The sequence below is a fragment of the Panthera pardus genome, unplaced genomic scaffold (assembly GCF_024362965.1).
Source record: "Panthera pardus isolate Hobbes unplaced genomic scaffold, ASM2436296v1 HiC_scaffold_27, whole genome shotgun sequence".
NCBI lineage: Eukaryota > Metazoa > Chordata > Mammalia > Carnivora > Felidae > Panthera > Panthera pardus.
Genome location: NW_026526843.1, coordinates 78178631 through 78466988, shown reverse-complemented (window position 1 = coordinate 78466988; position 288358 = coordinate 78178631). Strand labels below are relative to the sequence as shown.

Genomic DNA, 288358 nt, shown 5'->3' with positions numbered 1-288358 from the left:
GATTCCTTGATTTCTTTTTCTGTTGCTTCATTGTTGGTGTATAGGAATGCAACCAAATTTGTGCATTGATTTTATATCCTGCCACTTTGCTGAATTTGTGAATCAGTTCTAGCAGTTTTTTGGTAGAATCTTTTGGGTGTTCCATATAGAGTATCATGTCATATGCGAAGAGTGAAAATTTGACATCCTCCTGTCTGATTTGGATGCCTTTTAGTTCTTTGTGTTGTCTGATTGCTGAGGCTAAGTCTTACAATACTATGTTGAATAACAGTGGCAAGAGTGGACCTCCCTGTCTTATTCCTGACCTTGGGGAGAAAGCTTTCAGTTTTCCCCCATTGAGGATGATATTAGCATTGGGTCTTTTGTGTATGGCTTTTATGATCTCGAGTTATGATCCTTCTATCCCTACTTTCTTAGGGTTTTTATCAAGAAACGATGTTCTATTTTGTCAAGTGCTTTCTCTGCTTCTATTGAGAGTATCATATGGTTCTTGTTCTTTCTTTTATTAATGTAATGAATCACATTGATTGCTTTGCGGATACTGAACCAGCCTTGCATTACAGGTATAAATCCCACTTGGTCGTGGTGAATAATTTTTTTAATGTATTGATGGAGCCGGTTGGCTAGTATCTTGTTGAGGATTTTTGCATCCATGTTCATCAGGGAAATTGGTCTATAGTTCTCCTTTTTAGTGGGGTCTCTGTCTGGTTTTGGAATCAAGGTAATGCTGGCCTCATAGAAAGAGTTTGGAAGGTTTTGTTCCATGTCTATTTTTCAGAACAGCTTCAAGATAATAGGTATTAACTTTTCCTTAAATGTTTGGTAGAATTCCCTTGGAAAGCCATCTGGCCCTGGACTTGTTTTTTGGGAGATTTTTGATTACTAATTCAATTTCTTTACAGGTTATGGGTCTGTTCAAATTTTCTATTTCTTCCTGTTTCATTTTTGGTAGTGGATATGTTTCTAGGAATTTGTCCATTTCTTCCAGATTGCCCACTTTATTGGTGTATAATTGCTCATAATATTCTTTTATTATTGTTTGTATTTCTGTTGTGTTGGTTGTGATCTCTCCTATTTCATTCTTGATTTTATTTGGTTACTTTCCTTTTTCTTTTTGATCAAACTGGTTAGAGGTTTATTAATTTTGTTAATTCTTTCAAACACCCGGTTTCTGGTTTCATTAATCTGTTTTACTGGTTTTGGTTTCAATAGTATTAATTTCTGGTATAATCTTTATTATTTCCTGTCTTCTGCTGGTTTTGGGTTTTATTTGCTGTTCTTTTTCCAGATCTTTAAGGTGTAAGGTTAAGTTGTGTGCCTGAGACCTTTCTTCCTTCTTTAGGAAGGCCTGGATTGCTGTATACTTCCCTCTTATGACCACCTTTGCTGCATCCCAGAGGTTTTGGGTTGTGGTGTTATCATTTTCATCGGCTTCCGTGTATTTTTAATTTAATTTACTCTTTAACTTCTTGGTTAGCCCATTCATTCTTATTATGTTAGTTAGTCTCCAAGTATTTGTTACCTTTCCAAATTTTTTCTTGTGGTTGGTTTCGAGTTTCATAGCATTGTGGTCTGAAAATATGCACAGTATGACCTCGATCTTTTTGTACTTGTTGAGAGTTGACTTGTGTACCAGTATGTGGTCTATTCTGGAGAATGTTCCATGTGAACTGGAGAAGAATGTATATTCTGCTGCTTTAGGATGAAATGTTCTGAATATATCTGTTAAGTCCATCTGGTCCAGTGTGTCATTCAAAGCCATTGTTTCCTTGTTGATTTTCTGATTAGATGATCTGTTCATTGTTGTAAGTGGGGTGTTGAAGTCCTCTACTATTATGGTATTATTATCAATGAGTTTCTTTATGTTTGTGATTAATTGATTTATATATTTGGGTTCTTACACATTTGGAACATAAATGTTTATAATTGTTAGGTCTTCGTGGATAGATCCCTTGATTATGATATAAGTCCCTTCATGTCTTCTTATAGTCTTTATTTTAAAGTCTAGATTGTCTGATATAAGTATGGCTACTCCAGCTTTCTTTTGTTGACCATTAGCATGATAGATGGTTCTCCATCCCCTTACTTTCAGTCTGAAGGTGTCTTTAGGTCTATAGTGTGTCTTGTGTAAACAGCATATAGATGGATCTTGTTTTTTATTCACTCTGTTACCCTATGTCTTTTGAGTTTAGCATTAGTCCATTGACGTTTAGAGTGAGTACTGAAAGATATGAATTTATTGGCATTATGTTGCTTGTGGAGTTGGAATTTCTGATGGTATTCTCTGGTCCTTTTTAGTCTTTGCTGCTTTTGGTATTTATTTATTCAACTTTTTTCCCCTCAGAGAGTCCCTCTTAAAATTTCTTGCAGGGCTAGTTTAGTGGTCACTAACTCCTTTAATTTTTGTCTGGGAAACTTTTAATCTCTCCTTCTATTTTAAATGACAGCCTTGCCGGGTAAAGAATTCTTGGCTGCATATTTCTCCGATTAAGCACGTTGAAGAGATCCTGCCACTCTTTTCTGGCCTGCCAAGTTTCTGTGGATAGGTCCGCTGCAAACCTTATCTACCTACCCTTGTAGGTTAAAGACTTTTTTCCCCTTGCTGCTTTCAGGATTCTTGCTTTGCCTCAGTATTTTGTGAATTTGACTATGATACGCCTTGTTGATGGTCGGTTTTTTTGAATCTAATGGGAGTCCTCTGTGCTTCCTGGATTTTAATGTCTGTCTTTACCCTGTTTAGGAAAGGGTTCTGCTATGATTTGCTCACATAACACTTCTACCCACTTTTCTCTCTCTTCATCTTGGGACCCCCGTGATTCTGATGTTCCTTTTTAATGAGTCACTGATTTCTCTAATTCTTAAATTGTGCTCTTTTGCCTTAGTCCCCCTCATTTTTTCTGCTTCATAATGCTCCATAATTTAGTCCTCTATATCGCGGATTCTCTGTTCTGCCTCATCCATCCTTGCCACTGTGGCATCCATTAGAGATTGCAGCTCAGTTATAGCATTTTTTACTTCATCCAGGCTAGCTCTTACTTCTTTTATCTCTGCAGAAAGGGATTCTTATCTATTTTTGACTCCAGCTAGTATTTTTATTATCATGATTCTAAATTCTGGTTCAGATATCTTGCTTGTATCTGTGTTATTGAAGTCCCTGGCTGTCATTTCTTCCTGCTTTTTCTTTTGGGTTGAGTACCTTTGTTTCATCATTTTGAAGGGAGAAAAGGGATTAATGAGGTTAAAATAAATTAAAAAAATTAAAGTAAAAAATAAGTTAAAAAGTTAAAAACAACAAACACACACAAAATAATCAAATAAATGATGGTAGATCCTAGGTGTGTTTTGTTCTTGGTGTTGAAATGGGCTTCATAGATTAAAGAAGGTGAAAGAACAAAAAAAGGAATCATTTGAAATTTGAAAAAATGCATACACTGAAATAGAATAAAATGAAATGATGGAAGTAAAATAGAATTTGAAAAAATTTACACACAAGTAAAAAATATAGTAGAAAAAAATTAAAAATATTTTTAATATAAATTGAAAATAAAAGTGAATTTTTTCTCTTTCTGTATTCAATAAAAATGAAAGAAACATAAACGTGAGAAAAAAAAGAAAATTGAATTGATGGACCAGCGAACAGACTGAAATATGATTGAAATTACTTCTATTTCACCTAGAAGTCAAACTATGAAGGGCTTTATAGTCTGTAAACTAAGCAGGCGGAGAGACTTATGTTCCTGAAGAGCAAGGTTGGTCCAGTTGGGTGGGACTTAGTGTAATGGCTCCGTTCTCCACTAGATGGAGCTGCTTAGGTTACTGGGGTGGATTGTTGTGGCATTTGTAGGTGTGTATGCGCATGCGCAGGAGCGGTGAAAATGGCATCACCCAGCTACCCAGTCTCTAGTATCGGAACTCTGTACTCCCCGATCAGCAATCATGCACCTGTCCTTTGTCTCTGGCTTCTGTCCAGTCCTTGCTTTTACACTGTCTGTGACCAAACCTCAGGCAGCACCTCCCTCCTGAGTGATATCTCAGAAGTGGCTGTGTTTTCTGATCCCTTACTTCTGAGGGACTGCTGCTTTGTCCCATTCTGCCCCTTTGCAGGAGGGTCTCACTGTACAATGGCCGGGTGCTGGCCACACCCAGGAACATTTGTTTTTTGTTTTTGTTTTTTTTTTTTTTTTACATTGACAAAATAGCAACATGTTTTTTTTTTTAATATATGAAATTTACTGTCAAATTGGTTTCCATACAACACCCAGTGCTCATCCCAAAAGGTTCCCTCCTCAATACCCATCACCCACCCTGCCCTCCCTCCCACCCTGCCCTCCCTCCCACCCACCATCAACCCTCAGTTTGTTCTCAGTTTTTAACAGTCTCTTATGCTTTGGCTCTCTACCACTCTAACCTCTTTTTTTTTTTTTTTCCCTTCCCCTCCCCCATGGGTTTCTGTTATGTTTCTCAGGATCCACATAAGAGTGAAACCATATGGTATCTGTCTTTCTCTGTATGGCTTATTTCACTTAGCATCACACTCTCCAGTTCCATCCATGTTGCTACAAAAGGCCATATTTCATTTTTTCTCACTGCCACGTAGTATTCCATTGTGTATATAAACCACAATTTCTTTATCCATTCATCAGTTGATGGACATTTAGGCTCTTTCCATAATTTGGCTATTGTTGAGAGTGCCGCTATAAACATTGGGGTACAGGTGCCCCTATGCATCAGTACTCCTGTATCCCTTGGATAAATTCCTAGCAGTGCTATTGCTGGGTCATAGGGTAGGTCTATTTTTAATTTTCTGAGGAACCTCCACACTGCTTTCCAGAGCGGCTGCACCAATTTGCATTCCCACCAACAGTGCAAGAGGGTTCCCGTTTCTCCACATCCTCTCCAGCATCTATAGTCTCCTGATTTCTTCATTTTGGCCACTCTGACTGGCGTGAGGTGGTATCTGAGTGTGGTTTTGATTTGTATTTCCCTGATAAGGAGCGACGTTGAACATCTTTTCATGTGCCTGTTGGCCATCCGGATGTCTTCTTTAGAGAAGTGTCTATTCATGTTTTCTGCCCATTTCTTCACTGGGTTATTTGTTTTTCGGGTGTGGAGTTTGATGAGCTCTTTATAGATTTTGGATACTAACCCTTTGTCCGATGTGTCATTTGCAAATATCTTTTCCCATTCCGTTGGTTGCCTTTTAGTTTTGTTGGTTGTTTCCTTTGCTGTGCAGAAGCTTTTTATCTTCATAAGGTCCCAGTAATTCACTTTTGCTTTTAATTCCCTTGCCTTTGGGGATGTGCCGAGTAAGAGATTGCTACGGCTGAGGTCAGAGAGGTCTTTTCCTGCTTTCTCCTCTAAGGTTTTGATGGTTTCCTGTCTCACATTCAGGTCCTTTATCCATTTTGAGTTTATTTTTGTGAATGGTGTGAGAAAGTGGTCTAGTTTCAACCTTCTGCATGTTGCTGTCCAGTTCTCCCAGCACCATTTGTTAAAGAGACTGTCTTTTTTCCACTGGATGTTCTTTCCTGCTTTGTCAAAGATGAGTTGGCCATACGTTGGTGGGTCTAGTTCTGTGGTTTCTATTCTATTCCATTGGTCTATGTGTCTGTTTTTGTGCCAATACCATGCTGTCTTGATGATGACAGCTTTGTAGTAGAGGCTAAAGTCTGGGATTGTGATGCCTCCTGCTTTGGTCTTCTTCTTCAAAATTACTTTGGCTATTCGGGGCCTTTTGTGGTTCCATATGAATTTTAGGATTGCTTGTTCTAGTTTCGAGAAGAATGCTGGTGCAATTTTGATTGGGATTGCATTGAATGTGTAGATAGCTTTGGGCAGTATTGACATTTTGACAATATTTATTCTTCCAATCCATGAGCAGGGAATGTCTTTCCATTTCTTTATATCTTCTTCAATTACCTGCATAAGCTTTCTATAGTTTTCAGCATACAGATCTTTTACATCTTTGGTTAGATTTATTCCTAGGTATTTTATGCTTCTTGGTGCAATTGTGAATGGGATCAGTTTCTTCATTTGTCTTTCTGTTGCTTCATTGTTAGTGTATAAGAATGCAACTGATTTCTGCACATTGATTTTGTATCCTGCAACTTTGCTGAATTCATGTATCAGTTCTAGCAGACTTTTGGTGGAGTCTATCGGATTTTCCATGTATAATATCATGTCATCTGCAAAAAGCGAAAGCTTGACTTCATCTTTGCCAATTTTGATGCCTTTGATTTCCTTTTGTTGTCTGATTGCTGATGCTAGAACTTCCAGCACTATATTAAACAAGAGCGGTGACAGTGGGCATCCCTGTCGTGTTCCTGATCTCAGGGAAAAAGCTCTCAGTTTTTCCCCGTTGAGGATGATGTTAGCTGTGGGCTTTTCATAAATGGCCTTTATGATCTTTAAGTATGTTCCTTCTATCCCGACTTTCTCAAGGGTTTTTATTAAGAAAGGGTGCTGGATTTTGTCAAAGGCCTTTTCTGCATCGATTGACAGGATCATATGGTTCTTCTCTTTTTTTTTGTTAATGTGATGTATCACGTTGATCGATTTGCGAATGTTGAACCAGCCCTGCATCCCAGGAATGAATCCCACTTGATCATGGTGAATAATTCTTTTTATATGCTGTTGAATTCGATTTGCTAGTATCTTATTGAGAATTTTTGCATCCATATTCATCAGGGATATTGGCCTGTAGTTCTCTTTTTTTACTGGGTCTCTGTCTGGTTTAGGAATCAAAGTAATACTGGCTTCATAGAATGAGTCTGGAAGTTTTCCTTCCCTTTCTATTTCTTGGAATAGCTTGAGAAGGATAGGTATTATCTCTGCTTTAAATGTCTGGTAGAATTCCCTAGTGAAGCCATCTGGTCCTGGACTCTTATTTGTTGGGAGATTTTTGATAACCGATTCAATTTCTTCGCTGGTTATGGGTCTGTTCAAGCTTTCTATTTCCTCCTGATTGAGTTTTGGAAGAGTGTGGGTGTTTAGAAATTTGTCCATTTCTTCCAGGTTGTCCAATTTGCTGACATATAATTTTTCATAGTATTCCCTGATAATTGTTTGTATCTCTGAGGGATTGGTTGTAATCATTCCATTTTCATTCATGATTTTATCTATTTGGGTCATCTCCCTTTTCTTTTTGAGAAGCCTGGCTAGAGGTTTGTCAATTTTGTTTATTTTTTCAAAAAACCAACTCTTGGTTTCGTTGATCTGCTCTACAGTTTTTTTAGATTCTCTATTGTTTATTTCTGCTCTGATCTTTATTATTTCTCTTCTTCTGCTGGGTTTAGGCTGCCTTTGCTGTTCTGCTTCTATTTCCTTTAGGTGTGCTGTTAGATTTTGTATTTGGGATTTTTCTTGTTTCTTGAGATAGGCCTGGATTGCAATGTATTTTCCTCTCATGACTGCCTTCACTGCATCCCAAAGCGTTTGGATTGTTGTATTTTCGTTTTCGTTTGTTTCCATATATATTTTAATTTCTTCTCTAATTGCCTGGTTGACCCACTTATTCGTTAGTAGGGTGTTCTTTAACCTCCATGCTTTTGGAGGTTTTCCAGACTTTTTCCTGTGGTTGATTTCAAGCTTCATAGCATTGTGGTCTGAAAGTATGCATGGTATAATTTCAATTCTTGTAAACTTATGAAGGGCTGTTTTGTGACCCAGTATATGATCTATCTTGGAGAATGTTCCATGTGCACTCGAGAAGAAAGTATATTCTGTTGCTTTGGGATGCAGAGTTCTAAATATATCTGTCAAGTCCATCTGATCCAATGTATCATTCAGGGCCCTTGTTTCTTTATTGACTGTGTGTCTAGATGATCTATCCATTTCTGTAAGTGGGGTGTTAAAGTCCCCTGCAATGACCACATTCTTATCAATAAGGTTGCTTATGTTTATGAGTAATTGTTTTATATATCTGGGGGCTCGGGTATTTGGCGCATAGACATTTATAATAGTTAGCTCTTCCTGGTGGATAGACCCTGTGATTATTATATAATGCCCTTCTTCATCTCTTGTTACAGCCTTTAATTTAAAGTCTAGTTTGTCTGATATAAGTATGGCTACTCCAGCTTTCTTTTGGCTTCCAGGAGCATGATAGATAGTTCTCCATCCCCTCACTCTCAATCTAAAGGTGTCCTCAGATCTAAAATGAGTCTCTTGTAGACAGCAAATAGATGGGTCTTGTTTTTTGATCCATTCTGATACCCTATGTCTTTTAGTTGGCGCATTTAATCCATTTACATTCAGTGTTATTATAGAAAGATATGGGTTTAGAGTCATTGTGATGTCTGTATGTTTTATGCTTGTAGTGATGTCTCTGGTACTTTGTCTCACAGGATCCCCCTTAGGATCTCTTGTAGGGCTGGTTTCGTGGTGACAAATTCCTTCAGTTTTTGTTTGTTTGGGAAGACCTTTATCTCTCCTTCTATTCTAAATGACAGACTTGCTGGATAAAGGATTCTCGGCTGCATATTTTTTCTGTTTAGCACACTGTAGATATCGTGCCAAGCCTTTCTGGCCTGCCAAGTTTCAAAGGAGAGATCAGTCACGAGTCTTATATAGGTCTCCCTTTATATGTGAGGGCACGTTTCTCCCTTGCTGCTTTCAGAATTTTCTCTTTATCCTTGTATTTTGCCAGTTTCACTATGATATGTCGTGCAGAAGATCGATTCAAGTTACGTCTGAAGGGAGTTCTCTGTGCCTCTTGGATTTCAATGCCTTTTTCCTTCCCCAGTTCAGGGAAGTTCTCAGCTATAATTTGTTCAAGTACCCCTTCAGCACCTTTCCCTCTCTCTTCCTCCTCTGGGATACCAATTATGCGTATATTATTTTTTTTTTAGTGTATCACTTAGTTCTCTAATTTTCCCCTCATACTCCTGGATTTTTTTATCTCTCTTTCTTTCAGCTTCCTCTTTCTCCATAACTTTATCTTCTAGTTCACCTATTCTCTCCTCTGCCTCTTCAAGCCGAGCCATCGTGGATTCCATTTTGTTTTGCAATTCGTTTAAAGCGTTTTTCAACTCCTCGTGACTGTTCCTTAGTCCCTCGATCTTTGTGGCAAGAGATTCTCTGCTGTCCTGTATACTGTTTTCAAGCCCAGCGATTAATTTTATGACTATTATTCTAAATTCACTTTCTGTTATATTATTTAAATCCTTTTTGATCAGTTCATTAGCTGTTGTTATTTCCTGGAGATTCTTCTGAGGGGAATTCTTCCGTTTGGTCATTTTGGAGAGTCCCTGGCGTGGTGAGGACCTGCAGGGCACTTCCCCTGTGCTGTGGTGTATAACTGGAGTTAGTGGGCGGGGCCGCAGTCCGACCCGATGTCTGCCCCCAGCCCACTGCTGGGGCCACAGTCAGACTGGTGTGTGCCTTCTCTTCCCCTCTCCTAGGGGCGGGATTCACTGTGGGGTGGCGTGTCCCGTCTGGGCTACTTGCACACTGCCAGGCTTGTGTTGCTGGGGATCTGGCGTATTAGCTGGGGTGGGTAGGCAAGGTGCACGGGGGCTGGAGGGGCAGGCTTAGCTCGCTTCTCCTTAGGTGATCCACTTCAGGAGGAGTCCTGTGGCAGCGGGAGGGAGTCAGATCCGCTGCCGGAGGTTTGGCTCCGCAGAAGCACAGAGTTGGGTGTTTGTGCGGAGCGAGCAAGTTCTCTGGCAGGAACTGGTTCCCTTTGGGATTTTGGCTGGGGGATGGGCGGGGGAGATGGCGCTGGCGCCTTTGTTCCCCGCCAAGCTGAGCTCTGCCGTCCGAGGGCTCAGCAGCTCTCCCTCCCTTTGTCCTCCAGCCTTCCCGCTTTCCGAGCAGAGCTGTTAACTTATGACCTCCCAGACGCTAAGTCGCGCTTGCTGTCGGAACACAGTCTGTCTGGCCCCTCCGCTTTTGCCAGCCAGACTCGGGGGCTCTGCTTGGCCGGCGAGCCGCCCCTCTGCCCCGGCTCCCTCCCGCCAGTCCGTGGAGCGCGCACCGCCTCGCCGCCCTTCCTACCCTCTTCCGTGGGCCTCTAGTCTGCACTTGACTCCGGAGACTCCCTTCTGCTAATCCTCTGGCGGTTTTCTGGGTTCTTTAGGCAGGTGTAGGTGGAATCTAAGTGATCGGCAGGACGCGCTGTGAGCCCCGCGTCCTCCTACGCCGCCATCTTCCGGAACCTCTCCACCCAGGAACATTTGTGACCGTGCTGCTGCCAATGCCCAGAGACTGTGGCTGGGTGCCAACCTGCCCCACAAAATGTTCATGCGATTGTGTAGAAGCAGTGTTTCAGGGATAATGGCAAATCTCAACATGCATCTGGCAGCCGGCTCCACCCCAAATGACCTTGTTCCAGCACCAGGGAATGTGGTTGTTTTCCATTGGGGCCTTTGCCTTTGGGGAAGCCATGCAGCCTCTACCAGATGTCCTCACAGCAGCAGAACCGCCTCTCCCCATGTGGCCCGAAGACCCCTGGAATTCACTCTGCTCCTGGGGCTTCTCCCTTCCTACCAGAGTGCCACCAGGTATTGAACTGTGGAGTTTCAGATTCTGTGCTCCCCTTGTTTATAGAGTCTTAATGGAATTTAAACCCTTTCCTTTTTCCTTTCTCCCTTTTTAGTTCAGTCCCTGTGGATGTTTCCACTTTTCCACTTTCTCTCAAGCTGCTTTTGGGGGAGTGCTTTTCCTGTATTCTCCCCCCATCTCCATCTCTCCAAATACAAAAACAGCTCCCTGCCCTCTGCAGCTTCTCTCCCTCAGTTCACCTCTCTGTGCCACATACTTGTTGAGTTCTGTGGTTCAGGTTGTGCAGATTGTTGTGTTAATCCTCAAATCAGTTTTCTAGGTGTGCAGGAAGGTTTAGTGTTGATCTGGCTGTATTTCGTGGATGCAAGACACAAAAATGCCTAGACTTTAATCACATTTTTTTTGTTGAATATATTTCATATTTTTGAAGCTTATTATAAATGGTATTTTAAAAATTTCAATTTTCAGTCATTTACTGCTAGTATATATAAATACAATTAATTTCTGTATATAGATATTATATCTTGAAACAGTGCTAATCTTAGTTCTAGTAACTTTTTGTAGATTTTATTGGACTTTCTTTTTCAATTTATTTTTTATTTTTTAGAGAGAGAAAGAGAGAGAGCAATTGAAGGAGTGGAAGGGGGGAGAGGGAGAGAGAACCTTAAGCATACTTCGTGCTGAGCATGGAATCTAGTGTGGGGCTCAATCCTATCACCCTGGAATCATGACCTGAGCTGAAATCGAGAGTTGGACACTCAACTTACTCAGCCACCTGGGCACCCCATAGTATTTTTTTGTAGAGATAGAAAGAGTGAACACATGAGCAGGGGAGATGGGCAGAGGGAGAGAGAGAGAAAGAGAAAGAAATAAAAGTTAGAGAGATGAAGAGAGGATCTCACACAAGGTCCATGCTCAAGACCGAGCTGTGCACAGGGCTTGATCCCACCACCCTGGGATCATGACCTGAGCTGAAATCAAGAGTCATGCACTCTACCGAATGAGCCACACAGTGCCCCTGGACTTTCTACATAAACAATCATGTCAACTGTGAATAAAGACAATTTGACTTCTTCATTTCTAATTTGTACAACTCTGTTTCCTTTTCTTGACTTATTGTGGTGGGTAGAACTTCCAGTTCTATGTTGAATAAGAAGGGTGAGTGTAGGTTTCCCAGGATTTTTCCTAATATTACAGGAGAAGCATTTTGCCCTTAACCATTATGTATGTTAGCTGTAGCTTTTTAAAATTACCCTTTAGCAGCATGAGGTGCCAAATTTTTTTTTCAGGAATGGAAGTTGGATTTTCTCAAACTGTGTTTCTACATCTACTGAGATAATCACGTTTTTTCTTTTTTCGTTTTCTTTTTATAATGAGTTACATTGGTTAATTTTCTAATGGGAAACCAACTCTGCATTCCTGTGAGTAAATTCCACTTTATCATGATGTATTATCCTTTTAATATATTTCTGGGTGATTTATTAGTTTCCTAATTCTCTTGTAACAAATGACTACAGACTTAGTGACTTGCAACTATGAATGTTGGAAGTCCCAAGTGGCTTTGATTGGGCCAAAATGAAAATGTGAGTAGGGCCACACTTCCTCCTAACTCTAGTGGAAAATCCATTTTCTTGCCTTTCCAGCTTCTAAAGGCTTCTTAGATTCTCAGGTCATTGCCCCTTCCCCCATCTTCAAAGCAGCAATATAGTACCTTCTCTCCTCTATGACCTCTGCCTCCATCCTTACATTTTCTCTCTCTGACTCTGATCCTCTTGTTTTCCACTTATAAATCACTCTTGTGATTATACTGAGTGCATTAGGATAACCTAGGATAATCTCCACATCTCAAAATTCTTAACTTTGTGACATATGTGAAGTCTTTCTCACCATGTAAAGTAACATGTACAAAGGTTCTGGGAATTAGTACTTGTATATCTTTGGGGGTTGGGAGCATCATTCAGCCTGCCACAGATGAAATTTGATAAATTTTTGGTTAGAATTTTTGTATCTATGTTCATAACAGATATTGGTCTGAAGGGTTCTTTTGCTTAATGTCTTTGTCTTTGGTGTCAGGACAATGCTGGCCTCATAGAATGAATTGGAAAGTGTTTCCTCATCTTAATTTTTTGAGAATATTTTTTGTACAATTGGTTTCGTTCCTTCTTTAAATGTTTGTTAGAAGTGATCAGTGATGCTGTCTGGTCTTGGAGTCTTCTTTGTAGAATGTTTAAGAATACAATTTAAAATTTTAAAAATAGATATAAGGCTATTCTGGTTATACTTATATGAGGATTGAATTTCTTGTTTTCAAGAAATTTCTTCATTTCATGTTATTTGTTAAATTTATTGTCATGACCTGGTTAATAACAGTCTCTTATTATCCTTTTTATATAAATTGTCAAGCTGATCCTAAAATTCATACAGAAATGGAACTTAGAATATTGCCAAAACAATTCTAAAAAATAGCAAAGGACTAACAATATGTCATCTTTCTCATTCCTGATATTGGTAATTTGTATCTTTTTTTGATGGATCAGGCTGGCTAAAAGTTTATCAATTTTTTTAGGGAGAGAGGGATAGAGAAAGCATGATAAGTAGAGAGAGAGAGAGAATCTTAAACAGGCTCCATGCCCAGTGCAGATCCTGATGCAGGGCTTGATCTCATGACCCTGAGATCATGACCTGAGCCTAAACCAAGAGTTAGATGCTTAACTGACTGAGCCACCCAGATGACTAAAGTTTATCAATTTTATTGATCATCTCAAAGAACCATATTTTGGCTTAATTGATTTTCTTTATTGTTTTTCTGTTTTCTAGTTCATTTGTTTCTGCTTTAATCTGTATTGTTTGTTTTGGTTACATTGGATTTAATTTGATCTTCGTTTTCTAATTTATTAAGAAAGAAGCTGAGGTTATCGATTTGAGACCTTTATTCTTTTCTAATGTAGACATTTAGTGTTATAAACTTTCTCCTAAATATTTCCTTAGCAGCATCCCACAAATTCTGATATGTTCTGTTTTCATTTTCATTAAGTTAAAAATACTCTCTAATTTCCCTTTTGATTTCTTTTATGATTTTTCAGTTATTTAGAAGCATGTTATTTAGTTTCCAAAGATTTGGACAGATTCCAGAGATCTTTCTGTTCTTGATTTCAATTTATTTCATTATGATAAGGAAACATAAAGTCTATGGATTGAATACTATAAAACATGTCAAAAGTTGTTTTATGTCCCAGAATATGGTCTATATGTCTAAAATGTTTCGTATGTATTTAAGAAGAATATGTATTTTTCTGCTGTTGGATGGAGTGTTCTATAAATGTAAAACATGTCAAGTTGGTTGATAGTGTTGCTTATGTCTACTGTACATGCTGATTTTATGCCTGCTTGTTTTGTCAGTTATTACCAGGGGAGTATTTAAGTCTCTAGCCATAAATATGATCTTGTCTGTTACTCCTTGCAGTTCAATCAGTTTTTGCTTCATGTATTTTGAACCTGTTATTTTATTACAATTTTTTAAATGTTTATTTATTTTTGAGAGAGAGAGACAGACAGTGTGAGCAAGCGAGTGGCAGAGAGAGAAGGAGACACAGAATCTAAAGCAGGCTGAAAGCACAGAGCCTGATGTGGGGCTCGAACCCATGAACCATGAGATCATGACCTGAGCCAAAGTCGGATGCTCAACTGACTGAGCCATATAGGCGCCCCAGTTGAACCTCTTATTTTAAATGCATAAATATTTAAAAGTGTCATGTCCTCTAGACTAATTAACCCCGTTATCATTATGAAATAAACTTCTTTATATTTTTTGTCTTGAAATGTATTTTGTCTGATATAAATATAACCACTGAGCTTCTTTTGACTAGTTTTGGAATAGTATATCTTTTTCATACTTTTACTTTTCTGCTTATTTGTGTGTTTATATTAAAAGTGCACTTCTCATAGGCAGCACATAATTGGTTCTTGTTTTTAAAATTCAATATGATGATTTCTACCTTTTAGGTATTGTTTTGACCATTTACATTTAATATTGTTGTTGGTATGTTTAGGTTTGAGTCCACCATCTAGCTATTTGTTTTTTATTTGTCCCTTGCATACTTTGTTCCACTTCCCCCCCGTCTTCCTTTTAGATTGCTATTTCTATGATTCCATTTGTTCTTCTTCCTTGGTTTATTAGTTGTAATGAATTATTTTGTTATTTTAGTGGTTGCCATAGAGTTTATAGTATATATCTTTAATTCATCCCAATGTATCTGCAAGTGATTTCTTGTCATTTTACATGTAATACAAAATGTAAAATCAGCATACTTCCATTTCACCACTCCTGCCTTTTATGCTATTCTCCTGTTTTACTCTTACAGATGTTATAAACCCTACATATTGTTATTTTATAAAACCCTACATAAGAAATGTTATGATTTCTTGTCATTTTACATGTAATACAAAATGTAAAATCAGCATACTTCCATTTCACCACTCCTGCCTTTTATGCTATTCTCCTGTTTTACTCTTACAGATGTTATAAACCCTACATATTGTTATTTTTATGTTTTAAATTCTCTTTTAAAGAAATTTAAATAATAAAATATGATTATATACTTACTCATGCAGTTACCATTTTCGGTGTTTTTCATTTCTGTAGCTACATATTTTTTTAAGATATCATTTTCTTTCTGTCTGAAGAACTTCCTTTAACATTTCTTATATTGTAAGTCTGTTGGGAAGTGAATTCATTCAGCTTTTCTTTGTCCAAATACTCTTTATTATGCCTTTGAAAGATAATTTTCCCCAGTATAGAATTCAAGTAAATAGGTTTTGCCTTTCAGTACTATAAAAATGTTTCACTGCCTTCTGATGTGTATTGTTTCCAATAAGAAATCTGATGTCATCCTTATTTTCCTCCTTCTAACCATAATGCTTTTATCTGGTTATTTTTAGATTTTCTCTTTATTATTTTTGAGCAATTTTGTTATAGCGTGTTTTGTGTTTTTTAATTTTTTCCTTTCAAATTTTTATTTAAATTCTAGTTAGTTAACATACAGTTCAATATTGGTTTTAGGAGTTCAATTCAGTGATTCATCACCACAAGTGCCCTCATTAATACCCATCACCCATATAGCTCATCCCCTACCCTCCTCCCTCCATCAACCCTCAGTTTGTTCTCTATCATTAAGAGTCTCTTATGGTTTGTTTCCCTCTCTATTTCATTCCCCTTCCCATATGTTCATCTGTTTTGTTTCTTAAGTTCCACATATGAGGGAAATCTTATTGTATTTGTCTTTCTCTGGCTGACTTATTTTGATTAGCAAAACACACTTTAGCTCCATCCATGTCATTGCAAATAGAAAGATTTCCTTCTTTCTGATGGCTGAGCAATAGTCTTGATATATATACACACCACATATTCTTTGTCCATTAATCAGTAGATGGACATTTATTAGTTGACCATATAGTTATGGGTCCACTTCTGGGTTTTCTATTCTGTTCCATTAATTTATGTGTCTGTTTTTGGGCCAGTACCATAGTGTCTTGTGGATCATAGCTTTGTAATAAAGCTTGAAGTCAGGAATCATGATGACTCCAGCTTTGTTTTTTTTTTTTTTAAGAATTGCTTTGGCTATTCAGGTTATTGACGGTTTTTATCAAGAATGGATGCTATACTTTGTCAGATGCTTTTTCTGCATCTATTGAGAGGATAATACAGTTCTTTTCTTTTATTAAAGTGGTGTTTCACATTGATTGATTTGTGAATACTGAACCACACTTGCAGCCCAGGAATAAATGCCACTTGATCATGGTGAATAATTATTTTAATGTACTGTTGAATTCAATTTGCTAGTATCTTGTTGAGAATTTTTGCATCCAGGTTCATCAGGGATATTGGGCTGTAAGTCTCCTTTTTAGTGGGGGTTTTTGTCTGGTTTGGGAATCTAGATAATGCTGATAGAATGAGTTTGGAAGCTTTCCTTGCATTTCTATTTTTTGGAACAATTTGAAGAGAATAGTTGTTAACTCTTTATTAAATGCCTGGTAGAATTCCCCTTGGAAGCCATCTGGCCCAGGACTCTTATTTGTTGGGAGATTTTTGATAGCTCATTCAATTTCTTTGCTGGTTATGGGTCTGTCCAAATTTTCTATTTCTTCCCATTTGAGTTTTGGTAGTGTGTGAGAATCTAGGAATTTGTCCATTTATTCCAGATGGTCCAGTTTGTTGCCATATAGTTTTTCACAGTATTCTCTTATAATTGTATTTCAGTGGTGTTAGTTGTGATCTCTCCTCTTTCATTCGTGATTTTATCTATTTGGGTCTTCTCTATTTTCTTTTTGGGAAGTCTGAATAGGGTTTTATCCATTTTGTTTATTCTTTCAAAAAACCAGCTCTTAGTTTCATTGATCTGTTCTACTATTTTTTTTATTCTATATCATTTATTTCTGCTCTAATCTTTATTATTTACCTTATGCTGCTGGCTTTGGGCTTTATTTGCTGCTCCTTTTCTAGCTCCTTTGGGTGTACAGTTAGGTTGTATACCTGGGACTTTTCTTGCTTCTTGAGGCTGGCCTGAATTGCAATGTACTTTCTGCTTAGGACTGCCTTTACTGCATCCCAAAGGGTTTGGACTGTCATGTTTTCATTTTCATTTGCTTCCATATATTTTTTTAAAATTTTTTTAATGTTTATTTATTTTTGACAGAGAGAGAGAGAGACAGTGGGGGAGGGGCAGAGAGAGAGGGAGACACAGAATCTGAAACAGGCTCCAGGCTCTGAGCTGTCAGCACAGAGCCCAACGCGGGGCTCGAACTCACAGACTGTGAGATCATGACCTGAGCTGAAGTTGGACACTCAACCGACTGAGCCACCCAGGTGCCCCTTCTTCCATATATTTTTAAATTTCTCCTTTAATTTCCTGGTTAACCCATTCATTCTTTAGTAGGATTTTCTTTATACTTCATGTATTTGAGGGCTTTCCAAAATTTTTGTTGTGGTTGATTTCAAGTTTCATAGCGTTGTGATCTGAAAATGTGCATGGGATGATCTCAATCTTTTTGTACCTGTTGAGGGCTGATTTGTGACCCACTATGGGATCTATTTTGGAGAATGTTCCATGTGCACTTGAGAAGAATATGTATTCTGCTGCTTTAGGGTGAAATGTTCTGAATACATCTGTTAAGTCCATTTGTTCCAGTGTGTCATTCAGAGCCATTATTTCCTCATGATTTTGTTTGGATAATCTGCCCATTGTTGTAAGTGGAGTACTAAAGTCTCCTACAATAATGGTATTATTTTTAATAAGTTTGCTTAAGTTTGTGATTAACTGATTTATATATTTTGGTGTTCCACGTTGGGAGCATGGATACTTACAATGGTCAACTTTTCTTGATGGATAGATCCTTTCATTATCATATAATGCCCTCTTCATCTCTTGTTACAGTTTTTGCTTTAAAATGTAGTTTGTCTGATATAAGTTTGGGTACTCTGGCTTTCTTTTGATGTCCATTAGCATGGTGGATATTTCTCCATCCCCTCAGTTTCATGTTTTTTTGGGAGATTTTTGATTACTAATTCAATTTCTTTTTAAAAAAAATTTTAATGTTTATTTATTTTTGACAGAGAGAGACAGAACATGAGTGGGGGAGGGGCAGGGAGAGAGGGAGACACAAAATCCAAAGCAGGCTCTGGGCCCTGAGCTGTCAGCACAGAGCCCAATGCAGGGCTCGAACTCACAGACTGTGAGATTATGACTTGAGCCAAAGTCAGACGCTCATCTGACTGAGCCACCCAGGTGTCCCACTAATTCAATTTCTTTACTGGTTATGGGTATGTTCAAATTTTCTATTTCTTCCTATTTCAGTTTTGGTAGTTTATATGTTTCTAGTAATTTGTCCATTTCTTCCAGATTTCCCACTTTATTGGCCTATAATTTCTCATAATATTCTCTTATTATTGTTTGTATTTCTGCAATATTGATTGTGATCTCTCTTTTTTCATTCATGATTTTATTTATTTAGGTCCTTTCCTTTTTTTTTTTTTTTTTGATCGATCTGGCTAGTGGCTTATCAATTTTGTTACTTCTTTCAACGAACTAACTCCTGGTTTCATTGATATGTCTTACTGGTTTTTTTTTTTTTATATCATTGATTTCTGCTCTAATCTTTATTTTTTCCCTTTTGCTGGTTGTAGGCTTTATTTGCTGTTCTTTTTCCAACTCTTTAAGTTGTAAGGTTAGGTTGTGTATTTGAGACATTTCTTCCTTCTTTAGGAAAGCCTAGATTGCTATATACTGCCCTCTTATGACTCCCTTTGCTGCATCCCAGAGATTTTGGGCTGTTGTGTTATCATTTTCATTCCATTCCATGTACTTTTAAATTTCCTCTTTAATTTCTTGGTTAACCATTCATTCTTTAGTAGGATGTTTTTACATATCCAAGTAGTCATGGTCTTTCCAAATATTTTCTTGTGGTTGATATTGGGTTTCATAGCATTGTCATCTGAAAATATGCAAGGTATGATCTTGATCATCTTGTACTTGTTGAGGGCTGATTTGTGTCTCAGTATGTGATCTATTCTGGAGAATGTTCCGTGTGCACTCGAGAAGAATGTGTATTCTGCAGCTTTAGGAAGAACTGTTCTGAAGATATCTGTTAAGCCCATCTGATCCAGTATGTCATTCAAATACATTGTTTCCTTGTTGATTTTTTGCTTAGATGATCTGTCCATTGTTGTAAGTGGTGTGTTGAAGTCCCCTACTCTTATGGAATCCTTATCAATGAGTGTCTTTATGTTTGTGATTAATTGATTTATATATTTGGTGTTCCACGTTGGGGGCATAAATGTGTACAATTGTTAGATCTGCTTGTGGATGGACACCTTAATTATGATATAATGGCCTTCTTCATCTCTTGTTGCAGTCTTCATTTTAAAACCTAGTTTGTCTGATATAAATAAGGCTACTCCAGCTTTCTTTTGATGACCATTAGCATGATCAATTGTTCTCCATTCCTTTACTTTCAATTTGAATGTGTCTTTAGGTCTAAAATTGGTCTCTTGTGAACAGCATATAGATGGATTTTGTTTTCTTATCCATTCTGTTATGCAATGTCTTTTGGTTGGAGCAGTTAGTCCATTGACATTTAGAGTGAGTACCAAAAGATATGAAGTTTTTGCCATTGTGTTTTCTGTAGAGTTGGTGTTTCTGGTGGTGTTCTCTAGTCCTTTCTAGTCTTTTGTTGTTTTTGGTCTTTTTTTGTTTTGTTTCATATTTTCTCCTCTCAGAGAGTCCCTCTTAAAATTTCTTGCAGGGTTGGTTTAGCAGTCACAAACTCTGTAACTTTTGTTTGTCTGGGAAACTCTTTATGTTTCCTACTATTTTGACTGACAGCCTTGCTGGATAAAGAATTCTTGGCTGCATATTTTTCCAATTCAGCATGTTGAATATATCCTGCCACTCGTTTCTGGCTTGCTATGTTTCTGTGGATAGGTCTGCTGTGAACCTGATCTGTCTTCCCTTATAGGCTAGGGACTTTTATTCCCCCTTGCTGCTTTCATTATTCTTTCCTTGTCTGTGTATTTTGTGACTTTGTCTATGATATGCCTTGGTGATGGTCGGTTATTGTTGAATCTAATGGGAGTTGTCTGTGCTTCATAGATTTTGATGTCTGTGTTCTTCCTCAGATTAGGAAAGTTTACCACTATAATTTGCTCACATAAATCTTCTGCCCCCTTTTGTCTCTCTTCATCTTCTGGGACTCCTATGATTCGGACTTTATTCCTTTTTAATAAGTTACTCAGTTCTCTAAGTCTTGTATTGTGCCCTTTTGCCTTTGCTTCCCTCTTTTTTTCTGCTTCATTATTTTCCATTATTTTGTTTTTATATCACTGATTCCCTGCTCTGCTTTGTCCATCATTGCCATCATGGAGATTGCATCTTCGTTAGAGCATTTTTAATTTTGTGCTGACTAGATTTTATTTCTTTTATCTCCACAGCAAGGTATTCTATGCCATTTTCAACCCCAACTAGTATGTTTATTATCGTGGTTCCAAATTGTAGTTCAGAGATCTTGCTTATACCTGTGTTGATTAAGCCCCTGGCTGTCATTTCTTCCTGTTCTTTCTTTTGGGGTCAATTTCTTTGTTTTGTCATTTTGGAGGAAGAAAGATAATTAACAAAATAAAATGAAAAATAAATATTGGGTGCCTGGGTGGCTCAGTAGGTTAAGCATCTGACTTTGGCTCAGATCATGATCTTGCGGTTTGTGAGTTCAGGCCCCACATGAGCTCTGTGCTGACAGCTCAGAGCCTGGAGCCTGTTTTGGATTCTGTGTGTGTCTGTCTCTCTGCCCCTCACCACTTGATCTTTCTCTCTTTCAAAAATAAATAAACATTATAAAAATTAAAAAAAATATTAAAAAATTAAAAACAACACAAAAATCAAGTAAAAGAAGCTATATCCTAGGAGTGTTTTTGTCTGGTTGTTGAAAGAAGCTTGATGGAATAGAGGAAAAAGGGAAAGAAAAATAAAAAGAAAAACAAGTAAGAACAAATTTGAAAATTAAAAAAGTATACAATAAAATAGAATAAAATGAAATGAAAGTGACATAGAATTTTAAAAATTAGAAAAAAATACAATAAAAAGAAAAAATTTAAAATAAGGGAAATAAAAATAAAATATTCTTTCTCTGTATCCATGAAAAAGAAAAGAAAGGAGAAAAAGAGAAAAAAACAAAAACGAAAACACAATTGAAACAAAGGAAAACAAATTGAATAGATGAACCAGCAAGAGAATGAAATCTGAATGAAGTATCCAGTTTCCCCTAGATCTCAAACTATGAAGCACTCTATAGACTGTACACTAAGCAAGTGGAGAGACTTGTGGTGATACTCTGGGGTATGTGCTTGTAGGTTGCAGTTGGGTGGTCTTTGGTGTAACAACTCTGTTCTCCACTAGGTAGCGCTGCTTAGCTTCCTGGGGTGGATGGGTGTGGCATGCATGCACGTTGTGTGTGCATTTATGTGCATGTGCAGGAGAGGTGAGAGTGGCATCACCGAGCTTCCTAGTTTCTGGCACAGGAACTCTGAGCTATCACCAACCTGCAATCAAGCACCCCTTCTTTGTCTCAGGCTTCTGTCCACTCCCCACTTCTACACTGTCCACGTGCAAGCCATCAGCCTGCCAGGAGACACCTCTCTCCCCAATTTTATCTCAGATGTGGTTCTGTTTCCAAAGTCCTTACTTCTGAGAACCCAGCAATTTGGACACTATCCAACCCTCTGGGGGAAAGTGTCACTGAGAAATGGCCAGTGCTGGCTTCCCCTAGAGAATGTTTGTGTGATTGCACTGTGACAGAGGTTCAGAGAGGTTCAGCAGAAATTGTGGCTGGGTGCCTGCTTGCCCCAGAAGACGTTTGTGCAATTGCATAGTGGCAAAGGTTCAGAGATTATGGCAAATTACAACACAGCCAGTGCCAGGTTTCACTGCACTCTGGCATCTTTGTTCCAATACCAGCAAATGTGGCTGTTCTCCAGGGTCCGCTGAGACCTTTGCCTGTGGGGAGGCCATATAGCCTCTACCAAATGCCCTCCAAGCAAGGGATCTGCTTCTGCCCATGTGGCCCAAAGACCCCTTGGACTTTGCTGCCTACTCCTGGGGATTCACCCTTCCTCCCCACCAGAATACCACCAGCTATTTAGCTCCAGAATTTCCAAGTCTCCACTCCCCTGTTTATAGAGTCCTAATGGTATTGAAACCCTCTCATTTCTCCCTGTCAATGGTTTTTGGGAACAGATTTCTTGTTTAGTCCACCGTGAATGTTTCCACTCTTTCTCTTTCTCTCCAGCTACTTTCATGGTGAGTGATTTTCCTGTACTCTCCAGATATTGCTGCACTCTCCCCCTTTTCTCTGTCTTCTCTCCACAAAAAAGCTCCCTACCCTCTTTGGCTTCTCTATCCTCCAGGTAACTTCTCCATAACATGTACCTGCCAAGTTCTGTGACTCACATTATGCAGATTGTTGTGTTAATCCTCAGATCAATTTCCTACTTGTCAAAAATGGTTTGTTGTTGATCTAGCTGCACTTCAGGGATGAGATGAGAGAAGCCAAGAACTTCCATGCTGTTCCACCATCTTGGTCCCCCATCCACTCACTTTCAGTCTGCAGATGTCATCAGGTCTAAAATGAGTCTCTTATAGGAATAATATAGATGGATCTTGTTTCTTTTTTTTTTTTTTTTGGATCTTGTTTCTTTTTTAAAATCCATTCTGATATTCTGTCTTTTGATTGTGGCATTTATTCCTTTTACCTTCAGAGTGATTACTGAAAGATATGAATTTAGTGCCATTCTGTTATCTCTAATTTTCATGTTTGTTGTAACGTCTCTTCTTTCTCTCTCTCTATATATGATAAGAACATAAAGAATTGATCAAAAAGAATCAGAAACTATGAGCCTGATTCCAAAAGAAAAAAAGAAGTAGAAAGAAAAGAAAAGGAAACAAACAAACAAATAAAGAAATAAAAAGACAGTTTCCTGTTGGTGCCTGGGACCAGTGGCTGTGCTGGTCTGAATATGCCGGCTCCCTCTGGTCATTCTGTTTTGCTCCAGTAGATAAACAGTTGTGGGGTGGGGTTTGGTGTAAACAGTTCCCGGTTCCACTGTGGGCTGCTGTCTTACTCTCTGAAGTCCCACTGTGGATTGTTGGGGAGGAAAAACTGCGACACCCCAAAATCTCCCCAGACCGGGCGTCTCAATCCAAGCTGTTCAGATAGCTCTCACAGAACAGTGAGGGTGCAGAGCTTGCCCTACTCTACAATTTTCCCGTGCCTTCTAGGTGCTCGGCTGGGATTCAAAACCCCATGTCTTAAAGGACCCTGCATTGTGCAGACCCTGTTCTGGAGTGGTGCCACCCCACCCTGCTGATGAAAGTCCTTTGGCTGGCACCTGCAAGGTCTTTTGTCCTTGGTTAGGCAATAAACCCTCCTCTCAAATTCCCCCAGCAAGGGAAATGTTCTCTCTCAGTGTGCCCCTGAGATCGCTACAGGGCCAGCTCCCTCCTCCCAGGAGGGCACTCAGCTCTTGGCTTCACTCTGGAGAAATTTGCACGCTTTTGAAACCTCTGAGTTCCAGCTTCTAAGGCTATTTGCAAGATAGAAACTGGCACTCTACATATTTCTCATTCCCCAGTGCATGGGCCAGAGAGATTTTCCTCTTGTGCTAATTTGATACCATCTTTTTGAAGCCCTCTCTCCTTCCCTCCCTTTTGTCTCTGTACAGAAAGGATTCCCTCTTCTCCATGCCTATGCTTTTTTTTTTTCCTCCCCAACTCACATACATGCACCCTGATCCTGCCAAACTGTCTCCTTCCAACTGTGGAGATCCTTCTGCCACTCCACAGATACGTTTTCCTGGGCGTTCCAAGTGATCTGACCTCAATACAGCTGTATTTGAGGGACAAGGAAAATCCTGGTCCCCCTACTTCTCCACCATCTTAACTCCACTGAGAGCTCCTGGCTTTCTTTTTACATCCATTTGCATTATATATATTTCTCCATCTCCTTACTTTCAATCTGCAGGTATCTTTAGGTCTGAAATGAGTTTCTTGTAGGCAGCATATAGATGGGTACTTTTTTAAAACCACTCTTTCACTTCATATCCTTTGATTGGAGTATATAGTCTATTATCATTCTCAATAATTATTTATAAATATGTATTTATTGTCATTTTATTATTTGTTTTGTGGTTGTTTCTGAAGACTTTCTCTGATCCTTTCTTGTCTTTCTCTTTTTCATGGTCTTCTGATTTTCTTTAGTAATATATTTGGATTTATTTCTCTTTATTCTTTGCATATTTATAAGCTGTTTTTAATATATGGTTATAATTAGGTTTTGTATATAACCTCTTCTGCATATAGCAGTCTATATTGTTTATGGTAATTTACGTTTGAACCCATTATTTACTGTTCTCACGTTTTAGGTATATGTTGTTTCGCATCTTTTATTTTGTGAGTTCCTTTACTAATTTTCTATAGAAATATTCATCTTTACTGCTTTTTTGTTTCCCACCTTTATACTATCACTTTTGGTTCCTCCTTTGTATTCAAAGTGTCCCCTTTATATTTCTTGCAGGGCAGGTTTAGACGTCATTATCTCCTTCAATTTTTATTGGTTTGGGATACCCTTTATCTCTCCTTCTATTATGAATGATGACTTTGCTGGATGGAGTATTCTTGGCTATAGATTTTTTCCCACTCAGCACTTTCATATATTATACCACTTCCTTCTGGCTTGCAAAGTTTCTGCTAAAGAATCCCCTGCTGGCCTGTGGGGAATGAGTTTAGGAATTCCCTGGGCTTGCACTGATGGGTTAACAAGGCATAAAAAATTACAAAGCCATAGGATGCTCACACCTAAATTTGGGTAAACAAGATTAGGCAAATAAGGATAGAGAGGGTGGGGCAAAGGCCCCAATACAAAGGTATATGAGGTAAACAAGATTAGGTATTCAGGGGGAAAACGCCCCCCCCCCCCAATTTAGTACTATAGCAGAAAGCTCCTTTCATAGGAAGGAAGGACCAAATTAGGTAAACAGGTAAATAGGGCTATATAGACCGCAGAGGGTGAAGGTGCCCAGAGCGGAGCTAATAAGCAAAAGAAAGGTGCCTTGTTGACCCTGAGGCAGCAGGCTTTATCTGTTTTATCCCCTAAGCTGGCTAAGATAAACAGATGCTGGCACATCATGTCTGCCATTAACATCCATCTGCCCAGTGCCAGGATTTTGGTTTATATTGACCCAAATCCCTAACACTGTATACCTTTAACCCCCCTTTCCTTCATGCCCATGAGTTACTGTTCACAGATTTATTGTCTCTTTGTGTATATCCATCACCATGTTTGTAAGCCTTCTGATCCTAATAAAAATGGAACAAGGAACCTTAATCTGGGATAAAGACCCTTTTCCCAGACATTAGCCATGTCTCTCATTTTAATCCTGTGTCCTGCTTTCTTGCTAGACAAGAAAAAACTTTAGAGTCAGAGTCTACAACACTAGCCTATGAGTTTTCTATTTTAAAAAATTGTTTTAAGTTTATTTATTTATTGAGAGAGAGAGAGAGAGCACGAGTAAGTAGGGGAGGGGCAGAGAGGGAGGGAGAGAGAGAATCCCAAGCAGGCTCTGTGCTGTCAGCACAGAGCACAGAATTCAACGTGGGGCTTTAACTCATGAACTGTGAGATCATGACCTGTGCCAAAACCAAGAGTCAGACGTTTAACCCACTGAGCCATCCAGGTGCCCCAAGTTTTCTCTTGTGTATTACTGTCTTCCTTTGTCTTAGTGCTTTTAAACTTTTTTTCTTCATCACTCTATTTTGCCAATTAAATACAATATGTCTTTGTGGGGATCTGATTTTGTTGATTTTCTTGGAGATTCTCTGTGTCTTGTGGATCTGGATGTTTTCTTTCCCATATTTGGCAAGTTTTCAGGTATAATTGTCTGAAATAAATTTTCTGCGCCCCTTTTCTTCTTTTCAGAGTCCTATGATTCAAATGTTATTACGTTTGATGGAGTCACCGTGCTTCCTCCCTAAGTCTGTTCTCATTTTGCATAATTATTTTTTCTCTTTTTTTTTTCAGTTTGATTACTTTCCTTTACTTTGTCTTCCAGATCATTAATTTGTCCTCTGCTTCTTCCAGGCTGCTGTTCATTCCATCAAGCATTTTCTCATTTTGTTTATTGAGCACTTTATCTTGGCTATATTATTCTTTATCTCTGTTCTCCCTGATGTCTTTTATTCTTTTCTCAATTGAAGAGAGTATCTTTGCCATTATTAAATTCTCTATCAGCCATGTTATTTATATCTGTTTGTTTACTACAGCTTTGCAGTATGTCTTGAAACTTGGATTGTGATACCTTCAGTTTTGTTCTTATTTTCCAATATTGCTTTGTCTATTTTGGGTCTTTTGTGATCACATACAAAATTTAAAATTATTTGTTCTAGTTATATGAAAAATGCTGTTGATATTTAATCAAGATAGCATTTTATCTGTAGCTTGTTTTGAGTAGAATGGAAATTTTAGCAATTTGTGTTTTCCCCACCCAGGAGCATGGAATATCCTTCCATTTGTTTGTGTCATCATCAATTTCTTTCCTCAATGTTTTATATAGTTTTCAGAGTACAAGTCTTTCACCTCCTTGGTTAATTTTATTTCTAGGTATTTATTATTTTGGTGCAATTGTAAATGGGATTGTTTCCTGAATTTCTCTTTCTGCTGATTTATTATTGGTGTATAGAAATGCAAGGGATTTCTGTATGTTGATTATGTATGACTATGTATCCTGTGACATTACATAATTCATTGATTAGTTCTAGTAGTTTTTTGGTGGAGTCTGTCAGGTTTTCTATATAGAGTAGCATGTCATATGCAAATAGTAACCATTTTTCTTGTTCCTTACAAATTTGTATGCCTTTATTTCTTTTTCTTCTCTAATTGCTGTGGACTTCCAGCACTATGAGTGTCAAGAGTGGAAATCTTTGTCTTGTTTCTGACCTTAGAGGAAATGCTCTCAGGTTTTCACCATTGAGTATGATGTTAGCTGTTGCTTTTTCATAGATGGCATTTACTATGTTGAGGTATGATCTCTTGAAGCCTACTTTGTTGAGTTTTTATCATGAATCGATGTTGTACTTTCCCCCCCATCTATTGAAGTGATCTCATTTTTAACTCCTTTATCTTGTTAATATGATGTATCATATTGATTGATTTGTGAATATTGAACCATCCTTGCATCCCTGGAATAAGTCTCTCTTGAACGTGGTGAATGATTTTTTAAATGCATTGTTGGATTTTGCTTAATACTATTTTGTTGATGAGTTTTGCATATATGTTCATCAGGGATATTGGCCTGTAGTTTTCTTCTTTTTTTTTTTTTTGTAGTGTTTTTATCTGGTCTTGGTAGCAGGATAATGTTGGCTTAATAGAATGAATTTGGAAGCTTTCCTCCTCCTCCTCTTCCCCCCCTCCTCCTTCTCCTTATTTTTTGGAATGTTATGAGAAGAACAGGTATTAACTCTTATTTATTTTTTTTTAATTTTTATTTATTTTTGAAAGAGAGAGAGAGAGAGAGAGAGAGAGAGTGAGTGGACAAGGGGCAAAGAGGGAGACACAGAATCTGAAGCAGGCTCCAGGCTCCAAGCTGTCAGCACAGAGCCTGAAGTGGGGCTTGAACTCGTGAACCATGAAATCATGACCTGAGCTGAAGTCAAACGCCAAACTGACTGAGCCACCCAGGCGCCCCAACTCTTCTTTAAATGTTTGGTAGAATTCACCTGTGAAACCATCTGGTCCTGAACTTTTGTTTGGTGGGAATTTTTTTTTATTACTAATTAAATTTCATTACTAGCAATCATTATGTTCAAATTTTCTATTTCTTCATAGCTCAATTTTGGGTAGTTATATGTTTCTAGAAAGTTTTCCATTTTCCCCTAGTTTGTCCAATTTGTTGGCATATAATTTTATATAATATTTTCTTATAATCATTTGTATTTCTTTGGTGTCAGTTGTTATTTCTCCTCTTTAATTTGTGCTTTTATTTGAGTTCTCTCTCTCTCTCTCTCTCTCTCTCTCTCTCTCTCTCATCTCCCTCTTGGATGAGTCTTTCTAAAGGCTTTATTTTTTTCAGAGAACCAGCTCCTGGTTTCTATGATCCCTTCTATTGTTTTTTTAGCTTCTGTTTCATTTAATTCTGTTGTCATATTTACTATTTCCTTTCTTCTTTTTTCTAAAGGAAATTGTCAACTTTTTTAAAAGTTTACTTTTATTTATTTTGAGAGAGAGATAAAGAGCAAGGGGGGGGGGCAGAGAGAGAAGGAGACAGGATCCTAAGCAGGTTCCATGCTGTCAGCACAGAGCCCAATGTGGGGCTCAAACTCACAAATTGTGAGATCATGACCCGAGCCAAAGTCAAGAGTTGAGTGCTTAACTGACTGAGCCACTCAGGCACTCCAATTATTTCCTTTCTTCTACTGGCTTTGGGTTTTGATTATTTTTTTCTGGCTTCAATTATATGGTCAATTAATTTTGAAAAAGCAGGAAAAAATATCCAATGGAAAAAAGATAGCCTCTTCAACAAATTGTGTTCGGAAAACTGGTCAGCTACATGCAAAAGAATGAAACTGGACCACTTTATTACACCATACACAACAATAAATTCAAAATGCATGAAAGACCTAAATATGAAACCTTAAGCTATAAAATTCTGGAAGTGAACACAGACCAAAACTCTTTGATGTTGTCCACAGTAACTTTTTCTGGATATGTCACCTGGGAAAAGGGAAACAAAGGAAAAACAAACTATTGGGCCTATGCCAAAATAAAAAAAAACTTTTGCACAGTGAAGAAAACAGTCAAGAAAACTAAAAGGTAACCTATGGAATGAAAGAAGATATTTGCAAATTATGTATCTGATAAAAGGTCAGTATCCAATATATATAAAGAACTTATAAAACTCAACACCCAAAAAGCAAATAATCCAATTGAAAATGAGCAGAGACATGAGAAATTTGTTTTTAAGTATTGTTGACACACAATATTACATTAGTTAAAGTGTTTATTTTAGTGATTTGACAAGTTTAATTATTATGTGTCTTGACATGGTCCTCATCGGGTTGATTTTGTTGAGTGTTGGCTCTGTCTCTTGGATCTGGATGTCTGTTTCCTGGGCCAGATTAGGGCAGTTTTCAGCTCTTATTTCTTCAAATAAATGTTTACCCATGTTTTCTCCCTTCTTCTTATCTTCTTGTTATCTTCTATCTTGTTATAATGAAAGTGTTATTATGCTTGATGATATCATTGAGTTCCCTTTGCCTATTCTCAATTTTTTTTTTATTATTCTTTTTTCATTTTGCTGTTGAGCTTTGTTGGTTTTCATTATTCTGTGTTCTAGATTGATGATTCATTCTTCTGTTTTCTCTAGTCTACTATTCATCTCTCTAGTGTATTTTAAATTTCAATTATTGAATTCTTCATCTTGAACTGTTTCTTTTTTATATTTTCTCTCTCTTTGTTAAAGGTCTCACTAAGATCCTGAACTCTTTTCTAAAGTCCGATAGATATCTTTATGATGATTATTTTGCATTCCCTATCAAGCATATTGCTTATTTCTGTTTCATTTATCACTTTTTCTGTGATTTTGTCCAGTTATTTCATTTGGAACACATTCCTCTACTCATTTTGTCTAACTCTATGTTTCTTTCTGTGTATTAGGACAGTCAGCTATGTTTTGTCATCTTGAAAGTATTGGCCTTATGAAGAAGACCTCCTGTAGCGCTCTGTAGTGCAATGTCTACTGTTCACCAGAACCAGGCACTTTAGGGGTGATTCCTATATGTGTTTTATGTGTCTTAATATTGTGGTTCAGCCATGCTTGCCTTCAGTTCAGTTGCCTGCAATGGCCCTTTTTGCCTGTTGTGGGAAGGATTTGGTCCCTGTACAGTTAAGGGCCCAGTCCGGGGCCACCTTGGACTTGTAGTTGGGTTAGACCAGATGCCTGCCCTCAACCCATTTGTTGGGACTGCAGTTTCAGTGAACTGTAGGGTCCTTTTCTGTGTTGTCCCTTGAGATGATTTCATTGGTGGGAAGACCTGTAGTCAGACCAGATATCTGCTTCCAGTCTGTCATGGTTGCAGTAACCCTGAACTATAGGGCTCTCTCCTTGTATTGCCCCCTGTGAGGTTTAATTTGGTGGGTGGTGTTGGCAGTCAGATCAGATGTCTGCCCCCAGCCCACTGCTGGGACTACAGGTGAACTTATGTGTGTGGTTATCTTTTTTTCTTCCAAGGGCAAGAGTCAAACTGCAGTGGTACTGGTCACTGTTGAGGCTGTTTGCGGAATGAGATTATCAGGCATCACTTTTGAGGGACTCCTGCTGAAAGGGATGGGTTGGATGGGGCATGTCAGCAGGAAAACATGGGAGCAGGGCATATTGTGTTAGCAAGCTATGTTGAAGATATTCATGCTTGTTCCCATAGATGTCCAGGTATCTAGGCTGGGGGGATGGGGAAAAATGGCACCCTCCAGCTCCTTTGTTCATGGAGAAGTTTCCTCAAGATCCCTGCCCCTCTGGTGCACATTATGAGATTAGTAAATAAATAGCATTCTCATATGCCCCAGGTGCTTTTCAAACTTTTGCTTCTATGCTCTATCTCAGTGGGGTTTTTGTTATTCCAGCTCTTTAAGTTTGGGGACTCAGTTCCATATTATTCTCTGGCTCTTCCAGAGCCAAACTTGCTGATATTTAATGTTCCTGGTGTTATACTCCACTGATTATAATAACCCATGATGTTAAGCCTCTCTGGTTTTCAAAGCCCAATGTTTTGGGTACTTATCTTCCCAGTTCAGGTGCACCATGTCTCCGGTGCCTGGTGTGGGGTTTGTTACTCTCCCTTCTTCATGCTTGTGGTGCTCCTCCCATTTATGACCAGTCTCACCTGTTAGTTTGGTTCCCAACTTTAACTCTGTTTTTTCTACCATTTTAAGTGTGGCCTCTTTTCTATGATTAACCATGAATAATCTATTCTACCAGGCTTTGGGTCATTTTCTGTGTTAGTTTCACTGATGTGGCTGTTATCTAGGTGTATCCATTGGATGAGGTGAGCTTAGGATTGTCTTACTCTGCCATCTTTCCAGACTCCCTCTTATTATATCTTCTTTTTTTTTTAATCTCTGAGTAAATCTTTATTTATTTATTTATTTATTTATTTAAATTTTATTTTGTATTTTTTAAAATTTACATCCAAATTAGTTAGCATATAGTGCAAAAATGATTTCAGGAGTAGATTCCTTAGTGCCCCTTACCCATTTATCCCATCCTCCCTCCCACAACCCCTCTCGTAGCCCTCAGGTTGTTCTCCATATTTACGAGTCTCTTCTGTTTTGTCCCCCTCCCTGTTTTAATATTATTTTTGTTTCCTTTCCCTTATGGTCATCTGTTTTGTCTCTTAAAGTTCTCATATGAGTGAAGTCATAGATTTTTGTCTTTCTCTGACTAATTTCACTTAGCATAATACCCTCCAGTTCCATCCATGTAGTTGCAAAAGACAAGATTTCATTCTTTTTGATTGCCGAGTAATACTCCATTGTATATATATACCACATCTTCTTTATCCATTCATCCATTGATGGACATTTGTGCTCTTTCCATATTTTGGCTATTGTTGATAATGCTGCTATAAACATGGGGGTGCATGTGTCCCTTCAAAACAGCACACCTGTATCCTTTGGATAAATGCCTTGTAGTGCAATTGCTAAGTCATAGGTTAGTTCTATTTTTAGTTTTTTGAGGAACCTCCATACCGTTCTCCAGAGTGGCTGCACCAGCTTTCATTCCCACCAACAATGCAAAAGAGATCCTCTTTCTCTGCATCCTCAGCAACATCTGTTGTTGCCTGAGTTAATGTTAGCTTTTCTGACAGGTGTAAGGTGGTATCTCATTGTGGTTTTGATTTGTATTTCCCTGATGATGAGTGATTTTGAGCATTTTTTCATGTGTTGGTTGACCATCTGGATGTCTTCTTTGGAGAAGTGTCTATTCATGTCGTATGCCCATTTCTTCACTGGATTCTTCGTTTTTTGGTTGTTGAGTTTGATAAGTTCTTTATAGATTTTGGATACTAACCCTTTATCTGATATGTCATTTGTAAATATCTTCTCCCATTCTGTCGGTTGCCTTTTAGTTTTGCTGATTGGATCCTATGCTGTGCAGAAGCTTTTTATTTTGATGAGGTCCCAGTAGTTCATTTTTGCTTTTGTTTCCCTTGCCTCTGGAGACGTGTTGATTAAAAGTTGCTGTGGTCAAGATCAAAGAGGGTTTTGCCTGCTTTCTCCTCGAGGATTTTGATGGCTTCCTGTCTTCCATTTAGGTCTTTCATCTGTTTTGAGTATATTTTTGTGTATGGTGTAAGAAAGTGGTCCAGGTTCATTCTTCTGCATGTCGCTGTCCAGTTTTCCCAGGACCACTTGCTGAAGAGACTGTCTTTATTCCATTGGATATTCTTCCTGCTTTGTCAAAGATTATTTGGCCATACGTTTGTGGGTCCATTTCTGGGTTCTCTATTCTGTTCCATTGATCTGAGTGTCTGTTCTTCTGCCAGTACCATACTCTCTTGATGATTACCGCTTTGTAGTATAGCTTGAAGTCTGAGATTGTGATGCCTCCTGCTTTGGTTTTCCTTTTCAAGATTTCTTTGACTATTCGGGGTCTTTCCTGGTTGCATAAAAATTTCAGGATTATTTTGTTCTAGCTCTGTGAAGAATGCTGGTGTTATTTTGATAGGGATTGCATGGAATATTTAGATTGCTTTGGGTAGTATTGACATTTTAACAATATTTGTTCTTCCTATCCAGGAGCATGGAATCTTTTCCCATTTTTTGCATCTTCTTCAATTTCTTTCATAAGCTTTCTATAGTTTTCAGTGTATAGATTTTTCACCTCTTTGGTTAGATTTATTCTTAAGTATTTTATGGTTTTTTGTGCAACTGTAAATGGGATTGATTCCTTGATTTCTCTTTCTTTCGCTTCGTTGTTGGTGTATAAGAATGCAACCAATTTCTGTGCGTTGATTTTGTATCCTGCAAATTGCTGAATTCATGAATCAATTCTACCAGTTTTTTGGTGGAATCCTTTGGGTTTTCCATATAGAGTATCGTGTCATCTGTGAAGAGTGAAAGTTTGACCTCCTCCTGGCGGATTTGGATGCCTTTTATTTCTTTGTGTTGTGTGATTGCAGAGGCTAAGACTTCCAATACTATGTTGAATAACAGTGGTGAGAGTGGACATCCCTGTCTCATTATTGACCTTAGGGGGAAAGCTCTCAGTTTTTCCCCATTGAGGATGATATTAGCATTGGGTCATTCATATATGGCTTTTATGATCTCGAGGTATGCTCCTTCTATCCCTACTTTCTTGAGGGCTTTTATCAGGAAAGGATTCTGTGTTTTGTCAAATGCTTTCTCTGCATCTCTTGAGAGGATCATATGGTTCTTGTCCCTTCTTTGATTGATGTGACGAATCATGTTAATTGTTTTGCGGATATTGAACCAGCCCTGCATCCCAAGTATAAATCCCACTTGGTCGTGGTGAATAATTTTTTTAATGTATTGTAGAATCTGGTTGGCTAATATCTTGTTGAGGATTTTTGCATCCATGTTCATCAGGGGAATTGGTCTATAGTTCTCCTTTTTAGTGGGGTCTCTTTCTGGTTTCAGAATCAAGGTAATGCTGACTTCATAGAAAGAGTTTGGAGGCTTTCCTTCCATTTTAATTTTTTTGGAATAACTTCAAGAGAATAGGTGTTAACTCTTCCTTAAATGTTTGGTAGAATTCCCCTGGAAAGCCATCTGGCCCTGGACTCTTGTTTTTTGGCAGATTTTTGACTACTAATTCAATTTCCTTACTAGTTATGGGTCTGTTCAAATTTTCTATTTCTTCCTGTTTCAGTTTTGGTAGTGTATATGTTTCTAGGAATTTTTCCATTTCTTCCAGATTGCCCATTTTATTGGCATATAATTGCTCATAATATTCTCTTATTATTGTTTGTATTTCTGCTGTGTTGGTTGTGATCTCTCTTCTTTCATTCTTGATTTTGTTTATTTGGGTCCTTTCCTTTTTCTTTTTGATCAAACTGGCTAGTGGTTTATCAATTTTGTTAATTCTTTCAAAGAACCAGCTTCTGGTTTCATTGATCTGTTCTACTTTTTTTTTTTTTTGGTTTTGATAGCATTAATTTCTGTTCTAATCTTTATTATTTCCTGTCTTCTGCTGGTTTTGGGTTTTATTTGCTGTTCTTTTTCAGCTCCCTAAGGCATAAGTTTAGGTTGTGTATCTGAGACCTTTCTTCCTTCTTTAGGAAGCCTGGATTCCTATATACTTTCCTCTTATGACCACCTTTGCTGCGTCCCAGAGGTTTTGGGCTGTGATGTTATCATTTTCATTGACTTCCATATACTTTTTAATTTCCTCTTTAACTTCCTGGTTAGCCCATTCATTCTTTCTTAGTATGTTATTTAGTCTCCAAGTATTTGTTATCTTTCCAAATTTTTTCTTGTGGTTGATTTCGAGTTTCATAGCATTGTGGCCTGAAAATATTCATGGTATGATCTCAATCTTTTTGTACTTAGTTAGGGCTGATTTGTGTGCCAGTATATGATCTATTCTGGAGAACGTTCCATGTGCACTGGAGAAGAATGTATATTCTGCTGCTTTAGGATAAAATGTTCTGAATATATCTGTTAAGTCCATCTGGTCCAGTGTGTCATTCAAGGCCATTGTTTCCTTGTTGATTTTCTGATTAGATGGTCTGTCCATTGTTGTTAGTGGGGTGTTGAAGTCTCCTACTATTATAATATTACTATCGATGAGTTTCTTTATGTGTGTGATTAATTGATTTATATATTTGGGTTCTTCCACATTTGATGCATAAATGTTTACATTTGTTAGGTCTTCTTGGTGGATAGACTCCTTGATTATGATATAATGCCCTTCTTCATCCCTTGATATGGTCTTTATTTTAAAGTCTAGATTGTCTGATATAAGTATGGGTACTCAGGGTTTCTTTTGTTGACCATTAGCATGATAGATGGTTCTCCATCCTCTTATTTTCAATCTGAAGGTGTCTTTAAGTCTAAAGTGGGTCTCTTGTAAGCAGCATATATATGGATCTTGTTTTCTTATCCATTCTGTTACCCTATGTCTTTTGATATGAGCATTGAGTCCATTGACGTTTAGAGTGAGTACTGAAAGATATGAATTTATTGCCATTATGATGCTTGTAGAGTTGGAGTTTCTGGTGGTGTTCTCTGGTCCTTTCTAATCTTTGTTGCTTTTGATATATATATATATATATATATATATATATATATATATATATAAGCCCCCTTAAAATTTCTTGCAGGGCTGGTTTAGTGATCTCAAACTCCTTTAATTTTTGTTTGTCTGTGAAACTTTTAATCTCTCCTATTTTGAATGACAGCCTTGATGGATAAAGAATTCTTGGCTGCATATTTTTCTGATTCAGCACACTGAATATATCCTGCCACTCCTTTCTGGCCTGCCAAGTTTCTGTCGATAGGTCTACTGCAGGGACTTTTTTTCCCTTGCTGCTTTCATGATTCTCTCCTTGCCTATTTTGTGAATTTGACTGTGATATGCCTTGTTGATGGTTGGTTTTTGTTGAATCTAATAGGGTTCCTCTGTGCCTCCTGGATTTTGATGTCTGTGTCTTTCCCCAGGTTAGGAAAGTTTTCTGCTATGATTTGCTCACATCACTCTCTACCCCTATTTTTTCTCTTCCTCTTATGGGACCCCTATGATTCTGATGTTATTCCTTTTTAATGAGTCACTGAATTCTCTAATTCTTAAATCATGCCCTTTTGCCTTAATCTCCCTCTTTTTTTCTGCTTCATTATTCTCTATAAGTTAGTCTTCTATATCACTGATTCTCTGTTCTGCCTCGTCCATCCTTGCTGCTGCTGCATCCATCTGTTACTGCAGCTCAGTTATAGCATTTTTAATTTCATTCTGGCTAATTTTTACTTCCTTTATCTCTTCAGAAAGGGATTCTAATCTATTTTCGACTCCAGCTAGTATTCTTATTATCGTGATTCTAAATTCTGGTGCTGACATCTTGCGTGTATCTGTGTTGGTTAAATCTCTGGCTGTCGTTTCTTCATGCTCTTTCTTTTGGTGTGAATTCCTTTGTTTTGCCATTTTGAAGGGAGAAAAGGAATTGAGGCAAAAAAATTAAAATTAAAAAAATATTAAAATTAAAAAATGAATAACACCCACACAAATCAAATAAATGATGCTAGACTCTAGGTGTGTTTTGTCTGGGTGTTGAAAGTGGTTTGACAGATTAGAGAAAAAAAAAGGGGGGGAGAAAAAAATAAGAAAAATTTAAAAACTTTAAAAAAAGGAAATCATTTGAGAATTTGAAAAATGAATCTACTGAAGTAGACTAAAATGAGATGATGGGAGTAAAATAGAATTTGAAAAAAATATACTCAAAAGTAAAGAATAAAGTAGAAAAAAATTAAAGAATATTAATAAAAATTAAAAGTAAATATCAATTTTTTATTTTTCTGTATTCAAGAAAAAGAAGAGAAACGAAAAAGAGAAAAAAGATTTTAAAAAGAAAGAAAAAAGGAAATTATTTGAAAATTTGAAAAAGTGAATACACCATAGTAGACTAAAATAAAATGATGTAAATAAATAGAATTTGAAAAAATTTACATAAAAGCAAAAAATATAGTAAAAAAATTAAGGAAAATATTTTTAATAAAAATTGAAAATAAAAATGAAGTTTTTCTCTTTCTGCATTTAAGAAAAAGAAAATAAATGAAAAAGAGAAAAAAAGAAAATGAAGAAAAAAAAGGAAATCGTTTGAAAATTTGAAAAGTTGAATACACTGAAGTAGACTAAACTAAAATGATGAAAGTAAAATAGAATTTGAAAAAAATTCCACAAAAGTAAAAATAGAGTAATAAAAATTAAGGAAAAAAATTTTAATAAAAATTGAAAATAAAAATGAGTTTTTTCTTTTTTTGTATTCAAGAAAAAGAAAAGAAGTATAAAAGAGGAGAAAAAGAAAGAAAGAAAATTGAATAGATGGACCTGTTAACAGATTGAAGGATTGTAATTATTTCGTTTTCCCCTAGAAGTCAGTCTATGTTGCACTTTATAGTCCATAAACTAAACCGGTGTGAGACTTGTGTTCTTGAGAGGGAAGTTGGTCCAGTTGGGCGGGGCTCAGTATAACGGCTCTGTTCTCCACTAGATGGCGCTACTAGCATACTGGGGTGGATTGTTGGGGCGCTCTGTGTATGCGCATGCACGGGAGCGGTGAAAATGGCGCCTCCCAGCTACCCAGTCTGTTGTTCTGGATCAGCAATTGCACACCCATCCTCTGTCTTCAGCTTTCGTCCACTCCCTGCTTTTTTACTCTCCGTGACCAGGCCCCATGCAGTACCTCTGTCTTGAGTTTTGTCTCAGATGTGGCTGTTTTCCCTGGCCCCTTACTTCTGAAGGACTGTGGCTTTGACTTGTTCCACCCCTCTGCGGGAGGCTCTCACTGAGCAATGGTCAAATGAGCAATGGCCAAATGTTGGCTGTACCCAGGAATGCTTGCTGGACCCTGCTGCTGCTGGTGCCTTGAGACTGCGGCCAGATGCCAGCCCACCCCAGAAAAATTTCACGAGATAGTGTAGCAGCAGCGTTTAAGGGATTATCGAAAATCACAACACACATCTGACACCAAGCTTCACCCTTAATGATCTTGTTACAGCACCAGTGAATGTGGCCTTTTTCTGGGGTCTGCTGGGACCAGGTGGCTTCAACAGTCTCTACCAAATGTCCTTCCAGCAGTGGAACCGCTTTTCCCTGTGTGGCCCGAGAACGTCCTGGACCCCACTCTGTTCCTGGGGATTTGCCCTTCTCATGAGAGCACTGCCAGGTATCAAGCTGTGGTGTTGCAGACTGCACTCCCCTTGTTTACAGTCTTAATGGAATTTAAACCCTCTCCTTTCTCCTTTCTCCGTTTTTAGTTTAGTCCCTGCAGCAGTTTCCAATTTTCCACTTTCTCTCCAGCTGCTTTTGGGGAGGGGTGCTTTTCCAGTATTCCACCCCCCCCGTCTCTGTCTTCTCTCAGCTCACAAAAGCACCTCCTTTCTTGCACCTTCTCGCTCTCCAAGTTCACTTCTCCATGCCACATACCTGCTGAATTCTGTGGTTCAGGTTGTGCAGATTGTTGTGTTAATCCTCCAGTCAGTTTTCTAGATGTGTAGGATGGCTTAGTGTTGGTCTGGCTGTATTTCATGAACGCAAGACATACAAAAAACTTCCATGATGTTCTGCCATCTTGGCTCCTCCTCTGAGTAAATCTTTTGAAAGAATCACTGGAAATAGCTCTTATTTTATCTTCTTGATAAATTTATTTTTTAGCCAATATAAGCTGTCTTTGTAACAGTTTTTGATTTAACATCAATTTTGTCTGATATTACCATAGCCACGTCCCTTTCTTTTGTTTGCTATTTGCACAGAATATATTTTTCTATACCTTAACATGCAAGTCATTTGTGTCTTTAGATCTAAAGGGAGTCGCTTCAAAGTACCAGAGACATTACTACAAGCATGAAACTTACAGACATCACAATGACTCTAAACTCATATCTTACTATAATAACACTGAATGTAAATGGACTAAATGCACCAACCAAAAGACATAGGGTATCAGAATGGATAAAAAAACAAGACCCATCTATTTGCTGTCTACAAGAGACTCATTTTAGACCTGAACACTTTCAGATTGAAAGTGAGGGGATAGAGAACTATTTATCATGCTACTGGAAGTCAAAAGAGAGCTGGAGTAGCCATACTTATATCTGACAAACTAGACTCTAAATTAAAGGCTGTAACAAGAGATGAAGAAGGGCATTATATAATAATCACAGGGTCTATCCATCAGGAAGAGCTAACAATTATAAATGTCTATGCACCGAATATGGAAGCCTCCAAATATATAAAACAATTACTCACAAACATAAGCAACCTTATTGATAAGAATGTGGTCATTGCAGGGGTCTTTAATGCCCCACTTACAACAGTGGATAGATCATCTAGACACACGGTCAATACAGAAACAAGGGCCCGGAATGATACGCTGGATCAGAAGGACTTGACAGATATATTTAGAACTCTGCATCCCAAAGCAAAAGAATATACTTCCTTCTCGAGTGCACATGGAACCTTCTCCAAGATAGATCACATACTGGGTCACAAAACAGCCCTTCATAAGTATACAAGAATTGAAATCATACCATGCATACTTTCACACCACAATGCTATGAAGCTTGAAATCAAACACAGGAAACAGTCTGGAAAACCTCCAAAAGCATGGAGGTTAAAGAACACCCTACTAAAGAATGAGTGGGTCAACCAGGCAATTAGAGAAGAAATTAAAAAATATATGGAAACAAACGAAAATGAAAATACAACAATCCAAACGCTTTGGGATGTAGCGAAGATAGTCCTGAGAGGAAAATGCATTGCAATCCAGGCCTATCTCAAGAAACAAAAATCCCAAATACAAAATCTAACAGTACACCTAAAGGAAATAGAAGCAGAACAGCAAAGACAGCCTAAACCCAGCAGAAGAAGAGAAATAATAAAGATCAGAGCAGAAATAAACAATATAGAATCTAAAAACACTGTAGAGAAGATCAATGAAGCCAAGTCGGTTTTTTGAAAAAATAAACAAAATTGATAAACCTCTAGCGAGGCTTCTCAAAAAGAAAAGGGAGATGACCCAAATAGATAAAATCATGAATGAAAATGGAATTATTACAACCAATCCCTCAGAGATACAAACAATTATCAGGGAATACTATGAAAAAGTATATGCCAACAAACTGGACAACCTGGAAGAAATGGGCAAATTCCTAACACCACACACTTCCAAAACTCAATCAGGAGGAAATATAAATCTTGAACAGACCCGTAAACAGAGAAGAAATTGAATCAGTCATCAAAAATCTCCCAACAAATAAGAGTCCAGGACAAGATGGCTTTCCAGGGGAGTTCTACCAGACGTTCATTTTATTATTATTATTTTTTTGTTGTTGTTTTTATTTTCATTTGTTTATTTTTTATTTTTTTACTTTTTATTTTTTATTTATTTTTTCAATATATGAAATTTATTGCCAAATTGGTTTCCATACAACACCCAGTGCTCATCCCAAAAGGTGCTCTCCTCAATACCCATCACCCTCCTCCCCTCCTTCCACCCTCCATCAACCCTTTGTTCTCAGTTTTTAAGAGTCTCTTATGTTTTGGCTCTATCCCACTCTAAACACTTTTTTTTTCCCTTCCCCTCCCCCATGGGTTTCTGGTTAAGTTTCTCAGGATCCACATAAAAGTGAAAACATATGGTATCTGTCTTTCTCTGTATGGCTTATTTCACTTAGCATAATACTCTCCAGTTCCATCCATGTTGCTACAAAGGGCCATATTTCATTCTTTCTCATTGCCACGTAGTATTCCATTGTGTATATAAACCACAATTTCTTTATCCATTCATCAGTTGATGGACATTTAGGCTCTTTCCATAATTTGGCTATTGTTGAGAGTGCTGCTATAAACATTGGGGTAGAAGTGCCCCTATGCATCGGTACTCCTGTATCCCTTGGGTAAATTCCTAGCAGTGCTATTGCTGGGTCATAGGGTAGGTCTATTGTTAATTTATTGAGGAGCCTCCACACTGTTTTCCAGAGAGGCTTCATCAGTGTGCATTCCCACCAACAGTGCAGGAGGGCTCCCGTTTCTCCACATCCTCTCCAGTATCTATAGTCTCCTGATGTGTTCATTTTGGCCACTCTGACTGGAGTGAGGTGGTATCTGAGTGTGGTTTTGATTTGTATTTCCCTGATGAGGAGCGACGTTGAGCATCTTTTCATGTGTCTGTTGGCCATCCGGATGTCTTCTTTAGAGAAGTGTCTATTCATGATTTCTGCCCATTTCTTCACTGGGTTATTTGTTTTTCGGGTGTGGAGTTTGGTGAGCTCTTTATACATTTTGGATACTAGCCCTTTGTCCAATATGACATTTGCAAATATCTTTTCCCATTCCATTGGTTGCCTTTTAGTTTTGTTTGTTGTTTCCTTTGCTGTGCAGAAGCTTTTTATCTTCATAAGGTCCCAGTAGTTCATTTTTGCTTTTAATTCCCTTGCCTTTGGGGATGTGTCAAGTAAGAGATTGCTACGGCTGAGGTCAGAGAGGTCTTTTCCTGCTTTCTCCTCTAGGGTTTTGATGGTTTCCTGTCTCACATTCAGGTCCTTTATCCATTTTGAGTTTATTTTTGTGAATGGTGTGAGAAAGTGGTCTAGTTTCAATCTTCTTCATGTTGTTGTCCAGTTCTCCCAGCACCATTTGATAAAGAGCCTGTCTTTTTTCCATTGGATGTTCTTGCCTTCTTTGTCAAAGATGAGTTGGCCGTACGTTTGTGGGTCTAGTTCTGGGGTTTCTATTCTATTTCATTGGTCAATGTGTCTGTTCTTGTGCCAATACCATGCTGTCTTGATGATGACAGCTTTGTAGTAGAGGCTAAAGTCTTGGATTGTGATGCCTCCTGCTTTGGTCTTCTTCAAAATTACTTTGGCTATTCTGGGACTTTTGTGGTTCCATATGAATTTTAGAATTGCTTGTTCTAGTTTCGAAAAGAATGCTGGTGCAATTTTGATTGGGATTGCATTGAATGTGTAGATAGCTTTGGGTAGTATTGACATTTTGACAATATTTATTCTTCCAATACACGAGCATGGAGCATGGAATGTTATTCCATTTCTTTATATCTTCTTCAATTTCCTTCATAAGCTTTCTGTAGTTTTCAGCATACAGATCTTGTAAATCTTTGATTAGATTTATCCCTAGGTATTTTATGCTTCTTAGTGCAATTGTGAATGGGATCAGTTTCTTTATTTGTCTTTCTGTTGCTTCATTGTTAATGTATAAGAATGCAACTGATTTCTGTACATTGATTTTGTATTCTGCAACTTTGCTGAATTCATGTATCAGTTCTAGCAGACTTTTGGTGGAGTCTATCAGATTTTCCATATAGAGTATCATGTCATTTGCAAAAAGTGAAAGCTTAACTTCATCTTTGCCAATTTTGATACCTTTGATTTCCTTTTGTTGTCTGATTGCTGATGCTAGCACTTCCAACTCTATGTTACATAACAGCAGCGAGAGTGGACATCCCTGTCATGTTCCTGATCTTAGGTACAAAACTCTCACTCAGTTTTTCCCCATTGAGGATGATATTAGCTGTGGGCTTTTCATAAATGGCTTTTATGATGTTTAAGTATGTTCCTTCTATCCCGACTTTCTCGAGGGATTTTATTAAGAAAGGTTTCTGAATTTTGTCAAAGGCCTTTTCTGCATCGATTGACAGGATCATATGGTTATCTTTTCTTTTATTAATGTGATGTATCACGGTGATTGATTTGCGAATGGTGAACCAGCCCTGCATCCCAGGAATGAATCCCACTTGATCATGGTGAATAATTCTTTTTATATGCTGTTGAATTCGATTTGCTAGTATCTTATTGAGAATTTTTGATTCCATATTCATCAGGGATATTGGCCTGTAGTTCTCTTTTTTTGCTGGGTCTCTGTCTGGTTTAGGAATCAAAGTAATGCTAGCTTCATAGAATGAGTCTGGAAGTTTTCCTTCCCTTTCTATTTTTTGGAATAGCTTGAGAAGGATAGGTATTATCTCTACTTTAAACGTCTGGTAGAACTCCCCTGGGAAGCCATCTGGTCCTGGACTCCTATTTGTTGGGAGATTTTTGATGACTGATTTAATTTCTTCACTGTTTAGGGGTCTGTTCAAGATTTCTATTGCCTCGTGATTGAGTTTTGAAAGCATGTGGGTGTTCAGGGATTTGTCCATTTCTTCCAGGTTATCCAGTTTGTTGGCATATAATTTTCATAGTATTCCCTGATAATTGCTTGTATCTCTGAGGGATTGGTTGTAATAATTCCATTTTCATTCATGATTTTATCTATTTGGGTCATCTCCCTTTTCTTTTGATAAACCTGGCTAGAGGTTTATCAATTTTGTTTATTTTTTCAAAAAACCAACTCCTGGTTTTGTTGATCTTCTCTACAGTTTTTTAGATTCTATATTGTTTGTTTCAGGTCTGATCTTTATTATTTGTCTTCTTCTGCTGGGTTTAGGCTGTCTTTGCTGTTCTGCTTCTATTTCCTTTATGTGTACTGTTAGATTTTGTATTTGGGATTTTTCTTGTTTCTTGAGATAGGCCTGGATTGCAATGCATTTTCCTCTCAGGACTGTCTTCGCTACATCCCAAAGCGTTTGGATTGTTGTATTTTCATTTTCGTTTGTTTCCATATATTTTTTAATTTCTTCTCTAATTGCCTGGTTGACCCACTCATTCTTTAGTAGGGTGTTCTTTAACCTCCATGCTTTTGGAGGTTTTCCAGACTGTTTCCTGTGTTTGATTTCAAGCTTCATAGCATTGTGGTGTGAAAGTATGCATGGTATGATTTCAATTCTTGTATACTTATGAAGGGCTGTTTTGTGACCCAGTATGTGATCTATCTTGGAGAAGGTTCCATGTGCACTCGAGAAGGAAGTATATTCTTTTGCTTTGGGATGCAGAGTTCTAAATGTATCTGTCAAGTCCATCTGATCCAACGTATCATTCCGGGCCCTTGTTTCTGTATTGACCGTGTGTCTAGATGATCTATCTATTTTTGTAAGTGGGGTGTTAAAGTCCCCTGCAATTACCACAGTCTTATCAATAAGTTTGCTTATTTTTGTGATTAATTGTTTTATATATTTGGGGGCTCTGGTATTCGGCTCATAGACATTTATAATTGTTAGCTCTTCCTGATGGATAGACTCTGTGATTATTATATAATTCCCTTCTTCATCTCTTGTTACAGCCTTTAATTTAGAGTCTAGTTTGTCAGATATAAGTATGGCTACTCCAGCTTTCTTTTGACTTCCAGTGGCATGATAAATAGTTCTCCATCCCCTCACTCTCAATCTGAAGTTGTCCTCTGGTCTAAAATGAGTCTCTTGTAGACAGCAAATGGAGGGGTCAAGTTTTTTTATCCATTCTGATACCCCATGTTTCATGATTGGTGCATTCAGTCCATTTACATTCAGTGTTATTATAGAAAGGTACGGGTTTAGAGTCATTGTGATGTCCGTAGGTTTCATGCTTGTAGTGATGTCTCTGGTACTTTGTGGTCCTTGCAACAGTTCACTCACAGGATCCCCCTTAGGATCTCTTTTAGGGCTGATTTAGTATGACGAATTCCTTCAGTTTGTGTTTGTTTGGGAAGACCTTTATCTCTCCTTCTATTCTAAATGGCAGACTTGCTGGATAAAGGATTCTCGGCTGCATATTTTTTTTTCTGTTCATCACATTGAAGATCTCCTGCCATTCCTTTCTGGCCTGCCAAGTTTCAGTAGAGAGATTGGTCACGAGTCTTATAGGTCTCCCTTTATATGTTAGAGGACGTTTATCTCTAGCTGCTTTCAGAATTTTCTCTTCATCCTTGTATTTTGCCAGTTTCACTATCATAGGTCGTGCAGAAAATTGATTTAAGTTATGTCTGAAGGGAGTTCTCTGTGCCTCTTGGATTTCAATGCCTTTTTCCTTCCCCAGATGAGGGAAGTTCTCAGCTATTATTTCTTCAAGTACATCTTCAGCACCTTTGCCTCTCTCTTCCTCCTCTGGAATACCAATTATGCGTAGATTATTTCTCTTTAGTGCATCACTTAGTTCTCTAATTTTCCCCTCATACTCCTGGATTTTTTTATCTCTCTTTTTCTCAGCTTCTTCTTTTTCCATAATTTTATCTTCTAGTTCACCTATTCTCTCCTCTGCCTCTTCAATCTGAGCCGTGGTTATTTCCATTTTATTTTGCAGCTCATTAATAGCATTTTGTAGCTCCTCCTGGCTGTTCCTTAGTCCCTTGATCTCTGTAGCAAGAGATTCTCTGCTGTCCTTTATCCTGTTTTCAAGCCCAGCGATTAATTTTATGACTATTATTCTAAATTCACTTTCTGTTATATTGTTTAAATCATTTTTGATCAGTTCGTTAGCTGTCATTATTTCCTGGATATTTTTTTAAGGGGAATTCTTCCATTTCATCATTTTGGATAGTCCCGGGAGTGGTGTGGAACTGCAGGGCACTTCCCCTGTGCTGTCTTGAATAATTTGCGTTGGTGGGCGGGGCTGCCATCAGTCCTGATGTCTGCCCCCAGCCCACCACTGAGGCTATAGTCAGACTGGTGTGTACCTTCTCTTTCCCTCTCCTAGGGGTGGGATTCACTGTGGGGTGGTGTGGCCCGTCTGGGCTACTTGCACACTGCCAGGCTTGTGGTGCTGGGGATGTGGCATATTAGCTGGGGTGGATCGGCAAGGTGCACAGGGGCGGGAGGGACAGGCTCAGCTTGCTTTTCCTTCTGTGATCCGCTTCAGGAGGGGCCCTGCGGCACTGGGAGGGAGTCAGACCCGCTGGAGGGATGGATCCGCAGAAGCATAGCATTGGGTGTTTTCGTGGTGCAAGCAAGTTTCCTGGCAGGAACTGATTCCCTTTGGGATTTTGGCTGGGGGATGGGAAGGGAGATGGCACTGGCAAGTGCCTTTGTTCCCCGCCAAGCTGAGCTCTGTTGTCAGGGACTCAACAACTCTCCCTCCCATTGTCCTGCAACCTTCCTGTTCTCTGAGTAGAGCTGTTAGCTTATAACCTTCCAGATGTTAAGTCCGGCTTGCTGTCAGAACACACTCCGTCCAGCCCCTCCACTTTTGCAAGCCAGACTCAGAGCCTCTGCTTTGCCGGAGGGCCGCCCATACACCCCAGCTTCCTCCCGCCAGTCCGTGTAGCATGCACCGCCTCGCTGCCCTTCCTACCCTCCTCTGTGGGCCTCTTGTCTGTGCTTGGCTCTGGAGACTCTGTTCTGCTAGTCTTCTGGTGGTTTTCTGGGTTATTTAGACAGGTGTAAGTGGAATCTAAGTGATCAGCAGGACGCAGTGAGCCCAGCGTCCTCCTACGCCGCCATCTTCCCCCCATCTCCCTATCAGACGTTTAAAGCAGAGATATTACCTATCATTTTCAAGCTTTTCCAAAAAATAGAAAGGGAAGGAAAACTTCCAGACTCATTCTATGAAGCCAGTATTACTTTGATTCCTAAACTAGACAGAGACCCAGCAAAAAAAGAGAACTACAGGCCAATATCCCTGATGAATATGGATGCAAAAATTCTCAATAAGATACTAGCAAATCGAATTCAACAGCATATAAAAAGAATTATTCACTATGATCAAGTGGGATTCATTCCTGCGATTCAGGGCTGGTTCAACATTCACAAATCAATCAACGTGATACAAGACATTAATAAAAGAAAAGATAAGAACCATATGATCCTGTCAATCAATGCAGAAAAAGCATTTGACAAAATTCAGCATCGTTTCTTAATTAAAACACTCGAGAAAGTCGGGATAGAAAGAACATACTTAAACATCATAAAAGCCATTTATGAAAAGCCCACAGCTAACATCATCCTCAATGGGGAAAAACTGAGAGCTTGTCCCTGAGATCAGGAACACGACAGGGATGCCCACTCTCACCACTGTTGTTTATCATAGTGTTGGAAGTTCTAGCATCAGCAATCACACAACAAAAAGAAATCAAAGGCATCAAAATTGGCAAAGACAAAGTTGTGCTTTCACTTTTTGCAGATGACATGATAATATACATGGAAAATCCGATAGACTCCACCAAAAGTCTGCTAGAACTGATACATGAATTCAGCAAAGTTGCAGAATACAAAATCAATGTACAGAAATCAGCTGCATTGTTATACACTAATATTGAAGCAACAGAAAGACAAATAAAGAAACTGATCCCATTCACAATTGCACCAAGAAGCACAAATACCTAGGAATAAACCTAACCAAAGATGTAAAAGATCTGTGTGCTATAAACTATTGAAAGCTTATGAAGGAATTTGAAGAAGATATAAAGAAATGGGAAAACATTCCATGCTCATGGATTAGAAGAATACATATTGTTAAAATATCAATACTAGCCAAAGCTATCTACACATTCAATGCAATCCCAATCAAAATTGCACCAGCATTCTTCTCGAATCTAGAATAAGCAATCCTGAAATTCATATGGAACCACAAAGGGCCCCAAATAGCCAAAGTAATTTTGAAGAAGAAGTCCAAAACAGGAGGCATCATAATCTCAGTCTTTAGCTTCTGCTCCAAAGCTTTAATCATCAAGACAGCATGGTATTGGCACAAAAATAGACACATAGACCAATGGAATAGGATAGAAACCCCAGAACTAGACCCAGAAAAGTATGCCCAACTAATCTTTGACAAAGCAGGAAAGAATATCCAATGGAAGAAAGACAGTCTCTGTAACAAATAATGCTAGGAAAACTGGACACCAACATGCAGAAGGTTGAAACCAGACGACTTTCTCACACCATTCACAAAAATGAACTCAAAATGGATAAAGGACCTGAATGTGAGACAGGAAACCATCAAAACCCCAGAGGAGAAAGCAGGAAAAGACCTCTGTCCTCAGCCGTAGCAATTTCTTACTTGACACATCCCCAAAGACAAGGGAATTAAATGCAAAAATGAACTACTAGGACCTTATGAAGATAAAAACCTTCTGTACTGCAAAGGAAACAACAAACAAAACTAAAAGGCAACCAACGGAATGGGAAAAGATATTTGCAAATGTCATTTTGGACAAAGGGCTAGTATCCAAAATCTATAAAGAGCCCACCAAACTCCACACCAGAAAAACAAATAATCCTGTGAAGAAGTGGGTAGAAAACATGAATAGACACTCCTCTAAAGTAGACATCCGGATGGCCAACAGGCCCATGAAAAGATGCTCAACGTCGCTCCTCATCAGGGAAATACAAATCAAAACCACACTCGGATACCACCTCACTCCAGTCAGAGTGGCCAAAATGAACACATCAGGAGACTGTAGTTGCTGGAGAGGATGTGGAGAAACAGGAACCCTCTTGCACTGTTGGTAAGAATGCAAACTGGTGCAGCCACTCTGGAAAACAGTGTGGAGGTTCCTTAAAATATTAACAGTAGACCTACCCTATGACCCAGCAGTAGCACTGCTAAGAATTTACCCAAGGGATACAGGAGTACTGATGCATAGGGGCACTTGTACCCCAATGTTTATAGCAGCACTCTCAACAATAGCCAAATTATGGAAAGAGCCTAAATGTCCATCAACTGATGAATGGATAAAGTAATTGTGGTTTATATACACAATGGAGTACTACATGGCAATGAGAAAGAATGAAATATGGCCCTTTGTAGCAACGTGGATGGAACTGGAGAGTGTTATGCTAAGTGAAATAAGCCATACAGAGAAAGACAGATACCATACATTTTGACTCTTATGTGGATCCTGAGAAACTTAACAGAAACCCATGGGGGAGGGGAAAGAAAAAAAAAGGAGGTTAGTGTGGGATAGAGCCAAAACATAAGAGACTCTTAAAAAACTGAGAACAAACTGAGGGCTGATGGGGGGTAGGAGGGAGAGTACGGTGGATGAGGGGTACTGAGGAGGGCACCTTTTGGGATGAGCACTGGGTGTTGTATGGAAACCAATTTGACAATGAATTTCATGTATTTAAAAAAATAAAATAAAATACAAAAACAAAACAAAACAAAATAGAAATGCAATCACAGAGATTGGGAACAGGCTTGTTGCAATGAACACAATGCTGGAAGATTCAGAGCTTTGAGTGAGTGATAAATAAGAGAAATAATGGAAAATAATGAAGATGAACAAAAGAAAGAGAAGAATTAAGGAACATGAGAATAAGCTTAATGAACTCAATGACTCCATCAAATGTAATATCTTTCCTGTTATAGGAATCTGAGGAGAAGAAGAGTGAAAATGAGGAAGAAAATTTGTTTGAGAAAATAATACCTGAAAAATTCTCTAATCTGGGGAAGGAAACAGACATCCAGATCTAGGAGGTACAAAGAACTCCCATAAAATCAACAGAAGAGTCTTATACAACACATATTGTCATTAAATTTGCACAGTATAGTGATAAAGAAAAATATTAAAAGCAGCAAGGAAAAAGAGTCCTTAACTTACATGGGAGACCGATAAGATTAGCTGCAGATTTCTCAACAGAAATTTGGCAAGTCAGAAGGGAGTGGCATGATATATTCAATGTCCTGAATGGAGAAAGTCTTCAGCCAAGAATATTCTGTGTAACAAGGCTGTCGTTCAGAATAGAAGGCAAGACATAGAGTTTTCAAGACAAACAAAACTACGTTGGTTTTTTGAAAAAATAAACAAAATTGATAAACCTCTAGCCAGGCTTCTCAAAATGAAAAGGGAGAGGACCCAAATAGATAAAATCATGAATGAAAATGGAATTATGACAACCAATCCCTCAGAAATACAAATAATTATCAAGGAATACTATGAAAAATTATATGCCAACAAACTGGACAACCTGGAAAAAATGGACACATTTCTAAGCACCCACACACTTCCAAAACTCAAAGAGGAAGAAATAGAAAACTTGAACAGACCCATAACCAGTGAAGAAATTGAAACAGTTGTCAAACATCTCCCAACAAATAAGAGTCCAGTACAAGATGGTTTCCCTGGAGAATTCTACCAGACATTTAAAGCAGAGATAATACCTATCCTTCTCAAGCTGTTCCAAGAAATAAAAATGGAAGGAAAACTTCCAAACTCATTCTCTGAAGCCAGCTTTACTTTGATTTTCAAACCAGACAGAGACCCAGCAAAAAAAGACAACTACAGGCCAATATCCCTGATGAATCTGGATGCAAAAATTCTCAATAAGATACTAGCAAATCGAATTCAACAGCATATAAAAAGAATTATTCACTATGACCAAGTGGGATTCATTCCTGGGCTGCAGGGCTGGTTCAATATTCGCAAATCAATCAATGTGATACATCACATTAATAAAAGAAAAGAAAAGAAACATATGATCCTGTCAATCGATGCAGAAAAAGCATTTGGCAAAATTCAGCATCCTTTCTTAATGAAATCCCTCGAGAAAGTCGGGATAGAAGGAACATACTTAAACATCATAAAAGCCATTTATGAAAAGCCCACAGCTAATATCATCCTCAATGGGGAAAAACTGAGAACTTTCCCCCTGATATCAGGAGCACAACAGGGATGTCCACTCTCACCTTTGTTGTTTCACATAGTGTTGGAAGTGCTAGCATCAGCAATCAGACAACAAAAGGAAATCAAAGGCATCAAAATTGGCAAAGATGAAGTTAAGCTTTCACTTTTTGCAGATGACATGATACTCTATATGGGAAATCCGATAGACTCCACCAAAAGTCTGCTGGAAATGATACATGAATTCAGCAAAGTCGCAGGATGCAAAATTAATGTACAGAAATCTGTTGCATTTTTATACACCAATAATGAAGCAAGAGAAAGAGAAATAAAGAAACTGATTCCATTCACAATTGCACCATAAATCATAAAATACCTAGGAATAAACCTAACCAAAGATGTAAAAGATATGTATTCTGAAAAGTATAGAAAGCTTATGAAGGAAATTGAAGAAGACACAAAGAAATGGAAAAACTTTCCATGTTCATGGATTGGAAGAACAAAAATTGTTAACAGTGCCCAAAGCAATCTATACATTCAATGCAATTCCTACCAAAATAACGTCAGCATTGTTTACAGAGCTAGAAAAAACAATTCTAAAATTTGTATGGAAGGAGAAAAGACCCTGAATAGTCAATGTAATGTTGAAAAAGATAATCAAAGCAGGAGGTATCAGAGTTCCTGACTTCAAGCTGCATTACAAAGCTGTAATCATCAAGACAGTATGGTACTGGCACAAACACAGACACATAGATCAATGGAATAGAATAGAAAAACCCAGATATGGACCCACAACTATATGGCCAGCTAATCTTTTAAGAAGCAGGAAAGAGTATCCAGTGGAAAAAAGACAGTCTTTTCAGCTAATGGTGTTTGGAAAACTGGACAGTGACTTGCAGAAGAATGAAGCTGGACCACTATCTTACACCATAGCCAAAAATAAATTAAAAATGGAAGAAAGACCTAAATGTAAGACAGGAAACCATCAAAATCCTAGAGGAGAAAACAGGCAATAACCTCTTTGACCTCAGCCATAGCAACTTTTTACTAGACATGTCTGTGGAGGCAATGGAAACAAAAGCAAGAATGAACTATTGGGATCTCATCAAGATAAAGAGCTTCTGCACAGCAAAGGAAACAACAAAACTAAAAGGCAACATATTGAATGGGAGAAGATATTTGCAAATGACATATCAGGCAGTCAGAGAAATACAAATACCATATGATTTCTCTCATATGTGGAATTTAAGAAAGAAAACAGACGAACATAGAGGAAGAAAAGGAAAAATAAAATAAGATAAAAAACAGAGAGGGATGGACATTATAAGAGACTCTTAAATATAGAGAAAAAACTGGGGGTTGCTGGAGGGGGGTGTTGGTGGAGGGATGGGCTAAATGGGTGATGGAAATTAAGGAGGGCACTTGTTGGGATGAGCACTGGGTGTTATATGTAAGCAATGAATCACTGGATTCTACTTCTGAAATCAATAAATACTACACTATATGTTAACTAACTTGAATTTAAAGTAAAAAAAAACAAAACCCGTTGCCTCCCGCAGTTCTGCTATTTGGAGTCCACTTTTGACTAGTGTACCAGCTGCTGTCATGAATCTTCTGTGTTTCAATACACACCCAAATCATGTACTATCTGTATATTAACCTTTCTTCCTTTTGCTCTTATGCAAGCCCCAGTAAAAGGAATTTACTTGGAAACCTGAGCTGATTTAACATTTGTCAGAGCTTAATATTCTAGTGATTTACATTGATCGGTGATGGTATTTCCAATCTGGAAAGTCCTATCTTCTTTCTGGAGGTAGAAGTCATCATCATGAAGAGTGAGATTAACTTGGGGGAGGGGTTTTATGCTAAATCTAGTCTAGGACAGGAGAATGATGTAGCATTAATGACACAAGCATCAGTGGGTAAAGGAAACAAGGTGGTAGGCTTAAGATTCTGACAACAATGTATGGTGGTGTGAGAGGGAGAAAGTAGTATTTCATGAGGTAAGTTGAGACATAGTAAAGTGCTGAATTTTCAGTAAGTAATCGGGTCTGCACAACATGAGGAGCATGTATGTTAAGCAGATTACCTAATACTAAATCAGCTGTAGCTTGGACAAATTTGGCAGTTATAGCCACAGCTTGAAGATAAGGGGGAATGGTCTTAGCTACTGGGTCTAAGGGCAAATGATAATATCTCAGAGGTCTTTGGTGTACATTATGCTTCTGAGGTAACACTCCCAGGGCATGATACTCTCATTCATGTGCAAACAAGGAACAAGGCAGGGAGTAATTTGGATATCCAAGGATGGGAGGTGAAGGTACAAAGCCCTTAAGGTTCACAAAAGCATCTTTGAATAGGGGGTTCCAGACTACCAGGTCTGAAGATGACTCCCTAGTCATGCATAGAGAAGTGAGGCAACCATAGAGAAATTATGGATCCATACCCCACAAGACCCCCCCCCCCAAAACCCCCTCAGTTGTTTTCTTTGAGGGAGAGGAAAATGTTGGTGGTAAAGTCTTGGTCTATGGAGACAGTTTTACTTGCACCTGAAATATCATGACCAAGATATCAGACACACTAGAGAGCAAAGTTGAATTTTGTCTCTAGCCGTCTTGTGGCCCTTTGCTGCTTATACTTTAAAAAGGTAGTCATTATCTAGAAGGGAGTAGTTATAACTGTCAGAACACAGAAGGAAGTCATCTACACATTGGATTAAAGTGGAGTCTCCTGGGAATTTTAAGTCCCTCAAACTGGCATTTAAAGTGCACAAGAAGTAGATAGGAGACTCAGTAAATCCATGAGACACAACAGTCCAGGTATATTGTTGGTTATTCCAAGTGAAGGTAAATAAGTATTGGGATTCTTTATGAAGAGAGATACTAAAAAAGATAGAACACAAATAGATGCTTGTGGAATATTAGGTGTTGGAAGGGATAGCAGACAGGATAGAGTTAGGACTAAGTACCAAGGGAAATCATGGTTTGACAATTTTATTGCTAGCTATTGGATCTTGGACTAACCAATATTCTCCCCAATGCTCACCTCCCTTTTGGGCCAAAAATCAAAGTATTACATGGAGTAGCAGTGGGGACTGGAAGTTTTTGTCTAATAAAACTTGGATTATTAAGCAAAACCTCTCGAGTCCTTCTGGCTTTAAATTACATTGGGGAATCCTGGGGAGTATGATTGAAGGATTTTTTTTTTACCTTAAGAAGTTCTGCATCCCATATGTGCCCAATATCAGTGAATTTTTTTGCCCATAAAGAAGAGGGAATTATAATAGTTGATTTAAATCCTCAGTGAAATAGGTGTTAGGTTGAAGGGCCATAGTAACTCAGGGAAGTTAGACAAAGCCATTAGGGGACACAGATGTGAAAGTGAGAAGCTGGGGGCCTGTAGAAGGAATCCTTTGGAGGCACAATGAATTTTTATACCCAAATTTATGAGAAGACCATTTCCTAACAGGCTTAGTAGAGTATTAGAACTGAGAAGAAAGTTGTGTTGAGTTTTAAGAAGTCCCATAGAAAAGTGAGAAGCTGGGACATGAAGTGACTCATCAAAACACACCACTGAAAAAGTTTTGTGGCTCCAAACAAGGGTAGCAAGAAAAAAGGAAGTATTAAGAGTAGAATGTATTGCACTGGTATCAGTGAGAAATGTGGTGGGGCACACTTACACTTGCAGGGTTATTTCCCCTTGCTAGTTTAATCACAGTTGAGAGTATTGGACATTTACTTTCCCAGAGGAGAGTCAATAATTTTCTGGTGAGGAGGGGACTTGGACTTTATCTTGTCTCTGAAGGTCTAGGCAATCACAGACCCAGTGTTTTTTTTTTTTTCTTACAGTTTTGGTAAGTGTCCTGATCAATGGGAGAAAATGATTTCGGAGCTTGCCATATATTAACATTTTCAGGTCTTTCTTGTTGTTTTAATTGCAATACCATAAGGTTGTGTTGTGTATTTTCCAATTTTTTTTTTTGAAATACTATCTTTGTAATGCTGGGCTAACATCTGGAACTCAGACATGTTTGCATTTTGCCAGTTAATATTTTTTTCTCTGTAATGTGTCATGGAACTCTAGTCTGAGACCATTTATAAAGTTTGTGACCAGATCAGAGGCTATTTGGGAAGTCATTTCCAGCCCAAATGCTCTTTACATGTTGTTTTTAATGGATGCCAACAGCTACAGTTTTATCTCTTTGTTGTTTACAATTTTGAATACATGAGCAAACAACTTTAGTGGAATAGACCTGAAGAATTGCTCCTAGTATTTTTTTTTCTTCTGGGAACCACGGGGTAGTCTGAACTCTTGAAGGTCTTCAGGAATGATGTTCTATTTAGCCTTTTCAAACCAAATGGAGGCAAATCCAGCACTGACCAATGGGTGGATAAGTTGATATGAATCATGGAATCATGGAGACTATGCTCCCAGAACCATTCTAAATATAATAAATCTTTTACTTTCTTTCTGAGGGCCAGGAAAGTCCTTGATGATGGCATGTATTTTGGGCCAAGACCAAGGTTTAAATGTTATGTCTTATGTTGACCTCACTTGAGAACCAATGCTGGCTGCACCCTGGGCTTCATCCGTAAGATATGGAGGCCCAGTGAATCTTACAGTTATAGGGAGTTGAGGGGCTGGGGATGCCATTGATGAAGGGCATTCTGGGAGAGGAAGATATAAAGGAGAGATGGGAGAGGAATACAAGAGTGCTGTGGAGGATGCTATGGAGTTTACAGGGTCAGAAAATTTTTTCTGAAGACATTGTGTAAGAACCTCAATAGTTTGAGTGAGTTTTGAATTATTTAGGCACCTTTTTGGCTTTTTCATAACAAAGCAGACCATTGTACATCTGAGATTCTTGTTTCTTTTTGCTCTAGTATTCCCTATAGATGGAGTAATTTGGGCATATCCTAGGAGCCCCAGAGGGACCATTGTAGCTCAAGAGAGGTTATAAGTAAAGTTTTGCCAGACAGTATTAGGGCCATAATGGTGAAGCATTTAGTCAATGAATGAGAAACTCCCATGTTGTTGAATAATGATAATTTTACACTTATGAACAGAGAAACTTCAGATTGTAACCCAGCCTCTGTTTTCCCGGGACTCTAACTCAGATACTTAGAAATAGTCATTTGCCTAGGATTCTAACCCAGTTGTTACAAACAGAAACCTAGGACTCCACCTGGCTTCTGCTTGTCTTGAACGCTAACCCAGTTTCTAGAATATACTCCAGAATCTTATGAATCAAAATATATCTTCACCATGGTACAGTGGACATTTACCTGAAGCACTGGATTTTGGTTGGACTAAGACTCACTACGGATACCCAAATGAACAAGACTGGAGAAAAAAGGCATTAGTTGGAGCTGGGAGGCCTGGTTATCCCACCCAAGGGTCTGATGGTGGTTCTGATCCAGATCCCAGTTGTGGCACCAAAAATTGTTAAAGAGAACCAGAGCCAGACAGAAGTTAAAGTGATAAAGATAGCTTTTATTCAATAAGTTATTGCAATAGGGGGAGAGAGATGCCAGTATAGAACTGGGCTCAATTCTGAATACAATCAGAACAAGTGGGAATTTATAGTTATGGAGCAATTGACACTGGGGGCATTTGTGGATGGGAAATTACTAAGAGACATTAAGTCTGGGAGGATTCTGGCTGAACTGACCTCATAGGATTCTTGCTGGAGGCAGGTCAGAGTGATCAGATATTACGTAGGGAATAGTGGGGATGAGGAGTTTGATCAGATAGCAAAGGTGGGGAATTCTCACTAACCTGACTGAGCAGGATTCTTGCTAAAACTGGGTTATACAAGGAAGTACATGCATGGGTCTCGTTGGGCACAGGGTTCAAGGGGAGCCTGACTAAAGCTTGGTCAAACAAAGAATCTTTGTCAGTGGACATGAGTTTTCAGTTCCTTTGGGTAAATGCCAAGGAATGGGATTGCTGGATCATATGGTAAAAGCATGTTTAGATTTGTAAGAAAACATCAAATTGTCTTCCAAAGTGGATATATCATTTTGCATTCCTACCAGCAATGACTGAAAGTTCTTATTGCTCCACATCCTTGCCAGCATTGCATGTAACCTCACAATGTTTCAAAATATTGTTTGGCCTTTGAAATCCTAAACTTGGAATGGGATATTTTGTCACTCACTCATTTTGTCAGAGATGGCCTTTTCTTTCTTTTTGCCAAACTCTCACCTACATTTTAGGTTCTAACTCCTCCTGGAACCCTGCCCAATCAGTTCCTCTGAGCTCTTACAACCTTCCTTTGTATTTTTGTCTTCTCTACCAGACTGGGAGTGGGTCTGATTATATGAGGACACAAACATATTCTGAAAATATTATTGGTTCCAGAACCTGCTCTGGACTGGGAATACAGAGTGAATTAGTTATGGCCCATACCAGTAGGCATTGCTGTAGAACTAAATGAGTCCTTAGCACAGCACCTGGGGTGTTAGCTATCATCATCATCACCACTACCACCACCACCACCACCACCATCATGATCTTTCCATGTCAGTTTATAAACACATAGCCCATTTTAACTGATCAAATCACCCTCTCTAGTGATGCTTTAAATTTTTCTTTATTGCAAACAAATTAGCAAGGCTTATATTTTTTCATACATTTCTTGAAAAGTTTCTTTTCCCTCCTCTAGATCAAAGTTTCTTTAACTGTGGTCCCCAAACCAGTTAGCATCAACATTACCCTGAACTTTTTAGAAAGGCAAATTTTCAGGCCCATTCCAAACCTACTGAATTGTAAATTCTCCTAGTGGGTGGCCTCAGCAACCTGCGTTTTAACAAGCCCTCTTTGGTGATTCTAATGCACTGCTCTTGCTGAGCCAATAAGATATACGCATTTTTAAAATTGTAGTAAGACACTGTCAAACAGGCCTCCAAAACAGGCACAAGGTTTCTCTTATATACTAAAGTCTCACTTAGAACATTGTTAATGAACAGACAGGCACATCCCGTCCCAGTCTTGCTCCCCATCTCATTTGACGTGCCCCACCCGCTTGGCTGGATTGCATCAGCCTTTTGCGAGCCCCACCCCGGTGTAAGTGTGCACGCTAGAGCAGCTGGGGTAAAGAGTGACCTTTGATATCTGAAGGAGTGAACCGCCCATGGGGCGGGGCTTTGATTCCCGAGCTTGGAGGAGAGAGGTGGAAAGAGTCAGAAAGAGGCGGTATCTACCTCGGCAGAGGGTGGGACAAAGGCGGAACAAGGAGTAGTGAGTTGTGGGGTTCGCATTTTTTCTTGGATTTCTCTCTCAGAACCGAAAGTTTCCCTGAATTTCTCATGAATAGGGTGTTGCCACTTTTTAAAGGATTGGAAAAGGGAAAAGCGAGAACTTCTGGGCTCAAAGCTCCGCCGCCCCCCACCCCCGCCCGAGGCAGAGGCAGCCAATTGGCCAGTGGGGCACAGGCGAACCAGTGAAAAATGACGAAATCGTGCAGATACTAGCCAGAGAGTGGCTTTGGGAGAGGGAGGAGCTCGGATGAGAGTAGAGGGGTGTGATAAACCTGGACCTAGCCCGGATGAAACCCTATTAGGAGATGGAGAGCCCCAGAAGAGGGGAAGGGGAGGTGTCTTGCACGCACTAAGAAATAGGCTGGGGCAGGGCAGAAGCCGCTGCCCAGAAGGAGTTACAGCCACCCAAGGATAGGTAGTAGGTGGCCGCCAGGGAGTGACAGTGCCTGCCCACGTCCACAAGTGAGCCATACAGACTAGCCCATACATTTTTAAACCGTTAATTTTTTTGTATTTCTTTCTTTTTCTGCTCTCACCTCTCAGAGAAAAAAGTTTGTGATGATTCACCTGTGGAATCTCCAGCACCAAACGGAGGGGCCCTTATAAAAAAAAAGGCACATAATTAAGATGGCTGATTGAAAGAGAAGACCAAAAAATGAAAAGGAAAAAAGGGGAGGGGCGCCTGGGTGGCGCAGTCGGTTAAGCGTCCGACTTCAGCCAGGTCACGATCTCGCGGTCAGTGAGTTCGAGCCCCGCGTCAGGCTCTGGGCTGATGGCTCAGAGCCTGGAGCCTGTTTCTGATTCTGTGTCTCCCTCTCTCTCTGACCCTCCCCCGTTCATGCTCTGTCTCTCTGTCCCAAAAATAAATAAAAAAAAAACGTTGAAAAAAAAAATTTTAAAAAAAAAAGGAAAAAAGGGGAGAAAAAGCTCAGAGACGTTTGTAGTTTACATAAAGAAAGTTCAGGTCTTTTTTTTTTTTTTTTTTTTTTCATAGAGAAGAGATTTTAATTGTCCACCAGCAGACCCTGAGCCCACACAGCTTTTACGTTGTCACGATCAGAATGCACACATAACCCTGCATCCTTAGTTATAACATAATAGAATTTCCCCGTTGTTACAGAATTTCCACAGCCACCATCCCTCCGTGATGGTTATAGAAAGTCCCATCAGATGGCTGTGCCACAATCCACTTAACCCTTCTCCTCTTGTTGGATATTAAGACTACTTCTCTGTGATTGACCATCAGAAAATAGCCCTGCAAGAAAGTTTTGTGCTTAGAGCTTTTCCTGTTTGGGAGTGGGTGTATATTCATTTAGTTGCAGAATTACTGGGAAAATAGCATAAACAAATTTCAGGCTCTTGTTGATCTGCTTTCCTGAAATTGATTGTACCCATTGACAACAGAGGCCAAATCCAAAATCAATCCTAGTGAGTTAACTCCAGGTCTTGTATGTCTCCAGGCTGGTTTTAATTTCTCCATCTTGCAGCAAGTGTTCAGGTTTATTATTATTTCTGACCTTTGGGGCAAGACAAACACACATTAAACGTTCAGGGACAACTTTAGCAACTGCAACAGCTGACATTGTGAGGGGGAACAGCTCAGGTTTCAAGCTTGGGCAACTGGAGTGGATGAACTTATATTACTGTGACAGGGAATCTGAGAAGAGGAACAGGTTTGGGAGAGGGCAGATGAGATCAGTTTTAAATATATTTAGTTCAAGGTGTCTTTGGGACATCTAAGGGGAGGTATCCAGGAGACAGGCATACAAATGGATAAACAATAGTCTTTGCCCTTCTCTGAACTCCCAGAGCTCTCTATCTGTGCTCTCTCATGTCTCAGGTTGCCTTTTTCCTTGAACTATTCTGGGAGTTCCTTGAGGAGAGAATAAGGGCCAGATTCAATTGTGTATCCCTCTTCCCAGTGTCCAGTACAGTCCTTTACACCTAGGATAACGTAAAAGTCTGTCTTGAATGAAAGGATTTCATTGATTTCTTAACTGGATGATTCCTGTAGTAGGACTTCTGCACTGGGGGAAAAAGTTTGGACTCTTAAAAGTTCTGGGAAGGCTTCCTGTAAGAAGTGGTATAATGTTACTCTTAATAATCATGACCATTTGTTGAACACTTACCATCTGCCAATCACTATGCTACACATATGCATCAGAAATGCCCCTTCTTAACTGTCTTCTTTATACCCCACTATGGGAGAATCTATTCTACTTACAGCTCCTGCTGAATGGCCAAATGAGGCCTGACCATGTTCTATATCCTTCCCTCCTTTAGAGTACAAATGATTGTACCTGATCCAAGGCCAGCCTCACAACCTGCGTTTTATGGACCAGCTTGAAAAGATGAGGTGGGCCAATCAGATTGCTTTTTTGAGAATATGAACTAAGATATCCAGAGGGGAGTTGCCAGTTGTGGGTAGTTGATCCAACAGGTCCAGCAGACAAGGATGCTGCTAGAAGGTGTGCATTATGGACCAGCTCAAGTGCCAGCAGAAATTCTTAATTGAGAGATGAGCATGGGAGAAATGTGCGGAGAGAAGCAAACATGTAGTATATTTTTAAAAAGCTTCCTAGTTTGAAATAATTATATATCCACAGGAAGTTGCAAACTATGATAGAGTACTTCTACTCTTTACCCAGCTTCCTCTGAAGATCATAGCTTGTGTAAATATAATACAACATCGAAATCAGGATATTGACATTGGTACAATCTACAAATCTTCAGATTTAGCCATTTTTACATGCACTTACTTATATGTATTTCTCTCTGTAGTTCTTTACAATTTTATCATTCTACATATATATTCATTTACCACTACAATAATCAGGATTCAGAATTTTTCTGTCACTGTGAAGGAACTCTCTTGTGGTACTACTCTTTTTAGTCATACTTTCTTCCCTGCCATCACCCATATCCCCTGGAAAACACAAATATATTCTCCATCTCTATAATTTTATCATTTTGAGAATGGTATATAAAGTGGATCATATAATATGTGACATTATGAGTTTGGCTTTTTTCACTAAAAACAAAGCCCTTGAGATCCATCCTAGTTGTTGGGTATCAGTAGTTCATACTTTTTATTGCAGAATAACATTCTGTTCTATGGATTTATTACATTTTGCTTATCCATATGTTAACTGAAGAACATTTGGGTTATTTTCAGTTTTTGGCTATAAAAAATAAAGCTGCTATGAACATTTATACACAGATTTTTGTATATATGTAAGTTTCCATTCTCTGAGATAACAGCCCAGGAGTGTTATTGATAGAACATATGGTAAACATATGTTTACATTTTTAGGAAACTAGTAAATTATATTCCATAGTGGTTGTACAATTTCATATTCCCACTAGCAATGTATGAGAGATCCAGTTTCTCTGCATAATCACCAACAATTGGTATTACTAATTTTTATTTTAATATGTGTGTAGTAGTATCTCATCATGGTTTTATTTTGCATTTACCTAATGGATAATGATGTTGAACACTTTTAATGTGCTTATTCACAATCATTATGTGTTTTTTAAGTTTTTATTTAAATTCCAGTTAGTTAATATACAGCATAATATTAATTTCAGGTATACAGTATTCACCTGAATATTCAAAAACTCAACACGTCTATACAACACCTGGTGCTCATTACAACAAGTGATTCCATAATCCCTATCACCTATTTAACCCATCCCTCCACCCGCCTCCTTTCTGGTAACCATCAGTTTGTTCTCTACAATTAAGAGTCTGTTTCTTGGTTTGCCTCTCTCTCTTTTTTCCCCCCTTTGCTTATTTGTTTCTTAAATTTCACACGAGTGAAATCATATGGTATTTGCCTATCTCTGACTTATTTCCTTAGCATAATACTTTAGCTCCATCCATGCTGTTGCAAATGGCAAGATTTCATTCCTTTTTAATGGCTGAGTAATATTCCATTGTCAATATCTTCTCTATGAATTAATCAGTCAATGGACGTTTGGGCTTTTCCCATAATATGGCTATTGTTGATAGTGCTTCTATAAACATCGGGGTGCATGTATCCCTTTGAATTAGTATTTTTGCATCCTTTGGGTAAATACCTGGTAGTGCAATTGCTGGATTGTAGGGTAGTTCTATTTTTAACTTTTTGAGGAAACTTCATACTGTTTTCTATAGTGGCTGCACCAGTTTGCATTCCCACAAACAGTGCAAGAGGGTTCCCCTTTCTCCACATCCTTGCCAACACCTGTAGTTTCCTGTGTTGTTAATTTTAGCCATTCTGACTGATGTGAGGTGATATCTCATTGTGGTTTGGATTTGTATTTCCCTGATGATCAGCGATGTTGAGCATCTTTTCATGTATCAGTTGGCTATCTGTACATCTTCTTTGGAATAATGTCTTTTCATGTTTTATGCCCATTTTTAAATTGCGTTATTCATTTTTGGGTGTTGAGTTTTATAAGTTCTTTATATATTTTGGATACTAACCTTTTATCAGATATGTCATTTGCAGGTATCTTCTCCCATTCCATAGGCTGCCTCTTAGTTTTGTTGACTGTTTCCTTTCACGTGTGAAGGAGCTTTTTATTTTGGTGTGAAGAAGCTTTTTATTTTGATGTAGTCCCAATAGCTTATTTTTTTTAAATATGAAATTTATTGTCAAATTGGTTTCCATACAGCACCCAGTGCTCATCCCAACAGGTGCCCTCCTCAATACCCATCACCCACCCTCCCCCCCTTCCCACTCCCCATCAACCCTCAGTTTGTTCTTAGTTTTTAAGAGTCTCTTATGTTTGGCTTCCTCCCTCTCTAACCTTTTTTTTTTCCTTCCCCTCCCCCATGGGTTTCTGTTAAGTTTCTCAGGATCCACATAAGAGTGAAACCATATAGTATCTTTCTCTGTATGACTTATTTCACTTAGCATAACACTCTCCAGTTCCATCCACGTTGCTATAAAAGGCCATATTTCATTCTTTCTCATTGTCATGTAGTATTCCATTGTGTATATAAACCACAATTTCTTTATCCATTCATCAGTTGATGGACATTTAGGCTCTTTGCATAATTTGCCAATAGCTCATTTTTGCTTTTGTTTCTTTTGTCTCAGGAGACACATCTAGAAAGAAGATGCTATGGCTGATGTCAAAGAAGTAACTGCCTGTGTTCTTTTCTAGGATGTTTCATGGGTTAAAGGCACACATATAGGTCTTTAATCCATTTTGAATTTATATTTGTGTGTGCTGTCAGAAAGTGGTTCAGTTTCATTCTTCTGCATGGTGCTGTTCAGTTTTCCCAACACCATGTGTTGAAGAGACTGTCTTTTCCTCATTGGATATTCTTTTCTTCTTTGCTGAAGATTAATTGAACATACAGTGGTGGGTTTATTTCTAGGTTTTCTATTCTGTTCTATTGATGTATCTGTCTATTTTTGTGCCAGTATAATACTGTCTTGATCAGTACAGCTTTGTAATACAACTTGAAGTCCAGAATTGTGATGCCTCCAGCTTTGCTTCTCTTTTCCCAGGTTGCTTTGTCTCTTCTGGGTCTTTTATGACTCCACACAAATTTTAAGATTCTTTGTTCTAGCTCTGTGAAAAATGCTGTTGGTATTTTAATAGGGGTTGCATTAAGTGTTTAGATTGCTTTAGATAGTATAGACATTTTAACAATATTTGTTGTTCCCATCCACGAGCATCGATTATCTTTCCATTTCTTTGTGTCCTCTTCAATTTCTTTCATCAGTGTTGTATAGTTTTCAGAGTACTGATCTCTCACCTCTTTGGTTAGGTTTATTCCTCAGTATCTGATGGATTTGGGTGCAATTGTAAATGGGAATGATTCCTTAATTTCCCTTTCTGCTGCTTCACCATTGGTGTATAGACATACAACAGATTTCTGTACTTTGATTTTGTATCCTGAGACTTTACCAAATTCACATACCAGTTCTAGCAGTTCTTTGTGGACTTTTTCAGGTTTTCTATATAGGGTATCATGTCACCTGCAAATAGTGAAAGTTTGACTTCTTCCTTACTGATTTGGATGCCTTTTCTTTCTTTCCTTTTTTTTTTTTTTTTTTTTTTTTGCCTTATAGCTGTGACTAAGACTTCCAATACCATGTTAAATAAGAATTGTGAAAGCAGACATCCTTGTATTCTTGAGTATAGAGGAAAAGCTCTCACTTGCTTCACATTTAGGATAATATTAGCTGTGGGATTCTCATTTATGGCCTTTAATATGTTGGGGTATGGTCCCCCTAAATCCACTTTGTTGAGGGTTTTAATCATGAATGGATGTTGTACTTTGTCAAATGCTTTTTCTGCCATTTATTGGAAGGATTATATGATTCTTATCCTTTTTTTCTTATTAATGTAGTGTAACACTTTGATTAATTTGTGAATATTGAACCAATGTGCAATCCAGGCATAAATCCTACTTGATGGTGGTAAATGATTCTTTTAATGTATTGTAGGGATAGGTTTGCTAGTATTTTTATTGAGAATTTTTGCATACATGTTTATCAGGGATATTGGGCTTTAGTTCTCTTTTTTAGTGGAGTGTTTTTCTGGTTTTGGTATCAGGGTAATGTGGACCTCATAGAATGAATTTGGAAGTTTTCCTTCATTTCCTTTTTTTTTTTTTTTTTTGAAATAGTGAGAAGGATAGGTATTAACGCTTTCTTACATATTTGGTAGAATTCCCAGGTGAATCCATCTGGCCCTGGACTTTTGTTTGTTGGGAGATTTTTGATTACTGATTTTTTCAATTTCTTTGCTGGTTATTGGTCTGTTCAAGTTTTCTATTTCTTCCTGTTTCAGTTTTGGTAGTTCATATGTTTCTAGGAATTTATCCATTTCTTTTTGTAATGTTTATTTATTTTTGAAAGAGGGAAAGAGAGAGCAGAAGGAGAGGGAGACACAGATCAAAGCAGGTCTCCAGGCCTTGAGCTGTCAGTACAGAGCCTGATGTGGGACTCAAACCCACAAGCCATGAGATCATGACCTGAGCTGAAGTCAGACGCTTAACTGACTGAGGCACCCAGGCGCTGCATGGATTTTATCCAGTTCTTTTTTTTTTTTTTCAATATATGAAGTTTATTGTCAAATTGGTTTCCATACAATACCCAGTGCTCATCCCAAAAGGTGCCCTCCTCAATACCCATCACCCACCCTCCCCTCCCTCCCACCCCCCATCAACCCTCAGATTGTTCTCAGTTTTTAAGAGTCTCTTATGCTTTGGCTCTCTTCCACTCTAACCTCTTTTTTTTTCCTTCCCCTCCTCCATGGGTTTCTGTTAAGTTTCTCAGGATCCACATAAGAGTGAAACCATATGGTATCTGTCTTTCTCTGTATGGCTTATTTCACTTAGCATCACACTCTCCAGTTCCATCCATGTTGCTACAAAGGGCCATATTTCATTCTTTCTCATTGCCACGTAGTACTCTATTGTGTATATAAACCACAATTTCTTTATCCATTCATCAGTTGATGGACATTTAGGCTCTTTCCATGATTTGGCTATTGTTGAGAGTGCTGCTATAAACATGGGGGTGCATGTGTCCCTTCGAAACAGCACACCTGTATCCCGTGGATAAATGCCTAGTAGTGCAATTACTGGGTTGTAGGGTAGTTCTATTTTTAGTTTTTTGAGGAACCTCCATACTGTTTTGCAGAGTGGCTGCACCAGCTTGCATTCCCACCAGCAATGCAAAAGAGATCCTCTTTCTCCGCATCCTCACCAACATCTGTTGTTGCCTGAGTTGTTAATGTGAGCCATTCTGACAGGTGTGAGGTGGTATCTCATTGTGGTTTTGATTTGTATTTCCTTGATGAGTATTACTCGGCAATAAAAAAGAATGAAATCTTGCCATTTGCAACTATGTGGATGGAACTGGAGGGTATTATGCTAAGTGAAATTAGTCAGTCAGAGAAAGACAAAAATCAAATGCCTTCACTCATATGAGGACTTTAAGAGACAAAAAAGATGAACATAAGGGAAGGGAAACAAAACTAATGTAAAAACAAGGAGGGAGAAAACAGAAGAGACTCATAAATATGGAGAACAAACTGAGGGTAGCTGGAGGGGTTGTAGGAGGGGGGATGGGCTAAATGGGTAAGGGGCATTAAGGAATCTACTCCTGAAATCATTGTTTCACTATATGCTAATTTGGGTGTAAATTAAAAAAAAATAAAATTAAAGAAAAATAAATGTTAAAAAATAAAAAAAATAAGATAAAATATTTTTCTAAACTCCTACTTGAAATATTTCATCCAGGCTCCAGAATTCTGGAAGCAAGCCAATGACAAGGGGTTGTGGTCCCAGTGTTTTAGATGAAAAATTTAATTTTATCACTTTGCAGCCTAGTGTTTCACTCCAGTCTTCACTGAGGTTGATGTCTCCACGTCCAAATCCTCTTGGCTTCATTTTCTTCTGAGAATAAACCTCAGGAATCTTGTAAAGTGGGAGAATAGTAGTCATTAATTTGAAAGGTTGGGAGAATTGGGGAGTTTAATTGCTATCTATAGACTTTCAAGGAATCTCCCTTTTTTCAGTTCCATACCTCACTTTCATTTTCCAAAGTACTTTGTACCTCTATGTCCTAAATCTTTCATGGTTCTATGGGGGTAAAATGGCTATTTTTTGGAAGCATTCAAATTTTACTTTACACTTCTCTGCTAAGTTAGTTAATTAATCTGATTTTCATCTTCACAAAATATGCCGAAATATCTCATCTACTCTTGTGTCCACTTCCACTCTCTTTACCCCCATTGGCTTACACATTTTTGTACCTCTACTATCATTTAGTAGTGTTTGGGACTGTGTCAAATGTGTGTGTGGATTGATATGTAACCATATAAAGTCATCTAAATATAATTTAAATTTGGAATTATGACTAGCATAGACTATGCTGTAGTTCCTACCTGGATTGTAGTTACCTCAATGAATAATCATTTTCAGAGGAGTTTAGTTGCCTCATCTGATATCATGGACTCAACTCTTATCGCAGATTTCACATATTTCCATTGACTGTAATTGTTTATTTTAATGTGTAATTTGATACTATCTAATTATTGGTCAATATATCTAGATTGAAATCTTTGACATCTTAAAAAGCAATGTTTTTGGATTATTTTTAAAAAGTAACACATGCACATGGTAACAAAAATATCAAACAGTACAAAATCATATTCAGTAAAAAGTATCTTTTTTACTCCGCCATCCCTCAGCTACCCAGTTCCTCTCCTTAGAAGCAACCACTGTTGCCAATTTCTTATGTATTCTCTCAATGATATTATAGGCATAGTCAGGCTTACCTTTTCACAGAAATGGCAGCAGCCAGTGCACACTAATAAATCTTGCTTTTTTCATTTTATAGTAGACTTCGGAGATCTCCCATTTCAATGCACATAGAATAGAATTGTTACTTTTCCCCCTGATGGTTTTATGGTATTAGGTTGTATAAATGCACTACAATTTGTTTACACAGTCCTCTATTGATGTACATTTAGATTTTTTCAACATTTTTCTACTGCAAATTTCACTATAGTGAATTTTTTTGCCTTCTGTAAATATTATATTTAAGTATATTTGTGGGATAAATTCTTATAAGTGGAATTGTTGGGTTAAAGAATATGCATTTTTAAAATGTGTTTGTCCTTTTTTTAATATTCCACAAACATTTGCGAAAGCATTCTTGTTTTATGACAATATATTTCTAGACCCATTTCTTTCTTTTGTCCTGAGATGTATCTACCACACAAGTAACACTAATTCAATTTGGCAGAGAATAGTATAAGATATGGGACACAAGTAACCCTAATTCAATTTGGCAGAGAATAGTATAAGATATAGGAGCTTGGGGTGTATTAGATTTTCCCACCTGACTACTAGTGTTAGACAGAAGCAGTTTAAATAATTTAAGTGACAAAGTGAAAGCTTTTTAAGGGCGAGTTCATGTTCATGTTTCGTTCTACTATGAGAACTTCAGAAAAAAAACATTCTTTTTTATTTTTACTATTTTTTATTAAAAATTTTATTTTAATTCTAGTTCGTTAACTTACAATGTTATGTTAGTTTCAGGTGTACAATATAGTGATTCAACATTCCTATACGTTACCCTCTGCTCATCAGGACAAGTGCACTCCTTAATCCCCATCAGCTACTTAACCCATCCCTCACCCTCCTCCCCTCTGGTAACAATCAGACTATTATACATAATTGTCTCTTGCTTGATTTTTCTCCTTCCATCTCTGTCTTTTTCCTTTGTTCATTTGCTTTGTTTCTTAAATTCCACATATGAGTGAAATCATATGGTATTTGTCTTTCTCTGACTGAGTTATTTCAATTGGCCTCATACTCTCTGTGTCCATGTCATTGCAAATAGCAAGATTTAATTCTTTTTGATGGCTGAATAATATTACAGTGTGTGTGTGTGTGTGTGTGTGTGTGTGTGTGTGTGTGTATAGCACATCTTAATCCATCAAATCAATCATTGGCACTTAGGCTGCTTCCGTATCTTGGCTATTGCAAATAATGCTGCTATAAACATGCGGGTGCATGTATCTCTTTGAATTAGTGGTTTTGTATTTGCAAATACAGTAATGCAATTGCTGGATCATATGGCAGTTCTATTTTTAACTTTTGAGGAACCTCCATACTGTTTTCCAAAATGACTGCACCAGTTTGCATTCCCACCAGCAGTGCACAGGTATTCCTTTTTTCTCCATCCTTGCCAACACTCGTTGTTTCTTGTGTTGTTGATTTTAGCCATTCTGACAGGAGCCAGGTGATATCTCATTGTAATGTTGATTTGCATGTCCCTGATAGTAAGTGATGATAAACATCTTTTTATGTGTCTGTTGGTCATCTGTTTGTCTTCTTCTGCCCATTGCTTAACTGGATTATTTATTTTTGTGTGTGTGTTGAGTTTGATAAGTTCTTTATATATTTTGAATACTAACCCCTTATCAAAAATGTCATTTGCAAATAGTTTTTCCCATTCCATAGGTTGCCTTTTAGTTTTGTTGACTATTTCCTTCACTGTGCATAAACTTTTTTATTTTGATGTAATCTCAATAGTTTATTTTTGCCCTTGTTTCCCTTCTCTCAGGAGACATATCTAGAAAGAAGTTGCTATGACCAATATCAAAGAGGTTACTGCCTGTGTTCTCCTCTAGGATTTTTATCTTTTCACGTCTCGCATTTAGATCCTTAATCAATTTTGAACTTATTTTTATGCATGTTGTAAGAAAGAGGTCCAGTTTCATTCTTTTGCATGTTGCTGTCCAGTTTTCCCAACACCGTTAGTTGAAGAGACTGTCCTTTTCCCATTGGATATTCTTTTCTGTTTTGCTGAAGATTAATTGACCATATACTTGTGGGTTCATTTCAGGGTTTTCTATTCTGTTTCATCGATCTGTATGTCTGTTTTTGTGCCAGTACCATACTATCTTGATGATTATAGCTTTGTAACACAGCTTCAAGTCTGGAATTATTATGTCTCCAGCTTTGGTTTTCTTTTTCAACATTATTTGGCAACCCAGTTTCTTTTCTGTTTCCATAAAAATTTTGGGATTGTTTTTTCCAGACCTGTGAAGAATGCTGGTGTTATTTTAATAGGGATTAAATTGAATGTGTAGATTATTTCAGGTAATATTGGCATTTTTATAATATTTGTTCTTCCAATCAATGAGCATGGACTTTTTTTCCATTCCTTTGTGTCATCTTAAATTTCTTTCATAAGTTTTCTATAGTTTTCAACGTACAGATCTTTTACTTCTTTGGTAGGTTTATTCCTAGGTGTCTTGAAGTTTTGCTGCAATTTTAAATGGAATTTGTTCCTTGATTTATTTTTCTTCTGCTTCATTATTGGTGAATAGAAATGTGAACAATTTCTTTTTTTTTAAATGTATACTTATTTTTGATACAGAAAGAGAGAGAGAGAGCATGAACGGGGGAGGGTCAGAGAGAGGGAGACACAGAATCTGAAACAGGCTCCAGGCTCTGAGCTGTCAGCACAGAGCCCGACGTGGGGCTCGAACTCACGGACCGTGAGATCATGACCTGAGTCGAAGTCGGCTGTTCAACCGACTGAGCCACCCAGGTGCCCTGAAATGCAACCAATTTCTGTATGTTGATTTTACATCCTGCAACTTTGCTGAATTTACATATCATTTTTACCCACTTTTTTTTCATGGAGTCTTTCAGCTTCTCCATCTAGAGGAATATGTCATCTGTGAAGAGTGAAAATTTGACTTCTTCTTTCCAAAATTATATTTATTTTATTTTTTATTTTTTTTGGTTGCCTGATTGCTGAGGCTAGGACTTCCAGTACTGTGTTGAACAATAGTGGTGAGAGTGGACATACTTTTCATGCCTGATCTTAGGGGGAAGCTCTCAATTTTTTCCCCTTGAGAATGATATTAACTGTGGGGCTTTCATATATGGCTTTTATGATATTAAATTATGTTTCTTCTATCCCTACTTTCTTGATGGTTTTTATCAAGAAAGGGTGCTGTGTTTCGTTAAATGCTTTTCTGCATCTGTGGATAGAATCATATGATTCTTACCTTAAAAAATGTTTTTAATGTTTATTTTTGAGAGAGACACACACACACACACACACAGTGCAAGCAGGGGAGGGGCAGAGAGACGGAGACAGACTCTGAAGCAGTTCCAGGCTCTGAGCTGCCAGCACAGAGCCTGATGTGGGGCTTGAACTCACAAACCGTAAGATCATGACCTGAGCTGAAGTTGGACGTTTAACCGACTGAGCCACCCAGGCACCCTTCTTGTCCTTTCTTTTAGTAATGTGGTGTATCACATTGATTGATTTGTGGGTATTGAACCAACCCTGAAGCCCAGGAATGAATCCCACTTGATAGTGGTGAAAAATTTTATAATGTACTCTTGAATTCAATTTGCTAGTATCTTGTTGAGAATTTTTGCATTCAGGTTCATCAAGGATTTTAGCCTGTAATTCTCCTTTTCAGTGGGGTCTTTTTCTGATCTTGTAATCAAGGTAATCCTGACTTAAAAGAATGAGTTCAGAGGCTTTCCTTTCATTTCTATTTTTTTGGAAGAGTTTGAGAAGAATAGGCATTAAGTCTTTTTAAAATACCTGGTAGAATTCTCCTGGGAAGCCTTCTGGCCAGGACTCTTATTTGTTAGAAGATTTTTGATTACTGATAAAATTTCTTTGCTGGCTATGGGCCTGTTCAAAATTTTGTGTTTCTTTCTGTTTCAGTTTTGATACTATGTGAATGTCTAGGAATTTTTCCATTTCTTCCAGATTGTCCAGTTTTTTTGGCATATAATTTTTCATAGTATTGCCTTATAATTGTATTTCTGTGGTGTTGATTGTGATCTTTCCTCTTTCATTAGTGATTTTATTTATTTGGGTCCACTCTCCCTCCCTGTCTCTCTCTCTCTCTCTCTTCTTTTTTTTTGAGAAATCTGGTTAGGGGGTTATCAATTTTTTAAAAAACTTTTTTAGTGTTTTATTCATTTTCTAAGAGAGAGAGAGAAAGAGCAGGGGAGGGGCAGAGAGAGAGAGGGAGACACAGAATCCGAAGCAGTCTCCATGGCCTGGAGCCTGATGTGGGGCTCAAACTCACAAACCATGAGATCATGCCCTGAACTGTAGTCAGACGTTTAACTAACTGAGCCACCCAGGCACCCCTCAATTTTTTTATCTGTAAAAAGTTTTTAGTTTCATAAATGTGTTCTACTGTAATTTTTTGGATTCTATATCATTTATTTCTGCTCCATTCCTTCCTTTTTAAAGTTTATTTATCTATTTTCAGAGAGAGAGAGAGAGAGAGAGAGAGAGAGAGAGAGAGAGAGAGAATCCCAAGCAGGCTCTGAGCTATCAGCAAAAAGCCTGATGCAGGGCTTGAGCTCACGAACCGTGAGATCATGATATGAGATGAAGTCAGGAGTTTCTGGCTGAACTGAGCCACTCAGGCACCCATTTTTTGCTCTAATCTTTATTATTTCCCTTCTCCTGCTGGCTTTAGGAATTATTTTCTGCTCCTTTTCTGGCTCCTTTAGATGTAAGGTTAGGGTGTGTATTTGGGACATTTCTTGCTTCTTGAGATAGGCCTGAATTGCAATGTACTTTCCTCTTAGGACTACGTTTGCTGCATCCCAAAGGTTTTCGAATGTCGTGCTTTCATTTTTTATTTGCTTCCATGTATTTTTAATTTCTTCTTCAATTTCCTGGTTAACACATTCATTCGTTCGTAGGATGTTCTTTAACCTCCATGTATTTGAGGGCTTTCCAATTTTTTTTTTTGTGGTTGATTTCTTTTTTTTTATATTTTAATGTATATTTTATTTTATCAAATAAAAGTACAAAATCACACATGGGAATGATATCCATTTTTATATGTAATTTATTGTCAAATTGGTTTCCATACAACACCCAGTGCTCATCCCAACAGGTGCCCTCCTCAATGCCCATCAACCACTTTCCCCTCTCTCCCACCCCCCATCAACCCTCAGTTTGTTCTCAGTATTTAAGAGTCTCTTATGATTTGCCTCCTTCCCTCTCTGTAACTTTTTGTTTTCCCCCTTCCTCTCCCCCCTGGTCTTCTGTTGAGTTTCTCAACAGGATCCACATATGAGTGAAAACATATGTTATCTGCCTTTCTCTGCCTGACTTATTTCACTTAGCATAATACCCTCCGGATCCAACCATGTTGCTACAAATGGCCAGATTTCAAAACCCTAAAGGAGATAGCAGGAAAAAAACCTTTGTGACCTAAGCCGCAGCAATTTCTTACTTGACACATCTCCAAAGGCAAGGGAATTGAAAGCAAAAATGAACTATTGGGACCTCACGAAGATAAAAAGCTTCTCCACTGCAAAGGAAACAATCAAAAAAACTAAAAGGCAGCTGATGGAATGGGAAAAAATATTTGCAAATGACATATGGGATAAACGGCTAGTATCTAAAATCTCTAAAGAACCCACCAAACTCCAGACCCAAAATAACAAATAATCCAGTGAAGTAATGGGCAGAAGACATGAATAGACATTTTTCTAAAAAAGACATCCAGATGGCCAACAGGCACATGAAAAGATGCTCAATGTCACTCCTCATCAGGGAAATACACATCTTTGTGGTTGATTTCAAGTTTCATAGTATTGTGATCTGAAAATTTTCATGCTATGACCTCGAACTTTTTGTACCTGTTGATGGCTGATTTGTGACCCAGTTTGTGATCTATTCTGGAGAATGTTCCATGTGCACTTGAGAAGAATGTGTATTCTGCTGCCTCAGGATGAAATGTTCTGAATATATTTGTTAAGTCCATCTGGTCCAGTGTGTCATCCAAAGCCATTGTTTCCTTGTTGATTTTCTGCTTAGATGATCTGTCCATTGTTGTAAGTGGAGTGTTGAAGCCCCCTACTATTATGGTATCATTATCAATGAGTTTCTTTATGTTTGTGGTTAATTGATTTATATATTTGGGTACTCTTACATTGGGGGTATAAATACTCACAATTGTTAGATCTTCTTGGTGGATAGACCACTTAATTATGATATCATGACATTCTTCATCTCTTGTTACAGTTTTTATTTAAAAATTTTGTTTGTCTGATATAAATATGGCTATTCCAGCTTTCTTTTGGTGACCATTTGCATGATAGATGGTACTCTATCCCCTTACATTCAAGCTGAAGGTGTCCTTAGGTCTAAAATGTGTGTCTTGTAAGAAGCATTGATGGGTCTTGTTTTCTCCATTCTGATACCCTAACCTTTGATTAGATCATTTAGTCCATTGACATTTAGAGTGAGTACTGAAAGATATGAATTTAGCGCCTGTTGATTTGAGGTTTCAGGTGATGTTCTCTGGACCTTTGTGGTCTTTGTTGCTTTGGTCTGTGTTTTTAATTTTTTTAATTTAATTTTTTAAGTTTACATCCATATTAGTTAGAATATAGTGCAACAATGATTTCAGGGGTAGATTCGTTAATGCCTGTTATATATTTAGCCCATCCCCCCTCCAACAACCCCTCCAGTAACCCTGTTTGTTCTCCATATTTAAGAGTCTCTTAGGTTTCATTCCCCTCTCTGTTTTTATATTATTTTTATTTACCTTCCCTTGTGTTCATCTGTTCTGTGTCTTAAAGTACTCATATGAGTAAAGTCATATGATATTTGTCTTTCTCTGACTGACCAATTTTGCTTAGCATAATACCCTCTAGTTCCATCCATGTAGTTGCAAATGGCAAGACTTCATTATTTTTGATTGCCAAGTAATACTTCATTGTATATATATACCACATATTTATCCATTCATCCATCGATGGACATTTGGGCTCTTTCCATACTTTGGCTATTATTGATAGTGCTGCTATGAACGTTGGGGTGCATGTGCCCCTTCGAAACACCCTACCTCTATCCCTTGGATAAATACCTAGTAGTGCAATTGCTGGGTCATAGGGTAGTTCTATTTTTAATTTTTTGAGGAAACTCCATAATTTTTTCCAGAGTGGCTGCACCAGTTTCCATTCCCACAAGCAGTACTAAAGTGTTCCCATGTCTCTGTATCCTCACCAACACCTATTGTTGCTAGAGTTTTTAATGTTAACCATTCTGACAGGAGTGAGGTGGTATCTCATTGTGGTAGTTTTGATTAGTAATTTCCTGATGGTGAGTGATGTTGAACATTTTTTTTCATGTGTTGGTTAGCCATCTGGATGTCTTCTTTGGAGAAGTGTCTATTCATATCTTTTGCCCATTTCCTCACTGGAATATTTGTGTTTTGGGTCTTGAGTTTGATAAGTTCTCTAGAGATTGTGGATACTAACCCTCAATCTAATATGTCGTTTGCAAATATCTTCTCCCATTCTGTCAGCTGCCTTTTAGTTTTGCTGACTGTTTTCCTCACTGTGCAGAAGATTTTTGTTTTGATGAGGTCCCAATAGGTCATTTTTGCTTTTGTTTCCCTTGCCTCTGGAGACGTGTTGAGTGAGAAGTTGCTGTGGCCAAGATCAAAGAGGTTTTTGCCTGCTTTCTCCTCGAGGATTCTGATGGCTTCCTGTCTTCCATTTAGGTCTTTCATCTGTTTTGAGTTTATTTTTGTGTATGGTGTAAGAAAGTGGTCCAGGTTCATTTTTCTGCATGTCACTGTCAAGTTTTCCCAGCACCACTTGCTGAAGAGACTATCTTTATTCCAATGGATATTCTTTCCTGCTTTGTCAAAGATCAGTGGCCCATATGTCTGTGGGTCCATTTCTGGGTTCTCTATTCTGTTCCATTGATCTGAGTGTCTATTCTTGTGCCAGTACCACACTTTCTTGATGATTACAGCTTTGTAATACAGTTTGAAGACTGAGATTGTGATGCCTCCTGCTTTGATTTTCTTTTTCAAGATTTCTTTGGCTATTCAGGGTCTTTTCTGGTTCCATACTAATTTCAGGATTATTTTGTTCTAGCTCTGTGAAGAATGCTGGTGTTACTTTGATAGGGATTGCATTGAATATGTAGATTGCTTTGGGTAGTGTTGACATTTTAACAATATTTGTTCTTCCTACCCAGGAGCATGGAATTTTTTTCCATTTTTTTTTGTGTCTTCTTGAATTTCCTTCATAAGCTTTCTATATTTTTCAGTGTATAGATTTTTCACCCCTTTGGTGAGATTTATTCCTAGGTATTTTATGGGTTTTGGTGCAATTGTAAATGGATTGATTCCTTGATTTCTCTTTTCGTTGCTTCATTGTTGGTGTATAGGAATGCAACCGATTTCTGTGCCTTGATTTTATATCTTGCCACTTTGCTGAATTCATGGATCAATTCTAGCAGTTTTTTGGTGGAATCTTTTGGGTTTTCCATGTACAGTATCATGTCATCTGCGACAAGTGAAAGTTTGACCTCCTCCAGGCCGATTTGGATGCCTTTTATTTCTTTGTGTTGTCTTATTGCTGAGGCTAAGACTTCCAATACTATGTTGAATAACAGTGACAAGAGTGGGCATCCCTGTCGGGTTCCTGACCTTAGGGCGAAAGCTCTCAGTTTTTCTCCATTGAGGATCATATTACCTAAGGGCCTTTCATGTATGGCATTCGTGATCATTAGGTATGTTCCTTCTATCCCTTCTTTCTTGAGGGTTTATATCAAGAAAGGATCCTGTATTTTGTCAACTACTTTCTCTGCATCTATTGAGAGGATCATGCGGTTCTTGCCCTTTATTTTATTGATGTGATGAATCACATTGATTGTTTTGTGGATATTGAACCCTCCCTGCATCTCAGGTATAAATCTCACTTGGTCATGGAGAATAATTTTTTTAATATATTGTTAGATCTGGTTGGCTAATATCTTGTTGAGTATATTTGCATCCATGTTCATCGGGGGAATTGGTCTATACTTCTAATTTTTAGTGTGGTCTTTTCTGGTTTTGGAACCAAGGTAATGCTGGCTTCACAGAAAGAGTTTCAAAGTTTTCCTTCCATTTCTATTTTCTGGAACAGCTTCAAGAGAATAGGTGTTAACTCTTCTATAAATGTTTGCTAGGATTCCCCTGGAAAGCCATCTGGCCCTGGACTCTTGTTTTTTGGCAGATTTTTGATTATTAATTCGATTTCTTTACTGGTTATGGGTTTGTTAAAATTTTCTATTTCTTCCCGTTTCAATTTTGATAGTGTATATGTTTCTAGGAATTTTCCATTTCTTCTAGATTGCTCATTTTATTGGTGTATAATTCCTCATAATATTCTCTTATTAATGTTTGTATTTCTGCTGTGTTGGTTGTGATCTCTCCTCTTTCATTCTTGATTTTATTTGGGTCTTTTCCTTTTTCTTTTTGATCAAACTGGCTAGTGGTTTATCAATTTTGTTAATTCTTTCAAAGAACCAGCTTCTGGTTTCATTGATCTGTTCTACTCTTTTTTTTTTTTTTTTTTTTTTTGGTTTCGATAGCATTAATTTCTGCTCTAACCTTTATTATTTCCTTTCTTCTGCTGGTTTTACATTTTATTTGCTGTTCTTTTTTCAGCTCTTTAAGGTGTAAGATTTGATTGTGTATCTGAGACCTTTCTTTCTTTTTAGGAAGCCTGGATTGCTATATACTTTCCTCTTCTGACTGCCTTTGCTGCATTCCAGAGGTTTTGTGTTGTGGTGTTATCATTTTCATTAGCTTACATGTACTTTTTAATTTCCTCTTTAGTTTCTTGGTTAGCCCATTTATTCTTTAGTGTAATGTTCTTTAGTCTCCAAGTATTTGTTACCTTTCCAAATTTTTTTCTTGTGGTTGATTTCGAGTTTCATATATCATTGTGGTCTAACAATATGCGCAGTATTATCTCAATCTTTTTGTACGTGTTGAGGGCTGATTTACATCCCAGTATGTGTTCTATTCTGGACAATGTTTCATGTGCACTGGAGAAGAATGTATATTCTGCTGCTTTAGGATGAAATGTTCTGAATATATCTGTTAAGTCCATTCAAAGCCATTGTTTCCTTGTTGATTTTCTGATTAGATGATCTGTTCATTGTTGTAAGTGGGGTGTTGAAGTCCTCTACTATTATGGTATTATTATCAATGAGTTTCTTTACGTTTGTGGTTAATTGATTTATATATTTGGGTTCTAACACATTTGGAGCATAAATGTTTACAATTGTTAGGTCTTCTTGGTGGATAGATCCCTTGATTATGATATAAGTCCCTTCACGTCTTCTTATAGTCTTTATTTTAAAGTCTAGATTGTCTGATATAAGTATGGCTACTCCTGCTTTCTTTTGTTGACCATTAGCATGATAGATGGTTCTCTATCCCCTTACTTTCAGTCTGAAGGTAACTTTAGGTCTAAAGTGGGTTCTTATAAACAGCATATAGATGGATCTGGTTTTCTTATCCATTCTGTTACCCTATGTCTTTTGATTGGAGAATTTAGTCCATTGACATTTAGAGTGAGTACTGAAAGATATGAATTTATTGCCGTTATGTTTCTTGTAGAGTTGGAGTTTCCTGTGGTATTCTCTGGTCCTTTCTAATCTTTGTTGCTTTTGGTCTTTTTTTTGTATTTCATCCTTTCTCCCCTCAGGGAGTCCCCCTTAAAATTTCTTGCAGGGCTAGTTTAGTGGTCACAAACTCCTTTAATTTTTGTTTGTCTGGGAAACTTTTAATCTCTCCTTCTATTTTGAATGACAGCCTTTCTGGATAAAGAATTCTTGGCTGCATATTTTTCTGATTCAGCACATTGAATATATCCTGCCACTCTTTTCTGGCTTGTCAAGTTTCTGTGAATAGTCCTGCTGCAAACTTAATCTGTCTTCCCCTGTAGGTTAAGGATTTTTTTTCCCTTTCTGCTTTCATGAGGTTTTCCTGGCCTGAGTATTTTATGAATTTGATTATGATATGCCTTCTTGATGGTCGGTTTTTGTTGAATCTGCTGGGAGTCCTCTGTGCTTCCTGGATTTTGATGTCTGTGTGTTTCCTTAGGTTAAGAAAGTTTTCTGCTATAATTTGCTCACATAACCCTTCTACTCATTTTTGTCTCTCTTCCACGTCTGGGACCCCTATGGTTCTGATATTCTTCCTTTTTAATGAGTCACTGATTTCTCTAATTCTTAAAATCATGCTCTTTTGCCTTAGTTTCCCTCTGTTTTTCTTCTTTATAATTCTCCATAAGTTTGTCCTCTACATCACTGATTCACTGCTCTGCCTCATCAAATCCTTGCAGCTGTGGCATCCATTCAAGATTGCAGCTCAGTTATAACATTTTTTATTTCATTCTGACTAGCTTTTATGTCTTTTATCTCCACAGAGATGGATTCTAATCTATTTTAGACTCCTGCTAGTCTTCCTATTATCATGATTCTAAATTCTGGTTCAGACATCTTGCTTGTATCCATGTTGGTTAAGCCCCTGGCTGTCGTTTCTTCTTGCTCTTTCTTTCGGGGTGAATCCCTTTGTTTTGTCATTTTGAAGGAAGAAAAGGAATTAATGATCTTAAAGAAAATTAAAATAAAAAAAAAAGTTAAAAACAACAGAATCACAAAAAAATCAAATAAATGATGCTAGATCCTAGGTATATTTTCATCTAGGACTTGATAGATTAGAGAAAAAAGGGGAAAAACAGGAAATCGTTTGAAAATTTGAACAAATGAATACACTGAAATTGAATAAAATGAAATGATGGAAAGAAAATAGAATTTGAAAAATTTACAAAAAGTAAAAAATATAGTAGAAAAATATTTAAAAAATATTTTAATAAAAATTGAAAATAAAAATAAAATTTTTCTCTTTCTGGATTCAAGGAAAAGTAAAAAATGAAAAAGGTGGAAAAAAGAAAATTGAATGGATGAACCAGTGAACAGACTGAAAGACGATTGAAGTTACTTCGTTTTAACCTAGAAGTCAAACTATGAAGCACTTTATAGTGCATAAACTAAGCAGGCTCAGAGACTTGTGTTCCTTAAGAGTGTGGTTGGCCCAGTGGGGTGGAGCTTAGTGCAAAGCCTCCATTCTCCTCTAGGTGGCACTGCTTAGCTTACTGGGGTGGATTGTTGTGGCGCTTGTAGGTTTGTATGCGCAAGCGCGGGAGTGGTGAAAATGGTGTCACGCAGCTCACCAGTCTCTAGTGTCGGAACTCGTCTCCCCAGTCAGCAATTGCACACCCGTACTTTGTCTTTGGCTTCCATCCACTCCCTGCTTTTACACTGTCCATGACCAAGCCCTAGTTAGCACCTCCCTGCTGAGTTTTATCTCAGATGTGGCTGTTTTCCCTGAACCCTTACTTCTGAGGGATTGCGGCTTTGACCTATTCTGCCCCTCTGCAGGAGGGTCTCACCGAGCAATGGCCAGGTGCCAGCCACACCCAGGAACATTAGTGGGACTGTGGGGCTGCTGATGCCCAGAGACTGCAGCTGGGTGTCTGCCAGCCCCAGAAAAAGTTCATGCGATTGTGTAGCAGCAGTGTTTCAGGAACAATGTCAAGTCACAACACACATCAGGCACCAGGCTTTACCCTTAACAACCTTTTTCTAGCACCAATGAATGTGGTTGTTCTCCAGGGTCCACTGGGGCTTTGCCTGTGGGGGGGCCACACAGCCTCTACCAGATGTCCTCCCAGCAGGAGAACCGCCTCTCCCTATGTGGCCCGAAGACCCCTGGACTTCACTTTGCTCCTGGGGATTCTCCCGTCTCACCAGAGCACTACCAGGTATCAAGCTGTGGAGTTTCAGACTCTGTGCTCACCCTGTTTAGAGTCTTAATGAAATTTAAACCTTCTCCTTTCTCCTTTCTCCCTTCTTATTTCAGTCCCTGCAGCTGTCTCCAGTTTTCCACTTTCTCTTTTCTGCTTTTGGGGTGTTCTTTCCCCGTATTCTCCACCCCCATCTCCTTCCTCTCTCTGCAAGCAAAAACAACTCCCTGCTGTCTGCGGCTTCTCTCTCCCACAGTTCACCTCTCCGTGCAGTGTAACTTCTGAGTTCTGTGGCTCAGGTTGTGCATATTGCTGTGTTACTCCTCCAATCAGTTTTCTAGGTGCGCAGGATGGTTTAGTGTTGATCTGGCTGTATTTCATGTATGCGAGATGCCAAAAAAACTTCCATTGTGTTCTGCCACCTTTGCTCCACCCCTGTTTTTAATTTTTTTAATGTTTATTAACTTTTAAGAAACAGGATAGAATGTGATCAGGAGAGGGGCAGAGAGAGAGGAAGACACAGAATTCAAAGCAGGTTTCAGGTTCTGAGCTGTCAGCACAGAGCCCTACGTGAGGCTCAAAATCACAGACCATGAGATCATGACCTGAGACAAAGTTTGATGCTTAATGGACTGAGCCACCCAGGTGCCCCTGCTTTTGGTCTTTCTGTTTTGTTTTGTATTTTCTCCACTCAAAGTGTCAGCCTTAAATTTTCATGCAGGGCTTCTTTCGTGGTCACAAACTCCTTTATTTGTTGTTGTTGTTTTTGTTGTTGTTGTTGTTGTTGTTGTTGTTTTGGGAACCTCTTTATCTCTCCTATTTTGAATGACAGCCTTGCTGGATAAAGAATTATTGGCTTCAGCGGCTCCTGGGTGACTCGGTCAGTTAACTTCAGCTCAGGTAAGGATCTCAAGATCATTGAGTTCACACCCTACATCATGACTTTGTCACCTGTGCTGACAGCTCAGACCCTTGAGCCTCCTTCAGATTCTGTCTCCCTCTCTCTCTGACCCTCCCTTGCTTGTGCTCTGTCTCTATCAAAAATAAATAAACATGTAAAATTTTTAAAAAGAAGAAAAAAAGAGGAATTCTTGGCTGCATATTTTTGCAATTCAGCAAGTTGAACATATCCTGCCACTTCTTTCTGGCCTGCCAAGTTTCTGTGGATAGTTCTGCTGTGAACCTGATTTTCTTGTCTTGTAGGTTAAGAAAAACTTTCCCTTACTTCTTTCATAATTCTTTCCTTGTATTTTGTTTTGTGAATTTGACTGTGATATGCCTTGTTGATGGTTAGTTTTTGTTGAATCAAATGGGAGTTCTCTGTGTTTCTTGGATTTTGATGTCTGTGTCCTTCCCCAGATTTGGAAAGTTTTCCACTATATTTTGTTCACATAAACCTTCTTCTCCCTTTTCTCTCTCTTCTTCTTCTGGGACTCCTATGATTTGGATTTTATTCCTTTTTAATAAGTCACTGATTTCACTGTCTTGTATCATGATCTTTTGCCCTTTTTGCCCTCTTTTCTGATTCATTATTCTCCATAAGTTTATCTTCTAAATCACTGATTCACTGCTGTTCTTGATCCATTCTTGCCATTATTGCATACATTCAAGATTGCATTTTGGTTATAGCATTTTTAAGTACATCCTTATTAGACTTTATTTCTTTTATCTCAGCAGAATGGGATTCTATGCTTTTTCCAACCCCAGCTCATATTCTTATTATCGTGGTTCTAAATTCTAGCTCTAAATTCTAAATTCTAGTTAATAAAACAATAAATTAAAATTAAAAAATTACAAACAAAACAAAAAATCAAGTAAAGGAAGCGAGATCCTAGGTGTGTTTTGGTCTTCTTGTTGAAGCAAGCTTTATAGAATAGAAAAAAGAGAAATAAAATAAAAAATTTTAAGAAAAAAATGAAAAATTAATAAATTATATAATGAAATACAATAAAATGAAATACAGAAAATGCAATAGAATAAAAAATTTTAAAAAGTAAAAAACAAAGTAAAAAATAATTTTTTGCCTTTCTTTGTCCAAGAATGAGGAATCAAACAAAGTTAAATAAAAGAAAATAATTTAAGGAAAGACAGAAGCAAAGGAAACAAACAAATAAATAAACCTGCATATGGAATGAAAACAAATGAAGTTACATCCAGTTTCCCCTGGACCTGAAACTATGAATCCTTCTATAAGCCTTCTTTAAGCCTTCTATACACTAAGCAGGTGAAGTTAAATCTGATCATCTTCTAGGGATGTGCTTGGAAGGTGCAGCTGGGTGGGGCTTGGTGTAACAGCTCCATTTCTCACTACATGGCTCTGCTTAGCTTACTGTGGTGGATCCCTGTGCCTGTATATGCACATGTGCGGGGAGGGGAAAATGACTTCACTCAGCTCCTTAGTCTCTGGAGCAGAAACTTCGAGCTCTCAATAACCCATGATCAAGCCCCTTCTTTTGTTTCAGTCCTGTATCCACTCCCCACAACTACCCTATCATGACGAAGCTGTCCGCCTGCCATGTGGCACTCCCTCCAGAGTTTTGTCTCAGATGGAGTTGTGTTTAAAAACCTCACACTTCAGAGACCCCTGTGGCTTGGCTCTGCACCAAGTCTCTGGGGGAGGGACTCGCTGGGCAATGGCCAGGTATGGCTTACCCCAGAAAATGTTCATTCAATCATTCCTCAGCAGAGGTTCAGAGATTATAGCAAATAAAAATAGAGCCAGAGCCAGGTTTTGTTGCCCTCTGGAGTTTTTGTCCCAATACCAGCAAACATGGCTGCTGCTCTCCAGTGTCTGCTGGGACCTTTTTCCATGGCGAAGCTGTAAGGCCTCTATCAAATGCATTCCAAGCAGGGGAACCATTTCTCCACATGTGGCACATGGAACCCTCACACCATGCTGCCTACTCCTAGGGATTTACCATATTCCTCACCAGAGCACTGCCAGGCACTGAAATCTAAAACTTCTGTGCTCCACTATCTATAGAATCATAATACTGAAGCCTTCTCCTTTATTCCTGTCAATGGTTTTGGGGAACAGATTGTTTGTTCAGTCCCATGCGAATGTTTTCACCTTTACTTTCTCTTTCTCTCCACCTACGTTCAGGGAAATGCTTTTCTTGCATGATACCAATGCCCTGCACTCTCCCCCTTTCTGTGTCTCTGTCCTATCTTCAAAAAATCAACTCCCTAACCTGCTCAGTTTTTCCCTCCCCCATTTCACCTCTCCCTAATGATTACATGCTAAGTTCTATGGCTCAAATTATGCAGATTGTTGTGTTACTCCTCAGATCAATTTCCTAGGTGTTCAAAAATGGTTTGGTGCTGATCTTGCTGTGTTTCAGGAAAGAGGCAAGCTCAGGGTCTCCATGCTGCTCTGCCATCTTAACTTCTTTCACACAATCTCATTTCTTACATAAGAAACCCAGTGCTCACATCGAAAAGTGCACTCCTTAATGCCCATCACCTATTCACCCATCCTCCCACCAACCTTACTTCTAACAACCCTTAATTTATTCTCTGTATTTATGACTCTCTCATAGTTTGCTTCCATCTCTGTCTTTATCTTATTTTACCTTCCTTATCCCTATGTTCATCTATTATGTTTCTCAATTTCCACAAATGAGTGTAATCATGTGATAGGTCATTATCTGACTTATTCTGCTTGTCATAATATAATACAGTTCCATCCACTTGGTTGAAAATGGCAAGACTGAATTTTTTACTGCCGAGTAGTATTCCATTGTATATATATACCACACCTTCTTTATCCATTTATTACCCAATGGATATTTAGGCTTTTTCCATAATTTGGCTGTTGTTGATAGCACTGCTAAAAACATTGGGGTGAATGTGCCCCTACATAACAGCACTCCTGTATGTTTTGAATAAATACCTAGCAGTGCAAGTGCTGGGTCATAGGGCAGTTTTATTTTTAATTTTTTGAGGAACCTCCATACTGTTTTTTGAGAGTGGCTCCAACACTTTGCATTACCACCATCAGGGCAAAAGGGTTCCTCTTTCTCCACATCCTCGCCCACATCTGTTGCTTCCTGAGTTGTTAATTTGGCCATTCTGACAGGTGTGATGTGGTATCTCATTGTGGTGTTGATTTGTATTTCTCTATAATGAGTGATGTTGAGCATCTTTTCATGTGTCTGCAGTCTGGATGTCTTCTCTGGAAAACTGTCTATTCATGTCTTCTGCGCAATACTTCATTGTATTATTTGTTTGCTGGGTGTTGAGCTTTATATGTACTTTATAGATTTTGGATACTAATCATTTAACAATAAGTCATTTGCAAATATCTACTCTCATTCTGTCAGTTGCCCTTAGATTTTTTTATTAAATATAATTTATTGTCAAATAAGTTTCCATACAACACCCAGTGCTCATCCCAACAGGTGCCCTCCTCATTGCACATCACCCACTTTCCCCTCTCCCCCACTCACCATCAACCCTCAGTTTGCTTTCAGTTTTTAAGAGTCTCTTATGGTTTGTCTCCCTCCCTCTCTGTAACATTTTTCCCCATTCCCCTCCCCCATGGTCTTCTGTTGATTTTCTCAGGATCCACAGATGAGTGAAATCATGTTATCTGTCTTTCTCTGTATGACTTATTTCACTTAGCATAACACTCTCCAGTTCCATCCGTGTTACTACAAATGGCCATATTTCATTCTTTCTCATTGCCATGTAGTATTCCATTGGGTATATAAACCACAATCTCTTTATCCATTCATCAGTTGATGGACATTTAGTCTCTTTCCTAATTTGGCTATTGTTGAAAATGCTGCTATAAACATTGGGGTACAAGTGCCCCTATGCATCAGAACTCCTGTATCCCTTGGGTAAATTCCTAGCAGTGCTATGGCTGGGTCATAGGGTAGATCTATTTTTAATTTTTTGAGGAACTTCCACACTGTTTTCCAGAGTGGCTGCACCAGTTTGCATTCCCATAAAGAGTGCAAGAGGGTTCCCATTTCTCCACATCCTCTCCATCATCTAGAGCCTCCTGATGTGTTAATTTTGGCCACTCTGACTGGCGTGAAGTGATATCTGAGTGTGGTTTTGATATAAGTATGGCTACTCCAGCTTTCTTTTGGCTTCCAGTAGCATGATAAATAGTTCTCCATCACCTCACTCTCAATCTAAAGGTGTCCTCAGATCTAAAATGAGTCTCTTGTAGACAGCAAATAGATGGGTCTTGTTTTTTTATCCATTCTGATAGCCTATGTCTTTTGGTTGGCGCATTTAATCCATTTACATTCAGTGTTATTATAGAAAGATACGGGTTTAGAGTCATTGTGATGTCTGTATGTTTTATGCTTGTAGCGATGTCTCTGGTACTTTGTCTCACAGGATCCCCCTTAGGATCTCTTGTAGGGCTGGTTTCGTGGTGACAAATTCCTTCCGTTTTTGTTTGTTTGGGAAGACCTTTATCTCTCCTTCTATTCTAAATGACAGACTTGCTGGATAAAGGATTCTCGGCTGCATATTTTTTCTGTTTAGCACACTGAAGATCTCGTGCCAATCCTTTCTGGCCTGCCAAGTTTCAAAAGAGAGATCAGTCACGAGTCTTAAAGCTCTCCCTTTATATGTGAGGACACGTTTATCCCTTGCTGCTTTCAGAATTTTCTCTTTATCCTTGTATTTTGCCAGTTTCACTATGATATGTCGTGCAGAAGATCGATTCAAGTTACGTCTGAAGGGAGTTCTCTGTGCCTCTTGGATTTCAATGCCTTTTTCCTTCCCCAGTTCAGGGAAGTTCTCAGCTATAATTTCTTCAAGTACCCCTTCAGCACCTTTCCCTCTCTCTTCCTCCTCTGGGATACCAATTATGCGTATATTATTTCTTTTTAGTGTATCACTTAGTTCTCTAATTTTCCCCTCATACTCCTGGATTTTTTTATCTCTCTTTCTCTCAGCTTCCTCTTTTTCCATAACTTTATCTTCTAGTTCACCTATTCTCTCCTCTGCCTCTTCAATCTGAGCTGTCGTCGTTTCCATTTTGTTTTGCATTTCGTTTAAAGCACTTTTCAGCTCCTCGTGACTGTTCCTTAGTCCCTTGATCTCTGTAGCAAGAGATTCTCTGCTGTCCTCTATACTGTTTTCAAGTCCAGCGATTAATTTTATGATTATAATTCTAAATTCACTTTCTGTTATATTGTTTAAATCATTTTTGATCAGTTCATTAGCTGTCGTTATTTCCTGGAGATTCTTTTGAGGGGAATTCTTCCGTTTGGTCATTTTGGATAGTCCCTGGAGTGGTGAGGACCTGCAGGGCACTTCCCCTGTGCTGTGGTGTATAACTGGAGTTGGTTGGCGGGGCCGCAGTCAGACCTGATGTCTGCCCCCAGCCCACTGCTGGGGCCACAGTCAGACTGGTGTGTGCCTTCTCTTCCCCTCTCCTAGGGGTGGGATTCACTGTGGCATGTTGTGGCCCGTCTGGGCTACTTGCACACTGCCAGGCTTGTGGTGCTGGGGATCTGGCGTATTAGCTGGGGTAGGTAGGCAAGGTGCACGGGGGCAGGAGGGGCAGGCTTAGCTCGCTTCTCCTTAGGTAATCCACTTCAGGAGAGGCCCTGTGGCCGCAGGAGGGAGTCAGATCCACTGCCAGAGGTTTGGCTCCGTAGAAGCACAGAGTTGGGTGTTTGGGCGGAGCGAGCAAGTTCCCTGGCAGGAACTGGTTCCCTTTGGGATTTTGGCTGGGGGATGGGCGGGGGAGATGGCACTGGTGAGCGCCTTTGTTCCCCACCAAACTGAGCTCTGTCATCCGGGGGCTCAGCAGCTCTCCCTCCCTTTGTCCTCCAGCCTTCCCGCTTTCTGAGCAGAGCTGTTAACTTATGACCTCCCAGACGCTAAGTCACGCTTGCTGTCGGAACACAGTCTGTCAGGCCCCTCCGCTTTTGCCAGCCAGACTCTAGGGCTCTGCTTGGCCAGCGAGCCGCCCCTCCGCCCCGGTTCCCTCCCGCCAGTCCGTGGAGCGCGCACCGCCTCGCCGCCCTTCCTACCCTCTTCCGTGGGCCTCTCGTCTGTGCTTGGCTCCAGAGACTCCATTCTGCTAATCCTCTGGCAGTTTTCTGGGTTATTTAAGCAGGTGTAGGTGGAATCTAAGTGATCAGCAGGACGCGCGGTGAGCCCAGCGTCCTCCTATGCCGCCATATTCCTCCATACAGTTTTTTGATTCTCTGTTTGGTCTTCTTTTCTCCCCTGTCATTTTTCTTTTTTTATGGAATCAGGCTTCACACACACACACACACACACACACACAACTTTTTCTTTTATTTCCAGGGCTACTTCAACAAACAAGGCAAAGCACACCTGGTTAAAATTCCAAACACTCCACCACTGCAAGAAAGGAGGAGCTCTTGGGATAAAGCAGCCAAAACACAACAGCAGAGTGCATGCAACATGCACTAAAAACACTTCCTGAGGTTCCAGGCCCTGGAGAGTGTATGACCCCATTTTAAAATAGTAGTACTCTCAGGTTCAGGATACATAACAAGCTTTTAAAACACAAAAAAAGACAGAAAATTAGCCAAAATGAAAAAATGGAGGAATTCTCCCCAAAAGAATGTTCAAGGAGAAATCAAAGCCAGAGAAGTGCTCAAAACAGACATAAAAAATATATCTGAACTTGAATTTAGAATCACAGTCATAAGACTAATTGTTGGGCTTGAAAAAAGTAGAGAAGACACCAGAGAAAATCTTGCTTTGGAGATCAAGGACCTCAGAAGTAGTCATAATGAATTTAAAAATGATATACTTAAGATACAAAATAAGCTAGATACACTGACAGTGAGGATGGAAGAATCTGAGGTGAGAATAGGTGAAATAGAAGACAAAATTGTGGAAAATAATGACACTGAAAAAAAGAGGGAAAGGAAATTACTAGATCACAAAGGGAGAGTTACAGAACAGTGATTCCATGAAACAAAACAATATTATATCATAGAAGTCCCGGAAGAAGAGTGAGAGGAAAAAGAAGGTTTAGTCAAACAAATTATAGCTGAGAACTTTCCTAATCTGGGGAAAGGAAACAGGCATCCAAATCCACGAGGGACAGAGAACTCCTTTCAAGATCAACAAAAACAGGTAACCACCACAACACATCAGAGTGAAACTGGAAAAATACAAAGATTAAAAAAAGAATTCTGAAGGCAGCTAGGGACAAATGGTCCTTAATCTACAAGGGTAGACACATAAGGTGAGTAGCAGTCCTGTCCACTGAAACGTGGCAGGCTAGAAGGGAGTGGCAGGAAATATTCAATGTGCTGAATAGAAAAAATATGCACCCAAGAATCCTTTATCCAGAAAGCCTGTCATTCAGAAAAGAAAGAGAGATAAAAACTTTCCCAGACAAACAAAACCAAAGGGGCTTGTGACCACTAAACCAGCCCTGCAAGAGATCCTAAGAGGAACTCTGTGTGAGTGGAAAGCACCAAAGACCACAAAGGACCAGAGACAAAACAGCAAACAGGAAATCTACAGAAAACACAATGGCACAGAATTCATATCATTCAATAATCACTCTAAATGAAAACTGGACTAAATGCCCCAATCAAAAGGCATAGGGAATCAGAATGGATAAAAAAAACCCAACAAGATCCATCTATATGCTGCCTACAAGAGACTCATTTGAGCCCTAAGCACACCTGCAGATTGAAAGTGGATGGAAAACCATCTATCATGCTAATGGAGGTCAAAAGAAAAGCATAGTGTGTGTGTGTGTGTGTGTGTGTGTGTGTGTATAAAACAAGATTGTAAAACAAAACTGTAAATGAGATGAAGAAGGGCACTATATCATAATTAAGGGATCTATCCATCAAGAAAAGCTAACAATTTTAAATATTTATGCCCCCAATTTATGACTCAAATATATAAATCAATTAAGCACAAACATAAGCACACTTACTGATAATAACATCATAATTGTAGGAGACTTTCATACTTCACTTACAGCAATGGAAAGATCATCTAGGCAGAAAATCAATAAGGAAACAATGGCTCTGAATGACACATTGGACCAGGTAAACTTAGCAGATATATTCAGAACATTTCATCCTAAAGCAGCAGAATACACATTCTTCTTGAGTTCACATAAAAAAGTCTCCAAAATAGATCACATACTGGGTCACAAAAGAGCCCTTAGCAGGTGGAAAAGATTGATCATGCCATGCATATATTCAGATCACACTCCTATGAAAATTGAAATCAAACACAAGAAAAAATTTGAAAAAACCCCAAATACATGGAGATTCAAGAACATATTACTAAAGAATGAATGGGTTAACCAGGAAGTTAAAGAATAAATAGAAAATAATGGAAGCAAATGGAAATGAAAACACAACAATTCAAACCCTTTGGGATGCAGCAAAGGCAGCCCTAAGAGGAAAATACATTGCAATCCAGGCCTATCTCAAGAAGCAAAACGGTACCAAATACACAACCTAACCTTAAACCTAAAAGGCATAGAAAATGAGCAACAAACAAAGCCCAAAACCAGTAGAAGAAAGGAAATAATAACGATTAGACAAGAAATAAATGATATTGAATCCAAAAAAAAAAAAAAAAAACAGTAGAACTGATCAACGAAACTAAGAGCTGGTTTTTGAAAGAATAAACAAAATTGATAAACCCTTACTCAGACTTCTCAAAAAGAAAAGAGAGTGGACCCAAAAAGATAAAATCACAAATGAAAAAGGAGAGATCACAGCCAACACCACAGAAATGCAAACAGTTACAAGAGAATACAGTGAAAAAGTAGATGCCAACAAACTTGACAATCTGGAAGAAATTGACAAATTCCTAGACACTCACACACTACCAAGTCTAACAGGAAGAAATAGAAAATTTGAACAGACCCATAACCGTCAAAGAAATTAAATTGGTTGACAAAACTCACCCAACAAATAAGAGTCCTGGGACAGATGGCTTCCCAGGGAAATTCTACCATATGTTCAAAGCAGAGGTAATGCCTGGTCTTCCCAAACTGTACCAAAAAAATAGAAATAGAAGGAAAACTTACAAACTCATTCTATGAAGCCAGCATTACCTTGATTGCAAAACCTGACAAAGACTCCACTGAAAAGGAGAATTACAGGCCAATACCCCTAATGAGCCTGGATGGAAAAATTCTCAACAAGATACTAGCAAATCGAATTCAATAGTACATTAAGAGAATTATTCACCATGATCTGGTGGGATTCATTGCAATGTTGGTTGAATATTTGCAAATCCATCAGTGTGGTACACCACATTAATAGAATAAAGGATGAGAACTCTATGATCCTATCAATAGGTGCAGAAAAAACATTTGACAAAATACAGTATCTTTTCTTGACAAAAACTCTCAAGAGGGTAAGGTAGAAGGAACACACCTTAACATCATAAAAGCCATATATGAAAGGCCCACAGGTAATATCATCCTCAATGGGGAAAAACTGAGAGCTTTCCCCATGAGATCAGGAACACGACAGGGATTTCCACCCTCACCACTGTTTTTCAACACAGTGTTGGAAGCCCCAGCCTCAGCAGTCAGACAACAAAACGAAACAAAAGGCATCCAAATTGGCTAGGAAGAAGTCAAAATTTCACTTTTCACAGATGACATGATATTCTACATGGAAAACCTGAAAGACTCCACCAAACAACTGCGAGAGATTATACATGAAATCAGCAAAGTTGCAGGATACAAAATCAATGTACAGAAATCAGTAGTATTTCTTTATATTTAACTTTTTAATGTTTATTTATTTATGAGAGAGACAGAGCATGAGCAGGAAGAGGGGAAGACACAGAAGGACACAGAATCCGAAGTGGGCTCCAGGCTCTGAGCTGTCAACACAAAACCCAACGTAGGGCTCGAACCCATGAACCGTGAGATTATGACCTGAGCTGATGTCAGACACGTAACAACCGACTGAGCCACACAGGTGCCCCAGTAGTATTTCTATACACCAGTATGAGGCAACACAAAGAGACATCAAGGAATCGATCCCATGTACAATTACACTAAAAACCATAAGATACTTAGGAATAAACCTAACCAAAGAGGTAAAAGATCTGTATGTTGAAAACTATAGAAACCTTATGAAAGGAATTGAAGATGACACAAAGAAATGGAAAAACACTCCATGCTCATGGATTGGAAGAACAAATATTGTTAAAATGTCTATACTACCCAAAGCAATCTATGCATTCAGTGCAATCCCTATCAAAAATAAAAACACCAGCATTCTTCCCAGAGCTAGAACAAACAACCCTAAAATTTGTATGGAACTACAAAAGACCCCAAATAGCCAAAGTAATGTTGAAAAAGAAAACCAAAACTTGAGGTATCACAACCCCAGATTGTAACTTGTATTACAAAACTGTAATTATCAAGACAGTATGGTACTGGCACAAAAAAAAAACAGACTCATATATCAATGGAATAGAATAGAGAACCCAGAAATGGACCCACAATCGTATGGCTGACTAATTTTCAACAAAGCAGGAAAGAGTATCCCATGGAAAAAAGACAGTTTCTGCAGCAAATGGTGCTGGGAGAACTGGACAGCAACATGCAGAAGAATGAAACTGGACCACTTTCTTAAACCATACACAAAAGCAAATTCAAAATGGATGGAAGACCTAAATATGAGACAGGAAAGCAATGAAACCCTACAGGTAAAAACAGGCAGTGACTTCTTAGACCTCAGCTGCAGCAACTTCTTTCTAGACATGTCTTTGGAGGCAAGGGAAAGAAAAGCATAAATGAACTATTGGGACCTCATCAAGATCAAAAGTTTCTGCACCACAAAGGAAACAATCAACAAAACTAACGGGCAACTGATGGAATGGGAGAAGATATTTGCAAATGACATATCAGAAAAAGGGTTAGTATCCAAAACTCTATAAAGAACTTTTCACACTCAACACCTAAAAAACAAGTAAGCCAGTGAAGAAATAAGCAGAGGACATGAATAGACACTTTTCCAAAGAAAACATCCAGATGACGAACAGACACATGAAAAGATGCTCAACATCACTCATCATCAGGGAAATACAAATGAAAATCACAATGAGATACCACCTCACACCAGTCAGAGTGACTAAAATTAACAACTCAGGAAACAGCAGATGTTGGCAAGCATGTGGTGAAAGGGGAACCCTTTTGCGCTGTTGGTGGGAATGCATACTGGTGCAACCATCTGGAAAAGAGTATGGGGGTTCCTCAAAAAACTAAAAATAAAACTACCCTATGACCCAACATTTGAACTACTAGGAATTTATTTACAGGACACAAAAATGCTGATTCGAAATGTCACATGCAACCCAATGTTTATAGCAGTGCAATCAACAATAGCTAGTGTATGGAAAGAGCCCAAATGTCCATCACCTGATGAATGGATTAAGAAATGTGATACACACACACACACACAGACACACACACAAAATGGAATACTACTTGGTGATGAAAAAGAATGAAACCTTGCCATTTGCAACAACGTGGATGGAACTGGAGTGTATTATGCTAAGCGAAATAAGTCTGTCAGTGAAAAATATCATATGATTTCACTCATGTGTGGAATTCAAGAAACTTAACAGATGAACATAGAGGAAGGGAAGGAAAAATAAGATAAAAACAGTGAGGTAGGAAAACCATAAGAGACTCTTAAATACAGAGAACAAACTGGGATTTGCTGGAACGTGGGGTGGGTTAAATGGGTGACAGGCATTAAAAAGGGCACTTTTGGGGATGAGCACTGGGTGTCATATGTGGAAAATGAGACTACCAAGAGAGGACTTAAGATAGCAGAGCAGCATGGAGATCCTGAGCTTGTCTCATCCATGAAACACAGCTAGATCAGCACCAAACCATTTTTGGAACACCTAGGAAATTCATCTGAGGATTAACACAACAATCTGCCTAACTGGAGCCACAAAACTTGGCAGGTACACATTGCGGAGGGGTGAACTGGGGGAGGGGAAAGCCACGGAGGGTAGGGAACTGTCTTTGCAGAGAGAGGACAGAGAAAGAGAAAGGGGAGAGTGTGGCACACCAGGATTGTGTAAGGAAAGCATTCCCTTGAAACATCCTGGAAATAGATCTGGTGAGTGGCTGAAGGATCTCCACAGTTGGAGGGAGACAGCTTCACACGATTGAGGTGAGTTGGGGAAGATAAAATGGCTGAGCTATGGAAGAGAGGGAGTACTTTCTGTGGAGAGACAAAAGAGAGAGAAAGAGAGAGGGGTCGTGAAAGTGCGGCATTGAGTTCACATAAGAGGAAAATCTCTCTGGACCACAGACTGGGGAGTGGGAAGTACTGAGAATACCAGTTATTTTTTTTCAAACAGCCTTTGGAGCTGAAACCCTGAGTGTTTGCAAGTGTGTGACTTTCTCTGGAGTGAAGCTGTGGCACTCACTAATGGGGAGGAGAGATCTGGCCCTGGAGTGCATAGCATGATGTATCTACCTCCAGGGTGCACTGGGAGAGAAGAGTCCCCTTCCTGGAGTACTTTGTGAACAGGGGTTTTTGCCTCCCCAAGGACAAAAGACCCTACAGGTGCCTGCCAAAGGCCTTTCATCAGCAGGGTGGAGAGGATCTATCTAGTCCAGAGGAGGGGAGCGGATCTCTGCTCGGCTGGGTTCTTTAAGACTTCAGGTTTTGAATCCTAGCAGAGCGCCAAGGAGAAGGTGGAGAATTATGGTGCAGGGCAAGCTGACTGCCCTCGCTATTCTGTGAAGGGAGCCTGAAGAGCTTGGGTGGAGATCCCCAGTCCAGGGAAGACATATTGGGGCAATGCCATGTCCCCCCAAAACACCAACACAGTGGGAATTGCAGAGCAGCACAGCAGGCCTCAATGGTGGTGGGACATGCTTACACTTAACCCCGCCCCTCTGGGCCTGGCAACTGCTTCTTTACTGGAGCAAGACTGACTGACCCAATGCAGCTGGCCTCTCCTCCAGATCAGCACAGGCACCACCCCCAGGAACCAAAAGACAACTCTCTTTTTCTTTTTTTCCTTTTTTCTTCCCTCTTCTTTTTTTTCTTTTGGAATCAGTCTCATAGTTTATGATTTATATTCTGTCCTTTTTATTACATATATATATGAATACATATTTGTTTTAATAAGTCTTTTTTACTCTATTCTTTTTCTTTCTTTTCTCTTTTCTTCTGCAATTTTTCTTCTTTTTTTCCTCTTTCTCTTTCATTGGAATCAGCCTTATAGTTTTTTTTTATTCTCTGTTTCATTTTCTTTTCTCCCCTTTTCCTTTTCATAATTTTTGGGATCAGGCTCCCCACATTTTTTCCCATGGATACCTCAGCAAATAAATCAAAGCACACCTAGTTAAAGGTCCAAACACTCCACCACTGCAAGCGAGGAGGAACTCTACAGAGGACTGACCAGTGGGACAGGCCGACCAAAATGTAGCAGCAGAGTGCCCACAACATACACCAGAAACACTTCCTGGAGTGCCAGGCCCTGGACAGTGTATGATCCCATTTTCACATAGTAGTACTCTCAGGTGCAGGACACATAACAAGCTTTCAAAACATTCAAAAGGCAGAAACCTAGCCAAAATTACATGACTTAGGAATTCTCCGCCCCCCAAAGAAAAGGGTTAAGAAGAAAACACAGCCAGAGACAAGCTCAACAGAGATATACATAATATATAGGAACAAAAATTTAGAACAAAAGTCAGAAGATAACTAGCTGGACTTGAAAAAAGCATAGAAGACATCAGAGAAACACTTGCAGCAGAGATCAAAGACCAAAGAACTAGTCAGGATGAATTTAAAAATGCTATACTTAAGATGTCACTAGATACAGTGACAGCAAGTATTGAAGAAGCAGAAGAGAGAATAGGTGAAATAGAAAAAAAATTATGGGGAAAATTAAGATAAAAAAGAGAAAGGAAATTACTAGATCATGAGGAGACATTAGAGAATTAATTGATTCCATGAAATGAAACAATATCCATATCATACGAGTCTCAGAAAAAGAAGAGCCAGAAGAAGGAGCAGAAGGTTTATTTGAACAAATTATTGCTGAGAATTTCCCTAATCTGGGGAAGGAAACAGGCATCCAAGTCCAAGAGGGACAGAGAACTCCCTTCAAAATCAACACAAAGAGGTAAACACCATGACATATCATAGGGAAACTTGCAAAATACAAGGATAATAAGGGAATTCTGAAAGCACCTAGGGACAAAATGTCCTTAAACTACAAGGGTAGACACTTAAGATTAGTAGCAGACCTGTCTAGTGAAGCTTGGCAGGCCAGAAGAGAGTGGCAGGAAATATTCATTGTGATGAATAGGAAAAATATACAGCCAAGAATCCTTTATCCAAGAAGACTGTCATTCAGAATAGAAGGAGAGATAAAGACTTTCCCAGACAAACAGAAACTAAAGGAGTTTGTGATTATTAAATCAGCCCTGCAAGAAATTCTAAGGGAGACTCTGTGAGTGGAAAGCACCAAAGACTACAAAGAAACAGAGAACATCACCAGAAACACCATCTAAAAAAAAAAAAAAAAAGAAAGAAGAAAGAAAGAAAGACCATCTCTGCAGGTAACACAATTGCCCTACATTCATATATTTCGACAATCGCTCTGAATGTAACTGGACTAAATACCCCAATCAAAAGACATAGGGTATCAGAATGAATAAAACAAACAAACAACCCCCCCCCCCCAATCCATCTACATGCTGCCTACAGGAGACTCATTTTAGGCCAGAAGATACCTGCAGATTGAAAATTAGGGGATGGAAAACCATCTATCAGGCTAATGGTTGTCAAAAGAAAGCTTGAGTAGCCATACTTATATCAGACAAACTAGGTTTTAAAACAAGAGATGAAGAAGGGCATTATATCATAATAAAGGGGTCTATCCATCAAGAAGATCTAACAATTGTATTTATGCCTCCAACATGAAGTACCCCAATATACAAATCACTTAAGTACAAACATAAGCAAACTCATTGATACAATACCGTTATTGTAGGAGACTCTAAAACTCCACCTACAGAAATTGACAGATCATCTCAGCAGAAAATCAACAAGGAAACCACTGCTATGAATACCACACTGGACTAGATGGACTTACCAGATATAATCAGAACATTTCATCCTAAAGCAGCAGAATACACATTCTTCCCGCGTGCACATGGAACATTCTCCAGAATAGATCACAAACTGGGTCACAAATCAGTTTTGAACATGTACAAAAAGACTGAGATCACACCATGCATATTTTCAGATTACAACGCTATGAAACTAGAAATCAACTACAAGAAAAAAATTGGAAAGCCCTCAAACACATGGAGGGTCAAGAACATCCTTTTAAAGAATGAATGGGTTAATCAGGAAACTAAAGAATAAATTCAAAAATATATAGAAGCAAATAAAAATGAATACACAACAGTCCAAACCCACTGAGATGCAGCAAAGGCAGTCCTAAGAGGAAAGTATATCACAATTCAGACCTATCTCAAGAAATGAGAAAAGTCCCAAATAGACAACCTAACCTTACACCTAAGGGAGCTAGAAAGTGAGCAGCAAATAAAGCCCAAAGTCAGCTGAAGAAGGGAAATAAGAAAGACTGGAGCAAAAATAAATGATATAGAAACAAACAAACAAAAAAACTCAGTGGAACAAATTAATGAAGTTAAGAGTTGGATCTTTGGGGCGCCTGAGTGGCTCAGTCAGTTAAGCGTCCGACTTTGGCTCGGGTTATGATCTTGCAGTTCGTGAGTTCAAGCCCCGCGTCAGGCTCTGTGCTGACAGCTCAGAGCCTGGAGCCTGTTTCCGATTCTGTGTCTCCCTCTCTCTCTCTCTGACCCTCCCCCATTCATGCTCTGTAACTCTCTGTCTTAAAAATAAATAAACATTTAAAAAAAAAGAGTTGGATCTTTGAAAGAATAAAGAAAATTGATGGAGCCCTAGCCAGACTTCTCAAAAAGAATAGAGAAAGGATGCAAGCAGATAAAATCCTGAACAAGAGAGATCACAACCAACACCGCAGAAATGCAAACAATTATAAGATAATATTATAAAAGAATTATATGCCAGCCAACTGGACAATTTGGATGAAATGGACAATTTCCTAGATACACACACACTACCAAAACTCAAGCAGTAAGAAATCAGAAATTTGAACAGGCCCACAGCCAGCAAAGAAATTGAATTGATTATCAAAAGTCTCCCAACAAATAAAAGTCCTTGGCCAGATGGCTTCCCTGAGGAATTCTACCAGACATTTAAAGAAGAGTTAAAACCTATTCTCTTTAAACTGTTCCAAAAAATAGTAATGGAAGAAAAGCTTCTAAATTCATTCTATGAAGGCAGCATAACCTTGATCCCAAAATCAGACAAAGATGCCACTAAAAAGGAGAATTATAGGCCAATATCCCTGATGAACTGGGATGGAAAAATTCTCAACAAGATACCAGCAAATCTAATTCAACAATACCTTAAAAGAATTATTCACCATGGTTAATGGGGACTCATTCCTGGGTTGCAGGGCTGGTCAATATTTGTAAAACAATCAGCAAAAGTAAAAGGCAATTGACGGAATGGGAGAAGATATTTGCAAATGACATATCAGATAAAGGGTTAGTATCCAAAATCTAGAGAGAAATTACCAAACTCAACACCCAAAAAACAAATAATCCAGTGAAGAAAGGGGCAAAAGACATGAATAGACACTTTTCCAAAGAAGACATCCAGATGTCCAATAGACACAGGAAAAAATGCTCAACATCACTCATCATCAGAGAAATACAAATCAAAACCACACTGAGATACTACCTCACACCTGTCAGAATGGCTAACATTAACAACTCAAGCAACAACTGATGTTGGTGAAGATGTGGAAAAGAGGAACCCTTTCACAATGCTGGTGGGAATGCAAACTGGTGCAGCCACTCTGGAAAACAGTATGGAGGCACCTCAAAAGACTAGTAATAGAACTACCCAATGACCCAACAATTGCACTACTAGGCATTTATTCAAAGCATACAGGAGTGCTTTTGAAGGGTCACTTGCACCCCACTGTTTATAGAAGCACTATCAACAATAGCCACAGTATGGAAAGAGCCATAATTTCCACTGACTGACGAATGGATAAAGAAGATGTGGTATATATATACAACGGATACGACTTGGCAATCAAAAAGAATGAAATCTTGCCATTTGCAACAATGTTAATGGAACTAGAGTGCATTATGCTAAGTGAAATAAGTCGGTAAGAGAAAGACAAATATCATATGACTTCATTCCACTCAGATGGAGTATGGATGTATTTAAGATACAAAACGGATGAACATGAGGGAAGAGAAGCAAAATAATTATAAAAACAGAGAGGAAGACAACCCATAAGAGACTCTTAAATACAGAGAACAAAGTGAGGGTTGCTGGCAGGGTGTTCAGTGGGAGGATGGGCTAAATGGGCAAGGGGCATTAAGAAGGACATTTTTTGGCTTGAGCACTGGGTGCTATATAAATTCTATTCCTGAAAACATCTCACTATATGTTAGCTAACTGGGATTCAAATTTTTTTAAAAAAGTATGGTACTGGCATAAAACCAGACATATAGATTAATGGAATAGAGAACCCAGAAATGGACCCACAAATGAATGTATGGTCAACTTATCTTCAATGAAGCAGACAAGACTAACCAATGGGGAAGAGTATTTTGATGGGGGAGAAGTAGGAAGATCCATACTTCCTGCATCTCTCAAACAAAGAAATGATGATGCCAAAGGACTTTGAACCCCAAGAGTCTGGGAGGAAAAGAGACTGAATCTACTAGGAAGAAAACGAGACAACTTGAGAAACCATAGGGGGGTGATAGCAAACTGGTGGTGACAAAACCAGCCACAGAGGCAAGGAGGGGAGGGATCCCCTTCTGTGGAAAGACAAAGGGAAGAGAAAGAGTGGCTGGGGAACTGTAGGACTGTATCTGGAGAAAAGAAAACCTTGGTCTGGGAGAGAGAGGTATGCTATCTTTAACTGTGGGGCTTTCATCAGACTGTGGCCTTCTCCCTGTTCGTGCACTTGGGGAGGAGAGCCAGCCCTGGGTTCGGTGGTAGAACAGGGACACAGTCTGCAGTAGGAGAAAGTGGTCCCCTCCCTGGAGGGCTGCGTGATAGAACAAAGCCTGCCTGCCTCCGCCACCCCCAGGCTCAGTGGTTGGGTAGAGGGTGCAGTCTGCAGTAGGAGAAAGCGGCCCCCTCCTTGGGGTGCTGTGGGAAAAGACAAACCCTGACTGCATCTGCCAACCCCAGGCTCATTGGCGAAGTCAGCCATGCAGTCTGCAGCAGGAAAAGGTGGTCCTCTCTGAAGTGCGGTGGCACAGACAAAGCCAGCCAGGGCCACATATTGAGCCACACAGAGAGGTGCTTCCCCAGTGCCAGAGCGCACGGAGTGGGACTTTGAATCCTAGACAAGTGCCAGGCCATGGGAGTTGGTGGAGCGAGAAGGACTGCCCTGTCTGCACCCGCAGCACAGGGAGTACAACTCAAATGGAGTCCGCTGGGTCTGTGGAGTAGAGACTGGGGGATCACCATTCCCCCCACACACAAGGTGGAGCCTCAGGGATCAGTCCCAAGGTCCATAGTGGGACCAGCCTACACCAAACCACTCCTCTCTGTGCTGGGTAACTGTGTATCTGCTGGAGCCTGATAGATGCTGTGCAATCAGACAACTCCATCATCCAGACCAGTGATGCTGTGTAGCCTGGATTCAATCCAGGACAATTCTTGTTATTTATATATATTCTCACTTCCTTTCTCTTCCCTCCTCTGGTTGTTGGTTTGTTTAAGCACATATATTTAATCCATTCGTGTGACAACTGTTCTACATCTCCTTCTGTACTTTCCTTTCTCTCTCTCTGGGATAATCAAGCCATATAGTTTCTCTCTCTGGGTAACTTTATCTTCATTTTTTTCCTCCTTCTTTATTTTCCTTTCTCTCTCTCTGTATTAAGCCGTTTAGTTTCTCTAACCAATCAATGTTTATTTTCTCTTTTTCCCCGCCCCTGTCATTTCTCTCTTTGTATGTGTTCTTCCATCAGCACTGCCTCCACCGTGTTCTTTATTTGTAGCTGGCGTTTCTAGGTTTTTTGGATTTATTTTTTGCTTTTGGACTGTTTTTGTTTGTTTGTTTATTTGTGTGTGTGTGTGTGTGTGTTGTCCATTTGTTTGTTGGTTTGTTTTATTTGTATGTATGTTGGCATTTCTTTGTTTCCTGTTTGTTTCTCTGTTTGTTTTCCTTTCTAAGGCTACTTCCAGGAACAAATCAAAACGCACTTCATGGAGCATCCAAAACATCACTATGATTAGAGAAATTAAATAACCAAAGTCACAAAAACAGGGAGCAAGTAACACTCTCCAAAAAACAACCTCCTGAAGGGCCAGGCCCTGGACAGTGTATGACCACCCTTTATTATAGCAGTGCTCACAGTTGCAGAGTGCATAACAAACTTTCCAAACTCATAAGGGACAAAACTAACCAAAATGATGATCGGAAGAATTCCCCCCAAAAGAAATTCCAGGAAGAAGTGACAGGTAAAGAATTGATCAAAACAGATATAAACAATATAACTGAACAAGAATTTACAATAATACCCATAAGATTAATTGCTGGGATTGAAAAAGGCACAGAAGACAGCAGAGAATCTATTACTGCAGACATCAAGGAACTAAAAAACAGTCATGATGAGTTTAAAAATGCTATAAATGAGGTGAAAATAAAATGGAGGTGGCCACAGCACAGATTGTAGAGGCAGCGGAGAGAATAGGTGAATTAGAAGATAAAATTATGAAAAAAGAGGGAGTTGAGCAAAAGAGAGATTAAAAAAATCCAGAATCAGGAGGGGAAAATTAGAGAACTAAGTGATGCAATCAAACAGAACAATATCCATATCATAGGAATTCCAGAAGAAAAGAAACAGAAAGGGGCTGAAGGTGTAGCTGAACAAATCATAGCTGAGAACTTCTTCAATCTGGGGAAAGAAACCGTCATCGAAATCCAAGAGAAACAGAGAACGCTCTTCAGACATAACTTGAATCAATCTTCTGCACAACATATCATAGTAAAACTGGCAAAATACAAGGATAAAGAGAGAATTCTGAAAGCAGCTAGGGATAAATGGGCCTTAAGATAGAAAAGTAGACCATTAAGGGTAGTAGAAGACCTATTTACTGAAACTTTGCAGACCAGAAAGGAATGGCAAGAAATTTTCATTGTGATGAACAGGAAAATATGCACCCAAGAATCCTTTATCTAGAAAGCCTCTAATTCAGAATAGAAGGACAGATAAAGGTCTTCCCAAACAAACAAAAACTGAAGGAATTCATCACCACTAAACCAGTCCTACAAGATAACCTAAGGGGGACTCTGTAAGTGAAATATTGCAAGGACCACAAAGTACCAGAGACACCACACAAGCGTGAAATCTACAAACATCACAATGACTCTACACCCATATCTTTCAATAACAACACTGAATGTAATAGGACTAAATGCTCCAACCAAAAGACATAGGGTATCACAATGGATAAAAAACAAGACCCATCTATTTTCTGTCTACAGGAGACTCACTGTAGACCTGAGGACACCTTCAGGTTGAAAGGGAGGGGATGGAGAACTATCTATCAAGTGACTGGAAGTCAAAAGAAAGCTGGAGTAGCATCAGACAAACTAGATTTTAAATTAAAGTCTGTAACAGGAGATGAAGAAGGGCATTATATCATAATTACAGGGTCTATCCTTCAACAAGACTAACAATTATAAATGTCTATATGCTGAATAGAGAAGCCCCCAAATATTTAAAACAATCACAAACATAAGCAACCTTATTAATAAGAATGTGGTAATTGCAAAGGACTTTAATATTCCACTTACAACAATGGATAGATCATCCAGGCACAGGATCAATAAAGAAACAAGGGCCCTGAATGATACATTGGATCAGATGGACTTGACAGATATATTTAGAACTCTGCATCCCAAAGCAACAGAATATACTTTCTTCTCGAGTGCACATGGAACATTCTCCAAGATAGATCACATACTGGGTCACAAAACAGCCCTTCATAAGTATAAAAGAATTGAGATCATACCATGCACACTTTCAGACCACAATGCTATGAAACTTGAAATCGACCACAGGAAAAAGTCTGGAAAAACTCCAAAAGCATGGAGGTTACAGAACACCCTACTAAAGAATGAGTGGGTCAACCAGGCAATTCGAGAAGTAATTAAAAAATATATGGAAACAAACGAAAATGAAAAGACAACAATCCAAAAGCTTTGGGATGCAGCGAAGGCAGTCCTGAGAAGAAAATATGTTGCAATCCAGACCTATCTAAGGAAACAAGAAAAATCCCACGTACAAAATCTAACAGCACACCTAAAGGAAATAGAAGCAGAACAGCAAAGACAGCCTAAACCCAGCAGAAGAAGACAAATAATAAAGATCAGAGCAGAAATAAACAATATAGAATGTAAAAAAAAAATGTAGAGCAGATCAATGAAACCAAGAGTTGGTTTTTTGAGAAAATGAACACAATTGATACACCTCTAGCCAGGCTTCTCAAAAAGAAAAGGGAGATGACCCAAATAGATAAAATCATGAATGAAAATGGAATTATTACAACCAATCCCTCAGAGATACAAACAATTATCAGGGAATACTATGAAAATTATATGCCAACAAATTGGACAACCTGGAAGAAATGGACAAATTCCTAAACACCCACACTCTTCCAAAACTCAATCAGGAGGAAATAGAAAGCTTGAACAGACCCATAACCAGCGAAGAAATTGAATCGGTTATCAAAAATCTCCCAACAAATAAGAGTCCAGGACCAGATGGCTTCCCAGGGGAGTTCTACCAGACATTTAAAGCAGAGATAATACCTATCCTTCTCGAGCTATTCCAAGAAATAGAAAGGGAAGGAAAACTTCCAGACTCATTCTATGAAGCCAGTATTCCTTTGATTCCTAAACCAGACAGAGACCCAGTAAAAAAAGAGAACTACAGGCCAATATCCCTGATGAATATGGATGCAAAAATTCTCAATAAGATACTAGCAAATCGAATTCAACAGCATATAAAAAGAATTATTCACCATGATCAAGTGGGATTCATTCCTGGGATGCAGGGCTGGTTCAACATTCGCAAATCGATCAACGTGATACATCACATTAACAAAAGAAAAGATAAGAACCATATGATCCTGTCAATCGATGCAGAAAAGGCCTTTGACAAAATCCAGCACCCTTTCTTAATAAAAACCCTTGAGAAAGTCGGGATAGAAGGAACATACTTAAATATCATAAAAGCCATTTATGAAAAGCCCACAGCTAACATCATCCTCAATGGGAAAAAACTGAGAGCTTTTTCCCTGAGATCAGAACACGACAGGGATGCCCACTCTCACCGCTGTTGCTTAACATAGTGCTGGAAGTTCTAGCATCAGCAGTCAGACAACAAGAGGAAATCAAAGGCATCAAAATTGGCAAAGATGAAGTCAACCTTTCGCTTTTTGCAGATGACATGATATTATACATGGAAAATCCGATAGACTCCACCAAAAGTCTGCTAGAACTGATACATGAATTCAGCAAAGTTGCAGGATACAATATCAATGTACAGAAATCAGTTGCATTCTTATACACTAACAATGAAGCAACAGAAAGACAAATAAAGAAACTGATCCCATTCACAATTGCACCAAGAAGCATAAAATACCTAGGAATAAATCTAACCAAAGATGTAAAAGATCTGTATGCTGAAAACTATAGAAAGCTTATGCAGGTAATTGAAGAAGATATAAAGAAATGGAAAGACATTCCCTGCTCATGGATTGGAAGAATAAATATTGTCAAAATGTCAATACTACCCAAAGCTATCTACACATTCAATGCAATCCCAATCAAAAGTGCACCAGCATTCTTCTCAAAACTAGAACAAGCAATCCTAAAATTCATATGGAACCACAAAAGGCCTCGAATAGCCAAAGCAATTTTGAAGAAGAAACACCAAAGTGGGAGGCATCACAATCCCAGACTTTAGCCTCTACTACAAAGCTGTCATCATCAAGACAGCATGGTATTGGCACAAAAACAGACACATAGACCAATGGAATAGAATAGAGACCCCAGAACTAGACCCACAAAAGTATGGCCAACTAATCTTTGACAAAGCAGGAAAGAATATCCAATGGAAAAAAGACAGTCTCTTTAACAAATGGTGCTGAGAGACCTGGACAGCAACATGCAGAAGGTTGAAACTAGACCACTTTCTCACACCATTCACAAAAATAAACTCAAAATGGATAAAGGACCTGAATGTGAGACAGGAAACCATCAAAACCTTAGAGGAGAAAGCAGGAAAAGACCTCTCTGACCTCAGCCGTAGCAATCTCTTACTCGACACATCCCCAAAGGCAAGGGAATTAAAAGCAAAAGTGAATTACTGGGACCTTATGAAGATAAAAAGCTTCTGCACAGCAAAGGAAACAACCAACAAAAGTAAAAGGCAACCAACGGAATGGGAAAAGATATTTGCAAATGACATATTGGACAAAGGGCTAGTATCCAAAATCTATAAAGAGCTCACCAAACTCCACACCCGAAAAGCAAATAACCCAGTGAAGAAATGGGCCGAAAACATGAATAGACACTTCTCTAAAGAAGACATCCGGATGGCCAACAGGCACATGAAAAGATGTTCAACGTCGCTCCTTATGAAGGAAATAAAAATCAAAACCACACTCAGATATCTCCTCACGCCAGTCAGAGTGGCCAAAATGAAGAAATCAGGAGACTATAGATGCTGGAGAGGATGTGGAGAAACGGGAACCCTCATGCACTGTTGGTGGGAATGCAAATTGCTGCAGCTGCTCTGGAAAGCAGTGTGGAGGTTCCTCAGAAAATTAAAAATAGACCTACCCTATGACCCAGCAATAGCACTGCTAGGAATTTATCCAAGGGATACAGGAGTACTGATGCATAGGGGCACTTGTACCCCAATGTTTATAGCAGCACTCTCAACAATAGCCAAATTATTGAAAGAGCCTAAATGTCCATCAACTGATGAATGGATAAAGAAATTGTGGTCTATATACACAATGGAATACTACGTGGCAATGAGAAAGAATGAAATATGGCCTTTTGTAGCAACGTGGATGTAACTGGAGAGTGTGATGCTAAGTGAAATAAACCATACAGAGAAAGACAGATACCATATGTTTTCACTCTTATGTGGATCCTGAGAAACTTAACAGAAACCCATGGGGGAGGGGAAGGAAAAAAAAAAGAGGTTAGAGTGGGAGAGAGCCAAAGCATAAGAGACTGTTAAAAACTGAGAACAAACTGAGGGTTGATGGGGGGTGGGAGGGAGGGTAGGGTGGGTGATGGGTATTGAGGAGGGCACCTTTTGGGATGAGCACTGGGTGTTGTATGGAAACCAATTTGACAATAAATTTCATATATTAAAAAAAAGAAAACATTTACACAAAAGTGAAAAAATGTAGTAGAAAAAAATTAAAGAAAAATATTTTTAATAAAAATTGAAAATAAAAATGAAAAAAAAAAAACTGTATGGATAAGTCCAGAGAAAGAGAAAGGAAAATAAAGAAAGAAGAAAGAGAAAAGGTGGAAAAAGAATAGAATAAAAATGCCTGATCAAATATACAAACAACAGATGATAGATAGATAGATAGATAGATAGATAGAATTGACCAATAACAAAACAGAAACTATGAGCCTGATTCCAAAATAAAAAAATAAGAAGATAGAAATAAAATAATAATGTAAAATTAAATTTAACACCATCACCACACCCAAATACAGTTGTCTGTTGGTGTGTGGGATGGTTGACTGTGCTGGTCTGGAGGAGAGAGTGGCTGCATTGGGTCAGTCTTGCTCCAGTAAATAAGCAGTTGCCAGGCATGGAGGGGCAGGGTTTGGTGTAAGTGTGTCTCACCTCCACTGGGGGGGTCTCTGTGCTGCTTTCTGAATTCCCACCATGTTGGTGTTGGGGAAAATGGCAACACCCCATTCTCTCCTCCCCAGACAGGGTATCTAAACCCATGCTGTTCAGGCAACCATCACAGAACAGCAAGGGCAGTCAGCTTGCCCTGCTCCTCAATTCTCTTGTGCCTTCTAGGAACTGGGCTGGGATTCACAGCCTGAAGTCTTAATGGATCCAGATCTGTGTGGCTCTTCTCCCCTGCTACAGAGTAGAGCCACTCCACCCTGCTGATAAAAGGCCTTTGGCTTGCACCTGCAGGGTCTTTTGTTCTTGGGGAGGCAATAAACCTTCTTCCCAAGACTATTCTCTCCCAAGTACCCCCCTGAGATCACTACACCACACTATGCACTCCAGGCCCGTCTCCTCCTCCCCAGAAGTGCTCCTAGGCTCCTGGCTTCACTCCAGAGAAAGTTGCCCACTTCCAAACCCCTGAGTTTCAGCTCCTAAGGCTCTTTGCAGAAAAGAAATTGGCACTATCCATATTTCTCATTTCCGAGCCTGTCATCCAGAGACGTTTACCTCTTGGGCTAACTCAATGCTGCACTTTCATAACCTCTCTCTCTTTCTCTCCTTTTGGTCTCACCACAGAAAGAGTTCCATCCCCTCCATGCCTATGCTGCTTTATCTCCCCTAATTCACTAATATGCATCTCGATCGTGCCAAGATGTCTCCCTCAAACTGTGGAGATCCTTTTGCCACTTGGCATATCGATTTCCTGGGTGTTCCAAGTGATCTGAACTCAATTCAACTGTGTTTGAGAGATGAGGAAAATCCAGGTCCCCCTACTTCTCCACCATTTTAGCTCCCTCATCTGCAGTGGCTCTCTTTGCTTTGTTGTGGGCAGGTGTTTGGTCCCTGGTTGGGTTGGGGTGTATTTTAACAAGGTACATGCTGATCATCTTGCTACATACCTGGAGCTACAGCTGCTGGGATTAAGCTGGCATAAGCAGATTTGCAAAGTACATGTGGGTGAAGTGCACACTTTTAACAATGTCTGCTCCAGGCTTCTGCAGTGACTGCCTACACCGCTGACACTGCTGTTAGGGCTGAGGCCCTGCAAAAGGTGTGGGTCAGGAGACATGGTACTTGCAAAGTTGGCCTGGGTCTTTTGACAGGGGTCCTATAGGGCAGGGACTCATGCAAGTATGACTGGGAAAGTCATACCCGCTGATGTGCAGGAAGGTAGAGATTGGTGCAAATTGGGTAAAGAGTGTCAGAACCACACTGGTTCCTGTAGATGGCTGTTTTTTATGCTGGGGGGGGGGAGGGAGACATAAATGGCACCTGCCAGCTTTTTTGTTGTTGTTCTTGGAGGAGCCTCTCTGAGATCCCTATCTCTCAGGAACAAACTCTCTGATGAATAAATCACCCTCCCACGTACCCCAGGTGTTTTTCAAACCTCCGGTTTTAAGCTCTGTCTGCTCAGGCTGTTTGTTCTGCTGCTTATTTAAGGGCAGGGACACAGCTTCCAAATGCCCTCAGGACTCTTCCAGAGCCAAGCCCACTGATTTTCAGAATTCCAGGCTTTAAGTCCCTCGGGTTGTAAGAACTCATGAAATTTGACCTTTCTCACTTTCAAGTATTATGAGGGTTTTTCTTCTCTGCGAAGGGCCCTGGTGTGATCCTATGTTTCTCCTCCTTCACTGTGCTCTTGGCTCCTTCCTGTTTGTGGACAGGCACAGTCTGTTTAAGTCTCAGATCATGTCTTTGCCTTTCATACTTTCGTTGATGTGGCATCTTCGCTACCTTTGGCTGTGGGGTTTGTTTTGCCAGTTGCTGGGTCACTTTCTGGATTATTTATGATGATGTGAGTGTTATGTAGTTGTATCCATGGAGCAAGGTGAGCTTGTGGTCCTCCTGCTCTGTCATCTTCCCCTTAAGAGCCGATTTATATTCTTTTAAATTTAATGTATGTTTATGGCCCAGAATGTGCTGTATCTTGGTGAGTATTCCTTGGGAGTTTGAGAAGGATTCCACTGTTTGAGTATTCCACTGTCATTGGATAAAGTAGGTGATAGATATCTGTCAGATACAGCTGACTTATTGTGCTATTTCTTTCAAATATATCCTTATTGATTTTTTCCCTGATGAATATTCTCATATCTGATAGGGGAGTGTTGAAGTTTCCAACTATGATATTGGGTTTGTCTATTTGTCTTTGAAGATCTATTAGTTTTAGCCTCATGTATTTTGCTGCTCTATTATTAGGTGCATACACATTAGGTATTGGTATGTCTTCTGGGAGAATCAACTCCTTTATCATTATGTAATCCTCCACTTTATACCTGATAATTTTCCTTGGTCTGAAATCTTCTGTCTGAAATTAATATAGTTATTCCAACTTTTCAGATTTAGTGCTGGCATGATATATCTTTACCCATCCTTTTACCATTTTTTTAAGATAAAAATTAAAAAAAAAATTTCCGTCTTTATTGAGATACAACTGACATATAACATTGTTTAAATTTAAGACGTACGATGTGTTGTTTGGTACACTTATATATTGCAAAATCATTACCACTGTAGCATTAGCCAATAAATCCATCATGTAACTTGATTACCATTTCTTTCTTGTAGTGAGAACATTTAGGATCTACTCTCTTAGCAACTTTCAAGTATATAACACAGTATTAATTATAATCATTGTGCCATGCATTAGATCCCTAGAATTTATCCATCTTCTAACTGGAGGCTTGTATCCTTTGACCAATATCTTCCCATTCCCCCATCATCCCCCAGCCCCTGGTAACCACCATTCTACTCACTGTTTCTATGAATTTGGCTTTTTTTAATATTTCACATATAAGTGATACCAACAGTATTTTCTTTCTGCCTAACTTATCTTCCTTAGCATAATGCCTTTAGGGTCCATCCATGTTGTTGCAAACCACAGAGTTTCCTTCTTTCTCATGGCTGAATAACATTCTATTGTGTGTGTGTGTGTGTGTGTGTGTGTGTGTGTGAGTATGTGTGTGTGAATACCACATTCCTTATTACCAGAAGTGTGATTGCTGATCATATAGTAGTTCTATTTTTAATTTATTGAGTAACTTCCATATTGTTTCCTGTAGTGCCTATACCAGTTTGCATTCTCACCAATAGTGTACAACAGTTTCCTTTTCTCCACATCCTCACCAACAATTGTTATCTTTGTCTTTTTGATTATAGCCATTCTAACAGGTGTGAAGTAATATCTCCTTGTGGTTTTGAGTTACATTTTTGTAATGTTGAGCACTTTTTAATGTACCTGTTGGCCATTTGTGTGTCTTCATAAAAATGTCTACTCATGACACAGAAAATGCATTGGACAAAGTACAACATCCATTCATGATAAAAACCCTCAATAAAGTAGCTGTAGATGGAACATACCTCAGCATAATAAAAGCCATATATGAAAATCCCATAGTTGGGTGCCTGGGTGGCTCAGTTGGTTAAGCGTCCTACCTCAGCTCTGGTCATGATCTTGCAGTTTGTGGGTTTGAGACCGTATCAGGCGCTGTGCTGACAGCTCAGAGCTCAGAGCCTAGAGCCTGCTTTGGATTCTGTGTTTCTCTTTCTCTCTGCCCCTCCCCTCCCCTTCTCTCTCTCTCTCTCAAAAATAAACATTAAAAAATGTCTATCTGCTATTAAAAAACATAACAAACATCATCCTCACTGGTGAAAAACTGAGAGACTTTCCCCTAAGGTCAGGAGTAAGAAGACAAGGATGTCCACCCTCACCACCTTTATTCAACATTGTACTGAAAATCCTAGCCACAGCAATCAGACAACAAAAAGAAATAAAAGTAATCCAAATAAGTAAGGAAGAAGTAAACTTTCATTATTTGCAGATGACATGATATTCTATGTAGAAAACCCGAAAGACTCCACCTAAAAACCCTGCTAACACTGATAAATTAATTTAGTAAAGTCACAGGATGCAAAATCAATGTACAGAAATCTTGTATTTATATACATCAATAATTATGCAGTGGAAAAGAGAAATTAAGGAATCAATCCAATTTATAATTGCACCCAAAACAATAAGATACCTAGGAATAAACTTAACCAAGGTGGTAAAAGACTTGTACTCTGAAAACTATAAAACACCGATGAAAGCAATTGAAAAGGCCACAAAAAAATGGAAAAGCATTCCAAACTCATGAATTGGAAGAACAACTTTTGTTAAAATGGCCATACTACCAAAAGCAATCTGCAGATTTAATGTAATCCCCTTCAAAATACCACCAGCAGTTTTCCATGGAAATTGAAGAAACAATGTTAAAATTTGTATGGAACCACAAAAGACCAAATAACCAAAGAAAACTTGAAAAAGAAAATCCATCTGGATGTCTTCTTTGGAAAAGCGTCTATTCATGTCTTCTTCCCATTTCTTCACTGTATTATTTGTTTTTCGGGTGTTGAATTTGGTAACTAAAGCCGGAAGCATCACCATCCTTCATTTCAAGTTATATTACAAAGCTGTAGTAATCAAAAAAGTATGGTACTGGCAGAAAAATAGACTCATAGATCAATAGAACAGAAAAGAAACTCCCAAAATGGACCCACAACTATATGGCCAACTAGTCTTTGACAAAGGAAAGAATATCCAATGGGAAGAAGTCTCTTCAACAAATGGTGTCAGGAAAACTGGACAGCAACGTGCAAAAGAAGTGAAACTGGACCACTTTCTTACACCATACACAAAAACAAATTCAAACTGGATTAAAGACTCAAATATGAGGCTCAAACCATAAAACCCGAGAGGTGAGCACAAGCAGGAATTTCTCTGACATTGACCATCACAACATTTTTTCCTAGATAGGTCTCTTAATGCAATGGAAACAAAAGGAAAATAAACCATTGGGACTACATCAAAAGAAAAAGTTTTTGAAACAATCAGCAAAACAAAAAGGCAGCCTATGGAATGGGAGAAGATATTTGTGACTGACATTATCTGGTAAAGGATTAGTATTAAAAATATATTTAAAAACTTGTAATTCTCAACACCCAAAAATGAATAATCCAATTAAATGGGCAGAAGAGTTGCCTGGGTGGCTCAGTCAGTTAAGTTTCTGACTCTTGATTTTGGCTCAGGTCATGATCTCATGGTCGTGGGATCAAACACTGCATTGGGCTCAGCGTTGAGTGTGGAGTCTGCTTGAGATTCTCTCTCCCCCTCTCTCTCTTCCCCTTCCCCACTCAAGCTCACTCTCTCTCTAAAAAATAAATAAATCTAAAAAAGGGGCAGAATACATGAATGGATATTTTTTTTCCAAAAAAAAAAAAAAACACATACAGATGGCCAATACACACATGAGAAGAGGCCTATCATCACTTACCATCAGGCAATGCAAGTCAAAATTAAAATGAGATATCACCTCACATCTGTCAGAATGGCTAAAATCAACAACACAAGAAACAAGCATTGGCGAGGATGTGGAGAAAGGAAACCTCTTGAATGTTTGTGGGAATGCAACCTGGTTTAGCCACTGTGGGAAACAGTATGGAGGTTTCTCAAAAAGTTAAAAATAGAACTTTCCCATGATCCAGCGATCACACTATTGGGTATTTACCCAAACAATACAAAAACGCTAATTCAAAGGAATACATGCACTCTTATGTTTATAGCAGCATTATTTATATAGCCACCATATGGAAGCAGCTCAAGTGTCCGTTGATTGATGAATGGATAAAGATTATATATATAGTGAAATATTACTCAGGCATAAAAAAGAATGCAATCTTCCCATTTTGAATGACATGGATTGAGCCAAAGAGTATTATGCTAAGTGAAATTAGTCAGAGAAAGGCAAATACCATAGTATTTCACTCATATGTGGTACTTAAGAAACAAAACAAACTAGAAAAGGGAAAAAAGAAAGAGATGGACAAAACAAGAAATATACTCGTAAGTATAGATAACAAACTGATGATTACCCTGAGGGGAAGGGAAAAGTGGTATGCATTAAATAGGTGATGGGCATTGAGGAATGCACTTGTTCTGATAAGTACTGGGTGATGTATGGAATTGTTTCATTGTTATACTGTACACGTGAAACTAATAAAATACTGTATGTTAAAAATTTTTTATTCATATCCTTTGCCCATTTTAAATAGTATTGTTCATTTTCTTGTTATTTAGTTGTATGAATTCCTTATATATTTTGGATATTACCCCCTTATCTGACATATGATTTAAAGATATTGTCTCCCATTCTATAGACTGTCTTTTCATTTTGTTAATTGCTTCTTTTCTTGCACAGAAGCTTTTTAGTTTAATATAGTTCTACTGATTGATTTCTGCTTTTGTTGTCTGTGCTTATTGGTGTTATATCCAAAAAATCTTAAGACCGATGTCAAGCAGATTTTTATAGATATTTTTTTCCTGGAGTTTTACAACTTCAGGTCTGTGTTTAAGTCATTAATCCAATGAATAAATTCAATAAACTTGAAATTAATTCAAGTTAATTTTTGTGTGTGGTGTAAAATAGTGTCCCAATTTCATTTGTTTGCATTTGTTTATCCTGTTTAACCAGTACCATTTATTCAAGAGACTATCCATTTCTCATCATGTATTCTTGACTCCCTTGTCAAATATTAGTTTCCTGTATATGTAGGTGTTTTATTTCTGGCCTTTCAGGTCTGTTGTATTGTTCTATATGCCTGTTTTTATGTCAGTAACATACTGTTTTGTTACTATTTCTTTGTAATATAGTTTGAAATCAGAAGTGAGATGTCTCAAATTTTGAACTTTTTTAGGATTCCTTTGGCTACTCATTCATAGCTTTATTTTTTAAATTTTTAATTATTTTTTTATTTGAGTGTAGTTGATACACAATGTTACATTAGATTCAGATGTGCAAAATAGTGATTTGACAAATTTAATTTTTTTAAACATTTATTCATTCTTGAGGGACAGAGACAAAGTGTAATGGGGGAGGAGGGACAGAGAGAGAAAGGGAGAAACAGAATCCAAAGCAAGCAACAGGCTCTGAGCTGTCAGCACAGGGTCTGACATGGGGCTTGAACTCAAAACCATGAGATCATGACCTGGGCTGAAGTTGGACTCTTAACTGACTGATTCACCCAGGTGCTCCTATTTATAATGTTATTTGAAAAGTTATAATTTTTTAATGTTTTATTTCATTTTTTGAGAGACACAGTGTGAGTAAGGGAGGGACAAAGAGAGACTGACAGAATCTGAAACAGGCTCTAGGCTCTCAGCTGTCAGTACAGAACCCGCCTCAGGGCTCAAACCCACGAATGTGAGATCATGACCTGAGGTGAAGTCAGACGCTTAACTGAGCCACCCAGATGCCCCTAATTTGACAAGTTTAAACATTATGCTATGCTCACAAGTGTAGCTACCATATGTGACCATACAACACTAGTACGATATCATTGACTATATTCCTTATGCTGTGCCTTATATTACTATGACTACTCATTTAATAACTGGTGGCCTATATCTCCCACTTCCTTTTACCAATGTCTACACCCATGCCTCTAAAAACCACCAATTTATTCTCTGTGTTTACAGGTCTGATTCTGATTTTGTTGATTTGTGTGTGTTTTTTTAAAATTTCACATATGTGTGAAATCATATATCACTTGTCTTTCTCAGCCTGACTTATTTCATTTAACATAATTCCCTCTAGGTCCATCCATGTTGTCTCAAATGGCACAATCTCATCATTTTTGTGACTAGGTAATGTCATATATATCACACACACACACACACACACACACACACACACCACATCATCCTTATCCATTGGTTATTAATGTACAGTAGATTGCTGCCATAACTTGGATATTGTAAATAATGCTACAGTAAACATAGGGGTGCACATATATTTTCGAATTAGAGTTTCTTTTCTTTGGGTAAATACCCACTAGTAGAATTATTGAATCATATTTTATTTCTTTTTTTTAATTTAATTTTAATTTTTTAAAATTTACATCCAAATTAGTTAGCATATAGTGCAACAATGATTTCAGGAGTAGATTCCTTAGTTCCCCTTACCCATTTAGCCCCCCCCCCACAACCTCTCCAGTAACCCTCAGTTTGTTCTCCATATTTATGAGTCTCTTCTGTTTTGTCCCCGTCCCTGTTTTTATATTTTTGTTTCCCTTCCCTTATGTTCGTCTGTTTTGTATTTCTATTTTTAACTTTTTTGATGTTTATTTTCTTTTGAGAGAGAAAGAGAGAGAGAGAGAGAAAGAGAGAGAGAGGCGGGGGGGGGGAAGGAGCAGAGAGAGAGGGAGACACAAAATCCAAAGCAGGCTCCAGGCTCTAAACTGTCAGTATAGAGCCCAATATGGGGATCAAACCCATGAACCATGAGATCATGACCTGAGCCAAAGTCAGACACTCAGCTGACTGAGCCATCCAGGCACCCCTCTATTTTTAACTTTTTGGGGAATCTTCATATGATTTTCTACAGTGGCTATACCAGTTTACATTCCCACCAACTGTGAATGAGGATATACTTTTCTCCACATCCTTGCCAACACTTGTTATTTCTTGTCCTTTTGATTTTAACCACTCTGATAGGCATAAGGTGATATCTCATTGTGGTTTTGATTTTCATTTCCCAGATGATTAGTATTGTTAAGCATCTTTACATGTATTTATTGGCCATTTGTATATCTTCTTTGGAAAAATGTCTGTTTAGTTCCTCTGACCATTTTTTTAATCAAGGGATTGTGTGTGTGTGTGCGTGTGTGTGTGTGTGTGTGTGTGTGTGTGTGTGTAGCTATAAACTTTCCTTACATACTTTGGACATCAATTCTTTATTGGATATATCATTTGAAAATAACTTCTCCCATTCAGTAAGTTGCCTTTTTGTTGTATCGGTGGCTTCATTCATTGTACATAAGCATTTTTTGCATAGTGAAGGAAACCATATTTTTGCTTTCAATCGGTGTGTCTCTGCATTTAAAGTAGGTTTCATATAAACAACATAAAGATGGTTGTTATTTTTTATCCACTTTAACTTTCTCTGTCTTTTAATTACTGTATTAGGCCTTTGATGTTTAAAGTCATTATTGGTATAGTTGGAATAACATCTTTCATAGTTGTTACTACTTCTTATTCATTGCTCTTATTCTTTGTTCCTATTCTTTCCTTTAACTATTTTTATTCCTTTTGTTGCTTTAATTCAGAATTGTATCTTATTTAATTTTCTTTTTCTTGTTGACATATCAATTACACTTTTTTAGTGATTACTGTAGAGTTTTCAGTATACGTTTACAACTAATCCAACTCCACTTTCAAATTACTTTATTCCACTTCACAAGTGGTAAAGTAAATGTTAATAACAAAATAATTGTAATTCTCCCCTCTTGTTCCTTGTATTACTGCTGTCACTCATTTCACTTATTCATAAGCACACGTAAATATTTGGATAGTCTATTGCTATTATTGTTTTGAATAAACTTACCTGTTAGATAAATTAGGAATAAAAAAGGTTTAATTTTACTTATTTATTCACCAATGCTCTTTCTTTATGTAGATCTGAGTTCAAGCCTATATCATTTTATTTTTGTGAAGAACTTCTTGAGGAGTGGTTAATATGGCAGAGAGGTAGCAGGGCCTCTATACTTGCCTCATCACTCAAACACAGATAGATAAATCATTTTGAACACCCAAGAAATAGACCTGAGGACTGAGAAAGCAAACTACACATCTAGGCAGAGAAAAATGGGCACATCGTGGAATGTAGGTGCTGCAGAGAACTGATTTCAGGGAGAAAAGAATTGCAGGTGCTGCAGACAGGAGGGAACACCAACCATGGATAGAGGAGTGAGAGAGACAAAGAGAAAGCAGTGTGCAGCACCAAAAAACCCACTTCCTCAAAAACATTGACTGGGAAAAGGAGAAGGACTGGTTATCTCAAGATTTCACAAACAGTTGAGCTCAAAGTCTGAGGTTTTCGAAGTCTGTGCCATCACAAGAGTCATGCCTGGTGGGTTTAGTGGTGCTCCAGTGGGGAAGAAGAGCAGAGGCTTAGGAGTGGACCAGGTGGTCTGAGGATCCTCTGGGTTGCACCAGGAGAAACAGTTCCCCTTCTTGGAGTGCATTTGAGAGGTGCCTCTGTAGGGAAAATAGAGATGGTGGGCACCATTGAGTGGTCACATTAATTAGCATAGCAGCAGAGGCACATGTTGAAGGCAGCTAACCCAGAAACAGCTTTTGGCAGCAGTTTACCATAAAATCCAAGCCGTTGTGTGGTCTGGAACTGCTTTTCTGGGACATACCGGCACCAGCCACAGTGCAGTGAGACATTCCCCTAGAGGATCAGCATGGGTGTGTGCAGGCCAAAACCCTAAAATTTGGAGTATCAAGTGCCAGCTGCAGGTCTGAGATAAAACACAGGAGCACTGTGCTGCCAGATGGACAGATCCAGCTTGGACACAGACAGGGTGAAAACAAAGTTCTGTCAGAATCCTGAAACACAAGATGGGAGATTATTCACTCTTATGTGAGGGCTTCCTGAACAGGGTGGGCTTAACTCCCTTATCTGGGGAGGAGAGAGTGGGATGAAGCCATTTCCACCCACCCACCAGCACACACAGACTTCAGTGAGTAACATAGTGTCCCCAGTGGAGGCTGGAGCAGCTTACACCAGACCCTGCCCCACTGTGCCCTGAAGAGGAATCTTTAGACTGAGAACCAGTGCAACAGACCACTGTCCCAGAAGATCAGCACAAACCCCATGCATGCACCAAGTCTACTAATCATAGAGTGATGCAGTGATGCTTCAGCTCTGGGGGAAATAGGATCTAGCCTTTTCTACCATGTAAACCAAAACACACTTAGCTAAAACTCACCACACACTGGACAAGGTCCAAGAATTCTCCACTGCAGGCAAGGAGAAACTGTGCAGAGGACTGGTCTGAAGTAAAGAGCAGGCAAAACACAACAGCATAGTGTACACAGCATACAGTAAAAAATTCCTGAAGCACCATGCCCTGAGCAGTATATGACCTCTACTTAATATAGTCATTACTCTCAGGAACAGGAAACATAACAGTATTTCCTAACACACAGAAGACAGAGACCTAGGCACAATGCCAAAATGAAGGAATTCATCACAAAAGAAAGAACAAGAAGAGGTCATAGCTAGGAATCTAATTCAAACAGATATAAGTAAGATGCATGAACCAGAATTTAAGACAACAATCAAAAGGATACTAGGTGGGCTTCATAAAAACACAGAAGACACTATGGAATCCCTTACTGCAGAGAAAAAAAGAAATAAAAACTAGTCAGACTGAAATAAAAAATGCTATAAGGGAGATGCCAAACTGGATGTAATGACCACAAGGATAGATGAAGCAGAGGAATGAATAAGTGATTTAGAAAATAAAATTATGGAAAACAATGAAGTTGAAAAGAAGAGGGAAAGAAAGGAATTGGATCACAAATGTAGACTTAGGGAACTCAGAGGCTCCATAAAGAATAATGACATTCATATCATAGGATTGCCAGAAGAAGAGAGTGGAAAAGGGGCAGAAGGTTTATTTGAACAAATTATAGCTAAAAACTTCCCTAATCTGGGGAAGGAAACAGATATACAAATGCAGAAGGCACAGGAGGCCCCCTTCAAAATTAATAAAAGCCAGCCAACACCAAGACATATCATAGTGAAATTTGCACAATAAACAGATAAGGAAAGAAACCTGAAAGCAGCAAGGAAAAATCTCCATTACCTACAAGTGGAGACAAATAAGGCTGACAGAAGATCTCTCCACAGAAACTTGGAAGCCCAGAAGGGAATGGCATTATATTTTTAAATTTTTTGAATGGGAAAAATATACAGCTAAGAATATTTTATTATGTAAGGCTGTCATTCAGAATAGAAGGAAAGATAAGAGTTTCAAGACAAATGAAAACTAAACAGTTTGTGACCACGAAACCAGCCTTTCAAGAAATATTAAAGAGGACACTTTGCATGGGAAGGAAAGACCAAAAAGCAACAAAGACTAGAAAGGAACACAGAAAATATCCAGAAACACAGACTTTACAAGTAATACAATGGTACTAAATTTATATCTATCAAGAATCACTCTGATGTAAATGGACTCAATGCTCCAATCAAAAGATGCAGGGTATCAGAATGGATAAAAACAAGAGATGAAGAAGGGCACTATATCATAATTAAGGGATCTATCAAGGAAAAAGGTTTAACAACTGTATATATTTATGTCCCCAAATTGACAACACACAAATATACAAATCAGATAATAACAAACATAAATTCATTGATAATAATACCATAATAGTAGGGGACTGTAACAACCCACTTATAACAATAGACACATAATTTATTGTTTTATTATGAAATTTATTGTCAAATTGGTTTCCATACAACACCCAGGCTCATCCCAACATGTGCCCTCCTCAATACCCATCACCCACCCTTTTCTCCCTCCCACCCCCCATAAACCCTCAGTTTGTTCTCAGTTTTTAGGAGTCTCTTATGTTTTGGCTCCCTCCCTCTCTAACAATTTTTTTTCTTCCCCTCCCCATGGTCTTCTGTTAAGTTTCTCAGGATCCATATAGGAGTGAAAATATATGGAATCTGTCCTTCTCTGTATGACTTATTTCACTTAGCATCACACTCTCCAGCTCCATCCATATTTCAGCCTTTTGTAGCAACGTGGATGGAACTGGAGAGTGTGATGCTAAGTGAAATAAGCCATACAGAGAAAGACAGATACCATATGTTTTCACTCTTATGTGGATCCTGAGAAACTTAACAGAAACCCATGGGGGAGGGGAAGGAAAAAAAAAAGAGGTTAGAGTGGGAAAGAGCCAAAGCATAGGAGACTGTTAAAAACTGAGGACAAACTGAGGGTTGATGGGGGGTGGGAGGGAGGGGAGGGTGGGTGATGGGTATTGAGGAGGGCACCTTTTGGGATGAGCACTGGGTGTTGTATGGAAACCAATGTGACAATAAATTTCATATATTGAAAAAAAAATTAAAAAACAAAAATAAAAACAAAAACAAAAACAAAACAAAAAACAAAAGGCCATATTTCATTCTTTCTCATTGCCATGTATTATTCCATTGTGTATATAAACCATAATTAATAGACACATAATTTAAATAGAAAATCAACAAGGGAACAATGGCTTTGAATGACACACTGGACCAGATGGACTTAATTGATATTTTCAGAATATTTTATCCTAAAGTAGTGGAATACACATCCTTTTTGAGTGCACATGGAAAATTCTCCACAATAGATCATATACTGGGTCACAAATCAGCCCCCAACGAGTACAAAAAGATTGAGATCATATCATGCATATTTTCAGACCATAATGCTATGAAACTTGAAGTCAACCACAAGAAAAAATTTGGAAAGACCACAAATACATGGAAGTTAAAGAACATTCTACTAAAGAATTAATGGGTTAACCAGGAAATTAGAGAATAAATTAAAAAAAATACATGGAAGCAAATGAAAATGACAACACAAAAGTCCAGGGGCACCTGGGTGGCTCAGTCGGTTAAGTATCTGATTTCAGCTCGGGTCATGATCTCATGGTTTGTGAATTAGAGCCCTGCATTGAGGTATGTACTGAGAGCTCAGAGCCTGGAGCCTGCTTTGGATTCTGTGTCTCGTTCTCTCTCTGCTCCTCCCCATCTCACACTCTCTCTCACTTCTCAAAAATAAATAAACATTTAAAAAATTAAAAAATATAATTAAAAAAACACACAAAAGTCCCAAACCTCTCAGGTTCAGCAAAGGTGGTCATAAGAGGGAAATGTATTGCAATACAGGCCTACCTGAAGAAGCAAGAAAATCTCAAATACACTACTTAGCCTAACACCTAAAGGAGATAGAAAAGGAATAGGAAATAAATAATAAAGCCAGCAGAAGAGAAATAATAAAGTTTAGAGCAGAAATAAATGATATAGAAACAAAGAAAAAACACTTGTAGGACAAATCAATGGAACTAAAGCTGGTTCTTTGAAAGAATTAACAAAATTGATAAGCCCCTAACAAGACATATCAAAAAGAAAAGAGAAAGGACCAAAATAAATAAAATCACGAATGAAAGAGGAGAGATCACAACCAACACCACAGAAATACAAATAATTATGAGAATATTACAAAAAATATATGCCAAAACTCTTGGCTACATGGAAGAAATGGACAAATTACTAGAAACACACAAAATACCAAAACTGAAATAGGTGAAATACAAAATTTGAACAGACTCATAACCAGTAAAAAATCAGTAATAAAAAATCTCCCAACAAACAAAAGTTCAGGACCAGATGTCTTCCCAGGGAAATTCTACTGGACAATTAAAGAAGAGTTTATACCTATTCTTCTTAAACTGTTCCAAAACATAAAAATGGAAGGAAAAATTCCAAACTCATTCTATGAGGTATACATTACCTTGATTCCAAAATAGACAAACACCCCACTATAAAGGAGAATTACAGGCCAATATCCCTGATGAACCTGGGTGCAAAAATTCTCAACAAGGTAGTAGCAAATCAAATCCAACAGTACATTAAAAGAATCATTCCTAATAAGCCATACAGAGAAAGACAGATACCATATGGTTTCACTCTTATGTGGATCCTGCGAAACTTAACAGAAACCCATGGGGGAGGGGAAGGAAAAAAAAAGAGGTTAGAGTGGAAGAGAGCCAAAGCATAAGAGACTCTTAAAAACTGAGAACAAACTGAGGGTTGATGGGGGGTGGGAGTGAGGGGAGGGTGGGTCATGGGTATTGAGGAGGGCACCTTTTGGGATGAGCACTGGGTATTGTATGGAAACCAATTTGACAATAAACTTCATATATTGAAAAAAAAAAGAATCATTCACCACAATCAAGTAGAATTTATTCTTGGGTTCCAGGGCTGGTTCAATATTTGCAAATCAATCAAAATGATACACCACATTAATAAAAGAAAGGATAAGGACCATATGATCCTCTCAATAGATGCAGAAAAAAACATTTGACAAAATATAGCATCCATTCTTGATGAAGATCCTCAAAAAATCTGGATAGAAAGAACATACCTCAACATAGTAAAGGCCATATATGCAAAACCCACAGCTAATATCATCCTCAATGGGGAAAAACTTGAGAACTTTTCCTCTACAGTTAGGAACAAGATAGGGATGTCCACTGTCGCTATTGTTATTTAACATGTACTGCATATCTTAGCTTCAGCAATCAGACAACAAAGAGATATAAAAAGCATCCAAATTGGCAAGGAAGTAACTAAACTTCCACTAACTGCAGATAACATGATACTCTATGTAGAAAACCCGAAAAAACTTCACCAAAAACTACTAGAGCTGATACAGGAATTCAGTAAAGTCGCAGGATATAAAAATCAACATACAGAAATCTGCTGCATTTCCATACACCAATAATGAAACGGTAGAAAAAGAAATCAAGGAATTGATCCCACTTACACTTGCACCACAAACCATAAGATATCTAAGAACAAACCTAACCAAAGAGGTAAAATATATACTTTGAAAACTATATAACACTTATGAAAGAAATTGAAGAGGACACAAAAAAATGGAAAAACATTCTATGCATGTGAACTGGAAGAGAAAATATTGTTAAAATATCTATACTACCCAAAGCAATCTAAACATTTCATGCAATCAAATACCGTCATCATTTTTTGCAGAGCTAAAACAAACGATCCTGAAATTTGTATAGAACGGCAAAAGAATCTAAATAGTCAAAGCAGTCTTGAAAAAGAAAAGCAAAGCTGGAGGCATCATGATTATGGACTTCAAGTGCTAATTCAAAGCTGTACTCATATAGACAGTATGGTACTGGCTCAAAAACAGACACACAGGTCAATGGAACACCATAGATCACCCAGAAATGGACCCACAAACGTATGCCCAATTAATCTTTGACAAAGCAGGAAAGAATATCCAATGGAAAAAAGACAGTCTCTTCAACAAGTGGTGTTGGGAAAATTGAGCAGCAATATGCAGAAGAATGAAACTGGATCACTTTCTTACACCATACAGAAAAATAAATTCAAAATGGATGAAAATCATAAATGTGAGATTGGAATCCATCAGAATTCTAGAGAACATAGACAGCAACCTCTTTGACCTCAGTTGTAGCAACTTCTTCCTAGATACATCACTGCCGTCAAGGGAAACAACAGCAAATTGTTGTTGTCAAGGGAAACAACAGCAAAAAAAAAAAAAAAAACTATTGGGACTTAATCAAGACAAAATTTTTCTGCACAGTGAAGGAAACAATCAACAAAACTAAAATACAACCCATGGAATAGAAGATATTTGGAAATAACGTATCTGATAAAGGGTTAGTATCCAAAGTCTATAAAGAGATTATCAAAGTCAACACCCCCAAAATAAATGATACAGGTAAGAAATGGGCAAAAGACATGAACAGACATTTTCCCAAAGAAGACATCCAGGTGGCTAACAGACGCATGAAAAGATGCTCAACGTCAGTCTTTATCAGGTAAATGCAAATAAAAATTATGATGAGATACCACCTCACACCTGTCAGAATGGCTATATTTATCAACACAGGAAACAACAAATGTTGGCAAGGATGCAGAGAAAAGGGAACTCTCCTACAATATTGGTGGGAATACAAAATGGTGCAGACACTGGAAGACAGTATTGAGGTTCCTCAAAAAGTTAAAAACAGAACTACCCTATAATCCAGCAATTGCACTACTAGGTATTTACTCAAATTACTGATTTGAAGGGGCACATACCCCCCCATGTTTATAGCAGCATTATCAATAATAACCAAACTGTGGAAAGAGCCCAAATGTCCATTGACTGATGAATGGATAAGGAAGATGTGTCGTGTGTGTGTGTGTGTGTGTGTGTGTGTGTGTGTGTAATGGAATACTATTCAGCCATCAAAAAGAGTGAAATCTTGCCATATTTATTGATGTGGTTGAAGTTAGAATGTATTATGGTAACTGAAATAAGTCTGAGACAAATACTCTGATTTCACTCATATGTGGGATTTAAGAAATGAAACAGATAAACATAGTGGAAGGAAAAAGAGAGAGCTAAGGAAACCATAAGAGACTCTTAACTGTAGAGAACAAACTGAGGGTTGGTGTTCGGAGATAGGTCTGGGATGGAGTAAATGCGTTATGGATATTAAGGAGAGCACTTGTTTTGATGAGCACTGGGTGTTACATGTAAGGGAGGAATCTCTAAATTCTTCACCTGAAACTAATCTTACCATTTATGTTAATTAACTAGAATTTAAATAAAACTCTCAAATTTAAAAAAATGAGGAACTTCTTTTAAAATTCCCTCAATATTTGTTCGTCTGGGAACATATTTATTGTTCCTTAATATTGAAGGATAATTTCAGAGGGCACAGAATTCTAGGTTGGTGTTTTTTTTTTTTTTTTCTTCAACATTTTATTTTACTCCACTATCTTCTTCATTGCATGGTTTCTGAAGTGAAATCACATACAATTTTTTTATCTTGATTCCTCTATAGGTTAGGTTGTTTTGCCCTCTGGTTTCTTTCATGATTCTTTCTTTATTTGATTTTTTGCAATTTGAATATTATATGCCTAGGTATATAATTTTTGACATTTTTTCTGCTTGGTATTCTCTGACCTTCCTGGATTTGTGGCTTGATATATGACAATTAGAGACATTTTTCTGTCATTATGACTTCAAATATTTCTTCTGTTCCTTTTTCTCTTTCTTCTCCTTCTGGTGTTTCTAGTATACATATGTTATAGCTTTTGTAGTTGTCCCACAGTTACTGGATATTGTTTCATTTTTAAAAATCTTTTTTTGCCTTTACTTCTCTGTTCTGGAAGTTTCTACTGAGATATCCTAATGCTCAGAGATTCTTTCCTTGGTGGTGTTTAGTCTTTTAATAAGCCCTTTGAAAGCATTTTTGCTTTCTTTCATAGTTGTTTTTTAATCTCTAACATTTTGTTTTGATCCTTTCTTAGAATTTCCATCTCTTTGCTTATATTGTCCATCTGTTTTTGCATGTTGTCTACTTTATCCACTAGCACTCTTAGCATATTAATCATAGTTGTTTTAAATTCTTGGTCTGATAATTTTAACATACCTACCATATTTGTGTATGGTTCTTATGTTTGCTGTATTTGTTCAAATTATGTATTTTCCCCACATTTTAGTAAGCCTTAGCATTTTTTGACAGCTTATAAATAGGGTTTTGGTAATGTGGTAGTAAGGTGTGGGAGTAGAGGAAGTATTCTATAGGCTTATGATTAGGCCTCAGTCTTTTAGTGAGCTTACAACTCTTATCTATGAATGTCATGAAATGTTTCTCAGGTTTTTCTCTCCCCTTAGGTAGGACAGGATGCCTAGAGTTGAGTGGAGTTGGGTATTTCATTTTTCCAGTATGGCGGGCTAGAAGAGCTGGAGCTGGGTGTTTCCTTTCCATTAGGTTGGTTAGACTCTGATAAAACCCCAAGAGTTTAGGCTCTGCTATAAGAGTTTCTCTTGAGGGCAGATTTTGATAAGAAGAACAAAATTCTCTGGCATATTTCAGTATGGTTTCATTTTTTCCTCCTTTTTGGTGGGAGGATGAAGGGACTTTTCTCTGATATTCACTGTAAAAACTTGTTTGAGATTTTGAAAGTAATACAAAATTTTAGGGTCCCCTATGCCTGGGTCCCCCTGGGTTTTTATCTGTCAGACTTGTCCACACTGAACCTTCAGTAGTTCACCAATTACATTCAGATTTTCCTATTCTGGTTCCTAGGAAGTTTTCTGCTTATGGGTTTCTGCTTCAGTAAGATGTGATTCTCTGTTTATGTCTGTTTCTCCAATTTTGGGGACAGTGGTTTACCCTATAACCTAATTTCTCTGATAGACCTAAATAAAGTTGCTGTTTTTTTCCCATTTTTTCCAACTTTTTACTTGCTTTTAGGATTGAGTAATGACTTCCAAGCTCCTTTCATGTTAGACTGACTCTTATTTTTTTATTATTCTGCATTAATTTTATATGTCCAAACATCTTATTGTTTTGATACATGTTCTTGTTGACCAATCATATTCATCTAATCCTCCTAATTCAATATGTTCTGATTCTACCAGCAAAATATAATGTACAAAATATTCTCAAAATGCTTGTCTACATAGAATCTCTTACACATATCTATCCCATACATATTTCTGAATTTAACAATTCTACCAATTTTAATATGAAGTTTTCCTTCTAGAGTATGAGTTTTCCTTTTCTAGCCATAAAATCCCTCTTTTACCACAGTTATTCACGTAGCTTGGTTCTTTCCAAATTAGTATCAAAAGAGGAAACCTGTGTGGCCTTCAGGTACTCATAGCTCTGTGCCCTAGAAAGGAATGCTCAAGCTTTACCATCACAGTGGGTAAGAGGGATAAATTGAAAGCTAGAAGAATTTGGGACAGAGCTAATAGGAGCCTGCTACAGGTGATAAATTAGGTTCCTTCGAGATCCTGTGTTTTATGTTAAAAATGTATTTGAATTTTGTATTCTCCATAATATATCAGTGTTATTTTCTTGTAAAATAATATTTCTAATGCCTCCCAATGCACAGTCCTGTGGCCTATTATGAGCATGTGTACCATAACAAGCACTTTAGTTTTTTAAGTTTTTATTTAAATTTCAGATAATTAACATACAGTGTAATATTAGTTTCAGATGTACAGTATAGTGATTCAACACTTGTATAGAATACCTGGTGCTCATCACAACAAGTGCATTCCTTAATTTCCATTACCTATATAACCCATCCCCCCACCCACATCCCTTCTGGTAACCATTATTTGGAACAAGCACTCTATATCAGTTAGGACATAGCTGCTTTTGACAGACCTAAAATAATGGCAGTTTAAATAACATGGAAATTGACTTCTTTGTTATATAAGGGTTCCAAGCTGGTAGGTCAGGTTGACTCTGTAAACTGTATACAGCCCAGGTTTTTTTTCTATCTTGTTACTAAACAATCCCTAGGCAGTTGACTATATCTATATAGCCCATAGAATTAGAGATTAATGTAAATGTTATTGATCCATGTGATGTTAAAGATGGAGAAATCTGGATAGATTCAAAAGATGTGTAAGAGAAGTCAAGCTAGATATAACTTAGTGATAAATTGGTTATAGGTGGTGGTGAGGTGCGAGATGGGAAGTTATCAAGAAAGTGTCCTGTCTGGAGAGGTAAATGATGATAACTATCATAGACATAGGGAAACCTGAAAGCAGAACAGAGTTAGGGGGAAAGATTATAAGTTTTATTTTGGATATGTTGAGACACTACTGAGTAGTCATTAAGAACATAGGTTAAACAGTCAGACTGATTCGGATTGAATCTTGGTTCCACAAATTACTTCCCTAACTGCATAATCGTAACCCTTTCTGTGCTTAAGTTTTCTATTTGTAAAATGCAGGTAATAATTCTACTTCATATAGTTGCTCTGAGGATTAAGCATCTTAGTATGTGTAAAGTGCTTAGAATAGTTTCAATACAGAGTATATTTTCAATAACTGGTGTCTATGATGTCAAAAGTGAGGTATCTTTGCAATCTTATTGGAATTATCAAGTAGGCATAGATATACGAGTTAGATACAGAGTTAGATATATCACAATTAGAAATATGGGTCTGAAGTCCTGAGGTTCCAACATGGCTGAAGATACAGTGTTTAAGTGTGCAGAAAAAATTTAAAAGAGCACGCTTGACAGCTCTCCTTTGAGGGCCTGATTGCAAGGTTAGCCCTTGGCTGACGTCTGAGAACTTGGATTTTAGGTGGATTTTCGCTATTCCCCCAAACTGAGAAGAGTGGCTTATTGTACCTAAACTGTTTAAAAAAACGTGGCTTATGCTGAACACTTGTTTTTGTTCTGTGAGTCTGGAATTTTGGTATAGGCTAGGTAGAAGGTACCAAGGCAGAAAATGTCTACAAGATTAGTTCCAATAAAAATCCTGGGTGTAGAGTCTCTAAAGAGCTTACCTGGCAGGCAAGATTTCACATGTATTATTACATCTCATTGTTGGAGGAATTAACCATGTCCTGTGTAACACCACTTGAGGAAGAATTTTGAAATCTTGTGCCTGGATTGCTCCAAACTTTAATCCATTTACCTATTCCCTTTGCTGGTTTTGTTTGTATCCTTTTGATGCAACAAATTCTATTTTTTAATTTTTTTCAAAATTATATTTAAATTCCAGTTAGTTAATGTATAGTGTAATATTGGTTTCAAGAGTAGAATTTTGTGATTCATCCCATATAACACCCAGTGCTCAACATGACAAGTACCCACCTTAATACCCATCACACATTTAGGCCATTCTCCATGCACCTCCCTCCACCAACCCTCAGTTTGATCTCTTTCATAAAAAATCTCCTATGGTTTGTTTCCTTCTCTTTTCTTTTCTATCCCTGCCCCCTATGTTAATCTGTTTTTTCTATTGAATCCTGCACATGAGTGAAATTATGTAGTATTTGTCTTTCTATGAAGACTTATTTTGCTTTGCATAATCCTCTCTAGCTCCATCCATGTCCTTGGAAATGGCAAGATTTCATTGCTTTTGATGGCTGAGAAATATTCCATTGTATACATATGCCACAACTTCTTTATCCATTCATCAGTGGATGGACATTTGTGCTCTTTCCACAGTTTGACAATTGTAAATAATGCTGCTATAAACATTGGGGGTAACTACCCCCTTTGAATCAATATTTCTTATCCTTTGGGCAAATACCTAGTAGTGCAATCGCTGGATAATAAGGTATTTCTATTTTTAACTTTTTGAGGACCCTCCATACTGTTCTTCAGAGTGGCTGTGCCAGTTTGCATTCCCACCAATAGGGCAAAAGTTTTCCCTTTCTTTGCATCCTCGCCAACACCTGTTTCTTGTGTTGTTAATTTTAGCCATTCTGACAGGCGTGAGGTGGTATCTCATTGTGGTTTTGATTTGTATTTCCTTGATGATGAGTGATGTTCAGCTTCTTTTCATGTGTCTTAGCCATCTGGATGTCATGTTTGGAAAAACATTTTACATGTCTTCTCCCCATTTCTTAAATGGATTATTTTTTGGGTGTTGATAAGTTCTTTATAGATTTTGGATACTAATCCTTTATCAGATATGTCATTTACAAATATCTTCCCTCGGGGCACCTAGGTGACTCAGTCAGTTGAGCGTCTGACTTCGGCTCAGGTCATGATTTCACTGTCCATGAATTCAGGCCCCGCGTCGGGCTCTGTGCTGACAGCTCAGAGCCTGGAGCCTGTTTTGGATTCTGTGTATTCCTCTCTCTCTGCCCCTTCCCCACTCATGCTCTGTCTCTCTGTCAAAAATAAATAAACACTAAAAAAAAACAAATATCTTACCTCATTCTATAGGGTGTCTTTTAGTTGTGTGGATTATTTCCTTCACTTTGCAGAAGATTTTGATCTTGATTAAGTCCCAATAATTCATTTTTCCTTTTGTTTACCTTGCCTGCATCGACGTGTCTAGGAAGGGGTTGCTATGGCTGATGTCAAAGATGTTGCTGCCTGTTTTTCCCTCTAGGATTTTGATGGTTTCCAGTCTCATATTTAGGCCATTCATCCATTTTGAATTTAGTTTTGTGTATGGTGTAAGAAAGTGGCCCAGGTTCATTCTTCTGCATGTCGCTGTCCAGTTTACACAACACCATTTGTTGAAGAGACTGTCTTTCTTCCACTAGGTATTCTTTCCTGCTTTGTCAAAGATTAGTTTGCCATATGTTTGTGGGTCCATTTCTGGGTTTTCCATTCTGTTCCGTTACTCTATGTGTCTGTTTTTATGTGAGTACCATACTGTCTTGATGATTATAACTTTGTAATACAGCATGAATTCTGGAATTGTGATGACTCTAGCTTTGGTTTTGTTTTTCAATAATACTTTGTATATTCAGGATCTTGTCTGGTTCCTTGCAAACTTTAGGATTGTTCAAGTTCTCTGAAGAATGCTGGTGCTATTTTGATAGTGATTGCATTGAATATGTAGATTGCTTTGGGTAGTATCGACATTTTAACAATATTTGTTCTTTCAATTCATGAGCATGGAATATGTTTCCATTTCTTTGTGTCTTCTTCAATTTCTTTCATAAGCTTTCTATAGTCTTCAGTGTACAGGTATTTTACCTCTTTGTTTAGGCATATTTCTAGGTATCTTATCGTTTTTGGTGGAATTGTAAATGGGATCAATTCTTTGATTTCTCTTTCTGCAGCTTCATTATTGGTGTATAGAAATGCAACCAATTTCTGTAGGTTGATTTTGTATCTTGGGGCTTTGCTGAATTCACATATCAGTTCCAGCAGCTTTTAGGTGGAGTCTTTCAGGTTTTTCATGTAGAGCATCATATTGTCTGCCAAGAGTGAAAGTTTCACTTCCTTTTTCCAATTTGTATGGCTTTATTTATTTTTTTTGTTGTCTAATTGCTGAGGCTAGGAATTTCAGTACTATATTGAACAGTGGTGAGAGGGGACATCCCAGTCTTGTTTCTGACCTTAGAAAACTTTCAGTTTTCCCCCCTTGAGGATTGTATTAGCTGTGGGCCTTTCATCCATGGATTTTATAAGATTGAAGTATGTTCCTTGTATCCCTACTTTCTTGAGGGTTTTTATTAAGAAAGAAAGCTGTGTTTTTTCAAATGCTTTTTTGCACCTATTGAAAGGATCATATGGCTCTTATCCTTTATTTTATTAATGTGGTGTATTTATTCAGGATGAATAAAAAACCACTATAGCTGAGATGCAAAAAAAATAGATACAGTGACAGCAAAGATTGAAGAAGCAGAGGAGAAAATAGGTGAAATAGAAGAAAAATATGAAAAATAGGAAGCTGAAAAAAAGAAGGAAAGGAAATTACTAGATCACGAGGGGAGACATAGAGAACTAACTGATTCCATGAAATGAAACAATATCCATATCATAGAAGTCCCAGGAGAAGAGCAAGAAAATGAGGCAGAATTTTTATTTCAAAAAAATTAGGGCTGAGAATTTCCATAATCTGGGGAAGGAAACCGGCATCCAAGTTCAAGAGGCACAGAGAATACCCTTTAAAATCAACAAAACAAGCCAACATCACTACATACCATGGTGAAACTTGTAACATACAAGGAAAAAGAGAATTCTGAAGCAGCTAGGGAGAAAGAGTCCTTAAACTACAAGGGTAGACACATGAAGTTAGTAGCAGATCTGTCCACTAAAATTTGGCAGGCCATAAGGGAGTGGAAAAAAATATTCAATGTGCTGAATAGAAAAATACACAGCAAATAATTCTTTATCCATCAAGTCTGTCATTCAGAATAGAAGGAGAGATAAAGACTTTCCCAGACAAACAAAAACTAAAAGGAGCTTGTGACCATTAAACCATCCCTGCAAGAAATTTTAAAGGTGACTCTCTGAGTGGAGGGAATAAAAAGAATACCAAAGCAGGAAAGACTACAAATAATCAGACAACATTACCAGAAGCACCAACTTTACTGGTAACAAAATGGCACTAAATTAATATTTTTCAATAATCACTCTGCATGTAAATGGACTATATGTTCCAATCAAAAGATATAGGGTATCATAATGGATTTAAAAAACAAGATCAATCTATATGTTGCCTACAAGAGACTCATTTCAGACCCGAGAGCACCTACAGATTAAAAGTGAGGGGATGGAGAACCATCTATCATGCTAATGGAAATCAAATAAATCTGGAGTAGCCATACTTATATCAGAAAACTAGATTTTAAACTTTTTAAAAATGTTTATTTATTTTTGAGAGACAGAGAGAGACAGAGCATGAACGGGGGAGGGGCAGAGAGGGAGGGAGACACAGAATATGAAGCAGGCTCTGGGCTCTGAGCTGTCAGCACAGAACCTGATGCAGTGCTCAAACTAATAAACCACAAGATCATGACCTGAACTGAAGTCAGACACTTAACTGACTGAGCCACCCAAGCACCTCAGACAAACTAAATGTTAAAATAAAGATGGTAACAAGAGATGAAGAAGGGCATAATATCATAATTAAGGGGTCTATCCATCAAGAAGAGCTAACAATTGTAAATATCTATGCCTATAACTTGGAAGCACACAAATACGTAAATAAGTTAATCACAAACATGAAGAAAGTCATTGATAATAATACCATAATAGTAGGAGACTTTAATATCCCCACTTACTACGAAGGACAGATCATCTAAGCAGAGAATCAACAAGGAAACAATGGCCTTGAATGACACACATTCAGAACAATTCATCCCAAAGCAGCAGAGTACATGTTCTTCTCAAGTGCACATGGAACATTCTCCAGAATAAATCATATATTGAGTCAGAAATCATCCCTCAACAAGTACAAAAATATTGAGATTATACCATGCATATTTTCAGACCACAACACTATGAAACTTGAAGTAGACCACAATAACAAATTTGGAAAGCTCTCAAAACAAGGAGGTTAAAGCACTTCCTGCTAAAGAATGAATGGGTTAGCCAGGAAAATAAAGGAGATATTTAAAAATACATGGAAGCAAGTGAAAATGAAAACAGGACAGTCCAAACCCTTTGGGATGCAGCAAATGCAGTCCTAACAGAAAATATACATTGCAGGGGCTCCTGGGTGTCTCAGCTGGTTAAGCATCCGACTTTGGCTCAGGTCATGGTCTCGTGATTCATGAGTTTGAGACCTGCATCAGGCCCTGTGCTGACAGCTCAGAGTTTGGAGCCTCTTTCAGATTCTGTGTCTCCCTCTGTCTCTTCCCCTCCCCCTCTTGCATCCTGCCTCTCTTTGTCTCCCTCTCAAAAATAAATAAACATTAAAATTTTTATTTATTTTTGAGAGGGGTACAGAGCGAGAGTAGGGGAGGAGTGGAGAGAGAGGGAGACACAGAATCAGAAGCAGGCTCTAGGCTCTGCATTGGTAGCACAGAGTCGGACACGGGGCTTGAACTCACAAACCTGTGAGATCATGACCTAAGCCAAAGTCAGATGCTTAACTGAGACACCCAGGCACCCTAACATTAAAAAAATTTAAGTAAAAAGAAAAATACATTGCAATTCAGGCCTATCTCAAGAAGCAAGAAATGTCTCAAATGTACAAACTAACCTTACACCGAATGGAGCTAGAGAAGGAGGAGCAAATAAAGTCCATAGCCAGCAGACAAAGGGATATAATAAAGACTAGAACAGAAATAAATGATATAGAAACAAAAAAAAAATACAGTAGAACAGATCAATGAAACTAAAAGTTGATAAACCCCTAGTCATACTTCTCAAAAAGAAAAGAGACCCAGATAGATAAAATCATGAATGAAAGATGAGAGATCAAAATCAATACAACATAAAAACAATTATAAGAGAATAGTATTATAAATTAGATGCCAACAAACTGAATAATCCGGAAGAAATGTACAATGTTCTAGACACCCACACACTACAAAACTTCAAACATGAAGAAATAGAAAAATTGGAGCAACCCATAACCAGCAAAGGAATTGAGGTGCTACTCATATAGTACTCATAGTACTATAAGTAAAAGGAGTCCTACATTGTCCAGGGCCTGACACTCCAGGAAGTATTTCGGGTGTGTGTTGTGTGCACTCTGCTTTTGTGTTTTTGCTTATCTTTCCTACTGGTCAGTTTTCTGCAGCACTCCTCCTTGCTTGCAGCGGTGGAGTGTCTGGACCTTTAACTAGGTGTTCTTTGATTTGTTTGTTGAAGTAACCTTGGAAAAAAAGTTGGAGCGCCTGATTCCAAGTTGATTCCAAAAAAAAAAAAAAAAAGAAAAGAAAAAGAAAAAGAAAAAGGAAAGGGAACAAAAAAAACCCACAGAGAATCAAAAAACTATAAGAATAATTCCAAAGAAAAAGAATGGTAAAAAATAAGGAAAAAAAACAGAAAAAAAAAGGAAAAAGAAGAGAATAAAAAAACCGGATCAAAAAGAAAAAGAGAGAGAGAAGCGCCTGGGTATTTCAGTCGGTTGAGTGTCCAACTAGATTTCGGCTCAGGTCATGATCTCACCATTCGTGAGTTTGAGCCCTGAGTTGGGCTGTACTCTGACAGTATGGAGCCTCCTTGGGATTCTCTCTCCCTCTCTCTCTCTCTACCCCTCCTCCACTTGCTTGCTCTCTCTCTCCCTCAAAATAAATTAAACTTTGAAGAAAAAATAAAAGAAAAAGAGAAAATAAAATGAAAAAAAAAACAAAAACAATAGGAATTATGAGCCTGATTTCAAAACATAAAAAGAAGGAGAAGGAAAAAAAAAAAGAGTTGTCCGTTGGTGCTTGGAGGTGGTGGCTGTGCTGGTCTGAAAGAGAAACCAGCTGCATTGGTTCAAAGTCCGTCTTTCCCCAGTAAATAAGTGATTCCCAGGTGCAGAGGGGCAGTGTTTGGTGTAAGCAAACCTTTGTAAAAAATAACTGGGATACTCAGTACTTCTGGCTTTCCAGTCCATATTCCAGAGAAGTTTTCCTCTTGTGCTAGCTTGATGCCACATTATCTCAACCCTTCTCTTTCTTTACATTTTGTCTCTACATGGAAAGTGTTCTCTCTCCTCTTTGGTGCCGCCTTTTTTTCTCTCCCCCAATTCATATCCTTGCACCTTGCACCTGCCAAGCTGTCTCGCTCTAACTGTGGGGTCCTTTTGACACTCTGCGGATTGGTTTCCTGGATATTCCAAGTAATCTGACCTCAATACAGCAGTCTTTGAGGGACAAGGAAAACCCAGGGTCCTCCTAATTCTCTGCCGTCTTAAGTCCTCCTCTCATACACTCTTGACAAGAACATAAATTGGTACAGACACTGTGAAAAACAGTATGGAGGTTCCTCAAAAAAAAAAAAAAAAAAAAAAAAAGAAATACCAGGAGATTCTGGGAAGATGGTGGAGTAGGAGGACCCTAAGCTTTCCTTGTCACCCAGATACATCTAGATAACACTCAGACAAGTTAAAATAACTTAAAAAAGGACCCAAAGACTGCCACTATGAAGTCCACAATCAAAAGTACAGAAGAGGCCACACTGAAGCAAATAGGAAAGGCAGAGATGTGATTTGAGATCTAATGTGACTGTGGCCATCTGCAGATCGGAGGGAGCCAGGAAAGGAGTGAATGGTGAGAAACAGACAATCACACAGAGGAATTCTCAAAGGGAAGACAAGCCTCTGTAACATTTGGCTTTCAAAGTGAGAGGGGCCAAATTTTGTGAGTTCTATAGCCAGTGGGACCAAAAGCCTGGAATTCTGATAATCATCCAGCTCAGCTCCAGAAGAGCCCTGAGGGCATTAGGAAACTGAGTCTCTGCCCTTAAAGAGGCAGTAGGCCGAAGAAGCCTGAGCTACTTGTGGGAGGATGGCAGCTTAGGAGGACGCTGGGCTCACCGCGTGTCCTGCTGATCACTTAGATTCCACCTACACCTGCCTAACTAACCCAGAAAACCACCAGAAACTAGAAGAACGAAGTCTCCGGAGCCAAGTGCAGACGAGAGGCCCACGGAAGAGTGTGGAAGGGCGGAGAGGCGGTGCGCGCTCCACGGACAGGCGGGAGGGAGCCGGGGCAGAGGGGCAGCCCGCCGGCCAAGCAGAGCCCCGAGTCTGGCTGGCAAAAGTGGAGGGGGTGGACGGAGTGTGTTCCGACAGCAAGCGGGACTTAGCATCTGGGAAGTCATAAGTTAACAGCTCTGCTCGGAAAGCGGGAAGCCTGGAGGACAAAGGGAGGGAGAGTTGCTGAGCCCCGGGACCACAGAGCTCAGTTTGGCGGGGAACAAAGGCGCTCTCCAGTGCCATCTCCCTCGCCCATCCCCCAGCCAAAATCCCAAAGGGAACCAGTTCCTGCCAGGGAAATTGCTCACTCCGCCCAAACACCCAACGCTGTGCTTCTGTGGAGCCAAACCTCCGGCAGCAGATCTCACTCCCTCCCGAGGCCACAGGGCCCCTCCTGAAGTGGATCACCTAAGGAGAAGCGAGCTAAGCCTGCCCCTCCTGCCCCCGTGCACCTTGCCTACCTACCCCAGCTAATATGCCAGATCCCCAGCACCATAAGCCTGGCAGTGTGCAAGTAGCCCAGACGGGCCACGCCACCCCACAGTGAATCCCGCCCCTAGGAGAGGGGAAGAGAAGGCACACACCAGTCTGACTGTGGCCCCAGCAGTGGGCTGGGGGCAGACATCAGGTCGGACTGCAGCCCCGCCCACCAACTCCAGTTATACACCACAGCACAGGGGAAGTGCCCTGCAGGTCCTCACCACTCCAGGGACTATCCAAAATGACCAAACGGAAGAATTCCCCTCAGAAGAATCTCCAGGAAATAACAACAACTAATGAACTGATCAAAAATTATTTAAATAATATAATAGAAAGTGAATTTAGAATAATAGTCATAAAATTAATCGCTGGGCTTGAAAACAGTATAGAGGACAGCAGAGAATCTCTTGCTACAGAGATCAAGGGACTAAGGAACAGTCACAAAGAGCTGAAAAACGCTTTAAACGAGATGCAAAATAAAATGGAAATGACGACGGCTCGCATTAAAGAGGCAGAGGAGAGAATAGGTGAACTAGAAGATAAAGTTATGGAAAAAGAGGGAGCTGAGAGAAAGAGAGATAAAAAAATCCAGGAGTATGAGGGGAAAATTAGAGAACTAAGTGATACACTAAAAAGAAATAATATACGCATAATTGGTATCCCAGAGGAGGAAGAGAGAGGGAAAGGTGCTGAAGGGGTACTTGAAGAAATTATAGCTGAGAACTTCCCTGAACTGGGGAGGGAAAAAGGCATTGAAATCCAAGAGGCACAGAGAACTCCCTTCAGACGTAACTTGAATCGATCTTCTGCACGACATATCATAGTCAAACTGGCAAAATACAAGGATAAAGAGAAAATTCTGAAAGCAGCAAGGGATAAACGTGCCCTCACATATAAAGGGAGAGCTTTAAGACACGTGACTGATCTCTCTTTTGAAACTTGGCAGGCCAGAAAGGATTGGCACGAGATCTTCAGTGTGCTAAAAAGAAAAAATATGCAGCTGAGAATCCTTTATCCAGCAAGTCTGTCATTTAGAATAGAAGGAGAGATAAAGGTCTTCCCAAACAAACAAAAACTGAAGGAATTTGTCACCACGAAACCAGCCCTACAAGAGATCCTAAGGGGGATCCTGTGAGACAAAGTACCAGAGACATCGCTACAAGCATAAAACATACAGACATCACAATGACTCTAAACCCGTATCTTTCTATAATAACACTGAATGTAAATGGATTAAATGCGCCAACCAAAAGACATAGGCTATCAGAATGGATAAAAAAACAAGACCCATCTATTTGCTGTCTACAAGAGACTCATTTTAGACCAGAGGACACCTTCAGATTGAGAGTAACGGGATGGAGAACTATTTATCATGCTACTGGAAGCCAAAAGAAAGCTGGAGAAGCCATACTTCTATCAGACAAACTAGACTTTAAATTAAAGGCTGTAACAAGAGATGAAGAAGGGCATTATATAATAATCACAGGGTCTATCCATCAGGAAGAGCTAACAATTGTAAAGGTCTATGCGCCGAATACCGGAGCCCACAAATATATAAAACAATTACTCACAAACATAAGCAACCTTATTGATAAGAATGTGGTCATTGCAGGGGACTTTAACACTCCACTTACAGAAATGGATAGATCATCTAGACACACGGTCAATAAAGAAACAAGGGCCCTGAATGACACATTGGATCAGATGGACTTAACAGATATATTTAGAACTCTGCATCCCAAAGAACAGAATATACTTTCTTCTCGAGTGCACATGGAACATTCTCCAAGATAGATCATATAGTGGGTCACAAAACAGCCCTTCATAAGTATACAAGAATTGAAATTATACCACGCATACTTTCAGACCACAATGCTATGAAGCTTGAAATCAACCACAGGAAACAGTCTGGAAAACCTCCAAAAGCATGGAGGTTAAAGAACACCTTACTAAAGAATGAGTGGGTCAACCAGGCAATTAGAGAAGAAATTAAAAAATATATGGAAACAAACGAAAATGAAAATACAACAATCCAAACGCTTTGGGGCGCAGCGAAGGCAGTCCTGAGAGGAAAATACATTGCCATCCAGGCCTATCTCAAGAAACAAGAAAAATCCCAAATACAAAATCTAACAGCACACCTAAAGGAAATAGAAGCAGAACAGCAAAGACAGCCTAAACCCAGCAGAAGAAGAGAAATAATAAAGATCAGAGCAGAAATAAACAATATAGAATCTAAAAAAACTGTAGAGCAAATCAACGAAACCAAGAGTTGGTTTCTTGAAAAAATAAACAAAAATGACAAACCTCTATCTAGGCTTCTCAAAAAGAAAAGGGAGATGACCCAAATAGATAAAATCATGAATGAAAATGGGATTATTACAACCAATCCCTCAGAGATACAAACAATTATCAGGGAATACTATGAAAAATTATATGCCAACAAATTGGACAACCTGGAAGAAATGGACAAATTCCTAAACACCCACACTCTTACAAAACTCAATCAGGAGGAAATAGAAAGCTTGAACAGACCCATAACCAGCGAAGAAATTGAATCGGTTATCAAAAATCTCCCAACAAATAAGAGTCCAGGACCAGATGGCTTCCCAGGGGAGTTCTACCAGACATTTAAAGCAGAGATAATACCTATCCTTCTCAAGCTATTCCAAGAAATAGAAAGGGAAGGAAAACTTCCAGACTCATTCTATGAAGCCAGTATTCCTTTGATTCCTAAACCAGACAGAGAGCCAGTAAAAAAAGAGAACTACAGGCCAATATCCCTGATGAATATGGATGCAAAAATTCTCAATAAGATACTAGCAAATCGAATTCAACAGCATATAAAAAGAATTATTCACCATGATCAAGTGGGATTCATTCCTGGGATGCAGAGCTGGTTCAACATTCACAAATCAATCAACGTGATACATCCCATTAATAAAAAAAAAGAGAAGAACCATATGATCCTGTCAATCGATGCAGAAAAGGCCTTTGACAAAATCCAGCACCCTTTCTTAAGAAAAACCCTTGAGAAAGTCAGGATAGAAGGAACATACTTAAATATCATAAAAGCCATTTATGAAAAGCCCACAGCTAACATCATCCTGAATGGGGAAAAACTGAGAGCTTTTTCCCTGAGATCAGGAACACGACAGGGATGCCCACTCTCACCGCTGTTGTTTATCATAGTGTTGGAAGTTCTAGCATCAGCAGTCAGAAAACAAGAGGAAATCAAAGGCATCAAAATTGGCAAAGATGAAGTCAACCTTTCATTTTTGCATATGACATGATACTGTACATGGAAAACCTGATAGACCCCACCAAAAGTCTACTAGAAGTCATACAGGAATTCAGCAAGGTTGCAAAATACAAAATTAATGTACAGAAATCAGTTGCATTCTTATACACTAACAATGAAGCAACAGAAAGACAAATAAAGAAACTGATCCCATTCACAATTGCACCAAGAAGCATAAAATACCTAGGAATAAACCTGACCAAAGATGCAAAAGATCTGTATGCTGAAAACTATAGAAAGCTTATGAAGGAAATTGAGGAAGATACAAAGAAATGGAAAAACATTCCGTGCTCATGGATTGGAAGAATAAATATTGTCAAAATGTCAATACTACCCAAAGCTATCTACACATTCAATGCAATCCCAATCAAAAGTGCACCAGCATTCTCCTCGAAACTAGAACAAGCAATCCTAAAATTCATATGGAACCACAAAAGGCCCCGAATAGCCAAAGTAATTTTGAAGAAGAAGACCAAAGCAGGAGGCATCACAATCCCAGACTTTAGCCTCTACTACAAAGCTGTCATCATCAATACAGCATGGGATTGGCACAAAAACAGACACATAGACCAATGGAATAGAATAGAAACCCCAGAACTAAACCCACAAACCTATGGCCAACTCATCTTTGACAAAGCAGGAAAGAACATCCAATGGAAAAAAGACAGTCTCTTTAACAAATGGTGCTGGGAGAACTGGACAGCAACATGCAGAAGGTTGAAACTAGACCACTTTCTCACACCATTCACAAAAATAAACTCAAAATGGATAAAGGACCTGAATGTGAGACAGGAAACCATCAAAACCCTAGAGGAGAAAGCAGGAAAAGACCTCTCTGACCACAGCCGTAGCAATTTCTTACTCGACACATCCCCAAAGGCAAGGGAATTAAAAGCAAAAATGAATTACTGGGACCTTATGAAGATAAAAAGCTTCTGCACAGCAAAGGAAACAACCAACAAAACTAAAAGGCAACCAACGGAATGGGAAAACATATTTTCAAATGACATATCGGACAAAGGGCTAGTATCCAAAATCTATAAAGAGCTCACCAAACTCCACACTCGAAAAACAAATAACCCAGTGAAGAAATGGGCAGAAAACATGAATAGACACTTCTCTAAAGAAGACATCCGGATGGCCAACAGGCACATGAAAAGATGCTCAACGTCGCTCCTTATCAGGGAAATACAAATCAAAACCACACTCAGATATCACCTCACGCCAGTCAGAGTGGCCAAAATGAACCAATCATGAGACTATAGATGCTGGAGAGGATGTGGAGAAACGGGAACCCTCTTGCACTGTTGGTGGGAATGCAAACTGGTGCAGCCGCTCTGGAAAACAGTGTGGAGGTTCCTCAGAAAATTAAAAATAGACCTACCCTATGACCCAGCAATAGCACAGCTAGGAATTTACCCAAAGGCTACAGGAGTACTGATGCATAGGGGCACTTGTACCCCAATGTTCATAGCAGCACTCTCAACAATAGCCAAATTGTGGAAAGAGCCTAAATGTCCATCAACTGATGAATGGATAAAGAAATTGTGGTTTATATACACAATGCAGTACTACATGGCAAGGAGAAAGAATGAAATATGGCCCTTTGTAGCAACGTGGATGGAACTGGAGAGTGTGATGCTAAGTGAAATAAGCCATACAGAGAAAGACAGATACCGTATGTTTTCACTCTTATGTGGATCCTGAGAAACTTAACAGAAACCCATGGGGGAGGGGAAGGAAAAAAAAAACAAACAAAGAGGTTAGAGTGGGAGAGAGCCAAAGCATAAGAGACTGTTAAAAACTGAGAACAAACTGAGGGTTGATGGGGGGTAGGAGTGAGGGGAGGGTGGGTGATGGGTATTGAGGAGGGCACCTTTTGGGATGAGCACTGGGTGTTGTATGGAAACCAATTTGAGAATAAATTTCATATATTGAAAAAAAGAAAAGAGACAGTAGGCCGATCAATCTGAGCAGACAAAGCATAGAAAGCCGGAAATTTGAAGAATGCCAGGGGAAGATGGAGGGGAACATGATTCACTCATAAGAAGACATAGGCTGGATAGACAAGCATCATGGAGAGAATCTTTCAGAAACAAAGTAGCTGGCAGGTGCCATTTCCATTCCCTGCCTCCCAGGATAAACACATGGCCACCTGTGGGAACCAGCATTGCACCAACACTTTCTACCACATTCACTTCCACAAAACCACCCCATCCCAGGCATAAGGGATCCACTCTTTCCAGTCATATTTGCCTCAGTCCTAGTGCTGCAGAGCCCTCCATAGAATGCTCATAATACCTGTGCAGACTACAGTAGAATTGTCTTCTGAACCCTACCTTTTGCAGGGGTTCAGTCTTGGTGTCAGTGGCAATAGCTGCAATGACTGGCTGCAGCAGTGAGTGCTTCAGAAGCCTGAGGTGTACTTTGTTAAAGGTTCAGGACCCACCTTCCTGCCCTTTACAGATCCACTTAAACTGATGTATACTGCCAGAAGTTGCCCCACATTTCAATTAGTAAGCAGACCAACATTTACTTTGTTAAAACACACACTACACTCTCTGGGAAACAAACACTGCCCATAACAAGCAAAGGGAGCCGCTGCAAACAACTGGACTGAAGGGAACAACAGCAAGAACAGGGTACACACAACACACTGAGGAACCACTCCCTGAAGGACCAAATCCTGAGGAACAGGGGATACTGCACTGCAGAGCATTTAAGCATTTCTTCTTCATAAGGCCATTACCTTCATGAGCAGGAAACATAGCTGACTTTCCTAGCACACAAAAACAGATACAGAGAGTTGGACTAAATGAGGAGAAACAGAACCATATCCCAAATGAAAAAACAGGACCAAACCATAGCAAGTGACCTAAGGGAAAGGAATATAAGTAATATGCCTGATAGAGAATTTAATGTAATGCTCATAAAGATACTCAGTGAACTAAGAAAAGAGTGGAGAACATCAGTGAGACCCTTAACAAAGAGAGAGAGAGAGAGAAAATAACTAATTTAACTAATTGGAGATGAAGAGCACAATAAATGAAATTAAATATATATTTGTTGGGGGCACCTGGGTGGCTTAGTCCATTAACTGTCTGACTTTGGCTCAGGTCATGATCTCACGGTTTGTGGGTTTGAGCCCCACATCAGGCTTTCTGCTCTCATTGCAGAGCTTGCTTTGTATCTTCTGCCCCTCTTTCTTTGCCTCCACCCCCCTCTCAAAAATAAATAAGTAAATAAATAAATAAATTTTAAAAAATTAAAAGGAATGAAGAGCAGGCTAGAGGAATGAATTAATGGCTTAGAAGGAGAGTAATGGAAGCAACCAACATGCTTAAATGAGAGGAAAAATTATACAAGTTGACAATAGTCTTAGGGAACTTGGTGACTCCATCAAGTCTAATAACATTCACAACATAGGGATCCTAGAAGAAGAAAGAGGAAAGGGGGCAGAAAATTTATTAGAGGAAAGAATAGCTGAAAACTTTTCCTCATTTGGGGAAAGAAACAGACATCCAGAGTCAGGAGGCACAGACATCCCCCAACAAGATCAATCCTAAGAAGGTCCACACCAACACATAGTAATTAAAATGGCAAAAAGTAGTGATAAAGAAAAAAAAATCTTAAAAGCATCAAGAGAAAAGAAGACAGTTACATACAAGGGAAAATCCAAAAGGCTACTGGCAAATATTTCAACAGAAATGTTCAACCAGAAGGGAGTGCCATGATGTATTCAAAGTGCTCAACAGGGAAAATGTGCAGCCAAGAATATGCTATCCAGTCAGGCTGTCAATTGGAATAGAAAGATAGAGTTTCCCAGAGGGGAAAAAAACTAAGAAGTTCATGACCACCAAGCCAGGCCTACAAGACATGTTAAAGGGGCCTTTTTGAGTGAAAAATAGAGACCATAATGGAGGCATGAAAAATAAGTATATCTGTAAAAATCAGTCAAGGGATTCACAAAATAAAAGGACGTAAAATATGACACCATATATTTAAAATGTGGGGGTAGAGGACTAAAAAATGTTTTCAAACTTAAGCTATCATCAACTTAATATAGACTGCTATATGCAGAAGATGTTAAATACAAACCCAATGGTAACCACAAATCAAAAACCAGTAATATATCTGCAAAGAATAAAGAGAAGAGTATTCAGGTATATCACTAAAGAAAACTAGAAAATCATGAAAGAGTGCAAGAGAAGAATCTGGAAAAACTATAGAACCAATCACAAACAAGTAACAAAATAGCAACAAATACTTATCTATCAATAATTACTTTGAAAATGGACTAAATGTTCTAATCAAAAGACATAGGGCAACCAAGTGGATAAAAAATAAGACCCATCTATATGCTACCTACAAAAGAATACTTTCAGACATAAAGACAACTGCAGACTGAAGCTAAAGGGATCAATAAACATTTATCATGCAATTGGGTGTCAAGAGAAAACCAGGGTAACAATACTTATATCAGACAAAATAGACATTAAAACGAGACTGTAAGAAGAAATAAAGAATGACACTAAATTATCATTAAGGGGACAATACAAAAAGATATAACAATACAAAAAGATATTTATGCACCCAACATGGGAGAACCCAAATCCACATAAAAGTTAATAACAAGCATAAGGGGACTAATTGCTGGTAATACAATAATAGAAGAGGAGTTTAAACTCCATTTACATCAATAGACAGATCATTCAAACAGAAAATCAACAAAGAAATAAAAAGTGGGTTTGAATGACACACTGGATCAGATGGATTTAACAGATATATTCAGAACATTCTACCCTAAAACAGCAGAATACACATTCTTTTCAAGTACACATTGCACATTCTCCAGCATAGATCGCATATTATGCCATAAGACAACTCTCAACAAATTAAAAAAAAAGATTGAAGTCATACCTTGAAACTTTTCTGACCACAATGCTATGAAACTAGAAATCAAGCACAAGAAAAAATCTGGAAAGACCACAAATATATGGAGGTTAACATGATACTAAACAATGAAAGGGTCAACAAAGAAATGAAAATAAAATAAAAATTACATGGAAACAAATGAAAACACAATGGTCCAAATTCTTTGGGATGCAGTAAAAGCAATTTCAAGAAGGAATTTTATAGCAATATAGACCTACCTCAAAAAGCAAGAAAAATCTCAAATAAGTAACATAACCTTACATCTAAAGGATGTAGAAATAGAAGAACAAACAAAACCCAAACCCAGCAGAAGGAAATAATAAAGATTATAGCAGAAATAAATGATATAAAAACAAAAAAAAATCCAAAAACATTAGAACAGATAAATGAAACCAGAAGCTTGTTCTTTGAAAAGATCAACAAAATTGATAAACTTCTAGCTAGAGTTATCAAGAAAAAAAGAGAAAGGACTCAAATAAACAAAATCACTAATGAGAGAGGAGAAGTAACAACAAACACAACAGAAATAGAAACAGAATATTATAAAAAATTATATGCCAACAAATTGGGTAGCCTGGAAAAATGAATAAATTCCTAGAAATATATAACCTACCAATACTGAGGCAAAAATAAATAGAAAATTTGAAAAAAAAAATAATGATATTTCTCAAAAATTATAATGAGAAATTCTGAAAAATCAGAGGAAAAGGATATGGATAGAAGGGAAAAAATAAAGATGACATCAGATTTCTCATTGGAAGCAATGCAAATGATAAGGCAATAAAAATCATTTTTAAAGTGCTGAAATAAAAAACCTATTCACATGAATGCTAAAGAAAAAAATCTATGCAAATAAAAACCATAATGAGATATCACCTTACACCATTTAGAATGGCTAAAATTAAAATAAGAGACAACACGTGTTGGTGAGGATGTGGAGAAAAAGGCAAACTTGTACACTGCTGGTGGGAATGTAAATTGGTATAGCCATTTTGGAAAACAGTATGAAAGTTACTCAAAAAAAACTAAAAATTGAAATATCATACGATCGGAGGATCCTGGGAAGACCGCGGAGTAGGAGGACGCTGGGCTAACTGCGCGTCCTGCTGATCACGAAGATTCCACCTACACCTGCCTAAATAACACAGAAAACCACCAGAAGACTAGCAGAACGGAGTCTTCGGAGCCAAGCACAGACGAGAGGCCCACGGAAGAGGGTAGGAAGGGTGGCGAGGCGGTGCGCGCTCCACAGACTGGCGGGACGGAGCCGGGGCAGGGGGGCGGCTCGCCGGCCAAGCAGAGCCCCCGAGTTTGGCTTGCAAAAGCGGAGGGGCCAGACAGAGTGTGTTCCAACAGCAAGTGGGACTTGACATCTGGAAGGTTATAAGCTAACACCTCTGCTCGGAGAACAGGAGGGCTGTAGGACAACGGGAGGGGGAGTTGTTGAGCCCCAGATGACAGAACTCAGCTTGGCGTGGAACAAAGGTGCTCGCCAGCGCCATATCCCTCGCCCACCCCCCAGCCAAAATCCCAAAGGGAACCAGTTCCTGCCAGGGAACCTGCTTGCACCACGTAAACACCCAAAGCTGTGCTTCTGCGGTTCCATCCCGCCAGCGGGTCTGACTCCCTCCCGGTGCTGCAGGGCCCCTCCCGAAGCAGATCTCTGAAGGCAAAGCAAGCTGAGTCTGCCCCTCCAGCCCCTGTGCACCTTGCCAATCCACCCCAGCTAATACACCAGATCCCCAGCACCACAAGCCTGGTAGTGTGCAAGTAGCCCAGATGGGCCACGCCACCCCACAGTGAATCCCGCCCCTAGGAGAGGGGAAGAGAAGGCACACACCAGTCTGACTGTGGCCCCAGCGGTGGGCTGGGGGCAGACATCAGGTCTGACTGTAGCCCCGCTCACCAACGCAGTTATTCAAGACAACATAGGGGAAGTGCCCCGCAGTGCCACACCACTCCAGGGACTATCCAAAATGACGAAATGGAAGAATTCCCCTCAGAAGAATGTCCAGGAAATAACAACAGCTAACGAACTGATCAAAAATGATTTAAACAATATAACAGGAAGTGAATTTAGAATAATAGTCATAAAATTAATCGCTGGGCTTGAAAACAGTATAAAGGACAGCAGAGAATCTCTTGCTACAGAGATCAAGTTACTAAGGAACAGCCAGGAGAAGCTAAAAAATGCTATCAATGAACTGCAAAATAAAATGGAAACAACTACGGCTCGGATTGAAGAGGCAGAGGAGAGAATAGGTGAACTAGAAGATAAAATTATGGAAAAAGAAGAAGCTGAGAAAAAGAGAGATAAAAAAATCCAGGAATATGAGGGGACAATTAGAGACTTAAGAGATGCACTAAAGAGAAATAATATACGCATAATTGGTATTCCAGAGGAGGAAGAGAGAGGCAAAGGTGCTGAAGGTGCACTTGAAGAAATAATAGCTGAGAACTTCCCTGATCTGGGGAAGGAAAAAGGCACGGAAATCCAAGAGGCACAGAGAACTCCCTTCAGACGTAACTTGAATCAATCTTCTGCACGACATATCATAGTGAAACTGGTAAAATACAAGGATAAAGAGAAAATTCTCAAAGCAGGTAGAGATAAACGTGCTCTAATGTACAAAGGGAGACCTATTATAAGACTTGTGACTGATCTCTCTACTGAAACTTGGCAGGCCAGAAAGGAATGGCAGGAGGTCTTCAATGTGATGAACAACAACAACAAAAAAATATGCAGCCGAGAATCCTTTATCCAGCAAGTCTGTCATTTAGAATAGAAGGAGAGGTAAATGTCTTCCCAAACAAACAAAAACTGAAGGAATTCTTACCATTAAACCAGCCCTACAAAAGATCCTAAGGGGGATCCTGTGAGACAAAGTACCAGAGACATCGCTACAAGCATGAAACCTACGGATATCACAATGACTCTAAACCCATATCTTTCCATAATAACACTGAATGTAAATGGACTAAATGCACCAACCGAAAGACATAGGGTATCAGAATGGATAAAAAAACAAGACCCCTCCATTTGCTGTCTACAAGAGACTCATTTTAGACCAGAGGACACCTTCAGATTGAGAGTGACGGGATGGAGAACTATTTATCATGCCACTGGAAGTCAAAAGAAAGCTGGAGTAGCCATACGTATATCAGACAAACTAGATTTCAAATTAAAGGCTGTAACAAGAGATGAAGAAGGGCATTATATAACAATCACAGGGTCTATCCATCAGGAAGAGGTAACAATTATAAAGGTCTATGCGCTGAATACAGGAGCCCCCAAATATATAAAACAATTACTCACAAACATAAGCAACCTTATTGATAAGAATGTGGTAATTGCAGGGGACTTTAACACTCCACTTACAGAAATGGATAGATCATCTAGACACACGGTGAATAAAGAAACAAGGGCCCTGAATGATACATTGGATCAGATGGACTTGAGAGATCTATTTAGAACTCTGCATCCCAAAGCAACAGAATATACTTTCTTCTCGAGTGCACATGGAACATTCTCCAAGATAGATCATAAACTGGGTCACAAAACAGCCCTTCATAAGTATACAAGAAATGAAATTATACCATGCACACTTTCAGACCACAATGCTATGAAGCTTGAAATCAACCACAGGAAACAGTCTGGAAAACCTCCAAAAGCATGGAGGTTAAAGAACACCCTACTAACGAATGAGCAGGTCAACCAGGAAATTAGAGAAGAAATCAAAAAATATATGGAAACAAACGAAAATGAAAAGACAACAATCCAAACGCTTTGGGACGCAGTGAAGGCAGTCCTGAGAGGAAAATACATTGCAATCCAGGCCTATCTCAAGAAACAAGAAAAATCCCAAATACAAAATCTAACAGCACACCTAAAGGAAATAGAAGCAGAACAGCAAAGACAGCCTAAACCCAGCAGAAGAAGAGAAATAATAAAGATCAGAGCAGAAATAAACAATATAGAATCTAAAAAAACTGTAGAGCAAATCAACGAAACCAAGAGTTGGTTTTTTGAAAAAATAAACAAAATTGACAAACCTCTAGCCAGGCTTCTCAAAAAGAAAGGGAGACGACCCAAATAGATAAAATCATGAATGAAAATGGAATTATTACAACCAATCCCTCAGAGATACAAACAATTATCAGGGAATACTATGAAAAATTATATGCCAACAAATTGGACAACCTGGAAGAAATGGACAAATTCCTAAACACCCACACTCTTACAAAACTCAATCAGGAGGAAATAGAAAGCTTGAACAGACCCATAACCAGGGAAGAAATTGAATCGGTTATCAAAAATCTCCCAACAAATCAGAGTCCAGGACCAGATGGCTTCCCAGGGGAGTTCTACCAGACGTTTAAAGCAGAGATAATACCTTTCCTTCTCAAACTATTCCAAGAAATAGGAAGGGAAGGAAAACTTCCAGACTCATTCTATGAAGCCAGTGTTCCTTTGATCCCTAAACCAGACAGAGACCCAGTAAAAAAAGAGAACTATAGGCCCATATCCCTGATGAATATGGAATCAAAAATTCTCAATAAGATACTAGCAAATCGAATTCAACAGCATATAAAAAGAATTATTCACCATGATCAAATGGGATTCATTCCTGGGATGCAGGGCTGGTTCAACATTCGCAAATCAATCAACGTGATACATCAAATTAATAAAAGAAAAGATAAGAACCATAAGATCCTGTCAATCGATGCAGAAAATGCCTTTGACAAAATTCAGCACCCTTTATTGATAAAAACCCTTGAGAGAGTCGGGATAGAAGGAACATACTTAAATATCATAAAAGCCATTTATGAAAAGCCCACAGCTAACATCATCCTCAATGGGGAAAAACTGAGAGCTTTTTCCCTGAGATCAGGAACACGACAGGGATGCCCACTCTCACCGCTGTTGTTTAACATACTGTTGGAAGTTGTAGCATCAGCAATCAGACAACAAAAGGAAATCAAAGGCATCAAAATTGGCAAAGATGAAGTCAAGCTTTCACTTTTTGCAGATGACATGATATTATACATGGAAAATCCAATAGACTCCACCAAAAGTCTGCTAGAACTGATACATGAATTCAGCAAAGTTGCAAGATACAAAATCAATGTACAGAAATCAGTTGCATTCTCATACACTAATAATGAAGCAACAGAAAGACAAATAAAGAAACTGATCCCATTCACAATTGCACCAAGAAGCATAAAATACCTAGGAATAAATCTAACCAAAGATGTAAAAGATCTGTATGCTGAAAAGTATAGAAAGCTTATGAAGGAAATGGAAGAAGATATAAAGAAATGGAAAGACATTCCGTGCTCATGGATTGGAAGAATAAATATTGTCAAAATGTCAATACTACCCAAAGCTATCTACACATTCAATGCAATCCCAATCAAAATTGCACCAGCATTCTCCTGGAAACTAGAACAAGCATTCCTAAAATTTATATGGAACCACAAAAGGCCCCGAATAGCCAAAGCAATTTTGAAGACGAAACACCAAAGCGGGAGGCATCACAATCCCAGACTTTAGCCTCTACTACAAAGCTGTAATCATCAAGACAGCATGGTATTGGCATAAAACAGACATATAGACCAATGGAATAGAATAGAAACCCCAGAACTAGACCCACAAACCTATGGCCAACTAATCTTTGACAAAACAGGAAAGAATATCCAATGGAAAATAGACAGTCTCTTTAACAAATGATGCTGGGAGAACTGGACAGCAACATGCAGGAGGTTGAAACTAGACCACTTTCTCACACCATTCACAAAAATAAACTCAAAATGGATAAAGGACCTGAATGTGAGACAGAAAACCATTCAAAACCCTGGAGGAGAAAGCAGGAAAAGACCTCTCTGACCTCAGCCGTAGCAATTTCTTACTCGACGCATCCCCAAAGGCAAGGGAATTAAAAGCAAAAATGAATTAGTGGGACCTTATGTAGATAAAAAGCTTCTGCACAGCAAAGGAAACAACCAACAAAACTAAAAGGCAACCAACGGAATGGGAAAAGATATTTGCAAATGACATATCGGACAAAGGGCTAGTGTCCAAAATCTATAAAGAGCTCACCAAACTCCACACCCGAAAAACAAATAACCCAGTGAAGAAATGGGCAGAAAACATGAATAGACACTTCTCTAAAGAAGACATCCGGATGGCCAACAGGCACATGAAAAGATGCTCAACGTCGCTCCTCATCAGGGAAATACAAATCAAAACCACACTCAGATATCACCTCACTCCAGTCAGAGTGGCCAAAATGAACAAATCAGGAGACTATAAATGCTGGAGAGGATGTGGAGAAACGGGAACCCTCTTGCACTGTTGGTGGGAATGCAAATTGGTGCAGCTACTCTGGAAAACAGTGTGGAGGTTCCTCAATAAATTAACAGTAGACCTGCCCTATGACCCAGCAATAGCACTGCTAGGAATTTACCCAAGGGATACAGGAGTACTGTTGCATAGGGGCACTTGTACCCCAATGTTTATAGCAGCACTCTCAACAATAGCCAAATTGTGGAAAGAGCCTAAATGTCCATCAACTGATGAATGGATAAAAAATTTTGGTTTATATACACAGTGGAGTACTACGTGGCAATGAGAAAGCATGGAAATATGGCCCTTCGTAGCAACGTGGATGGAACTGGAGAGTGTGATGCTAAGTGAAATAAGCCATACAGAGAAAGACAGATACCATATGTTTTCACTCTTACGTGGATCCTGAGAAACTTAACAGAAACCCATGGTGGAGGGGAAGGAAAAAAAAAAAGAGGTTAGAGTGGAAGAGAGCCAAAGCATAAGAGACTCTTAAAAACTGAGAACAAACTGAGGGTTGATGGGGGGTGGGAGGGAGGGTAGGGTGGGTGATGGGTATTGAGGAGGGCACCTTTTGGGATGAGCACTGGGTGTTGTACGGAAACCATTTGACAATAAACTTCATATATTGAAAAAAAAGAAGTATCATATGATCTAATAATTCCACTACTGCATACTTAATCAAAGAAAATGAAAGCACCAATTAAAAAAATATATATGCACCCTATGTTTATCGCAGCATTATTCACAATAGCCAAGATATGGAGGCAACCCAAGTATCCATCAATAGATGAATGGGTGAAGATGATGTAGTGTACACACACACACACACACACACACACACGCACACACTGGACTATTACATATCCAGAAAAAGAATGAGCTAGTGCCTTTTGAGAAAACATGGGTGGAAGTCGAGGGTATCACGCTAAGTGAAATAAGTCAGACTGAGAAAAGCAAAGACTATATGGTTTCACTCATATATTATAGCTAAAAGAAACAAATAAACAAGCCAAATGCAAGATCATATGTATTAATACAGAGGACAAACTGATGGTAATTAAAGGAGAGATGGGTGGGGGGAATGGACAAATTTGGCGAAAGAGTGGAAGATACAGGCTTCCAGTTGTGAAATGAATAAGTCACAGGATTAAAAGACATGGCATAGGGAATATAGTCAATGATATTGTAATAACATTGTATTATGAGGGTAGGTAGCTACATTGTGGTGAGTATAGCATAATATATATACAAGTCAAGTCACTATGTTTTACACCTGAAACTAATGTAGCATTGTGTGTCAACTATACTCAAATAAAAACAAGAGAGAAAACTTACCACTGAGTGGCTCAAATTCAAGACTGGGAGTTTCTGGTTGACTTTCAAAAGCTTGGGTCTGTCACTGATTTTCTCTCAGAAGTTTAGTCACTGGAATGGGGGTATTGTTGGTTGGCTGATTTTCAAAGCATATGTATGGATCTTAAGTTATCACTAATTAATGGTGGTTCCTTGTTCACAACTTGGGACTTTGGCCAAATAACTGTCTTTTTCTTTCTTCAATATGAAAAATAAGTATTTTTAATTCTCAATAATTTCTTTTGGTCTTTTCTCATCCAAATCTGCACAAGAAACTATAAGGGGTTGTCTGGACAACTTGTGGATTATCTTTATTTGTGGAGGTAGGATTTTTAGTGTTGCTATCATTTAAGTGATTTAAAATAAAATTACTGTGGCAGAAAATAATTGCCAAATTTTTGTAATTTATTGAAAAAAGCTGACTATGGCACATTTAGGGCATACTAATAAAGTCAATATGGGATGAATAATATAAAATTATTAAGTGTAGTCCAGGTATTTAGTGTCCTGTGTCTCCAGCCATTTCTCTGGACACAGAAGGTGGCAAAAAGGTTTTGTCTTCAGTAAAGTTATATGACCCATGTCCCTGAGTTGTCACAGAAATTTCCTGCTCATTTCCCAGGGGATCTTCCTCTACCAAGCCAGGGACATAGATGGCAAAACCTCCCTCAGAGGGTATTTGGAGAGGGAGAGGTCAAGAGTCCAAAAATGTAGGTGTTTAAGGGGAAAAAAAGAGGCAGAGGAATGTGTCAGCAAGGATCCTGAGAAGGAGCTGCATGAGAAGTAGGAGAACGGCAGGAGTGAGTGGTGTTCTAGCAACCATAGGAAGATAAGTTTTCAAGGGAGGAGCCGGCACAGTGGTCCTGTGGCCATGGACAGACCTCCAGGGGTTGTGATTCCCTCAAATTGTAGAGAATGTTCTGTGGCATGTATTTAGGGAGTGGGGTCTGGGGATGTAGCTTCCTCAGATTCCTCAACTGGGGCTAATGGTTGAGACGAGGGCAAATGAGGTTACCCAGGGGGATCTTGCAGTATAAGTATAACTAAACTACTGTGAGTTTGCTCCTTGGTGAATGAAAGAGAGAAACTATACCAAGTAGAGTTATCACACAAGGTAAAATTTATTTGCTTCAAATAAAGAGAACAGGGGAATTATCACTATCAAAGCCATGACTTTTATCAAGGGTGAATAGGTTCCACATACGTATGTATGTATGTATGTATGTATGTATTAGAACTAATTTTTTATTAGTTTTTAAAAGCTTTTATTTTAATTCCAGTTAGTAAACCTAGAGTGCCATATTAGTTTCTGTTGTACAATATAGTAATTCAACACTTCCATACATCACCCTCTGCTCATCACAAGTACACTCCTTAATCCCCATCACCTATTTAATCCATCCCCCCCAACCACCTCCCCTATGGTAACCATCAGTTTGTTCTCTATAATTAAGAGTCTGTTTCTTGGTTTGCCCTTGTCTCTCTCCTTTTCTCCTTTGCTCATTTGTTTTGTTTCTTAAATTCCACATATGAATGAAATCATATATTTGTCTTTCTCTGACTGACTTATTTCACTTAGAATAATACTCTCTAGTCCATCCATATCATTGCAAATGGCAAGACTTCATTCTTTTTGATGGATGACTAATATTCTATTATATATATATATATATATATATATATATATATATATATATATGTATATGCATACCTATTACCTCTTTTTATCCATTCATCAATCAATGGACACTTGGGCTGTTTCCATAATTTGGCTATTATAAATAATGCTGTTATAAACATAGAGGTGCATGTATCCCTTTGAATTAGTGTTTTTGTATTCCTTGGGTAAATGGTAGTGTGATTGCTGGATCATAGGATAGTTCTATTTTTACATTTTGAGGAACTTCCATGCTGTTTTCCATAGTAGCTGCACCAGGTCTCATTGCCATCAACAATGCAAGAGTGTTACCCTTACTCCATATTGCCAACACCTGTTGTTGTTTGTGTTGTTGATTTTACCTATTCTGACAGGCATGAGGTGATATCTCATTGTAGTTTTGATTTGCATTTCCCTGATAATGAGTGAGGTTAAGCATCTTTCCATGTGTCTGTTGGCCATCTGTATGTCTTCTTTGAAGAAATGTCTGTTCATATCTTCTACCCATTTTTAATTGGATTATTTGTTTTTTGGGGAGTTGAATATTATAAGTTTTTTATATATTTTGAATAATAACCTTTTATCAGATATGTCATTTACAAGTATCTTCTCCCATTAGGTAGGTTGCCTTTTAGTTTTGTTGATTGTTTTGTTCACTTTGCAGAAGCTTTTTATTTTGATGAAGTCCCAATAGTTTATTTTTGCTTTTGCTTCCCTTGCCTCAGGAGACAAAACTAGAAAGATATTGCTATGGCCTATGTCAAAGAAGTAACTGCCTGTGTTCTCTTCTAGGATTTTTATGGTTTCATGTGTCACATTTAGGTCACATTTTGTGTATGGTGTAAGGAAGTGGTCCAGTTTCATTCTTTTGCAGGTTGCTATTCAGTGTTCCCAACACCATTTGTTGAAGAGACTGTCTTTTCCCATTGGAAATTCTTTCTTGCTTTTTCAAAGATTAATTGACCATATAATTGTAGTTTTATTTCTGGATTTTCTATTCTGTTCCATTGATCTATGTGTCTATTTTTGTACCAGTACTGTGATGTTTTGATTATTACAGCTTTGTAATGTATGTTGAAGTCCAAAATTGTGATGCTTTCAGCTTTGCTTTTGTTTTTCAAGAATGCTTTCACCAGCTGTAGGTGAACAGCTGCTATAGCACACCATGCACATCTGCTGCACTGGGCCCAGAAGCCATACCTTACCCAGATATGTGCCCCCAACCACCTTTTCATGCTGCACCCAGCTTTGTGCCCCCAAAAGTGCTGGCACTCAGCCCCAGCCACTGCAGCACTTTAGGGGATCTGGCATAGGACTAGTGGTCCAGTGCAAATGGGTTCTTTTTATCTAGAGTCAGAATCAATATTTAGATAGGAAATCCTTGTCATCATATGTAGAGGCAGGCATTAGGTTGCACATGTACCTTAAGGAAACATGCTTATACATACATTGTATGTTATTTAAATGAAGCTTGTGCTCCTCCTCCTTGGATGGTTATTGTAGTATTATAATAAGGTAAAGGTACTGTCAGTCTATGGGTTACTCCATGGTCCATCTGTGCAGGTACAAGTTGGAGGTTAAGCTGAAACTAGTCTGGGTGGTCCGGGCTGCGGGAGCTTTTCCTCCAGGAAGTCTTTATTCCTTGAGAGGAGTTTTGGTTTCCATCATGGGATATTATGTCCATAAAGTCTTTTGCCTGAGTTAAGAGATAAGGTGGAAAGAAGAGCTTAAGGGAAAATGTGGGACAAATATCAGTGGGTATAAGCAAGTGAGTAGTAAAGGTCAGGTCTTGGGATCTAGCTAGTGACATAAGGAGAGAAGAGAAGAAAAAGGGATCTGATCTGGCTCTGAGGAACTTCAGTGGTGGGGCTGTGCAGATGTAAGGGGCTGGGGAGATAGAGATACGAGGAATAGGTAGAAGGGAGGAAGGAGGAAAGGGAATAGGGGAAGAGGGGATTAGGGGAAAAGAGACAGGAAGAGAAAATCACTTAGGAAAAAAATTACTGGAGAAGAGAGTAGCCCTTAGTGCCTGTCCTAGAATAGACTGAACAGAGGGATCAGGTGAGTCTGCTTGCAGTTGGGTGAGGGTAGAAGGAGAGATGAGATGAGGAAGCCCCAAGCGCCAGAGTGTACATTCCTTTTCTGAGCATCATGGCTGTGCTATGGGTTGAGGTCGGGTGAGGGGAAGGTGCTGGTGTGGTATGCATAGTCCAGAAAGAGTTATTTCCATTTTAAAAACAAAGGTAGACATGTGCAGGTTTTGAACCTGTAGGTAAGGAGCCGGAAAGTAGAGCCAGAGTTACAAAAAGACACAGAGTGAAATGAAAAGATCAACAGAGATATAGAGAGTAATAAAAACATTTAAGAGACAGAAGATAAAAGTACAGAGTAATGGCACAGAAATAAAGAGGTAACACAAGAAATAAGATACAGAGAATAAAGATAATGATAAAGAATTAAAGAAAAACAGGGAGGGGGTCCTGCCTGCAGTTTCAGCTGTCCCAGGGAAAGAGGCTGGAGAAACTTAGTGGAGGGGAGGAGGGTCTCAAAATAACCAGTGAAGAGATATGCCCTGAGGCCTAGGCTGCACAGAGGAAGAACTATAACATAGATATACTATTCTTTTTTTGTTTTTCTTCTGGTTACCTTTGTAATTATGAATTCTATACCACGGCTTTTGATTTTTCAATTAATTTATGTTGTTATTTTTTCACCAGTTTCTTCTCCTTCCTCATTTATTTAAATATTTTTGTTCTGTTTCCTGACTTTTGAGTTAAAAGCCTAATTCAATTATGTTTATTTCATTCCCTGAAATCAGTATCTCAACTTCTTCCAGATAAGATGAAGATATTTTGTTTGTTCTTCCCCCTCTCACCTTCTGACAGTCATTCTTCTGCTGTTACATTTTCTACATTCATAACATTTCTTTTTTAAATTTTTTACCATTTATTTATATTTGAGAGAGAGAGAGTGCACGAGTGTGCGCAAGTGAGGGAGGGGCAGAGAGAGAAGGAGACAGAATCCTAAGAAGGCTCCAGCCTCTGAACTGTCAGCACAGAGCCTGCTGCGGGGCTCAAATTCACAAGCTGTGAGATCATGACCTGAGCCAAAGTTGGACGCTTAACCGACTGAGGCACTCAGGTGTCCCTACATTGGTAACATTTCTATTCTGTTTCATAAGAATAACCAGGTCTAACGGGCTTTGTATATAGGTTGATTTTAATATTGGGAATCAGTACACATTACATTATTGTGATAGAGTGAATCAAGAGATATAGAACATTCACAGGACATCTAAGCAGCCTATAGGATGCCCTTGTGTACTAGAAAGGAAGATAATACTTTCAGGCAGTTGAATAAGGAAAGGACCCCACCATCTGGGTGGCTATAGCCCTGCATGGGTGGGGCTTGACAAGCAGAACATTTTTGGGATTTCAGCACCCACTTGCCCTTTTGGCTTGCCAACTTTGTACTGTGAACCCATTTCACAACCCTACGTGGCCACCCTGGACATTTCCCTCTTAGGTCACCTGGTGGTGAATATGAAACTGTGCTCTCTATCCTCAATCCAGAATAACCTACAAAACCAAGTATAGTGCCTGAGGCTGAGTACATGAAGGCAAAGTCTTGAATAGAAGTAATACCTACAATTGTAAAAATTAGAGAACAAAAATTGAGTGAAATCCACTACTCAGTCTTGGTTTCCTGGTGTCTTGTAATTTCTATTTTACTACGATGAAAAAAAAAAAAACAAAAATATTACCTCACCTAGGGTAGAAAGGCAGCCTCAATGTGAAGGGCAAACCTTTGAAACAGTATAAAAGCAATATCTAGCTCATTGTGATTTTTGAGGATTAAATGATATACGCTATATAAAGCACCATTGAGTTCCCATTTCTCCACATCCTCTCCAGCATCTATAGTCTCCTGATTTGTTCATTTTGGCCACTCTGACTGGCGTGAGGTGGTATCTCAGTGTGGCTTTGATTTGTATTTCCTTGGTGAGGAGTGACGTTGAGTATCTTTTCATGTGCCTGTTGGCCATCTGGATGTCTTCTTTAGAGAAGTGTCTATTCATGTCTTCTGCCCATTTCTTCACTGGATTATTTGTTTTTTGGGTGTGGAGTTTGGTGATTTCTTTATAGATTTTGGATACTAGCCTTTTGTACAATATGTCATTTGCAAATATCTTTTCCCATTCCATTGGTTGCCTTTTAGTTTTGTGGATTGTTTCCTTTGCAGTGCAGAAGCTTTTTACCTCCATGCCATTCCAATAGTTCATTTTTGCTTTTAATTCTCTTGCCTTTGGGGATGTGTCAAGTAAGAAATTGCTGCGGCTGAGGTCAGAGAGGTTTTTTCCTGCTTTCTCCTCTAGAGTTTTGATGGTTTCCTGTCTCACATTCAGGTCCTTTCTCCATTTTGAGTTTATTTTTGTGAATGGTGTGAGAAAGTGGTCTAGTTTCATCCTTCTGCATGTTGCTGTCCAGTTCTCCCAGCATCATTTGTTAAAGAGACTGTCTTTTTTCCATTGGATATTCTTTCCTGCTTTGTCAAAGATTAGTTGGCCATAGGTTTGTGGGTTTAGTTCTGGGGTTTCTATTCTATTCCATTGGTCTATGTGTCTGTTTTTGTACCAATACCATGCTGTCTTGATGATTACAGCTTTGTAGTAGAGGCTAAAGTCTGGGATTGTGATGCCTCCCGCTTTGGTGTTTCTTCTTCAAAATTACTTTGGCTATTCGGGGCCATTTGTGGTTCCATATGAATTTTAGGAATGCTTGTTCTAGTTTCGAGGAGAATGCTGGTGCACTTTTGATTGGGATTGCATTGAATGTGTAGACAGCTTTGGGTAGTATTGACATTTTGACAATATTTATTCTTCCAATCCATGAGCACGGAATGTTTTTCCATTTCTTTGTATCTTCCTCAATTTCCTTCATAAGCTTTCTATAGTTTTCAGCATACAGATCTTTTGCATCTTTGGTCAGGTTTATTCCTAGGTATTTTATGCTTCTTGGTGCAATTGTGAATGGGATCAGTTTCTTTATTTGTCTTTCTGTTGCTTCATTGTTAGTGTATAAGAATGCAACTGATTTCTGTACATTAATTTTGTATTTTGCAACCTTGCTGAATTCCTGTATGACTTCTAGTAGACTTTTGGTGGGGTCTATCAGGTTTTCCATGTACAGTATCATGTCATATGCAAAAATGAAAGGTTGACTTCATCTTTGCCAATTTTGATGCCTTTGATTTCCTTTTGTTGTCTGATTGCTGATGCTAGCACTTCCAACAATATGTGAAACAACAGCGGTGAGAGTGGACATCCCTGTCGTGTTCCTGATCTCAGGGGGAAACCCCTCAGTTTTTCCCCATTGAGGGTGATATTAGCAGTGGGCTTTTCATAAATGGCTTTGATGATGTTTAAGTATGTTCCTTCTATCCCGACTTTCTCGAGGGTTTTTATTAAGAAAGAGTGATGAATTTTGTCAAATTCTTTTTCTGCATCGATTGATAAGATCATATGGTTCTTATCTTTTCTTTTATTAATGTGATGTATCACATTGATTGATTTGGGAATATTGAACCATCCCTGCAGCCCGGGAATGAATCCCACTTGGTCATGGTGAATAATTCTTTTTATATGCTGTTGAATTCGATTTGCTAGTATCTTATTGAGAATTGTTGCATCCATATTCATCAGGGATATTGAACTGTAGTTCTCTCTCTCTCTCTCTCTCTCTCTCTTTTTTTTTTTTTGCTGGGTCTCTGTCTGGTTTGGGAATCAAAGTAATGCTGGCTTCATAGAATGAGTCTGGAAGTTTTCCTTCCCTTTCTATTTTTTGAAATAGCTTGAGAAGGATAGGTATTATCTCTGCTTTAAATGTCTGGTAGAATTCTCCTGGGAAGCCATCTGATGCTGGACTCTTATATTGGGAGATTTTTGATAACTGATTCAATTTCTTCGCTGTTTATGGGTCTGTTAAAGTTTTCTATTCATTCCTGTTTGAGTTTTGGAAGTGTGTGGGTGTTTAGGAATTTGTCCATTTCTTCCAGGTTGTCCAGTTTGTTGGCATATAATTTTTCATTGTATTCCTTAATTGCTTGTATGTCTGAGGGATTGGTTGTAATAATTCCATTTTCATTCATGATTTTATCTATTTGGGTCCTCTAGCTTTTCTTTTAGAGAAGCCTGGCTAGAAGTTTATCAGTTTTGTTTATTTTTTCAAAAAACCAGCTCTTGGTTTCATTGATCTGCTCTACAGTTTTTTTAGATTCTATATTGTTTATTTCTGCTCTGATATTTATTATTTGTCTTCTTCTCCTCGGTTTGGGGTGTCTTTGCTGTTCTGCTTCTATTTCCTTTAGGTGTGCTGTTAGATTTTGTATTTGGGAGTTTTCTTGTTTCTTGTGATAGGCCTGGATTACAATGTATTTTCCTCTCAGGACTGCCTTTGCTGCGTCCCAAAGCGTTTGGATTGTTGTATTTTCATTTTCGTTTGTTTCCATATATTTTTTGATTTCTTCTCTAATTGCCTGGTTGACCCACTCATTCTTTAGTAAGGTGTTCTTTAACCTCCATGCTTTTGGAGGTTTTCCAGACTGTTTCCTGTGGTTGATTTCAAGCTTCATAGCATTGTGGTCTGAAAGTATGCGTGGTATAATTTCAATTCTTGTATACTTATGAAGGGCTGTTTTGTGACCCAGTATATGATCTATCTTGGAGAATGTTCCATGTGCACTCGAGAAGAAAGTATATTCTGTTCTTTGGGATGCAGAGTTCTAAATATATCTGTCAAGTCCGTCTGATCCAATGTATCATTCAGGGCCGTTGTTTCCTTATTGACCGTGTGTCTAGATGATCTATCCATTTCTGTAAGTGGAGTGTTAAAGTCCCCTGCAATTACCACATTCTTATCAATAAGTTAGCTTATGTTTATGAGTAATTTTTTTTATATATTTGGGGGCTCCGGTATTCGGTGCATAGACATTTATAATTGTTAGCTCCTCCTGATGAATAGACTCTGTAATTATACTGCCCTTCTCCATCTCTTATTACAGCCTTTAATTTAAAGTCTAGTTTGTCTGATAGAAGTATGACTACTCCAGCTTTCTTTTGGCTTCCAGTAGCATGATAAATAGTTCTCTATCCTGTCACTCTCAATCTTAAGGTGTCCTCAGGTCTAAAATGAGTCTCTTGTAGACAGCAAATAGATAGGTCTTGTTTTTTTATCCATTCTGATACCCTATGTCTTTTGGTTCGCGCATTTAATCCATTTACATTCAGTGTTATGATAGAAAGATACGGGTTTAGAGTCATTGTGATGTCCGTAGGTTTCATGCTTGTAACAATGTCTCTGGTACTTTGTCTCACAGGATCCCCCTTAGGATCTCTTGTAGGGCTGGTTTAGTGGTGACAAATTCCTTCCATTTTTGTATGTTTGGGAAGACCTTTATCTCTCCTTCTATTCTAAATGACAGACTTGCTGGATAAAGGATTCTCAGCTGCATATTTTTTTCTGTTCATCACATTGAAGGTCTCCTGCCAATCCTTTCCGGCCTGCCAAGATTCAAAAGAGAGATCAGTCACGAGTCTTATAGGTCTCCCTTTATATGTGAGGGCTCATTTATCCCTTGCTGCTTTCAGAATTTTCTCTTTATCCTTGTATTTTGCCAGTTTCACTATGATATGTCGTGCAGAAGATCGATTCAAGTTACGTCTGAAGGGAGTTCTCTGTGCCTCTTGGATTTCAATGCCTTTTTCCTTCCCCAGTTCAGGGAAGTTCTCAGCTATAATTTGTTCAAGTACCCCTTCAGCACCTTTCCCTCTCTCTTCCTCCTCTGGGATACCAATTATGCGTATATTATTTCTTTTTAGTGTATCACTTAGTTCTCTAATTTTCCCCTCATACTCCTGGATTTTTTTTCTCTCTTTTTCTCAGCTCCCTCTTTTTCCATAACTTTATCTTCTAGTTCACCTATTCTCTCCTCTGCCTCTTCAATCCGAGCCGTGTTCATTTCCATTTTATTTTGCATGTCGTTTAAAGCGTTTTTCAGCTCCTCCTGTCTGTTCCTTAGTCCCTTGATCTCTGTAGCAAGAGATTCTCTGCTGTCCTCTATACTGTTTTCAAGCCCAGTGATTAATTTTATGACTATTATTCTAAATTCACTTTCTGTTATATTATTTAAATCCTTTTTGATCAGTTCATTAGCTGTCGTTATTTCCTGGAGATTCTTCTGAGGGGAATTCTTCCCTTTGGTCATTTTGGATAGTCCCTGGAGTGGTGCGGACCTGCAGGGCACTTCCCCTGTGCTGTGGTGTATAACTGGAGTTGGTGGGCGGGGCTGCAGTCAGACCTGATATCTGCCCCCAGCCCACTGCTGGGGCCACAGTCAGACTGGTGTGTGCCTTCTCTTCCCCTCTCCTAGGGGTGGGATTCACTGTGGCGTGTTGTGGCCCATCTGGGCTACTTGCACACTGCCAGGCTTGTGGTGCTGGGGATCTGTCCTATTAGCTGGGGTAGGCAAGGTGGGTAGGCAAGGTGCACGGGGTCAGGAGGGGCAGGCTTAACTTGCTTCTCCTTATGTGATCCACTTCAGGAGGGGCCCTGTGGCAGCAGGAGGGAGTCAGACCCGGTGCCGGAGGGATGGCTCCACAGAAGCACAGCGTTGGGTGTTTGCGCGGAGCAAGCAAGTTCCCTGGCAGGAACTGGTTCCCTTTGGGATTTTGGCTGGGGGATGGGCGAGGGAGATGGTGCTGGCTAGCGCCTTTGTTCCCCGCCAAACTGAGCTCTGTTGTCCTGGGGCTCAGCAACTCTCCCTCCCTTTGTCTTCCAGCCTTCCCGGTTTCTGAGCAGAGCAGTTAACATATGACCTCCCAGATGCTAAGTCCTGCTTGCTGTCGGAACACACTCCGTCCAGCCCCTCCACTTTGGCAGCCAGACTAGGGGACTGTGCTTGGCCGGCGTGCCACCCCTCAGCCCCTGCTCCCTCCCGCCAGTTCGTGGAGGGCGCACCGCCTAGCCATCCTTCCTACCCTCTTCCGTGGGCCTCTTGTCTGCACTTGGCTCTGGAGACTTCGTTCTGGTAATCCTCTGGCGGTTTTCTGGGTTATTTAGGCAGGTGTAGGTGGAATCTAAGTGATCAGCAGGATTCGAGGTGAGCCCAGAGTCCTCCTATGCCGCCATCTTCTGAAAAAACCTACACTATGTTTTCAAGTGCACATGAAACATTCCATAGGATAGATCACATTTTAGGCCAGAAAACAAGTCTCAATAAATTTAAGAAGATTGAAATCATATCAAGCATCTTTTCTGACCACAAATAGGCAAAGCAAACTTCAAAAAGAAAAGCAAATCTGCAGAAATTAATTTTGGACTTTAAGTTATATTACAAGGCTGTTGTAATCAAAAAGTATAGTACTGGCACAAAAACATACACATAGATCAATGAAACAGAATATAAAATCGAGAAATAAACCCTCAATCGCATGGTCAATTACTCTTCAACAATGCAGAAAAGAATGTCCAATGGAAAAAAAGACAGTATCTTCAACAAATGGTGTTGGGAAAACTGGTCACCTACATGAAAAAAAAAACCCAAAAAACAAAAAACAAAACTGGATCACTTTCTTACACCATACACAAAAATAAATTCAAAATTGAATATAGATGTAGATGTGAGATCTGAAGCCATAAATTTGCTAGAATAGAACACAGCCAGTAACCTTTTTGACATTGGCCATAGCTACTTCTCAATAGATTTGCCTCCTGAGGCAAGGGAAACAAAAGTAAAAATAAGTATTGGGATTTATCAAAATAAAAAGCTTTTACACAGCAAAGGAAACAATCAACAAAACTAAAAGGCAACCCATAGAATAAGAGAAGATATTTGCAAAAATCATATCCAATAAAGGGTAAATATAAAAATACATAAATAACATATAAAACTCAATATCCAAAAAAAATCCAGTTAAAAATTGTCAGAAGACATGAACAGACATTTTTCCAAAGATGACATAGAGATGCCCAACAGACACATGGAACTTCATCATAACTTATCAGGGAAAAGCAAATCAAAACTACAATGAGATATCACCTCATACCTGTCAGAATAGCTAAAATAAAAAACACAAGAAACAACAGGTTGGCGAGGATGTGGAGAAAGGGGAACACTCTTGAACTGTTGGTGGGAATGCAAACTGGTGCAGCCACCGTGGAAGACAGCATAGAGGTCCCTGAAAAAAAAAAAAAAAGCAGAACTATCTTATGATCCAGCAATCATACTACTGGGTATTTACCCAAAGAATATAAGAATACTAGTTCAAAGGGATACATGATGCCCTAAATTTATAGCAGCATTATTCATAATAGCTAAGATATGGAAGCAGCCCAAGTGTCCAGTGATTGATGAATGGGTAAATGGAATATTATTCAGCAATTAAAAAGAACAAAATCTTGCCATTTGCAAGAACATAGATGGAGCTAGAGACTGTAATGTTAAATGAAATAGGTCAGTTAGAGAAAAACAAATACCGTATTATCTCACTCATATGTGAATTTAATAAACAAAAAAACCGAGCAAATGGACAACAATAAGAGAGAGAAAGACCAAGAAACAGACTCTTAATTATAGAGACTACACTGGTGATTACCAGAGGGGAGGGAGTGGGGGTTGGGTTAAATAGGTGATGAGGATTAAGGAGTGATGTATGAAACTGCTGAATTACTATATTGTATACTTTCAACTAACATAACACCATATGTTAACTAACTGGAATTAAAATAGAACCTTTTTAAAAATGCATCTTTTCTGACCACAACAGTATAGAAATAGAAATTACTAAAAAAAATTGGAAGAATCCACAAGCAACTGGGAGCTAAATGACATGCTACTAAACATTCAATGGGTCACAAAGAAAGCAAAGAAAAAAATAATAAAATACATAGAGACAAATGAAAATAAAAACATAATATTTCAAAATATTTGAGATGCAGACTAGGAAGATGGTGGTGGAATATGAGGGCCATAGGCTCGCCTCATCCCAGGAACACAAATAGGTAACTATCAAATTATCCTAAATATGCCAGACACAACCTGAAGACTGACAGGGCAAACTCCAAAACTAAAGGGAGAGGAAAGGCCACATTGAAGAATGTAGAAAGTGGGGACCTGGTTTAGGGAAGAAATGGATTGCAGTTGCTATGAAAGGGAGGGAGTCATGGTCACTCTGAAGGGCAAGAGAGGTGCACACAGGGGAATGCACAAGGGGAATATTTTCCCAAAGCCATTGGCTTGGAAAATGAGAATGGTTGAATTTAATGAGTTCTTGCAACCAGTGGGACTTAAACCTGAGAGTTTTAAAGGTGGGCTTAGCTGGACTAGAGCTTGAAGAGCACTGAACTGTTCCTGCAGAGAAGGCAGGCAAAAATCCTGGGGGAAGACAATGTAGAAACAGGAATCTGAAGACCTCCTGAGGCACACAGGTGGATTATTTGCTGTTCAGGGAGCACCTCCCTAATAGGCAGTGATCACAAAGATACCTCTCCAGGAACAAAGGAATTAGCTGATGCCATTTCCCTCATCCAACCATCAGTATAAACACAGAGACACCTGCAGGAAACAGCTCAGTGTTGAGAGTGGCTGACTAACTTGAATACATCAAGCCCCACTCCATGGAACTTTGGTGGGAATGTCCTTCTACGTCACATTTGCTTCAGCACCAGTGCAGTAGGCCCCACCCCTAGAGTACCAACACACCCCTGCTCTCAACATGTCACCTGACCATACTTTTGCAGGGCCTCAGTTTTGGTGGAAGTGGTATCATGTTTCATTTTACAAGCATATCAGGGTACAGCTAGTTGATACTTAACACACTCAGGCCCGGGACCAAACATTGCCCAGAGCAGGTAAACAGATCCTCTGCATATGACTTGCCTAAAGGAAAGAGCAGCTAAAATAAACAGCATAGCATGCACAGCACACACCAGAGACATTTCCTGAAGTGCCAGTCCCTGGGCACTACATGACCTCTCCTTCATAAGGCCATTACTTTCAGGAACAGGAGACAAAATTGGCTTTTCTAATACAGGAAGACAGAGACTTAGACAAAATGCTAAGATGGAGGAATTAATCGCAAATGAAAGAGCAAGATAAGGCCACGGCCAGAGATCTAAGTGAAACAGATATAAGTAACATGCCTGATGGAGAATTTAAAGCAACAATCATAAGGATACCTGGTGGGCTTGAGAAAAGAGTAGAAGACATCAGTGAGTCCCTTACCATAGAGATAAAAGGATTAAAAAAAGAATCAATCAGGGATGAAGACTACAATAAAGAAGATTGGAAGCAGGCTTGATGCAATAAAAAACAGGCTGAAAGAAGCAGAAGACCAAATCAGTGACCTAGAAGACAAAATAATGGAAAATAATGAAGCTGAACAAAAGAGAGAAGGATGTATTTATGCCCATGAGAATATACTTAGGGAAGTCAATAACTACATAGATGAAAAAATACTCAATAAAATACTAGCAAACCTAATTCAACAGTACATTAAAAGAATCGCAAACCTAATTCAACAGTACATTAAAAGAATCATTCACTATGATAAAGTGGGATTTATTCCTGGGCTGAAAGTGTTGTTCAATATTTGCAAATTGATCAACGTGATATACAATATCAAATTAATGAAAGAAAGGATAAGAGCCATATGATTATTTCAATATATGCAGAAAAAACATTTGACAAAGTAGGACATCCATTCTTTATAAAAAAAACTCTCAAAAAATAGGTTAGAGGGAATATACCTCAACATAATATGAGCCACATATGGAAAACTCAAAGCTAATATCATCCTCAAGGAGCAAAAACTGAGAGCTTTTCCTCTATGGTCAGGAACAAGACAGGGATGTCCACTTTCATCACTGTTACTTAATATAGTACTGGAAGTTCTAGCCACAGCAATCAGACAACTAAAAGAAATAATACGCATTCAAATCAGCAAGGAAGAAGTCAAAATTTCACTATTTGCTGATAACATCATACTGTATATTGAAAACCCAAAAGATTCCACCAACAAATTGTTAGAACTGGTAAACAAATTCAGTTAAGTTGCAGGATACAAAATCAATATACAGAAATCTGTTGCATTTCCATATACTAAGAATGAAAGAGCACAAGGAGAAATTAAAGAATCAATCTCATTTACAATTGCACCAAAATCAATAAGATACCCAGGAATAAACCTAACCAAAGAGATGAAAGATCTTTGCTCTCAAAGCTATGAAACATTGGTAAACAAATTGAAAATTACATAATGAAATGGAAAGACGTTCTATGCTCATGGGTTGGAAGAACAAATATTATTAAAATGTCTACACTAACAAAGGTAAAAAAAATTTAATGAGGGGCACCAGGGTGGCTCAGTCGGTTTAGCATCTGACTTCAGCTCTGGTCATGAACTCGTGAGTTCGAGCCCCACATTGGGCTCGCTGCTGTCAACCTGTCAGTGCAGAGCCCGCTTTGAATCCTCTGTCCCCCTCTTCTCCCTCCCCAATTTTCACTCTCTCAAAAATAAACAAACATTAAAAAACACATTTAATGCAACTCTTATCAAAATACCAACAGCATTTTTCATAGCATTAGAACAAAGGATCTTAAAATTTATATGGAACGAAAAAAAGACCCCAAGTAGCCATAGCAACCTTGAAAAAGAAAAGCAAATCTGGAAGCATCACAATCCTGGAGTTGAAGCTATATTACAAACCTGTAGTGATCAAGACTGTATGGCACTGACACAAAGATAGACACATAGATCAATGGAAAGAGTAGAAAACCCAGAAAGGAACTCACAAGTATATGGTTTCATTCTTACAAAGCAAGAAAGAATATCCAATGGAAAAAAGACAGTCTCTTCAACAAATCGTGTTGGACAGCACACGAAACTGGACAGCAAACTGGACAGCAACATGAAAAGAAGGAAACTGGATTACTTTCTTACACCATACTCAAAAATAAAATAAAAATGGATGAAAGACGTAAATGGGAGACAGGAAACCATAAAAATACTAAAGGAGAAAACAGACGGATATACTCTCTGATTTCAAGTTATACTCTGAAGCTGTCATCATCAAAACAGTATGGTACTGTCATGAAAACAGAGAAATAGACCAATGGAGCAGAATCAAATGCCCAGAAATAAACCCAAGCATATATGGTCAACTAATATTTGACAAAGGAGCCAAGAATACTCAATGGAGTAAAGACAGTCTCTAAATGGTGCTGAGATAATTGGATATTCACATGTAAAATAATTCACATGCAAAAGAATGCCCCCTATTTTACACCACCTATAAAAATTAACTCAAAATATATTAAAGTCTTGAATGTAAGACCTGAAACCATGTAACCCTATAAGAAAACAGCAACAAATCTCCTTGACATGGGTCTTGGTAATGACTTTTTTGGATATGATACTTGGAGCAGAAGCAACAAAACAAAAAAATAAACAAGTCAGGCTACATCAAGATAAAAATCTTCTGCACAGTGAAAGAAGCCTTCCACCAAGTGAAAAGACAACCTACTAAATGGGAAAAAGATTTGCAAACCATATATCTGATAATGGGTTAATATCCAAAACATATGAATAACTCATACAACTCAATAGCAAAAAATCAAATAACCCAATTAAAAAGTGAGCTAAGTATCTGAATAGATATTTCTCCAAAGAAGATATACGAAAGGCCAACAGGTACATGAAAAGATTCTTAACATCACTAGTCATTAGGGAAAGGCAAATTGAAACCACGATAAGATATCACCTCATGCCTGTTAGAAGGGCGATCATCAAAAAGACAAGAGATAACACATCCTGGCATGGATGTGGAGAAAAGGGAATCATTGTTGGAAGGTTTGTAAATTGGTGTAGTCACTATGGAGATTATGGAGAATTTTCAAAAAATTAGAAATAGAACTACCATATGATCCAGAAATTTTATGGATATTCATTTCTGAAAATATAACCATGGTAAAAAAAAAATTAACTGGAGAAAATATCTGTACCCCCATGTTCATATAAACATTATTTATAATAGCAAAGACATGGAAAATGTCCATTATGAATGAATAAAGGAGTTGTGAGGTATCTATCTATATCTATACCTATATGTCTATCTCTATCTCTATCTCTATCTATCTCTATCTCTATCTCTATCTCTATCTCTATCTCTATCTAGTGATATATATATATGTAGTATATGTATACACACACCATATTATATATATTTGTATATACCACATTATATTTATATACATATATACTACATATATAGTATTTTTATATATTATATATACATATATATTATTTATATATATAGTATTTATATATAGCCTAGATATACCACATTATATATTATATATGTGAATATTATTCAGACAACATGGATGTACCTTGAAAGCATTATACAAAGTGAAATAATTCATGCAGAAATACAGATACTGACTGTATGATCTCACTTTTATGTGGGATCTAAAAAGAAGAAAACCTCACAGAAAAAGACATCAGATTTGTGGTTATAAGTGTTCAGTGAAGGGGAATTGGTGGAAGGTGGCTGAAAGGTACAAACTTCCAGTTATGATAAATAAGTACTAGGATATAATATACAACATAATGGCAGTAGCTAAAACTGCTGTGTGATATACAGGAAAGTTAAGAGAGGAAAACTTCTAAAAAATATTTAAATTCCAGTGTAGTTAACATATAGTGTTATATTTGTTTCATGTGTACCATGTAGTGATTCAACAATTCCATACATTACTCAGTGCTCATTGTGATAACTGTGCTCTTTAATCCCCATCATCTATTTCACCCATCCCTCCACCAACCTCCTCTCTCACAACAACCAGTTTGTTCTCTACAGTTAAGAGCCTGTTTTTTTGGCTTCTCTCTCTTTTTTATTTTGCTCATTTGTTTTCTTAAATTCCACCGATGACTAAAATCATATGGTATTTGGCTTTCTCTGACTGACTTATTTCACTTAACATTATACTCTCGAGCTCCATCTACATAGTTGCAAATGGCAGGATTTCATTCTTTTTAGGGCTGAATAATATTCATATATATATATATATATATATATATATATACATATATATATCCATTATATTTGCTATATATATATGGAATATTCTATCTATCTATCTATCTATCTATCTATCTATCTATCATTTCTTTATCCATTCGTCTATCGATGGACATGGGCTGATTCCATGGTTTGGCTATTGTAAATAATGCTTCAGTAAACATAGGGGTGCTTATATCTTTTTGAATTAGCATTTTTGTATTGTTTGTGTAAATATCCAGTAGTGCATTTACTGGATCATATGATACTTCTATTTTTAATTTTTTGACAACCCTCCATACTGTTTTCCACAGTGGCTGTACCAGTTTGCATTCCCACCAACAGTGCACAAGGGTTCCTATTCTCTGCATCCTCACCAACACTTGTTATTTCCTGTGTTTTTGATATTAGCCATTCTTACAGGTGTGAAGTGATATCTCATTGTAGTTTTGATTTTCTTTTACCTGACGATGTGTGATCTTTTCATGTGTCTATTGGCCACTTGTATATCTTCTTCGGAGAAATGTCTGTTCATGTACTCTGCCCATTTTTAAATCTATTATTTATTTTTATTTTTGTATATTTTTATTAAATTATTTGTTTTGTTGTTGAGTTGTATAAAGTCTTTATATATTTTGGATATTAATTCTTTATTGGTATGTCATTTGCAAATATCTTTTCTCATTCAGTAGGTTGTCTTTTAGTTTTGTTGATTGTTTCCTTTGCTGTGCAACAGCTTTGTTTTTGGTGTAGTCCCAATAGTTTGTTTTTGCTTTTGTTTCCCTTGCCTCAGGAGACAAATCTAAAAAGATGTTGCTATGACTGAAGTTGGAGAAATTAACTGCTTCTGTTCTCTTTCAGGATTTTTATGGTTTCAAGTCTCACATTTAGGTCCTTAATCCAAGAAAGTAAATCTTAAGACTTCTTACCACAAGGAGAATTTTTTTCCTTTCTTCTTTTCTTCTTTTCTTTTTATTGTTTCTATATGAGAAGATGGATACTAGCTGAACTTACTGTAATAATCATTTCATAATACATATAAATCAAACAATCATGCTGTATGCCTTAAACTTATACAATATTTGCCAGTTATTTCTTAATAAACCTGGAAAAAATAGAAACACACAACAAAAGTGTAAATGCTTCTTATATTGTTGTATTCCTTTGGGCTCTGATACAGTTATATTTCTTTATATCAATGTTGTCTGCTTCATGGTAACTTTTTGAGGGGGACATTTGCTGATCTCCTCATTCAGCCATAGCTGGAAACCTCTCAGGATTATTTTAGTCACACTTTACAAAAGATTGAGAAACTACAGTTATCCATAGAAAGAACATCACTGCCATTTAATTTATTTGAGATAGATGTGGCCTGGTTGATGGAGTTTACAAGGTGGAAGGCTAATACCCACCCCCCCAATCACCCTTAGTCCCTTCATTATCTTACACACACACACAAATCTCTAGTTTTTGCTTGCTTGTTTGCAGTTTTCTGTGTTTATAATCATCTTCTCTCAGGTCTTGTAATATATCAAGGGCAGGGACCAGGTCTGAGTCCTCTCTAGTTCCTAAGCTTGTCTACCAATAACCTGGCACAGATAGGTTATCTATAAATGTTAGATAAATAAATCCTCTAACTGTTGAAGACAGGTCAACACCCATTTAAGGGGTGACCCATTGACTTTACCCCGAAGTGTGGATTGTATGCAACATGACTCAGCTAGAAAAGGTAAAAAAAAAAAAAAACCTTGGAGAAGGAGTTGGGAAAAACAGGTGGCAGTTCTTTCTCTACCACTAACTCGCTCTGTGATCCCAGGCAATGTTTTTACTCTCTTTGGGTCCTAGCTACTCTATCTGAGAAATTAGTGTTGCAGTGGGTACTTTTTAAAAGATGTTTATTTATTTATTTTTGAGAGATAGATGCAAGAATGTGGGAGGAACAGAAAGAGGGAGGGAGAGAATCCCAAGCAGGCTCCGTGCTTTCAGCACAGAGCCTGATGCGGGGCTCGAACTCATGAACCATGAGATCATGACCTGAGCTGAAATCAAGAGTCAGTCACTTAATGGACTGAGCCACCCAGATGCCCTATAAAGTGGGTAATTTTTAAAGTTCCTTTTACCTCTGACTTTCCATGAGTAATGATAATAACATCAAGCACCATTTATGTTTTAGGACTTGAGGTGGATATCATAAATGTGTGTACAGATATGTGGAAATATATACATATGTACTTTATTTATTTATTTATTTATTTATTTATTTATTTATTTATTTATAAATCCAAGTTAGTTAACGTATAGTGAGATAATGGTTTCAGGAGTAGAATTTAGCGATTCATCACTTACATATAACACTCAGTACTCATCCCTACAAGTGCCTTCTTAATGCCCATCACCCATTTAGCCCCTCCCCCCACCCAACACCCCTCCAGCAACCCTCAGTTTGTTCTTTATATTTGAGAATCTCTTATGGTTTTCTTTCAACCTCAAAGCCCAGGAAAATATGATTGTTTCTCTCCATTTTACTGAGACTTGGAGAGGAAAACTCACCAACTTGAGGTGACATGAAAGGGGAGAAGGAAATAGTGTGTGTGATCATGCACCCTACTGGGTGACAATGGAGACTATTGCTGGACCTCATTTGGTCCGTACCATCCAGCCATTTGTACCATGTATATGTTTACTGCTGCCCCCAGAGTACCCTTTAGTTCTAGCTCTGGGAATCCACAGGCAACAACGATGTTCAACCATCCTCTAGGTATGTGAATAGGTACTCAGACAGCCACCGGCCAAGTAAGGACCAGATAAATAAGGGAATTAAGAATGGAGACTAGATGCAATGCTCTTTTCCTCTATCCATCTTCGAAGATCCAGAACAAGTTTTACCTCCTCTGGAAGCCTTCCCAGTTTTAAACCTTATTCGAGTATTTGGTGCTATTTACCAAAGAGCTCCTGTGTGGGTGGAACACTCCATCTAGCCTGGAAGGAGGACAGAGGGGACATCTCTCTCTCACCACCTACATTTTTCTTTGAGTGTTTCTAGCTTGCCATACTTGGGAAATGCTGATTGAACAACTGGTTGCAGAATAAGCGGTTCCATTGTAGGAGCCTGGGTATGGTGATCATAAGCAAGTTATAATGAATATTTACCACTGTTTTTGGCTACTGATTCCTTTTATGTACTTGGTAATTCCCTGCCTTATGAGGCAGGGCCCACCTGCCACAACAGAAGCTGTAAAAAACACTTCCTCACTTGCCCAGCCTCCTTTGCAACTAAGGCTTGGGCACATGGCTAGAGTACAGTAATTAGATGAACTTATCCTAGACTTGGAATCATGAGTTAAGTTTAAGGAATCAGGGACTACATGAAACCCATTTTGTTGATGGCTGAATGCAGCTGCAGCAGCTACATCTGATTTCCAGAGGCAGTGGGAGAGTTGGTGAGGTGGGAACTGCAAATGATGACATCAGTTTCCAATGGCATCACGAGCAGTACCTCCTCTGGAAAAATTCTAAGGTGGGATTCTGGGCATCATGTTATCTTTGCATCTGGTTTTCCTGCCCTCACAGATTCTGTGAACTATCTAATAACTGTTTAACAAATTTCTTTATGTTTTAATCAGCCAGAGTTTATTTCTATTGCTTATAGCTAAGACACATTGGGGATTCCAGTCCTGGCTCTGCCATTGACTTACTTTGTCCTCTAAAGTAGGTCACACACATGCTCTTGGACTCCATTTTATCCTGTTAATAGTAGCAAATTGTAGATTGCCAAATTGTAGATTCTACCCAACTTACATGCAGGATAGAGTGGATTGTAACTGCAATGATAGTAGTAGTCATTTGCTACCATGAAGAAACAGTTACATGAAGATCACTTTCAGAGATCATCACTGTGTTGTCATTTTTTGCCATGGCTGCTAGGAGGCTCAAACTTTTGGACTGCGTTGGAGTAGCTTTACCTTTATGGGTCAACTGGTATAATTATTACTCCATCATTACTGGGCACTTATTCTTTTGACCTGGTTTACAGTGTTTACTATAGCTAAATCGCTTATTCTAATGTAGTGACATGCTTGGTGGTCTATCCAGCATTCATTTTACCACTCACACAATATGTAGTTGTCATGTAGTTGGGTGGTGCTGACCCAACCTTTTCATCCAAGAATGGACCCAGATCTGGTCTAAGCCAGTTAGCACAACCTTATATCCCAGGACACAATAATTGATTTTAAAGTGGGCATGTATTCAAGTTAGAGTGAAACTCAGGAATTTCCTTAAGTGTTTGTTGTTGCTGGCAGTCACCCTGTGGTTAGAGGAGCCACGCTTAGTATAGAGTAACTATGGAAGGCAGTGAAGAGATAGAAAGAAGTTGAATGTTACCTTGGGGACATCATTGAACAGATGATGGGTTCTGAAACACCCTACTTTTTTTTTAGTTTTTCCCAGTTACATGAGCCAATAAATTCCCTTCATTAAAATAGTTCCAGTTAGTGTTTCTATTACTTGCAAACTTATTCTAACAAAGATCTCTGAAATCTCAAGACATTTGGAGAAAGAAGGGAGATTAATGAATGAATAAATGTTTTGGGAGGCCCATGGATATCTCAAAGTAATGTAAGCTCCTTACCAAAGCCTACTTCTTCTCCTAGGATCCCTCATCTTAGGAGATTGCCCCATCATTCACCCAGTCTCTGTATATCCAAGTGTTTATGTGTCTTAAGATTTATGTGTCTTAGTGCCTATGTACCACAATGTCTTTTGTATATCAGTTTCTCTTTATGACTGTAAATGAGTGCATTAGTGTCTTTGTGCCCTCAGTGTCTGGTGTCACAGTGCCAGCACATTGGTTGTGTATCTCAGTTCAGTGTTTCTGTGTGCCTCAGTGTCTTTATCCCCATCTGTGTGCCCTAGTGTGCTAGCATCTGTGTGTCTCAATGTGAAAAGAGTGTCTGTATGTCCCATTATCAGTGTCTTCCCACATCTGTAAGTTCTAGGCTCTATGTGTTCTCATATATGTACATGTTCCAGTGTCTGTGTGTTCCAAATTAAGCATGTTGAAGCGTTTATGTGTTTTTGGTGCTTTGTGTGCTTTAGCTTTTGTATGCCAGTTTCTGCATGATTGAGTCAGGATATCTTAGTGTCTATATTATTCAGTGACTATGTCCCTGTGTCACCATATTGTAGTATGTCTGCGTTTCAGGATTTATGTGTGCCTAGAGACTATATCCCAGCATCTGTATATCCTAGTGTTTGTGTGTCCCTGAATTTGTAGGTTTACAAGCAGTGTTTGTATATGCCATGGTCTATTTGTTTTCTGGTGTCTCTCTGTCCCAGTTTCTGAGAATCCCAGTGTTTGTGTGTTCCACTATCTTTGTTTTTTTCTGTGTATTTCTTCCTTTCTTTTTTAAAATATAATTTATTGTCAAATTGCTTACATATAACACCCAGTGCTCATCCCAACAAGTGCCCTCCTCAATGCCCATCAAGTATTTTCCCCTCTCCCCCACCCCCCCATCTACCCTCAGTTTGTTCTCTGTATTTAAGAGTCTCTTATTGTTTGCCTCCCTCCATCTCTGTTTGTGGATATTTTTCCCCTTCCCTTCCCCCATGGTCTGTTAAGTTTCTCAAGATCCACATATGAGTGAAAACATATAATATCTGTCCTTCTATGACTGACTTATTTCACTCAGCAGAATACCTTCCTGTTCCATCCACATTGCTGCAAATGACATGATTTCATTCTTTCTCATTGCCAAGTAGTATTCCATTGTATATATAAACCACATCTTCTTTATCTCTTCATCAGTTGATGGACATTTAGGCTCTTTCCATAATTGGACTATTGTTGAAAGTGCTGATATAAACATTGGGGTACATGTGCCCCTATGCATCAGCACTCCTGTACCCCTTGGATAAATTCCTAGTAGAGCTATTGCTGGGCCATAAGGTAGTTCTATTTTTAATTTTTTGAAGACTCTCTACACTGTTTTCCAGAGCGGATGCACCAGTTTGCATTCCCACCAACAGTACAAGAGGGTTCTTTTGATATACTGTTGAATTGGATTTGCTAGTATCTCATTGAGAATTTTTTCATCCATGCTCATCAGGGATATTGGCCTGTAGTTCTCTTTTTTTGCTTGGTCTCTCTGGTTTGGGAAGCAGAGTAATACTGGCTTCATAGAATGAGTCCGGAAGTTTTCCTTCCATTTCCATTTTTTGGAATAGCTTGAGAATGATAGGTATTATCTCTGCTTTAAATGTCTGGTAGAATCCCCCAGGGAAGCCATCTGGTCCAGGACTCTTATTTGTTGGGAGGTTTTTGATGACTGATTCAATTTCTTCACTAGTTATGGGTCTGTTCAAATTTTCTATTTCTTCCTGTTTGAGTTTTGGTAGTGTGTGGGTGTTTCGGAATTTGTTCATTTCTTCCAGGTTGCCCAATTTGTTGGCATATAATTTTTCATAGTATTTCCTGATAATTGCTTGTATTTCTGAGGGATTGGTTGTAATAAATCCATTTTCATTCTTGATTTTATTTATTTGGGTCCTCTTTTTTTTTTTAGAAGTCTGACTACGGCGTTATCAATTTTGTTTATTTTTTCAAAAACACAGCTCTTAGTTTCATTGATCCGTTTTACTGTTTTGTTTTGTTTTTAGATTCTATGTTGTTTATTTCTGCTCTGATCTTTATTATTTCTCTTCTTCTGCTTGCTTTTGGATTTCTTTGTTGTTCTGCTTCTAGTTCCTTGAGGTGTGCTTTTAGATTTTGTATTTGGGATTTTTCTTGTTTTGAGATAGGCCTAGATTGCAAAGTATCTTCCTCTTAGAACTGCCTTTGCTGTATCCTAAAGGGCTTGGATTGTTGTGTTTTCATTTTCATTTGTTTCCATATATTTTTAAATTACTTCTTTAATTGTTGACCCATTTTTTCTTTAGTAGGATGTTCTTTAACCTCCATGCATTTGGAGGTTTTCCAAACTTTTTCCTGTGACTGATTTCAAGTTTCATACCATTGTGATCTGAAAGTGTGCATGGTATGACCTCATTTCTTTTGTATTTATTGAGGGCTGTTTTGTGATCCAGTATGTGATCTCTCTTGGAAAATGTTCCATGTGCACTCGAGAAGAATGTGTATTCTGTTGCTTTAGGATGAAAAGTTATGAATATACCTGTAAAGTCCATCCCGTCCAGTGTATCATCCAGGGCCATTGTTTCTTTATTGATTTTCTGTCTAGATGATCTGTCCATTGCTATAAGTGGAGTATTAAAGTCCCCTGCAATTACCACATTCTTACCAATAAGATTGCTTATGTTTGTGATTAATTGTTTTATATATTTGGGTGACTCTATTCGGTGCATAAACATTTATAATTGCTAGCTCTTCTTGATGGATATACCCCTTATTATTATATAATGCCCTTCTTCATCTCTTGTTACAGTGTTTCATTTAAAATCTAGTTTGTGTGATATAAGTATGGCTACTCCAACTTTCTTTTGACTTTCAGTAGCATGATTGATATTTCTCTATCCCCTCACTTTCAATCTGAAGGTGTCCTCAGGTCTAAAATGGGTCTCTTGTAGATAGCAAATAGATGGGTCTTGTTTTTTTATCCATTCTGATACCCTATGTCTTTTGCTTGAAGCACTTAGTCCATTTACATTCAGTGTTATTATAGAAAGATATGGGTTTAGAGTCATTGTGTTTTCTATAGGTTTCATGCTTGTAGTGATGTCTCTGGTCCCTTGTAGTCTTTGCAACATTTCACTCACAGAATCCCCCTTAGTATATCTTGTAGGGATGGTTTAGTGGTGATGAATTCCTTCAGTTTTTGTTTGTTTAGGAAAACCTTTATCTTTCCTTCTATTCTGAATGACAGGCTTGCTGGATAAAGGATTCTTGGCTGCATATTTTTTCTGTTCATCACATTGAAGATTTCCTGCCACTCCCTTCTGGTCTGCCAAGTTTCAGTAGATAGCTCGGCTCTTACCCTTATGTGTCTACCCTTGTAGGTTAAGACCCGTTTGTCTCTCTCTGCTTTCAGAATTCTCTCTTTATCTTTGTATTTTGCCAGTTTCACTAAGATATGTTGTGCAGAAGATGATTCAAGTTACATTTGAAGGGAGTTCTCTGTGCCTCCTGGGTTTCAAAGTGTGTTTCCTTCCCCAGATTGGGGAAGTTCTCAGCTATGATTTGTTCAAGTACACCTTTGGCTCCTTTCTCTTTCTCTTCTTCTGGAACTCCTATGATACAGATATTGTTCTGTTTCATTGAATCACTTAGTTCTATAATTCTCCCCTCGTGGTCCAGAATTTTTTTATCTCTCTTTTTCTCAGCTTCCTCTTTTTCCATAATTTTATCTTCTATTTCACCTATTCTCCACTCTGCCTCTTCAATCCTCACTGTGACCACCTCTATTTTATTTTGCACCTCATTTATAGGATTTTTAATTCATCATTACTATTTTTTAGTTCTTTTGTCTCTGTAGCAATAGATTCTCTGCTGTCTTCTATGCTTTTTCCAAGTCCAGTGATTTATATTATGACTATTATTCTAAGTTCTTGGCCAGTTATATTGTTTATATATGCTTTTTTTTTTTTTTAATTTTTTTTTTTTCAACGTTTATTTATTCTTGGGACAGAGAGAGACAAAGCATGAACGGGGGAGGGACAGAGAGAGAGGGAGACACAGAATCGGAAACAGGCTCCAGGCTCCGAGCCATCAGCCCAGAGCCTGACGCGGGGCTCGAACTCACGGACCGTGAGATCGTGACCTGGCTGAAGTCGGACGCTCAACCGACTGCGCCACCCAGGCGCCCCATATATGCTTTGATCAATTCTTTAGCTGTCATTTCTTCCTGGATTTTCTTTAGAGAGAATTCTTCCATGTTCTCATTTTGGCTAGTTTTCTGTCTAACTCTTATGTTGTTTATTTTTTTTTAAACGTTTATTTATTTTTGAGAGACAGAGTGTGAGTGGGGGAGGGACAGAGAAAAGAGACACAGAATCTGAAGCAGGCTTCAGGCTCTGAGCTGTCATCACAGAGCCTGACGTGGGGCTCGAACCCACAAACTGTGAGATCATGACCTGAGCTGAAGTCAGATGCTTAACTGACTGAACCACCCAGGTGCCCTTGTCCCTTATGTGTTTTAAAAGCTTGTTATGTTCCCTGCACCTGCAAGCACTACTATATTAAAGAGGGGTCATACAGTTTCCAGGGTCTGGTCCTTCAGGAGGTGTTTTTTGCAGACTGTTACTTGCTTTCTGTTGTTGTGACTTTGGTGACTTTATCTCCCTACTCGTAGTGATGTTTTGGACCCTCCACCAGGTGTGCTTTGATTTGTTCGTTGAAGTAGCTCTGGAAAGGAAAACAAACAACAAAACAAACAAAAAAAAGAAAATAAGAAAACAAAACACACAAATAAAACTCAACAACAACAACAACAACAACAAAACAGAAATACCAGCTACAAGCAAACAACAGGGTGGGGGCGGTACTGATGGGAGAGGTCTTATCCAGTACAAAGAGAGAAATGACAGGGGCATGGAAAAAGAAAACATAAAAATTGACTAGATGGGGAAACTATATGGCTTAATCCAGAGAGAGAGAAAAGAAAATAAGAAGGAGGCAGGGAAAAATAAAATAAAATAAAATTGACCAGAGAAACTATATGGCTTAATCTAGAGAGAGTGAAAGGAAAATAAAGAAGGAGGTGTAGTACATGTATCAAGAGAATGGGTTAAATATGTCTGCTTAAACAAACCAACAACCAGAGTAACCAGACTAGAGGGGGGAAGAGATAAGAAAGAGAAAAGGAAGGAAAGTATATCTATATAGTAAGAATTGTCTGAGAATTAAACCAGGCAATGCAACAGTGCTGGTCTGGAGGAGGGGCTGTCTGGCTTGTCAGCATCAATCCCACTCCAGTAGATATGCAGTTACCAGGCACAGAGGGGCGTGGTTTGGTGTAGGCAGGTCCTGACCCTGCTGTGCCCGCTGTCCATTCCCTGAAGCCCCAACTTGTTGGTGATGGGGAGAAAAATGGCTACACCCCACTTTCTCTTCCACAGACCGGGTGTCCCAAACCACTCTGTTCAAGCCAACCTCACTGTGCCACGGGTGCAAATGAGGTGGTTTGTCCTGCTCCAGCAGCTCCTGTGCCTCCCTGGTGCTTGGCTGGGATTCAAACTCCCACTCCATGCACCTCAGTACTGGGTACTGCTCCACGCCGCCCAATATATGGTCTCTGGCTGGCGGGCACAGGCAGTCTTTGTCCTTTGAGCAGATATATACCCTCTTCCCACAGCACTCCAGGGAGGGTATTGCTTTCTTCTACTGTGTACTGCATTCCTGACCTAGTCACCTAGCCCGGGGCTGGTTCCCCTCTTCCCCAGGTGCATGATTAGCACAGTCGGCTCCAGTCCAGAGAAAGCCCCTCAGTTAGAGATTAGATCTTTCTCCCTCTCAGTCTGTGGTTTTTCTCTTGTCCAGATACAGTCCTATGCTTCTCCAGCCTCTCTCTCTTCCCTTTATCTCTCCACAGAAGGGGATCCCTCCCCTCCATTTGGTTTATCTCTCCCAGTTCACAGTCATGCACCTATGGCCTGTTAGGTTGTACCGGTGGGTCCCTGGAAGCAACTCTGTCACTTTGCCTCCTGGACTCTTGGAGTTCAAAGTCCTTTGGCCTCAATACCATTTTTTTTTTTTTTGAGACAAGGGAATTTCAGATCCCACTAATTCTCCACCATGTTGGCCTCTCCCAACTAGGCTGTGTATTTCAAGGGACCTCAATGTGGTGGTGGCCTGCTGGAGAAGATATCTAAATCCAACACACACCTAGAGGCCTGCTGAATTACGTACTTTCCAGGACAGACACTGGCGGGTGCCATCTTCTAGCTCTCCCTCTACCTCATGCGATCTTGTGTGTTCCGTTATTTATGCATGGCACTATCTGTATGTGTCAGTGTTTGTGTGTCTCAGTGTCTGTATGTCCCAGTGATGTTTTTTGTCTCAGTGTTTGTGCAACCTGTTTCCCTGTGCTTGAATGTCCTAATAACTATATTCCTCAGTGTCTCTACATACAAGTGCCTCAGAGGCTGTCTCAGTGTTTATACCCCCAAGTATCTGTGTATCTCAGTGTTTATATATCCCAGTGTCTGTGAATCTCAATGTATTTAAATCACAAATTCTTCCTCTACCCCTGACTGTGCACAGTGTCTGTATCAAAATGACCGTGTCATAGTGTCTGTATATTTCCCAGTGTTGGCAGATCATAGTTCTCTGTACTTTAATATCTGGGTGTCTCCATTATCTGTTTATGTCTGAATGACTGTATTTTCTAGTGTCTGTGTGTCTTGGTGTCTGTGCATATTTCAGTATCTGTGTTCTTCAGTTTCTATAATTGTCCTAGTTTGTGTAATTTGGTGACCATTTGCATGTTATGTGTGTCTCTTAGTTTCAATGTTTCCATGTACCCCGGTATCTGTAGCTCAGTCTCTGTGTGTCACAATGTCTGTTTGACTCATTTTCTTTATGGCCCAGTTCTGTGTAGTTCCATGACTCTATGTGCCACTGCCTATGTAAGTCTCTATAACTATATGTCCCAGTGTGTGTCCCAGTTTCTGTGTGTCCCAATGCCATGTACCTCAGTATACTTATATTCCAATATTTGCTTATTTCACTATTTGTGAGTCAAAGTGTCTGTGTGTCTCAGTGTTTTTGTATGCTCTTGTGTCCATGTGCCTCAATACCTGTATCTTGTTGTCTGTGTGTCCCGGTGTCAGCATGTTACTGTGTGTCTCTGAATTTTAGTTTTTGTATGCTTCAGTCTTCATACCCCAGTTTCCTTGTGTCTCAAAGGTGTATGTATTCCAGTGTGTGTGTCCATCACAGGTTGTATGTGTCCCTCTGTGTATCCCTGTGTCTGTATGTACCAATATCTGTGTGGCAGTGCCTGATTCCATTGTCTCTGTGTGCCAGCATCCCTGTGTGTTCTGACATCTATTCTGCTGTCAGTTTGTATGCGTGTTCTAGTGTCTGTGTTTATGTGTATTAAGTGTTTGTGTATACCTGTGTCTGTGTGTGTTAGTGGTTGCCTATGTTTCTCAGTGGCTGTGCATATCTTAATAATTATTTGAGCAAGTGTCTAGCTGTGTTACACTGTCTGAATATTTTAGTTTCCCAAAGTGTCCCAGTGTCTCTGCTCTGGTGTCTGTGATTTCCATCATATATTGTGGTCCAGTATCTGCATGTCCTTAGCCCCCTGTAAGTCTGTGAGTTGCTATGTCCCATTCTTTATGCAACCCTTTGTTGTACATCCTATTAGTCTCTGTTTCAGTGTCTATATATCACCGTTTCTGAATGTCCCTCAGTCTCTGCCTCTATTTCCTGGCTTCTATGTTCTTGTCTCTGTGTCCTTCATCACTGTGCTTTAGTGTCTGTGCATCCTTGTCTTTGAATGTACATGAGTTTCTGCATATCCAGAGCCTTTGAAAAGTATTTTATCTGTCTTCCTCTCTGTGTGTGCCCATAGATCTCTGTTTCTCAGTGTCTGGAAACCCAACAAGTCTCTGTGTTTGAGTGTTTGTGCATCCCTTTTGCTGTGCATCACTGAGTTTTGTGTGTTCCTAATTCTTTACATGTCCATATCTTTACATGTCCCCGAGTATTTGCATGTAAACTAGTGTTTGTGCATATCTGTGTCTGGCTTCCCAAGAGCCTCTTTGTTCCAGTGTGTGTGTGTGTTTCTATATCTTTGCATCCCCAAGTCTTTGCATATTCCTGAACTTCTGTGATCCAGTGGAGGCGTGCCTCAGGGTATCTGTATTCCTGTATCTGGGTGTCTCTGAGCCTCTGTGTTACAGTGTCTGTGCTCATGAAACTGCATATGCCTTCTTCCTTGTACCTTTTGTTGGTGAGTCCCTGAGTCTGTGCATCTCTGGGGCTTCGTTCTTCATGTTTGTGATTTGGTATTTACCGTAATTCTCCATTTATTTTCTCTAGTTTTTGCCAACGTGTCTGTATTTGTTTCTTGACATTGCTGTGACGTTGTCTTAAGTTGTTCTGTGACTCAATACCTCTCTTACTCAGTACTTGCCTCATTTTCTCAGGGTCCCTATGGTTGTGTTCTTGTTTCTATGCATCTATTTCCCAGGGTGCGTCATTGAATCTGATTGTCTTACCTTCTTGTTTTGACCCTGGTTTTGTTTTAATGTGACTGACCATCTCCAAATGCCTATCCGACTGCTTGAGTCTGCTGTCTGATCAACGTCTTTTTCTCTTTTTTTCAAGTTTTTATTTATCTTTGAAAAGTTTTAATTCAAATTCAAGTTAGTTAACATACCCTGAAATATTAGTTTCTGGTGTACAATATAGTGACTCAACACTTCCACCAAACACCTGGTGCTTATTACAACAAAGTGCACTCCTTAATCCCCATCATCTATTTAACCCACCCACTCAACTTCCCTTCTGGTACTCATCAGTTCTTTATAGTTAAGAGTGTGTTCATTGGTTTGCCTCTGTCTCTTTTCACCCTTTATTCCTTTGTTTTGTTCCTTAATTTTCACATGAGTGAAATCATATGATATTTGTCTTTCTCTGACTGACTTATTTAACTTAGCGTAATACTCTCTAGCTCCATCCATGACCTTGCAAATGGAAAGATTTTATTCTTATGGGTAATATTCCATTGTATGTATAACACCACATTTTATTTATATAGCACTCATCAGTCAGTGGACACTTGGACACTTTCCATAAGTTGTCTATTGTAGATAATGCTAATATAAACATCAGGGTGCATATATCTCTTCAAATTAGTACTTTTGTATTCATTGGGTAAATATATAGTAGTACAATTGTTGAATTGTAGGATAGTTCTATTTTTAACTTTTTGCAGAACCTCCATACCGATTTACAGAATGCCTGCACCAGTTTGCACTCCCACCAACAGTGCAAGAAGATTCCCCTTTCTCCTCATTCTTGCCAACACCTGTTGTTTCCTGTATGGTTAAATTTAGCTATTCTGACAGGTGTGAGGTAATATCTCATTGTAGTTTTGATTTGCATTTCAATGATGATGAGTGATGAGCATCTTTTCATGTGTCTTTCAGCCATCTGTATGCCTTCTTTGGAAAAATGCTTATTCATGTCCTCTGCCCATTTTTTAACTGTATTATTTGGTTTTTTGATTGTTGAGTTTTATAAGTTCTTTTGGATTCTATTTTGGATTCTAACCTTTTATCAGATACGTCATTTGCAAATATCTTCTTCCATTCCAAAGTTTGATGTTCAGTTTTGTTGATAGTTTCCTTCACTGCAAAGAAGCGTTTTATCTTGATGAAGTCCCAACAGTTTATTTTTTATTTTGCTTCCCTTGCCTCAAGAGACATATCTTTTAAGAAGTTGCTATGGCTAATGTCAAAGAGGTTGTTTCCTGTGTTCTCCTCTGGGATTTCAATGTCTTCCTGTCTCACATCTAGGTCTTTCATCCGTTTTTAATTTATCTTTGTGTTTGGTGTAAGAAAATGGTCCAGTTTCATTTTTCTGGGTGTCACTGTCCAGTTTTCCCAACACCATTTGTTGAAGAGACTGTGTTTTTTCTATTAGATATTCTTTCTTGCTTTGTCAAAGCTGAGTTGACCATATAGTTGTGGGTTCATTTCTGAGATTTCTATTCTGTTTCATTGATCTATGTGTATGTTGTTGTGCCAGCACCATACTGTCTTGATCACTACAATATGGTAATATAACTTGAAATCCATAATTGTGATGCCTCTAGCTTTGTTTTTCTTTTTCAAGATGACTTTGGTTATTTGGGGTCTTTTGTGGTTCTGTACAAAGTTTAGGATTGTTTGTTCTAGCTCTGTGAAAAATGCTGTTGGTATTTCGGTAAGGATTGCATTAAATGTGTATATTGCTTTGGATAGTATAGACATTTTAACAATGTTCTTTCAATTCATGAGCATGGAATGTCTTTCCATTTCTTTGTGTCTTCTTTATTTTTTTTTCCATAAGGTTTCTAATTTTCAGCATACAGATATTTTATCTCTTCGGTTAGGCTTATTCTTAGATATCTTATTGTTTATGGTACAATTGTAAATGGGATCGATTCCTTGATTTCTCTTTCTGCTGCTTCATTATTGGTGTATAGAAATACAATCGATTTCTCTATGTTAACTTTGCATCCTGCTTCTTTACTGAATTAATGTCTATCAGTTTTAGCAATGTTCTGTTGGAGTCTTTTAGGTTTTCCATATAGAATGTCGTGTTACGTACAAATAATGAAAGTTTTCCTTCTTTCTTGATGATTTGGCTGTCTTTTATTTCTTTTTGTTGTCTGATTGCTGCGGCTAGGACTTCCACTATTATGTTAAGTAACAGTTGTGAGACTGGACATCCTTGTTTATTCCTGACTAGAAGAAAAGCTCTCAGGTTTTGCCCATTGAGTGTGATATTAGCTCTGTGTTTTTTCCATACAACACCCAGTGCTCATCCCAAAAGGTTCCCTCCTCAATACCCATCACCCACCCTCCTCTCCCTCCCACCACCCATCAACCCTCAGTTTGTTCTCAGTTTTTAACAGTCTCTTATGCTTTGGCTCTCTCCCACTCTAACCTCTTTTTTTTTTCCCTTCCCCTCCCCCATGGGTTTCTGTTAAGTTTCTCAGGATCCACATAAGAGTGAAACCATATGGTATCTGTCTTTCTCTGTATGGCTTATTTCATTTAGCATCACACTCTCCAGTTCCATCCACGTTGCTACAAAAGGCCATATTTCATTTTTTCTCATTGCCACGTAGTATTCCATTGTGTATATAAACCACAATTTCATTATCCATTCATCAGTTGATGGACATTTAGGCTCTTTCCATAATTTGGCTATTGTTGAGAGTGCTGCTATAAACATTGGGGTACAAGTGCCCCTATGCATCAGTACTCCTGTAGCCCTTGGGTAAATTCCTAGCAGTGCTATTGCTGGGTCATAGGGTAGGTCTATTTTTAATTTTCTGAGGAACCTCCACACTGCTTTCCAGAGCGGCTGCACCAATTTGCATTCCCACCAACAGTGCAAGAGGGTTCCCGTTTCTCCAATCCTCTCCAGCATATACAGTCTCCTGATTTGTTCATTTTGGCCACTCTGACTGGCGTGAGGTGATATCTGAGTGTGGTTTTGATTTGTATTTCCCTGATAAGGAGCGACGTTGAACATCTTTTCATGTGCCTGTTGGCCATCCGGATGTCTTCTTTAGAGAAGTGTCTATTCATGTTTTCTTCCCATTTCTTCACTGGGTTATTTGTTTTTCGGGTGTGGAGTGTGGTGAGCTCTTTATAGATTTTGGATACTAGCCCTTTGTCCGATATGTCATTTGCAAATATCTTTTCCCATTCCACTGGTTGCCTTTTAGTTTTGTTGGTTGTTTCCTTTGCTGTGCAGAAGCTTTTTATCTTCATAAGGTCCCAGTAATTCCCTTTTGCTTTTAATTCTCTTGCCTTTGGGGATGTGTCGAGTAAGAGATTGCTACGGCTGAGGTCAGAGAGGTCTTTTCCTGCTTTCCTCTCTAAGGTTTTGATGGTTTTCTGTCTCACATTCAGGTCCTTTATCCATTTTGAGTTTATTTTTGTGAATGGTGTGAGAAAGTGGTCTAGTTTCAACCTTCTGCATGTTGCTGTCCAGTTCTCCCAGCACCATTTGTTAAAGAGACTGTCTTTTTTCCATTGGATGTTCTTTCCTGCTTTGTAAGATGAGTTGGCCATTAGTTTGTGGGTCTAGTTCTGGGGTTTCTATTCTATTCCATTGGTCTATGTGTCTGTTTTTGTGCCAATACCATGCTGTCTTGATGATGACAGCTTTGTAGTAGAGGCTAAAGTCTGGGATTGTGATGCCTCCTGCTTTGGTCTTCTTCTTCAAAATTACTTTGGCTATTCGGGGCCTTTTGTGGTTCCATATGAATTTTAGGATTGCTTGTTCTAGCTTCGAGAAGAATGCTGGTGCAATTTTGATTGGGATTGCATTGAATGTGTAGATAGCTTTGGGTAGTATTGACATTTTGACAATATTTATTCTTCCAAACCATGAGCAGGGAATGTCTTTCCATTTCTTTATATCTTCTTCAATTACCTTCATAAGCTTTCTGTAGTTTTCAGCATACAGATCTTGTAAATCTTTGATTAGATTTATTCCTAGGTATTTTATGCTTCTTGGTGCAATTGTGAATGGGATCAGTTTCTTTATTTGTCTTTCTGTTGCTTCATTGTTAGTGTATAAGAATGCAACTGATTTCTGTACATTGATTTTGTATCCTGCGACTTTGTGGAATTCATGTATCAGTTCTAGCAGACTTTTGGTGGAGTCTATCGGATTTTCCATGTATAATATCATGTCATCTGCAAAAAGCGAAAGCTTGACTTCATCTTTGCCAATTTTGATGCCTTTGATTTCCTTTTGTCTGATTGCTGATGCTAGAACTTCCAGCACTATATTAAACAACAGCGGTGAGAGTGGGCATCCCTGTCGTGTTCCTGATCTCAGGGAAAAAGCTCTCAGTTTTTCCCCGTTGAGGATGATGTTAGCTGTGGGCTTTTCATAAATGGCTTTTATGATGTTTGAGTATGTTCCTTCTATCCCGACTTTCTCAAGGGTTTTTATTAAGAAAGGGTGCTGGATTTTGTCAAAGGCCTTTTCTGCATCGATTGACAGGATCATATGGTTCTTATCTTTTCTTTTATTAATGTGATGTATCACGGTGATTGATTTGCAAATGTTGAACCAGCCCTGCATCCCCAGAATGAATCCCACTTGATCATGGTGAATAATTCTTTTTATAAGCTGTTGAATTCGATTTGCTGGTATCTTACTGAGAATTTTTGCATCCATATTCATTAGGAATATTGGCCTGTAGTTGTCTTTTTGCTGGGTCTCTGTCTGGTATGGGAATCAAAGTAATGATGGCTTCATAGAATGAGTCCAGAAGTTTTCCTTCCATTTCTGTTTTTTGGGACAGCTTGAGAAAGATAGGTATTATCTCTGCTTTAAATGTCTGGTAGAATTCCCTTGGGAAGCCATCTGGTCCTGGACTCTTATTTGTTGGGAGATTTTTGATAACTGATTCAATTTCTTCACTGGTTATGGGTCTGTTCAAGTTTTTTATTTCTTCCTGTTTGAGTTTTGGAAGAATGTGGGTGTTTAGGAATTTGTCCATTTCTTCCAGATTGTCCAGTTTGTTGGCATATAATTTTTTATAGTATTCCCTGATAATTGCTTGTATTTCTGAGGGATTGGTTGTAATAATTCCATTTTTATTCATGATTTTATCTATTTTGGTCATCTCCCTTTTCTTTTTGAGAAGCCTGGCTAGAGGTTTATCAATTTTGTTTATTTTTTCAAAAAACCAACTCTTGGTTTCGTTGATCTGCTCTACAGTTTTTTAGATTCTATATTGTTCATTTCTGCTCTAATCTTTATTATTTCTCTTCTTCTGCTGGGTTTGGGGTGTCTTTGCTGTTCTGCTTCTATTTCCTTTAGGTGTGCTGTTAGATTTTGTATTTGGTGTTTTTGTTGTTTCTTGAGATAGGCCTGGATTGCAATGTATTTTCCTCTCAGGAATGCCTTCGCTGCATCCCAAAACATTTGGATTGTTGTATTTTCATTTTCATTTGTTTCCATATATTTTTTAATTTCTTCTCTAATTGCTTGGTTGACCCACTCATTCTTTAGTAGGGTGTTCTTTAACCTCCATGCTTTTGGAGGTTTTGCAGACTTTTTCCTGTGGTTGATTTCAAGCTTCATCATATTGTGGTCTGAAAGTATTCATAGTATGATCTAAATTCTTTTATACTTATGAAGGGCTGGTTTGTGACCCAGTATGTGATCTATCTTGGAGAATGTTCCATGTGCACTCGAGAAGAAAGTATATTCTGTTCCTTTGGGATGCAGAGTTCTAAATAGATCTGTCAAGTCCATCTGATCCAATGTATCATTCAGGGCCCTTGTTTCTTTATTGACCATGTGTCTAGATGATCTATCCATTGTTGTAAGTGGAGTATTAAAGTCCCCTGCAATTACCACATTCTTGTCAATAAGGTTGCTTATGTTTGTGAGTAATTGTTTTATATATTTGGGGGCTCCCTTATTTGACGCATAGACATTTATAATTGTTAGCTTTTCCTGATGGATAGACCCTATAATTATTATATAATGCCCTTCTTCATCTCTTGTTACAGCCTTTAATTTAAAGTCTAGTTTGTCTGATGTAAGTATGGTTACTCCAGCTTTCTATTGACTTCCAGTAGCATGATAGATAGTTCTCCATCCCCTCACTTTTAATCTGAAGGTGTCCTCAGGTCTAAAATGAATCTCTTGTAGACAGCAAATAGATGGGTCTTGTTTTTTTATCCATTCTGATACCCAATGTGTTTTGGTTGGAGAATTAGGCCATTTACATTCAGTGTTATTATAGAAAGATATCAGTTTAGAGTCACTGTGATGTCTGTAAGTTTCATGCTTGTAGTGACGTCTCTGGTACTTTGTCTCACAGAATCCCCCATAGGACCTCTTGTAAGGCTGGTTTAGTGGTGATTAATTCCTTCAGTTCTTTTTTTGTTTGGGAAGACATTTATCTCTCCTACTCTGAGTGCCAGACTTACTGGATAAAGGATTCTCGGCTGCATATTTTTTTGTTCATCACAGTGAAGATTTCCTGCCATTCCTTTCTGGCCTGCCAAGTTTCAGTAGATAGATCCGTCACTAGTCTGATTGATCTCCCTTTATATGTTAGAGTGTGTTTATCCCTACCTGCTTTCAGAATTTTCTCTTTATCCTTGTCTTTAGCCAGTTTCACTATGATATGTCGTGCAGAAGATCGATTCAAGTTACGTCTGAAGGGAGTTCTCTGTGCCTCTTGGATTTCAATGCCTTTTTCCTTCCCCAGATCCGGGAAGTTCTCAGCTATTATTTCTTCAAGTTCACCTTCAGCACCTTTTCCTCTCTCTTCCTCCTCTGGAATACCAATTATGCGTATATTATTTCTCTTTAGTGCATCACTTAGTTCTCTAATTTCCCCCTCATACTCCTGGATTTTTTTATCTCTCTTTTTCTCAGCTTCCTCTTTTTCTATAATTTTATCTTCTAGATCACCTATTCTCTCCTCTGCCTTTTCAATCAGAGCTGTGGTCGTCTCCATTTTATTTTGCAGCTTATTAATAGCATTTTTTAGCTCCTCCTGTCTGTTCCTTAGTCCTTTGATCTCTGTAGCAAACGATTCTCTGCTGTCCTTTATACTGGTTTTAAGCCCAGCGATTAATTTTATGAGTATTATTCTAAATTCACTTTCTGTTATATTGTTTAAATCAGTTTTGATCAGTTCGTTAGCTGTCGTTATTTCCTGGATGTTTTTTTGAGGGGAATTCTCCCATTTCGTCATTGTGGATAGTCCCTTGAGTGGTGGGGAACTGCGGGGCACTTCCTCTGTGCTGTCTTGAATAACTTGCGTTGGTGGGCGGGGCTGCAGTCAGACCTGATGTCTGCCCCCAGCACACCACTGGGGCCACAGTCAGACTGGTGTGTACCTTCTCTTCCCCTCTCCTAAAAGCAGGATTCACTATGGGGTGGTGTGGCCCATCTGGGCTACTTGCACACTGCCAGACTAGTGCTGCTGGGGTTCTGGTGTATTAGCTGGGGTGGATCGTCAAGGTGCACAGGGGCGGGGGGGCAGGCTCAGCTTGCTTTTCCTTTGGTGATCCGCTTTGGGAGGGGCCCATCTTCCGTGGACCTCTCATCTTTGCTTGGCTGCGGATAATCCATTCTGCTAATCTTCTGGTGATTTTGTGGGTTATTTAGGCAGTTGTTGTTGGTATCTAAGTGACTCGCAGGACGCAGTGAGCCCAGCGTCCTCCTCCACCGCCATCTTCCCAGAAGCCCTCTAATTTTTTTTCTCCATAATTTTTCTTGTTGTTGACTTCAAGTTTCATAGTGTTGTGGTCAGAAAATATGCATGGTATGCTCTCAATCTTTTTTTACTTGTTGAGGTCTGATTTGTGACCTAATATGTGATGTATTCTGGAGAATGTCCCTTTGCACTTGAAAAGAATGTGTATTTTGCTGCTTTAGGAAATGTTCTGGATATATCTGTTAAGTGCTTCTAGTCCAGTGTGTCATTCAAAGCCATTGTTTCCTTGTTGAGTTTCTGCTTAGATGATCGGTCCATTGGTATAAGTGGGGTGTTAAAGTTCCCATACTATTATTATGTTATTATCAATGAGTTTCTTTGTGTTTGTTATTGTTTTATATATTTGGTTGTCTCATGTTGGGGATATAAATATTTGCAATCATTAGATGTTCTTGTTGGATATTCCCCTTTATTATGATTTTGTGCCCTTCTTTATCTCATGTTAGACTCTTTGTTTTAAAATATAGTTGTTCTGATATAAATATTGGTACTCTGGCTTTCTTTCGATGGGGATTTTCATGATTTTTCTTTCCATGCCTTCACTTTCAATATGCAGGTATCTTTTGGTCTAAAATGACTCTCTTGTAGGATGCATATACATGGGTCTTCTGTTTTCATTCATTGTGACACCCTATGTCTTTGGGGCATTTTGTTCATTTACATTCAGATTAAGTATTGATAGATATGTGTTTCATGCCATTTTAGTACTTGTTTTCTCATTGGCTTGGGAGATATTTCTCTGTTCCTTTCTAGTCTTTGTCACTTTTGGTCTTTCGTTCCCACTCAGAGTCCCCTTTAATTTTTCTTGCAGAGCTGGTTTAGTGTTCATGCACTCCTTTAGTTTTGTTTGTCTGAGAAACTCTTTATGTATCCTATTCTGAATGATAGCCTTGCTGGATAGAGAATTTTTGGCTATAGATTTTTCCCATTCAGCATGTTGAATACATCATGCCACTCCTTTCCGGCTTGTCAAGTGTCTGTGAAGAGGTCTGCTGCTAGCATTATGGGCTTTCCCTTGTAATTTAGGGTTTCTTTTGTCTTGCCGTTTTTAGCATTTTTAATTTATCACTATATTTTGCAAATCTAACTACAATATGTCTTGGGGTTGGCCTTCTATTGTTGATTTAGATGGGAGTTCTCTGTCTCTTTTGGATTTGAATATTTGTTTCCTTCCTCAGATTATGGAAGTTTTCTGTTATTATTTCCTCAAATGAACCTGTCCCTTTTTCTCTCTTTTCTTCTTTTGGGATGTCTATGATATGAATGTTCTTATGTTTGGTGGAGTCACTGAGTTCCCTAAGTCTACTCTCATGATCTAAAATTTTTCTTTCTCTCTTTTGTTCAACTTCATTATTTTCCATAACTTTATCTTTTACATCACTTATTTGTTCCTCTGATTCTTCCATTTTCATGGTCATTATATCCAGTCAGTTTTGAATCTTAGTTATTTCATTTTTCATTTTGTCCTGATTTGTTTTTTTAGGTCTTTTATCTCTGTGGTAAGGGTCTCCCTGATGTCTTCCATGCTTTTTTTTCTAGTCCAGCTAGTATCCCTATGATTGTTGCTTTAAATTCTGGATCAGGTGTATTACTTATATCTGTTTTGATTAGATCTCTGACCGTGACCTTTTCTTGTTCTTCCTTTTGGGATGAATTCATCCATCTTGGCATTTTGTCTAGGCCTCTGTCTTCTCTGTGTTAGAAAAGTGCATTATGCTTCCTGTTCCTGCAAGTAATGATGTTATGAAGAAGAGGTTATATAATGTCCAGGGCCTGGCACTTCAGGAAGTGTCTCTGGTGTGTGCTGCATGTACTGTGCTGCTGTGTTTTGGCTGCTCTATCCCTAAGGCCAGTGGTTTGCAGAGGTTCTCCTTGCCTGCAGTGGGGAGTGTTTGGACCTTGGCCAGGGAGTGGTGAGTTTTAACTAGGTGTGCTCTGGTTTGCTTGTTACAAGAGAGTTGATGCTATTTTCACTAGAATTAATGCTTTGCCAATCTCTATGGTCATTAGACCTTGTGTGTGGGAGGGTTTCTGCTGGTCTTCTGTGGAAGGGACCTGCTAAGCTGGTCCTTAGGCACACTTGCCTGAGAACAGCAGTAGTATCATCAGAGCACAAGGGGGTGGGGTTTGTTATAAGCAGGAAAGGTGCCAGTGTTGGCAGTGTGCTGTTTATTTAATTTGGCTTATGCTGAGGGGCAGGGCAAGGAATTGGCACCAGCCAGCTCCTTTGTCCCCAGAAATGGAATTTCATACTTGATGCTTTCAGGAAAACACTTCCAAAGGAGTGAATACCAGCACCCCCCCCACCATGCTTCCCTGGCTTTTTTCAGATCTCTGTTTTCACACTGTCTGTCTCTAGGTTGTTTACCTGCCTAGAGCAGCACAGCACAGCTTGGGTTCTGTCTCAGCCATGGCTGCTGAGTTTTAAAATTCCAGCTTCAGGGACCTGGTGCTCTGGGCAAGGATCTCACCACACTGGGACTGACGCAGGTCTGACCCAGAATGGTGTCACGCCAGAACACAGGGGTATTAGTTTCAGGGCAAAGCAGACTAAACAGCCTGTGCCAGGGTTTTCTGTCCTCAACAGTGACTGTGTACCTATGTGTGGGAAGTAGGGAAGTGGCACCCACCAGTTCTTTTGTCCCCAGAGAGGCAATGCCACCTCTCACAGATGCACTTCCCATCCATCTTAGGTGATTCTCAGACCATGCAGACTGGCCCTGGGGTTGCTTGCCTACATCGTCTCCATGTCATCATCCTCAGGTCTCTATCCCAGCCAAACTCTGGGACTTCTAAAATTCCAGCCTTTATGCCCCACTGTTTGCAAAAACTTATGAAAATGATACCCTCTCATTTTCCCAGCCAATGGCTTTGGAGAAGTGTTCTCCTTGTGCATATCCCTGTGTACTCCACTCTCTCTTGCCTTTTATGGCAACCAGGGCACCCTTTCCTCTGCAACTCCTGTAATCCCTTTCTCCCCCAAACCACATCTTCACACTCCCTACCTTCCTCAATGTAGCCTCTTCTTCTAACTGTACAGTTTGTTATATCAGTCTTTAGGTTGATTTCTTGTGCATTCAGAATGATTTGATAGTTATCTAGCTGTGTTTGAAGGATGAGGCAATCCTAGGATCCTCTTACTATGCCACCATCTTAGCTCTCCCACCAACGTCTTATAGCTTTCAGAGAACAGGTCTTTTCCTCTTTGATTAGGTTTATTCCTAGGTATCTTATGTTTTTTTGTGCAAGTGCAAATGGGATTGATACCTTGATTTCTCTTTCTGCTGCTTCGTTATTAGTGTATAGAAAAGAAACACAGTTCTGCATATTGATTTTGTAACCTGTGACTTTACTGAATTAATGCATCAGTTTTAGCAATTTTTTGGTGAAGTCTTTCAGGTTTTTTATATTAAGTATCATATCATCTTCAAATAGTGAAAGTTTTACTTCTTCTTTGCTAATTTGGATGCTTTTAATTTCTTTTTATTGTCTAATTGCTGTGGCTAGCCTGTATTGCTATATACTATACACTGAGGACTGCTTTTGCTGAATCCCAAAGGTTTTGGACTATTGTGTTTTTATTTCATTTCTTTCCATGTATTTTTTTATTTCTTCTATTTCACAGTTGACCCATTCATTATTTAATAGCAATGTTACTTAACATTGATGCATTTGTGGAGTTTCCATATTTTTTGTGGTTGACTTTAAGTTTCATAGCATTGTGGTCACAAAATATGCATGGTATGATTTCAATCTTTTCTTAAATGTGTTTTTAAAGTTTATTTATTTATTTTGAGAGAGAGAGAGAGAGAGAGAGAGAAAGCATGTGAGCTGGAGAGGGGAGAGAGAGAATCCAAAGCAGGCCCCGTGCTATCAGTATGGAGACTGACACAGGGCTAGATCTCATGAACTGTGAGATCATGACCTAAACTAAAATCAAGAATTGGACACTTAGCCAACTGAATAACCCAGGTGCCTCAAACTCAGTCTTTTTGTATTTTTTGAGGCACAATTTGTGGTATAGTATGTGATCTATTCTGGAGAATATCCCATGTGCATTTGAAAAGAATGTGAATTTTGCTGTTTTATGAGAGAATTATCTCAATATATCTGTAAAGTCCATCTCTTCCAGTGTGTCATTCAAGGCCATTGTTTCCTTATTGATTTTCTGCTTAGATGATCTTTCCATTGATGTAAGTTGAGTGTTAAAGTCCCTTACTATTATTGTATTATTATCCATAAGCTCATTCATGTTTGTTATTAATTGTTTTATATTTTGAGGGCTCCTATGTTGGGTGCATAAATATTTATAATTATTAGATCTTCTTGTATTGTCCTTTTTATTATGAATGTTGCCATTCTTCATCTCTTGTTATTGTCTTTGATATAAAATCTAGTTTGACATCCAGATGGCTAACAGATACGTGAAAAGATGCTCAACATCATGCATCATCAGGGAAATACAAATCAAAACCACAATGAAATACCACCTCACACCTGTCAGAATGGCTGAAAGTAACAACTCAGGAAAAAACAGATATTGACAAAGATGCAGAGAAAGGGCAACCCTTTTACACTGTTGGTGGGAATGAAAACTGGTGCAGCCACTTTGAAAGACACTATGGAGTTTTTTCAAAAAATTAAAGATAGAATTAACCTATGACCCAGCTATTGCACTACTATGTATTTATCCAAAGGATACAAAAGTGCTGATTCGAAGGGGCAAATGCACCCCAATGTTTATAGCAGGGCTATCAACAATAGCCAAATTACGGAAAGAGCCAAAATGTCCATCTAATGATTGATGGATAAAGAAGATGTGATACACACACACACACACACACACACACACACAATGGAATATTAGTGATGAAAAAGAATGAGATCTTGTCATTTGCAACAATGTGGATGGAACTAGAGTGCATTATGCTAAGTGAAATAAGTCAGTCAAAGACAAATATATGATTTCACATCTATGTGGAATTTAAGAAACACAACAGATGAACATAAGAGAAGGGAAGGAAAAATAAGATAAAAACAGAGAGGGAGGGGAGCTATAAGAGACTCAAATACAAAGAAAAAACAGAGTTGCTGGAGGGGAGGTGAGTGGGGTATGAGCTAAATGGGTATGGCCATTAATGAGGGCACTTGTTGTGATGACTTCAGCTCAGGTCATGATCTCACGGTTTGTGAGTTCGAACCCTGTGTTGTGTTCTGTGCTGACAGCTCAGAGCCTGCTTCAGATTCTGTGTCCCCCTCTCTCTGCCCCTCCCTTGCTCATGCTCTGTCTCTGTCTCAAAATATATAAACATTAAACAAATTAAAAAAAAAGAATTGCTATTCTGACTTTCTTTTGGCATCCTTTTGCATGATAAATGTTTTTTTTCTTCCCTTTGCTTTCTTTTTTTAAATGTTTATTTTTGGAAGACTGCAACTGGGGGAGGGGCAGAGAGAGGGGGACAGAAGATCTGAAGCATGCTCTTCATTGACAGCAGTACAGCAGCAAATCCGATGTGGGTCTTGAAATCAAGAACCATAAGATCATGACCTGAGCCAAAGTCAGATGCTCAACTGACTGAGCCATTTAGGTGCCCCTCTTCACCCCCTCAGTTTCTTTTTTTTTTAATGCTTTTTTAAATGTTTATTTATTATTCCACTTCTTTTAAAATTTTTTTCTTTATCACTATATTTATCAAATTTAGTTAAAATATGTCTTGTGTTGGCTCACTTTTGGTGATTTTGATGGGAGTTTTCTGGGTCTCCTGGTTCTAGATGTCTGTTTCCTTACCCATATTAGGGCAACCTTTAGCTATTATTTCTTTAAATAAATCTTCTCGCTTTTCTCTCACTTCTTCTGGGACTCTTATAATATGAATATTATTACATTTGATGGAGTAACTTAGTTCCCTAAGTCTATTCTCATGATCCAGAGATCATGTTTATTTATTTATTTTGAGAGAAAGAGAGTGGGGGGAGAGGCAGAGAGAGAGGGAGAGAGAGAGAATCCCAAACTGACTGTGCTGAGCCTGATGTGGGACACAAACTCACAAACCATGAGAAAGATCATGACCTGAGCTGAAATCAAGAGTAGGTCAATAAACCGACTGAGGTACCCAAGTGCCCCAATCCATATTCTTTTTCTCTTTTTTTCAGCTTTAGTATTTTCCATTATTCTATCTTATGTATCACTTATTCATTCCTGTGTTTCTTCCATCCTTGTAGTCATTGCACCACTTGGTTTTGAATCTGTTATTGCATTTTTCATTTCTGACTGATTTTTTATCTCTGTGATAAGGACCTCCCTGAAGTCTTCTGTTCACTGTATGAGGAATGAAAAATGCCTTTGGTGGGTTCATTAGTAGATTGAACATGGATAATTAACAAGTCCTTAAGCTTGAGGATATGTCAACAGCAACTTCTCAAAGTGAATAGCAAAGGGAAAAAATGTAAAATAAAATAAAACAAAAAGGAATATCCAAGAACTGGGTACAATTACAAAAGTATAACATATGTGTGTAGTGGGAATAACAGGAGGAGAAGAAAGAAAGTAACAGAAAGTAAAGAAAGAAATATTTGAAGGAATAGTGGATACAAATTTTCCAAAGTAAGTTACAGCCACTAAACCACAGATCTAGGAGGGTCAGAGAACACTCTGAAGGCTAAATACCAAGAAATCTACACATAGGCATATCCTATTCAAACTGCAGAAAATCAAAGACAAAGAGAAAATTCTGAAAAAATAATGCTCATAGAAATTGGACATCTCTTAAGAAACCATACAACAAAGAGAAATTGAAGTTAAATATTTAACATGTTGAAGAAGAAAAAACTACTAGCCTAGAATTCTGTATACAGCAAAATTGTCTTTATAATGTGAAAAAGATATAAAGATCTTATTAGCCAAACAAAAATTGAGAGAATTGTTGCCAGTAAACCTACCTTGCATAGGAAAATGTTTGAAGAGGTTTTTAAGAGAGAAGGGAAATGGTATAGCTCAGATACTTGGATCTACATAAAGAAAGGAAGGGTGTCAGAGAAAGAATAAACTAAGGAAAAATAAACTCTTCTTTTTTTTTTAAATTTTTTTTAACGTTTATTTATTTTTGAGACAGAGAGAGACAAAGCATGAACGGGGGAGGGTCAGAGAGAGGGAGACACAGAATCTGAAACAGGCTCCAGGCTCTGAGCTGTCAGCACAGAGCCCGACGCGGGGCTGGAACTCACGGACTGCGAGATCATGACCTGAGCCGAAGTCGGCCGCTTAACTGACTGAGCCACCCAGGCGCCCCAACTCTTCTTTTTTTAATTAATTGATCTAACAAAACAGTTTGCTCAAATAACAATATAAATAATGTTTTCAGTGAATATAGCTTATTGATAACTGAAATTAATGACAGCAATGTTATATAAGAGACATGAGGGATGAATTGGATATTGCTACAAGGCACTTGCACTACACATGAAGCTGTATAGTGTTTTCTGAAAATGAACTTGGATTAGTTGTAAAAGCATTTTTCAAACTCTAGAGCAACCACTAAGAAAAAAATTAAAAACATAATGTATATGCTAAGAGACAAGAGAAAATGGGATCATATAAAACACTCAATTAAAACCACAGAAGACAGACAAAGAAGAGAAAAGGAGGAGGAGGAGGAGGAGAAGGGAGAGAAGAAGAAGAAGAAGAAGAAGAAGAAGAAGAAGAAGAAGAAGAAAGAAAAACAAGGGCAGCAATATAAAACAGTTAAAAATATGGCAAATATTAATCTAACTATAACAGTGATTAGTTTAACCATGAATGGTCTAAATAGACCAAGTAAAAGAGATTATCAGTGTTTATTGAAACAAAACAGAACATAACAAAAACAAACACAAACACACAAAACATTCCCAACTATATGTTGTCTACAAGAAGCCTGTTTAAAAAAAAAAGACACAGATGGGGAGGAGCCAAATGGCGGAACAGCATGGAACCTTTTTTTGTGTCTTGCATCCATGAAATACAGCCAGATCAACACTAAACCATCCTGCATGTATAGAAAACCGATTTGAGGATTAACACAACAATCTGCACCACCTGAACCACAGAACTCAGCAGGTATGCAGTGTGGAAAGATGAACTGGGGGAGAGAGAAGCCACGGAGGGCAGGGAGCTGTTTTTGCATGTGGAAGAGAGGACAGAGACGGGGGGAAAAATACGGGAAAAGAACCTACCCCAAAAGCAGCTGGAGAGAAAGTGGAAAACTGGAAACAGCTGCAGGGACTGAACTTAAAAGGGAGAAAGGAGAAAGGAGAGGGTTTAAATTCCATTAAGACTCTATAAACAGGGGGAGTGCAGAGTCTGAAACTCCACAGCTTGATACCTGGCGGTGCTCTGGTGGGAAGGGCAAATCCCCAGGAGCAGAGTGAAGTCCGGGGTCTTTGAGCCACACAGGGAGAGGAGGTTCCCCTGCTGGGAGTAAATCTGGTAGAGTTTGTGTGGCTCCCCCACAGGCAAAGGCCCTGGTGAGCCTGGGAGAACAACAATATTCACTTGGTGCTGGAACAAGGTCATTGGGGTGAAATCTGGTGCCAGATGCATGTTGTGATTTGCCATAATCCCTGAAATGCTGCTGCTATACAATCGCATGAACATTTTCTGGGGCAGGCTAGCACCCAGCTGCAGTCTCTGGGCATCGGCAGCAGCATGGTCCCATGAATGTTCCTGGATCAGCCAGCACCTGGGCCATTGCTCAGTGAGATCTTCCCCCAGAGGGGCAGAATGGGTCAAAGCCGCAATCCCTCAGAAGTAAGGGGTTGGAAAACACAGCAGCATCTGAGATAAAACTCAGGAGGGAGGTGCTGCCTGGGGCTTGGTCATGGACAGTGTAAAAGCGGGGAGCGGATGGAAGCTGAAGACAAAGGACAGGTGAGCAATTGCTGATCAGGGAGAACAGAGTTCTGATACTAGAGACTGGGTAGCTGGGTGATGCCATTTTCACCACTCCCGTGCATGAGTATACATACCTACAAGGGTCAAAACAATCCAACCCAGTAAGCTAAACAGCACCATCTAGTGGAGAACAGAGCCATTAAACTAGGCCCCGCCCAACTGGGCCAACCTCGCTCTTCAGGAACACAAGTCTCTCTGCCTGCTTAGTTTACGGACTATAAAGCACTTCCTAGTTTGACTTCCAGGTGAAACAGAAGTAATTTCAATTGTATTTCAGTCATTTCACTGGTCCATATTTCAATTTTGTTTTTGTTCCTTTTTTTCTCTCTTTCTCGATTCTTTCCTTTTCTTGAATACAGAAAGAGAAAAATTCATTTTTATTTTCAGTTTTTCTTAAAATATTAAAAAAATTTTTTCTACTATATTTTTTTACTTTTGTGTAATTTTTTTCAAATTCTATTTTGCTTCCATCATTTCATTTTACTCTATTTCAGTGTATTTATTTTTTCAAATTTTCAAACGATTCCTTTTTTTTGTTCTTTCCCCTTCTTTTCTCTAATCTATCAAGCCCTTTTCAACAACCAGACCAAAATACACCTAGGATCTAGCATCATTTATTTTATTTCTGTTTTGTGTTTGTTGTTTTTATTTTTTAATTTTAATTTTTTTTTAATTTTAATTAAAAAATTATTTAAAACTCATTAATTCCCTTCCTCCCTTTAAAATGACAAAATGAAGGAATTCACCCCAAAAGAACGAGCAGGAAGAAACAACACCCAGGGACTTAACTAACACAGATACATGCAAGATGCCTGAACCAGAATTTAGAATCATGATAATAGATTCTAATATCTATAGATGATAATAGCTAGAGTCAAAAATAGATTAGAATCCTTTTCTTCAGACATAAAAGAAGCAAAACTAGTCAGAATGAAATAAAAAATGCTATAACTGAGCTGCAATCTCAAATGGATGCCATGGCGGCAAGGATGGATGAGGCAGAGCAGAGAATCAGTGATTAGAGGACAAACTTATGGAGAATAATGAAGCAGAAAAAAAGAGAGAGACTAAGGCAAAAGAGCATGATTTAAGAATTAGATAACTCAGTGACTCATTAAAAAGGAACATCAGAATCATGGGGGTCCCAGAAGATGAAAAGAGAGAAAAAGGGATAGAAGGGTTATGTGAACAAATCATAGTGGAAAACTTTCCTAACCTGGGGAAAGACACAGACATCAAAATTTAGGAAGCACAGAGGACTCCCATTAGATTCAACAAAAACCGACCATCAATGAAGCATATCATAGTCAAATTCACAAAATACTCAGGCAAAGAAAGAATCATGAAAGCAGCAAGAGAAAAAAAGTCCTTAAGATACAAGGGAAGACAGCTCGGGTTTCCAACAGACCTGTCCACAGAAACTTGGCAGGCCAGAAAGGAGTGGCAGGATATATTCAATGTGCTGGATCAGAAAAATATGCAGCCAAGAATTCTTTATCTAGCAAGGCTGTCATTCAAAATAGAAGGAGAGATTAAAAGTTTCCCAGACAAACAAAAATTAAAGGAGTTTGTGACCACTAAACTAGCCATGCAAAAAATTTTAAAGGGGACTCCCTGAAGGGAGAAAAGATGAAAAAAATAAATAAAGACCAAAAGCAACAAAGACTAGAAAGGACCAGAGAATATCACAAGAAACTCCAACTCTACAAGCATTATAATGGCAATAAATTCATATCTTTCAGTACTCACTCTAAATGTCAATGGACTAAATGCTCCAATCAAAAGATGTAGGGTAACAGAATGGAGGAGAAAACAAGATCCATCTATATGCTGTTTACAGGAGACCCACTTTAGACCTAAAGACAACTTCAGATTGAAAGTAAGGGGATGGAGAACCATCTATCATGCTAATGGTCAATAAAAGAAAGCAGGAGTAGCCATACTTATATCAGACAATCTAGACTTTGAAATAAAGACTATAATAAGAGATGAAGAAGGGAATTATATCACAATCAAGGGGTCTATCCACCAAAAAGACCTAACAATTGTAAACATTTATGCTCCAAATGTGAGAGCACCCAAATATATACGTCAATTAATCACAAACATAAAGAAACTGATTGATAAGAGTACCATAACAGTAGGGGACTTCAACACCCCACTTACAACAATGAACAGATCATCTAATCAGAAAATCAACAAAGAAATAATGTCTTTGACACACTGGACCAGATGGACTTAACAGATATATTCAGAACATTTCATCCTAAAGCAGCAGAACATACATTCTTCTCCAGTGCACATGGAGCATTCTCCAGAGTAGACCGCATACTGGGATGTAAATCAGCCCTCAACAAGTACAAAAAGATCGAGATCATACTGTGCCTATTTTTAGACCACAATGCTGTATGAACTCAAAATCAACCACAAGTAAAAATTTGTAAATGTAACAAATACTTGCGACTAAAGAACATTATACTAAAGAATAAATGGGCTAACCAACAAGTTAAAGAGGAAATTAAAAAGTACATGTAAGCCAATGAAAATGATAACACCACAACCCAAAGCCTCTGGGATGCAACAAGGCAGTATTAGAGGAAAGTATATAGCAATCCAGGCTTCCTAAAGAAGGAAGGAAGGTCTCAGATACACAATCGAAACTTACACCTTAAACAGCTGGAAAAAGAACAGCAAATAAAACCCCAATCCAGCAGAACACAGGAAATAATAAATTTTAGAGCAGAAATCAATGCTATTGAAACAAACAAACAAACAAAAAACCAGTAGAACAGATCAATGAAACCAGAAGCTGGTTCTTTGAAAGAATTAGCAAAATTGATAAACCACTAGGCAGTTTGATCAAAAAGAAAAAGGAAATGACCCAAATAAATAAAATCAGGAATGAAAGGGGAGAGATCACAACCAACACAGCAGAAATAAAAACAATACTAAGAGAATATTATGAGCAATTATACGCCAATAAAATAGGCAATCTGGAAGAAATGGACAAATTCCTAGAAACATATACACTACCAAACTGAAATAGGAAGAAATAGAAAATTTGAACAGATCCACAATCAGTAAATAAATCAAATTAGTAATCACAAATCTCCCCAAAAAACAAGAGTCCAGGGCCAGATGTCTTTCCAGGGGAATTCTACCAAACATTTAAGGAAGAGGTAACACCTATTTTCTTGAAGTTATTCTGAAAAATAGAAATGGAAGGAAAACTTCAAAACTCTTTCTATGAATCCAGCATTGCCTTTATTCCAAAACCAGACAAAGACCCCACTAAAAAGGAGAACTATAGACCAATTTCCCTGATGAGCATGGATGCAAAGATCCTCAATAAGATATTAGCCAACCAGATCCAACAATACATTAAAAATTTTTTTTCACCACAACCAAATGGAATTTATACCTGGGATGCAGGGCTGGTTCAATATCCACAAAAACAATCAATGTGATTCATCACATCAATAAAAGAAAGGACAAGAACCACATGATCCTCTCAATAGATGCAGAGAAGGCATTTGACAAAATACAATATCCTTTCTAGATAAAAACCCTCAAGAAAGTAGGGATAGAATGATCATACCTCGATATCTAGAAGCCATATACGAAAGACCCAACACTAATATCATCCTCCATGGGGAAAAACTGAGAGCTTTCCCCGCTAAGGTCAGGAAAAAGGCAGGGATGTCCACTCTCACCACTGTTATTCAACATAGTATTGGAAGTCTTAGCCTCAGCAATCAGACAACAGAAAGAAATAAAGGCATCCAAATCAGCTAAGATGAGGTCAAACTAACACTCTTCACAGATGACCTGATACTCTATGTGGAAAATCCAAAATATTCCACCAAAAAACTGCTAGAACTGATTCATGAATTCAGCAAAGTTGCAGGATACAAAATCAGTGCACAGAAATCAGTTGAATTTCTATACACCAACAATGAAACAACAGAAAGAGAAATCAAGGAAATGATCCCATTTACAATTGCACCAAAAACCATAAAATAACTAGGAATAAATCTAACCAAAGAGGTAAAAAAATCTTTATACTGAAAGCTATAGAAAGCATATGAAAGAAATTCAAGAAGACACCAAAAAATGGAAAAATATTCCATGCTTCTGGATAGGAAGAACAAATATTATTAAAAATCTCAATACTCCCCAGGGAGTCTGGGTGGCTCAGTCGGTTGAGCAGCCGACTTCAGCTCAGGTCATGATCTCACAGTTTGTGGGTTTGAGCCCCGCATCAGGCTTTGTGCTGACAGCTTGCTCAGAGCCTGAAGCCTGCTTCAGATTCTGTGTCTCCTTCTCTCTCTCTGCCCCTCCTCTGCTCATGCTCTGTCTCTCTCTGTCTCTCAAAAATAAATAAATGTTAAAAAATTTTTTTAAATGTCAATACTGCCCAAATCAATCTACATATTCAATGCAATCCATATCAAAATAACACCAGCATTCTTCATAGAACTTGAACAAACAATCCTAAAATTTGTATGGAACCAGAAAAGACCCCGAATAGCCAAAGCAATCTTGAAAAAGAAAGCCAAAGCAGGAGGTATCACATTTCGGGAATTCAAGCTGTATTACACAGCTGTAATTATGAAGACAGTATGTTACTGGCACGAAAACAGACAGTTAGATCAACGGAACAGAATAGAGAACCCAGAAATGGGCCCACAAGTGTATGGGCAACTAATCTTTTACAAAGCAGGAAAGAATATCCAATGGAATAAAGACAGTCTGTTCAGCAAGTGGTGCTGGAAAAACTGGAGAGCAACATGCAGAAAAATGAACCTGGAATACTTTCTTACACCATACACAAAAATAAACTCAAAATGGAAGAAAAACCTAAATGTAAGACAGAAAGTATGCAAAAACCTCTTTGATCTTGGCCGCAGCAACTTTTTACTCAACACGTCTCCAGGGGCAAGGGAAACAACAGCAAAAATGAACTACTGGGACCTCATCAAAATAAAATTCTTCTGCACAGTGAAGAAAACAATCAGCAAAACTGAAAGGCAACCAACGGAATGGGAGAAGATATTTGCAAATGACATATCATAAAGGGTTAGTATCCAAAATCTATAAAGAACTTCTCAAACTCAACACCCAAAAAACAAATAATCCAGTGAGGAAATGGGGAAAAGACATGAATAGACACTTCTCCAAAGAAGACATCCAGATGGCCAACTGACACATGAAAAAATGCTCAACTTCACTCATCATCAGGGAAATACAAATCAAAACCACCAGGAGATATCACCTCACACCTGTCAGAATTGCTAACATTAACAACTCAGGCAAAAACAGATGTTGGCGAGGATGTGGAGAAAGAGGATCTCTTTGCACTGCTGGTGGGAATTCAAACTGGTGCAGCCACTCTGGAAATCAGTATGGAGGTTCCTCAAAAAATTAAAAATAGAACTACCCTACGACTCAGTAATTGCACTACTAGGTATACAAGGGATACAGGTATGCTCTTTCCAAGGGGCACACGCACCCCAATGTTTATAGTAGCACTATGAATAATAGCCAAATTATGGAAAGAGCCCAAATTTCCATTGATGGATGAATGGATAAAGAAGATGTGGTATATATATACAATGGAGTATTACTTGGCAATCAAAAAGAATGAAATCTTGCCATTTGCAAGTACGTGGATGGGACTAGAGGGTATTATGCTAAGCAAAATTAGTCAGCAAAAGACAAATATCATATGACTTCACTCATATGAGTACCTTGAGACACAGAACAGATGAACACAAGGGAAGGGAAGGAAAAATGATATAAAAACATGGAGGAGGATGAAACCTAAGTGACTCTTAAATATGGAGAACAAACAGAGGGTTACTGGAGGGGTTGTGGGAAGGGGGATGGGCTAAGTGGGTAAAGGGCATTAAGGAATCTATCCCTGAAATCATTTTTGCAGTATATGCTAACTAACTTGGATGTAAATTTAAAAATAAAGAAAATAAAAATAAAGAAAATTAAAAAATAAAAGTAACAACACACATAGATTAAAGGTAACGGTATGGAGAAAAGATATACTATGCTAATACTAATCATAAGAAATCTTGAGCAGCTATACTAATTTCAGACAAAGTAGACTTTAGAACAAGTAAATTATCAGGGATAACGAGATGCCTTGTATAAGAACAAAAAGCAAATTTCTCTGACAGATAACACACTTATTTCTCTATGTCTTGGTAAGTATTCCATAATCTGCATGGAGGACAAGATCTATCCTACTGTAAAGTGTTTCAAGGAAGCAAAAATACTTCTTGTGGCTTTTCAAAAATACTTTCTGTGGTCTCTTCTTCTCCATGAAGTGGAATGAAGAGAAAGACCACCCATTTTGTGTAAGTTGGAGATGCTGGCAACAGGGAAGACCAGATCAACAAGGCTTATTAGAAGGAAGGTATCTACCATCATTATTTTTATAATTTGGTCAGTTAATAAACAATGACTGCTTTTAAACTGAAAAAAACTTTTATAATTATAATTATACAATGACTCTCAAAGAGGGCATGACAATCTTTAGTGTGTAATGCACATAACAATAGGACATCAAAAAAACATGAGGAAAAAACTTATAGAACTGCAAAAGAAATAGTTGAAACCACTATTATAGTTAGAGACTTCAGCTCCCCTTTATCATAAATGGACAGATCCACCGGGCAGAAAATCAGTAAGGACATACTAAAGAGTACCCTCAATCAAATTGTGTCTAATTGACATCTACACAATACTTCATCCCAAAACAGTACAATTCACATCCATCTCAACCTCACATGGAACATTTGCCAAGATAGACTGCATTGTGGGCCATAAAACACACCTTAACAAATTTAAAAGAGCATATAAATCATACAATATATGCCCTCAGATCAAATGGAATTAAATGGATTCTCAGGAAAGGTCATCGTCCTCTATGTCTCAGTCCTCTGAATGAAAATAAGAATATGGTGCTGAGCTCCCTATTCCAGAATGTGTGACCTATACCCCGAGCTCATCCTGTGGGAAGAAAGACTCTGATCCACTTAAAAGCATCCAAGGCATCTTATATGAGTTTAAGATGTAGAGAAAGGTAGGTCACAAATGGTATTTCCTGTGGTCTCTGAAATCCATAACTATATAAAATTTGAAGGCATAATATTTAACACCTCCAAAATATGGGTTTGAATCCCTGGTTCATCAGTGACTAACTGTGCAACCTTAAGCAAGTCACTCTACCTCTCTGAGCTTCAGTGTTGTCAATTATAAAATGCATATAATATCAGTACCTTTTTCATTGTGTTGCTATGAGGATTAAATAAACTGATGCATCTAAGTATTTAGCACAGTGTCTGGAACATAACAAGTGCCCTATAATGGTACCTAATATTAGTACCTACATTTCCTATTTCATGAACCTCCTATGTGCCTGGTCCTATGCTAGGTATTGTCATGGAGAAGGAGCCAAAAGAAGAAGCATTATAAGCTCTGTTTTCAGAGGGCTTAATACCTGTATGGAAGATGAAAATATTCTATATACGACAGTCAGCACACAATCTGGGACAGGGAATATCTGGGACTAGGGGCATGGGTCAGAGTAAGCAATCAAGGAAGGGCTGCCCAGAGGGGCAACTGAAGGAACAGTGAAGATATGAATAAGTAAAGGGGAAGTGGGAAGGTCTGTTATCTAAAGGGCACAACAAGAGCAAAGTTGTGGAGAAAAAAAATGGAATCTGAATTATCTGGAGGATAATGATAAGATCAGCCTGGAAGAAATGGAGGATGAGGTAAAAGAACAGATTACATAGGGCGAAACCAAAGCATGCAAAGTCACTGAAAGGAAGTGATAAAGACCTAGAATCATAAAGCTCCTAAGCTTTACGGTCCTGGAATCACTGAATCTTGGGTCATGGGATCCAGGAACCATAGAATACACAGGATCCTAGCACCCTGAAAGCATACAGTTTGAACCTTCTAGGCCACCACTGTCTACTAGAACTATCTTGATGATGGAAGTGTTCTAAAATTCTGAGGTGTCCAATACAATAGCGACTGCCCTCGTGTGGTTATTGAACACTTGAAATGTGGCTACTGCAAATAAAGAAACAAAATTTAACTTTTTAAATTTTAACTAACTTACACTTATTTTTTTTAAGTTTATTTATTTTGAGATAGAGAGAGAGAGACTGTAGGCAGGGGAGAGGCAGAGAGAGAGGGAGAGAGAGAACCTTAAGCAGGCTCTGTGCTGTCAGTGTGCAGGCCAATGCAGGGCTCAATCCCACAAACTGTGAGATCATGACCTGAGGGGAAATCAAGAGTCAGATGCTTAACTGACTGAGCCACCCAGGTTCCCCTTAACTAACTTACATTTAAATAGCTACATGTGGCTAGCAGTTACCATTGGACAATGCAGTTTTAGGCTTGAACCACAGGGTCTACTATAGAATTTTGACCTGAGAATTTTAGACGTACAGAGTGCTGGAGTCAGAGAGTCTTAAGACTATACAACACTTAGATCTTAGTACCTTGTATAGAAATAACCTTTCAGACTTGAGCAAGACCTCAAGCCTTGATCCATCTCCTTCACTTTATCCATATCCCACAGTCTAAAAAGGCCACGAATAGGATCCTTGGTGGCCTGCAAGCCAATGACTACTTCAGCATCACCATCTTTTCTGAAATGGTTAGTTTCTGCAAATCTGGAGGCTCCATCCAGGCCACCATCCAGAATGTCCACAGTGCCAAGGACTAACTGAATCACATGGAAGGTGATGGTTGTGTTAAACTTACCCACTCAAATGGAGGGGTTGTGGTAATGTGGGGAATTCTTGAAATGCTTCCTTCATTCCCTCATCCATCTCACCTCTCACAATACCTGAAATATCACTATTATATTTTATACAAATATGTTCCTTCATCCTTCTGTGTTCCTTTTCCTAGTATAAAGAGCAAGGCTCTATATATTTTAGGGCACATTCCTCTTTGGCCCTGAGTTTCTTCCTCTTTAAAGCACATACTCAGAAGAATTTGCCAACACTTTTATAAATCAATAGTCTACATATTCATTTCAAAGCATTTGGTCAAGCTGCTTCCCTGATTCTTGCTTTTGATCAATCATCTCTCAGAAAATTACTGAAGTCTCCCCCGCCTACCCCTCTTGTCAACTCAGCCCTTTCTTCCTTTCTTCCCCTGTAGCATAGAGGTGGGGTTGCTCTTCTTGGGGAGCTTCCAGTCTAACTAGAGAATTATATACCTCCACAGGAAACAGGCAAATCATAATCTGAGACAAAGAGCGATAAAAGCCAAGGACATGTGGGCCCCACTGCCATATCTCAGGGAGCCTGAGAGAAGATAGGGAAGGATAGCAACAGAAACAGTCTGAGAAAAAAATGAGGAGAAATGACTGAGCCTGAGAGGTTAGTGAGGTGCCCAGTGTGTTTGCAATGGGGATAAAAATAACTAGAAAAGATGGTATCACAGTCTGCTTCCCAACGAGGGACCAACATCAGTGCAGCTCTGCTGGAAGTTGCTTCAGTGCTAAACCATAGCAACAAAGAGGCTTGGTGGGGCCCCAATGTGGGGAGAAATCTCTCTCATCGTCTTCCTGATAGATGAGGAGCCAATGTGATGAACCCCAGTGTGATCCTTTCCAACATCTGTCAGGCGCCGGGCTACAGGATGTCCCTTTTCAGTTTGGCCTTTGAGGATAAGGTTGACTTCCCCCTGCTGTGTTACCTATCCCTGGAGAATTGGGGAGCAGCTCAGTGCATATACAAGAACACTGATGCAGCCTTACAGCTGGAGGGCCTCTATGAGGAGATCTCCATGCCTTTTCTGGTAGACATGCATCTGGACTACCTGGAAAGCTTCGTTGAGGCCTCCCCTTGGGCCCTTTTCCCCAATTACTTTGGTGGCTCAGGGTTGGTGGTGACAGGACAGATTCAAGCAGGCAAGTGGTAACTGGGCATCCATCTGGCAGCCCGTGGCCTCAAGAGTCAGCTTCTTATGGCCTGCCACAGTGAGGTGGCCACCAACAGCAGCAAGAAGAAATTTGGTTTCTCAGAGGAGCCAGTCTACAATGTAGCCCACTTCACCTGCGGTCTCTTGGCCAACCTCACCATTGGAGAGTTGCTGGAGGCATACTTCCAAGCCCATGACACCTGCACTCACCACCTTCTGGGAGCCAAAGTCCTCAATCTGTCCCTTGAATACAACTTTGTTACTCTTCTGACTTCACTGGTCATGGTGTAGTCCAAGGAGGCAAATGAGAAGGCCAGGATACAGACTTGCACCACGGCTGGACCAGGCACCATTATGCCCTCATCCACCAGCAGGTATGGCCTAGAGACAGGCATAGCCCGGCCAGCCTTGCACCCAAGGTCTCTCCCAAATCAAGCCTTGTGAAACTAAGATTCTGCTTATTCTCAACTATTCCTGCCTCTACAACAATTATGCCCAGTTACAAGGAGTGGGAGCCATTGATTCAGAGCACCACTACCCTGTCCAGTACACCCAAATCCCCCAAATCCAGCACAACAGGATTCTGGCACCTTGGTTCAGCTAACTCTCAGAACAAAAACTGCTGCTGTTGTGTCCTCAAATTATGGTGCCCTATTGCTTCTGAAGCCCAGTGTACCATCACACCAGAATCCTGGTACCCTATTACCCATGAATCCCAAGACAAAAGTCCCACATCTAAATCCTGTCACCCTATCCCAGCACAAAGCTGACACTATGAAACATGTTATTCTACTGCACTATAAACATGGTGCTCCATCACAACCCAAACTGGATACTTCATCACACCCAAAACCTAGGGTACTCATATCGCAGTCACCCAAAAGCTTGCCACAGCACAAGCCTGGAGTCTCAACACTTCAGATACCCAAATTTCTACTACACATTAGACCAAAGTTTACTTCTCACAAGACCCCACACAACCTGCCACACCCTAAACTCAGGATCCTCTTACCTAAGACCCTTAAAATCCCATCACCTCTTAAACGAGTACCCCATCTTCCCCAAATTACCCAAGCTTATCATTTTCCAAACTTAGGACCCCAATCTCCAATAAACCCCAAACTCCATTATCCTCCAGACCTGCCAGACATAGGCCCCACCTCCTCAGAATCCAAGCACATTCACAAGCACAATCTCAAGTCCCACAAGTCCTAGCAGTACCATGACCACATCTGTCCTTGGAGAACCCCGCCCTATTCCCTTTAACCCCCCCCCCACCCTCTCTGCTGCCCCCAGAAGGTTCTGGCATCAGCAAGACCTGCCGCTGGGGCCCCAAAGCACCAGGCAAATTCTGGGAATATCTGTGTCAGAAGCCCCAACAATGATCCTACCCAGAAGCTCCAGGCCTATGCCAGAGGGCAGCTTCCCAAACCTGCCAGTCTTGTTATCTTCTAGCACCTTCCCTGAAGTGGTCAGCCTACTCCATCTCCCTGAGGAGCTAGAGCTGCTGTCCAAGGCAATGTTTGTGGAGTCTTTGAACCCACTGGTTTTCTGTACATTCCTCACTCCTGACAAAGATGGTGAGAGCCATGAGCAAGAAGTCAAGCCATGAAAGGGAGGTATGAATGGAGAGCAGCAGGAACTGGGAGTGTACAAGGCTTGTACAGATTCTAGTGATAGTACATTTGCCTGCTTGCTTGCTTTGAGACTTTGAGACTTTGAGACTCTTAACCTATCTGGGCCTCAGTGCGTAAGCACGGAATTAGAGGTTCTGAGAGAAGAGTGATCTTAAGACTGGGAAGGCTAAACAGAAATGAACTGGACAAGCTGCAGCTTTGACATTTGCTTTGTTGAACAAGAGAATTGCTCATGCTTCCCAAGCAGGGAAGGGATACAAGTTTATAAATGGAAGCATCACTGGGAAAGACAGTTCTGAATAGTTCTTTTGTGCTCTGTAAACAGCTCTGCTTAAGGAAAAAGGTATAAAAAATTGGAAAAGATAATAAGAACTATCTTTAAATTTTCCAAAGACTGTGAAGTAATGACAGCTAACATTTTTTAATTCTTCTTATGTGCAGGTACTGCTCTACATATTGTATTTATAGTCTGTTATTTAATCCTCACACACACAAAAACTACCTGTTAATATCTGCATTTTACTCATGGGGAAACTGAAACACAGAGAGGTGAAGTAACTTGTTTCATGCCACACAACGAATAAGAGATTTGAACCTACATAATCTGGTCCTAGACTGAATGTGCTCCACCACTCCACTAATTATTCTGCCTTCCTAAGAGGAGTGACATTTCCTGGGTGAACTTATAGGCCAGAATTAGAACAAGTTGGTGGTGGCAGTAAGTCACAGAGATACAAATTTGGGCATGAGATCCTCGACATGCCCCTCCTGCTCACTACCCACCAATATCTCATCCATCTTCAATTTTTGACAATGTTACCTCTGACATATTTGCCAAATGAACCCACTTATCACCACCCCAACTGTCACTGTCTTAGGGAAGACTACCATTGTGTCTCCCTTAGAAAACCATTCCAGCCTCCTCACTGGCCTCGCTTTTTCTTCTCTTAGGAGATTTTCTTTGCTATTCTCCCCCCAACAGCAAAGGGATCACTTAAAAACAAAGATTACTTCATGTCCCTTTCTTACTTAATCCCTGTCAGGGGTTTTCTGTAACACCTACAATGAAGTCCACAGTCCTCTTTATAGCCTATACGGCCCTGTGTGATCTGCCTTCTATCCCATACTTCTCACTTTCTCCCACTCACTCTCTGAACTCTAGCCCCACTGGCTTCCTTTCTGGTCATCTAATGGACACTGCCTCACTTCTATCTCCACTCAGGGACCTCTGAAGCTGTTCCCTCTGTTTTGATAATTGCTCTGATATACCTTGCTCTGCCCCCTGCCTGCCATCCTCAGCTCAGATGTCCTTCCCACCCTCCCCTCCAACTACCCCAGACTTCATCAAATATTTATAATTCCCTCAGTCACTTTATTATTTTTCCTTTTATCATTTACCACCATGGGTAATTATACTTTCATTCATGTCTATCTCCTCGACTAAAATATAAGCTTCACCAGGCAGAAATCATGACTGTCTATTTTTATCTCTATATCTCTGATACTTAAAGAGTGCCTGAATGAATGAGTGAATGAATGATGAATGCATAAATGCTATGAGGAATAATTTTGAACATAATTGAGCTTGAAAGATTAAAATGTTGTGGAGAGAGCATAATAGTCCAGTCGTGGCAATGTACAGGTCAAATTGGGAAGCCAATGAAGACTCTCCCAATCAGGAGGAAGGTATGCTCTTTGGTGGGGCCAGGGTATATTTTCCCTGGGAATGTGAAGGATTTCCCTCATTTCTTTTGTGCTTGGTAGGAAATCCACTTTAGGATGACAATTCTGAGGAGATCCTAGGAGGAGCTGGAGGCAGCACAAAATCTCAGGGAAGTTCTGTGGGGCTATCAAAAAGTGAAAAAAAGTTTCTTTGACAAAAATCCCTAAGCTTTCATTTCCATTCAGTTAAAATTCTCACAGGCGTTGTGTGAGCCCAGAGAAGGAAAAGTGTATTAGTTTTCCATTGATGCATAACAAATTACCACAAACTGAATACCTTAAAACAACACCATTAATTATCCCACAGTTCTGTAGGTCAGAAGTCTAGGCACAAGCTAGTTAGGTTCTCTGCTCAGGATTTCCAAAGACTGAAATCAAAGTGTCTTCCAGAGTTCTTGTCCTCTTCCATGCTCATTCAGGTTATTGGCAGAATTCAATTCTTTGTGTTTGTAGGACTAAGATCCCTGTTTCCTTGCTGACTGTTGGCTGGCAGTCACTCTCAGCTTCTAGAGGTCACCTGGGCCATTTTCATGTCCTAGAATTTTTCTGCATTCCTTGTCATGTGGCCCTTTCCATTTTCAAAGACAGCCATGGAGAAGATCCCTCGTGTCAAGTCCTTCTCATACTTCAAATCTCTGACTTCTCTGTCTCTGACCTCTAGACCCAAATTTAAAGGGCTAATGTGAGGGTTGCCTGGGAGTCTCAGTTGGTTAAGCGTCTGACTTCAGCTCAGGTCATGATCCTACAGTTCATGAGTTGGAGCCCTGCATTGAGTTCTGACACCTTGGAGACTGGAGCCTCCTTCAGATTCTGTGTCTTCCTGTCTCTCTGCCTCTCCCTGACTTGTTTCTCTCTCTCTCTCTCTCTCTCTTTCTCTTTCTCTTTCAAAAATAAATATTAAAAATAAATAAAGGGCTAATGTGAGTAGCCAAGGAGTCAGGCCCACCTGGATAATCTTATTTTAAGATCAAGTGCATCACAAAACATAACTTACTATGGGAGTGATATCATATCACAGTTCTGGGGATTTTACAGGGTGTGTACACTGGGGAATCTTGGGGACCATCTTAGAATTCTACGTACCACAGACAGAGAACAAAGAGAAAATAGAATTGGAACAAACCTGGAAGGAAAACTAGAAATTGATCCTTGTAAGCTAAGGGAAAGGAAAACATTCCAGGTGGCAGGAAAAACAGAGGGAAATGGTCACTAGCAAGAGACAGCAGGGCATTCATAAGAATAGTCAGTTCAGTTGGACTGGAGCATAAAGAGAAGACTAAAGAACTAGGTATGGACTAGATTTCAGAAAAGACTTAAATGCTGAGCTCAGAAATTTGGCTTTTCTCTGGAAGGAATTGACCAGAGTTCCTTGGAATATGATCAATCTCTTACCAACATAGTCCCCCTATCCTTTGCAGGCATACTACCTTCTCATCCTCGGGTATTCCAGCCACCCTCACTGTTCTGAGTAGTGGACAGCTTGAACACTGGGACTGGGGGCTGGACACTCTCTGAGAAAATAGATATGGTCTCCTACCTTCCCTTCCTTTCCTCTCCCCTCTCATTTCCTCCCATTCCTTCTAGGGCATAACTTCAGAGTTGTATCTCCTGCCTTGCCGTGGATGGGGACCTTCACTTTGTGATCCACATCCCACACTCAGAAGAGAAGATCTGCCACTGGATAGGCTCCCAGGGGACCTGCTACAGCTCACAGACAATCCAAAGGAAGATGAGACCCCCCCAAGGACTCCACCCCATATAACACCACAGCAGGATTATACTCATATCAATACCCTCAGACATTTGTGTCCTAATTCTAGCGAGCACATAGCAGTGCAGCTCACTAACACACAAGTACACATTCAGACACATGAAAACACACATGAATACATGCTAACATCAAGACATTCACAGATACACGCACAGGCATATAATAAACTCATACAAATACACACCTAGGCACACATATTTCAACACTCTCCATAACTACACACAGTAACATACAAATATGTACCCAGATACACAACACATGCCCAGATATACACAATGACACACATACCAACACAGTCAGACATACATACACTGATACTCATTCATCTTAATACCCAGGAATTCAACATACACTGGCACACATACTCTACTACTCTAGACATACAAAATACACCAATGCAGGTCCCTAACTTTAAACCTAAAGGAACTAGAAAAGAGCAGCAAGTAATGCCCAAAGCCAGCATAAGAAGGGAAATAATAAATATTAGAGAAGAAATAAACAATATAGAAACAAAAAACCCCCAGTAGAAGAGATCAATAAAACTAGAGGGTTTATGGGGGGTTGAAGGGAGGGGAGGGTGGGTGATGGGCCTTGAGGAGGATATCTGTTGGGATGAGCAATGGGTGTTGTATGGAAACCAAGTTGACAATAAATTTCATATAAAAAAACCTAAAGCCTGGTTTTTAGAAAGGATAAATAAAATTGATAAGCTCTAACCAAACTTCTCAAAAAGAAAAGAAAGAGGACACAGAGAAATAAAATAACGAATGAAAGGGGAGAGATCATAAATAATATCACAGAAATACAAACAATAATAAGAGAATACTATGAAAAATCATATGCCAAAGACTGGACAATATGGAAGAAATGGACAAATTCCTAGACATTCACACACTATCAAAACTCAAACAGGAAGAAATAAAAAATTTTGAACAGGCCCAAAACTAGCAAAAAAATTGAATCAGTGATCAAAATCTCCCAACAAATAAGAGTCCTGGGCCAGATGGCTTCCCATGGATACTACCAGACATTGAAAGCAGAGTTAATACCTATTCTTCTAAAACTGTTCCAAAAAAATAGAAATGGAAGGAAAGCTTCCAAACTCATTCTATGAAGCCAGCATTACCTTGATTCCAAAACCAGAAAAAGACCCCAGTGAAAAGGAGAATTACAGGCTAATATTCCTGATGAACCTGGATGCAAAAATTCACAATAAGATACTAGCAAATTGAATTCAACAATATATTAGAAGAATCATTCACCATGATCAAGTGGGATTTATTCCTGGGATGCAGGGCTGGTTCAGTATTTGCAAATTAATCAATGTAATACACCACATTAATAGAAGAAAGGATAAAACCATATGATCCTACCCATAGATGCAGAAAAAGCATTTGACAAAATGCAGCATCTTTTCTTTATAAACCCCTCAAGAAAGTAGGGATAGATACCTCAAACTCATAAAAGTCATATATGAAAGTCCCACAGCTAATATCATCCTCAGTGAGGAAAAACTGAGAGCTTTCCCCCTAAGGTCAGGACCACAACAGAGGTGTCCACTCTCACAACTGTTGTTCAATATAGTAGTAGAAGTCCTAGCCTCTTCAATCAGATAACAAAAAGAAATAAAAGACATAAAATTTGGCAAATAAGTCAAACTTTCACTCTTTGCAGACGACATGATATTATACGTGGAAAACCTGAAAGAGTCCACCAAAAAACTGCTAAAACTGATATATGAATTCAGCAAAGTTGGAGGATACAAAATCCACCTACAGAAATGGGTTGCGTTTCTATACACCAATAATGAAGCGCAGGAAGAGAGATATCTAGGAATAAACTGAACTGAGGGAAAAGATCTGCACATTGGAAACTATAGAAAGCCTATGAAAGAAATTGAAGACACAAAGAAATGGAAAAAAAAACATTTCATGCACATGGGCTGGAAGAACAAATATTGTTAAAATGTTGGTACTACCCAAAGCAATCTATACATTCAATGCAATCCCTATCAAAATAACACCAGCATTCTTCACAGAGCTAGAATAAACAATCCTAAAATTTGTATGGAATTAAAAAAGACCCCGAATAGCCAAATAATGTTGAAAAAGAAAACCAAAGAGGGAGGCATCATAATCCCAAACTTTAGCCTGTATTACAAAGCTGTAATCATCAAGACAGTATGGTATTGGCACAAAAATGGACACATAGATAAATGGAATAGAATAGAGAACCCAGAACTAGACCCACAAACGTATGGCCAACTAATCTTTGACAAAGCAGGAACGAGTATCCAATGGAAAAAAGACCAGTCTCTTGGTGCTGGGAGAACTGGACATCGACATGCAGAAGAATGAAACTGGCTCACTTTTTTATACCATACACAAAAATTAATTCAAAATGGATGAAAGACCTACATGTGAGACAGGAAACCATCAAAATCCTACAGGAGAAAATAGGCAGCAACCTCTTTGACCTCAACCACAGCAACTTCTTACTAGGTATGTTTCCAGAGGCAAAAGAAATAAAAGCAAAAATGAACTATTGGGACCTCATCAAGATAAAAAGCTTCTGCACAGTGAAGGAAACAATCAACAAAACTAAAAGGCAACCGATAGAGTGGGAGAAAATATTTTCAAATGGCATAAAGGGTTACTATCCAAAATATATAAAGAACTTATCAAACTCATCATCCCAAAATCAATAATCCACTGAAGAAATGGGCAGAAGACATGAATAGACACTTTTCCAAAGCAGACATCCAGATGGCTAACAGACACATGAAAAGATGCTCAACAGAACTCATCATCAAGGAAATACAAATGAAAACCACAATGAGATACAACCTCACAACAGTCATAATGTTAAAATTAACAACTCAGGAAAAAACAGATGTTGGCAAGGATGCAGAGAAAGGGCAACCCTTTTGCACTGTTGGTAGAAATGCAAATTTGTGCAGCCACTCTGAAAACCAGTGTAGAAGTTCCTAAAAACATTAAAAAGAACTATCCTATGACCCAGAAATTGCACTAATAGGCATTTTTCCAAAGGATACAAAAATGCTGATTCAAAGGGTCACATGCACCCCAATGTTTATACCAGCGCTATCAACAATAGTCAAAGTATGGAAAGAGCCCAAATGTCCATTGACTGACGGATGGATAAAGAAGATGTAGTATATATACACAATGGAATACTACTCAGTGATAAAAAAGAATGAAATCTTGTCATTTGCAACAATGTGGGTGAAACTAGAGGGTATTATGCTAAGAGAAATAAGTCAGTCAGAGAAAGACAAGTATCATATGATTTCACTCCTATGTGGAATTTAAGAAACACAACAGATGAACATAAGGGAAGGGATGGTAAAATAAAATAAAAACAGAGAGGGAAGGGAGCTATAAGAAACTCTTAAATACAGAGAACAAACTGAGGGTTGCTGGAGGGGAGGTTGGTGGGGATTGGCTAAATGGGTGATAGGCATTAAGGAGGGAATTTGTTGGGATGAACACTGGATGTTATATGTATAATTGAGTTCTACTCTGGAAACCAATACTACACCATATGTTAACTAACTTAAATTTAAATAAATACATTTTAAAAATATGTAAATAAAATAAAATACACCAACGTATACATACACTCACCATGACACACAGACAGAAGTATGCACACTGACACCCCCAGATACATGTCAATATATAACAACATACAACCAGACACATACAACATAAAATACTCACCAAGATATGCAACACCAACATATCCAGAGACATGGATAAACATACAATATATATATATATATACATATATATATATATATATATATATATATATGTATATATGTATATATATATATACTGTAACATAGCATCTTCCCTAAATATGCAGATGCACTGATAAGCCCAGAGATATTCATATGAACTAACCAAACACACACATTTACACACTCAGAAACATACACATACATGCAAACAGACCCACTGGGGTGAGCATGTATACACATACATACATACCCACACACTGTACAAGTAGGAGCATCCAGATAGTACCTGGTAGGAGCATTTTCCTCAGGAGCCTGCTTTCTAACCACAAATCTACACTACTTCATCTGGACCCCAGGCCCTCTCATGCCTTCCTGTGCCATGGGTAACCATGTGAATGACCATGTGAAAACCCATGCTCCACGCACACACTCTCCTCCCTCCAGAACTGCATGTATATGGATGCCCACTTGGGACACCACCAAGGCAAGACCACAAGGAGCAGAACCACATACTTCCATGTTATCACTGTTACTAGATAAACCAGGGGCCTACATTATCACCATCCTCCACAGTTCCATATCTGTGCAAGACGAAAGTACCTTGCTCCTATCCTAGGACCAGCCTGCTTTGCTGAAGAGGCCCCAGCTGGAGATCCATGTGATTGCTGCAGCCTGCCTTACCCTTCACCATAGGCCCCACCTTGAGTTCCTTGTTCTCTGGTACTGCCACAGGCACCCCAGCACCCTGCAACTACCCCACCTGGAGTTCTATGTGGTCAGTGTCTCAGGCCTCAGTCCATTGACTCATGGTCAGCTGAGTGCTTCTGAGGCTGAGAGGGGTTGGGGAGCACCAGTCCTAAGAGAAGCCTTTCTAGGGTGAATAGCCAGTGAGCCCCCAGCACCCTGACCCCCAAACCACAAAGGGAATCAAAGCCAAGTTATGCCCTTGGGGACCACCTGGTCTGGGAAGACATGGATAGTGATCATAGGGAGTTATCAGTGCTAGACAGAAAATAGTCCAGGAAGATGGAGCAACCCAGGGTGGGGAAACTCACCCAGCCTTGGAGCTCAAGAAAGATCTTTTGGAAGAGAGAGACCCACTCTGAATCTGAAAGCCTGAGTAAAATTATAGAGACAAAATTGAAGGTTGGTGGAGATGAAGCTGTAGTGGTCAGAGTAGAATTCCAGGATGAGGAATTTGGCTTTATCCTAAAGACAGTGGGGGAATCCATGAAAGGTTACAAGCAGGGAAAAGACACTCAGATCTGGATATTACAAAGATCCCTCTGAAGGTTGCTGTAAAGGGGGATTGTAGGAAGCCAGACTATAGGTCAGGAGATGCAGAAACTGAGGCTGAGGCCCACAACAAAGACTTTGGGCAGTGATGGTGGGTTGGACAGATATTTTTACTCTGGGCATCCACACTCCTCTCCTCTCCTCCCCTCTAATTTGCCTGTCATCTCCTCCAAGCCTGACTTCTCCCCCTTATTCTGCCATCTCACCCACCCTGGCTCTGTACTTCCATAATATACTCTTGTCCCATCTGGCTCTTCTACATTTCCCACAATGCTCACTCACTTCCTTCCTCCAGATCTTCACTGCCCCTCCTCTCTCCCACTTTTCTTTCTAGATTTCCTGCTTTAAGCTCCTCTCAGCTCTTAGTGGGAACTCAGGCCAGTACCCTGACTGGCACTCAGGGCAATTCCAGCACACAGACTTCTGGCTGGTGGCAGGGCCTATGGGGCAAAGCCTGCAGAGACACCAAGAGCCAGGTGTGCCTGTGGTTCTAGGAGGAGGTTGCTGAAAGAATCACTGAGGCTGCTGCCCTGCTGGGCTTCCTGCTGGCTGGTGAAATGTTCTCATGTACAACAGCTGCTGTGCTACCTTGTCTATGTACTGTGATGGCCCATGAATCCCAGTGCCAGGATACTTGAATCTGAGAGGCCCAGAGGCCAAGGCTTTGGGTGGGCAAAGAGCAAGGATTTAGGGACACGGAAACACACACAGGGACACACACACTTACACATGCAGTAAGTGACACATACACAAGGACACACAAACACACACAAATATGTAGTCCTGTAGGCCTAGAGGCTTAGGTACTTCTGCTTCCTCACAGTCCAGCCTGTCTCCAGTCTCCACTCTGTTTAATCCATACTCCACAGAAGCTTTAAGAGTGACTTTTTAAAAACAAAATCTTGGACTTGCGGGAAGATGGCGGCTTAGGAGGACGCTGGGCTCACCGCGCATCCTGCTGATCACTTAGATTCCACCTACACCTGCCTAACTAACCCAGAAAACCACCAGAAACTAGCAGAATGGAGTCTCTGGAGCCAAGCACAGATGAGAGGCCCACGGAAGAGGGTAGGAAGGGCAGAGAGGTGGTGCGCGCTCCACGGACTGGCGGGAGGGAGCCGAGGGGGAGGGGTGGCCCGCCGGCCAAGCAGAGACCCCGAGTCTGGCTCGCAAAAGCGGAGGGGCCTGACGAAGTGTGTTCCGACAGCAAGCAGGACTTGCTTAGAATCTGGGAGGTCATAAGTTAACAGCTCTGCTCAGAAAGCAGGAAGCCTGGAGGACAAAGGGAGGGAGAGTTGCTGAGCCCCAGGATGACAGAGCTCAGTTTGGCGGGGAACAAAGGCGCTCGCCAGCACCATCTCCCTCGCCCATCCCCCAGCCAAAATCCCAAAGGGACCCAGTCCCTGCCAGGGACTTGCTTGCTCCGCACAAACACCCAACACGGTGCTTCTGTGGAGCCACCCCTCCGGCAGCGGGTCTGACTCCCTCCTGCTGCCACAGGGCCCCTCCTGAAGTGGATCACTTAAGGAGAAGCGAGATAAGCCTACCACTCCTGCCCCCATGCACCTTGCCTACCCACCCCAGCTAATATGTCAGATCCTCAGCTCCACAAGCCTGGCAGTGTGCAAGTAGCCCAGACGGGCCACAACAACCCACAGTGAATCCCGCCCCTAGGAGAGGGGAAGAGAAGGCACACACCAGTCTGACTGTGGCCCCAGTGGTGGGCTGGGGGCAGACATCAGGTCTGATTGCAGCTCCGCCCACCAACTCCAGTTATATGCCACAGCACAGGGGAAGTGCCCTGCCCTGCAGGTCCGCACCACTCCAGGGACTATCCAAAATGACCAAACGGAAGAATTCCTCTCAGAAGAATCTCCAGGAAATAACAACAGCTAATGAACTGATCAAAAAGGATTTAAATAATATAACAGAAAGTGAATTTAGAATAATAGTCATAAAATTAATCGCTGGGCTTGAAAACAGTATAGAGGACAGCAGAGAATCTCTTGCTACAGAGATCAAGGGACTAAGGAACAGTCACGAGGAGCTGAAAAGCGCTTTAAACGACATGCAAAACAAAATGGAAACAACGACAGCTCGGCTTGAAGAGGCAGAGGAGAGAATAGGTGAACTAGAAGATAAAGTTATGGAGAAAGAGGAAGCTGAAAGAAAGAGAGATAAAAAAATCCAGGAGTATGAGGGGAAAATTAGAGAACTAAGTGATACACTAAAAAGAAATAATATACGCATAATTGGTATCCCAGAGGAGGAAGAGAGAGGGAAAGGTGCTGAAGGGGTACTTGAACAAATTATAGCTGAGAACTTCCCTGAACTGGGGAAGGTAAAAGGCATTGAAATCCAAGAGGCACAGAGAACTCCCTTCAGACGTAACTTGAATCGATCTTCTGCACGACATATCATAGTGAAACTGGCAAAATACAAGGATAAAGAGAAAATTCTGAAAGCAGCAAGGGATAAACGTGCCCTAACTTATAAAGGGAGACCTATAAGACTCGTGACTGATCTCTCTTTTGAAACTTGGCAGGCCAGAAAGGATTGGCACGAGATCTTCAATGTATTGAAAAGAAAAAAATATGCAGCCGAGAATCCTTTATCCAGCAAGTCTGCCATTTAGAATAGAAGGAGAGATAAAGGTCTTCCCAAACAAACAAAAACTGAAGGAATTTGTCACCACGAAACCAGCCCTACAAGAGATCCTAAGGGGGATCCTGTGAGACAAAGTACCAGAGACATCGCTACAAGCATAAAACATACAGACATCACAATGACTCCAAACCCGTATCTTTCTATAATAAAACTGAATGTAAATGGATTAAATGCACCAACCAAAAGACATAGGGTATCAGAATGGATAAAAAAACAATACCCATCTATTTGCTGTCTACAAGAGACTCATTTTAGATCTGAGGACACCTTTAGATTGAGAGTGAGGGGATGGAGAACTATTTATCATGCTACTGGAAGTCAAAAGAAAGCTGGAGTAGCCATACTTATATCAGAAAAACTAGACTTTAAATTAAAGGCTGTAACAAGAGATGAAGAAGGGCATTATATAACAATTACAGGGTCTATCCACCAGGAAGAGCTAACAATTATAAATGTCTATGCGCCGAATACCGGAGCCCCCAAATATATAAACAATTACTCACAAACATAAGCAACCTTATTGATAAGAATGTGGTAATTGCAGGGGACTTTAACACTCCACTTACAGAAATGGATAGATCATCTAGACACACGGTCAATAAAGAAACAAGGTCCCTGAATGACACATTGGATCAGATGGACTTGACAGATATATTTAGAACTCTGCATCCGAAAGCAACAGAATATACTTTCTTCTCGAGTGCACATGGAACATTCTCCAAGATAGATCATATAGTGGGTCACAAAACAGCCCTTCATAAATATACAAGAATTGAAATTATACCATGCATACTTTCAGACCACGATGCCATGAAGCTTGAAATCAACCACAGGAAAAAGTCTGGAAAACCTCCAAAAGCATGGAGGTTAAAGAACACCCTACTAAAGAATGAGTGGGTCAACCAGGCAATTAGAGAGGAAATTAAAAAATATATGGAAACAAACGAAAATGAAAAGACAACAATCCAAATGCTTTGGGACGCAGCGAAGGCAGTCCTGAGAGGAAAATACATTGCAATCCAGGCCTATCTCAAGAAACAAGAAAAATCCCAAATACAAAATGTAACAGCACACCTCCAGGAAATAGAAGCAGAACAGCAAAGACAGCCTAAACCCAGCAGAAGAAGAGAAATAATAAAGATCAGAGCAGAAATAAACAATATAGAATCTAAAAAAGCTGTAGAGCAGATCAACGAAACCAAGAGTTGGTTTTTTTGAAAAAAAACAAAATTGACAAACCTCTAGCCAGGCTTCTCAAAAAGAAAAGGGAGATGAACCAAATAGATAAAATCATAAATGAAAATGGAATTATTACAACCAATCCCTCAGAGATACAAACAATTATCAGGGAATACTATGAAAAATTATATGCCAACAAATTGGACAACCTGGAAGAAATGGACAAATTCCTAAACACTCACACTCTTCCAAAACTCAATCAGGAGGAAATAGAAAGCTTGAACAGACCCATAACCAGCGAAGAAATTGAATCGGTTATCAAAAATCTCCCAACAAATAAGAGTCCAGGACCAGATGGCTTCCCAGGGGAGTTCTACCAGACGTTTAAAGCAGAGATAATACCTATCCTTCTCAAGCTATTCCAAGAAATAGAAAGGGAAGGAAAACTTCCAGACTCATTCTATGAAGCCAGTATTATTTTGATTCCTAAACCAGACAGAGACCCAGCAAAAAAAGAAAACTACAGGCCAATATCCCTGGTGAATATGGATGCAAAAATTGTCAATAAGATACTAGCAAATCGAATTCAACAGCATATAAAAAGAATTATTCACCATGATCAAGTGGGATTCATTCCTGGGATGCAGGGCTGGTTCAACATTCACAAATCAATCAATGTGATACATTACATTAATAAAAGAAAAGAGAAGAACCATATGATCCTGTCAATCGATGCAGAAAAGGCCTTTGACAAAATCCAGCACCCTTTCTTAATAAAAACCCTTGAGAAAGTCGGGATAGAAGGAACATACTTAAAGATCATCAAAGCCATTTATGAAAAGCCCACAGCTAACATCATCCTCAATGGGGAAAAACTAGAGCTTTTTCCCTGAGATCAGGAACATGACAGGGATGTCCACTCTCACCGCTGTTGTTTAATATAGTGCTGGAAGTTCTAGCATCAGCAATCAGACAACAAAAGGAAATCAAAGGCATTAAAATTGGCAAAGATGAAGTCAAGCTTTCACTTTTTGCAGATGACATTATATTATACATGGAAAATCCGATAGACTCCACCAAACGTCTGCTAGAACTCATACATGAATTTAGCAAAGTTGCAGGATACAAAATCAATGTACAGAAATCAGTTGCATTCTTATACACTAACTATGAAGCAACAGAAAGACAAATAAAGAAACTGATCCCATTCACAATTGCACCAAGAAGCATAAAATACCTAGGAATAAATCTAACCAAAGATGTAAAAGATCTGTAAGCTGAAAACTATAGAAAACTTATGAAGGAAATGGAAGAAGATATAAAGAAATGGAAAGACATTCCCTGCTCATGGATTGGAAGAATAAATATTGTCAAAATGTCAGTGCTACCCAAAGCTATCTACACATTCAATGCAATCCCAATCAAAATTGCACCAGCCTTCTTCTCGAAGCTAGAACAAGCAATCCTAAAATTCATATGGAACCACAAAAGGCCCCGAATAGCCAAAGTAATTTTGAAGAAGAAGACCAAAGCAGGAGGCATCACAATCCCAGACTTTAGCCTCTACTACAAAGCTGTCATCATCAAGACAGCATGGTATTGGCACAAAAACAGACACATAGACCAATGGAATAGAATAGAAACCCCAGAACTAGACCCACAAACATATGGCCAACTCATCTTTGACAAAGCAGGAAAGAACATCCAATGGAAAAAAGACAGTCTCTTTAACAAATGGTGCTGGGAGAACTGGACAGCAACATGCAGAAGGTTGAAACTAGACCACCTTCTCACACCATTCACAAAAATAAACTCAAAATGGATAAAGGACCTGAATGTGAGACAGGAAACCATCAAAACCCTGGAGGAGAAAGCAGGAAAAGACCTCTCTGACCTCAGCCGTAGCAATCTCTTACTCGACATATCCCGAAAGGCAAGGGAATTAAAAGCAAAAATGAATTACTAGGACCTTATGAAGATAAAAAGCTTCTGCACAGCAAAGGAAACAACCAACAAAACTAAAAGGCAACCAACGGAATGGGAAAAGATATTTGCAAATGACATATCGGACAAAGGGCTAGTATCCAAAATCTATAAAGAGCTCACCAAACTCCACACCTGAAAAACAAATAATCCAGTGAAGAAATGGGCAGAAAACATGAATAGACACTTCTCTAAAGAAGACATCCGGATGGCCAACAGGCACATGAAAAGATGCTCAAGGTCGCTCCTCATCAGGGAAATACAAATCAAAACCACACTCAGATATCACCTCATGCCAGTCAGAGTGGCCAAAATGAACAAATCAGGAGACTATAGATGCTGGAGAGGATGTGGAGAAACGGGAACCCTCTTGCACTGTTGGTGGGAATGCAAACTGGTGCAGCCGCCCTGGAAAACAGTGTGGAGGTTCCTCAGAAAATTAAAAATAGACCTACCCTATGACCCAGCAATAGCACAGCTAGGAATTTACCCAAGGGCTACAGGAGTACTGATGCATAGGGGCACTTGTACCCTAATGTTCATAGCAGCACTCTCAACAATAGCCAAATTGTGGAAAGAGCCTAAATGTCCATCAACTGATGAATGGATAAAGAAATTGTGGTTTATATACACAATGGAGTACTACATGGCAATGAGAAAGAATGAAATATGGCCCTTTGTAGCAACGTGGATGGAACTGGAGAGTGTGATGCTAAGTGAAATAAGCCATACAGAGAAAGACAGATGCCATATGTTTTCACTCTTATGTGGATCCTGAGAAACTTAACAGAAACCCATGGGGGAGGGGAAGAAAAAAAAAGAGGTTAGAGTGGGAGAGAGCCAAATCATAAGAGACTGTTAAAAACTGAGAACAAACTGAGGGTTGATGGGGGGTGGGAGGGAGGGTAGGGTGGGTGATGGGTATTGAGGAGGGCACCTTTTGGGATGAGCACTGGGTGTTGTATGGAAACCAATTTGACAATAAATTTCATATATTGAAAAAAAATCTTAACTGAATTATCAATACTGCTCACAACCTTCTCTGGTTCCCATTGTGTATTTAAGGTTCTTGAAGTTCTTCTAACAAACCATGCTTTCTCCTGCACTGAGTCTTTGTATGTGCTTTCCCTTCTGCATGGGACTCCTTTCCTTGGCTTCATATAGGTAAATTTTGCACATCCTTCAAGTCTTAGTTGTCATTTCCTCTAGGAAACCTTTTCTGACTCCTCTCCTAGATTGAGTTTGGGCTCCTCTTATGTTCCTATAGTCCATCCACATTCCATCCAACCTCACCCATTATATTGTGTAGTAATCATTTATTTACTTTTCAGGGTCCCTGACTTAGACTGTGAGCTCTTTGAGGGCAAGGAACTTTTCTGAATCATCTATGTATTGCCAGTGTCTAGCACGTGGTAGGAGCTTAGGAAATATTTGCCAAATGAATGAATGAATGAATGAATGAATAGACAGAAAATAATCCCATGACACAGCATAGACACATACATACATACTTACAACCAAAGACACAGGATCACACACAGAAAGACAGTAACATGGACACAGACATAGATGGGGAAATAAAGCAATAGAGACATATGGAAACACAAAGCAGAGGGATCTCAAAACCAAGAAAATAGACATAGGAAAACACAGACACATACCAAGACTTGGTAACAAATACCCAAGGACACAGGCACATGCAGGAGAACACATTAAGTGTGAAAAACAGGAGCACAAACTTATATATTCAGAGATCCAGCGGCAAAAACATGGGATACAGACACTTGAACATGGCAAACACCAGCTAAGAAATAGGGTTAGACAGAGACATAAAAACAGGCAATCTGGAGGCCCAGGTATAGTGGAGACACTGTGACATAGGGACACAGAAATTTAGAGAAAGAGATCCTAGAATAAGTAGACATAGGGATGTAAACCCACAGACACGGCCATATGGATACAAGCTAGAAATGGGAACAGAAACACAGGAACATGTCTGGAAGGATCAAGATAGGAATAAAGAAACCTAGACACATAGAAACAGACACACAGAACATAAACAAATGGGCAGAGACACAGTGACAAGGAAATCTCTCTAGAGATGCAGGGAGGCAAAGACATGGAATCAAGATAAACCTGGGGATACCCAGACATAGAGACCCAAAGCTAAACAACTACAAATGAGAGGATGGGGACAGTGAATCAGGCATAGGGACACAGAGACAGCAGCTCAAAAATAAAAGACATGGGTAGGAGATATGAAGGTGGTAGTGGAATAGGAGGACGACACTACGCTCACGTCATGTGAACACAACTAGATAATTATTAAATCATCCTAAATACCCTAGAAATAAACCTGAAGACCTACAGAACAAACTTCAAAACTAAAGGGAGGAAAAAGGCCATATCAAAAAAGGTAGAAATATGAACATATGAATTAGGGAAGAAATGGATCCTAGGTGCTGTGGAGAGGATGGAGCTGTAGTCGCAGAGAATGGGAAGGCAGAGAGGAGCACACAGAGCAATGTACAAGGAGAATTCTTCCCCAAAGCCATTAGCTTGGAAAATCAGAAGGACTGAATTCATGAGTTCTTGCAACCAGGGTGGCTTAAAGGCTATAGTTTTAAAGGTCAGTGGGCTTGGCTGACATGGAGGTCACTGTGCTACTCCTGGAGAGAAGGCAGGCAAACAACCCGAAGTCACACAGTGTGGAAATAGCGATCTGAAAAACACCTGGGACACACAGTGGGGGAATTTATTTGATCTTCTCGAGGGTGTGTCCCTGAGAGCCAGCATTCACAGACATGCTGCTCTGGGGACAAAGTTGCTGGCTGGAGCTATTTCCCTCCCTGGACCCTCAGCATAAACACGGAGCCACCTGCAGGAAACAACACAGCACCCAGGCTGGGTGCCTAACCTGCATGAACCAAGCCCTACTTCTCTGTTCTTTGGAGGGACTGCCCTTTTCCATCAAGCTTGCCCCAGTCCCAGTGCAGCAAGCCTCTTTCCCAGAAGACGAGCAGAAACCCCTGTCCACACCACATCTCCCAACCAGAGATGTCTTCAGGGCTTTAGTTCCAAGTAGTAGCATCAAGTCTCATTAACACTCAGACTAGAGTACACCTACTTAAAACACCACATTCCAGCAAAGGACCAAACACTGCCCACTGCAGACTAAGACAGCCTCTGCATACGATGGCCCCAAAGGATAAAGCAGCCAAAACACTCCAGCAGAGCACACACAACACACATCAGAGACACTCCCTGAAGTGCCACTTTCTAGACAATACATTATCTCTTCTTCATAAAGCCATTGCTCTCAGTAGAAGGAAACATAATTGGCTTTTCTAACATAAAGAAGACAGAGACTTGGACAAATTGTCAGATGAAGAAAAAAGATAGGGTCATGGCCAGAGATCTAATTGAGACAGATATAAAGAACATGATTGATGTAGAATTTAAAGCGACAGTCATAAGGATACTCACTGGGTTTGAAGAAAGAATGTGTTTCATTTATTAAAAAAATTTTTTTTCGCACTCTGTCTCCCTCTCTCTCAAAAATAAATAAACATTGGAAAAAATATTTTTGAGAGAGAGAGAGAGAGCGAGAGCGAACGCAAGAGAGAGACAGAGAGAGAGAACAAGTGGGGGAGGGGCAGAGAGAGAGGGAGATACAGAATCTGAACCAGGCTCCAAGCTCTGAGCTGTCAGCACATCGCCCAACGTGGGGCTCAAACTCATGAGCCGTGAGATCATGACCTGACCTGAAGTCAGATGCTTAACTGACTGAGCCACCCAAGTGCCCCAAAAGAATGTGTTTTATATTTCTAGCATTTACTTCTGATTTTCTTAGGATCTCCGTGTATGCTTACATTACCTATTTGTTCTTGTGTATTGTCCACTTTTCCTATGAGAAGTCTTGGCATATTAGTTATTGCCATCTTAAACTTCAAGTCTAATAATTTCTCTGACATATCAGTTCAGTTCTGATGGTTGATTTATCTTTTCAGACTGTGTTTGTTAATTTTAGTATGCTTGTAACATTTGGCAAAACTTGGCTGAGGCTTTTAGTGTGAGGTTTTATGTTTATCTGGCTAAGAATTAGATTGTTCTTGCTTGTTGCTGCAGTAGCATACGTCAGAGGCCAAAAATTCTTTTGGGGCACTTGTTTGTGATTCCTCTATTGTCTTGGGTTTCATTGATTTTCTTTCTTAAAGAGCCAAGGCTTCCAGTTCCCTCAGCTGTGATCTCCTGTTGTTAAGCACCAATGCAGTGCATATGGTAGTACTGTGTGGTGAAGAAGAAGAATTTCATACTTCTATGCTTAGGTCTCAGTCTTTTAGGACGTGTACCCCTGAAATATGACCTTCACAAGTGCTCCTCAGATTTTCCTGAACTTAGAAGAGATGGGAAGACTAAAAAATTTAGGAATGGGTATATCATTTCCCCTATACCTAAGACTACAAAAAGTCCTCAATATTTCCATTCCCCCAGTTTGGTTACACACTGGTAATAGACAAGTCAGTAGCCTTAGGTCTCATGTACTATATAGTTCATAACTTCAAGGTACATAAGCTGTACTGCTCAACGTCACATGAACTTTATAATTCTAGAGTCCTAGAGCATTATAATTCAAAATACTGCTTCCTGAAAATTATAGATTCAGGCTCTAAACTCAAAATCTCTTTGGCCAATGGCTCCATTATTCATTTTATTATTATTATTTACTTTTATTTTGAGAGAGAGAGAGAGCACACAGGGAAAGGTCAGAGAGAGAGGCAGAGAGAGAGAATTTCAAGCAGACTCTGCACTGTCAGCATGGAGTTCAATATGGGGCTCAAACCCACAAACTGTGAGATCATGACCTAAGCTGAAACCAAGAGTCAGCTGCTCAACCAGCTGAGCCACCCAGGTGCACCCATTCTGTTGTTTTTTTTTTTTAAGTTTATTTATTTATTTTGAGAGAAAGACAGAGCAGGTGTGGGAGGGGGAATGGCAGAAAGAGAGGGAGAGAGAATCTCAAGCAGTCTCCACACTGTCAGCACAGAGCCCTAAGCGGAGCTCAATCCCACAAGATCAAGAGTCAGACGTTTAACTGAATGAGCCACCCAGGTGCCCCTCCAGTATTCTGTTTTAAGGGTGCTCTGGTTGAAGGGCTATAATATTTAAAAATAGATGGACCCAGGACTCTATAGTGTCTAAGCACTGCAATGTCAGTGCACTGTATTTTTCTGGCTTTGAAGTAAAATAAACAAAACAAAACAAAGCAAAGCAAAGCAAAGCAAAACAAAACAAACCTGTGGCCTCCGGAAGGCTCAGAGTCTAAATTGACTACAGTTTTATTTTTACTTTTTGACTCAGGTTTTATGACACCAGAATTCTCTAGCTTGAAGGCTCTATGACCCCAGGCCCTTTGGAGACCTGAAGTTTTGTGGTTAAGGGTCTTGATGGTTACAGCCCCATTGTCTAGTGTTTCAATGTTCCTAGTCTTCTGTGGCTTTAGGTCTACATGGCTCTTGATGTGCAAGTTACCAGGACCCTAAGGTAGGCCTTGGCCTATAAGATGCAAGGGTGATGGGAGGTAGAGTCTCTGGTCCCAGGGGACCACTGTTCCAGCACTCTGTGCTTTCTGAGCCCTCTAAAACAAGAGCTAAACGAGGTCCACGGGGTCCTTGTTACCTGCTTCATCTTGCTACCAAACATGAAGCCACTCACATCAACAAGAACAAATGCCACAAATACCAGAATACCATGTTTATCTTGACAGGTGCGAGGCCTCTGGGGGCAAAGTCATGAATAAAATAGTCATCGTAAACCTGGACAAAAAGAAGTGAAACCATCAAGAACTGTGAGAGGCAATCTAAATCAGGTCCCCTCTTATTCTCCCTACAAAACGCCCTGCTTTTTTTCCTTCCTAGGCCTTATCTCTGTTTCTAGTTAAATAGACATCTGTGCGATTGTTTGTTCAATGTTCGTCCGAACTGTGTCTCTGCTGTTCAGGCTGTCAGCCTAGGGCCTGCCCCAGAGCTGTGGAGTGAATGGGACTGGCTTGTGGCCCAAGGCTCCACGGATCAGGCTCTCTGTAATATGTGAGTTCCTGTCCATGAGAGCTGACTTGCACAGTCTTCAGGGCCCCTGGGGACATTTTGCCTGGGATCCAGGAGCTGTAAGTATTGTTTTAACCTCCCTATAACAGAGTGAGCCAGGGGCCCAGGTCCATTGCTTCCAGGAGCTGGGAGTTTGCAGGGCCTCCCTCTCCTCCTTAAACCTCCTTTCTGCTGTTGCTGGGCAGAATAGGCAGGGAAGGAGAGAGCAGAGGCTGAGTGAGCTGTTTGTTCAGAGGGGATTGGTTAGACCAGGTGCAGATGCCTTGGGCTGTCAGGGATGTGATTGGCTGCTGACCCCCTTCCCCCACTGCATCTCCCCTCTGCAGAGCCTGGGGGCTGGGACAGCTGAGGGAAGTGGAGGGGGGAGCTGGGACGGCCCCCAGGACCAGTGTCAGCTCAGCCTAGGGAAGTTTGGGCTTGCTGAGGGTCTGTACTGCTCAGTAGCCTGAAGTAAGCTCTGCCTTGGGACAACCAGCTTTATTCTCCCCTCTGCCATTCAGGCATGCTCTGATCACAAAGCTGGACACACTATCTCCCCCTCTCTCAAGGGGAAAGGAGGATAAGGGAGGACATCTTACTCTTTCCCTCCATTCCAGCCTTTGAATCAATTCACAAGTGCATGTGCAAGCTCTGTCTACACATTCTCCTGGTACTCTACAGCAGTTCTCAAAGGCCTGGGTCATCCATTGTGCAACTGCCCAAGCCCAAGGCAGACCCCAGCTGCTTTCCCATTCCTCCCATAACCTGGGTAGGTGACGGTTTCTGGACAAATCACATTCCTATCTCTTCATGGTTCCAGGCTCCCTGGTGGCCCCTCACCTCACAGCCTATAAGCCAGAGGCATGACCCAGGTCACCAACCTCTCATGCTCTCCTCAGCTGACATGCCACCTCACTTTCAGGAAATGTTTCCTTGCCTTCCTAATGAAGAAAATTAGGGCACCAGGCCATGTTCCTTGGACTGCCCACCCCACCCTTGCACAGGGTTCACACACCCATACACCTCTTCCTCTATGAAGGACAAAACAGTCCTGTCCTGGACCCCATGCACTCCCAGCCTCCAGCACCTCCTCCACTGGTCAGACCCTTCTCTCCAACCTGCTCCACACATGCTACTGGGTCTTCTTTAGAATACAAAAAGTTGTGTGTCTTTACCATTCACTAAGAAAATCCCTATTGATCCCGATCCCATCCTAACCTCAAACCACGTTCTCGTCTCCCTGCAGCATGCCAAGGCAATCACATTGTCACCTGCAATGGTCTACTCACCTCCAGTTTACTCCTCTCCACACCACAGACTGGCTTCAGCCCCTACCACACACTGACTCTTCTCTCACTAAAGGCAACAGTAACTAGTTCGTTTCCAAACTCAATGGGTGTATTTTGATTCTTACTGGACTGCATCTCCCTGATGTATTTCACAATTGGTGATCACTTTCAGTCCCAAGAAGAATCTTTTGTCCTGGGAATCTGAGATGATGAACTCTCCTTATTCTCCTACCAGCTCCCTGGCCCATCTGATTCGGCCTCTTTCTAGAGCTCCATTTTCTTCCCCTGTCCCTTAAGCAGTGCTTCTTGATAGTTTTCAGTTACGGTATGGCAAAGAAAATGAATATGTTTGTGTAGCACAATGGAGGGAAGTGGTGGGGATATAGATCTCTGAGCAGACTGCTGGCAGCTGGTGGGGCTGGACCCCCTGAGAGCTGAGGAGATCAACAGCTGCTGGACTGGGAAGCTGTGCCTTAGCAATTGCCATCCTGGATCTGCTCTTCTGGCTTGATACATTCTCCCTGGGTCACTTCCTTAGCTCTCATCCTTTCAGTCCCTGAATCTCCGTGATGACCCAATACCTCTTTCTCCAGTCCAATGCTCTCTACTCTTTCCCCTCCACAAGTGCATACCTACTCACTGTTGGATCTGTTCCCTTGGATGTCAGAAGATGCCTCCAATGTATTTTGCCCAAACAATAAATTCATATATTTCCCCCAACCTGCCCGTGTGTGCCTTTGTCATTTAGAGACCCCATCATCCACATGGTCACTCCAGATACAAATCTGAGTGTCACCCCTGAATCCTCCTGTGCCCCTCACTCCCCACATCCAACCAGCCACCAATTCTTGCTGGTTTAATCTGCTGGATATGTCTCAGGTCTACCCCACCTCTCCATCCCAAACTAACAAAACCCCAATTCAAGACTTCTTTCTCTTTGGTTCTGCTGCTTCCATTGTGGCCTCTCCCAACCATGCACCTTTGTAGCAGCTGCTCAGTCTGGTCTTTCTAGTCTCAAACCCATAATGTCATTCCCTCTCATGGCTGCCTGGTCACTTTTAAGACGTATTCCATATTCCTTATCATGCCTCTGCAGCACTTATAGCCTTCACTCTCACCTCTCACCATTTCTTGTGCCTCAAATCAATGCTCCAGGAACTCTGACCTACTCTAGGCCTTCCCTAAACACCCCTGGGTATATCTGGCCTTCATTCATTGTATCATGCAGCTCCCAGTTGGCTAGAATGTCTTTCTCTTTTCACAGCCCCCCTCCCAACTTGATACACTTTTTTGTATTCTTTAATCCAAGTCAGTCTTTGCTTCTACCAAGGAGCCTTCCCCTGACCACCTCCTTCCCTCATGATGGTATCCTTCTTACCTTGTGTTGTCATTGAAAGAGCACTTCTCTCTCTCTCTCTCTCTCTCTCTCTCTCTCTCTCTCTCTCTCCCCCCCCCCTGTGCTTCACCCAGAGACAGTGCATAGGATCTGTGTGGAATTCACATCAGGGTTCCCCAAACCATCCAGCAGCGAGCATGAAGCACATTAGGTGCCCAGGGAGTCCCGACTGAGGGAATGAAGGGGTGAAATTGTTGAGCTTTGAAAGATGAGCATACTCAAGCAGGAATGGGAGGTCAGTTGAGGGGTTTTGGGTAGGGGGTGCAGGAGTCAGGGCACACAGTAAGTGGGAGTATCTGTCTTACTACTTAGTGCCTAATTCCATCTGGTCTAATTATATTTTTACTCCAGGCAAAGGCCAAAAAGGTAAAGAATGAACAAGCAGACAAATACCTCAGTTAACACACCTACATGATAGAACACCAGGTTAAGGCCCCTGCTGCCACCTTGCTGGCAGGGTACCTTCAGCCCCTACTTTGAGAGGGTGAATTATTTTATTCCCCCTACACAACCATCCTTCTGTGCCATACCTCTGTGCCTCTGCACAGGCTGTCCCCCATCTCTCTGCATGCTATTCCCTTCACCCTATCGACCCAGGTAGAGGTAGAGTCTGTTCATATTTTCCCAGGCTAATTCATTTATTTTTAATTTTTTTTAACGTTTATTTATTTTTGAGACAGAGAGAGACAGAGCACGAATGGGGGAGGGTCAGAGAGAGGGAGACACAGAATCTGAAACAGGCTCCAGGCTCTGAGCTGTCAGCACAGAGCCCGACGCGGGGCTCAAACTCACGGACCGCGAGATCATGACCTGAGCCGAAGTGGGCCGCTTAACCGACTGAGCCACCCAGGCGCCCCTTCCCAGGCTAATTTAAAGGCCACCTCCTTTCGGAAGGCTTTCCTCAAACCCTTGTCAGTGATATCGGCACATAACCCATTACAGATTTATATGCAGCATTTAGAGCATTTTACGACTGCCACGGCTGTATGTGTCCAGCTGCCTCAGGACTGGGACATTCCAAAGGAAGATTAGAGGCTGTGTCCACCTCATTTCTGAGTTCCCAGAGTCAATGAGGACAGGACTGGGCTAGAGTAGCTCTGATAGGTGGCGGTGTATCCACGTATGAATAAGTGAACAAACACGTGCGTGGGGAGAGTTGTTACCAAAGCACTATATTATCACAGAGCAGACAGAGGAATTGTCAGTGGACTGAGGTCATCAGGGAGGTGACTTTTGAGCAAGGTCTTCAAGGACGGGGAGGACACTGACCAGTGGACAAAGGAGGGAGAAGACATTCCCAGGGCAGCAGATAGTGTGAGCAAATGCTTAGACACACAGATGGCTGACAAATTCAGGTGTTTCTGAAGAGAAGTGTGCAGCGTGGTGCGGCGTGGTGTGAGGCAGTTGGAGGGTGGTTTGTGTGCTGTACGCAGTGAGAGGTGTGGCAGGAAAGGCAGACTGTGGCCAGACATCTCAGGCTGCCATACGATCATTGTCATCAAGCCCAGGGTCTTGGGTCTGTGCTTTACCCCTCTGGCAGAGCATGGGACCTCTGTATATTATTCATGAGTGTGTGAGCTCAGAATTAAGGGATCCCTGTTTAGGAAGATGGCTCTGGTGAGGCAAAAAGTATTTTTAAAACTTAGAGACAGCAAGAAAGCCCGAGGGATGTGAGAGTATCAGAGCTGCAGAAAGTGTGAGAGCCCCACGAGTGTGAGAGACCAATTACTGGCCAATGGTTCACTTTGGCCTGTTAAGGACTGGTTAAGATTGGGCTATAAGATGGGGTGCCTGGGTGGGGGGCTCAGTGGGTTAAGCGTTCAACTTTGGCTCAGGTCATGATCTCACAGTTCGTGGGTTCGAGCTCCACGTTGGGCTCTGTGCTGACAGCTCAGAGCCTGGAGCCTGCTTCGGATTCTGTGTCTCCCTCTCTCTCTGCCCCTCTCTCTCTCTCTCTCTCTCTCTCTCTCTCCATCTCTCTCTCTCAAAAATAAATAAACATTAAAAATTTAAATTAAAAAAAAATTAAAAAGTGTGGGCTATATAAATGTCCATCAACTGATGAATGGATAAAGAAATTGTGGTTTATATACACAATGGAATACTACGTGGCAATGAGAAAAAATGAAATATGGCCTTTTGTAGCAACATGGATGGAACTGGAGAGTGTGATGCTAAGTGAAATAAGCCATACAGAGAAAGACAGATACCATATGGTTTCACTCTTATGTGGATCCTGAGAAACATAACAGAAACCCATGGGGGAGGGGAAGGAAAAAAAAAAAAAAGAGGCTAGAGTGGGAGAGAGCCAAAGCATAAGAGACTGTTAAAAACTGAGAACAAACTGAGGGTTGATGGGGGGTGGGAGGGAGGGCAGGGTGGGAGGGAGGGCAGGGTGGGTGATGGGTATTGAGGAGGGCACCTTTTGGGATGAGCACTGGGTGTTGTATGGAAACCAATTTGACAGTAAATTTCATATATTAAAAAATAAAAATAAAAAAAAAAGTGTGGGCTATAATGTGATTCAATTAGGAATGGATGCATTTGTACTTTGATTCAATTTATACAGCTCCAGGTCTCCAACACTTAGAGAAGCACATGTGCTTCCCATGGTTTGAAGCCATGGGTCCCCCCCTATACATCATTCTGTCCGTGTCCACTTGTTCTCATTCATCATAGGGAAAGACAGATGAGCAACTTACAGAAGCCAGATTATTGCCCAGGCTTGTCTGACTCCAGAGCCCATGCTCGTCCCATTCCCCTGGCCCCCTCACCTGCAGTGACCTCCAGTGATGTCTTCCATGACTACGTCATACTGGACCACAAAGTTGGCCATGGTGCCTGAGCTGGAGAAGGCAGACTGGTCTTGCAGTGTTGGGCAGAAGGTGATTCAGATACAGGTCTCTCCCCATTCAATCCTGGTGGATGGGGGTGAGTCAGCCTCACCTGGATTGGTGGGGAGAACAGAGGTGGGTGGCATGGAGGGCCCACCAGGCAGAAATCCAGGAAAGGGGTATCAAAAAGGGCAATATCTGAGCATGGGGAAAAGCAAACCCTGTACCACCTGCTGCTCCTCCTGCCTACAACACCATTCCACCTGACAAAATGCTATATACTCCTCTCCAAATCCTACAATCAGCTCCTCCTGCTCTGCTTCTCTCAGCAGGCCCAGCCTGACAGACCCAGGCTTCCCCACAGCTCCCAGGCTCAGGAAGTCTGACCCTCACCCACAATCTCACCCTGGGCCCCATCCCTGGAGGAATGTCATGTCCCCAGGTAGACCAGGGGCCTGGGTCTCCTCCCACAGAGGCTGTATGGCATGTGCCATGGAGACGGACAAACACAGAGCAACAGGGCCTAGGTCCTCTCCCATGCCCCTTACTGTTGCGGCAAATTGCAGTCTAACAAGCTTCTCCTCTGGGACAGAATTTCATGTGTTCTGCCTTCTGACTCTCAGAATCATGTGTGTGAATGAGGCTCTCGGCGCCTCAAGAAATCACAGATGATTTTCTGGTCTCAGATGTTTGCAGGCCACAAGATCAACTCCACTGGAATTTCAGCCCAAGACATGACCACTTAGACATACCTCTGTGCCTCCTTTTTTCCAGAAAATGGAACCTTGAGAATTCTGCTTCCCCCCTCCTTCCTGCTACAGCTGTCAGGAAGCTTAGGGGCAAGCCAAGCCCCCATACTCTCTGAGGCGCCTGCTTATATACATTCCCTTGGCTTCCTTCCTTTCAGAGGTCTTTGTTCTGTTTTATCCCCACAGGATTAGCTCTATCCTCTGCTTTAACCTTTAAGGAGAAGGAGGAGAGAGCTGCCATTTATAGCTTAGGGCTTAAGAGTGCAGCCTCCAAGGACTCAGATGCTGCCTGTGGGCACCTGGACAAGTTATTCACACTCTCTAAGCCTCAGTCTCCTCATCCGTAGCATAGGAATGATGACAGCTCCTGTCTCATAGACAGTGTTTGTGGGGATTAAATGAGACCATTTATGTAAAGCATTTGGAACCATACTTGGTTCTTAGTAAGTGCTCAATAATGCTAACAATTATGATTGATTATCATCACATCTTCATTACTCTGCACCAGTGATTTGTAGGAAGGAATTTTCTCAAATCCTCACAATGGTCCTGGGCTATAGATGTCACCTCCCCATTGTACTGATGGGAAAAGTGTAGCAGAGCAAGTGAGTGATTTGCCTGTGGTCCCACCTTAGGAAAAGGTCAAAGCTGGGATTTCAACCCAGATCTGTGTGTCTGTTTTTCTCCTTTATGTGTACCAGCCTGCCTCTCTGGGTCAGCAGGGTCAAAGCAGGCAAGACCTCCAAGCTAAACAGCTTGGTGAGGGTGGGCCCATGGCATGGGTGACTTCTCTGTGCCTGTACATTCATCTCTCAGACGAGGTGGGTAGGCCAGCTCAGTGGTTCTCCAATCTGGCTGGACATCAAATTCACCTGCAAGTGGGTTGAAAACATAGATTCCTGGGTTCCCCCCACACACACCTACTGAAGCAGAATCCAGAAGAGTGGGGTCCAGGAATCTGTATTTCTAACAGCTTACATAGTGATTCTGATGTAGCCAGTCTGGCCTTCAAACATCTGTAGATTAAATTCAAAGCAAGGCTGGCAGCCAGGACATTTCTCTGGCCTACAGAGCCTGAGATGGTATCCTCAAGGGCAGCCTGCACTTCATACTGACCTCACATTGCCCTTGCATTCTCAGTGGTCATTTGAGAGGAAGCAAGTGTGGTTTCCACCACTTTTTTGGAATAAATATGGAAGTTTACAGATCAACCTATCCAGTCATTACCTCACTAACACTTATTTACTTATTCATTTATGCATTTATTCACATTACATTCACCCACTCTTTCCTTACTCACACATTCATTCATTCCATTTTTCTTTCACATTCATTGTCTGTGTCAATCAGAATGCTGTCAAAAAAGAGATGACACACTTAGTGGGTAACTGAAGATGTATTAGTGAAGACATAAATTTTCAGAGATGGGCAGGGTTAAGAGAACTCACAAGTGATCATCAGATACCCAAGGACTCATCAGCTAAAAGCCATTACCACTCCAAAAATTGAAGGACCATAAGATCATAAGAATGGTTACATTTATAATTGGGATAAGGGGCTCCCCACAGGAGTTATGACCATGGTTAGGGAACTTAGACATGGCCAAAAGACAACACAATGGATAAGAACACATGGGAATAAATACTGTAAAGTCTGATCATCCTTCATCTCGTGACAATGTGTCTTGTTTGCAGAACAAGGGAGCCCAGAGGATGCAATCAAGAAAAGTCATTCTCCTGGGGCACAGAATAGGATAGACATGGCTCAAGAGGAGCAAATGAGGAATAACAAAGAGAGCCCAGCACCATCAGCTCCTTTGCTGCCCTTGCTCCTGCTTGGGCTGACCCAGTCACGTGTACTTCATAAAGATCTTCGATGTGGGCACATGCTACATGGTGAACGGAATGCAAGACCACATCCAGAGCCATACAGTCTACTATCTAATGAACATCCACATCACACGCTGCTCCATCTACCTATGCTGGCACAGTGAGAGTGAACTCAACCTCAGAGGCTGCATTGGAGGTGACTCTGGCCTCTCGGCTCAGGGCAAGCAGGTAGGAAGGGTTCCATGCACCCCAAGGCATTGACTGATCTGGCCTAGGTGGGCCATGGGTGGGTGGTGTGGCCACTGCCTGGGTCCTGAGGATGGGGGAGGGAACTCACTGACAGTGTAAAAGCAGGTTTTGGTCACACCCACACTTCCACTCCATCAGCCACTCATCCTTGAATGGCTCCCATGTGCCAACATTTGCAAGTTGGTCCTGGCACTTAAGGCTTGCCCAGATCTGGCTGCATCTCCAGCCCTATTACAATGAACACCCTTCACCCCTGCCTGAAAGGTCCCCAATCTCTCTTACAACTCTGTGTCTTTGCTTGTACAGTTTCTCCCACCTACCCTGCCCTCTGTCATCTGGTCACCATCACTTGCACAGACAGCTCCCCTGATGTGCCCCATCCTTGCATCCATCTTCTCCCTTACTCAGTGCTGATGCCACAGCCTCCAGCCTCAACTACAGGCCATATCACTGTCAGCACTTGTCTCCCACCAGTTACTGCTCTTTTCCTGCCCTCTCTTGCCCACCATCTTCCAAAGTATAGCTCCTGTTCCATGGTTTGGTCCAGAAATCCTTCCCTTGTCCTCCCCTGCCCTCCCAGGCAGGTCACCGTGCCCTGGGCTCCATCTCTCCCAGTTCTGGTCCATCTCTGACTCTGTGGCATGAGTCTCTTCTCTGCAGCCAAGGATAGTAATCTGTACATTATGGTTATAAAACAAAACAAAGGCCCATGTTTTCCTTAGAGTTTGACCCCGTGCTGGGCTTGTTAACACAGTTATTTTTCTTGCTGGGTGGATGGCTTGGGTAGGACAAATGGGAAATGAGGTGCAGGAGGGAGGGAGCACTATCTTTTATTGGGCACCTGTGCACAGTCACAGCACCATTGCTGTGAGCCTCATTTAATCTTTACAACAGCTCTGTGGGGTGAGCATTACCACTAATGGTTTATGAAACCTGATGAAGCTAAGGCCCAAGGAGGAGCAAAGAGCAGTCCCAGGTCATGCAGCCAGTAAAAGAGAGAGCCAGGACTGGAAACCATGCTTTCCTGCCTGCCCCTCAGCATTCCCCACTGCAGAGGTGGTAGTGTCCTAGGCAAGGCACTGCACTGGAAGGCCCATGGTTCCCTTTCTGTTACCTTCAGACTGGCAGCCTCCCCTTGAGGTGGACTAACACCTCTGACTCCCACCCCTCTCACTCTTCAGAGCAGAATGGAGGGTATGGGTGGCATCACCCACCCCTGCCCCATGGCAACACTTAAAGCCAGGGTCTTTTAGTTGGGGTCAGCTATTGCCCTGCCAAACTACTGCCCTGCCTACACAGCTCAATATCCAGTTTGGACACGTGGTCACTTCCACAATGCATAATGCCTCTGCACACAAACATGTATATGTATGCATATACCTGGAGCCAAACTTCATGCTTATGGAAACAGTGAATCATACAGTTGCAAAGCACTTTCCCATTGACTGTCACCTATAATCAGTCACGGAGTCTGTCACCTACTGTGTGTCATGGAGCACTCTAGGTGCTCCTCGTTCACTATCTATTGTGACTCTCACAGGATCAGGCTGGGTGAGCAAATGCTGTTCACATTTTACAGGGAGGAGATACGAAGACAGAGAGAGCAGGGATGTGTCCCAGGGCACACAGGGACCTGTATGCTGGGGTAGTTTAACCCCTGTCGCCTACCTCCCAATCAAGGCTCCTTCCACCAGAGCACACTGACTGCTGATCTTAATTAGAATCCATAATTAGAATGTGTGTACACAATGCTTGTATTTGTACATATACATGTGTGCCTGTGTCTATGCATTTGTGCTGATGATCCTCACACACTGTCTGTGACTAATAACATGCCTATATGCAGAAGAAGAGTGAATCACTTGCTCATTTGGGGTTCCACAGCTCTTTATGGTACCTCTCAGTGCTGTCATCATTTCTCTCACTGGACTGGTTGTATCTTGAGAACTGGATACTCTGGTACTCATCACTAAAGTGTTCGAGCCACACTGCTGGCTCTCTGTCACCTAGGTCCTTGTGGGTAGTTTCTGATAACCAGCTTACTAAAGAAGAAAAAACCCAGGGGCATGGTTTACAGATGCTGCTGCTTGATAAGCAGGAACTAGGTGGAAGTTGACAGCCGTGGTGTTAATAGCCTCACACAGTTGTGACCCTGAAGGGAAGTAAGGAAAAGAAATCCTCTTAGGAGGCAAAACTCAGAGCCATGCATCTGGTTTATCTCTTTATCCAGAAAGGGACCTGGCCAGACACAGAATCAATACCATCTAACACTCTGGCCAAATGGTCAGAGAGTAGGAAGGAACAAGATGGAGAACTGATAGCATAACAATAATGCAACAAAATAGTGCTTATTATGTGTAAGGCACAGTGTAATTGCTTTGCTTGGATATATATGAGGAGTAAGTGAACAGATCTCTCAGGATGGGCTGAGTATAAGAATATTTGTGCTACCATAAGGAGCATGATGGCTTAGCCTAGGGAAATCAGTCAACATCTTTCTCTAAACATCCAAGTGATTGTTTGATGAGCCAATGAACAAAATTGCCAGAGTAGAAGAGATGGATGTTACAGAGGGGTTCAACATGGATTTACCTTCACTTAGGTTGACTTGGCTATCATCACTGTTGAGTGCTTACTTTCTCAACAGCACAAATCCCAATATGTTGGCATTCTCTGGGAAGACCAACAAGTCCTTGAGTAACAGACAGATTACATTGGGTCCCTTCCACCATGGAGTGAGTATCAATTTATTCTTACTGAAATAACCACATATTCTGGAATGGATTTGCCTTCCCTGACTCCAGTGCTTTTACTGGTACCATCATCTTTGGATTTTCTAATTATTTTATATACTTTATACACAACTGAAATATCCATACAATATTTTTTCTGGTCAAGGTACATATTTCACAGTGAAAGAGGTAAGACAATGGTTTAATGACCGGGCTTCCCTGTTCTTACCACATACACCATAATCTATAAACAACTGCCCTTAGAAAAAGGTGGAATGGTCTATGGAAGCTTTAGTTATAGCTACAGTTAGGAAACAACGCTTTGTGAGGTATGAGGGCCATTCTACAAAATTCTGTGTATTCTTTTAATCAACAATAAATATATGGCACTCTTTTTCTTATAAAAAGAATACATAGGTCTAGGAACCAAAGGGTGAAAATGGGAGTGACACCTCTCATCACTTCACTCAGTGAAACTCTTGCAAAAGTTTGATTAACAGGAAGTTGAGACTCCTACCTGGCTATTTGGGGTTCCCCATGACTTTGAACCAATAGACATAAAAAGGGTGTTTACTGTGTGGCTGGTATGAGTGCTTCTAATCATCAAGGGTAAATAAGGAGTCTTCTACACAATGGGATAGGGAAGAGCATGTTGGGAATCCAAGAGATTCACTGCGTGACCCTAGCACTGCCATGTCCAGTGGCAAAAGTTGAAGGAAGATTAATTACAACAGCCCAATAAAGGTAGGAACTCTAAGAGCTCAGATTTCACACAATCATTTGGAGGCAGCCTCTAGAGTCCCTTAGGAGCATAATATGCAACTTGCTCCTACAAGTCATGTACAGGATTGCTGGACCTAGTGGAGCAGGGCTTAATCTACTGTCTCTATCTATGAGTCCCGGGAAATCTCCTGAGTGCTTTCATCCACCTCGTGTGCAGTAATAAGGTTAGCCAAAGAATACAGGAACCATACACATGGAGAACCTGAAAGGGCCCATGCTACAAAGCAAATAACCATGAGCAGCTAAGGTGCTTGTTAAAGGCAAGGGGCACACATTGATTCAAAAGAGAGAAAGGTAAGTCAGAAACACCAGCTGTGGCCTCTTGGCTACTGTCAGGAACAAGGACTATAACCATCTTCCTTATTTCCTTCCTTGCTCCGTGTGTGTGTGTGTGTGTGTGTGTGTGTGTGTGATTTATTTCTGTCCTCTTCATCTTTGACCCGTTGTAGAAGATAGCATGTGCATGGTGGCTCAAAGTAAAATTTAACTCATAGCTTGTAGCATATCTACAAAGGATTGCAAGAAAATTAGAATGGGAAAAGGTATCACCCAAAATTATTGGACTTGGAGCTGGAGACAGTAGGTGGTAAGGTTTGCAGTAATCTTGTTTTGGAGAAGCGGTGGATGGTAGTTATAAATGGATTAGAAGCATTATGTTGAACCAAGACAGTTTTGAAAGTGTCAGTTTGGGGAAAAGTTTGCTATCCATTTTGTTCTTACAAATGTTTGTTCTCTAGTAGATATTTCTTATTCTCTCTCTCTCTCTCTCTCTCTCTCTCTCATTCCTTCCCTCCACCCCTTCCTTGGCTACCCAGCATTCATTCTACCTTCTTTTATTCAGTCCACTAAGGAAAGATTACTTTAGGGCTTGCATTTTCAACTTTAAATGCAGAGGTGAAAGTGGATGGGGTGGTGGGTAATCACCCCCAAAAGGGTGAAAATTAACTCTTGGAGAAGCAAAAATAAGCTATTATGATAGTTTGTGGCCCTCTACGGCTCAAGACTACCTAATAAAATCTTATTTCTGTTTTTAATTTTTCTTACTGGATTTTTTTGGGTATCACATGAGTAGCAATGATGCTGAGGTCATGGAAGATACACAAAATGTATGCAAGGTCAGCGTTACAAAACCTTGGAGAATACATGGCTGTGATTGGAGGATTTACAATTTGTTGCTCCATTGCAATCATATGTGAGAAGTGGCTTGCGTGTGCCCATTTGCTGCCATTGACTGCCTTTGATCCTCAGTTCCTTTGTGTTATTTGGACTTTGAGAATTAAATTAAAATAGGTTCTATTTAATTCTACAAACATTACTCAATCCGTCATTATTTATGTCAGGTACTGAAAAGAAAAACTGTTGACAATATCTGAATAAATATCAAGCAGCACTTACATATTTTCACTGGGGTGCCTGGGTGGCTCAGTCGGTTAAGCATCCGACTTCGGCTCAGGTCATTATCTTGCAGTTCATGGGTTTCAGGCCCGCATCAGGCTCTGTGCTAACAGCTAAGAGCCTGGAGCCTGCTTCAGATTCTGTGTTTCCCTCTCTATCTGCCCCTCCCCCGCTGGCTCACGCGCTCTCTCTGTCTCTCAAAAATAAATAAACATTAAAAAAAATTAAGTTCACTAAAAATAGTTTTATAATAATTTAAAGTTTTCAATTGTTTTACTTTTGCTGGAAAAATAATGTGAATAACTTTCAGAAATTTATTACGCTGTTATCATATCAGTTATGAAAATATCTAATTTCAGGGACACCTGGCTGGCTCAGTCAGGTAGAACATACGACTCTTGATCTCAGGGTTGTGAGTTCAAGCCTCACATTGGGTGTGGAGCCTACTTAAAAAATGGCTAATTTTCATATGTAATTTGATACATTATAATGTAAATTACATTACAGTGTAAATAAATTGCATTTAAAGTTGTTCAGCAAATAGTTATATAGAGTTAAATGTTAATAGCTTTTACCATTTTTAAACTAACTTTTAACTTAAACATTTTAGTCATAACTAACCCTGTATTTAAAAATATTTTATGATGGACTTGACAGATATATTTAGAACTCTGCAAACCAAAGCAACAAAATATACTTTCTTCTCGAGTGCACATGGAACATTCTCCATTATAGATCACATGCTGGGTCACAAAACAGCCCTTCATAACTATGAAAGAATTGAGATCATACCATGCACACTTTCAGACCACAATGCTATGAAACTTGAAATCAGCCACAGGAAAAAGTCTAGAAAACCTCCAAAAGCATGGAGGTTAAAGAACACCCTACTAAAGAATGAATGGGTCAACCAGGCATTTAGAGAAGAAATTTAAAAATATATGGAAACAAATGAAGATGAAAATACAACAATCCAAATGCTTTGGGATGCAGCGAAGGCAGTCCTGAGAGGAAAATACATTGCAATCCAGGCCTATCTCAAGAAACAAGAAAAATCCCAAATACAGAATCTTCCAGCACACCTAAAGGAAATAGAAGCATAATAGCAAAGACACCCCAAACCCAGCAGAAGAAAAGAAATAATAAAGATTAGAGCAGAAATGAACAATATAGAATCTAAAAAAACTGTAGAGAAGATCAATGAAACCAAGAGTTGGTTTTTTGAAAACATAAACAAAATTGATAAACCTCTAGCCAGGCTTCTCAAAAAGAAAAGGGACATGACCCAAATAAATAAAATCATGAATGAAAATGGAATTATTACAACCAATCCCTCAGAAATACAAGCAATTATAAGGGAATACTATAAAAAATTATATGCCAACAAACTGGACAACCTGGAAGAAATGGACAAATTCCTAAACACCCACATTGTTCCAAAACTCAAACAGGAAGAAATAAAAAACTTGAACAGACCCTAACCAGTGAAGAAATTGAATCAGTTATCAAAAATCTCCCAACAAATAAGAGTCCAGGACCAGATGGCTTCCCAAGGGAATTCTACCAGACATTTAAAGCAGAGATAATACCTATCCTTCTCAAGCTGTTCCAAAAAACAGAAATGGAAGGAAAACTTCTGGACTCATTCTATGAAGCCAGCATTACTTTGATTCCCATACCAGACAGAGACCCAGCAAAAAGACAACTACAGACCAATATCCCTAATGAATATGGATGCAAAAATTCTCAATAAGATACTAGCAAATCGAATTCAACAGCATATAAAAGAATTGTTCACCATGATCAAGTGTGATTCATTCCTGGGCTGCAGGGCTGGTTCAACATTTGCAAATCAGTCAATGTGATACATCACATTAATAAAAGAAAACATAAGAACCATATGATTCTGTCAATCGATGCAGAAAAGGCCTTTGACAAAATCCAGCACCCTTTCTTAATAAAAACCCTCGAGAAAGTCAGGATAGAAGGAACATATTTAAACATCAGAAAGGCCATTTATGAAAAGCCCACTGCTAATATCATCTTCAGTGGGGAAAAACTGAGAGCTTTCCCCCTGAGATCAGGAACAAGACAGGGATGTCCACTCTCACCGCTCTTGTTTCACATAGTGTTCGAAGTTCTAGCATCAGCAATCAGACAACAAAAGGAAATCAAAGGCATCAAAATTGGCAAAGATGAAGTCAAGCTTTCATTTTTTGCAGATGACATGATACTATACATGGAAAACCCGACAGACTCCACCAAAAGTCTGCTAGAACTGATACATGAATTCAACAAAGTCGCAGGATGAAAAATTAATGTACAGAAATCAGTTGTACTCTTATACACTAATAATGAAGCAACAGAAGACAAATTGATTCCATTCACAATTGCACCAAGAAGCATAAAATACCTAGGAATAAATCTAACCAAAGATGTAAAAGATCTGTATCCTGAAAACTATAGAAAGCTTGTGAAGGAAATTGAAGAAGATATAAAGAAATGGAAAAATCATTCCGTGTTCATGGATTGGAAGAATAAATATGTCAAAATGTCAATACTACCCAAAGCTATCTACACATTCAGTGCAATCCCAATCAAAATTGCACCAGCATTCTTCTTGAAGCTAGAACAAGCAATCCTAAAATTTATATGGAACCACAAAAGACCCCGAATAGCCAAAGTAATTTTGAAGAAGACCAAAGTAGGAGGCATCACAATCCCAGACTTTAGCCTCTACTACAAAGCTGTAATCATCAAGACAGCATGGTACTGGCACAAAAACAGACACATAGACCAATGGAATAGAATAGAAACTCCAGAATTGGACCTACAAAAGTATGGCCAACTAATCTTTGACAAAGCAGGAAAGAATATCCAATGGAAAAAAGACAGTCTCTTTGACAAATGGTGCTGGGAGAACTGGACAGCAACAAGCAGAAGAATGAAACCAGACCACTTTCTTACACCATTCACAAAAACAAACTTAAAATGGATAAAGGACCTGAATGGGAGACAGGAAACCATCAAAACCCTAGAGGAGAAAGCAGGAAAAAATCTCTGTGACCTCAGCCGCAGCAATTTCTTACTTGACACATCCCCAAAGACAAGGGAATGAAAAGCAAAATTGAACTATTGGGACCTCGTGAAGATAAAAAGCTTCTACACTGCAAAAGAAACAATCAACAAAACTAAAAGGCAACCAATGGAATGGGAAAAAGATATTTGCAAATGACATATTGGACAAAGTATCCAAAATCTATAAGAGCTCACCAAACTCCACACCCAAAAAACAAATAATCCAGTGAAGAAATGGGCAGAAAACATGAATAGACACTTCTCCAAAGAAGACATTCAGATGGCCAACAGGCACATGAAAAGATCTCAATGTCATTCCTCATCAGGGAAATACAAATCAAAACCACACTGAGATACCACCTCATGCCAGAGTGGCTAAAATGAACAAATCAGGAGACTATAGATGCTGTCGAGGATGTGGAGAAACAGGAACCCTCTTGCACTGTTGGTGGGAATGCAAACTGGTGCAGCCACTCTGGAAAACAGTGTGGAGGTTCCTCAGAAAATTAAAAGTAGACCTACCCTATGACCCAGCAATAGCACTGCTAGGAATTTACCCAAGGGATACAGGAGTACTGATGCATAGGGGAACATGTACCCCAATGTTTATAGCAGCACTTCCAACAATAGCCCAATTATGGAAAGAGCCTAAATGTCCATCAACTGATGAATGGATAAATTGTGGTTTATATACACAATGGAATACTACTTGGCAATGAGAAAGAATGAATTATGGCCTTTTGTAGCAACATGGATGGAACTGGAGAATGTTATGCTAAGTGAAATAAGCCATACAGAGAAAGATACCATATGTTTTCACTCTTATGTGGATCCTGAGAAACTTAACAGAAGACCATGGGGGAGGGGAAGGATGAAAAAAAAAAGTTAGAGAGGGAGGGAACCAAACCACAAGAGACTCTAAAACTGAGAATAAACTGAGGGTTGATAGGGGATGGGAGGGAGGGGAGGGTGGGTATTAAGGAGGGCACCTGTTGGGATGAGCACTGGGTGTTGTATGGAAACCAATTTGACAATAAATTTCATATTAAAAAAATATTTTATGTATGAAGCACAATTATACATAGCTATATATATATATATTTCAATATACATACATAGCTATATATATATATATATATATATATATATATATATATATATTTCAATACCATAGATATACCACATATGGTATATCTATGGTATTGAAATTTCATGGGAGGGAGCAACAGCAATTAGAAAAAAAAATATCAAGAAAGGCTTCTTAAAGTGTTATAATGAAAAGTAGGTGGATAAAGCTACTCTAATAGCTCTTTCACCTCCTAGCCAAGGGGAAGAGGTATAATATAATCTAGAGTTAATAAATGATATAGTGAAAGAAAGAACAAAAATTGTGGGAGTTTATTCATTGTAGTAGTGGCCTCCAAGTTGTTAAGTGGCAAAAACATGAACTGGAGTCTGTCCCTATTTAGTCTTCCCAGCTCTGGCCACTCCCCACTTGTGTGGAACCAGACTTGATCTCTTTCCCCCTGCTCCACATGCCTTCAGTCCTTACATTTGTGGAGAAATAAGCCAACCCCATGTCCTGTCAAATTTTAGGCCTTGCATGAAGGGAGAAGAGGTGGAGAGCCCTGCAAGCTCATTGGTCTACAGAGGGAAGGGGAAAGGGCAGAGTTCTCCCAGGACTATGATACACTCTTAATTCTATCAAGCACTTTTAACTGAATTATTAGAATTATGACAAGTTCCTTGTCAGACCCCATCACCTCCCCATTCCATTTCAGATAGACATCACCTGGAAATCTGAGGGGGTCCCTGGACACAGTACCCATCCACTAAAGAGTGCTTCCTAAGCCTAAGCTGTCTCTGACCTTGTCTCCCTCTCCTGGGTATTACCCAGCCCCTTAGGAAACCATGGTCCAAGAAATCAATGGAAGAACCTCTACTTCCAGTAAAAAACACCTCAGCGCCGAAAGCAAGTCTTGGTTCATGGTCAGTCAAGGAGCTGCCTTGCTTTAAATGGAGGTGGGTTTTGTTTTACATTGTTCCTTTATTGATGAATTTACAGGAGGGAAGAGAAAGCCATTATTCGGTCCTCCATAAGATTCTGTCCCAGCGATTAGGGGTCTGGTATTGGGGGACTAGAGGGTTGGGGATTCCTGGAGAAAGGTCCAGGGAAATACTCTCCCAAACAGGGTGAAGGTGGATCTTGGATTGTCTGAGGGCCCTATCCCTTAGTGGGCAGTGTAGCTGAGAGGGCAATTTCAACCACACAAGTGTACTTTGGCACATGGTTCCAAGTGTTCCTCCCTACTGCAACTCCTGCCACCATCCCTGGTGATCTCACTGTCCACATGAATAACCCAACCAACACCCTGTTCTCCCAGCCTATTGACCCCTCCGTCATCTCTAGGAAGTGTCTTCACTCCCCTTTAAGCACCCATTCCTTGGGCCTTACCATCACTTTGTCTGCTCTATCTTCTTAAATACAATCATCCGACTGTCTGACCATAGGACTAGTGCCCTAGTTCATCTTTCCAGTTCTGTCAACACCTCTTCGCAGATACCTAGAACACTGCCAGACATATAGCAGGCACTTGATACTTGGTATACTTCTTTAACATTCTGCCCTGTTCATAGGCTTCAAGTCTCCTATACTGTCTCCTAATTTCATCTTCCTCCCCAAGCCTCCCTGGGTCCCACGATCCATCTCTTCCACCATTCTGTGTATCTACTGTGTCAGGCACCGTGCACACAGTAATGAAGATACAGACCCACATAGTCACGGTCTTTAATCTTGCGTCCTTATTCCAGAACCAAATCTTGAGATAAACGAACTAATCTTCTTGATTCCAAGATTACTGACCACCTTGCCATGGAGGAAAGGTCTCCCAAAAATCATGGGCTCCATCCTCCAATGGGGCCTCCCCAATGCCTGTCATCTTTCCACAGTCCCCTCTCCAAGTCCTTTCTTGACAGTCCCTTATCCCAGGCCTTACACTGTTACCTCCTCAGGGCTACATGAGTCAATCTCTAACATCTCCCTCTCTATCGGCTCCTGCCTGCTTAAACTTCCCTTTCCTTTCCCAAGAAAATCTTCACTTATTCCCTTATCTCTCTTGAGTACCTATCTCTCTCCTCCCTGTCTCATCCACATTTCTCAAAAACAGAGCCTATACTTGATGCCCAGTCTCCCCTACCTCTGCTTTCTGCTCCAGACTTTCCCACTTCACTCCTTCAAAGTCTGTCCTCTGTGCTTACAATCCTCATGACTCCCCACCCCACTGCAATCCTGCCTGTACTGCAGACTACAGCTAGGACCCAAGTTATCCCAGAGAAGCATGCTAAGCATGCTCCCCTGAATCCAATAAATATAGATTGAGGCAGAAACTCTTCCATTTTTAAATGTCATACCAAAATGTGATAGCCCACCAAAAAAAAAAAAAGCAACAAACTCAGAAATGGCAAGTAGATTTAATGAAGAGTGTCGACTTCAATTGATTGATAGTGGCTGCCTAGAGTGCTGTGTTGAGTAGGTTTCTGAGGATGCACCCTGGCTCGAAGAGAAAGACTGCTGGGATTAGGAATATCTGAAAACACAAGTAAAATAAATTGAAAAAGTCAACTGATAACCATCAAAAGGGAAAGAATAAAATGCTAATCGTGGGGTTTTCCCACATGCTCCATACGGTCCTGCAACCTTGGCCTTCCTATAACCAGCCAGTTCCTCATCCCAACCCCATAGGCCCAAGCTGTCCAGACCCAGTCTAAGTAGATACCTGAAATCTCACTTATAGGAGAAACCACAGGCACCAGAGCTGCCACTGGTGCTGGCACCAGCTCCACCAAGGCCCGCGAAAAGCCCAAATGTGAGCGTAGCAGTCAGGCTGGCACTGGCACCAAAGCCACCACTGGCACTAGCACTGGCACTAGCACCAGAGCTAGCACCACCACTCTCTTGGGCTTTGGCTTTAGCTTCAGCTCCCGCCTGGATCCGGGCTTTGGCCCAGGGTCCAATATCAGCTTCGTCCCAGTTGCAGGGCCCAGCAGCATTTTCAGAGCCAAGCCCAATGCCCATTCGAGCTCTAATCTCAGCTCTCGCCTTGGCTTCAGCTGCAGCCTCGGCAGCAGCCTTCATATCTGCTTCCATTGCCTCTCGGTACTGAGCTGCCCATTCCTTGGGATCCTTCTTTTGTACCTGAAACAGAAATAACAACCATCAGAAGGATCAGAATCTAAGAAGTGAGCACCTACTTTATGCTAGGCACCATGTTATGTGCCCTACACAATAATAACAATATAATAAATACTACAGTAATTACGTACCTAACATTCCATCCCTGCTCTGACCCTTATTAGCTCTGTGACCTTGGACATGTTATCTAATAAATTTTGTGAGTCTGAGTTTTCTCATCTGGTATAGGGTAATGATGTTAGTTGTACAAATTAAATGATTCAGATAAATGGCACATTAACAGAGGCTTCAGAATGTTCATGTATGAGCTGCAGGCTGCTATACACACAGCCTACTTTAGCCAGTAGCACCCCGTGCTCTTGATATGCCAAGCTGGGGCAGCGATCCAATTACCTTGCAGGCAAACTTGAGGACTTTCATCTTGCTGGTCTCATAGTAGGAGCGCAGGCCCCAGAAGAATTCATACTCAGGGGGATTGCTATTAGGGACTCTGGCATAGTCCAAGTACCTTGAAAAGAGGTTGAAAGCCTTTATGTCTAAGACAACCACAGCCCACCCATGTATGGACTGGACATCCCCACTATATACTATAGCTTTTCTTCCAATATGGAGCCCTATCCCATTGGTCCTGCCCAGAAGCCATGTGGAGGTGCAAGATGAGATACATGTAGAGTATCTGCTCATAAGAAGGCCACAACTTCTGTGCCCGTGCCCTTTGTCACAATGAACCCAGATTCTTGCTGGGTGTGTTGTAAACAGAGGAGCCATTTCTTCAGGGCCCCTGCTCTGAGCACACCCCACCACTGGGTCATGTCTGTAACCTGGGGAGCCCTGGGACAGTCCACCATAGAAAATGACTATAAAGAGAAGAAATAGTCCACCAAGAGTAGCATATTTTGTGCATACTCCCAACTGTGTGTGTGTACGTGTGTACGCACACACACATGCAGGTGCATGCTAATGTCTCTGTGTGAGTGCACATGTGCTAAGAACCACAGACACAATGGGCTCTGGCTAGAAAATCAAGAGGGCTCCGTGACCAAATGGGCCCCTTACCAGCCAGGGCCACAATCAGACTTCCACTCTCTGAGACCCAGGTCCCTCAACTGACAATGGGGATGGGATGGCAGCACCTATACTGGGTATACGGTAGTTATGAAAATGAAATGAGATGCACAAGTCAAGCCCCCAGCATAGTACTTGGCTGCTTAAAGCTATGATTCTATGGCATTTCTTTATGGACATTAATTTCTATAAAGCCCTGGTTAGCACAGTAAAAAATAACCAAGGCACTGGGGCCAGTACCTAAATATGACTCTTCCATTTGCTACCTGTGCAACCCCCTAAGCAAATTACTTCACCTTTCTGAACCTCAGTTTACTCACATGCACAACATTGGTAATGACAATCCCTACCTTGAAGAATTGCACTGAGGGCATAAGTGAGAGTACATTTTGGTCAGGAAATGTGTCCTCCTGCTCACTCTCACTATCTCAGAAATAAGCTACCTACCATCTGCCACACACACACATATACACATGCCTAATCACACACACGCAGTATAGCTTAATCACTCAGCTCTGAAAACAGGCAAAACACATGGAACACACCATCACCAGACACACACTTACTTCTGCTTCACGAACTCATCAGTAATAAGCTTCTTCACATCCCCAAAAAGCGAGTGATGTATCCTGATAGCAGAAAGAAAAATCCATCAATAAGTCAATCAATCAAACAATCAATCAATCAATCAGATATGGCACTTCCCAGAGGTATGCAGAGGCATTTTCAACATGGAAAAGAGACTGTTAGCACAAGAGGAAAACTCCACAGAAGCCCAAGAGATAGTGAGACAGGGGCAGAGAGTTTGGGAACATTTCCCCATCCACCCAGGTCAGAACCCTGGACCCTCTACTAGCACTTCCATCTATTCCACCAGACCACCAGACTGATGCAATCCTGGGACTCCTCTCTTGTCAAAGGACAACATGGACAGCAAGCACTGAAAGAGCCCAATCATACCCAGGGCGCAGCCCCAGCTTGCGCAGCACCTCCCAGATGACAGCTGCAAGGGGAGGCAAGAAGAGACAGGGACAGAAAATGAACATGTGGAATTCCAACTGTGGCCACCCATTCAGCTGCATGCCCAGCCACTCACCCTCACTGGACCGATTTCCATTCATAAAGATGATGCTAAGAAGCACCATGAGGAGACCCAGCTTTGGTGAATCCTTAGTCCTAGGAAAATAACAGGGTAGAGAGGAGGTTTATGTCCAGCAGCCATCTGCAAAAAACACACCAGTCAGTTCACTAGGCTAGCCTCTCCCAGATTCCTCAGACATGAGAGAATTCTGCCCAGTCTATGCTTCAAGCTCTATGTGACCCTGGGCAAGGCACTTAGACTCTTGAGCCTCAGTATCCTATTCAGTAAAATGGGAAAATCCAATCCTCCCTACCTCAGGTTGCTGAGAGGATGGAAGAATGCCTGAAACCTGGTACAACCCAGGCACCCAGCCAGCGTGAGTCCCACCTTTCTCTCCCAGATCCCTCTACCCCAAGAAAATTCTAGGCACAGCCCCAGTGATGTTCCTGTCCTGTGAGCATCATGATTTACCCACACCAGGAAACTTTCCTTTGAGAAGCACTCTACCAAAGCCAGTAGGAAGAGACAAGCAATGACAGGTCTACTTTCCTGGGAAGCTTCTGGAAAAACAGAAAACCTGATAGTAGGAATGCACTGCTTCAGGCTTCTACACCTTCATTCAATCATAATCAAGCACCACTACCATGTGCAGGGCTCCAACTATGTGTGAACTGAAAGAGGAGCTTTTCAGGCCCTGTCTTCCTGCCTCTCTAAGGAAATGTGGGGAGAGTTAACAGGGATGGGGTAGTGCCATAGACAGAAGCAGAGCCTCCCTCCCACCCCAGCCCTTTCCCAGCTTACGTTCCCAGTATGCCTGCATCAGTGGGCTCTAAGGTGCTGAGAAGAATGTACAAGTGGTCATTCTTATCAATTTCCTTCAACTGAATCCCAAATACCTATGGATGGGGAGAACAGCTTGTGAGATCACAAATTCAGCTTCTTGGGCATCCCACAGCTCCCCGTGTACCTAGGTATGTGGGCGTGTGGGTGTGCAAGTGTGTGTGTATAGGGGGAAGGGGTCAGTGAGATAATGTACATAAACGTTAAGTGATCAGCACACAGCAAACAGGTAAGAAATGTACTATTGTTATCAGCATCATCTCTGAGATTATCGGGAATCTAGGGAGACAGAGAATGGGGAATGGAAGGAAAGAGGTGAGCATGTGAAATACATTACATGACATCTCCAGCAGCAGACAGAAACCAGGACTAAGTTGGGTGGCTTGGGTCCTAGCTGTGCTTTTGCCAGACATGCTATGTGACCCTGGGCTAGTCTATACCCCTCCTTAGGCTACTATCTACCCACCCACACAGTGATGGGACTGAATTAGTGAGCGGTCCCACCTCCAGAAGACACATGTACACTTATTTAATTCAATGCTTCCCCATTGCATCCATCCCCCACGGCTGCCACTTCACCTTCTCCAAGGAATAGCCTGCTCGTTCAATGATTTCAGGGTACACATCAGTGTATTCTTTGATGATGTCCTTCAGCATGTCTGCAAGGGGAGAATGTTGCGAGCACCTGAGCTGAAGTGAAGCCAGGTGGCCCAAAACCCAAGCTAAAGACCCTTTAACAACCCTGCTATGGGTGGCACAAACAGTTCTGAAATAATGAATAGAGATGCTAGCACTGCCAAATTAGAACTTTGGGAGTACACAGGTAGGAGCATAAGGGCAAGGAATGCCCTCAGCACATGGGAAAGTGGGCAATGGAGAGCACAGTTTAGGGGATGGGGTTAGCAGGACGCTACCTGAGCGTTTGATGGGAATCTTTGTCTGGTCTTTAACCAAGAGGTACTTTACCAAATCGTTTGCCTGGACAAGGGAAAAAAAGGTAGAAAGATCAAAATATGTTTGCAAAAGATTTGAGGGGAAGGCAGAAAAAGAAGGCAAGGCAGTAGATAAGGAAAAGTACAGAGAACAGGGTTCTTACCCTCCCCTGCAAAAGGGCCACATCCCGAGGTGGTGGTGTTTCAGGCTCCTGGGATGACTGGAGCTTGGCAGCTCGGCGGCGAGCCTTGCCCCTACGGGCCTTAGGTGATCTCAGGGAGAGCAAAGCTCTCCGGGCCCAAGCAGCCAACCGAGTCCTTGATGCCCTGCGGGCCCAAAAGGCTATGGGGCCCCTTGAAGCCCTGCGGGCCATTGAGGCCATTAGGGCCTTTGAGACCCTTCGGCCAGCTGTGGTTCCAGAAGCCTGACTCTGATCACTGCTGCCATCCTCTTCACCATTCAGAGGCTTCACCTGCATTAATAGAGAGAGAAAAATATTGTCAGATAAAGTAGATGTTCCTTCTCCCTCATCCTATTTTTTCCAGAAGGTTCCTCTAATCCCACCCATGTAGTAACAGCCTGACTAGATATTGGCCATGTTGAGTCTTGGGTTTGTTTTTCAGACTTCCAGGCAGGAGTTTAATCTCTTCACCAGGCCAGAAGGAACATAAGGATGGGGCCTGAGGATTCTCCTCTCCCTATGTCCACCACTGCTCTGCTTGTACCACCCTGGAAAAGTCATTCCACCTCTCTGGGACTCAGCTTCCTTCCCTATAAAACTGTATTATTTTCAGGATTTAATGAGATAACCCGTATGAATGTGCCTAGCTCAAGGTCTAACACATGGTAGCTACTATGTAAATACAAACTGTTTTATATTCAGATTGCAGCTATGTGTACTATCTTATTTCTCCATGAGTCTGTGAACTCTCTGCAGAGAGAAATTGTATCACATTTCTCTTATTGTCCCCCACAGCCTTGATGAGCACAGGAAACTTTCTAAATGTTTGCAAAACAAATGAACTAACTGGGAGAAGTGAAAAGGGAAGAGTGGTGATTACAGAAGTCTTACCTTTCTGGCTTTCTTGGCCTTGACCTTGGGCCTAGTATCCTGATTCTCCTGAACCTGAGCAGCTGCACCCTCAGGCTTAGGTTCATCTGCCAAAGCCTGAGAGGCAGGATCCTCAGGCTCCAGGGCCTTTATATTGACCTTTGTATTAGCCACACAGCTGACCTTTTTGGTCTCAGTGGCAGGCAGTGTCACAGGCTGAGGGTCAGCACTCTGTATCTTGGTGTCAGCTGCTAGACTCTTCTTTTCAGCTGCCAGAACCTGGGTATCAGTCAGCTTAGTGGCAGGTGAGGCCTGAGTGGCAGCTGTCTCCCGAACCTCTGGAGTCTTTGAGACCTCTGTGGCCTTTGAGACCTCTGGTGCGTTTGATGTCTTCTGTGTCTCTGAGACCTCCGAGTTCTGGGTCACTGTCAATAGGCTCTGTATCTTCAAGCCACTGTCCTTCTCTGAAGCTTCAGCCTGCAAGAGGAAGCAGGAAAGCTCACAGACTTTCTCCCCACCCCCAAGTAAGCAAGTGGCTCCAAAATTCCAGGCCTCACTTCTCTGACCTATACTAACTCCTACTTGTGATGTGCTCTGCCCATCTAACCCACAAGGACTCTCTTTCCTCTGAGCAGGAAGTGATGGCACAAGAATGGCTGGCCTGCCCTCCCTCCCTCCTTCCTCCCTCCCTCCCTTCCTTCCTTCCTCCCTCCCTCCCTCCCTCTACAGAGTGGGGGGAGGGGCACCCAGACAGTTAAGTGGGTAAAAAAGGACAAGGATGGGGGGGTGGTGCCAAGGGAACTGAAGCAGCAACAGGGGTTGGAGAAGAAAAGAAGCAAAGGAGAAGAAGGAAGGAGGCCTTACCTGGAAGCGGGTTGGACCCGTACCTTTCTCGCTTGTGTCAGACATGTCTCAAGTTGGCCTGGCAAGAGCTGAGCCTAAGGAGAGAAGGCTTGGGTGAAAAGGGGAGCCTCCAGAACGTCCTCCCTCTAGTTCTGCCTGGAAACGGATCCTCACTTTCTGTAGGGCCCCAATCCCAAACCCCTCCCCCACCCCCAAAGACTACGTTCTTAGATTCAGTAATCCAGAGCGTCTAGATCTCAATTCTCTGCAGCCGCACCCTCCCCTCCTCCAGGAAGATGTGCCAGCGCGGCAGCTGGGGACCCCGCCCCTTTTCCCAATACACCCCCCGCCCAGCCGCAGGCCAACAGTACGCATGCGCATTCGTTGCAGGGCCCACCTCAGCCCCACCCGCTTTCCCAGCACAAGCTCTTTTTTGATGTCCACCGTGCACATGCGCACTCGGCATCTTCCCCTGTCTCCAAGCTGGCCCTTTACACGCCCCTTCCTAGAGATCCATAGTGCGCATGCGCAACGGTCCGGCCTCTGTCCACAACCCTTTCCAACATACGCCCTTCTTTAGGTCCGCCGTGCCACTCCACCCCGCCCCCTCCCCAACAGGCCTCCCTCTAAAATTATCGCAGTATCTGGTGGTCCCAGCCCCTCCCCTACTCATACCCACCCCAAGTCCACAGTACCTCCCGCCCGGTCCCACCCTTTTTCACAACACGCCCCCTCCGACCAGGGGCAAAGCACATCTTGGTTCCGCCCCTTCCTTAATACACCCCCTCCTCAAATCAGACTGAAGCCAGTGATTCCATCTTGGGCCCAGCCAAATCGGGTCCAGTCCCCTCCCTTCCCATCCGGATGGATCCGGTACGATCCGGTCCCTACAGCAGGTTTTCCCCAGATCCCAGAGGGTGGGGCCATAGATCACAGAGCCCCTACTGGACAGCGGGTCGAGAGCTGGGCCCCGCAGCTCACCTCCTTCTCCTTAAAGAAGAGTGCGTCCACTCTCCAAGCCCCTCCAAAACTCCTAGACTGCCCTCCCCGCTCCAGGCCGGAAATGGTCCCGCCCCTTTCCGCCTCCCTAGGGGGCCTCTGTCGCAGCCAGTCTGCCCTTCCCCCCTCTCTGCTCCTCATTCCTTATCACCCCCCACCCCCGTATTCCCTCAGCCTTGCTTCTTGCTCCCTATTACCCCTCACATTTCCTATTTACCCCACAGAATTCCCTATCCCCATTCCTTACACCCTCCTCCGCGTTACCTATGCACCCCCTTCCCTAGTATTCCTTAACCCTTCTTTGCATTTCCTATTTTCTTCTCTGGATTTACACTTTCCCTCAATGCCCCCCCCCATACTCCCAGTCAGCCACCCAACAAGTCCGGTTCCCCTTTCTTCTCCCCCCCGTCTCCCCCACTAATCTCTGACCCATAGTCCTACCGCCTACTACTCTCAGTAGTCTTCTTTGCCTACATCCAGCTCCAGGTCATCTCTCCCTCAGCTGCAGTGGTGCAGTAAAGATTGCCCACCTACCTGGCTATAGGTTCGAGGGGGCTGAAACTACTGGCTGCCAGGAAACCCAAAATCTCAACGCCCCTTACCTGGTCCTCGAGCAAGTCCCAAATACGTCTGCCCTCTCTCAGTCCCTCTCAAAGTCTCAGCCTCCTGGACTAGAGCTGCAACCAGCCCAGCCCAGCCCCTTTCCGCAGCCCCCTGCCACCCCCCCTCCTTCCTTGGGGGAGGGGCAATGGGGCCCCGCTCAGGGCTGTCTGACGCCAAAGCCCGTGTTTATGCCACTGTACCAGGCTCGGTCTGCAGCCCTTCCAACCAAAACCACCCCCTCAAAGCGACTCATTCATTGAATTTATTTATTTTTATATCTTTATTTTTTTCTTATTACAAAGGTAATGTGTTGTGAAAATTCAAATAATGTAGAAATATGTAACATACCAATGAAAGGCCACTCATCTCATTTCCCAGAAATAACCACTGTTAACAGTTTGATATACATCCCTCCTCATTTTTTTCTACTCATACACTATTTGGGTTTTCTCCCCACAAATGGTATCCTGTTCTGTGACCCGGGTTTTTTTCCAGTTATATATTCTAAACAGTTTTCTGTAGTGCACATTTTTCTTAACAGTTGCATAGTCTTTTCTTGCATAGATAGTCCATAATTATTTAACCAGTCCAGGTTCACGATACATGGATATGGACATTTAGATGGTCTTCCCCTCCCTTTACTATTATAAGCAACACTACAAGGAATATCCTGTATTTGTATGTCTGTATTGGGCTTTTTTGTTGTTCTTTACAGTATTTTTTGCTGACTCGAATGCTACAAAAACTCTTCCATTTAAAATTTGTCAACTTACTCTCAAAAGGTACATGGAATAATGTTCCCACCAACAATGTCTCTCATACGTTTATGTGTCACATATATAACAAATATTTTTCATGTTATTGATGATAATCTTTGCTATACAAAAGGATTTAGTTATTATGTAGTGTCCTTTTATCACAATTCCCTTTTATCACAAAATGCGTGTTTTTTTCAAGCACTTTTTTGGCTTCAGTATTTACATTTACATATTCGAGTATTCAAAAATTTGTTTTGTAAAAGACTCAGCTTAATTATTTTCCAAAATGACAGTCTTTTATCCTTATATCATCTGCAAATTAATCCATCTTTTTTTCCGCGCTGATTTGAAATGGCAGTTTTATCACATAATAAATTCACATAAGTAATCGGGTCTATTTAGGAGAACAAAATAAGATATATAAATAATGGAAATTAGATAAAATTATCATTAATTACAGAGTATATGAGTGCAGACCTGGACAATCCAAGAGCATTAACTAAAAAGTTATTAGAAAACATAATAAAATTCAGCACAGTGGTTAGTTACATAAATAATATTTAATATCTTTCTTACATTCAACAATAATTCAAATGGTCATAAATCTTCTGCTTTATGAGGTCACCTTTTCCTTTACTAAGCTAATAAAATATCAATTCCTACCTTCTATAGAAAATTCACACACACACACACACACGCATGCACGCACACACACTTCCCAGACATTCAAGATGGGCCTCTGTTCTCCTGACTTCTTCTTTCTCTGAATTGTTGCTTCCTCCAAGTTTATAGCAGTTTACCACTTCTTGCTTCCTAGGTTCTCTTCCCCATCCCCAGGGCTTTATTTCATACTTCGCACAGAACCTCCTTTTCTTCCAGTTCTAGGATCCAAATTCCCATTGCTTCCAAATCATAACAAGGGATAAGGACTTTGGTCTTGATTTTGAGAGCACTGAAAAGATTTTGAACGGTTTAAGGGTTTGATACAATACAGACTAGTGTTTTAGAAAGAACACTTCAGCTGCCTAATCCATAAGGAGTATAGATTAGACGTCTACCTGGAAAGAGGGTGAGTAGCCATATAGGTAAACTATGATTGTGGTTTGGCTTAGAGTGGTAGCTGTGGATATAGCGAGAAATTATTGAATTCAGAATATATTAAAGAAGTAAAAAGCAACAAGACTTTATGAATAATTGGGTGTGGGGAAAGGGGTGAGGAGGAGGGAACTATCAAAGGGAACTCTTGGGGATCTGATTTGAGAGATCAAATGTGTTAATGGTAGCCCATTTCACTGCGATATGGAATACTAACTAGGGAATACTAACGGGGGGAACATTGATATTGAGACACCTGTGGGACATTCAAGAAGAAATATTCCACGGGCAGTTGAATATACATGTCTGAAGCTCAGGAGAGAGGTCTGGACTAAGGTTACAGATCTAGAAGTCACAAGTATATATATGGTTTTTTAATCTATGGAAAGGGAAATAGCACCTGCGAAGAATGTTTAGCTTTAGAACAGATGGGGCCTAGGGAAGAGCCCTGGAGACCAGCAGCAACTATGGCATAGGCGGAGGAAAAGGAGTTCACAAGAGAGATGAATAAGTAGTGACCAAAGAGATATGGAGAAAAGCAGGAGAAAGTAGTGTCACAAAACCAGAGGAAAAGAATGTATAGGGGCATCTGAGTGGCTCAGTCGGTTGAGTGTCTGACTCTTGATTTTGGCTCAGGGCATGATCCAAGGTCAAGGAATCAAGCCCTGCATCAGGCTCTGCACTGACTGTGGAGCCTGCTTAAGATTGTTTCTCTCTCTCTCTCTCTCTCTGTCCCTCTTCACCACTCGCTCTCTCTCTCTCTCTCAAAAAAAAAAAGTTAAAAAAAATGTTTCACAACAATGGGGGTGATGGTGAATAGTGTTGAATACTACCAAAGAGATCAAGAAAATTCTTGAAAAAAACATCTAGGGAATTTAACAATCAGGTGGTGGTGGTCTGGTCACTGGTGACCTTGGAGGGGATAATTTCAGTACAGACATTTGTGGAATAGATTGCTAACTGTTACCCTAATATCCCTTCTTATCTTCTTTCTTAGTAATAAAACATCTTTAAAAAACATCTTTAGTTTTAGCTGGACACATAGACTCCTGGAATAAAGGCCATGAGGACAAGGGTCAAATCCTAAGGATAGTGGATCAATAAACTAAAAAGAACCTGGATTTCTAACAATTTCACGGTGCTACCATACCAGCTTTGGACTGCCTACCCTCTAGATTTCTTTTAGGTGAGATAAATACATGTATACATTATTTAAGTCACTGTTACTTGAGAGTCTATGCCATGTAGTAGTTTCATGATTACAGTGAGTTGAGATGTCAGTGGTCGGTGAGGTATACATGACAATGAGTATAGACTACTCTTTCAAGAAACACCTGAGCCTGATTTCAAGGTTCTCCCAAAATTTATCCCTAACTAGTTTTTCAGGCTTTCTTGCTGTTTTTCTGAATACTGCTTATATTCAAACCAAACAAAACACTTACTATTACCAGATAAGCCCTTGCTTGCTTATGAGCCTTTGTACAATTTCTTCCCCATGGAACACCATCTGTTAGATCTATCCTATGTTATAACCTCCACCATTTTAAATTCCACAACATTTTAAGTCCCGGTTGTGGCCTTTGGGATTCTGGAGTAACTTTAAAGGAATACAGAGTCAGAACCTTAGGAGATATTGGATTCAAGGGACTCAAGCAAAATCTCAGTCCAAGTCCATCAGAAAGGCATTCCCAAAGATGTTTAAAACCAAACTTCCCCAGTCCTTTTCAATACCACCATCTGTCTAACATAGTACCATAACCACCCTTATCTTATGACCTGGGGATCAGAGGACAGGAAGAAATCTTATCAGGAGAGAAAAAACAAATTCATTCACAATCTTCACCCTTGACCAGAGAGATTTCCTTCCATCTTCTCCTTGTGAACTCTTGGAATCTTTTGATCTTTAGCATCTACCCATAAAATCTGAAGAACCAAGGTCACTGGGTCCCAGACAGGTTTCCAGCATCTGGACATCAGCAGGCAAATACCTGAGATAATATAGGTTCTACACATCAACTGAGGACAAAGATGAAAAACTGAGTTATCACCAGGGAGCTCTGTTAAGGAAATAAGGAAAGGCAGACTAAAGATTGCTTAGTGTAGAAGGTCAGGGATAAAACTGCCTAATTCTGGAACATCTAAGATTTTAGACCGCTGAAGCTTAAATGGAAAGCCCAGAATATCCTTATCACCAATCCTCTCCTAACATATTTCCCTTCCACCAAACTATACAAAGTAAGTACCTCCGAATTTTTCAGAGGTAAGGCTAGAAGTGAGTGGCAAAGGTTTCTTTCCAAAGCTACCTATCACTTTTTTAGTCATCTAAGTCTGCACAGCATAGCAATTAGCTTAAAATTTGATATCAGACTTTCCTGTTCTTCATATTTTCTAGCCATTCCCATCACTGGGAAAGGCCTACTAAACATCCCTTCTCCTGGGCCCCTACTCCTCATTGTTGTTGGGCCTTTTCTGTCCCTGAACATGTGGAGGTACTCCCTATTTCCAATTTCCAGGTTCCTATGCCCTCTCTCTTGAGCTGCTAATGAAATCTCATTTTTTCTTCCTTTTATGTGCAGGGCAATTTAATTTATTTTGTAATGTTCTAAGCTCAGAGAGCTATCTTTCCACAATCAAAATGGCTTCATTTTGTTAAACCAGAGGCAAATTTCCCATAGATGAGGAAACCGGCTACTCACTTTTACACTAAAATGCCTTCTCCTCTGTTCTTGAGTCCTTCCTCAGCACACATCTTTGAGGCAGATTCAGGTCATTCAACAGTCAATAGGCACCAACTATGTATTAAGCACCTCTCTAGAGGTAGTCCTTGCTTTTGAGGAGCTTTCATTTCAATGTAAAATGAGCATTAGCCTCATTTTACAGGTGAAAAAATTGGGGTGAGGGAGGTAATTTTCCCATGGCAAAGCAACTAACACTAGTGAATGGCAGAGAGAGGACTTGAACCCAGGTCAGTACAATGCCAAATACTAGAGCCTTCACCAGTATGCTGTACTATTTCCAATGTTTTAAGTGCCAGAATATTCTTTCCAACCCTTTTCATAAACACATGTGAGGTACATTACACTATGATTATCTTCTGTGGAGATGAATCTAATTGGATATTCACATACCCATTTTGATACTATCATAAAATATCATGGGATATATAATTATTTTTTGTTGTGATATCAACATAAAGTATTTATAATTTTATTTTTATTAAAATACAGGAAAGCATATGATAAAAACCATAGTCCCTTGCCTTGACCCTCCCCATCTCCATCCCACTCCCTCCAAACAACCTTAAAAGGGTTTTTGTTTTTGTTGTTGTTCTGCTAGTAGTTCCCTTTACAACTCTAGATAATGCGTATATAGCTGTTTTTTTTTTTCGTTTATAAAATTTATACAATATCCTATTGTCTCCCTGGTATGTCAATGAAGATTTTGTTTAAATGCATATACTGCCTCACTTTGCCCTTCACTCCCCACCATTGTTGAACACTGATATTCCTTTTTTTGTTCTTGGTTAATTTTGTTACTTGAAAAAAACAAACCTCCATTCCTTGTTTCATTCATTTTTGACAGATAATTTCAATTGCCCACTTTTTAGGACAAGGATATTAGGGTCACTACCCTCCCCTTGCCCATTCAATGACCTACGTTGTCAGTTTCATCTTTCCTTTACATTGTTCAGGTTATCAACATTTACATTGTGTTCTGCAGCCACAACCAGGTCTTCTTTGTTTTGTCTGCAAGTTGGCTCTAAAACTGAAAACCAGTAAATAGCATCTACACAATTATGACTATGTAAATATTTTTCAAAACCCAGGCAAGTAGTGAGCCAGGAAAACACTTCCTTCTCTACAAGTCCAACAACACAATCTTTGGGCCTCTCAAAGGAGAATGTTTCTACCATCAAGGTCAAAGAGAGTCTCTTTTATATTCTATCAGCTGCTTGTAATCATGTTATATTTTATTTTGCTTTACATTTGGACCATGATTTTCTCAAGCAGTGACACACACACACACACACACACACACACACACACACACACACAGAGTTTCTAATAGCCTTTCTTTTTTCTTTGAATCATTTGCCTTTATCATATTCATTCATTCAACAATTATTTATTGACTATCTACTATGTGCCACGCACTGTTCTAGAAGCTGAAGATACAACAGTGAAGAAGGCATACATCCTTGCCCTTCTGGAGCAGATATTCTAGTGAGGGAAAGAGAGAAAATAATCAGATAAATAGTAAAATATACAAGTTAAAATGTGGTAAATGCTATGAGGACAAATAAATCAAGGTAAAAGAAATGGGGAATTCCAGTCAGGGTGGGAGGTTATTGTAGTTTTAAATAGGTTGGTCAGGGGTGCCTGGGTGGCTCAGTAGGTTAAGCGTCTGACTCCAGCTCAGGTCATGATTTCAGTTCATGGGTTCGAGCCCCAGGTCGGGCTCTGTGCTGACATCTCGGAGCTTGGAGCCTGCTTCGGATTCTGTGTCTCCCTCTCTCTCTACCCCTCCCCTGCTCATGCTCTCTCTGTCTCTGTCTCTCTCTCTTTCTCAAAAATGAATAAAAATTAAAAAAATAAATAGGTTGGTCAGAGAAAGACTCACTGAAAAGGTAGAATGTGAGCAGACTTGCATGACATGAGAAAGCCAGACAAGTGTGTGTGTGTCTTGGGAAAGAACATTTCAAACAGAAAGAACAGTCTGTGTAAAGGCCCTAGAGCAGGCCTGTGCCTAGCATTTTTTTCTCCCACCTGCCATTTTAAAGAGCATAAAGGTCAGTGTTGCTAGAGTAGTGGAGGAAGGCAGAGGGGGAAATGACAGGATGAGGTCAGATAGATAACAGGGCTTAATCTTATAGGACCCTGTAAGCCACAGTGGGATCCACAGGAGAGTTTTGAGAAGAAATGGGAGAGGATCTGACTTAGTTTCATAAGGATCCCTCAGGCTACTTGGAATATATACTGGTGTGGGGAGGTGAATGGGAAGATGACAAAGGGGGTAGCAGGAGGACCAGTGAGGAGGCTGCAATAATCACTTTGGTTGGATTAACCATTTCCTAGGTTCACTGAGATAGACTCTTAAAATTTCTCTCATACCTTGTGTTTCTTTGTTGTTGTTGTTGTTTTTTGTTTTGTTTTTGTTTTTGTTTTCCTCTACATTCTGGGAAATTTCCTCAACTTTATTTCCCAGTCCTTCTGCTAATTTTTTTAAATTTCAACAACTTATTTTTCATTTCTAAGGAGTCTTTCTTTTCTCTGTTCCTGTTTTGTGGCATCTAGTTCTTGTTTTATTCATGCTATATCTTTTTGAATTTTGCTGAGAGTATTAATATTTTCTTTCTGAAATTCTCTTTTGTTTCCAAAATTCCCAAATTGTTCTGGGATCAGTTGTTTTGCTTATTTTAGTCTTTTTCTGTCATGCTGCAGTTTCTTTTAATTTGCCTAAGGATTCTTGGTTATCCATTCCTAGTTAAGGGATAGGACTGGTAGCTGATTTTTCTGTTGTTGCACAAGCAGGGTTGTTTTCTAAGTAGGGCTCTCTTCTATGAGGAAATTCTGACAGGAAACTTTGTGTGGACTTGGGGGAGGTGGCAACTGACAAGTTATGAGTTGTCCAAATACCAGAATGAAGAAGCTTTGTCCTGCAATACCAAATGCCATAGGGACAAATCTCAGTGTTCCCTATACAGTTTGTAAAATGTCATTAGAGATTTTGCCTGAAGGTAAGTGCTGGAACTGCATGTTCTCTATGTGGGTGGAAAGGGCAGGGAGATAGGGATTTTGACTAACTAATGCTGATGTCCCATGTGCAGACGTTCAAGTAATCTTTTTCTCAGCTCCAATCCTCACTCTTGCCCTCCACTGTACCTGCAGATACAATCCAGAGCATCTCCAGGTTCCCACATACAGACTGATGCCCATTAACTCAGCCTCTCCCCAACCTTCCTCCACCTAGGTCTCCAGAGGGACAGGGAGCTTCCCATACTTTTCATCTCATTCCAACCTCATCCCACTGTAGTCCTAGCAGCTAATATTTACTGCACACTTTGTTCCAAGCATTCCGAAAGCACAGTGTCACCTAATCTTTGTTATAACTTTACTACAACTTTATGAAGTAGATGCTATTATTATCCTCATTTTATAGGAGAAAAATTGAAGCTATAGAGTGGTTGATTAATTTAATGTTAAGTATTAATTATTAGTATTTTATCTCAGTGTTACATTGTGAGTAAGTGGCAGAACTGAGATTCAAACTCAGATGATCTGAATCCAGTAGTTTCATTTTGAACCACTATGTTAGATTCTCAGTTCTACCCTAGCCTGTCTTGGCCTCTGACTATTCTGGAGACTGTAAGTATCATGTCTGTGGACCCTATAATTTGTTATGGAACTCTAAGTAAGTCTCTCCTGTCTCAAGGTTAAAGCCAGTACCAGAAGGGACCAGGATTGGGACCTTGCTCCACCAACCCCTCTCTCATATCTGCTACTTTTTTAAGATGATCAGTACTAAGGATCTTTCTCTGGCCTCAGTTTTTGGGATCCTCTGGATGTTTATAGGAAAGAAAAACCCCACCTTGAGCCAACATAGCAAACAGACAGACCCAGCACTCTAGTATGTTTAGCTTTTAGTCATCTATAACTGGATGAGGAGGGTAAAGGGAGGCATGGAACTGGCCCCTCTCTAGGCAAGATGCCAATCCCAGCTCTTGGATAATCCTGAATTGTATAGGCCTCAATGACACATTCAGAGCCTTCTTCACCCTTCAGGATAGTCCCTCTCTCTCAAGAGAAGGGATACCTGCAGGTGCAAAAGAGCAAGAATTTGGGGATCAGGCTCAGACCCTATGGATGTGAACAACAGACCCAGGCCAGAGGTGAGATCATGTCTGAGTGAAGATGCCTCATCTGTGTCAGCTTTTTCCTGACCATCTTCCTTGAACTGACACACCAGCGACCTCGTGGCCACCCCCTCCCATCAAGCACAAAGGTCAGTTCTGAGATGAGGGAACAAACCTCTTGGATTTGTAAGAAAATTCGCTCTTTATGTGGGGTGATTGGAAAAGTCATTGGGTCTGTGTTCTCAGTTCTGTAACTCAGAAGCTAGAACCAGAGAAAAAGTTACTATTTGCTGAGCACATGTCAGGTGCTGAACCAGGGATTTTAGAGTTACTAGTTAATCCTTACAGTGTCCCTGTATCTCAATCACATAGTGGAGGAAACAGAGGCTCAGAGGTTAAGACATAGTTAGGAAGTGGCAGAACCAAAATTTGAACCTAGGTCCATCTGATCCCAAATGTCTGACACTGTCTGACTCTGAGAATGAACTAGATATATGTTATACGTGGGTAAATATATATGAGGGATCATGGCTTCAGGAAAGGTGAGGAAGAAGATCAGTATCCTACTTGTATGTGACCTCAGTCTTTGGGCCCAGTTAACACACTATTAAAATGTGGACAATAATAGTATCTAGCTCATAGAGCCTATTCGATAATTAAATAAGATCATGGATGCCAGATATTTATCATGATTTCAGTGCATGATGGCACTTATCAGATGCAATTTTTACACCTGAGATCCTAAAGAAGAAGAAAAAAAATATTTATCACAGTGCCTTGCACAGAGTAGGGCTCAACGAATGATAGCTGCTCTGTTATATACTCTAAAGCTTTGCTAAAGTAAAATACGTAGACTAGCATCACCAGCATCACCTGGGAGCTTATAAAAGGCAGAATCTCAGGCCCCACCCCAGACTTGCTGAATCAGAATCTGCATTTTAACAAGATCTCCAGGAGATTCATGTACATACATGGTAAAGTTGTTGAAGCACTTTTCCAGAGGTCCCTTAATTGGTGGTCCTCTGTAAATCTGGTTATGAGACTTGATAAAGCTCACTGAAATATTAAGCAGATTTATGAAATGGATGACAGAGGCTGATTTCTCTTTCTTGTCTTTAGTTTCTCCACCTGTCATTGAGGCCTGTCCAGGAGTTCTGGGTTCCCAAGTACTACTAGCACATGTAGGCCAAGGGTAGAGTTTACCTAACTCACTTTCTTGTCTTTTCTCTCAGCAGTTGATGACAAACTAATTTCATACATTCTACTGTGGTTTCCCACTATGCCCACACCTTGGTCACATCTGTTCTGTTCAAACCATGTGCTAAGGTCCATAACGCCATCTTTGACCTGGATCTGCCTTACCTTGCCTTTATGTCTAATTTTACTACATAAGTCTGCTTCCAAACTTATTGTTTTATTCATTTGTGCATATATATATTCATGCTTTTGTCCATTCTTTCAGCAGAGCATAGTGATAAAGAGCATGTATTCTGAGATCAGACTTCTTGAGTTTGAACCCTGGCTCTGCCAGCTATGGGACTCAGGACAAGTCACGTCACTTCTCAGGGTCTCATTTTACACATCTATAAAATGGGGATAAAATTAGGACCAACCTGAAAGGATTAAATGAGTTTATAGATGTGAAAGTTTCTGATAAAATCAGTGTTGGGCACATAAGTTCTTGATAATATTAGCTTGATTAAAAAAAAATAAAAACATTTCCTGATGCTGACTGTGTGACTTACACTGTGCTGGGTACTATGGAAAAAGGAAGATGAATTACACACAGTCCCTGCTCCCAAAGAGTTCGCTCTCTAATAGGGACAGGAAAAAGGAAGCTGATAATTTTAATAATATGCTGGCAGAAAAGAGAAGTGTGAATTCTGGATGATGGGAATGGTGAGGCTTACCAGGAGACAGGGGTCAGTTCCCCGCCCCCAGGCAGTCAGAGAAAGCCTGACAGAGATGACACATAAATTGAGTCTTGAAATATGATATGTTCATCAGATGAGCAAGCAGAGGGCAGGGCTGGGAATTTCAATGTCACTGGAGTGTAGGGCACAAGCTGGGGTGAACAATGGTAAGAAATGAGACAGACCAAGTTCCTGGCCCTTATGTGGTGGTGTCCAAACCATCTAATGTGTTTGCACACCCATCAGGAAAAACTTGATCAAGTAATCTCCAAATATGTATATTTATTAATTTATAAATTATATAAATATACTAATGAGCAACAATATTAGCTATATTATTAAGCATATGCAAAAATATAAACAAAGGATGAAGAAAAAAACATTATAAGTAGAGTGTTAATATTCTTTCCCAGTCCCTCATGATTTATCTCCAGCACACCCTGGAGCATGTGCATCCTACTTTAGAAATAACTGTGACCCATAATGAAGAGACATGGCAAGGTTTTTTTAAATTTTTTTGAATGTTTATTTATTATTGAGAGACAGAGACAGACAGAGCATGAGCATGGGAGGGGCAGAGAGAGAGGAGGAGACACAGAATCTGAATCAGGCTTCAGGCTCTGATCTGTCAGCACAGAGCCCAACGCAGGGCTCAAACCCACAAACCACGAGATCATGACCTGAGCCGAAGTCCCACTGAGCTTAACCCACTGAGCCACCCAGGTGCCCCGACATGGCAAGGTTTTAAGCAAAGAGTGCCAATAGTGAAATGAGGGTGGATTGGAGGGGCCAGCTATGAAGCAGGGAGCTCAGTAATGAATCTGAGTGATGCTGAAGGCTGGAGTAGTGCAGTGGTGGTAGGATTAGAGACGATAAAGAGGGAGAAAAAATGTGATGTATGTGAAAAATAACTAAATAGAGAGGGTGTCAACCTGATTTCAGCTTGTCTGACCTGGTAGATGACAGTGCCCTCTTTGAGATGATAAAAATGGGAGAAGGAGCAGGTCAAGGGAAGCTTAGTGAGGTCTCATTAGCCCATATAACACCTTAGTGTGAACCAGAAAAAGCCTCCCTGACTTTGGAGAGACGACTTGGATTTAGAAGTTGAGTAAGGCCAGCACAAACAGGGGTCCTTGTACTGTAAACAACCGGTAAGTCTCTACAACAACCCTGGAGCCTGGGCTTTGTCTGCGGGAATCCCCTGGCTTTGATGGATGATGGCACTCCCCTAGAGAGAGGAAAGGTTCAAGGAGGTGAGATGTGTGCTCCTGGCCAGAGAGCTCAGGGGAGAGGTGCTGAGGTAGTTAAAGAGGGTTTCCTAGAAGCTTGATTTCCACATGGGTAAGATTTAAAGATTTAAGAAGCCAGAGGAAGGAGGGGGGAACCAAAGGCAAAAAAGCTGGTATGAATTTGAAGTATGAGGGCTAACTACAGAGGTTCCTGGTCAAATGATGCAATGGCCAAGCGATGGGGCAGAATTTGGATTCTTGCTCCAACAGGAAAAAAAAAGCAGACACCAAAAGATTTTTTTAATTAAGCAAAGTAGGCTGGAGGAAATGTTGGGCAGACTTTGTGGAAAGTATGCTTGCTGGAGGCAGCACATACACAGAGGCCTCAGTGTGCTGCTGCCAGACCAGCTCCACCCTACACCCCCACATCCCCCAGGAAACCTTGGGACTGTGCCAGCCCAGCCTACCCCCACCCTAGTCCAGCCACAGCAATAGTCTGTTTTAGCTGCCTGGGAACAGTTCCTGCCTGAATGGTCTCTTCTGCAAGCTTCATATCCTTCTCAAGTGTTCCTGGCATATGCTGCTTTGGTAAAATAACTTCACCCTCACCTCCCATATCTGTGCCTCAATTTCTCCATATGTAAAATGGAGACTGTTGTTCCTGCCTCTTACAGAGTTGCACTAATATTCTCTAGGACACTGAACTATGTATTGCTCCTTAAAGCACAGCTCTGACCCATCCTTATTCTTTTCAAGATTTATCCCTGACCCCCATTCTTCATAGCAAAAGTCTTCACGGCCATATGAGTTCATTGAGTCTGGTGTTCAAAACCCTTTATTATCTAGGCCTACTCAACCACTCCAAACTTCTCTCCATACCTTCTTTACCTGCACCTCTGCTCTAGCCAAATCTAACTAAATACTTGCTGTTCCTTGAAACACATTCTGTGTTTTCCTGTTGTCTTTCCAGAATAGCCATTCTATAAGTAATTGTTGAGTGCCTGCTGTGTGCCAGGCCATATTCCATACACTGGGGATACAGCAGCAAATGAGACAGACAAAATCTCTGCCCTAATGGGGCACACAGTCCACTGGAGAAGACAGACAAGAAAAAAATAAACATGGAAGTATACGTCAATTTATGGATGAGAAGTGCTACAAAGAAATAGAAAGTAGAGCAAGGGAGATACAGAGTGAGTAGAAAGGTGCTATTTTAGAGTAATCAAGGATGTCTCTCTGAGGAAATGACATTTGAACAAAGACCTGAAAGAAGAGAGGATGTAAGTAAGACTTGCAAAGATTGGGAGAAAGAGTATTCCAGATTAAGGGAACAGTCATTGCAGAGGCTCTGAGACAGGAGTATGCTGAACAAATTCAAGGAAGAGCAAGGAGGCCAGTGTGGATGAAGCATAATAAATGAGGGAAATAGTAGGATGTTATGCGGTTAAAGAAGTGACAGTGAGCCAGACTGTGTACGGCCATGCGGGCCCTGATGAGAATTTTGGCTTTTACTCTGAGTTAAGACACAGTCACAGAGAATTTTGAGCAAAGAAGGGACTTGGCCTGATTTAGGATTAAAAGGATCTTCTGAGGGGCACCTGGGTGGCTCAGTTGGTTAAGCGTCTGACTCTTGATTTTGGCTCAGGTTATGATCTGACAGTTCATGAGTTCAAGACTGCATTGGGCTCTGTGCTGACAGTGAGGAGCCTACATGGGATTCTCTCTCTCCCTTCTCTCTCTCTCTCTCTCTCTGCCCCTCCCCCACAAAAATCAATAAATAAACCTTAAAAAAATAAAAAAAAGGATCTCTTTGCTGTGAGAAGAACAGAAAATAAGGAGGCAAGGCTTTAAGGAGGGAAGCCAGTTCATAGGTCATTTGTCCAAGCAAGAGATGTTGGTAGTTTGGACTTGGGTAGTGATGAGAAGTAGTCAGATTCTGGATGTATCTAAAGATAGAGCTAAAATTCCCTCATGGATTATATATGGAGTGTGAACAGAAGAGGGGAATCAGGCATGAGTAAGATTTTTTAGTGAAACAACTATTTCCTGAGATAAGGAAGACTGGGGAGGAACACATTTAGGAGGAGGTGGGGGAGATACTAGGAACTAACTTTGGGACACATTAAGCTTTAGGTGTCTATTGGACATTCTAGTGGGAATGTCAATAAGCAATTAGATATACAGATCTGGAGTTCATGGGACAGGTCCACAAGAGAGATACAGATTTTGGACTCATCTGCATAGAAATGATGTTTAAAGCCATGGGGCTAAATGACCTCACCTGTAGAAAGAACAGAGGAAGGGAAGGGGAGGTTGAGAGCAGAGTCTTGGAGTGTCCCAAAGATTTGGAGGCCAGGAAGGGAAGGAGCCAAAAAAGGAGACTAAGAAGTCATGGCCAGTGAAGACCATCTATCCAAAGCTTCTTTGTTTTTCAGGCCTGGAACCAAGGCTACCTCCTCTAGGTCCCTTTCCTAAAGGCTTGGGGAAAAATTGCTCCCTCCATTCTTTGAATTTTACACTCTATTACCTTAGAGCAATGGGAAAAATTAGGGGTGGTGGTAAACAGTCTGAGTTAGTATCCTCTTAGTCTTTGAGCTCCCTGAGGTCAAGGTCCCCTCCCTAGTCAGGCCCAGATGACTTTACAGGGATTTGCATTCTGCTTTCACAATTTTTACCACCTGTACAGGTGGTACCACTTGTACCACCTACCATATTATTTACTTAATATAGTTTCTTTAAATAAATGCACTTTTTAAGTTTACCTAAGTTAGTCTTATCCTAAGCAACAATATCTGTGAACTCATGGGTTCAACATGCTAGTTATCTTTTTAATACATGTTACAGTAGACACATAACAATTACACTACAGATATTCAGTTGTGTTTCATAACCTTATGCACCAAAACATGGAATTCATTTAACACTTTGGAAACATAAGTCCCAACACCAGGTCCACCATATGCCAACCATGTGGTGTCTATTGCCCCATCTGACAAATGGAGATAATGATAATTGCTTCACATGATTTTATCTGACCTATCCTCTCATCTCTCATTCCTTCTCTCACTCTTGTTCTATGGTATTATTTTTTCTCTTTCTCTCTCCCTATCCCCAATCCATCTTTTTGTGTTTGTATCTTTCTCTCTCTGTTTCTAACCACCTATTTATTTTCTTTTTCTGTTTCTGTCTGTCCTTCCTCATTCTTCCTTTGTCAGAACCATCAACAATAAACTCTATATTGCAGAAGTCAAAGAGAAGCACCATGTAAAGAAAATCCATGAAAAATCCCACCAGCAAGGAAAGATATCTGCTTATGTAGGCATCAGGTAAGGCTCCATCCAATCTGAAATGTGACCGAGTTCATCAGGAACTTACACGTGTTTTCCCATGGCCTCAGTTCTTACCTCTGTAAAATGGAGATAAAGATCTCTGTTTCATAGTAGTACATGAAGATAATGTAAGTTAATTAATATCCAAACTTGTGAGAAAGTAGGTGTTCAATAAATGAGAGTTTACATCCCCATTTCCACTTTCCTCCTCCTGCAAGTTATGGCTTAAGAATTGGCACCAGACAGTGAGGTTATATTCAAGTGAAATTTTTCTAAATTGAATCCTGTTTCCTGAGATCCGTTCAACTGGCAGAAATGTAGTCTTCCTTCAGCTTTCTTCCCAGATTCCAAAAGAGTTTCATCAAGCACATAAAATTTAGGATTGGCTACTGCATGCTGAGGAATTAATGGCATATAAACAAGTTTGCTATACAGCATGTGGAGTGAGAGGCTATTTGAAGGGAAAGAGGCATTGTATATAAGTGGAAAACAGTTTTTGTAAAATAAATCATTAGCCATTTATTGTTGCATTCTACATTAAGATTTTAACCCACAGAGTTTCCTTATGGGTAAGCTGCCTGTGAGAGTTTCTCAGGCAGAATATGTAGGAGTGTGAATGAGGGAGAGAGATAGGTTAATAAGCAGATGACAAACGATGGATTGAGGGCCTTAGTTGAACTGGAAGCCTGATCGGGTCTACTGGGGCCAGGGTGGGCATGGGCAGAACTAGGTAGTCAATCCATTTTCTTCCCACTTATGATATCCCATCCCCTTAGTACCCACCCTCCTCCCTTTCATGACCAAAAACTGGGAAACAGACAAGTTCTGAATCTCTACTAGCCTGGCAGTAGGTACAGAGGTGACTTTCTCCCTGGCCTATGAGTGGTTACTGCAGTGGCACAAGGGCCAGTATCTGGTGGTGGTGAGCCTGACGCCTGGCCAATTGTTGACAAGAATGAGTGTAGAGGTTTCAGTGTCAGAAAGAATGGGCATTGGCTATATTTACATATTGTCTCTGAGGGGCAGCTGCCTGTATACCAACACTCACACAAGTACGTTGGCAGCATTATGTGGCAACCATCATATTGGCCTTCCCTGAATGTGATACTTGCACTTGGGCTTCCCTTTAGTACCACTTCTACCCTGTCCTCACTGCCAAGATCCCTCCACATTCAAATGACAAGAGGTAATGCTTGGAATAGAAGATTTTTGTGTTATACACTTGATCTGATGCTTGCAAACTGTGAAATCAGCAAGTTCATTAACTACCAAAATCTAATTTCTCTTAAGAAAAAATAGATTGCAGTAGGGGATGCTGGGTGGGCTCCATGAAATCATATGTTGAAAATACTGAGGGTACAGAAGCCAACATAGCCAAACCTCACATTCCTCAAATGACCACTGAGAATGCAAGGGCAATGTGAGGTCAGTATGAAGTGCAGGCTGCCCTTGAGGATACCATCTCAGGCTCTGTAGGCCAGAGAGATGTCCTGGCTGCCAGCCTTGCTTTGAATTTAATCTACAGATGTTTGAAGGCCAGACTGGCTACATCAGAATCACTATGTAAGCTGTTAGAAATACAGATTCCTGGACCCCACTCTTCTGGATTCTGCTTCAGTAGGTGTGTGTGGGGGGAACCCAGGAATCTATGTTTTCAACCCACTTGCAGGTGAATTTGATGTCCAGCCAGATTGGAGAACCACTGAGCTGGCCTACCCACCTCGTCTGAGAGATGAATGTACAGGCACAGAGAAGTCACCCATGCCATGGGCCCACCCTCACCAAGCTGTTTAGCTTGGAGGTCTTGCCTGCTTTGACCCTGCTGACCCAGAGAGGCAGGCTGGTACACATAAAGGAGAAAAACAGACACACAGATCTGGGTTGAAATCCCAGCTTTGACCTTTTCCTAAGGTGGGACCACAGGCAAATCACTCACTTGCTCTGCTACACTTTTCCCATCAGTACAATGGGGAGGTGACATCTATAGCCCAGGACCATTGTGAGGATTTGAGAAAATTCCTTCCTACAAATCACTGGTGCAGAGTAATGAAGATGTGATGATAATCAATCATAATTGTTAGCATTATTGAGCACTTACTAAGAACCAAGTATGGTTCCAAATGCTTTACATAAATGGTCTCATTTAATCCCCACAAACACTGTCTATGAGACAGGAGCTGTCATCATTCCTATGCTACGGATGAGGAGACTGAGGCTTAGAGAGTGTGAATAACTTGTCCAGGTGCCCACAGGCAGCATCTGAGTCCTTGGAGGCTGCACTCTTAAGCCCTAAGCTATAAATGGCAGCTCTCTCCTCCTTCTCCTTAAAGGTTAAAGCAGAGGATAGAGCTAATCCTGTGGGGATAAAACAGAACAAAGACCTCTGAAAGGAAGGAAGCCAAGGGAATGTATATAAGCAGGCGCCTCAGAGAGTATGGGGGCTTGGCTTGCCCCTAAGCTTCCTGACAGCTGTAGCAGGAAGGAGGGGGGAAGCAGAATTCTCAAGGTTCCATTTTCTGGAAAAAAGGAGGCACAGAGGTATGTCTAAGTGGTCATGTCTTGGGCTGAAATTCCAGTGGAGTTGATCTTGTGGCCTGCAAACATCTGAGACCAGAAAATCATCTGTGATTTCTTGAGGCGCCGAGAGCCTCATTCACACACATGATTCTGAGAGTCAGAAGGCAGAACACATGAAATTCTGTCCCAGAGGAGAAGCTTGTTAGACTGCAATTTGCCGCAACAGTAAGGGGCATGGGAGAGGACCTAGGCCCTGTTGCTCTGTGTTTGTCCGTCTCCATGGCACATGCCATACAGCCTCTGTGGGAGGAGACCCAGGCCCCTGGTCTACCTGGGGACATGACATTCCTCCAGGGATGGGGCCCAGGGTGAGATTGTGGGTGAGGGTCAGACTTCCTGAGCCTGGGAGCTGTGGGGAAGCCTGGGTCTGTCAGGCTGGGCCTGCTGAGAGAAGCAGAGCAGGAGGAGCTGATTGTAGGATTTGGAGAGGAGTATATAGCATTTTGTCAGGTGGAATGGTGTTGTAGGCAGGAGGAGCAGCAGGTGGTACAGGGTTTGCTTTTCCCCATGCTCAGATATTGCCCTTTTTGATACCCCTTTCCTGGATTTCTGCCTGGTGGGCCCTCCATGCCACCCACCTCTGTTCTCCCCACCAATCCAGGTGAGGCTGACTCACCCCCATCCACCAGGATTGAATGGGGAGAGACCTGTATCTGAATCACCTTCTGCCCAACACTGCAAGACCAGTCTGCCTTCTCCAGCTCAGGCACCATGGCCAACTTTGTGGTCCAGTATGACGTAGTCATGGAAGACATCACTGGAGGTCACTGCAGGTGAGGGGGCCAGGGGAATGGGACGAGCATGGGCTCTGGAGTCAGACAAGCCTGGGCAATAATCTGGCTTCTGTAAGTTGCTCATCTGTCTTTCCCTATGATGAATGAGAACAAGTGGACACGGACAGAATGATGTATAGGGGGGGACCCATGGCTTCAAACCATGGGAAGCACATGTGCTTCTCTAAGTGTTGGAGACCTGGAGCTGTATAAATTGAATCAAAGTACAAATGCATCCATTCCTAATTGAATCACATTATAGCCCACACTTTTTTTTTTATTTTTATTTTTTAATATATGAAATTTACTGTCAAATTGGTTTCCATACAACACCCAGTGCTCATCCCAAAAGGTGCCCTCCTCAATACCCATCACCCACCCTGCCCTCCCTCCCACCCTGCCCTCCCTCCCACCCCCCATCAACCCTCAGTTTGTTCTCAGTTTTTAACAGTCTCTTATGCTTTGGCTCTCTCCCACTCTAGCCTCTTTTTTTTTTTTTTCCTTCCCCTCCCCCATGGGTTTCTGTTATGTTTCTCAGGATCCACATAAGAGTGAAACCATATGGTATCTGTCTTTCTCTGTATGGCTTATTTCACTTAGCATCACACTCTCCAGTTCCATCCATGTTGCTACAAAAGGCCATATTTCATTTTTTCTCATTGCCACGTAGTATTCCATTGTGTATATAAACCACAATTTCTTTATCCATTCATCAGTTGATGGACATTTATATAGCCCACACTTTTTAATTTTTTTTTAATTTAAATTTTTAATGTTTATTTATTTTTGAGAGAGAGAGATGGAGAGAGAGAGAGAGAGAGAGAGAGAGAGAGGGGCAGAGAGAGAGGGAGACACAGAATCCGAAGCAGGCTCCAGGCTCTGAGCTGTCAGCACAGAGCCCAACGTGGAGCTCGAACCCACGAACTGTGAGATCATGACCTGAGCCAAAGTTGAACGCTTAACCCACTGAGCCCCCCACCCAGGCACCCCATCTTATAGCCCAATCTTAACCAGTCCTTAACAGGCCAAAGTGAACCATTGGCCAGTAATTGGTCTCTCACACTCGTGGGGCTCTCACACTTTCTGCAGCTCTGATACTCTCACATCCCTCGGGCTTTCTTGCTGTCTCTAAGTTTTAAAAATACTTTTTGCCTCACCAGAGCCATCTTCCTAAACAGGGATCCCTTAATTCTGAGCTCACACACTCATGAATAATATACAGAGGTCCCATGCTCTGCCAGAGGGGTAAAGCACAGACCCAAGACCCTGGGCTTGATGACAATGATCGTATGGCAGCCTGAGATGTCTGGCCACAGTCTGCCTTTCCTGCCACACCTCTCACTGCGTACAGCACACAAACCACCCTCCAACTGCCTCACACCACGCCGCACCACGCTGCACACTTCTCTTCAGAAACACCTGAATTTGTCAGCCATCTGTGTGTCTAAGCATTTGCTCACACTATCTGCTGCCCTGGGAATGTCTTCTCCCTCCTTTGTCCACTGGTCAGTGTCCTCCCCGTCCTTGAAGACCTTGCTCAAAAGTCACCTCCCTGATGACCTCAGTCCACTGACAATTCCTCTGTCTGCTCTGTGATAATATAGTGCTTTGGTAACAACTCTCCCCACGCACGTGTTTGTTCACTTATTCATACGTGGATACACCGCCACCTATCAGAGCTACTCTAGCCCAGTCCTGTCCTCATTGACTCTGGGAACTCAGAAATGAGGTGGACACAGCCTCTAATCTTCCTTTGGAATGTCCCAGTCCTGAGGCAGCTGGACACATACAGCCGTGGCAGTCGTAAAATGCTCTAAATGCTGCATATAAATCTGTAATGGGTTATGTGCCGATATCACTGACAAGGGTTTGAGGAAAGCCTTCCGAAAGGAGGTGGCCTTTAAATTAGCCTGGGAAGGGGCGCCTGGGTGGCTCAGTCGGTTAAGCGGCCCACTTCGGCTCAGGTCATGATCTCGCGGTCCGTGAGTTTGAGCCCCGCGTCGGGCTCTGTGCTGACAGCTCAGAGCCTGGAGCCTGTTTCAGATTCTGTGTCTCCCTCTCTCTGACCCTCCCCCATTCGTGCTCTGTCTCTCTCTGTCTCAAAAATAAATAAACGTTAAAAAAAATTAAAAATAAATGAATTAGCCTGGGAAAATATGAACAGACTCTACCTCTACCTGGGTCGATAGGGTGAAGGGAATAGCATGCAGAGAGATGGGGGACAGCCTGTGCAGAGGCACAGAGGTATGGCACAGAAGGATGGTTGTGTAGGGGGAATAAAATAATTCACCCTCTCAAAGTAGGGGCTGAAGGTACCCTGCCAGCAAGGTGGCAGCAGGGGCCTTAACCTGGTGTTCTATCATGTAGGTGTGTTAACTGAGGTATTTGTCTGCTTGTTCATTCTTTACCTTTTTGGCCTTTGCCTGGAGTAAAAATATAATTAGACCAGATGGAATTAGGCACTAAGTAGTAAGACAGATACTCCCACTTACTGTGTGCCCTGACTCCTGCACCCCCTACCCAAAACCCCTCAACTGACCTCCCATTCCTGCTTGAGTATGCTCATCTTTCAAAGCTCAACAATTTCACCCCTTCATTCCCTCAGTCGGGACTCCCTGGGCACCTAATGTGCTTCATGCTCGCTGCTGGATGGTTTGGGGAACCCTGATGTGAATTCCACACAGATCCTATGCACTGTCTCTGGGTGAAGCACAGGGGGGGGGGAGAGAGAGAGAGAGAGAGAGAGAGAGAGAGAGAGAGAGAGAAGTGCTCTTTCAATGACAACACAAGGTAAGAAGGATACCATCATGAGGGAAGGAGGTGGTCAGGGGAAGGCTCCTTGGTAGAAGCAAAGACTGACTTGGATTAAAGAATACAAAAAAGTGTATCAAGTTGGGAGGGGGGCTGTGAAAAGAGAAAGACATTCTAGCCAACTGGGAGCTGCATGATACAATGAATGAAGGCCAGATATACCCAGGGGTGTTTAGGGAAGGCCTAGAGTAGGTCAGAGTTCCTGGAGCATTGATTTGAGGCACAAGAAATGGTGAGAGGTGAGAGTGAAGGCTATAAGTGCTGCAGAGGCATGATAAGGAATATGGAATACGTCTTAAAAGTGACCAGGCAGCCATGAGAGGGAATGACATTATGGGTTTGAGACTAGAAAGACCAGACTGAGCAGCTGCTACAAAGGTGCATGGTTGGGAGAGGCCACAATGGAAGCAGCAGAACCAAAGAGAAAGAAGTCTTGAATTGGGGTTTTGTTAGTTTGGGATGGAGAGGTGGGGTAGACCTGAGACATATCCAGCAGATTAAACCAGCAAGAATTGGTGGCTGGTTGGATGTGGGGAGTGAGGGGCACAGGAGGATTCAGGGGTGACACTCAGATTTGTATCTGGAGTGACCATGTGGATGATGGGGTCTCTAAATGACAAAGGCACACACGGGCAGGTTGGGGGAAATATATGAATTTATTGTTTGGGCAAAATACATTGGAGGCATCTTCTGACATCCAAGGGAACAGATCCAACAGTGAGTAGGTATGCACTTGTGGAGGGGAAAGAGTAGAGAGCATTGGACTGGAGAAAGAGGTATTGGGTCATCACGGAGATTCAGGGACTGAAAGGATGAGAGCTAAGGAAGTGACCCAGGGAGAATGTATCAAGCCAGAAGAGCAGATCCAGGATGGCAATTGCTAAGGCACAGCTTCCCAGTCCAGCAGCTGTTGATCTCCTCAGCTCTCAGGGGGTCCAGCCCCACCAGCTGCCAGCAGTCTGCTCAGAGATCTATATCCCCACCACTTCCCTCCATTGTGCTACACAAACATATTCATTTTCTTTGCCATACCGTAACTGAAAACTATCAAGAAGCACTGCTTAAGGGACAGGGGAAGAAAATGGAGCTCTAGAAAGAGGCCGAATCAGATGGGCCAGGGAGCTGGTAGGAGAATAAGGAGAGTTCATCATCTCAGATTCCCAGGACAAAAGATTCTTCTTGGGACTGAAAGTGATCACCAATTGTGAAATACATCAGGGAGATGCAGTCCAGTAAGAATCAAAATACACCCATTGAGTTTGGAAACGAACTAGTTACTGTTGCCTTTAGTGAGAGAAGAGTCAGTGTGTGGTAGGGGCTGAAGCCAGTCTGTGGTGTGGAGAGGAGTAAACTGGAGGTGAGTAGACCATTGCAGGTGACAATGTGATTGCCTTGGCATGCTGCAGGGAGACGAGAACGTGGTTTGAGGTTAGGATGGGATCGGGATCAATAGGGATTTTCTTAGTGAATGGTAAAGACACACAACTTTTTGTATTCTAAAGAAGACCCAGTAGCATGTGTGGAGCAGGTTGGAGAGAAGGGTCTGACCAGTGGAGGAGGTGCTGGAGGCTGGGAGTGCATGGGGTCCAGGACAGGACTGTTTTGTCCTTCATAGAGGAAGAGGTGTATGGGTGTGTGAACCCTGTGCAAGGGTGGGGTGGGCAGTCCAAGGAACATGGCCTGGTGCCCTAATTTTCTTCATTAGGAAGGCAAGGAAACATTTCCTGAAAGTGAGGTGGCATGTCAGCTGAGGAGAGCATGAGAGGTTGGTGACCTGGGTCATGCCTCTGGCTTATAGGCTGTGAGGTGAGGGGCCACCAGGGAGCCTGGAACCATGAAGAGATAGGAATGTGATTTGTCCAGAAACCGTCACCTACCCAGGTTATGGGAGGAATGGGAAAGCAGCTGGGGTCTGCCTTGGGCTTGGGCAGTTGCACAATGGATGACCCAGGCCTTTGAGAACTGCTGTAGAGTACCAGGAGAATGTGTAGACAGAGCTTGCACATGCACTTGTGAATTGATTCAAAGGCTGGAATGGAGGGAAAGAGTAAGATGTCCTCCCTTATCCTCCTTTCCCCTTGAGAGAGGGGGAGATAGTGTGTCCAGCTTTGTGATCAGAGCATGCCTGAATGGCAGAGGGGAGAATAAAGCTGGTTGTCCCAAGGCAGAGCTTACTTCAGGCTACTGAGCAGTACAGACCCTCAGCAAGCCCAAACTTCCCTAGGCTGAGCTGACACTGGTCCTGGGGGCCGTCCCAGCTCCCCCCTCCACTTCCCTCAGCTGTCCCAGCCCCCAGGCTCTGCAGAGGGGAGATGCAGTGGGGGAAGGGGGTCAGCAGCCAATCACATCCCTGACAGCCCAAGGCATCTGCACCTGGTCTAACCAATCCCCTCTGAACAAACAGCTCACTCAGCCTCTGCTCTCTCCTTCCCTGCCTATTCTGCCCAGCAACAGCAGAAAGGAGGTTTAAGGAGGAGAGGGAGGCCCTGCAAACTCCCAGCTCCTGGAAGCAATGGACCTGGGCCCCTGGCTCACTCTGTTATAGGGAGGTTAAAACAATACTTACAGCTCCTGGATCCCAGGCAAAATGTCCCCAGGGGCCCTGAAGACTGTGCAAGTCAGCTCTCATGGACAGGAACTCACATATTACAGAGAGCCTGATCCGTGGAGCCTTGGGCCACAAGCCAGTCCCATTCACTCCACAGCTCTGGGGCAGGCCCTAGGCTGACAGCCTGAACAGCAGAGACACAGTTCGGACGAACATTGAACAAACAATCGCACAGATGTCTATTTAACTAGAAACAGAGATAAGGCCTAGGAAGGAAAAAAAGCAGGGCGTTTTGTAGGGAGAATAAGAGGGGACCTGATTTAGATTGCCTCTCACAGTTCTTGATGGTTTCACTTCTTTTTGTCCAGGTTTACGATGACTATTTTATTCATGACTTTGCCCCCAGAGGCCTCGCACCTGTCAAGATAAACATGGTATTCTGGTATTTGTGGCATTTGTTCTTGTTGATGTGAGTGGCTTCATGTTTGGTAGCAAGATGAAGCAGGTAACAAGGACCCCGTGGACCTCGTTTAGCTCTTGTTTTAGAGGGCTCAGAAAGCACAGAGTGCTGGAACAGTGGTCCCCTGGGACCAGAGACTCTACCTCCCATCACCCTTGCATCTTATAGGCCAAGGCCTACCTTAGGGTCCTGGTAACTTGCACATCAAGAGCCATGTAGACCTAAAGCCACAGAAGACTAGGAACATTGAAACACTAGACAATGGGGCTGTAACCATCAAGACCCTTAACCACAAAACTTCAGGTCTCCAAAGGGCCTGGGGTCATAGAGCCTTCAAGCTAGAGAATTCTGGTGTCATAAAACCTGAGTCAAAAAGTAAAAATAAAACTGTAGTCAATTTAGACTCTGAGCCTTCCGGAGGCCACAGGTTTGTTTTGTTTTGCTTTGCTTTGCTTTGCTTTGTTTTGTTTTGTTTATTTTACTTCAAAGCCAGAAAAATACAGTGCACTGACATTGCAGTGCTTAGACACTATAGAGTCCTGGGTCCATCTATTTTTAAATATTATAGCCCTTCAACCAGAGCACCCTTAAAACAGAATACTGGAGGGGCACCTGGGTGGCTCATTCAGTTAAACATCTGACTCTTGATCTTGTGGGATTGAGCTCCGCTTAGGGCTCTGTGCTGACAGTGTGGAGACTGCTTGAGATTCTCTCTCCCTCTCTTTCTGCCATTCCCCCTCCCACACCTGCTCTGTCTTTCTCTCAAAATAAATAAATAAACTTAAAAAAAAAAAAACAACAGAATGGGTGCACCTGGGTGGCTCAGCTGGTTGAGCAGCTGACTCTTGGTTTCAGCTTAGGTCATGATCTCACAGTTTGTGGGTTTGAGCCCCATATTGAACTCCATGCTGACAGTGCAGAGTCTGCTTGAAATTCTCTCTCTCTGCCTCTCTCTCTGACCTTTCCCTGTGTGCTCTCTCTCTCTCTCAAAATAAAAGTAAATAATAATAATAAAATGAATAATGGGGCCATTGGCCAAAGAGATTTTGAGTTTAGAGCCTGAATTCATAACACTTTCTATGAACATTATCAAATCGTATTATTCTAGGGTTCCAGAATTATAAATTTTATAAGTGATGTCACTGTATAGAATTTGTAATGTAAACTTTTGTACCACACGTCTTTTGGGAAGGAAGGTACAGCATCCACTGAATTTCAGCATCATGGATACCTGAACACTTAAAATCCTTGAAAATAATTGGACATTAAAGTTGTAAAAGGATTTTTTTGACCTCATAAAGCTTCAAATTTCGAAGCTCAGTTATCTTAGAACCAAAGTGATGTTTTAGCCCTTTAGCCATAGTATTTTTCGGCTATCCCTGCCTTTTGCTATGTCTATTCCATGCACTTAAAATTTTTCATTTCTTCAAATTTTTTAAAAGGTATAGTTAACACAAAATATTACATTAGTTTCATTTGTACAGTATAGTTATTCCCACATGTTTACATTATGCTATGCTCAGAAGTGTAGCTACCATCAGTCACCATACAACTGGATTACTCTACCCGTTACTATATTCCCTGTGCTATACCTTTCATCCCTGTGACTTTTCATTCCATAACTGGAAGCCTGTTTCTCCCACTCCTCTGGACCCATTTTTCCCTCCGCCCCAGATCCTCCTCTCCGAAAATCATCAGTGTGTTCTCTGCATTTATAAGCCAGATTCTGCTTTTTGATTCTTTGTTTATTCACTTGTTGTATTTTTTAGATTACACATATAAGTAAAATCATATGGTATTTGTATTTGTCTCTCTGACTTATTTCATTTATTATTAACACCCTCTAGGTCATCTATATTGTTACAAATTGCAAGATCTCATCCTTTTTAATACTGAGTAATATTCCATTCTGTATACATACACCACATTTTCTTTTTCCACTTATCTATCAATGGACACTTGGGTTGTTTCCATATATTGGCTATTGTAAATAATGCTGCCATAGACATAGATAAGCAATATTTTTTTGAATTAGTGTTTTTGTTTTCTTTGGGTTAATACCCAGTAATGGAATACTGGATAATGTAGTATTTCTCTTTTTCACTTTTTGAGAAACCTCCATACTGTTTTCCACAGTGGTTATACCATTTACTTTCCCATCCACATTACCTGAGGTTTCTTTTTTCTCTATAGCCTTGCCAAGACTTGTTATTTTTTGTCTTCTTGATACTAGCCATTCTACCAGGTGTAAGGGGATATCTCCTTGTGGTTTTGATGTGAATTTCCCGATGATTAGTGATGAACATTTTTTCATGTGTCCATTGGCTATTTGGGTATCTTCTTTGGAAAATTATCTATCCAGGTGCTCTGCCCATTTTTTCATTGGCTTATTTGCATTTTTTGGTGTTGAGTTTTGTAATTTCTTTTAAAAATTTCTAAATGTTTATTTATTTTTGGGAGAGACAGAGAGAGAGAGAGAGAGAGAGAGAGAGAGAGAATGAGTGGAGGAGGGGCAGAGAGAGAGGGAGACACAGAATCTGAAGCAGGCTCCAGGCTCTGAGCTGTCAGCACAGAGACTGATGCAGGGCTCAAACCCACAAGCTGTGAGATCATGACCTGAGCTCAACTGACTGAGCCATCCAGGCTCCCCATGTAATTTCTTTATATATTTTGAATATGAACCCCTTTTTGGATATATCATTTGTGAATATCTTCTCCCATTCAGTACGTTGCCTTTTTGCTTCGTTGATGGTTTCCTTTGGTGTGCAGAAGCTTTTAATTTAGATGTAGTCCCAATAGTTTATTTTCATTTGTATCCCTTGCCTGAGAAGACATATACATAAATATGTTGCTTATGGAGATTGCCTAAGAGATATTACCTCTGTTCACTTTCAGGATTTTTATGGTTAGGTCTCACATTTAGGTTTTTAATCCATTTTGAATTTATTTTCATGTATGATGTCAGAAAGTGGTTCAATTTCATTCTTTTGTATGTAGCTGTCCAGTTTTCCCAACACCATTTATTGAAAGACTGTCTTTTCCCCATTGTATATTCTTGCCTCCTTTGTTGATTAATTGACCAGGTTTATTTATTTGTGCTCTCTATCCTATTCCATTGATCTATGTTTCCATTTTTGTGCCAGTAACATGCCATTTTGATTACAATAGCTTTACTATAGTAGTATAACTTGAAATCTGGTATTGTGATAGTGCCATCTTTGTTCTTTCTCAAAATTCCTTTGGCTATTTGGGTTGGCTTTTGTTGCTCCATACAAATTTTTAGATTCTAGTTCTGTGAAAATGCTACTGGTATTTTGATAGAGATTGAATTGAATCTGTAGATTGCCTTGGATATTATGGATATTTTAACAATATTAATTTTTCCAGTCCGTAAGTACAGTATACCTTTCATTTTGTTTGTGTCATCTTCAATTTCTTTCATCAGTGTTTTATAGTTTTCAGAGTACAGGTCTTTCACTCCTTGGTTAAGCTTATTCCTAGGTATTTTATTACTTTTTTTGAATTGTAAGTGGAGTTGTTTTCTTAATTTCTCCTCCTGCTACTTCATTGTTAGTGTATAGAAATACAACAGATTTCTGTATATTAATTTTGTATCCTGCAACTTTACTGAATTCATTTATTGGTTCTAATAGTTTATTTTTTTATTTTTTTATTTTATTATTTTTTTTTGAATTTATTGTCAAATTGGTTTCCATACAACACCCAGTGCTCATCCCAACAGGTGCCCTCCTCAATGTCCATCACCCACTTTCTCCTACCTCTCACCCCCCATCAACCCTCAGTTTATTCTCAGTTTTTAAGAGTCTTTTATGGTTTGCCTCCTTCCCTCTCTGTAACTTTTTCCCCCCTTCCTCTCCCCATGGTCTTCTGTTAAGTTTCTCAGGATCCACATCTGCACTGCAAAGGAAATAATCAACAAATCTAATAGTTTTTTGGTAGAGTCTTTAAAGTTTTCTGTCTACAGTATTATGTCATCTGCAAATAGTGACAGTTTTGGTTCTTCCTTACCAATTTGGATCCCTTTTATTTTTTTTTCTTGTCTGATTGCTGTGCATATAACTTCCAGTACAATGCTGAATAAAATTGGTGAGAGTGGACATCTTTGTCTTTTTGATAATCTTAGAGTAAAAGCTTTTATTTTTTCACATTGTGCATGATGTTAGTTGTGGGTTTTTCATATAAAGCCTTAATTATGTTGAAGTATTTTCCCTATAGCCCACTTTGTTAAGAGTTTTTATCAGAAATGGATGTTGTGTTTGTCAAATAATTTTTTTGCATGTCTTTAGATGATTATTTGATTTTTATTTTTTCTCTTCTGATGTGATGTAAAACATTGATTTGTGAATATCGAACCATCCTTGCATCCCTGGAATTAATCTCACTTGATTATGGTAAATGTTCCCTTAATGTATGGTAGAATTTGGTTTGCTAATATTTTCTTGAGCATTTTTGCAAATTTTTTCATCAGAAAAATTGGCCTATATATATTTTTTCTTTGTAATTTGTCTGGTTTTGGTTTTAGGGCAATGCTGGCCTTGTAGAATGAATTTGGAAGTTTTTTTTCCTGTTTTATTTTTGGACTAGCTAGTGGATAATTGGTAATGGGACATCTTGGTGACTCAATCAGTTGAGCATCCAACTCTTGATTTTGGCTTAGGTCATGATTCCATGGTTCTGGGATTGAGCCATGCATTGGGCTTCACGCTGTATGTGGAGTCGGCTAAAGATTCTGTCTCTCTGCCCCTCTTCCCCACTCATGCACTCTCTCTCTCTCTCTCTCTCAAAAAAATTGATATTAACTCTTCTTTAAATGCTTGGTAGAAGTTACATGTTAATCCATCTGGTTCTGGACTTTGCTTTGTTTGGAGTTTTTGATTACCAATTCAATTTCATTACTAGTAATTGGTCTGTTCAGATTTTATATTTTTTACTAGTTCAGTTTTGGAAGATTGTATGTTTCTAGGAATTTATTCATTTCTACTAAGTTGTCCAATTTTGGGGCATTTATTTTTTCATGTTATTCTCTTTTAATTCTTTGTATTTCTCTGGCGTCATTTGTTATTTCTTCTCTTTCATTTCTGATGTTATTTATATGAGGTGTCTCTTTTATTGTTGATGAGTCTAGTTAAATGTTTATCCTTTTATAATCTTTTTTTTTTAGGAACAGCTCTTGGTTTCATGAATCTTTTACATTGCTTTTCTAATCTCTATTTTAAGTAATCCCACTCCAATCTTTATTATTAGCTTCCTTTTACTGACTTTGGACTTTATTTCTTCATTTATTTCTAGTTCCTTTAAGTGTAGGGTTTATTTGAGCTTGTTTTTGTTTCTTGAGATAAGTCTGTATGTATCGTTATAAACTTCCCTCTTCAAACTGTCTTTGTTTCATTTTAAAATTTTGGATTTTTGTATTCCCACTTACACTTGTCTCTTGTATTTTTTGATTTTCTTTTTTATTTCTTCATTAATTCGTTAGTTATGTAAAGCATAATGTTTACTTTCATGTTTTAGTGTTTCTTTTCATTTTTTCTTTTGATTTCTAGTTTCATACTATTGTGATTGGAAAAGGTGCTGATATGATTTCAATCTTCCTAAGTTTATTGAGCTTTGTTTTGTGGCCTAACATGTAATCTAACATGGACGATATTCTACATGCACTTGAAATGAACATGCACTCTCCTGTTTTGAGATGGAATAT

At 40.0% G+C, this 288358-nt stretch overlaps 2 protein-coding genes and 1 non-coding gene across 9 annotated transcripts; 1 reads left to right on the top strand and 2 right to left on the bottom strand.

The window, feature by feature from the left end:
* The first annotated feature begins 79056 nt into the window (after window positions 1-79056).
* ITIH6 (inter-alpha-trypsin inhibitor heavy chain family member 6) lies at window positions 79057-219043 on the top strand. Its single transcript, XM_053891361.1, is given in 18 exon segments — window positions 79057-79123; window positions 79518-79666; window positions 82111-82289; window positions 82414-82468; window positions 206891-207062; window positions 207782-208660; window positions 208663-208786; window positions 208788-209295; window positions 209298-209403; window positions 209406-209825; window positions 211647-211749; window positions 213204-213277; window positions 213280-213330; window positions 217583-217646; window positions 217648-217674; window positions 217676-217959; window positions 218839-218931; window positions 218934-219043. Coding segments are annotated over 18 exon segments (3465 nt in total).
* A 31095-nt stretch (window positions 219044-250138) lies between these two features.
* MAGED2 (MAGE family member D2) lies at window positions 250139-258412 on the bottom strand. Of its 7 annotated transcripts, none has more exons than XM_019436673.2 (13): window positions 258293-258412; window positions 256713-256786; window positions 255870-256325; window positions 254961-255269; window positions 254779-254842; window positions 254444-254523; window positions 253826-253920; window positions 253040-253119; window positions 252904-252946; window positions 252510-252572; window positions 251272-251386; window positions 250463-250881; window positions 250139-250273 (listed from the first exon to the last, which is right to left on the bottom strand). In XM_019436673.2, the coding sequence occupies exons 2-12, from the start codon at window positions 256755-256757 to the stop codon at window positions 250471-250473; spliced, it is 1761 nt and encodes a 586-aa protein (XP_019292218.2). In that variant the 5' UTR covers window positions 256758-256786; window positions 258293-258412; the 3' UTR covers window positions 250139-250273; window positions 250463-250470. The 7 variants fall into 7 exon arrangements, with proteins under 7 accessions (XP_019292218.2, XP_019292220.2, XP_019292217.2 ...); XM_019436675.2 differs by lacking the exon at window positions 258293-258412 and adding an exon at window positions 257673-257773; XM_019436672.2 differs by lacking the exon at window positions 258293-258412 and adding an exon at window positions 257067-257159 and having other exon boundaries at window positions 256736-256786.
* LOC128774013 (small nucleolar RNA SNORA11) lies at window positions 251542-251677 on the bottom strand. Its single transcript, XR_008418493.1, has one exon. It is a non-coding gene; the product is annotated as a small nucleolar RNA SNORA11 (small nucleolar RNA).
* Window positions 258413-288358: the final 29946 nt, after the last annotated feature.

Bases quoted from the DNA above. Each gene is read 5' to 3' on its own strand.
- MAGED2 (XM_019436672.2), bottom strand. From the start codon at position 257,144: ATGTGCACGGTGGACATCAAAAAAGAGCTTGTGCTGGGAAAGCGGGTG. The intron at 256,326-256,735 runs GTACGGGTCCAA...TTCCTCTTGCAG, and splicing joins GTCTGACACAAGCGAGAAAG to GCTGAAGCTTCAGAGAAGGA. The intron at 251,387-252,509 runs GTAAGTGTGTGT...CCTCTTTTCAAG, and splicing joins GATGAGTTCGTGAAGCAGAA to GTACTTGGACTATGCCAGAG.